Source organism: Saccopteryx leptura, chromosome 1, assembly GCF_036850995.1.
Source record: "Saccopteryx leptura isolate mSacLep1 chromosome 1, mSacLep1_pri_phased_curated, whole genome shotgun sequence".
Classification (NCBI taxonomy): Eukaryota; Metazoa; Chordata; class Mammalia; order Chiroptera; family Emballonuridae; genus Saccopteryx; species Saccopteryx leptura.
In genome coordinates this window covers 295,972,345-296,186,420 of record NC_089503.1, presented here as the reverse complement: position 1 = coordinate 296,186,420, position 214,076 = coordinate 295,972,345, and the positions used below count along the sequence as shown (strand labels likewise).

Here is a 214,076-nt window from a genome sequence, read left to right as displayed (position 1 = left end):
CACTTCATGCCTTTAAGGAATTTATAACGTATAAGACTAATATACAAAGGGAAAAACACAAGCAAAGCCACCTGCAGGTGTGAGAGAGCACTCTGCCTTCAGAAACTAAATAATGTGGTTTACATGTTGTTATCCATGTCTGTACCACACTAGAGCATAGTCTAAGACAGTGGTAGTCAACCTGGTCCCTACCGCCCACTAGTGGGTGTTCCAACTTTCATGGTGGGCAGTAGTGGAGCAACCAAAGTATAAATAAAAAGATAGATTGAACTATAATAAGTTGTTTTATAAAGATTTATTCTCAAACTTAGAGAAAATCCGACATAAATTACTTGGTAAGTAATTATTATTATATGCTTTAACTTGCTGTAACTTTGCTTTATAAATTTCATAAAGTTACTTCCCTACTTTATAAATCACCATTACTGTGGAACTGGTGGGCGGTTAGAAAATTTTACTACTAACAGAGATACAAAAGTGGGCAGTAGGTATAAAAAGGTTGACTACACTTGGTCTAAGACATGCCACAGGACTTTATTTTTGTAAATCATATTAAAGATGACCCTGAACTCCCCATTAGCTTAGGGGAATTGAGAAATTCTCTCTGTCCTGCTTGGAAGGTCTTATCTCAGGTCCTGGGCCAACTGGAATCTTTCCCGTGCCTAGAACACAGAGAGAAGAAAAGTCTCTGAATTTCAGTCTCCACTGGTGGCTGTAGAGACGCCTGTGATCCAACCCAGTGAGGTCCATTTCAACTTGCTAGACAGTGTGAGAACACTGGACAGTTTCACCTTGGTATGAGCCTTAGACCTGGGCAAGAGAGAGTTCTGAAATTTCAAGAGCCTTATTCTGGCCCTTCTTTAGCTGTATTTCTGTGCATGATGCAGGCAAGCCAGAGAACCAAAGAGATATGCCTGTCTGGACCCCTTACCACACCGCTCCTTCTTATAGATTGTACTCATGTTCACTGTTAGGGCTTTTGTGGGTCTTTTCCCTGGATTCAAACACCAACAAAGACCTATGTGGCCAGTATGTGTATCCTGAGGTCAAGGGGTGGTCTAGAGCAGTGGTTTTAACCTTCCTACACTTGGGGACTGGTGAAAATAGAATTATTTCAGGGACCACTGAGGTAGAAATCACCCTGATTATAAGTAAATCCGACTAAGATCATTGGGCCTATAATCTTCATACAACATCAGTGTGGTTAACTTGCGGATGGCAAGAAATTTCTGGTGGACAGGTACTGGTGGTTGAAAAATACTGGTCTATAGGTACCTGTTTGCCAGGAAGTTAGAGTGTGCAGATGTGACTACAGCTGTGCATAATGCTGGGATATCTTCATGTGTGCACCTGAGACCCCTCGTGGTGTGGTGGAGGCAGGAGCTGGGATACAAAGAACAGGGGGACTGGAGATGGGCAGGGGGCCACAATATTCTGGCAAGTATTTCTGAAGACTCTGATAATTCTACATTCTAACTAGGCCTTCCAGGTCATTATGAGGGTATCCTTGTGAAGACTGCAGGAGACAACTATTTTCTTAACCATCTGTTGGCTTGATTTATAACCTCTAAATATTTATGTACATGAGTCATAAAAGTTTGAGGTCAGGCAGCCCCCAACCATCTCTGTTTCCTTTCCTGATCCTTTCCTTCCCTCCCCCACCATCCAACATCATTGTCACCTCTCCACCACCCCCACTTCCTCCTCCCCACTCACCAAACTCAGATCTCACTTATCGCCTTCTTCACTTAAATTCCTATGAATAGAATTCTAGAAATGTAAGTTTGGTCTTTGGCACAGAATAAGGAATAATAATAACACCAGACAGCATTGCCAATTGTCCTTATAATATTCATTGATTCTAGTCTGACCAGGCGGTGGTGCAGTGGATAGAGCATCGAACTGAGACGCAGAGGACCTAGGTTCGAATCCCTGAGGTTGCCAGTTTGAGTACAGGGTCACGGCTTGAGTATAGGATCATAGACATAACCCTATGGTCGCTGACTTGAGCCCAAAGGTCACTGGCTTGAAGCCCAAGGTCGCTGGTTTGAGTAAAGGGGCACTGGCTCGGCTGTAGCCCCCCAGTCAAGGCACATATGAGAAAGCAATCAATGAACAACTAAGATGCTGCAATGAAGAATTGATGCTTCTCATCTCTCTCCCTTCCTGCTGTCTCTCTGTCTCTCTCTCTCTGCCCCTGTCTCTCTCACTAAAATATATATATATATATATATATATATATATATATATATATATATATATATATATATATATATTGATTCTAAATTGAATTCTATGTTTGTTTCAGTTTCTTATTTTAACCAGGCCACAATATTAACCTTGCACCAAAGAGTCAGGTGATCGCTACATATAGAGATTTATTAAATTCTTTGTGTAAATTTTGATAACTTAGAATTGACTAAAAAAACAAGCCCGTTCTGGAACGCCCGTTCTCCTAATTCTAAGGGCTATCATCACCCTGTCAGACACTTGATGAGCTCTCTCTGACCCCAAATGCACTGAACTGTGCAATCTCTGGCCTAGCTGAATATTTTTCTATCTGGAGTAGATTACTAGGAACAAAATACCAGGAAGGCAGCAAGTCAGTTAAACACTCCCAACGGGGTCACTCAGAGTGTGGTGGCTTGGGGCATTGGCTGACTCAAGTCACCAAAGAAAAAAAACCTTGCACTCTGGTGCATAATCAACCATAACTTCTTTTTCTCCCAAGCAATAGCTTTAGAAAAAGCTTTCTGTTCTTTGTGGATAAGTACTTACACAGCTATCTACAGCAAGAGTTTCCTCCATTTATTATTCTATGCTTACATTTATCCTAGTCTTAGAGCCCAAAACTTGGCTTGAAATTTTTTTTAAGTTAATGAAAAAAAGAAAAAATAACTAGGGATTACCAGCCACACCGTGGCAAGGAAAGGAACTGTTATTCAGATTTTGTAAAACATCCCTCCCAGATGATTGGGACAAAGGGTAACTGGAAAGGAGCCGTGTTGCAAAATAAATCAAAGCTGGTTTAAAGTCATATGGTCATCTGGAAAATTCCAGGCAATAGAGATCCAAATAATGCATCCTCTGCCATGTATGGGATAGAGTGCCATTGCACTGTTCATTCCAGGCCTCCTCCTGAGTGCCCATCAGAGGCTTATTGGAATTTCAGTTCCAATTCTGCACTGGAAGGTACCACTGAGTTGGAGGCAGGTTGGGTAATAGTGGAGGTTGCCAGGAAGAGGTTGCCTTTCTGCTCAGGGCTAAGTTCACGCTCTTCTTAACAGCTCATCATTAGGACTCGATAAGCATTAGCTAGCCCTAGAAGTAGGAGTTTGTTGGTGAGATAAGTTGGTCTCTGGGTCCTTCAATGATTCTCAAGTCCTCATAATGGCAAGCAGGGACTCTGACCCGAAGTTGGCCTTTAGTCACTCTACTCCCTAAAGAAGGTAACCAAGACTGATGGATAGGGCTCTGCAAAGGCCAAGGCCAAGCAGGAAGGAGAAAAGGAATAGGACTAACAAGATTATTTGTACAGAGGGAAGGAAAATCAAGAGCAGCAAGGCAGAAAGAAAGCCAAAAATAACCTCACCAGACAAGGAACTGAAGAAAACAGAGACAGCAATGAGGAAATCAGCAATGAAAAGAAAAGAGCACCTACTCACATGCTTTACAGGCACTGCTCAGTCACGGTTTCTTACCCCCAGTCATCACCCCGCATTCCTCCTTGCAGAAGAAAGGAAAACCTGGGACAGGTTGTGAGAGTGTAACCTGAAGCCATTAAAATTGATCCACATGATGTATTTTTCTCCATGGTATACAAGTTCACTTAAGAGAAAACAATTTTTTCTTTCCAGATTGTCAAATGGGTGTTTTTTCAAGCATATTGTCAGAGAGCCAAAAGAATCCTCCTCTTGAAAGCATAGCATCGTTCTAAAAAACTGCATCAACAACCAACACCTTCACCAAAGATCAGCAAGTAGATCTTAATTCCACTGGATTTATTATGCAATTGATTAAAATATATATAGACACACACACACACATACATATAAGATACAAAATAAATATATATTATAAAATAGAGTATAAAAATAAAATAGAAGGTCTTAAACATCTATCTAGCTATCTGGCTATCCTTCTTTGTCCTGGAAAGAACAGCCTGAAGCAGAAGGAGTCAAGCCTGTCTTTCTCATCCCTTAATTGCCCTAAGTTCTTTTTCTCTTCTTTTTGCCCCATCCTTTTCTACCTAGGACTCAAGAGGCTTGCTCAGAGTGGTACCTCCACCCAAGCCTTTTAAGACTGTATGTTTTGGTTTCTTGATACTAAAAAATGTAGTCTGACGACCAGCAGCATCACCTGGGAGCTTGTGAGGAATGAAAACTCTCAGCTCCACTCTCTCTTCAGATCCACGAACTCAGATCCTGCATTATAACAGGATCTCCAGGTAATTCATGTGTTCATTCATTCATGTTGGAGAGTTGCAGCTCTAGTCTTCTTTCTCTCTAGTTTCTGATAGATAAAACGTCTACTCAGCTGCCATCTCGAGAACATTGCAGGACTGGAAGAGGAAGAAGGACTGGCTTACTTAGTAAGCCAGCCCAAATCCCCACCCCCCTGCAGCCAGTTGAGTCAGGGTCCAAACAGATTTTGAGGAGCTGTGGCATCACTTCAATCCACAAACAGAGGACACTGTCTTTCACCAGCAGATAAAGCAGCATTAACTGCTTTTGTCCCAGGCCCTTTGATTATTCTTATAACCTCTGCCCTATCCCTCCCTCGGGGCTGACACCCTTTGTTGGTCTCAGCCCACTTGCAAGGAGGCGCTTTTAAAATAAATTTTCCTCTTTGAATACATTAGCCTCATGTTTTCAGGTCAGCCTGCGGTTTCTGACTTTCAGTTTCTTGTATGGATATTGATATGGAGCCATTCTCTCTCTGTTGTCCCAAAGGAAAGACGTGCTGATAAAAATATCCCTCTTACATTCTTGGCAACACTTATTATAGCTCATCTTTTTGGTGATGGCCATTCTAACAGGTGTGAGGTGATATCTCACTGTGGCTTGGATTTGCATTTCCCTAATAATTACTGATGTTGAAAATCTTTTCATGTGCCTGTTAGTTTTCTGTATGTGTTCCTTGGAAAAATGTCTATTCAGATCTTCTGCCCATTTATTTAATCAAGTTGTTTGTTGTTGTTGAATTGCATGAGCTCTTTATAAATTTTGGATATTAACCCCTTATCATATATATCATTTGCAAATGTCTTCTCTCTTTTGGTTGGTTGCCTTTATCTTTTGTTGATGGGTTTCCCTTGCTGTGCAGAAGCTTTTTAGTTTGATTTTTGGAGCGGATGTGAAGAAAAGGAAACCCCTGTATACTATTTGTGGGATTGTAAACTGGTGCAGCCACTATGGAAAACACTATGGAGGATCCTCAAAAAATTGAGAATTGATCCAGGAATTCCTTTTCTTGGTATTTATCCAAAGAATATAAAAACACTAATTCAAAAAGATATATGCACTCCCACACTCACTGGAGCATTATACGCAGTAGCCAAAATATAGAAACAACCTAAGGGTCCATCAACAGATAATGGAAGAAGATATGGGACACATGCACACACACACACACATACATAATGAAATAATATTCAGCCATTAAAAATTTTTATATTGCCATTTGCAACAACATGGATAGACTTTGAGGGTATTATGCTAAGTGAAATAAGTCAGACAGAAATGGACAAAAACCATATGCTTTCACTCATATGTGAACTATATAGCAAAAAAAAAAAAAAAAACCTGAAGAACAAAATAAAAGCTGTAATATAGTTATATTTATTAACCTAAAAAGTCTTTTTTCCTAAAAAGGATTTTTCCTTGGATTATTCATGGTACTGACAAATTAAAAAGCAGGTATCTCCAAGTTTACTGTCCATAAAACTAGTATAGTTAAAAGTGAGTGTAATGAGAAAGCAATCAATGAACAACTAAGGTTCCACAACAAAAAATTGATGCTTTTCACCTCTTTCCCTTCCTGTCTGTCCCTATCTGTCCCTTTTTCTGTCTTTCTCTGTCTCTACTAAAAAAAAACAAAAAACCAAACAAACAAAAAAATAAGTGGGTCTCTGTCATTGTGATTCCTTTCTTGCATTTTTCAGCATCATTTCTCATATTAAAGATTAGGAGATATAGACTGACCAGGCGGTGGCGCAGTGGATAGACCATCAGACTGGGATGCGGAGGACCCAGGTTCGAGACCCTGAGGTCCCCAGCTTGAGTGTGGACTCGTCTGGTTTGAGCAAAGCTCACCAGCTTGGACCCAAGGTCGCTGGCTCCAGCAAGGGGTTACTCAGTCTGCTGAAGGCCCGCGGTCAAGGCACATAAGAGAAAGCAATCAATGAACAACTAAGGTGTCACAACGAAAAACTAATGATTGATGCTTCTCATCTCTCTCCGTTCCTGTCTGTCTGTCCCTATCTATCCCTCTCTCTGACTCTGTAAAAAAATAAATAAACAAATTAGTAGATATAAGTTCAGTGAACAGTCTGGACTGTAGACACTCTCATCTGGCTCTAAAGTAGGAGTTGCCAAACTTTTTTCCATAAAGGACCAGACAATAGTCTAGGCTTTGCAGGCCATGTGTTCTCTGCTACCACCATTAAACTTTACCCTTAGAGCACAAAAGCGGTCATAAACAATATGCAAGGCATAATCATGGCTTTATTCCTGGCACTAAAATAAGAATTTCACATCACAAAAAATGTTTCTTTTGAGTTTTTTTTTAAATTATTTAAAAATGTAAAAACCAGGATGACAATCTAACCCAGTGGTTCTCACAGTGTGCACCAGGGCACAGTGGTGCGCCCTAGAAGATTTCCAGGTGAGCCCTGTGGTATTCCAGAGAAATATGTGCCTGTTGGGGACCAAAAACCCAATAGGATTTTTGGAGTTTAGATATTTGGGGGACAGAGGTGTGGGGAATTGGCTGGAAGCTGACAGTCTGCCCAACCCCCCACCTCACTTGCCTATTAAGTTGCAAATGGCTGTTAAGCTGTGGTGCTGGATTGTTTACACTACCCCCCATGTTCCCCAGAAAGACTGGAGGCAAGTTTCTTCTATCCTTTGTTTGGTGCCAAGTTAAGGAAATACCACTCTTTTTGTTAACACATCATTATTATATTTGTTATTAACACATTATTTTTAGATAAATACACCCAAATAAAATGGATAGATTTCTCAAAAAGAAGCATGATATTGAAGAATCTGATTCTGGAAGTGAGCAAAAGTTAAGTGTAAATAAAATAGGACTTAAAGACTGAAGGGCAGAATTTAATTTATAGCATTTTCCATCACTTAACACTGAACAGTACGATTGGATTAGAAACCCATTCATGGAAGCTTCAAGTAATTTTAGTTTAACATTAACAGAAGAAGAAGAACTGGCAGCTATATCCACTGATAGTGGATTGATGATTAAACATAAGGAATTGTCTCTTGAAGCCTTTGGATTTCTATAAAAGAGGAATATGTGGCAATATCTAAAAAAGCTTTGAACATTTTACTACAATTTTCTTTAATGTATTGATGAGGAAATGAGAGTTTGCCTTTCAAATATATGCCCAAACATTGAAGAAATTGCTAGGACACATCAGGCTCATGTTTCTTATAAACACAAGAATGAAAAATTTAACACATTTGTGCCGGGACCTGCCAAATTTACTAAATCTTACTAAGAATGTATCTATATATATAAAAAGATAACTTTTTATTTTTGATCCCTCTTTTTTTACGAATTCTAAAAAGCATAACTCAAAAAATATAACATAAAAATGTTTTTTAATGTCAGAATAAACTTAATCGTATTTATTTCATTTAATTATCATAAAAGCACGCTTGGACTTTATTTTTTTTCTTTAATATTTGACTTAATTATTATAACCTATTTCTCAGAAATTTGTATATAGTGCACCTACAATTATTTGTAGGATTTTAAATGCGTCCCGTCTTCAAAAAGTTTGAGAACCACTGCACTAACCAAATGGCCTACACAGCTCATTTGATTGAAGCAGGGCAGGTTCAATACCTGGTCAGAGCACATACAAGAATCAATCAATGAATGCAAAAATAAGTCACAAAACAAATCAATATTTCTCACTCTCCCCTCCTCTCTCTAAAATCAATCAATACATTTAAAAAAAAATGTAGAAACCAGACTTAGCTTGTGGGCTGTGTGAAAACAGTGCTGTGCTGACCCATCTCTGAGGTGCTGTGATGAATCCTATGGGACAAATTGTACCTGCTGATAGATGCTGCCCAACAAAACTGTCTTGACCTTGTTCTGTCTTAGAAAAGTGCACACAGATCCAAACCATGAAGTGAAACAAAAAAGTCAAGTGGCAGGCTTATGACAGGACGTCCCCTGTCTCACTAGGTGCATTGTAAAGTAAGGGCTGATTAACTATCACATGTGTGGGAAGTGTGACGCTCCCACTGTGCAGGGGAGGACACAGCCTGGCCTCTAGTTCCATGGAAGGGTGTGTGCAAAATATCCATTGTTATTGGTAATTGTTACAGTAATATAATGTTATAGTAATTAAATATATAGAAATATAGAAAAATATGGGAAACATATAAAAATAAATTAAGATATAATAGTAAAAGCAATTAAGGAAAGTGATTAAAGCTATGATGTCTGGACAGGAATTAATCTAGTGTGTACAGATACGATAGGCAGACTCTGCCTTTCACGCAGGGCCCAGTTAGTGTGTGTGTGAAGTTATATAGTGATAAAAAGTGGCTTAACAACATTTCGATAAATTAACATAAAAGGGGCTCCCTGCCAAAACTCCCAAAAAAGTGGTTTGATGTAATAATCCTATAGATTGACACCTGTTAGAAGGCGTAGGCCAAAAATATATATATATATACTAAAGCTAAGGGTCCCCCCCCTACTACAGTGGTCGCCCAGACTCCAACATTGAACTTAGACTGTCTCTATGTCATTCTGACCAAGGACAGCCAAGAGGAGCATGCCGACGGGGTCCCCTTAAGCTGTACCCAGGCATGCCAAAAAAATTTGTGAGTAATTAACTGCCTGTATAATTCTTGCAACTAACTTGTGTGTTGGTCGTGTCTTTCCTCTGGTGGCAGTTGGTCTTTGCACTGATAAGTAAAATCCTCATAGCCACCTCGAGAGTAGTCTCAAAGAGGCTGTCAACCCTGCTGTTAAGCAGGAATGTCCCACTGTGCAGGAAAGTCAAACTGGGGACGCCTAGTCGAGGTAGAGCTTGGGCTCTACCTGGCTACTGGGACAGTTATATGGTAGCCAGTCAGACAGGCATGAACAGAGCAGGACAATAAGCCAGGTATCAAATGTCACCAGGGCCGAAAGCCCCAGGTGCATAGTATTGTGCAAAACTGGGAAAACAAGGACCTCACCGCCAAGGTAATCTTTCTTCCCCTAGCATATTATAGCTGGTCATGGGGTTTGGACCACTTCACCTCCGCACCTTTCCTCCCCTGGTGTGCTGCTAGTCATGAGGGTTAGACACCCCCCTCTTAGAGGGAGAACAATCAAGGGGGAATGGAGAACAGCACCAAGCTCCCAGGACAATGAGGTTCTGACCCACATCATATACATCTAGGCTTCTGTTGTATTTCAGCTCCAGGCCCAGAAAAGCAGCAAAACCAAACAAGCCATGCCATGGCTAACATCAGGACCAGATGCATTGACTAATGTCCCTCTGCCCTGGCACTGACCAATCAGTGGAGATCATGAACCCTGAGAGGACACACCTGGAGAGCTGATGAGTGTTTTATTGAGATCCTCCCCTGGGACCCCCACCCCACTCCAAGCCCAAATCCCCACCCTTAAAAGCCCTTAGGATGGAGGACCCAGCTACTCTGCCTCTTAGGAGCATGCTGGCAGCTTTCCTGTCCCCTTTCTCTTCCCACTAGCTGAGTTATCTTTACCGTTCCCTCTCCTAAGCCCCAAGGGTTCTTTTGCCTTTGTAACTTGTTTCCTGAACCCATTTCTTCTACCTCTGTGACTTTCCAAATGAACTTTCTGTTCTATTCAGAGTCTAGGCTCTGAATTCTTTCTTAGCCAGAACTCAAGTACAGGTACTGTACTGAGGTAGTGACCAAAGTCTGGTCTGACCACGGGTCTAACACCTGGTGCCCTTTTTGCTACTGCCAACAGTATCCCGTGCTCTAAGAAACAGGCATTTGGGTTTCCAGCATTTATTCCTCTGTTAGACAGTGTTTCCAAGTCCTAATTTATAGTTTCCACATCTTGGTCTCTGAATGCGCCCTGAACTCCCAGGAAGGGGTCTCTAGAATGAATACATGGCAGGGGCCCCTGTCCTGGGAGTTGGAATGAAGACTTGTGCTTGTGTGTTTATAAAACAGGGCCGCTCTTCGGGTAGACAGATGAGGCCACCATACCGGAGACCCAAGACATGCAAAATCATGTTCTCCCCCCTCCCCCCCATGCCCCTTCCAGGCCCTGCAGGAAGCGTCGTCCTGCAGTGTGGCCAGAGCAAACGCACAGTGGGAGAACGGAGTCGTGCACAGACCACAAGTAAGGAACCAGCTTCCTAACTGTCCAGCCGGCACACTTTCTTCAGGGGAACGTTACCAGCCGTCCCAGAAGAACTGGACCTTAGAGACACGTGCATCAGGCCCTTGGGGAAGTCAGGACCCTTGGCGAGCCAATTATAAAAATGACTGTCGGCGGGGCCCTCATGGTGACCCGACTGCCTGTGGGAACCCATCCAACCTTCCCTGACACCTGGCGGGGCTCCCCCCACCCCTCGGTCGCGTCCCCGAGGCCCCGCCCCCAGCCTGCGGCCCGGCGGTAGGGGGCGACGGCCCCGGGGCCAGGGGCAGCCGGGCTTGACCTCGACCTCGGCGAAGCGGGTCCCACCCGGCGGCGCAGCCCGGGCCGCGAGCCCCTCCCTCCGCGTCTCCCCGCCCCGGCGGCGCCCCGCGCGGGCTGCGCTCGCTCGGAGCGGCGGGGCCGCAGGCGGCCATGGCGGCGGGCGCCGGGGCCAGGCCGGCGCCGCGCTGGCTGAGGGCGCTGGCGGAGCCGCTGAGCGCGGCGCAGCTGCGGCGGCTGGAGGAGCACCGCTACAGCGCCGCGGGCGTCTCGGTGCTCGAGCCGCCGCTGCAGCTCTACTGGACCTGGCTGCTCCAGTGGGTCCCGCTGTGGGTCGCCCCCAACTCCATCACCCTGCTGGGCCTCGCCATCAGCCTGCTCACCACGCTCGTGCTCATCTCCTACTGCCCCACCGCCACCGAGGAGGTAGGGCGCGACCCCCGCCCCCGCCAAGGCGGCGGGAGGACCCCCAACTGCTGTCCCCGGAAGCCCCGCGTCCCCCGCCCGGCACCGTCCGGGCGGCTGGAGGCACCGGAGGAGCGGAGAGACCCCCGCGTGGCTGAGCTTCTCGGGGCAGCGGAGGGGCGCCGCGTCGGTCCCGAGCCTCCCCCGGCCGCCTAGATGCTGTCACACCGCTACCCAGTCTGGTGTCAACCTTGAGCCTCCTCCTGGTGGAGGCGGTGGGGGGGGGGGGCGCTGTCAAGGTCACTACGAGCCGGGGGCCTGCTGCTTTCCTGCCACCCCATCCGACGCCGAGCTGTGGGATCGACGAGCAGTGGGTACACACATTGGGGACTCAACGGGTGGGTAACCTCATCTCCGTCCTGCCTGACACCAGGGCTTGTGGTCAGGTTGGACAAGCCCGAGATGTCCTTTGTAAACTTAGTCATCTGTTTCTCAAGGTTGTGGTAGCTGTCCTGAAATTACCAGGAGCATTGGTCAAAGAGGAGTTACTCTTTTAAGAGGTAACAACTTCCTCTTTGCTTCATTGACTTTTCATGAAACACAGACTAAAGTATTAGCACAGTGATAATCCTTCCTTACCATCGTGACCCAGGGATCATGAAAGCCGGCAGAGTTTGTTAGCAGTGAGTCTTTGACCTATGTCCCAAATAAGAGTAAATAATGTGGGCTTTAGACAACTCTTAATCAGAAAATCCCCTTGGGCTGAGTGTGGAGCGTTTGGGAGGCAGAGGGGGTCTCCTCTGTCTGTACCTTTTTAGAGCACGTGAATAAATGTTAAATCACACATTCTGTGACATTGCTTTATTGTCTTTGCTCTCCAAATTGCAAACTCAACTGTATAATCTATATGTGAGTATAGGTCCTGTGGGGAACTACTTGTGATCTGAGGTTGGATAACAAGAATACAGTGGAAATACCTCATGTCCTCCATGTATGCATCCATTTTTAAAAATAATTAATGGAGCCTACATTTTAAACAGATCTTGCCAATTGATGGTTATGTTTATTATATACTGCTCAGAAAAATTAGAGAATAGTTTATCGCTTCATGTTCATTTTGCAATATGCCCTAATTTTTGTGAGCAGTGCAGATGATTTCTTGGCAGACATTCCTATTGTTACTCATTTCTATACTGTTTGAACAAAGTAAGTTGGTCTAGTTTTTGGCTAGAATGAAAATTACTGGACTCGAAGAGGCATACTTGGGTTATAATGTGGCTGTGCCACACCCTGGTGAGAATGGCTGGTCTGTTTTCCCAGGTGTAAGATCAACAATCATACCTGGCAAGCCAATTTCACTAGGCTGCAGTGAAGACGAAATGCTAAAAGTTATAACTTGCTCAACAAATTAAAAATAGAACTGCTATTGAAAATGTCCTGAAAATATATAATAAAATTGAGTGTTTCTTGGGTCTAAATTTGGCTAACAGTAGTTGGGTATTTCTGATATTTGCCAGTTGAATTGTGATTTTTTCAATATTATTATTAATTTAAGAACCATTTGTTGAGCACTTACAAAGAGCAGGACGTACCGACAAGTGCAAGAGATTCTATTTAGGGATGTAAGGGCGGGGTGGTGGCGGTGAAGGAGGAGATCAGATTATGATTACTTAATTTTTAGCCTTAGCCTTATTTAAATGGAGGCAGCACTTAAAAAAAGTTAGAAAAATCAGAATGATCCAAAAAGGGAGAGGATGGTTAAAATAATAAGACACCGAGAAGAGTTTCTTAAATCCATGTCATTAGATCTTGCACATGCTTCTAAGTGGCTAACGCAGGAGAAACGTGGTTACAGGATTCACACTACCTGTTTGATAATTCCAGCAACAGCATGGAAGAAACATGCTATTTTGCTTTCAGGTCAAAGCTAGTAAATAACAGGACCAGGCAGGATTCAGAGCTAGATCAGTCTGACACCAAAGCCAGTATTTTTTTTTTTTTTTTTTTTTTTACATATATTACCTACCACCTTGTTGTCTGGGGTCCCTGCCTTTTTCTATGTGATATGTAGGAAAAATAGCTTGTACCTTATGCAATATTTATCAGGTATGTAAAGTGTTTTGACATTTGTTGTTGCATTTGTGTCTTATAGCAACCCAAGGAGGTCTGCAGGTTTTTTCCTTCCTAGAATAGCCTTTCTATCATTGTAGTATTTCTTCAATCTAGTCATCTTGAAGTAACAGTAGTACTATATATACTGCTCACAAAAATTAGGGGATACTTTATCGCTTCATATGATCAAAGAGGAGTTACGCTTCATATGAAGCAATAAAATATCCCCTAATTTTTGTAAGCAGTATATTTTTATTAAGAGGAAATTGAGACCCAGGGGGTTAAGTGACTTAAACTTGACTTGGAACTTGTTTTCTGGTTCTTAGACTTAAGATTTCTTCATGCTTTTTCATACTTGAAAGATTCCTTCCATAAAGAGTCAGGAAAAATACATAAGGTTTTTGGGTTTAGAGGTTTAGGCTTATCTACCCCTACAGGATATAGTCCTACCCACAGAGGATTACATATGTGGAGTGCAGACTACATATCTATTAATATGTTAATATTTGATGTAAGCTAGGAAGAAGCTAGGAAGGATCCTCCTTCAGAGAGGATGGGGACCTGCCAAACACCTTGATTTTGGATTTCCAGCCCCCCAAAACTGAGAGTATAAATTTCTGTTGCTTTTAACTATATACATATAATAATATTTAATCTGTTTTTTTAACTACTGTATTAATTTCTAGGACATGGCTGTGGATGCAGGGAAATTAATAGAAAAAAGTTAAATGATTTATATTAAGCTTCTACAGGGGTGCCCTGAATTGCGTTTTACAATGATTTCTGCTAAAGAACTTTCCACTCCAGCCAAATTGAACTGCTTACTTTTTTCCCCTTGTCCCTCTCTTTTTTCCTTCCTCTGTTTTTCTCCTGTCCCACTTTCATCTTTCAGTGCCCAGTTCTGACACTACCTCCTGATGAAATATTTCTTCCTTCTCCAGAGTCAAATTGACTACTTCATCCTCTACACTCCAATATAACAATAATCACTAATGTTTACCACTACCACGTATTGACTATGTATCTGGCATTATTTTAAGCTGCTTTTGTCTATTATCTCATTTAATCCTCTCAAGGGCATTACCATTTTATAGAGGAGGAAACTGAAGGGAAATTAACTTTTTCCAGGGTCTGTTGCTTTAAACAGAGACAAGAATTCCAAACCAGAAACCTGTGCTTCCACCACAGGACTTGGTAGTCCTCCTGTGGAGCTTCTCCATTTCGGTTAGTGTGTCTTTACCGAACAACCTGCCAGATTTTAAATTCAGACAGAAACTGCTCACTTGGCACATTCTCCACAGCACAGTGCCTTACGTTTAACAGAGGCTTAGTGAATATTTGCTGAGTTAGTGACTATGTGAATGCAATAACAAAACGCAATCGGGAGATCATGTTGTCCACCCTTATCCAGTGTTAGTGGGTCTTGGATTAAATACTTATCAGTTGTGTGGCCTGAGTAATTTTAACAAGAGTAAGCAAGAGCTGGGGTGGAGAGAGAAAACAAGAACTGAATTGCCTCCTTCTTACCTTGATGAAACACTTCTATCTGAACGAAGCTCTGTCCTTGGCCCCCATTCCTTGGGCCCTGGTCCTAAAGTACAATCACAGACTCCTCTGGTTGGAAGGACCTTAGGGGCTTATTTAATGTAATTTTTATATTTGTATATGAGAAAACTCAGTGATTTGAATCTAGAACCCAGTTCTTCGAGCTCCAGCCTAAGTAGTGTTTATCTACCAGAAAACTCTCATATACCAGTTTTTAACTGGAATAAACTGTGGCTCCATTTAAAAAAATTATTTGAGTAAATATTTTTGCTCTGTCTTTTTAGTCTGTGTTTATAAATCTATGTCATTTTCTCTGCTAAGAGTATGTTTATAGCAAACAGGTACCTAGCATAGAGCTAGGTCAAAGGGCATTGAATAATTTCTTTTGTTTATATGACCGAAAGTTGAACCAAAAAGCAAGTATGTCTGAGAAAGTCAGGAAGAGCTTAAGAAATGTTTTATTCCCTGTTTTAATAATTCAGATTATAGTTGCGTTTGCACTATAAAGAATTATTTGTTGGGGGAATAAAAAGAAAAGGCAATAATCTGTAGATTCCTTCTCATTTTTTAAATAGGAGGTTTGGCTGCTTTGAAATTTAGTATATTTTCTTTTTTATTTCCTACCTTTCTCTCTTTCTTTTAACCGACTCAGTAACTTATCATGGATCATATATTAAGGCAGGACTCTTGTAAAGGATTGGACTCTCCTTCTAAAACAAAACTTTCAGGAGGTGAAAGTTCTAGAAGCAGGCCAGGGACTTGGGTGAGGCAAGCAGGCAGTCAGATCTCAGCATTTAAGCAGCAGGGGCACCACCCTGAGAATCAGTGCCCTCTTAAATTCCGCATCCAAGGTGCTGCACCGTCGCCCCAGCCCTGTCTGGAAGGAGCCCCTGCAGGTGATGTGGAAGGAGCTTTACATGAGGTTTGCCCCTTTGATTCCTGTGGTTTCCCTATATTTGGTTCCCAAGGACTAAACTGTGTATCTTTTAGAATTCTGGTTAAGTGTGGCTAAAACATGGCATTGTAGGTACAGAAAGAGCTTTAAAAACCGAGTGGGGCTTGTGAAAGTAAAAAACAGAACAGATGTTAGAGCACCCAGCACTGACATTGATAATAAATTTGGGCCCAGGGGGTTCCCTTCATGCCCCTCTTCCTTCCTGCTCCTCTTAGCACATTGAGAGTCTGGCATTTTCAACAAGAACTCTAGTAAGTACTAGAGGAGGTGTATATGTATATATAAAAAGAACTATTCATACAAAATATAATAGAAAAAACCTACCTTTTAAAGTATAGATTTTTTTTTTTTTTTTTGTATTTTTCTGAAGCTGGAAACGGGGAGAGACAGACAGACTCCCGCATGCGCCCGACCGGGATCCACCCGGCACGCCCACCAGGGGGCGACGCTCTGCCCCTCTGGGGCGTGGCTCTGTTGCGACCAGAGCCACTCTAGCGCCTGGGGCAGAGGCCAAGGAGCCATCCCCAGTGCCTGGGCCATCTTTGCTCCAATGGAGCCTTGGCTGCGGGAGGGGAAGAGAGAGACAGAGAGGAGGGAGAGGGGGAGGGGTGGAGAGGCAGATGGGCGCTTCTCCTGTGTGCCCTGGCCGGGAATCGAACCCGGGACTTCTGCACGCCAGGCCGACGCTCTACCACTGAGCCAACCGGCCAGGGCCTTAAAGTATAGATTTTTAATGTCAAGAAAGCCCCTGGAACCCTGAAGTTCTGGTTAAACTGCCTCTGTAGGCTGCCTCCCCACCCCCCACCCCCCTTTGGCGGCCTGCCTCATTTCCTGAAAATGGGTGTGCTCTTCTCAAATGCTGGCCCCTAATGGAGCCAGAGCCAGGCCAGAAGTCCCTGTTGAAGCAGTTAGCGCCCCGGGGCCCTTCCTGAATTGCGTGAGAACAGTGTTATTCTTCCTGACACCCAAGGCCTCTGCAGCCTCCCAGACCTCACAGGGGAGCCTCCCTCTGTAAACAAGGAAGTACCCCATGCAGCACAGGTGAACTTCTTGACTGTGTGGACCTCAGGCACATAATATGGGTTAGACCAGTGTCAGATTAGCAAGTGTTAGAAACTATGAATTTTCTCTTAAAAGAATCACTAGAATCACTCCTTTTAATACCACACCAGCATCCCATTTTTTCATGTATGCAAGATCTGTCTTAACAGTTTTCTTTCTTGCTACCTGGTATAAGTGCAGCTTCTATTTTTATGGAGAGAGTAGTCAGTTGATGTTTGGATCACTGAAATGCCCGTGTTACCAGATGACCCAATAGGTACTGGTTATGTGATACCTTTTGCCTGTGTCAGCTCACATCCAAGGTTATTTAAAGCCAAGAGGCCTTTTTTCTAAGTATAAAAATTCATATAAATGGACATTGCAGAGTTCCAATATTTCCTAAATTTTAACTGGGGAAGATATTTTGCTTTTGTGTATTACCTATACTGTTTTTGATTTATTTTTTTTTTTCATCAACTTTAAACCTACTCTTTTTTTTAAGACGTAGACTCATTCTAAGCCTTTTAATAGCCATATTAAATTTTTCCAAAACACATTAAAATAAAGACATAAATTTTAAAATGAAGCACCTAAAATTATGTTAGTATCAGTAGGAACAGTTAAAATTTGCTGAGCTCCTTCCATATGCCAGGTACTTTTCTAAGGCCTTTACATATAATAATTTATATAGTCCTCATAATAAGCCAGGAATTGTGGTTATTCCTGTTTTTCATAAAGGAAAACTGAGGCACAGAGAAGTTAAGTAACTCAGTCAATTTACTCAGCTTGTAATGGCAAAGCAGGAATCTGGGTACAGGTAGAGCCCAGAGTCTACATTACTAACCACGCTTCAAAAAACCCATGTCATGTGTTCTTCCCTTTGGAAACCATTTTACCTGATAGGTTACCAGGTAAACTTTACCCAAGAGGAAATATTTACATCATCGGGTGATTTTTAATTATCTAGCTATTTAGCTCCTATGGTACGTACACTAGAGTTGAAAAACAGACAACATGCTTTATACCCTTAAAAGGATTATATTCTAATATGAATAGGGGCCATGGAGACTATCTAGTCTAGCATTTTTATTTATAGAAGACCTAAGAATGTTTTCCAGAAAATTCAGTATTGGGGGGGGGGGGCATGAAGGGTGAAAGATGAGAAGCCTCAACTCATAGTTGCATCACTTTAGTTATTCATTGATTGCTCTTCCTACGTGCCTTGACAGGAGAGGTGGGGGACAGGGCTCTAGCCGAGCCAGCGACCCTTTGCTCAAGCCAGCGACCTTGGGCTTTAAGCCAGAAACCTTTGGGTTCAAGCCCATGAACTTGGGATCATGTTGATGATCCCGCAACCCTGCACTCAAGCTGGTGAACCTGAGCCCGTGCTCAAGCCGGTGACCTTAGGGTTTTGAAGCTGGGTCCTCAGCATGAAATTTGTTCAGTGAGCTGAGATGTGCTCATTCATCACTTCCTAAGTCTTTTCTTCCTTTTCCTGACTCTTGCTCATTCAAACACATGTATGAAAAGAAGGATGATTCCTAGGGTGAATAATTTATGTATATGTGAGTGTTCTCTCTGATCCAGAGTTATTATTAACAAGAACAATTGCCATGTAGTCTCATCAGATCTCCGATTTCTCTAATTGTATAATGGATAATACTATCCTATAATTCAAGTAACTAGAAAAAAGTAAAAGTTGCCCAAATACTTAATTTTATACAGCTCTTTTTCAATGGTGTAACTGAAAAGTGATTTAAATAGTTTGTTTTTTTTTAATGACTAGGGGTTATGATTGATCTTGTTTTTTAGAGTAAACTTAATATTTCATGAAATCATGTAAGATTCATCGTTATTACTTAAATTGTGACATAGCCACATAATTAAATATCATGCGGTAATTTAAAAGAATTGTGTAGATCTATATGATTTGGAAAGATTTCTAATACAGTAGATACTGTGAAAATTGTTAGGAATCTAATATTACCTGAAGAAGTTTTACTTTTTGGAATATTTTCCTTCTGTGGAAGTACTCTGCCTAACCTGTGGTGGCGCAGTGGATAAAGCATTGATTTGGAACGCTGAGGTCACCAGTTTGAAGCCCTGGACTTGCTGATCAAGGCATATATGGGAGTTGATGGCTACTGCTCCTGCCCTCTTTCTCTCTCTCTCTCTCTCTCTCTCTCTCTCCCCTCTCCTCTCTCTAAAATAAATAAATAAAATCTTAAAAATTAAAAAAAAATACTCTGATATATTGCTCATGACTTTATAATTTATAATCCAAGCCCGATTTTTCCATACTTAACATCTGAAATTTCTGAAAGTCCACAGGAAAACTGGAATTGCATTGGGGTGGCTCTGTGACCATCCTACTGCCCCCTGGGGATCTCTTCTGTAATTACACCCTGTGAGGGAGACCCCTCAAGAGAGGGTCCTGCTAGCCTGGCCAAGTGCATCTCCAGCCTGAGGCCATTTTTACAGATAACAGGTTAGAAAAAAAGATGAAAATGTGCCAACTATTTAATAGCTTCCTGGTGAGAATGGAGGTGATGGTAACAGGGAAAAGAGAGATCATAGGTCAGGCTCCTGAGGTCTTGGTAAGACCAGAACAGGAGTGAACTCGGTACTGGGAAGGAGGAAATTACTGTTCCTTTCTGGGTAGTTTTTTGTTTGTTTGTTTTTAAACAACAGAAATTTATTGCCTCCCAGTTTTGGAGGCCAACTGTGCAAAATTAAGGTGTTGGCAAAGCTGCACTCCCTCTGGAGGCTCAAGAGAAGAATCCATTCCTTGTCTCTACTGCTGGTTTCTGGTGTTTCTTGGCCTTTCCGGATCTCAAAGAAAGGAAGCCTCACGTGGCTTGCAGCCATTTCCTATGGCTTACTGCACTTGAAATTGTCTTGTGTGAGCGGGAAAGTGCTTCTCAGCAGGTGTGAGAAAGAGGTAGTCAGTGGGGGAGCCAGTGGAGAAGATCTAGTCAGTGCAGCCTGCCTCACAGAGTAGGGTAGGTCAGAAGCCCTGGGTTGGGTTCCTGGACCCAGTCTAGCTGTTTGTTGTTTTTTTTGTTTGTTTTTTGTTTTTTTTAAATAAATTTTTATTAATGTTAATGGGATGACATTAATAATTCAGGGTACATATATTCAAAGAAAACATGTCTAGGTTATCTTGTCATTAAATTATGTTGCATACCCCTCGCCCAGAGTCAGATTGTCCTCCGTCACCCTCTGTCTAGTTTTCTCTGTGCCCCTCCCCATCCCCCTAACTCTCTCCCTCCCTCCCTCCTGTGTCCTCCCTCCCCCCACCCCTGGTAACCACCACTCTCTTGTCCATGTCTCTTAGTCTCGTTTTTATGTTCCACCAATGTATGGAATCATGTAGTTCTTGTTTTTTTCTGATTTACTTATTTCACTCCGTATAATGTTATCAAGATCCCACCATTTTGCTGTAAATGATCCGATGTCATCATTTCTTATGGCTGAGTAGTATTCCATAGTGTATATGTGCCACATCTTCTTTATCAAGTCTTCTATTGAAGGGCTTTTTGGTTGTTTCCATGTCTTGGCCACTGTGAACAGTGCTGCAATGAACATGGGGCTACATGTGTCTTTACATATCAATGATTCTGAGGTTTGGGGGTATATACCCAGTAGAGGGATTGCTGGGTCATAAGGTAGTTCTATTTGCAGTTTTTTGAGGAACCACCATACTTTCCTCCATAATGGTTGTACTACTTTACATTCCCACCAACAGTGTATGAGGGTTCCTTTTTCTCCACAGCCTCTCCAACATTTGCTATTACCCGTCTTGTTGATAATAGCTAATCTATAGCTGTTTGTTTTGGTGTGACTTTATTACCACTCCCTAAGTTTCACTTTTATCTTTAATAAAAAGGACAGGATAATAACTGCTCTGTCTATGTGGAATGCCTTGGTATTTTGTAAACACTTTTAAAAAATCCTTTGTTGTACTGTTTAAGAAATGTTATTACCATTCCAGTCTTAATCTCTTCTAATTACCCTATAGGTCTCTGTCCCTGAGTTGAGTAAGCCTTGTACTTTCAGGCCTCTACCTGGGTTTCTGTCTAGACCTCTTCTCCTCTCCCTGTTTAAATTACCCCTGTCTCTTTACCTATTGAAACTACATTTAATTGCTCTGCTAGCCTAGTGAAGTGGATTTGAACTAGTGAACCAGTCTTCATTTCCTTTTTCCAAATAAGGAGTAGAGTTCACCCCCAACTATACTGTCTAGAAGTCACCAAATTTATTTCAGTATGGATTTCCAGGAACTCCTTTAGACTTGTCTGCATCCAGTCTCCTAGATCAGAGGTCAGAATTAAGCTTCTAATCTGGGCCTTTGGGAGGGCTTCCCAAGAAGCCCCACATTTTCAATAAAAGAAGGTACAGTGCATACAAGGGATAAATGAGATAGCTTTCCCGTAGCTGATTTATTTACTGAAGTCTGTCATTTAGGAGGAAAGTATTTGATGGAAAAGAGACAAGAAAAATTACTTATGTCATTCCTGAAATTTTAGTAACTTCAGTTTCCAATGTATTCATATCTGAGATACAATTCTGCTCTCCTTTGGTTATCAAAATTAAAGCAATATAATTTTTCATGGAAAAATGAGTAAGCAGTAGCTGATTTGAAAGAGTTAACAGGTTTATTGAGATTCTTTTAAAAGATTCTTGGTGGTTTGGGGTATTTTTCATGTTTGTAATGTCACAGTTTCTCAATTCTTTTGGCCCTAATTTGTTTTATAATTTCTAAATGAATCTTTTAAAAACATGATAATCAGAATTGAATATGACATTTTAATGTTCATGTTTATACTTCAGGTTGCTTCTGTTCTTAAATTAGTTCTAGTTTATGCTGCTTTCCTTTTAAATAGAAGAGACTTAGTAAGTTCTTTAAAGCAATTCATAGAATAATCATTAGTGTTGGGCATCTAATATTAACCAGTAATGGAACTTTTTTTTGTTTGTTTGGTTGGTTTTTGTTCTTTTTTACAGAGACAGAGAGAGTCAGAGAGAGGGATAGACAGAGACAGTCAGACAGGAACAGAGAGATGAGAAGCATCAATCATTAGTTTTTCGTTGTGACATTTTAGTTGTTCATTGATTGCTTTCTCATATGTGCCTTGACCGTGGGGCTACAGCAACCAAGTAACCCCTTGCTTGAGCCAGCGACCTTGGGTCCAAGCTGGTGAGCTTTTTGCTCAAGCCAGATGAGCCCGCGCTCAAGCTGGTGACCTCAGGTTCTCGAACCTGGGTCCTCCACATCCCAGTCCGACGCTCTATCCACTGCACTACTGCCTGGTCAGGCTTGATTGGATATTTATAGAATTACTACATAAACCATACACAGGATGATATTTTCAAAATTACATTTGCCACTAAATATATGCAAAACATAATTTAATGTCAATAGCTAACCTTAGTGAGCACTTACTATGTGCCAGGTTCTTTATAAAGAGCTATCTAAAATTTTTTTCATCAGATACATCTATAATTATTATTCATATCTTACAGATGAGGTAACCACAGTTTAGGGAGTTTAAATAACTTGTGCAAGGTCATTCAGCTATTAAATAATAAAAACAAGGACCCAAACACAGATCTAAACTTTAAAACCCTAGTTCTTGACAATCTTGCTATATACTTCCTCTCTAAGACAGAATTCTGGGTTGATTATTGCTATCATCATACAGGTGAATACTACATTTATAAAGTACTAAAAGAAAAAAGTGATCATTTTTAAATTTTCTTTTCTCTCTCGTTCATATTGGATCCTTTCTATTGATCTGTCTGCAAGTTTACTGACTTGTTCCTCTGTCATTATTATTTGTGCTTCTATATGTAATTTTTTTCCCCTATGGCTTCTTTTATGATTTTTCTCTTTATGATTAGTTTATAATAATTTGTGATGTGCCTTGGTGGGGTTTCAACAACAAACCCCCTTCTGCTAGGGGGTTTGTTGAGCTTCTTGGATATGTGAGTTTATAGATTTCATCAAATTTTTCAGCCATTATTTCTTCTTATATTTTTCACATTCAACCCTCTCTCTGCTTGCCTTCCAAGACTGCAATTACATGTATGTTAGATTGTTGTCTCACGGGTTACAGATGCTCAATTCAGTTAGTCATAGTCTTTTTCTTTCTGTGTATCATTTCGGATAGTTTCCATCCAAATTCACCGATCTCTAAAATGCTGTTAATCTTGTCCAATTTATTTTACATTTCAAATATTGTATTTTTTATTTCTAAAAATTTCTCTTGAGTCTTTAGTGTTTTCTTCTACCTTCTTGAAAATATGAAGCATTTTTATAATAACTTTTAATGTCCTCATCTGCCAATTCCATTATCTGTCATTCCTGGGTCTGATTGTATTGATTGATGTTATTCCTAGTTGTACATCATATTCTCCTGCTTCTATAAATGACTAGTAATTTTTTATTGGATACCAAACATTGTGAATTTTACTTTTCTAAGTACTTTTTTTAGATTTTTTAATTATTATTTATTATTCCTTTAAGATGTTGTACTTTGTGTTGGCCACAGGTAACTTACTTGGAAGCAATCAGATCCCTTTGGGGGTGGATTTTAAGTTTGTTAGGACTATTCAGAGAAGCTTTTAGTCTAGTGCTAATTTATCCCCACTGCTAAGGCAATGCACTTCTGAGAATTCTACCCAGTGTCTAGGTGTCACGAGGTCTTTCTACTGTGGGATCATGAATGATTCCCAACTTTGTGTGGTCTTTAAGAATTGTGGCCATGTGTTTTCCATTGGTTCTCTACCTGGCCGTGGTTAGTAGTTTTGTCTCATTCAGACACAGGATAGTTTTCCGCCAAAGGTATAGATAGATCTTTACAACTGAGAACCCTGTTTCTGAGCACCTTCCTCTTCTCCCATGCTCCACTCCACAAATTCTAGCTGCCTTGTAGGTTCCCCATTACTGTATAAAGGCCTAGAAACTAACCAACGGCAATTAACAGGAGCAGTGGGAAGGCTCACCTTGTGTGTTTCCCTTATGTATGGATCACAGAACCTGTATTGCCTGCAATGTCTGCAAACTGTTGTTTCATTTATTTTATTGCTTTTCTAGTTTTATAAGGTGGGAGAGTAAATCCAGACCCCTGATACTCCATCGTGAATAGAAGCAGAAGTCTGTAATTTGTCTTTGTGTTTTAGAGCAAAGACTTACTGAATAATTTCAACTCTAGTGCCACATATGAATAGTTTTAAATTAAAAGACCTGTAAACTAAGAATCAAAATCAGGTCCTCATCCTTCCTCGGTCATTTAACTTTGTGCTTCTCACAAAATGGACTTTTGAGACCCTCTACCCAGCTGACTTAAAGCAATTCGTTTGATTTCACAGTTTAATTTTCATCTGCAGAAGAAATATTATGAATCCTCTTTATAATACACTGAAATGATATAAAGTGTGAACACAAGAAAATGTGTTAGTTGGCTTAGATTGAACTATTTTCAAACAGAAGTCTAGCTTATTGTCACTTCTTATTTATAATAATAATATTTTAATTATTTACATTTGTTTTAGGCACCATACTGGACATACCTATTATGTGCGCTTGGACTTTTTATCTACCAGTCACTGGATGCTATTGATGGGAAACAAGCCAGAAGAACAAATTCTTGTTCTCCTTTAGGAGAACTTTTTGACCATGGTTGTGACTCTCTTTCCACAGGTAGATTAACTATAGTTGTGTATTTTTTGTCTTTTAAGTAATGGCTTACACACTAAATGAACTGAGCTGTTTGAATAGCCAATTTTTTTTGGATGGGGGTACATAAGAGAGCAATTTACACAGTGTATTTTAAAGGTATCTTTGAGAATTTATTTTGTTTACCTTACTTTAATGCCAAGATGATGTACCTTAAAACTCTGTATTACTGAATAGTTCGTGGCAGTTTTTTTTTCATTAATTATTTCTAATTCTTAATGGTTCTTAAACCTTGTTTCTTTCAGTGTTTATGGCAGTTGGAGCTTCAATTGCTGTTCGCTTAGGAACGCATCCTGACTGCTTGTTTTTCTGCTCTTTTATTGGAATGTTCTTATTTTATTGTGCTCATTGGCAGACTTATGTTTCGGGTGTGTTGAGGTTTGGAAAGTAAGTATGTATTTCATGTACATTAAAAAGTATAATTGAATTTATTTTCACATTCTGTTGTAGTTCGTTAATTTATAGTGAGGGGAACAAAGCTTCAATCAGGAATTTAAATTATCTTTTAATTTATTGGAGTATCTATAAATATTTTGCCTTGAGTCTTTTAGGTGTTCTGCATGTTATAAATAGTTATTTAGGTGATAATAACTTTATTTTTTTCCCCCTTCTCCAACTTACTAGCCCAAACTTATATTAGAAGGGAGAAAGATAAAAGAAGGGACATGAATAATATAGAAAAAGGATATACAGTACTTAAGTAGACAGCATTTGACTTATATAATAAAATAATGAGATCTAGAATCTTAAGGTCCTTCTGATTGAACCTTCATGTGCCCTAAAAGGGGGACCCACTTACAACAGTCACCCGCAACAGATAATTGTGAGACTCTCAGCTGTGGTAGACGATTGGTGAGATAATGTAAAAGGATCTTGTAAATGATAGAGCTAAACCCTCAGTTGGAGATATGCCTCTGATGCCTTTTTTTTTTTTTTTTTACAGAGACAGAGAGAGAGAGTCAGAGAGAGGGCTAGATAGGGACAGACAGACAGGAATGGAGAGAGATGAGAAGCATCAATCATTAGTTTTTCGTTACAACACCTTAGTTGTTCATTGGTTGCTTTCTCATATATGCCTTGACCATCGTGCTACAGCAGAGCGAGTAACCCCTTGCTCAAGCCGGTGAGCTTTGCTCAAACCAGATGAGCCCGTGCTCAAGCTGGCAACCTCGGGGTCTCGAACCTGGGTCTCTTCCGCATCCCAATCTGATACTCTATCCACTGCGCCACCGTGTGGTCAGGCTCTGATGGCTCTTTCTGAGACACCAGGTCATAGTGCACAAAGTAGGAACTCTGTTCTCTATTCTTTTTCCTTTGGCCCTGTCTCTGCTGGATCCTTTAAAAACCATCTGCCACTGGCTCTTTCTCAGCTTTGGCTTCTCATGTGTAACAATTCTTTTTAGCCCCACTTTGTTGCTGCATAAGAGAAATAGTAACTCTGAAACAAAAATTCCTGATAATGATAAATGAAAGAAGCTCAAAACTATGGATCTTGGGGTGGTTATTCACATTGATTCTAAGTTATGGAATAATTGCAGCTACCACATATGAAGCCCTGGCATATTTCAGGCACTGTACTAAGCGCTTTATATGCAGCATCTCATGTATTCCTCACAGTAACCCTATAAGGGTTGCTGCACCACGGAGCAATGGCTCTGATGGTGGTAATTGCCCTTAGGTGGCTTGCCGGGTGGATCCCCATCTGGGCACATGTGGGAGTCTGTCTCTCTGCCTCCTCTCCTCTCAATAATTTAAAAACAAAACAAAAAAAGAATCTGTAGCTGTTTGTAGATTATGATATGCTAAAATAGGAAAGTAGGTGCAGTGTCTTATGCAGTTTAGTAATATGCTGAACTTGTTCTTGTAAACTAGCGTAATAATGCAATATTCTGGTTAATTATTATTGTTGTTGTTATTACTCAGTGACTAACAGTTTGACCTTTTTTGGCCTCTAAACTTCATTAAAAATCTTTCTGAAATGAATTAGTTCACATTCCTAGCCTAGGAATTTTACACTCATTTGCTATTGACTAGCTAATGTGTGCCAAGAACTGGAGATAATCTGAGTCACTTGTGAATGGCCTATATCAGCTGATTGGGAAAAAAGCGTTCTAGACAGCATGAAGAAAGAAAGTACTCAGAATATTAGGGAAATGGATGCTGTGGTTGAATACTAAGTATGTAGGGGAGTGGAGGGCTTCTGCAGTACTCCCAGGGGTCAGGCATTTAAAATACTAACTCTGTTTGGCAGAGATCCTAAGCAGTATATATTTTTTCAGTTTGCCAAAGTAAACCCTATCATGGAGCACTGAGTGTGGTAAATTGATGGTCCAGCTTAACACTCCAAGAAGAATCTCTATGTAGGACATCAACCAAGTCTCTCAAAATGCTTACAAACTAGGCCAGTATTAGTTGTTGACTGGGATGAATTTCCTGAAAATCAGTCAGTAAGGTTAGTGTTTATATTATTGGAGTAAAGATATATGAAACCAGGCGAAATCATCTCAAAATATATTGAGGAAATTTGTTTTATGGATATATTCTTGATATTAGCCTGTTTTATATAAAATTTCTTTCTTTCTGAAAAACTGAAGAAAAAGTATGCCAAGTAAGTTTGTTTACTGGAGCTAAAAAACAAAGTTTTACTAATATTATTACATTTTGCTATTTAATTTTTTCAAATTTTCAAAGCCCTTTAAATGATTTACTAGTTGGTACTGGTTCTGCTTTAGTATACTAATTTAAAAGAACAGGCTCTAGAATCAGATTGGGTAGAATCAAATTCTGGCTCCAAAATACCACTTGTTTGACTGGAAATGTTATTTAAACTTATTTTGTTCAGTTTCTTTATCTGTGAAATGGAAAGAACCATAGTTGTGTAAAAGAGTTATTATAAAGATTAAATAATGTGTATAAAGGACTTTGTGCAGAATCTGGAGGACAGAAGTACTTAGTATTAAACTTAGCATTATCATGCCATGCTCTTTTATTTTAAATCAATTTCTTTTATATGTTTACTTTTTTTATGAGTGACATTAAAGTAACTCTTACTAAAAGAAAGTCAGACATGTTATGTAATAATCAGTACATTCTTGATAAGGAATTGATTTCATAAGGAAATAAGCATACAGGAATTTAGTTAAATTTGAGAATGAAAGGTTAGCATAATTTATTGAGTGATTTTATTGAATACTAATATAATATTTATACAATGAATTTGAATAAATATTTTTGCAATATGTATACAAATATTTATTGAGCATCCAGTATATGCTGGACTCTGTTCTAGGTTCTAAGTTAATAAAGTAAATAAATAAATAAAACAGACAGACAAAAAAAATCCCTGGCCCTGCCCCTTGGAGTTTACATTCTCATATGAGAGACAGACAATAAAGCAAGCTAAACAAATGAACACTGCATGTAATACATTACATAGTGGTAAAGTGCTATGTGTCAAGAAGTGTAGAGCCTGGGATTTTACATTACTTAAGCTACCAAGCAAGCCTGTCAATGTTCGGGGATGCTAGCGGAAGACACAAAACTACTGGATTGGAAACAGAGGATCACTTTATTATTCAGGGCAAAAGCAGTAGCCAGAGGTCTGTGCTGGTGCTAGGTTCCCATGCTCCCAGCCCCGAGTCCCATGAGGGCCGTGCTGGTGGGACTAGATGAATGCCTGCACATGCAGTAGGTTGCATTATGGGAGAGGAACACAGGGGGATCTGTTTTATAGTAAGAGGAAGCAAGTTGCTCTTTGGGAGAGAAGTAACCTCAGCCTTCAAAGTTACTCACTGTATATAAACCCTGAGAATTGGCCAGGTAAGGAGTGCTTGAGGTATTATAGCAAGAACTTGCTGGCCTGACCTGTGGTGGTGCAGTGGATAAAGCGTCGACCTGGAAATGCTGAGGTCACCGGTTCGAAACCCTGGGCTTGCCTGGTCAAGGCACATATGGGAGTTGATGCTTCCTGCTCCTCCCCCCTTTTCTCTCTCTCTCCTTTCTAAAAATGAATAAAATAAAATAAAATAAATAAATAAAAAGAACTTGCAGGAATGTTCAGGGTCCATGACAAATTGCCTCTCTTAATTCTGTGTAGAAAAGTTAAGCGGGAAAGGAAGAGAGTAGCTATTTAAGTACTATTCTGTTTTCCTTATGCATATAAAAATACTATTCTATATAACAGAAACCATTGTTTTACTTGTGGATATTTTGTTATATGTTTTAAATACATAGATTTCAGTAAAAGTATGAATGTTACCTTGAATTAGATAATTTAAACTACAAAATATTATTATTATTATTATTATTATTATTATTATTTTGTGACAGAGACAGAGAGAGACAGAGAAAGGGACAGATAGAGACAGACAGACAGGAAGGGAGAGAAATGAGAAGCATCAATTCTTTGTTGCGGTTCCTTAGTTGTTCACTGATTGCTTTCTCATATGTGCCTTGACTGGGGGACTACAGCAGACCGAGTGACCCCTTGCTCAAGCCAGCGACCTTGGACTCAAGCTGGTGAGCCTTGCTCAAACCAGATGAGCCTGCTTTCAAGCCGGTGACCTTGGGGTTTCAAACCTGGGTCCTCCACATCCCAGTCTGATGCTCTATTCACTGCGCTACCACCTGGTCAGGCTAAACCACAAAATATTAATAACTATTTTTAACTATAATTTTCAACTGTTAAGGGTTTTATTTTAGTTCATTAGTGACACATTACATTTTCCTTAGCACATTTAGAATAATTTATAGAATTATAATTAAAATCTGTTTCTTTAATGCCTGCCATGTGAGATAAGGCATATCTTATTTATAGTTTGCTCTAGTATAGCAAGAATCTTCTGAAACTCAATATAGCAAACAATGCTTAAAGCTTAATTTTAAAAGCTAAATCAAATCCAGTCTTAACTTGTATTATATCATATTTTGTTACTTACATGTGGGTATTTAGATTTGTGTGTTAATTTTCTTTAAAAAGCATTAAAATTTCCATGTTAAGTCCATTTCTCAAAAAAACAAACAAACGTGGTAAATGAACAGTTTTTCCTCCCTGCTCCCCTCCCTCATTTATTATGGACTAAAAACATACTATTATAAAAATAAGAACCAAAAACTACAAAATACAGTCCCCAGTATTTAATTTGATTCTACAGTTACAAAATTCCTCTGTCAAATTAGCATAGAAGTTTCTAAATGCTTACTATCAATTTCTATACTTACTGCATTGCAGACTGGTAACAAATCCTAAACCACTATTTGAATAGTACTACTGTAGATTGTCCTCCATGGTAACAATTTTGGGGTTAAGGACATAGCTGCACCGTATCCTCAATGTCTATCTTTTTTGGATCCATTTTTAAAAATTTGGACCCATTAATGAGTTCTCTATGTTTGTCAGTTATTATACAGAATATTCTTTGTTTGTCTAATATACATTTCAAGCTTCAATTGTCTCTTCATAGTTCAAATATTTTAATTTTGGTGAGTGATTTTACCCTTTTTATCATATCCAAAGCTTTGAGTTTAATTTAAAATCTGTGGTATGAATGATGCAAATGTAAAACCTAGGGTTCTAGCTTAATCATCATATCTGTGTATCAGAGAGAGAAAGTTTGTTCTATAACCCCTTTTAGCTTTCCTAGTTGTTCTGGTCACTAGTCTTTACCATTGGAAAATTATGAAAAACTTAATGTAATCCTACCATTGTTACTAGAAAAACTGCAATAATCTGATAATATGTCATAAGTATAATAGGAAGAGTGTTGGTTCTGAATTCATTTTTCTATAGCAATATCAAGCTGTTTTAATACAGTCATGGAAAAATTATTTCAGTTTCCTTCTCTAAGAAACAGGAATACTTTACAGCTCATAAGACACATAATAGATGCTCAATAAATGTTAGTACCTTTCCCCATTTTTCTCTACAAAGTACCATACATTATATTATGTTTTTCTTTACCAACTAAATTAACTATTTCTCCATGCAGCTTGAAGGCCATTGATCTTACTAATACTGGATATCATTATTCATATTTTGCTTTTATTTGTGGGTTAATGTTCATTTCCTCTTTTGCTCCTAAATGTCCCCCAAAATCTCAGTTGCGAATGTTTTTTTCCATATCTGGTTTTATTTTATTTTATCATCTAATGCGTATATATATATTTTATATATATGTATATATAATTTTTTTTTTTAGAGAGACATACAGGAAGGGAGAGAGATGAGAAACATCAATTCTTTGTTGCGGCACCTTAGTTGTTCATTGATTGCTTTCTCATATGTGCCTTGACTGGGAGGTTCCAGCAGAGCAAATGACCCCTTGCTCAAGCCAGCAACCTTGGGCTTCAAGCCAGTGACCATGGGGTCAAGACTATGATCCTGTGCTCAAGCTGGAGACCCTGTGCTGAAGCCGGATGAGACTGCGCTCTATCCGGCAACCTTGGGGTTTTGATCCTGGGTCCTCAGCATCCCAGGCAAATGCTCTATTCACTGCACCACTGCCTGGTCAGGCATCCCTACATTTCTTATATTTGCAGAGCAATAAGTATTCCTCTAGCATCTAAAGACTCCAGGGCATCCAAGCAGTGATGTAAAGATATAAAAATCTGGAGCTGAAAAAGATATGGATTTAGAGGTCATTAGCATATAGATAGTAGTCTCAAATATAGATAGGATTGTTCAGAGACTCTAAGGAGAAAAGATGGAATTCTGGAAGTAGTAGCATTTAAGATGTGCAGGAAGAAGCAGTCTACGAAGGACCCTGAGAAGAGATTCCAGAAAGTTAGGAGAACCAGGAAAGAGAATGGAATAAATAAAACCGTAGCAAAGCATTTCAAAAAAGAAGGAGTGATCAGCATTTTAAATATTGTAAAGAAGTTGTGCAAGCCTGATCAGGCAGTGGTGCAGTGGATAGAGCGGGGGTTCCCAAACTTTTTACACAGGGGGCCAGTTCACTGTCCCTCAGACTGTTGGAGGGCCAGACTATAAAAAAAACTATGAACAAATCCCTATGCACATTGCACATATCTTATTTTAAAGCAAAAAAACAAAACGGGAACAGCCTGACCAGGCGGTGGCGCAGTGGATAGAGTGTCGGATTGGGATGCAGAGGACCCGGGTTCAAGACCCCGAGGTCGCCAGCTTGAGTGTGGGCTCATCTGGTTTGAGGAAAAGCCCACCAGCTTGGACCCAAGGTTGCTGGCTCCAGCAAGGGGTTACTCGGTCTGCTGAAGGCCCACAGTCAAGGCACATATGAGAAAGCAATCAATGAACAACTAAGGTGTTGCAATGCGCAATGAAAAACTAATGATTGATGCTTCTCATCTCTCTCCGTTCCTGTCTGTCTGTCCCTGTCTATCCCTCTCTCTGACTCACTCTCTGTCTCTGTAAAAAAAATAAAATAAATACATAAAAATTAAAAAAAAACCCACAAACCTTAAAAAAAAAAAGGGAACAAATACAATATTTAAAATAAAGAACAAGTAAATTTAAATCAACAAACTGACCAGTATTTCAGTGGGAACTATGCTCTTCTCACTGACCACCAGTGAAAGAGGTTCCCCTTCCAGAAGTGCAGCAGGGACCGGATAAATGGCCTCAGGGGGCCGCATGCGGCCTGCGGGCCGTAGTTTGGGGACCTCTGGGATAGAGCATTGGCCTAAGATGCAGAGGATCCAGGTTCGAAACCCTGAGGTCACCGGCTTGCCTGTGGGCTCACCCAGCTTGAGTGCAGGGTTGCTGGCTTGAGCATGGGATCATAGACGTGACCCCATGATTGCTGGCTTGAGCAAGGGATCACTGGCGTGTCTGGAGCCCCTGGTCAAGGCACATATGAGAAAGAAATCAGTGAACAACTAAGATGCCACAACAAAGAATTGATGCTTCTCATCTCTCTCCCTTCCTATCTGTCTGTCCCTATTGGTCCCTTTTTCTGTCTTGCTTAAAAAAAAAGAAGGCAAAGAAAAAGAACTTATGCAAGATAATAACTGGAATGTATTCCTTAGTTCTGACAAATTGAAAATCACTGTTTACTTTAAATAATTTTAGTAGAATAGGGCCAATAATCAGTCTATAGTGGATTAAGCAGCATATAAACAGAGGAATAAATTACAAATGTAGACTATTTTTTAGTTAGCATGTTTATGGAGCAAAAAACAGAGGTGTGATAGCTAATATTGGCTGTTTTAGTGTGGGTTTTTTTAAAAAGAAATTTAAGCATGATTATATATTAGGAGGAAAATAGCTGTGAAAAAAAAAAAAACTAGGCCCTGGCCGGTTGGCTCAGCGGTAGAGCGTCGGCCTGGCGTGCGGGGGACCCGGGTTCGATTCCCGGCCAGGGCACATAGGAGAAGCGCCCATTTGCTTCCACCACCCCCCTTCCTCTCTGTCTCTCTCTTCCCCTCCCGCAGCCAGGGCTCCATTGGAGCAAAGATGGCCCGGGCTCTGGGGATGGCACCTTGGCCTCTGCCCCAGGCACTAGAGTGGCTCTGGTCGCTGCGGAGCGACGCCCCGGTGGGGCAGAGCATCGCCCCCTGGTGGGCAGAGCGTGGCCCCTGGTGGGCGTGCCGGGTAGATCCCGGTCGGGCGCATGCGGGAGTCTGTCTGACTGTCTCTCCCTGTTTCCAGCTTCAGAAAAATACTAAAAATAAATAAATATATATATATATAATATATTTTATATATATATATATAAATATATATATATAAAAACTATAAGGGACTATTAGTAACTTAGTAAGCAAAAACTGTTGGAATTTTCCTTACTTAAGTTGATTCAACTTGAGAGTGTTTAAGAATTTAACTCTTAAATTATTTGGTTTTTATATTTTGTATGCGTAACACATGATTGTTATAAAAAAAAACTCCAACTTTACAGAAATACATAATAGAAAGTAAAAAGCCTTCTACCATTTCAGTGGTAACTGCTATCAGCAATTTTACATGTGCTATACAAATTTTTCCTCCTATGCATATACTAATGTTTACCTGCATGTGAGCACATGTTGTCCTAGATGTTTTTTTACTTAGTGTAGTCAGCTTATAATTCCGTGATGGAACTTAAGGTAAAAATAAACAAGCCGGCCTGACCTGTGGTGGCGCAGTGGATAAAGCGTCAACCTGGAAACGCTGAGGTTGCCGGTTCAAAACCCTGGGCTTGCCTGGTCAAGGCACATATGGGAGTTGATGCTTCCTGCTCCTCCCCCCTTCTATCTCTCTCTCTCCCCCCTCTCTATAATGAATAAATAAAATCTTTAAAAAAAAAATAAATAAACAAGCCGCCTGACCAGGCGGTGGCGCAATGGATAGAGTGTCGGACTGGGATGTGGAGGACCCAGGTTCAAGACCCCAAGGTCGCCAGCTTGGGTGTGGGCTCATCTGGTTTGAGCAAAGCTCACCATTTTGGACCCAAGGTTGCTGGCTCCAGCAAGGGGTTACTCGGTCTGCTGAAGGCCCACAGTCAAGGCACATATGAGAAAGCAATCAATGAACAACTAAGGTGTTGCAATGAAAAACTGAAAATTGATGCTTCTCATCTCTCTCCATTCCTGTCTATCTGTCCCTGTCTATCCCTCTCTCTGACTCTCTCAGTCTCTGTAAAAAAAACAAAACCAAAAAACAAACAAAAAAAGCCTACAGAGATTTTTACATTTTTGATATTTAATATATGGTTAACCTTCACATTCAGGAATTTTATTTACAAATATCTTTTCTACTCTTTGTCTTTCCTCTTTAGAGTGGATGTAACTGAAATTCAGGTAGCTTTAATGATCGTCTTTGTGTTGTCTACATTTGGAGGAGCAACAATGTGGGACTTGACGGTAAAACTGAATGTTTAAATTTATATTTAGGTATTTTTTAATTATTTAGGAAAAATATTACACTGTTTTCTTCAGAAATTCTTTACATTGTATTTACTATTCATTCCATTTCTTAACCTTTCCTCTTTGTTTTATAAGTTTATTATCCGATATACCTTATTATGGCATTTTCCCCTACGCATGAATATATTACCACATAGAAGAAAAACAATGCCATTTCCCTAATGCAAAATTAAAAACACTAGTTGAACTACTTTCTCTGGGCCATAATTTATCTCATAAACTAGATATTTAGAAAGTAAATTCAATAAAATTTTTTACATGTAAAATTTAGGAATATTAGGAAATACTGCTAATTTTCATTTTTATAACCTATTCTGAGGTGAAGTTTCCATATTAAGGAATGTTTTTATTTATTTTTTATAAATAAATTTTTATTTTAATAGGGTGACATCAATAAATCAGGGTACATATATTTAAAGAAAACATTTCCAGGTTATCTTGTCATTTAGTTCTGTTGCATACCCATCACCCAAAGAGAGATCATCCTCCGTCACCCTCTATCCAGTTTTCCCTGTACCCCTCCCCCTCCCCCTCCCCCTCTTCCTCCTTCCCTCCCCCCCCCCATAACCACCCCACTCCTGTCCATGTCTCTTAGTCTCACTTTTATGTCCCACCAATGTATGGAATCCTGCAGTTCTTGTTTTTTTCTGATTCACTTATTTCACTCCACATAATGTTATCAAGCTTCCACCATTCTGCTGTAAGTGATCCGATGTCATCATCTCTTCTAGCTGAATAATATACCATGGTGTATATGTGTCCCATCTTCTTTATCCAGTCTTCTATTTTTTTTATAGTGATTAAAAGCCTTTAAGCAAACTCTTGGCCAATACAGCAAGAAACCATAAAAGAGCAGTGTCCTTAACATGTTCATCAAGTCCAAGTTGGCCCCATCACCATGCCAAATCCCTGAAAAATGCAACCCAACCCCAGTTCAGTCTGTTAGGAGCTGTCACAGGGAGCAGGAGTCCAGGAAAAGTCCACATCCAGGAAAAGTCCGCATGGCACTGGAATTGTTGTCACCATTCAGGAATGTTTTTATTTTCTGCTTGGTTGGTAACTTCAGTACTTTGATAAAAGTTGACTCTCAGGAAGCCACTGTCATAAATTTATGCTTTACCTAGGAAGAAACTATAAAGAAACAAATGATTCTGTCTACAACCTAAATCTTCCACAGTGGCTGACTTACAACCTCATGCCCATAGAGTTAAGAATAAGAATAAGGATAATATCAATAGCCAACAACTAACAGTTATTCAATATTTACTATGTTCCTAAACATTTTATTATCATTGTTTCATCTGATGCTCAGAGAACAAACCTATAAAATAGATATTATTCTGTTTTATAAATAAGTTTTAGAATGATTAAGTAGGTGGTCCAAGAACATAGTGAGTAATGAGGCTTGGAATTAAGTAGACTGATTCCAGACTCTGTTTTTAATCACTAAGCTACATTATACCTCCAGTGAAAATAGTACAAGATATAAAATTAAACATACTCTTACCATAAGATCCCTTGATATTTATGTAAGTAAGTTGAAAACTTATATCCATACAAAAACCTGAACACAGATGTTTATAGCAGTTTTTTTCATGATTACCAATACTTGGAAGCGACAAAGATGTCCTTCAGTGGGTGAATGGATAAACTATGGTATATTCAGGCTATGGGATATTAGTGTTGAAAAGAAAGAGCTGTCAAGCTATGAAATGACACAGAGAAACCTTAAATGTATATTACTTAGTGGAAGAAACCAATCTGAAAAGGCTGTATATTGTATGATATTCCAACTATATGAAATTCAGGAAAAGGCAAAACAATGGAGATAGTGTAAAGGTTAGTGGTTGTCAGAGGTTGTGGGCAAGGAGGGATAGACAAAGCACAGAGCATTTTTAGGACAGTGAAACTATTCTGCATGATGTTGTAATGCAGGATACCTGTCCTTATGCATCTGTCCAAACCTATATGTACAACACCAAGAATGTGCCCTAATATAAACTCTGGGCTTAAGGTGATAATATGTCAATGTAGGTTCATGGATTGTAATAAATACTCCACTCTAGTGGGTGATGTTGACAGTGGGGGAGGTAGAAGGGGGTCAGTAGGATCTGTGGGGACTCTGTTTTCTGTACAATTTTTCTGTGAACCTATAATTGCTCTAAAAAGTAATTCCATTAAAAATAGTAATGGGGGATTTCTCTGTGGCATTTCACCTTGGAATTGCCAATTGCAGTTCATATCACTAGGTTCAGAAATAGACCTTGAGCATATTTTTAAGTAGTGGTATATTCCCTGAGACATTCATATTCCTTCTCATCATATAAGAATAAAAAATAGAATCAAGTATATGCAATTTTAGGCTTCTAGAATATACTATATGAATGTGATGTGTCTTATATAATAGCTGCTCTGCTAGTATCCATAAGAAGGTAAATGTGGACCTAGAAGCAGTTAGGCATCTCTGGTCATTAAATCAGATGTGGTTGTCTTAAATTTGGGATTCTGTTTTAATGGGGAAGAATTTAACTTCATCTTAAAATCATTTCATTCGATGGTTTGGTAATACTATAGGAAGAAAGCACATCTGCTTAAGTCTCACCAACAAGAATACTTATCATATTTTAGAGGTAGAATTTTTAAAATTTGTTAAATCTGTAGTTTCCACACATTTTGGTGCAATAAATCAAAGTCTATTTTCAAAACACAATAGCTTACAGCTTTTGGCAATTCATTGTTACTGTTTTTTAAATCCTTTGCTGCCTTTGGAAGTTTTCTTGAACAACAATTGACCAACAGGTAAATATACTGCTAGAATTTTATCCTGGATATTACCTACACAAAAATTTTTGCATGCACACACATCATGATTGTCACATTCATGATGCAGATAATTGTGTCTGACTTTCCTGTGATGCTGCCTTTTAGAAGTACTAAATCCAATGACTTTTTCATTCCTTTAAGTCAGATGAAGATTTGTGAGATTAAATGTCTCATCACAATTATGTAACTAGGCTTAGCTGAATTTGGTGGATTCATTTTTCACTTAATGAATAAAGCCATTTAAAGAAAAGTTACCACTTCCGGCTACATTCCAGAAGTTAAGGTTTGATTATAAGAAATGATAACTTATTGTACAGAGCTGTATCATAATATTTCTCTACTATTTAATAGGAAAAGAAATTGTTTTCTTAATGATTTGTTTCTTTCCTCTACCCTTAAAGATACCCATTCTAGAAATAAAATTGAAGATCTTTCCAGTTCTTGGAGTTGTAGGTGGAGCGATATTTTCCTGTTCAAATTATTTCCACGTTATCCTCCATGGTGGTGTTGGCAAGAATGGATCCACTGTAGCAGTAAGACATTAATTTCATGATCATTTAGTATTAATTTTGTTCAATTTACTTATACCAGCTACAGAGTTACTAAAAATATGCTGCAGTTAAAGAATGGGGAAGGGAACTAAGTATCTTTTTTTTTTTTTTTTTTTTTTAATTTCTTCTGAAGCTGGAAACGGGGAGAGACAGCCAGACAGACTCCCACATGCGCCCGACCGGGATCCACCCGGCACGCCCACCAGGGGCGACGCTCTGCCCACCAGGGGGCGATGCTCTGCCCCTCCGGGGTGTCGCTCTGCCGCGACCAGAGCCACTCTAGCGCCTGGGGCAGAGGCCAAGGAGCCATCCCCAGCGCCCGAGCCATCCCCAGTGCCCGGGCCATCTTTGCTCCAATGGAGCCTTGGCTGCGGGAGGGGAAGAGAGAGACAGAGAGGAAGGAGGGGGTGAGGGTGGAGAAGCAAATGGGCGCTTCTCCTACGTGCCCGGCCCGGAATCGAACCCGGGTCCCCCGCACGCCAGGCCGATGCTCTACCTCTGAGCCAACCGACCAGGGCCAGAACTAAGTATCTTAAAGGATTCTTTTTAGGCACATGATACAGAAGCATTTTTAAAACAGTTTAGGCTAATAATGAAGCATTTTTCCTCTTTCCACAGCCTTACCGAAGAGGCTTTTCTGGCATTTCGTTTTCTCATCCATTGTTTCATTACTGTACATAATTAAGTAATGTAATTAAGTAATGTAGTAAGTGTAATTTACTGTACGTAATTAAGAGTTGCCATTTATTTTCTTGCATTTTGTGCCTTACACTAATACTCAGAGTAGAAAAGGCAGAGAATGAGTTCCTAATTGAATGCAGGAAAGTTGCCAAGGGTCATGGTTTCACATATGGGGTATTACTAGTAAAGTAAATTTTATTGAAATATTTTTTTTAAAAAAAACTTTTATTTTAAAAGGTAAAAATTTTAAACCTTCATTCTTAAACTGACCAGACAAGATCGGGCGCATCCAGGGTGGTAAGGCCACAGACGCCTGCATTCTTAAATTGAAAGGATAGATGTTTTGCTTTGTATTCTTTACACTTTGTTCATTCTGTAATATTCCTGTATTGATTCATATTTGTTTTTTAAGTCTTCTTTAATACTTTACATAGGAGTCAGAATTCTTGCCAAATTTTAAACAAATATAATACAGTATCCATGCTTTTAAAAAACCAATTGTCATCTTCAAGGTAGTTGCACATAGAATATAAATACTGCCCTGGCCGGTTTGCTCAGTGGTAGAGCATTGGCCCAGTGTGTGGAAGTCTGGGGTTTGATTCCCAGCCAGGGCACACAGAAGAAGCACCCATCTGCTTCTCCACCAGTCCTCCTCTCCCTTCTTTCTGTCTTTCTCTTCCCCTCCCGCAGCCAAGACTCCACTGGAGCAAAGTTGCCCGGGCGCTGAGGATGGCTCCATGGCCTCCGCCTCAGGCTCTGGAGTGGCTCTGGTTGCAACGGAGCAGTGCCCCAGGTGGGCAGAGCATCGCCCCCTGATGGGCATGCCGGGTGTATCCTGGTAGGGTGCATGCGGGAGTCTGTCTCTCTGCTTCCCCACTTCTCACTTCAGAAAAATACAAAAATAAATTTTAAAAATAAATAAATAAAAAGAATATAAATACTTATTCCAGTGATGCCATCTTCTATTAAAACATTTTTGGAGTGTCTTTTTAGAATTGCTTTAAGCTGTAGATCATTCTCTTTCATTTCTTTGGTGTAATAGTTCAAATTTTTTGTCCTTCAAAGGTGGATTTGATTTTTAAAAAAGGTCAGGAATCTGGAGCTAGGTCTGATACATAATAGTAGTAATCAACATGGATTACAGCATTTTTACTTAAAGTCTCATCTTCTTAAATGACTTATAAATCAGCTTTCAAGAAAATTTCAAAGGAATCCACATAATTCATAAATTATCACTCTTTATGAGAATACATTATAATCATAATACAAAAGCAAAGTATGAAACTCATTTAATTACATAACTTCTGATATATTTGGAAAAATTGACTTGTTTTTTGAGATATTTTGTCTGTTGACTTCAGGACAGTACTGTGCACAAGGTGCTTAGGAATACTAGTTGTTTAACCACGGGTACTAAAACAGTAGCTGGAACACGAGTTTCACTAACAAAAATATGGTTTAGTAAGAATCAGTGTCCACTTTTGAAAATATTTTACTAAGAAATAACTTATAAACTGTTTGAAGGAAGACAAGAAATCAAATACTATGACTAAGAAATGGTTTATTTCAAACTCTTAAATGGGTGGTTTTCCAACTTTTTTAAGCAGATTTTTTTTTTAGGGGGAGAGAGAGGGACAGACAGGAAGGGAAAGAGATGAGAAGCCTCAACTCATAGTTGCAGCACATTAGTTGTTCATTGATTTCTTTTTCATATGTACCTTGACTGGGGGACTCGAGCTGAGCCAGTGACCCCTTGCTCAAGCCAGCAACCTTGGGCTTCAAGCCAGGGACCTTTGGACTCAAAACAGTGACCATGGGATCATGTCTACGATCCCACACTCAAGCTCACAACCTCGGGGTTTCGAACCTGGGTCCTTGGCCTTCCAGGTCAGCGCTCTATCCATGGTGCCACTACCTGGTCAGGTGTAGCAGATTTTCTTGAATTAAAATCTACAGAACCGTAATACAGATAAAAGCACTTTTAGTCTAAATGTTTGTTATTACTATATAGTGTAGTGTTTTATTATATGATTTTATAGTATTACTGTAATTTTATCATGTTATAATTTATAACTTAAACAAGAATAAGTCTTCTAATGGGCACATTTATAGTAGTGATTATATATTTAGTAAGTCTTAATACCAAATTTATTTCAGTATTTTGTTTAGGCTAGCAGTGCTGAGAGAATCCTAATTCACATAGATAAAAAATGTAATGAGTTGTAGACTGCATTTGCAGTCTAAATACAGAAAAAGGGCAATGGTGTTGGGATTGAGAGACCAAGTCAGACATATCTGGATAAAAATATGTTAATTTGGCAGTCCAAGTGTTGATGGCCTTTATCTTAGTAAAACTTAGTAAAAAAAAATATTTTTAGTGGTTATTAATTTAAAATGTGTATGCATATAAAATCAAACATCTATAGCACTGTATTATGTCTTTGTAACCCTAGAGTTCTGTGAAAGTTTGAAAAGCACTTCTAATGTCTGTATACTCCTTTCATACTGTTTTTTTAGGTCTCTGGTTCCTAAAATAGATGCTCAGAAAATGCATTGTAATAAATGCAATGTTAAAATGTGATGCTGATTTTCTGCTTTATCCTTTAGGGCACCAGTGTCTTGTCACCTGGACTTCACATAGGAATAATAATTATACTGGCAATAATGATCTATAAAAAGTCAGCAACTAATGTGTTTGAAAAGCATCCTTGCCTTTATACCCTAATGTTTGGATGTGTCTTTGCTAAAGTCTCACAAAAATTGGTGGTAAGAAATTATTTCATGATTCATACTTGGTCCTCAACCACAGAGCTGGAAACTATTTCATATAATGGGTAGGTTTTTTTGTGGTATTATCATCACAATAACACAAATAGTTACCTATTTGTCTTCCAAGTAAAGTTGTGAATGAGTTAATCTCATATTCAGGGTGACAGATTCTTTTAATTATTTATTAAGCTATCATTATCAATTATAACTTTCTGATAACAGGAAATTTAAGTATTTGAAAATTTAATAAGCTACTCAGTCATCAATCATGACTTTGAATTTTAGAGTATTTCTATATCAAATGTGAGATTAAGTGGTCTCTTTATTCTTAATAGTAAGTTAAAGTTATCAGTTCTAAAAGCTAAAATGTTTAAAATTTAACAATTATTTTATTTCTTTTATAGATAGCTCACATGACTAAAAGTGAACTTTATCTTCAAGACACTGTCTTTTTTGGCCCAGGTCTTTTATTTTTAGACCAGTACTTTAATAATTTTGTAAACGAATATGTCATTCTATGGATAGCAATGGTAAGTTCTTTTCTAAGATTTTATTTTAACAGATGTCAGATAACACTATGCTTGAGTCATTTCAGTGAAATATCAGGTATTACCACTAGTCTATACAGTAAATGTTTCTGTAAAATGACTTTTAAGCTGTGAATTGTTTTTTATTGAGTATAGAATGGCCCACATATCTGGAGATCTTACTTCCAACAACCTAAGTCCTTAAAAATACAACTGTATCTAAGAACAACTGTATTTTCCTCCTCCCCAAAAATACATAATACAAAGATGTCAAAAATTACTTTACTCTTCCAAAGGACTATAATACTTATTAGTATCTGATTTTTACTTAATCAAGCTTGTTAGAATTATTCTGAGTAGAGCCGGTAACAGGTAAATTAGATGGAGTTAGTGTTAGCTAAGGTGAGCACTTATTCCATCAATAACTGTCAGCTAATATTAAGGAAATGAAACAGAACAGTTTTACCAAGTACAGGACTCTGGGATCACTTTGTGGTAGAAGTAAACAACTATATATCTGTATATCCCTTGAGGATAGTGCATAATTTATGATGATGACTCTCATCAAGCAAAGGTTAAATTCTCATTGATCACATCCTGCTTAAGGAAGTGATATGGATAATACTTATGTTCAAAATATTCATTATTCAAAATGATTATATAGAATTCTGTTGCTTTAGCCATCAAAGGAAAGGAAAATCATTGCTGGTATACTTAATCACAAAAGTAGATAAAAGAAGTATTATACTTTCTATTTTATTGAGACATCATTATGGTTGATATTCAGTTACGGTGGTTTTGAACAATTCTGCTATATTTTTCCCTACTTTTGGCCCTCACTGGCCTTCAGCAAATATTTAGAGTAATATATAAACACATATTAAAAGTGTGCAGAGGCCCTGGCTGGTTGGCTCAGTGGTCAAGCATCGGTCCGGCGTGCAGAAGTCCCGGGTTCGATTCCCGGCCAGGGCACACAGGAGAAGCGCCCATCTGCTTCTCCACCCCTCCCCCTCTCCTTCCTCTCTGTCTCTCTCTTCCCCTCCCGCAGCCAAGGCTCCATTGGAGCAAAGATGGCCTGGGCGCTGGGGATGGCTCCTTGGCCTCTGCCCCAGGCGCTAAAGTGGCTCTGGTTGCAACAGAGCCACGCCCCGCAGGGGCAGAGCATCGCCCCCTGGTGGGCAGAGCTTCGCCCCCCGGTGGGCGTGCCGGGTGGATCCCGGTGGGGCGCATGCGGAAGTCTGAGTGTCTCTCCCCGTTTCTAGCTTCAGAAAAATACAAAAAAAAAAAAAAGAAAAAAAAAAAAAGTGTGCTGAAAGAAACCCTGTAGTGAATCTTTTGATAATTGAATAATCTCACCCTATTTGTTAGATTTAGGCACTAAAAAAACTCCATCTCTTCTGTGCAGGAATGACTGAGGTGCATCTGATAATTCTTTATACTGGGTTCTGGAGTAAATTTAATAATATCCATTCCTGGCCCATACAAATGTCTTCCATTCTTCAAATGGTGGTAGGATCCTTGAAAAATTTTTAGGCAATATTCTAAAAAATGTTTGCAGATCAGAATAATTTTAATTTTCTGTCCACTTTAAATAATTTTAGAACTCTATAAAACAGTCTAAATTTTAGAAATAGAGTTATTCAAAATATCTGAAAATTTAATGTAGGGTTTCTTTTAGTGAACTTAAATATTACCAGACAGAATTGTTAAACATAATGAAAATACCAGGTGTTATTTTCTTTTTTTTTTTTTTTGTATTTTTCCGAAGCCAGAAACAGGGAAGCAGTCAGACAGACTCCTGCGTGCGTCGGACCGGGATCCACCTGGCACACCCACCAGGGGGCAATGCTCTGCCCATCCTGGGCGTCGCTTTTTTGCGACCAGAGGGCGCGGTGCTCTGCCCATCTGGGGCGTTGCTCTGTTGCGACCAGAGCCACTCTAGCGCCTGAGGCAGAGGCCACAGAGCTATCCTCAGCTCCCGGGCCAACTTTGCTCCAATGGAGCCTTGGCTGCCGGAGGGGAAGAGAGAGACAGAGAGGAAGGAGAGGGGGAGGGGTGGAGAAGCAGATGGACGCTTCTCCTGTGTGCCCTGGGTGGGAATTGAACCCGGGACTCCTGCACGCCAGGCCGACGCTCTACCACTGAGCCAACTGGTCAGGGCCTAGGTGTTATTTTCTAATAAATGAGTTGACTTGGCTTACACTGGTGAGGAAATTCAATTTTCCTTTAAAACATGATGTGGACCTAACAAAAGACACGTGCCCTTTGGCATCCTTAGAAAAAAGGTTCGTGTTTCAGAAATAAAAGGGTCACATGAATTTTTCAAGTAAATGACAGGAAGTTTTTTCTCTCATAAGTGAGAATTCCCTCTCTACTAGCAGAGCTGTGTGGCTCCTTTTTCTGAAAGGAAGCATTTGCCCCTGGTCCTTAGGAAAATTTTTAGTGTGCTTTCCTCAGTTTTTTACACATCACAATTTTGTATATGCCTCCCCTCAACTATGATTTTTTTTATTTTTTTTTTGGTCTTGCAAAACTTTGAGGGAGCCTCGCAAGGGACACCCACCTTACTTCTATAGGCCTTTACTTTCTTGTAATTAAAAGGAGTAAGAAATGTGTATGACAGAACGATAGCTCCTTCTAGTAGAAATTTGTGGCTTTGTTGCAAAGTAGAAAATTGAAAGACTGTGGAGTCAAGACTCTCACTTCCAGCTTTTGTATTTTAATCTAGGCTTTTACAGCTGTGCCTCAGATTATAAATTGTGAAATACCCTACATGTTCCAGAGGACTATGAGGTCCAAATATGAAATATATAGAAGTACTCTAAAATGTAATACACTGCTCACAAAAATTCGGTTATTTTATCACTTCATATTCATTTTGAAATATCCCCTAATTTTTGGTATAGAAATTTCATTTAAGGTTTGAAACTGGGGGTGGGAAGGCAGAAAAATAGCTGTTGCTTCAGAAGAGACAGACCATAATCCGGTTTATATTTTCTTTCTTGCTTCTAAAGGTCATTTCTTCATTTGATATGATGATGTACTTTAGTGCTTTGTGCCTTCAAATTTCAAGATACCTTCATATAAATATCTTCAAGATTTCATGTCATCAAGCACCTGAACAGGTTTACAAGCATATTGACTAATAGCCCAAGGAAAAGAGGAGAAGCAGTTAGGGGAACCTAAAAGTGAAGGAAATCCCCTTTTGCAGGAGGCTAGTATACTATCAAATAAGGTTATGTTTGAATATAAAATATTAAGTCCTATAGATTCCATTGTCTGTTTCAGTTGTGAAGTTATTATTAATGTATCAACATTTTTTACCAGATATTCTCAGAGTTAATATAATCTATAAATTAGAAACAAAACATTTCAATTTTTTAAGGGTAAGAAAGGGAACCTCCATAGTTCTCAGTAGCAATGTCTTTATCTCAGAAATCCTTATAGACACTCAGGATTTTCATTGATTCATAACATTGTATAAATGCATGGATTATAATACTTTAGTGCCATGATGGCAAACCTTTTTATAAAAACCACCCACTTTTGCAGTGCTGGTCAACCTGGTCCCTCCCGCCCATTAGTGGGCATTCCAGCTTTCATGGTGGGCCAATCGTGGTGCTGTTTGGTTGCTCCACTACCGCCCACCATGAAAGCTGGAAGCCCACTAGTGGGCAGGAGGGACTAGGTTGACCAGCACTGCAAAAGTGGGCGGTTTTTATAAAAAGGTCGTCAGCACGGCTCTAGTGAGTCAAATGTTATTTTTCTATTAGCCATTTTCAAAAGAGGTATATTAATTATTATCATATAAAAGGAAATACTTGGTTTAGTACACCAACTATAAAAGGGCTACTGGAATTTTCCTTGATTTGTATTAAGTAAAAGCAATTTTGTCTTACTAGTTCAGAAAAACAAATGAATCTTTACAGTGAGAGTAACTTGTTTCCTGATATTGAGTTAAAATTTCATTGTCACAAAAAAGTGGACATTAAACATCCCTTTATGAAAAATAAGACTACTTAAAGGACAGTTGATATAAGAAAATAATTTATTAAAATAAGGCAAAAATATCTTCCCTTTAGAACATCAGCCAAAGTTGCTACAACTTATTTCATTTGAGGTAAAAAGGGGTAAGTATCAATTATTCAACCACTAAGTACATTATGTACTGATTATCTTTCTATTCTCACTTAAAAGTATTAATAGTGTTCACTGTAAATAACAGAACTACCACAAGGCTCTTTGGTGATCCAAATCCTCAGACTCGCTCTTACCCACAGTTCTATTGACCTGTGTTTTCAACTGTTGATCCATGGACGATCTGCCAGAAATTTCATGCCCGTCCATAAGAGTTAACCACCCTGATGTTGTATGAAGATTATAGACCCAGTGATCTTAAGTCAGACTCACTTATTCTGAGGATGATTTCTGCCTTAGCAGTCCCCAAAATAATTCTATTTTCACCAGTCCCCAAGTATAAAAATGTTGAAAACCACTCCTATAGACCATAAGCCATAGAATAAAATGATAAAAATAAGGGAGTAACAAAAATGTACTATATCTTAAGACAATGAAAAACGTTGATAGATATTCCTTAAAGGAAAAAATACATATTTATGTGAATTAAGCATACAGAAAAACTCTAGTGTACTTATTTTGCCTCCATAACAATTGGTAAACTCAAATAAGGACCTTCTTAGAAACTTTAGTACTTAAGATTTATATTCCAACATATACTTGGACTTAAAAGGAAATTGCTTTACAAAATACAGAAATTTAAGAAGTAAACTATCCCCCTAATATCAGGTTTGTGTTAATAGTAGAGAACTAATTTCTTCCTCTATAAGCTATCAGTTAGAAAAAGAGAATCAGTGTGGATTTGTTTTAAAATATTTTGAAAACCTTAAAACTAATATAAAGGTGGGTTATAGAGGCAAAAATTAGAATTTAAACCAAGGAAAAAACAGGAGAAAATCACTTCTCCCCTCCCAATGGGCATATTTGGGGGGGGGGGGGGAGGCATATTTTTGTCTTGAATGACTCAATGAAAGCAACTTGAGCAAGAAATAGTTAAGTTTAACTGACTTATTTAAAACAGATCCTGGTGGCCCTGGCCAGTTGGCTCAGTGGTAGAGCGTCGGCCTGGCGTGCAGGAGTCCCGGGTTCAATTCCCAGCCAGGGCACACAGGAGAAGTGCCCATCTGCTTCTCCACCCCTCCCCTTCTCCTTCCTCTCTCTCTTCCCCTCCCGCAGCCGAGGCTCCATTGGAGCAAAGTTGGCCCGGGAGCTGAGGATGGCTCTGTGGCCTCTGCCTCAGGTGTTAGAATGGCTCTGGTTGCAGCAGAGCATCGCCCCCTGGTGGGCATGCCGGGTGGATCCCGGTCGGGCGCATGCAGGAGTCTGCCTCCCTGTTTCCAACTTAAGAAAAATACAAAAAAATATATAAATAAATAAAAATAAAACAGATCCTGGTGCATGCAGGAGTCTGTCTGTCTCTCTCCTCCTGACTCCTCTCCTCCTGACTCCTGCATGCACCTGGATGGGGATCTACCTGGCAACCCCCAGTCTGGGGCCAGACTCACAACGTAGTTATTTTTACTGCCCGAGACAGAGGCTCCTGAGAGCCATCCTCAGCACCTGGAGCTATGTGTGAACCAGTAGAGTCATGGCTGCAGGAGGGGGAGAGGAAGAGCAGGAGAGAATGAGAGGGGGAGTGGTGGAGAAGCAGATGGTTGCTTCTCCTGTGTGCCCTGACTGGGAGTCGAACTGGAACATCCACACAACGGGCTGATGCTCTACCATTGAGCCAACCAGCCAGGGCCAGATGTGAAGTACTTAAACCACAAGTAATTAGGTATTTTAATGATATGCTTTTAATCATTACTACAAGCCCAATTAAATAGCATTTTGATGTCTTTGTGGAAATGATAGTCAAAAATCCATATTTTAAAATGTGTATTTATATATCTTACTCAGTTACTTAATGGTTGTTAGCAGTTTTATTCTAAAACACAAACTTAAGTTGCTTTTAATAAATTTCAGTGGACAGATTTCCTTTTGAAATCTTATCATTAGAATTGGTTGTGTAATTTAATATACAAAAGGATATACATATAAAAACATTTTATATTTTTTTCTTAAAGAACAATGTGACTTTATATTCCTGTGCTTTTTACCTTTGGGACTGATACAGATACACTGAATCCAAAACCTGAAAATAAGTCATCTTTGTTGCTAAATTAGACAAGTGTTAGAAGGAAAAATTCACTATTACTATTAAAAAGCAGAAAGCTTGGTATATACAAGTTAGAAATTGCTGCTACTCACATAACTGCTTAGATTTTATTGGGAGGTTAACAGAAAACACTTAAGTGAATGATTAACACAATGTAATATTTTAAACAAGAATTTTTAAACCACTTTAAAGATGTACATGCCTCTTAGCTAATGTTATAATTGTATTATATTACTTAGGTTCAAGTTCTTCCTTCAAAGAATCATCAGAATAACATGGATTGAAGAGACTTTCGAACATTTGCCATCTCCTGTTGCTGCTGTTCATGAAAGGAAATATTAAACATTTGTTTAATTTTTAGATAAGTGTTAAACATATTTCAACAAATAAAATATTTGAATGCTTACATTAATTCTTTTTCAGTTTTTAATATCACAACTTACAGTGTCCATCATAATTTGTTTTTGTAACATAGCCATTTCTTTTTTAAGTTCATTTTGTGCACCAGTAAGTAGAATATCATTATTCTTCTCCAAGTCCTGCATACTCTAAAACATAAAAGGCTAGTTCAGTTATAAACCATGACTTTTCATCTTAGGTTCTAAACTGATACAGTTAACTTTCAAAAGTTGGAATTAAAAAAAATTCAAATAGTGTACATTATTTATTCCAAATAAAAATAGTGTAAGTAATAGATCAAAATCAAAATACCCACTAAAGGATTAAAAAATGTCAAACATGAATCATATTATTAGAGGAGGTATAACAGGAGTGTACTTTGCTCAAAATGATGGGTTAATGAACTGTTAAGGTTTCAATACTGAACATACAGGAGTGAAAAAAGTAGGTTTACAGTTGTTCATATGGAAAATAATACAAGAATAAACTTTCCCATACTCACAACTGTAAATCTATTTTGCGTACTCGTGTAAAAGACTAGATGTCCCAAATAAATAAATACCATAATTATGAAAATTTCTAATAAGCTTTCTAAATAGCAGATTGTAATCTATTTATTATGACTAATAGTCAAGGTGATGAGAATTCATTAGCAGGAATAAAATGACTTGTAGTATACCTCTTCAATTTATGAAAAACAAATATAAATATTTACTATTCATCCAATAAATAATGATCCTAATGCCTACTATGTAAAAAAGTACTACTTTGAGTGCTATGGAGAAATTTAAAAATAAATGATCATTCCCTTATCCCAATGACAAGAAACAACAAAAATAACACAAAATTTTATAATAGGCATGAAAATAACTGCTGTGGCTATGTAGTAGAAAATGGGGATCAATTCCAAATTAGTTGGTAAAAGAATACTATCTCAATAGATAAACAAAAAGGAATTAAAAGTATACAGAAGTCAAATATAATACCCAAGTTCCTAAGTTACATTTAGTGAGAACATTTAGAAGAAATCTTTTGTAGTACTTTATCAAACTTTCCATCAATCAGCAAATGGTTTTTAGGGAGCATTCGAGCAACCTGATTGGAAATACTTTTAAAAATGACTGTGTTTGCCTGACCAGGCGGTGGCGCAGTGGATAGAGCATTGGACTGGGATGCAGAGGACCCAGGTTCGAGACCCCGAGGTCGCCAGCTTGAGTGCGGGCTCATCTGGTTTGAGGAAAAGCCCACCAGCTTGAACCCAAGGTCGCTGGCTCCAGCAAGGGTTTACTCGGTCTGCTGAAGGCCCACAGTCAAGGCACATATGAGAAAGCAATCAATGAACAACTAAGGTGTTGCAACGCACAATGAAAAACTAATGATTGATGCTTCTCCTATCTCTCCGTTCCTGTCTGTCCGTCCCTGTCTATCCCTCTCTCTGACTCACTCTGTCTCTGTAAAAAATAGTAAAAAAAAATGACTGTGTTCAAATATATTACAGTTTTTAAAAAATTTTTTTAAATTTTTTCTGAAGTGAGAAACGGGGAGGCAGAGACAGACTCTCGCATGCGCCTGACTGGGATCCACCTGGCATTCCCACCAGGGGAAATGTTCTACCCATCTGGGCCATTGCTCTGTTGCAACTGGAGCCATTCTAGCACCTGAGGCGGAGGCCATGGAGTCATCCTCAGTGTCCCGGGCCAACTTTGCTCTAATGGAGCCTTGGCTGCGGGAGGGGAAGAGAGAGAAAAAGAAAGGAGAGGGGGAGGGATGGAGAAGCAGATGGGCACTTCTGTGTGCCCTGGCTGGGAATTGAACCTGGGACTTCCACATGCTGGACCTACACTCTACTGCTGAGCCAACCAGCCAAGGCCAAAATATTTCTTAAAATTATTTTACTAGTTTACTCAAAATCCCCATTCTTTTAGAAGAGTGACACCACCCACCGAAAGTTTATTTAGGAGTCCAATGAACTCCTATGAAAAGTCACTAACATACACACGCACACGCACATAAACAAGAGGTCAATTGCACAGACCAAAATTTCTTAATTTGCGTATGTGTCAATAGATAATTCTCAAACCACAAAATTTTAATCCTCAACTGGCTTTTTCATTCTATTATATATGTCTGGGCCATCTCTTACAATTATAAGTTAGCATATAAAGCCACTGTTAGTCATTGTAATAATTCTAAAAGCAAATATGTCATAAAGCACATATATAACACATTTGAAAAAATGTTCAATTTCAATTGGTACTTTCTATTTAACAAACACTGGGGATACAAAGACAAGTAAAAGTCTACCTAGAAATGATTTATGAACTTTCTATTTTCAGTTTAACAGAAAACTATCACTAAGTGCTAATATTAAGTATGAATCTTATGTATAATATGTACATTTTCAGGTAAAATTTCCAATTTACCATTTCCTATTTTGAATAATTCCCACAAAAATATTAGAATCCTAAAGTGGAATACATTTAGTACTTAAAAACAATGAATTCAAAATGGAACATAGTTAATGGTATTTTAAATGCATAAGCAAATGTTTTTCCCTTAAGCTTAGAAAAAATTATCTTCTACCAACATGAACTGTTTTATAAGAATATGTTGTTACCAAGTAAAACAGACCTTTGTGAACTGCTCATGTAATTGTTTGATTGTTTTCAGTCTCTGGTTCTGAACAAGTCTAGATTGTTGAAAAACCTTTTGTTGCTGTTGAAACAAATTCTACAAATGTAAAAGAAAAAATGTGATAACAATTTGAGTCAAGTTTTAACAAAAAAAAGCTTCAATGGAATAGTTTTGATACCTTTAAATTTTTGTTTTAAGTACTATAACAAAATTTAGATATCCATGTTTACCACGAATATAGAGCAATATAATACTACTACCAGTCACCGACTAGGAAATCTTAATACTCAAAATGTGTTAATTCTTGGTGCTTTAAATATTAACACATATGATCCTTCAGATAATCTTGGTCTTTGAGTTCCTTGGCCTACTTTCCACCAATGATTTTTGTCCTCCACCCTACTTTAGCCATTCCCTTACATACTCATACTCTAAAATTTGTCATTACCAATAACTATAACCTCTATATAGTATGAATAATATAGCATGCTACTCTGAACTCTTTTAAATAAACATTAAATATGAACTCATTTAATCCTCCAAGCAACTCTATGAGATAGGTACTCTTATTATCCCCCTTTCAAAAGTGAGGAATCTGAAGCATAAAAAAAAAATTTTCCCAATTCAGATAAATTTGGTTAAACCAAAATGTCATTCCAAACTGTATTTTTCCAGAATACAGACTCTATCCATTACTCATACTGCTTCTCCATATATCCCACTATTCAACCACAACCACTTCATTACTATTCTCTTTAGTACCATAGTTCAATAATCTCTATCCATACCTAAAATCTATTCATCTTACTTTTCACTGTCCCCTATCCCTATTTCCATCTCCTCACATTCCTCTTTCCCAGTGTAAATTCTATAATCAATCATAATTACTCCTTTGCATATAAACCTTGCTCCCTTCTTACTCTGTCACACTTGTTTGGCTAAACCCCAACCCTGGAAACCACAACTCTAGCTACTCTGCCTACATTCTACAGATGATCATAATTGGAGAAAAACCGCACAACTATGGTAACAGGTCTGTTACTTTAAATTATGATCATTAGCCTAAATTGGACCCTTAATACTGCTTTGCAATTATATTTCCTAAGCTGGTCCACTCTCAGGAAAGTATTTTGTACCTTCTCATTTGACCTCAAAAGGCAACATATTTTCCACTCTCTGATGGCTTTTATTCTTTCAATAAAGAAATATAAGCAGTCCAAAGAGAACTTTCAGTATCCCAACACTGTATCTAACCACCCACCTAAATCTCTCTGTGGTCATATACTCTTTCTCTCGTTTTTAAGGATGAACTATCATTGGTTCCTGCTAAGGCCAACTTCTTCACATGCCCCATCCATCCTCAAGAATTCAACTGTCTCCCCTCTTTCTGTTATTTTTTATTTTTCCCTGAAGATTATTCCTATCAGTACATACACATGCCGTTCTCCATTCTTAAAAAAAAAACAACTTCCTTTTCTACTCAAGCTACCACCCAATTTCTTTCCCATTCTTATACTCATTTCAATTGGGTTTTTGCATTCACTAATCCACCAAAATCAGTCTATTCAAGACTGATCAACCCAATTTTTTAAAAATATTGATTTTAGAGAGAGGAGAAAGATGGAGGTGGAACGAGAAGTGTCAACTCATAATTGCTTCACTTTAGTTGTTCATTGCTTTTCATATATATTTGCAAGCCCAGGGTTTCGAACTAGCGACCTCAGCACTGAAGCTTTATCCATGGCACCACCACAGACCAGGCATTTCAGAACCATTCTGATCAACTCCAATGACCTTCACATTGCCAAATCTACATTATCTGGCCTTTAACCGGCATATGAAAAAGTTAATCCTCCTTAAAAGGCTTTCATCATTTTACTTAGAGTGGTTTTCTAATATTAAGCCACTCATACTGTTGTTTTTTTAAGTGAGAGGAGGGGTGATAGACTCCCACATGCACCCTGACTGGGATAGCAACCCCTATCGGGCTGACGCTAGGACCAACTGAGCTATCCTTAGCATCTGGGGCCAACGCTCAAACCAGTTGAGCCACTAGCTATGAGAGGGGAAGAGGGCGAGAAGGGGGAAGAGGGAAGGAAAGAAAAGTAGATGGTCGCTCCTCATGTGTGCCCTAACTGGGGATCAACCCAGGACATCTGCATGCCAGGCCAATGCTCTACCCACTAAGTCAACCAACTAGGGCCTCTCTCTGTCTCTTTTACTGGTTTTTCCTCATCTTCTTCAACTCTAAACATCGAAGTCTAAGGGCCCAGTTCTTAGACTTCTTACATTTACAATCACTCCCTTGGTGATATAATCCAACCTCATGGCTTTAACACTGGCCCTCTTTATGTTGAAAATTCCCAACTTTGTATATTCAACCTGTATATCTTTCCTGAACTTCAGGCACATACCAGGGGCTAACTCCCCCTTGGTATGTTTCATATGCACCTTTTTTTTTTTTTTGTGACAGAGATAGAGAGAGACATAGAGCAACAGGTAGGGACAGACAGGAAGGGAGAGAGAGATGAGAAGCATCAATCTTCGTTGCGGCACCTTAGTTGTTCATTGATTGCTTTCCCATATGTGCCTTGACCAGGGTGCTACAGCAGACCAAGTAACCCCTTGCTCAAGCCAACACCCTTGGGTTCAAGCTGGTGAGCCTTGCTCAAACCAGATGAGCCCGCACTCAAGCTGGCGACCTCCGAGCCTTGAACCTGAGTCCTCTGCTTCCCAGTCTGACCTCTATCCACTGCACCACCACCTGGTCAGGCTCATATGCATCTTTTTCATCTTTTTTTTTTTGCATTTTTCCAAAGCTAGAAACGGGGAGGCAGTCAAACAGACTCCCGCATGTGCCCGACCAGGATCCACCCGGCATGCCCACCAGGGGGCAATGCTCTGCCCCTCCGGGGCGTCGCTCTGTTGCAACCAGAGCCATTCTAGCACCTGAGGCAGAGGCCACAGAGCCATCCTCAGCGCCCGGGCCATCTTTGCTCCAATGGAGCCTTGGCTGCAGGAGGGGAAGAGAGAGACAGAGAGGAAGGAGAGGGGGAGGGGTGGAGAAGCAGATGGGCGCCTCTCCTGTGTGCCCTGGCCGGGAATTGAACCCAGGACTCCTGCACGCCAGGCCGACGCTCTACCACTGAGCCAATTGGCCAGGGTCTCATATGCATCTTAAACCTTACATTTCCTGAGCTGAGCTGATCGACCAATCCTTAGATTTAATATAAATAGCACCTTAGCTCTCATAAGAAATGTGTAATAATTTTATAAACAATGAAAGGATGAATAATGTAGTTATCTTATGTAGGTGGAAGTGACTTCCATCTCCCATAGAAATAGGTAACATAAGAGTAAAACATGTTTTGCTTGACCAGTGATGGCACAGTGGATACAATATTGACCTAGGACACTGAGGTCCCAGGTTTGAAACTACAAGGTCAATGGCTTGAGCACGGGCTCACCAGCTTAAGTGTGGGATCATAGACGTAATCTTATGGTTACTGGCTTGAAGCCCAAGGACATCAGATTGAGCAAGGGGTCACTGGCTCGGCTGGAGCCCCTGGGTCAAGGCACGTATAAGAAGTAATCAATGAACAACTAAAGTGCTGCAACTATGAGTTAATACTTCTCATCTGTCTCCCTTCCTATAGCTCTTTCTAAAAAAAATTTTAAAAAGAGTAAACCATGTTTTGACCATATTGACTTGTTCAATAATGGGCAAACAATTCAAATTGATTAATGGTATTCCTCCAGAGGACTTTTCTGCCAGAGTTACTGAGAAAGACTATCTTAGTTCATTGGGATTACTAAACTTGTAGTTGAGTCTGAGATTACAAGAAGCTATCATGCTTACCACACTGAAAGAGCCTACTAAGAACTGCAAACAGAGCCAAGAGGATTCTATATGAGCAATCCTTCCCCACCCCCATCCATCTATGCCTGAAGCTAAACCACCCCTGGATTTCTTTTATATCAGGGGTTGGAGACCTTTTTGGCTGAGAGAGCCATAAATGCCACATATTTTAAAATGTAATTCTGTGAGAGCCATACAACGACCCATGTATGTTACACATTATCCAATAAAAATTTGGTGTTGCCCTGGAGGACAGCTGTGATTGGCTCCAGCCACCCGCAACCATGAACATGAGCGGTAGGAAATGAATGGGTTGTAATACATAAGAATGTTTTATATTTTTAACATTATTTTTTTTATTAAAGATTTGTCGCCTGACCAGGTGGTGGCGCAGTGGATAGAGTGTCGGACTGGGATGCCTGGGATGCGGAAGGACCCAGGTTCGAGACCCCGAGGTCGCCAGCTTGAGCGCGGGCTCATCTGGCTTGAGCAAAGAGCTCACCAGCTTAAACCCAAGGTCGCTGGCTCCAGCAGGGGGTTACTCGGTCTGCTGAAGGCCCGCGGTCAAGGCACATGTGAGAAAGCAATCAATGAACAACTAAGAAGTCGCAATGCGCAACGAGAAACTGATGATTGATGCTTCTCATCTCTCTCGGTTCCTGTCTGTCTGTCCCTGTCTATCTCTGCCTCTGCAAAAAAAAACCAACAAAAAAACAAAAACAAAAAAAAAGATTTGTCTGCGAGCCAGATGCAACCATCAAAAGAGCCACATCTGGCTCGCGAGCCATAGGTTCCCGACCCGTTTTATATAAACCAATAATCCTTTTGTTGACAAATTTCTATCTCTTGGAACTGAAAGAATCCCAAACAATATAGGAAGCAAACACCATAAACTTTTTATGAGTATGGTATGTGCCTTTACTTGTCTATTTTACCATTAAGCAGAACCAAACATATAGCCAGTAATGAGTAATGGAACCTGGCTAAGTTCTATGGGTTTCCTACAAGGCCAGGCTCTCCATTCCTACTTGACACTTGGATAAATAGATTAATTAATTATAAAGCTAAACATGATACTAACAGCTAGTTTTTCTTCTCGTTCGTCAGCTTTCTGCACATCTATCTCCCATTGCTGAAACAAAGTCAGAAAGTGCTGAGAATATTCCTGATTAAGCTTCTGCCTGTAAAACATGACAACAAATACTGTCATACTTCATAACAGTATGAAAAAAATTCAAAACAAAATTGACTTTACATAATTTATACTATAAGTAAAAAAATAAAAGCACTTGAAAATTTCAGATACGAAACCAAGTAAAACTGATTCCCGAAGTATTTATTCTATCCAGCTAACAGAAAAGCCCTCTCGCATGAAAACTAAGAAAATTTTATTAACATAAAATTTCTAGAAACTGCATTTTACTGCTAAGCAGTTTATTTTTCATTTTCTCCTACTGAATATGGGTTCTGATATGTAGATTCAATGAAATTATTATATTTACCATGTAAGATTTCAAGTAGACATATTTCAATTAATTTTTTTCCCATTTTGGTATAATGATTTTATACAAAAGAATAGTTCCTTCAGCTTAAATACATATACAAATTATTTACAGTATAAGATTGCTCTTTTACACTGCTAAGCAGTTAGTTGACTATCACAAGTTTAATGGTTTTATGACATTTACTTTTTATTCAGCCAGTATATTTCTATAACAAATACAAATTACCTTTAGAACAAAAACCTCTCAATTTTTATTTAAAAGGGGGTAAAGGCCCTGGCCGGTTGGCTCAGCGGTAGAGCGTCGGCCTGACGTGTGGGGGACCCCGGTTTGATTCCTGGCCAGGGCACATAGGAGAGGCGCCCATTTGCTTCTCCACCCCCCCACCCCCCCCACCCCCCCACCCCCCGTCCCGTCCTTCCTCTCTGTCTCTCTCTTCCCCTCCCGCAGCCAAGGCTCCATTGGAGCAAAGATGGCCTGGGCGCTGGGGATGGCTCCTTGGCCTCTGCCCCAGGCACTAGAGTGGCTCTGGTCGCAGCAGAGCGACGCCCCAGAGGGGCAGAGCGTCGCCCCTGGTGGGTGTGCCGGGTGGATCCCCGCCGGGCGCATGCGGGAGTCTGTCTGACTGTCTCTCCCCGTTTCCAGCTTCAGAAAAATACAAAAAAAAAATAAAAAATAAAAAAAAAAATAAAAGGGGGTAAAGATCACTTTTATTTTCTTTCTAGGAAATATATTTCAACTCTGTACAGGAGTGAGATTAGAAAACAATTAAGCCAAATATATTTTTTACTGGAAACCCGAAACAAATATAATAGTATTTTTCATAACTTGCATTAATAAATACTATGAAATGATAAAAATGTTGTGGCTGTGAAAGAACCAACAACCATACCTTTGATCTTTTTGGGTTTTCCAAATATGTTCAATTTTCTCATTACTGGTTTTGAGAGAAGCCTTGGTATACATTGCTAGTCTCTTTTTCTTTGCAAGAATGGCACTGCTAATGCCAGCTATATTGAAAATAGATATTCATTGAAATGTAATATTGAAGAAAATTACATATTTTCCCACATATTGAAATAAATACAGGTAAAGTTGGTTCAACAATTTCAGGACATTTAAAGTTAAATTTTAAAACACGCATATCAAAAAGCAAGATTATCTGCTTTTTTCCTGAGAAAAAACTTTTAGTTACTAGTATCCTAATTCTAATTTTCCTAGCTAGAGATTGAAATTTATAGATGATTAAAAAGAATAAAAAGAAAAAAATGGTCTCAAGTACAGACTTTAATTTCCTCATGAGAAAACACAAAAGCTATAGCCAGACCAGGTAGTGCCACAGTGGATAGAGCGTGGGACTGAGATGCGGAAGACCCAGGTTCAAGACCCCAAGGTCGCCAGCTTGAGCGTAGGCTCATCTGGTTTGAGCAAAAGCTCACGAGCTTGGACCTAAGGTCGCTGGCTTGAGCAAGGGGTTACTCGGTCTGCTGAAGGCCCGCGGTCAAGGCACATATGAGAAAGCAATCAATGAACAACTAAGGTGTCTCAACGAAAAACTAATAATTGATGCTTCTCATCTCTCTCCATTTCTGTCTGTCCCTATCTGTCCCTCTCTCTGTCTCTGTAAAAAGGAAAAAAAAAAAAAAAGAAAACACAAAGGCTATAATTTCTAAATTCATAAATATTCTACAACTGAAGCAATACATTTAGATGAATTATTGTTAGAATTCATTATATGAAACATAGAAAACTATTTTTAAAACTCCAAAAATGATGAAAATAGTTTAATCAGAGAATAAGAAAATTATTTTTAAAAATGTGGTGCAGTGGATAGAGCATCAGACTGGGATGTAGAAGACCCAGGTTCGAGACCCTGACGTTGCCAGCTTGAGCTCGAGCTCATCTGGTTTGAGCAAGGCTCACCAGCTTGACCCCAAGGTCGATGGCTCCAGCAAGGGGTTACTCGGTCTGCTGAAGGCCCACGGTCAAGGCATATATGAGAAAGCAATCAATGAACAACTAAGCAGTTGCAACGCACAACAAAAAGCTAATGATTGATGCTTCTCATCTCTCCGTTCCTATCTGTCCCCGTCTATCCCTCTCTCTGACTCTCTCTCTCTGTCTCTATAAAAAGAAAAATAAAAAATAAATAAATAAAAAATAAAGGAACTACTCAAAAACGATTTAAAAAAAATGTAGTCAGTGATACTCTAAGCATATAATTTACTAAGTTAGACAAAGACCAAGCAATGAAAAATCATAATTTAAGTAAGTATCTACATAAATTCATTTAAGAACCCTTTGACTACTTCCATGGAGCTTTTTATAGCACATTTTAATCCAAAGTACTTAAAAATTTTAAATACTTAAATAATGCTTTGCTAAACATATTTATATGGATCCACTACCAATAGTTACTTTTTCAGTAACCAAGAAGCTAATTATATAAATATTCTGTATTTCCAATATCCATCAGTAACAATATATAAAATTGCAAAACAAGCATTTTGCCACCACAAAATAGAGCAAAACTTTCAAAAAAGACTTGATTGTATGAATAAGCAATATAGCAAAGCCAAATATTGATTCTTTTTTGAGTACTATATCCCCTAACATAGTTAATTGACATTTGACAAACCATTTAAAGTTTATGAACTTTTAAATATCTTACTAGCTAGCAAGGCTGTTTTTTAACTACATAGTTTTAAAATGTAAGAATAACAAAGAGTTATTTTAAAGGCTTCAATCTACATGGCCCCTGCTAAAGAACATTACAAAGGAATGTCATAGAAAATAACCAAACGAGAAAATGGAAAACTGACATACATATATACAGATGTGTATGTGTGTATCACTTAGCCTGTGGAAGAGTGTGCAGAAGTTCATTCAAAGAGAGGCAGAGAGTTTTCCCATCCAGTTTGTCTTGAAATTCCACAGTCCTTTAAATTCACACATGTGTAAAATAAAAACACTATTCTAGTACTCATCCTTGTTAGTACCATTTGCACTCTTTACATCAACAACTGGAAAAAGTTAAGGGAATCTATGAAGCTGAATCATGTAGTATACTTACGGAAAATCAAATCTATGAGATCAAGGCATTAAATGAGTCTTGAATATACTGATTATCATACAAGTTGTTTTCTTTAAATATAAGTACCTCTTAAAACTTACCTCCAAATTTTTCCAGCATATTCTGTACTTCATCCCTGTGAAATTACATTTTAAAACTTTTAATTAAGGATCCATAAAATACCATGTTTGTTTTAGAAGAAATATCATACACCTAGTATTTTACATATAAACTCATTGGACAATCAAAGTAGACTTTATTCTTAAAGTACTTTATCTAACAGGCAAAAATTATTTTGAACACATTACCCCATGTTTTCAACTATTTCTGCATAAGTCCTTTTTTTCCCAGGTTTATCCATTGCTGGAGTCTTCGCTGCATTGACAATAAAAAAAAATACAAACATTTTTGAAATAGAGTATCTGGTAGTTTTTAATGAAGTAATATCTTAATTTTGAGGTCTTTTAGGCTTTTTACCAACATAATTAAAGGACATACGAAAATGCAGTATGTCTCTGCAGGTCAGGGAGAATTAAGACAAGATCCGGGACCATTTTAAAGGAACAATTTTGCAAGTTTTCTTGTGTTAATGTCATAGTAAGCCAAGTACTATGCAAAGGCAAGAGATGTATATAAGTTACTCTAACTCCAAATGAGAAACATGAGGGGCATTAAAATGCCTGACAACATTTCACTACTGTTTAAAATGCAGTGAGTTCGACATGAATGAACCACAGGGCACGGTCACTGCACAGAGTCAGAAATACTGTACCGTCGGCGACATCCTCCTCCGAACCACTCAGACTCTTTCTATCTTCTTGATCAAAGTCAAGGGCTCTTACAACCTGCTTCTCCGCCGTCTTCCCCGACTTCCCGGGATGACTTCTTCGAGAGGGCATCCTGTTCAGGTGTTTTCTGACTTTTAACATACACATCTCTCAAACCAGTTCCTGCGTTTCCATCTCAACGTGAAGTCACGGCTGACAGGACCGGCCATGGGCATGCTGTCCGCCCCGCGCGGCCCGTCGCGCTCCGCCCGCCACTCTCCCCGCCCCGACGCCTCGCCCTCACCCCCTCGCCGGCCTCACCCCCTCGCCGGCCTCACCGCCTCGCCGCCCCGGGCCCTCGCCCTCACCCCCTCGCCAGCCTCACCCCCTCGCCCTCACCCCCTCGCCGCCCCGGGCCCTCGCCCTCACCCCCTCGCTGCCCTCACCCCCTCGCCGGCCTCACCCCCTCGCCGCCCAGGGGCCTCACCCTCACCCCCTCGCCGCCCCGGGGCCTCACCCTCACCCCCTCGCCAGCCTCACCCCCTCGCCCTCACCCCCTCGCCGCCCCGGGCCCTCGCCCTCACCCCCTCGCTGCCCTCACCCCCTCGCCGGCCTCACCCCCTCGCCGCCCAGGGGCCTCACCCTCACCCCCTCGCCGCCCCGGGGCCTCACCCTCACCCCCTCGCCAGCCTCACCCCCTCGCCCTCACCCCCTCGCCGCCCCGGGCCCTCGCCCTCACCCCCTCGCTGCCCTCACCCCCTCGCCGGCCTCACCCCCTCGCCGCCCCGGGGCCTCACCCTCACCCCCTCGCCAGCCTCACCCCCTCGCCCTCACCCCCTCGCCGCCCCGGGCCCTCGCCCTCACCCCCTCGCTGCCCTCACCCCCTCGCCGGCCTCACCCCCTCGCCGGCCTCACCCCCTCGCCGGCCGGGGGCCTCACCCTCACCCCCACCCCCTCGCCGCCCCGGGCCCTCACCGGCCTCACCCCCTTGCCGCCCCGGGCCCTCGCCCTCACCCCCTCGCTGCCCTCACCCCCTCGCCAGCCTCACCCCCTCGCCGGCCGGGGGCCTCACCCTCACCCCCACCCCCTCGCCGCCCCGGGCCCTCACCGGCCTCACCCCCTCGCCGCCCCGGGGCCTCACCCTCACCCCCACCCCCTCGCCGCCCCGGGCCCTCGCCGGCCTCACCCCCTCGCCGGCCTCACCCCCTCGCCGCCCCGGGCCCTCGCCGGCCTCACCCCCTCGCCGGCCTCACCCCCTCGCCGCCCTGGGCCCCCTCGCAAGTTCAAGGCCCTGACTTTATTTTCCTGTCACAAGCCTCAGATGGAACCAATGAGAAAGGTTTACCTTACAGACCAAAAGTAACCTCTGCCTCAGACTCTCGCCTTGGACAAACTTCTACCTTCCAAACACCTGAAAAAAATCCAGTGGCCGAGGACCACAATTACAGGTCTCCAATGGGTGTCCCCGGCACCTCGAGCCTCCCCAACCCTAGCTCCTCACGCGAGGTACCAGCTTCGCTACCGCGACGCTCCTCTGAGGTAACTCGGAATTCGAGCAGGAAAAAGCCAGCCTCGCCTCTCCCAGGAGTATTTCTGATTGGTCGCAGCGCGCATGCGTGCAGTGAACCGCGGGGCTCCGCCCCTACGTGTGACCTATGGCGAGACTGCCAATCCTGAACACCTTGCAGGGCCGCAACTTGTAGCTAATATGATTGAAGCCTGTTGCTTTCCAGTTCCTTTTTTAAAATTTGTTAAAATTTTGTAATATTTGGCCCTGGCCGGTTGGTTGGCTCAGCGGTAGAGCGTCGGCCTGGAGTGCCGGGGACCCGGGTTCGATTCCCGGCCAGGGCACATAGGAGAAGCGCCCATTTGCTTCTCCACCCCTCCCCCCTTCCTCTCTGTCTCTCTCTTCCCCTCCCGCAGCCAAGGCTCCATTGGAGCAAAGATGGCCCGGGTGCTGGGGATGGCTCCTTGGCCTCTGCCCCAGGCGCTAGAGTGGCTCTGGTCGGGGCAGAGCATCGCCCCCTGGTGGGCAGAGCGTCGCCCCTGGTGGGCGTGCCGGGTGGATCCCGGTCGGGCGCATGCAGGAGTCTGTCTGTCTCTCCCCGTTTCCAGCTTCAGAAATATACAAAAAAAAAAAAATTTTTTTTGTAATATTTGAAAGTTGCAAAAGCATATGTAAATAATGAAACATGATGAATACACTACCTAATTTGTGAAGTAAACTTTTACCAGAACGTGTTGAATCTCCTCAGGAAATCTTTTATCTCCCAGTCCCTCATTTTCCATTTAGTGATATTTTTAAAAATTATCCACGATTTTGTGTAAATATTTGCCCCCCTCTCATTTTCTAAGTCTTGTTAGCACATATATGTGTCCTTATACAACCCTGCTTAGTTTTGTTTGTTTGGGTGGTACAGAAGATTGTACCATATTCTATGTAGTATTCTGCCCTTCACTTTTTTCATAACATTGTTACTGAAAATCTGCATTACATGTAGCTACAGTTCTTCCATTTTCACTGCTGTATAATACTCCATTGTGACTCTATTCCAAAATTTACTCGTTGATTTTCTTGTCTGTGGACAGGTAGATTATTTTTAAATTGCAGCCTGTATAAACAATACTACTAGAAATGTTCTAATCTCATGCATATATGTTAAAGTTTTTTTTACAGAGTGTCTAGCTGTGAAGTTGCCAGGGCATAGGTTAGATAATATTCAGTAATGCCAAATTGGTTTCCAATTTATACTCCCACCAACATAGAGAATCCCTATTTATTGTTCAATACACTCATCATCACTTGGTATAATAAGATTTCTTAATTTTGCCATCTTAGTAGTTGTAAAAAAATCTTTGCCTGACCAGGCGGTGGTGCAGTGGATAGAGCGTCGGACTGGGATGTGGAAGGACAGAGGTTCAAGACTCCAGAGTTGCCAGCTTGAGCGCGGGCTCATCTGGCTTGAGCAAAAAGCTCACCAGCTTGGACCCAAGGTCACTGGCTCGAGCAAGGGGTTACTCAGTCTGCTGAAGGCCCGCGGTCATGGCACATATGAGAAAGCAATCAATGAACAACTAAGGTGTCGCAACGAAAAACTGATTGATGCTTCTCATCTCTCTCCATTCCTGTCTGTCCCTATCTATCCCTCTATCTGACTCTCTCTCTCTGTCCCTGTAAAAAATTAAAATTAAAAAAAAAATCTTTGATGTCTTCTTTTATATTTCTCTAATCACTCATACATTTAAGATCTTGTTATGCTTATTACTGTTGTGGACCGTAAATGGCAAAAAGTCATAGTAGATTCAAGGCTTAGCAAAAGGCTAAGTTCTCCCCCCACCAGCTCCGTATTGGCTATGATGCTGAGTATTTGCACCCACTTCACTTTTACATGCCCTTCCTCTTACTCTTTGTTCAGATGTTGGTTGATTTCACTTATGGTGGGGGGATTCCTGTTTATGCCTTGGGAGAGTTCCTGTTTTAGCCTTGGATGTGTAACTTTGTATCAAGGACTTCCTTGATTTGCATATGGCTATATAATAAAGCAAACTGGGGCAATGGGGCACTCAGATATTGCCATCAGCATTTGAAGAGTCCTCCCAGTCCCATTTTTTCTTAATAAGTATGTTTCCTTAATTCTGCACCGTTATTGCACTGGTCCACGGCATATTACCATTTGCATCTCCTTTTCACTAAAATATCTATTTTGGTATTTTGCTCATTTTTCAATTGGGTGTCCCTTATTGATTTGTAGATCTTTATACACACTGAATATTAACCTTTATGACTTCTGTATCTTTTCAAAGATACGTATCTTTACCCTAAAGTCGTAAAAATGTAAAGATTTAAGGTTTTATTTTTAAGTCGTTTATCTAGAATTGATTTTTGTGCATGGTGTGAGGAAGGATTTAATTATTTGTATTTTTCATGTGGAAACCAATTTATTGAAGAGTGCATGCTTTCCCTACAACATGTCATATGTCGTTTCTTTTTTTTTTAAGATTTTATTTATTCATTTTAGAGAGGGGCGAGAGAAAGGGAAAGAAAGAAAGAAGGGGGGGAAGAGCAGGAAGCATCAACTCCCATATGTGCCTTGACCAGGCAAGCCCAGGGTTTTGAACCAGCAACCTCACTGTTCCAATGTTGACGCTTTATCCACTGCAACACCACAGGTCAGGCCATGTTAAGCTTCTATATGTTTTAGAGTCTGCTTCTCTAACCTGTTCCACTCATCAGTTTGCCTATCCCTTTGCCAAACCCAGTTTCCATCATTCCAGCTTTATTAAAGCTTCGGTTACTAATAGGGATAGTTTCACATTTTATTTTTTTTACTCAGGAATATCCTGTATGTTCTTGAACTTTTGCTTTTCCAGTAAATTTTAGAATCAGTTTTCTAAGTTCTGCTGGATTTTGACTGGAATTTCCCTAAATCTATAAATCAAGTTGGAGAGAACTGAGGATTTCTATTCTTGAATGTATTATATTTTCCATTTATTTAAACTTCTTTAATATCATTCAATAAAGTTAAATTTTTTTCTCTATGGAGGGTTGCACTTTTATTAAATTTATTTATAAATAACATTCTATTGATATTTTGTTCTAATTGCTGCTGGTATATAAAATCCAATTGATTTCAAGTACTGACCTTGTTCTTATATCCAGCAACAAAATACTTCTATTACTTCTAATAATTTATCTGCTGAGTCACTGGCATACTGTTTTCTGAATATCAAACATGTGCATGCCTAATAGTGCCAGACACATTTAAAAACAAATAAAATTTTAATCATAGAAAATAGAATTAATGTTATTAATGATTGTGGATTTTTGAATGGAAAATATAACAGTTGCTTCATGTATAAGACTTGCTTAGAATATATAAAATGTCATAGGCATCCTGAGCCTTTAAGGAAGCATTTCTCTAAAAAGAAACCAACAGCTATGGAAAACTGCTTGCATAGACTGGTTTATGATGCTGTAGAAGACACCTCTGTCACAATTTTGAGGTCAATGTTTCACATGTTGTCCCATCTAATGTTGCCTGTAATTGGCATATGATATTGATTTTATTAAAAATCTAGTGAGAAAACACTTTGTACATCAAACTTTTGTTTGTTCTCAACTTTCAAGCATCCCCTTAACTAGGGGGCTTTTTTCCTCTGAGTCGCCATTAGAGTTTAATAGCAGTTGCCAGTGCTCTCATCCTCTCTCTTACTTGGTCCCCTCCCCACTACACTTCTTCTCTACTTCCTCCTTCTTACTGCCCCGAGCCTTCCCTTTTGGGTCACTCTATCACTTCCTTCTGAAAACAACATAACTTTCTCATACTTCTGTTGCATCCCTCCTACAATTCTACCCACCATAATATAGAAGGCTCCTTAGAAGGTTTGACAGGGACAAGATTATACATATCTAATTGATACTTTTGCAATCACAGTTAGAAAGAATAAAAGCATAATTTGGAAAGTTAATCTTCTAGGCAGATGTCTCAAGCAGTCTTGATAGCTACTTCTTGATCTTCCCTGTCCATTCACTGAACACTATGGCACCTGGCACAATCTTCTTACCCCAACTCCTGCCCTCAGTTCCTTAATGTCCTCATCTAAAATGGTCTGCTCCTGCATTCCACTCAAACTCCCCAACTTCTATCCCCACACCTGAAGTTGGTCCACTTTTAAAATTCCTTTTTTAGACATCCTATCCTCAAACCAGTACCTACCTTTTCAGCTCACTTAGCCTCATCTGTTCCCACTATAATCATTTGCCAGTCTCATCAAGACTTCCAATCCATTCTCTTTCTATGTGTTTCCTTTCTCCATGAGCCCCCAACCTTGTCTTAGATTCAAATTCCATCATTTCAGTCATTTTCTTGCAAACACCTGTGCTTTCACTGCATTTGGCAAAATGTTATTTCTGCAAATTTCCAATGATCTTTCTTTGTGTCTACCCCTGCTCTGCCGCCTCTAGACAAAATTACTCAAATGGAACAAATTTGTAGCACTTTAAATTTATGCATATCAGCTTTAATTGGACCTCCACATTGCCTCAGATTCTCCCATTTCCTTCTGGCCAACTCATTCTCTCCAGTTACCACTTTCAGCCTTTTTTACTCAAACTGTAACGCTGACACCTCCCTTCATGCTTAATATTTGACCCTCTTCCTTTTTTTTTTTTTTTGAGGAAGTAGTTCAGACTGAAACTGCCAAATCTTCTGCCACCAAACTACAGTCTACTCATCTGTGATCTGTGTCCATTCTTTCCTCCTCTTAGACTAGAAGAGAGGTCCCTCCTCCTTTGTTCAGAGTTCCATGGCTTCTTGTCTCCCAAGAATCTTACATTATCTACTATTTTTCTCTTTCCCTGCTGTCTCCCTCCCATTAACATTTAAAAATACTAAGATCAGCCTGACCGGGCGGTGGCGCAGTGGATAGAGCATCAGACTGGGATGCGGAAGACCCAGGTTCGAGACCACGAGGTTGCCAGCTTGAGTGAGGGCTCATCTGGTTTGAGCAAAAGCTCACCAGCTTGAGCCCAAGGTCGCTGGCTCGAGCAAGGGGTTACTCGGTCTGCAGAAGGCCCGCAGTCAAGGCACGTATGAGAAAGCAATCAATGAATAATTAAGGTGTTGCAATGTGCAACGAAAAATTAATGATTGATGCTTCTCATCTCTCTGTTCCTGTCTGTTCCTGTCTATCCCTCTCTCTGTAAAAAAATAATAATAATAAAATAAAAATACTAAGATCAAGCCCTGGCCAATTGGTTCAGTGGTAGAGCATCAGCCCAGCATCTGGAAGTCCTGGGTTCAATTCCTGGCCAGGGCATACAGGAGAAGCACCCATCTGCTTCTCCACCCCTCCCCCTCTCCTTCCTCTCTGTCTCTCTCTTCCCCTCCTGCAGCCAAGGCTCCACTGGAGCAAAGTTGGCCAGGGCGCTGAGGATGGCTCCATGGCCTCCGCCTCAGTTGCTAGAATGGTTCCAGTTGCAACAGAACAATGCCCCAGATGGGCAGAGCATCGCCCCCTAGTGAACATGCCGGGTGGATCCCAGTTGGGCGCATGCGGGAGTCTGTCTCTCTGCCTCCCAGTTTCTCGCTTCAGAAAAACAACAAACAAACAAACAAACAAACAAAACAACTAAGATTACCACTTAAAAAAGTCCTGAGTTTTATTTCCAAAATCTATTCTTCCTTATGTCTTCTCTTAGGAATCAAAGTTCTAGAAAGAATTTCTAAGCTTGTTGCCTCAATTTCCTTTTCTTCCATGTACTCTTTAAACCACCCTATGCCAACTTCAGCACTTCCCACTTCTTCAAAATGGTGCTCACTTTAAAGTGACTGGTGATCTCCATGTTGCTAAATCAAGTGGACATTCTCTAGTCCTCATCTCATTTGACTCTCAGCAACAGTGTAAATTGTTGACCACTCCGTTTTCCTTCCTCATTCTGGCTTCCTTTGACTTACATAGCTATACATTCTTATTATACTTATCATTCTGGCAATTTCTCAAAGTCTTTGCTAGCTCTTTCTCCATCACTGGACTCTTAGGTGTTAAGAGTTCCCCAGGACTTGGTTTTACTTTTTTTTCCTCTCAATTTGTACTCTTTCCTAAGTGTTTTCATATTAACACACAGCTTCAAATATCAATTTCTCAAAGTGGGGTTCATGGACCAGCTTGTATCAAGATCATTTGCAAAGGATAAAGTGAGAAAAAAAGTGGGTTTAAATGCAAATTCCAAGGTCCATTCAAGATTTACCAAATTAACTCTGTGAGGATTGGAACCTGCATTTAAATAAATTCTCCAGGTTATTCTCATACCCCTAAGGTTTGGAGCCACTAAATTGATGTGTCACATTAACAAGGACAGCTCAACATCTCCATCTGGTGACTTACTAACACCACTGCATTGTTTCATCAAATGTTAGAAACTTTAAAATGTGAATATCAGGCAGAAAATAAGGAACAACAACAACAACAAAAAACTAGCAAAAAAAAATAAAATAAAAAGAAAATAAGGAACAAAAGACATGAATGAATTATCTGTCCATGAATAATCAAGATTGGGTTATGTCGTCTTTTTGACTTTTCTAGTTCTAACCAATAACTCATTTAAGTTCGTTTCAAATTTTAATCCTCATCCAACCAAATAAAAACACAAGAATTAGAATGACTATCTCATCACACAAAGTCGCTTAAAATAGAACCAAAGTTTAGCTTTCCTGAGATTGGCTAATAAAATCATTCTACTTTCCACTAAAAATTTAATATGGGTCATTAAAATTTCACCTAGCATTTATTGTTAAATTGTTATTCTAGTTCTAAAAGTAATAAGTATTCATTGTAAATCAATTTCTTCATATTTTATGAAGAAAATGAAATTCACTATAATCTCATTACCAAGAGATAATGCATAACTTTAAACTTGCAGTATTACCTTTCATTCTTTTTTTCTGTGTACCTGCATTTTCCTCCGAATAATTTAAAATATATTGACTTTTGTTCCTGCCTTAGTTTGTTACCAGCTCTAAAAATTTTTTTTGGTTTTTAATTATATTTTTACCTCTTTTATGTAAGAGGTGGCAAACAAAGACTTCAGGGTTTTGTTGACTTTGATCACACTCTCAGACTGCCTAGTTCAAGCCTCAGTGCTAATTCATAGGAGACCACATTGTTAATAATCCTCCATATACATCATCACCCATTTATTCTAATTACCTGGATTCCTGACAAAATGTTTTCCCATTTTTTTTAGTCTCCCGTGGTGTAGAATCTTGTCAAAGTCATTTGAAAGTCTAAACATTGCATCCCTTATTTCCTTATTCATTGTCTCAAAGAACTCAAGGTGAGCCTGACCAGGCGGTGGCGCAGTGAATACAGCATCGGACTGGGATGTGAAAGGACCCAGGTTCAAGACCCCGAGGTCTCCAGCTTGAGCGCGAGTTCATCTGGCTTGAGCAAAAAAACTCACCAGCTTGGACCCAAGGTCGCTGGCTCGAGCAAGGGGTTACTCGGTCTGCTGTAGCCCCATGGTCAAGGCACATATGAGAAAGCAATCAATGAACTAAGGTGTCGCAATGAAAAACTGATGATTGATGCTTATCATCTCTCTCCATTCCTGTCTGTCTGTCCCTGTCTATCCCTCTTTCTGACTCTCTCTCTGTCCTGTAAAAATAAAAAAAATAAAGAACTCAAGGTGATACAGTCAGAGTCTTAGAAAACTTCTCAGTAGATTAACTATTGGTGATGGACATTGAGATATGAGGAGTTTAACAGATAGGAAGAAAAAGACAGAACAATAACAACAGCATCTGAAAGGATAGAGGCATAAAAGCACTCAGTGTGTTGGGAAAATGCAATGTGGCTGGCACAGTATGCAGCCATGGGAGAGACTGGCAGGGGAGGAAAAGCGGAAAGATCAGAAAGATAAAAGTGGGACCAATTGTGAACCATAATAATCACAACTGTGAACCATTTATATAGAGTATTTATCATGTGCCAGGTACTGTACCAATGCTCGAGAACACTTCTTTGAATCCTTTCAATAATGAAAAATGTATAAGGTTCACTATATTCTAATCACCAGAGCTGGCTTTTCCAATTGCTTTCAAGTATGGCAGACTACCTTCAAACCTGAGTAATTAATCCAGAAATTTGGTGTTCTGCACGCACCGTTTTTATTCTGTGAAGCTAGCGTTTTTGGTCAGCCCAGCACCCCTTCCCTGCTTGTTTTGGTAAAAAGTCTCCATCTGCCTGGCCACAGCACCCAGACTATGCAAATTACAGTAACTCATCTCCACCAGGGTTTTCTACATTGGAACCAGGAGGAAGCTTCCTGCGTCTTTGGGGAGATGAGCCGAGACCCCACTGTGGAGAGAAAAGCTCACACGCAGAGGCAGGGATAGACCGTATTGAGCAACAACAAGGTATCTGTCTCCTTCACTCATTTTTTTCCTTTAGGCAGACTGACTTAATTTGTCCCTTGCAAATCTACATGAATCTTAGTGGCTAAGACTGAATTCTGGAGTGAATTAGGTCAAAAGCTGGTACTGCCACTTTAATTATTAGACCTTGGGCAAGGCATTCTAACTAGTTAGGCCCGGGTGGTAAAATGAGGATGACATGAAATTGTGAACATAAAGCATTTAGCATATAGTGTGTGCTCTGTAAGATGTAGCTATTATTAGCTACAATGAGAAGGAGGAGAAATTACTCTGACAAGAAGCCCCTTCATTTCCCTGTACTCCTGTCTCCATGAAGTCTGGGATTCACTTTAAAATATACCAATAAATAAAAACAATAAAGCAAACTAAATATGGCAAAATCTTGATAACTGTTGAACAGATAAGAAATCATTCAATGTGCTGGACTAATTTTTAAAGTTTTATGACAATATTTTTTAAAGAAAGACCCATTGAGATTATCATGCAATGTCTCCTTTCAATCCTGGCCACGTGAATTTTAGACTTTCAAGTGTTGGGCCAGCTTTGATGTTCCTGGAGTGGCCTCACCTTGCTCCCCAAGAATTGCTACTAGAGAACAACTGGTTTTGGCTTGCTGGTGCTGCATTTGGGATTCATAAGGTAGATGGTCTGTGGTTTTCCTTTCTTGTGGTAACTGAGCCAGGTTTTGGTGGGATTGTATTGATCTCAAGGAATAAGTTGTTTTTTTCTTTTTCCTTTCTCTTTCTACACTCTGGAGGAATTTTTGTGGGGTTGGTGCTGTTTCTTTTAAATGTTTTGACCTGAATTGTGTTTATACTTTCTTTTTAGATCCTTGATATGTTAGTCAATATTTGTATGCTTTATAGTATGTGTAGAAATAATCTTTTTTTTTTTATTAAGTGAGAGCAGGGAGGCAGACAGACAGACTCCTGCATGTGCGCAACAGGGATCCACCTGACAAGCCCCCTACAGGGTGATGCTTTGCCCACCTGGGGCCACTGCTTAACTGCTCAGCAACTGAGCTATTTTAGCGCCTGAGGTGAAGCCATACAGCCATCCTCAATGCCCGGGGCCAACTCTTCCAGCCGTGGCTGTGGGAGAAGAAGAGGGAGAAAAAAAGAGAGAAGAGGGAGGGATGTAGAAGCAGATGGTTGCTTCTCTTGTGTGCCCTGACCAGGAATTGAATTTGGACATCCACACGCCAGGTTGATGCTCGACTGCTGAGTCAGCTGATCAGGGCAAAATAATCTTAAAAAAAAAAAAGCACACTTGAAAAATAGACCAAAAATTATTTTAATAAAAAAATGTGTCACATCTGACCTGTGGTGGCACAGTGGATAAAGCATCAAGTTGGAATACTGAGGTCACTAGTTCGAACACCCGGGCTTGCTGGTCAAGGCACATATAAGAAGCAACTATGAGTTGATGCTTCCTGCTCCTCCCCTGCTTTCTCTCTCTCCTCTCTCTAAAGTCAATAAATAAAAACTTTATTTTATTTATTTATAGTAAGAGAGACAGAGAGACGGACAGACAGGGACCGACAGAAAGGAAGGCAGAGAGATGAGAAGCATCACTTTTTTTCATTGTGGCACCTTAGTTGTTCACTGCTTTCTCATATGTGCCTTGACGGGGGGGAGGGGGACACTATAGCAGACTGAGTGACCCCTTGCTCGAGCCAGCGACCTTGGGCTCAAGCCAGTAACCTTTGGGCTCAAGTCTATGATCCCACATTCAAGTTAGCAACCCCATGCTCAAGGTGGTAAGCCCGCACTCAAGTCAGAGACTTCAAGGTTTCAATCCTGGGTCCGCTGCATCCTAGGCTGATGCTCTATCCACTACACCACTGCCTGGATAAAAATAATATAGTCAATAAATAAAATCTTTTAAAAATGTGTCACTTAGCTAACGGCAATATGATCATTTTGTAATGACTACACTAACAATCTTATCCTTGGCCTGGATAACGACCCTTTACACAAATTTTCGCCACTATCATCATCACTGATATTTACTAGGCACTGTGCTGGGTGCATTACATAGTGTGTCATTTCCTTTAGACACCAGTATTGCCTCCCACATTTTATAAGAGAAAACTGAATCATAGCAAACAATGCCCAGGATCCAGGTTTCAAACCCTAGGAAGCCTAACTGCAGAGTGGATGCTTCCCTGCTTGTGACATTATGTCATGGGGAGTCCACATGGCCTGGTGTGGATGGGAAAAAAGAGATAACCTGGACTCCAATCCACCTTTGCCTCTAACTGGCTGTCAGGCCCTAGATAAGTCATATAATCTTCTGACCCTGGTATCCTGATAATAAAATACAGGGCATGATTCAGGTAGTGTTGAAACTCTGCCTGGGAGGCCTGGGAGTTTGGAGGCACCATCTCGGGGTCAAGTAAGATGAGCAGCTTCACTTCCTCTGAATTATATACTGGCCTCTACAGAGTTTCATTTGAACCAAAATGATCGTTAGGCTTTAAAATTTTTTTAACCACGTGACTACTCATCAACCTCTGAGGTTCCTCTGTACTTAATGATTCTACAGAATCATTAGATTCCATGGAATCCATAGAACCATTAGATTCTATAGAACCATTAGATGCATGATTCTACAAAATCATTAGGTGAATGAGTCTATGAATATTCTAGGATTCTATAACCCATCGGATTATCTATTAAACTCCTAATTAGATGTGTATTCATCTAACCACAGAAATCTTCACCACACCCAAATGATCATTGCTCTACATTTCTGGAATCCTTCATTTTTAAAATAATTGTGATACCCCCTAAATTTTTACCATATGATAAATCCCAAGTAGAACTTACTTCCCCCCTACAAAATGATATCCTCTATTGTTATAATACTACCATGGCCTTACACTATTATCCATTTATTTTCAGTAGTGCTCCACACAGGCTGTGACACAATGTATAAGCATTTAAGTGACTAATAAATCTGGATAAAAATAAACTCATTCCTCAAAGATTTAAAAATCAAAGCTTCAGACAAAATTTAAGTTGTTGAGACTTCAGTTTTGTTTTTTTTAAGACTTCAGTTTTTGAAATACATAACAGCACAAACACAATATTTACATCACAAGTTCTTTTTATAAAACGTGTCAATTTAAAAGAATACTGTTGAGATCCTGATCTGAAATACCTGTGACAGTTCAAAGAGGACTCGTGGAATTTGGTCTCCAGAAATCCACTTCATAAAGATATAAATAAAATATGGCTGAATGTCAGGGCTTACCCATAAATAAAATACTAATTCTCTTTCCCAATGGTCAGCAAACACTAGCTTGTGGCCCAAATCCAGCTGGTGGCCTGTTTTTGTACAGCTATAAGCTAAACATGGTTTTGATACTTTTAAAGGTTAAAAAAAATGTTTTAAACTAACTAAACAACAAAGAAGAAAATGCAAAAGAGACAGATGTGGCCTGCAAATATTTACTAAAGTGGCTTTTCACAGAAATGCTGATCCCTGCATTATACGAAACCAATGGGAATATACTGATGGGTATAAAAAAGACAACACTGTACAGTGCCATTACCATCAGCAGAACTCATTTCTAAAGTGAGGCACTTCTGTTTCATAAGTACATTTCCAAAACATAATTACATCTGAAAAGTAGCTCTGCTACTTAACTCTAGCCCTCTTAATTAGGCCTCCAAATGAAATCACAGTTATTCTTAGGGGCTAAAGTAAACAAGGACAAAGTATTTCAGATGTCAGTCATTGAGCTTGTCAGTAGTTGTAAAGTCACTTAAGACGACTTAACAGTCTAAAATATGAATAAAATTCATAATTTAAGATATTGCCAATAGGAGATAATATCACTGAATTATTTAAATAACATCTATAAAAACATTTTTAGATATCCCAATTCATTATTTTCAGAAGCAATAATTAGTTAACTTAGTAGCTACTTATTTTTAAAATGAGAAATGGAAAAAAAAAACAGACCAAAAATGTAAAACCATAGCAAAAGGCTTTGGAATGCCAAAACCAGGGTCTCTGAGCAATCCCAAACTGGCCTAGGCTTTTCATGTTCAAGTTATTTCACCATGGTTGCTGTGGGAACTTCACAGCTGCCTCTTGTCAGCGAGCCTTTTCACTAAAAGAATGACAGGTGTCCATGAGCAAAAACCTTTACAAGTAAAACCAGTTCATAACTGCTCAGCATATAAGTTTTCAGTGTGTTGGTTAAACAATTCCTGGTCAGTAGGCTATATTCACATGATAAAACAAGTATTGTATTGGATGTTTTTTTCTTCTTCGGGCCAAGCTGGCTAAGCATCATCACATCATGAAGACATCTCTGTGATGTCAAGCTTTAAAATGCTCAGTGAATGCTGAGGTAGATGATTTTCAAATGAAGATCTTCTACACCCTGATTCGATCGGGACTTGCTTCCTTCTGTATTCTTCTTCTGGGAAATATCTTTCGCTTAAGTGCAATTAACTAAATGATGAGAGACAGGAAATAAATTTTAATTCCATATTAACAAACTTTAAACTTTCTGAGAGTCATCTGACTGTAACCATGTCCACAGTCTTAGACATTAAAAACAGACAGCAAACAAGTCCCTTCCGAAACAAAATCAACTATTTTTGTTTGACTTTGTAAGATTAATAATATACCTAGGTATGTGCCCACATGATATTTAAACCAACAAGGATTGAAATTATTTTGGCCCAATCTTCACTTTTTAAAGACCTATAGCTACAGATTTTTACACTGTGATCACTAAGCATATTTATTTTAAAGATGTCTGTCAAGTCTTTCTATTGAAGAAAACTGGCTCTGTTTAGCCATTAAAATACTGTCTCCAAGTTTTTTTGTTTTGTTTTGTTTTTTTAGCAAGAGAGAGGGGCCGGGGGGAGGGACAGAAAGACAGGAAGGGGAGAGAGATGAGAAACATCAATTCTTCATAGCAGTACCTTAGTTGTTCATTGATTGCTTTCTCATATGTGCCTGACCGGAAGGCTACAGCTTAGCCAGTGATCTCTTGCTCAACCCAGTGACCTTGGACTCAAGCCCGTGACCTTGGGCTTTAAGCCAGCGACCATAGGGTCATGTCTATGATACCATGCTCAAGTCAGCAACCCTGCGCTTAAGCTGGATGAGCCCGCACTCAAGCTGGTGACCTAGGGGTTTCAATCCTAGGTCCTCAGTGTCCCAGGCCAACACTCTACCCACTGTACCACCACCTGGTCAGTCTTCTCCAGGTTTGAAATGACTACATATGCAAGACAGAATTCTTTAAAAAAAAATTTTTAAGCCTGTATTAAAATCTTATCACCATTTTCCCCATACTTAAACATAGCAATAATCATTTGAAAACAGAGGTAATATCCAATTTATGAATTGGTTACAAGGCAAAAAGTTCTTATGTAATTTACTAGCTTGGAATTTGGATAAACATTTCTTTCCCATAGAAACATGATACACCTGAAACAGAAACTTGGCCATCATTAAAATAAAGTTTTGATGAGAAAAATAAATGTGTTTTTATGATTTCACTTCAGGATTCTTACTGTCTGCTCCTCCATCTCAACTGCCTCCTGTCCCCTCCACGGCCAACAGATGGTCGTCCCTCTGCTGCCTTAATGCTGGCCAGCATACAGCAGACTCATGGTTCCTCACTGGACTCCTGTTTTAAAAGCAGGTACCGTTGTCCTTTTAAGATTTTTTTTTTTTTTTAAGATTTTTAACTGCTGGGAATAATGGCAACAAGTATCAAGAATAAGACTTAGAGCCTGGTCTGTGGTGGCTCAGTGGACAGGGCATCAATCTGGGATGAAACCCTGGGCTTGTGGGCAATATGATTTTATAGATGTTATTTAAATAATTCAAGGCACATATGACAAGCAATCAATGAACAACTAAAGTGCCACAACTACAACTACGAGTTGATACTTCTCATCTCTCTCTCTTCCTGTCTGTGTCTCTCCCGCTTTAAAAAAAAAAAAAGAATACTGGTAGTGCATCTTAAAGATAAATGAATAAAAGGCTATTATGTTTGATTATTATGAAATATTGACATATAAGTTATAAACCGATAGAAATTCAAATTTTCTGGTGACTTTGTATCATTTAAAAAAAAACCAGATACTAATATACCAAAAAATACTGTTTGATCCCCATATAAAATATATAAAACTTACCTGTTCAGCAAAAAATGAGAATATAGTAAACATAATCAGTGTTGCTAATACACAATGAGTCCAAAACTTCAATTTGTCTCGATATGCTCTCCTGTCCAGGGAGAGAAGAAAGCAATTATGTAACTCTGTGCATGGTTTCACTATATTATGTAGAGTTATTTAAATACCAGTTTAGCAAAAACAACAACGTGAAACCAAAATAGTCTACAGGCAATTCTAAAATGTTAACACAATATATATCTAACATGAGTTCTGATTTTTCATTATATTTGAATTAGTAAAAGTTATTCAGGCAGAGAAGAAGACTTCTAAAGACAATTACTTCTAGCCCTGGCCGGATAGCTTGCTTGGTTAGAGCATCGTCCTGAAGCGCAGATGTTGCCAGTTCGATCCCTGGTCAGGGCACATACAGGAACAGATTGATGTTCCTGTCTCTCTCTCCCTTACTCTCTAGCTGAAATCAATAAATAAAAATTAAAAAAAAAAATTACTTCTAGCATTTAAACAAAAGCTCATTCATTTTTATTTATTCATTCATATTCATTTATTCACTCAGTTACTTAATAAATACTTCCTGTGGCTACAGAGATGAATTTCCTGCTCTCCAGTGTTTATAAGCCTGGGAAGTCACTGACATGCAGATAACTAGCCATCAAATGAGACGAACAGAAATATACATTATCAAAAGCAAAGTCTTGTGGAAAAACTTAGAGAAATGAGGAAAGAATCTCAGAGATGAGGACATTTCATTTCAGCCTTGAATGCAGGAAGGAAAGCTGAGTCCTACAGAACTGAATGAAGCCAGGCATGTTGGCGTCAGGGAGAGCTAAGCCAGGGGACAGCCTGTGGGCATGACCTTCACTTGTTCTGTAAAACCATGTAATGGGATTTGAAAATAATACTCCAGGGAAAAACAGATGAAATGGCAAGAGAAAGAGAGCGAGAGAGAGAGAGAGAGAGAGAGAGAGAGAGAGTGTGTGTGTGTGTGTGTGTCAGGGTGAAAAGAGTGACCATTTGAAGGATGATGTATGTCACAAGTCGATGACAAAGGCAGGCAGTTGCATTAGTCTAGGTGTGAGAAAAGAGTGAGGGGCACAAGCAACAGGAGAGAGATTCTGAGAGTACAATCAACTGAACTTGGAGAGAGGATACTGGGGACAAAGAGCAGTATAGCAGCACAGTTACCTCATCTGTAACTTAAAAATAAATGAGTAATTAATTATGAAGCTTAAATAAATGCTTAACATATGGCTTGGAAGATACACTAATAACTACCAAACTCAGGGCTTTGTGTTGAGTTCCAGATTCTCACGTACAACTGTTTGGTAGTAGATGACTCTTCCTCAAGTCACATATTCATAACGGCACTATCTCCCATACACTTTTTCCTATGTCTGTTATCACAAGCTCAGTTAGTTCTAGTATCTATAGTGTCATTCAGCAACAGTGTAGTTTAAAGAGCTAAGAAGCCATAGCTGAGGAGTTGCCCCGTAACCGGAGAACTCTATAATGGCTGGTGGTGAACCAAACTTCCCTCAGCCACCCATCCACTGAGTACCTACTATGTGCTAGGGAGGTATGGGGCACTCAGACACAGGTAAGACACCATCTCTGCCCCAGAAGAGGACTCACGGTCTACCAGCAGAGACGGGCACACCAGTCAGACTGCTGTACAATGCACAGAGTGCTATACCCAACAAGGACAAGAAGAAAGCCAGGCAAGAAACCAGGGAAAGGTGACAGGGAACTCAAGAGCACAGTGTCCTGAAAGGAAAGAGAGAAAGGAGTTTCTAGAAAGCAGGGTAGGCATGGTGGGTCTGCAGTGAAAGACCACGCAGAAGCAGGATGAGGAGAAAGCCCCAGATCAGAGAGCTGCAAAGAACACCCTACGCCTCACTTGTCTCGCTTGTACAACACAGACATCAAAGCTCTCTCAAGCTACTCTTAAGCCCACTTGTTTCTTATTCAAATTGAGCCCTTGAAGGTAAATGTAGGCACAAACTGGATTTGGGGAGGTAAGACTTGAACATCATCCAAAGTCTTTCTCCTTTGAGCTAAAGGAAAGGGAAAACGGTGAGAAGCCATTCCTGTCATTTCTGGAAGACAAGACCCATTACTTAGTAATGGCTTCTTCTTACCAGAATAAAAACATACAGATTTTAGCAATAAACACGCTAATTGTCTCACCCAACTACAAGACACCAAAGAGTTCTGCTCATTTCCTCTCTAAAATCTCTCCCAATTCCGTCTACCGCTTTCTCTTTATTCCCTGGGCTGTGTCCTTGGTTTCAGAAAAACTGAAATGCTTATTATTTGCTCCTTGCCTCCAGTTCCCAGACTAAACTACCTCACTCCAACAACTCCCTCAACAATCCAACCCCCACACTACCCGTTAGTTATCTTTTCAAATCAGAAAGTCTGATCAAGACAAACATCTAAGAAAATCATCTCTATTGGGGAGCCCCATTCTCTAAAGAAAAATGTCTAATTCAGATACACCCTTCCAAGCTCTCCTTTACGCTCCACAGCACCCCGACACCTCTGTGCCTTCGTATTCCTAGTGGCTGGCATGGGGGGTGGGGGACAGGTATAGGGCCCAAACTCTTCCTAAATGAAAAGACAAAATTATCTTTCAGTGTTGGAAATGGTTCTAAAATAAAGGATGAAAGGAACATTATAAAGCAGCTTTGACACAGAGTGGAATGTGAGGAATCAGGCTGGATTTGCCACTCATCAACCACTTCACCTGAGCAAATCAGCCCGCTCCTGTTACCTTGTCCTCACATGCGACATGGCAGTAATGATACCATTCATTGTAAAGAGCAGAGTAAACACATTGTCCAGCACAGTGTCTGCCATATAGCAGTACTCAAGAGACAAGGTAGCTACTCTGATGACAGTGATGACCATGAATAAAGCTTGGCAGATCTGCTCAGCCAGTGAACTCAATAACAAGTATATTTCAGTGATTAAGCTCAATAAAAACTGTAAGTGTACCTCACAAAGAAATTACAGAGCAAACAACACACTGAAGAAATCTCATCACTCTGAAACAAAAAAATACACATACGCATGAGCACTTACCATTCCTGCAGCTCATGCATGTGAAGGAAACGGTTTCGATACTCCCTTGGCAGCTCAAACTGGGATGGTACGGGGAACATGGACTCATAGAAGTCCCTGAGAACAGCTTTCACTGTCTGGGCATCTTTATGGTTATGATCAATGTTGTCATTCAGGCAAACAAACTTTCTGAAAATAACAGAGACCCAGGTTACTGGTTATCATAAAAAAGGATCCTGACCTCACAAAACAAGAAAATGAAAATTTCAGATATATTTTAAATGGATTTCTGTCCCAAGATGTTCCATTTACTGATATGATCCTCTAGGACAGTAATATTCTATAAATTTTTTCCTTGGATATTCCACACCTGTAAAACAGATCCTGGAAAGATAATCTTGAAAAGTGTCCGCTAGCTATAGAATAAATTAATGATTTCCTCTTAGCATGTCCCCAACTAAGAGTTCAGTAAATGTGGTTTATTGACTGGGTCATTTTATTAGCAGTCAAAAGAAAAAATAGTAGATATTTAAAACCAAGTTTTTGAACTTATAGTAATATTGCTAATAATCATGTAGATAATTCAGATAGCCTTATAGCTACAGATTCTATAAGTTTGATGATTTTTTAATATTTCTCCAACCAAGTTGTAAAATGCTGGAGTTCAGGAAAAATGCAAATTACAGTGGTACTTCCTGAACGTTTTGCCTTCAAGGCAAAAGTCACTAAACTGAGGGTCCATTAAAACAGTACTTAGGATAACCTTGCTTTTAGAGTACACTTGTTAAAAAACAAAAACCAAAAAACCAAACAAAAAAACCCCAACTAACCAAAAAAATCCCCAAACTTAAATCTAATAAAGACTTCAGATCCAACTGCCAATTTACAGGAAATACAGGGCATAGGCACATTTTAACTGAGATACAATCAGAGAAGTCCAAGGTGCAGAAATATATAGGCCTAATTATTTCAGCATATATCTTCTGAAACAAAATCAACCTCCTCTGTATAACAAGACCATTAACCCATATCTAAGAACCTTAACATTGACTAAACAATGCTACCTAATAGCTGGGTGAAATAGGTGAAGGGAATAAGAAAAAACAAAACAAACAAAAAAACCAGCTCAGATACAGACAACAGTATGGTGATTACCATGATTATCAGAGGCAAGGGGGCGGGGCAGGTAGAAGAGGGCAAGGGGATCAATGGTGACGAAGGAGACTAGACTCTGGGCGGTGAACACACAGTGCAACGCACAGATGATGGATTACAGAATTGTGCACTTGAAACCTATATAATTTTGTTAACCAATGTAACCCCAATAAATTCAATAAAATACATTAAAAAGTAAAAAAAACAAAAAAACTTTATTAATTAAAAAGAAAAGCAGTACCTGGGGTTTTTTCTTATATCATCCAATTGGCCAACCACATGAGAAACATTGGTACGAATCATTTTAAACGCAATTTCTTCTTCTCCCATGATTTCAAATCTAATTATCATATATAAAGAGTATAAACACTTATGTGGATACGACAGATTTTCAATAAGAAAAACATCTTATAAAACTGTAAGAGACTCATCATCCTCAAAATGAGTTAGTCTTTCAATCTTACTAAAGAAAACAATCTCACATAAATTTCAAAAGAATGATTAAACTGTTATAAAACTATGAAAACGCCAGACTCTTATAATAATTATTCTTAAACTAAACAAAGAGAAAATTGGATGTCTACTTACCGGTATTTGTTTTTGTCCTTGTATGCTTTGTGGATTTTGTCAGTCACCGGTTTACAGTTGGTTACCAGACTCTTAGTGACGGGTGGCTGTGAGAAGAGGCAGACATCACAGCGGGGCCAAGACCAGGATGAAGCAAGTGAAATACTCAGCTCAGGGGTAAAATTTAAGAGGGCACCAAAAGACTCAGTAATCAAGATGAGTATTCTTTTTTTTTTTTTTTTAATTTGAAATTTTAAGGTCAGTTTATTAAGTTCATGCAAGGCAAGATGAGTATTCTTAAAAATCAAATTGGCATACTATGGCCTGCAGGCGGATTGCCTGTTTTTGTAAATAAAATTTTAAGGGGCACATATCTGTTTACTAATCCATGTCATATGCTGAACTAACCAACACGTGATTGGGAATACCTATAGTTTGCCCGTGTATTTCCATCACTTTTGTGCTGAACTGGCTCACCAAAAGCCACTGCTCAACACACTGTGTCCCCTCATAAGCAAACCTTCACGGGGCTCTCTGAGGACAGCAGTGAGGAACCCCGTCCCTGGCCTGCACGATGACTGATAAATGGTTTCCTTCTTTCCAGAACCTGATTTTAACTGATTTCTTACTCTATATTCATTTAAAAATGTGTTATCAGAGGTTAAATATTATTTATATATGGCTTGAACACTTGCAACATGGTATAATTTTAAAATAACAGCTAATTCTGATTTTGAAACCGAAAACTATTCATTACAGAAAATATGGAAAATACCAGTATAAAAAAAGAAAACTCACCTATGATTTAATCTATTGTCATTTCCATTACTTTTTACAGTGGTATGTGTGCGTATGTGTGTGTGTGTGTAAACATTTAGGAGTTTTCCTTAGTTCTTACTGTGTATATGCGTCTACCTATTTCCCCCTCCTAATTTTATTTTGTAAACATTTTTCCATATAGCAGTAAATATTACTGTAAGTATCACATTAATGGCTATATTATCCCCCTGTTCCATCAATTCTAAAAGCACATTTCCCCCCCCACACACACTTCTCTGAAACTGAGATGCAGCTTAAAATCAACAGTCCTCCAATCAATTCAAATAAGTAGCGCTCCAGTATCATTGTGTGCGCCTAGCGGTAAGATCAAGAAAGTGCCAGCATCAGAGCAACTCAGCTTTGATGAAAGACGGTATTCTACTTGATGAATATTTCCTTTGTTACTGTTTAACCTTTAGACTGTTCTCCCAAGCCAATGAGAATACTTTGGGACTACCTTTGGCCATCTGTCATGAATAAGAGGAGTCTGCTTATAGAATATAAGCAACTAATGCAAATAATATTAGCTTAAAATCCATTAGGGAGGAGAAAGATATTCCAAAGCAAGATATAAAATATTCTGGATTATCTGTGCTAGTACTTTCCACCAAAGACATATACACGTAGAGCCCGCTTCTAGTTTCTGAAATGGCTTCTAGAAATGGTGTGTATAACACCCGATCAAGACACACTTTCTGTTTTATATTAAAGAAACCATGTCACTTACCAGATTGGGGTCATAGTATGCTTCCTGAGTTGGTGGAATGTTGCTCAGTTGAGTGATATTAGCAGGAAGCATTTTTGAGCAATTTATTAACATGTGTTCCAGACCTGTTAAATCCTAACAAAGTAAAATAAAAGGATAAGCCTTCTATGTGCATTACAAGTAATGATTATAGCTTTAAAAGTAAAAACTACATAAAAGTCTCTAAAATTCTTTGAAATGCTTTCTTCAAAGAGAGTTTGACTATATGATTCTTTAAGAGAACAGAATGAGACACTATGAATACAAATATTTCAATTTTGTTTCAAAGTAGAACATCCTGAACTGAGAGGCACCTTTCACACAAGAGAGTCCAGGGGATCACCAGACGAGATGCCCTGCAGTTAGTCAGATTCACCATGGCACTCTCCAGGGGAGGCTCCCACTCCTGGGACTAGAATAGGCCAAGAAGGGACTGGGCAGCACCCAGGGCCTGGCTGAGAGACCCCGTTGGCCACACCTGAGGCCCCTGAATGAACTTGTCACAAGAATCTTATATGCAGGTCTGGTCTAGCTCTTCTCCAGACAATACAATAGCAACCCCTACTGCTAGCCTAAAAAAGAGTAATCTCAGAAAATATGAACTTCAATTTGATTTTAATTCTGGCACTAAAAACAGGCTAATTGTGAACACTCTTATTAAGACTACTTTTATTACATTAAAAAATGTAGAGGCAAAACAGAGAAAATATCAAAATTTAAAATTCCATTTAAAAATGCTGTAAAGCTTAGGGGAAAAAAAATACAACACCTGCAAACTTAAAGGCAGGTCATGAATTCTGGTAGCCAGTGTTCGGATTTCTCTGTCAGATAAGACACCAGATTGGTCGGTATCGACTTCATCAAAAACTTGAGATATATTCAGTGGCTGAACTGCACTCATGAGATAATAAAAATAAGAAAACGCAAACTGCATATCCTCAGAGTGGCGCACTTTGTGAAATGATGTCTTGTCAAATTCTTCAGGGAACCTGTACAAATATAACATATAATGAGCTCGGGATATTTAAAATATCTACAGCACCTAATGTTTGTAGAGTTAGCATATTTTTCCTTCCCACTTAACTAGACAATACATTCAACATATTAATCATCAAATATTAGAGCCATGAATTGAGCACAGCAGAAGATATAAATTTCAAGCAGCTTGGCTCCAAGCACAGGCGAGTGACCCAAACACAAGCCAGACTTACATATCTTGCAATTCTTGCATAACGGTTCGGTCAATCATGTGAGGCATGTGTGCAGGGACTTTCCTAGATGTGAATCCAAACTTGCTGTTTAGAATTTTATTTACGTATCGAAGAGAGTCTGCAAACGTATCTTTTAGTTGCCTCCCAGTATGTTTGCTGTCAGTAAAGTAGGCCAATTGTGTCTTCAGTGACTCTTCTTCCTGAAAAGAGAATTCCACGTAACACAGCATTATGTTTCGTGCACAAACATACCTGGTTAACAAGAGATAAAGCTACCATTTTATATGTAATAACTAGTCATTAACCGTCCATGAGGGGCAAATGAAATGAGGACCCTAAGAGCAAGACTAGATTTCAGTGGAAGTATCACCAACATTGGCTTGAAAACAATGGTTGAATAGGGAAGGTCTATTTATAAGGTATTTTTCAAGGACTAGTTGAGCAGGAGATTTTGTAGCCAATTCAATGCAACTTTTAGAAAACTTATTTACAAATAAATTTGATAGTACTTTTGATATGGAGCTATTTCTACTGGTGATTTCAAAGCAGCAATTACTTGAGTTTTGAATACAAAGACAAGAATACAAAACTGGTTTCACCTTATAATTGTGTTAATACATATTATAAAAGGTAAGGGACACCACCTGACCCGGTGGTGGCGCAGCGGATAGAGCATCGGACTGGGATGCGGAAGACCCAGGTTCAAGACCCCGAGGTTGCCAGCTTGAGCACGGGCTCATCTGGTTTGAGCAAGGATCACCAGCTTGAGCCCAAGATTGCTGGCTCGAGCAAGGGGTCACTCAGTCTGATGTAGCCCCCGGCCAAGGCACATATGAGAAAGTAATCAATGAGCAACTAAGATGCCACAATGAGGAATTGATGCTTCTCATCTCTCTGCCTTCCTGCTGCCTATCTCTGTCCCTCTCTTTGACTCTCTCTGTCTCTGTCACACACACACAAAAAGGTAAGGGACACTATCAGAACCAATAAGAGGCAAAACTGAATGAACAGGCAAAGAATATGAATGTACTTCACAGAACATAAAATAATATGCTTCTCAAGCTGATAAAAATGTAGAGATTAATAATAACTGGTGTCGTTTAGCCTATGGAGAAACAAGCAGTCATACTGTGTGTGGAAGTAAGAAGTGGCCCAACATTTTAGAAGGAGATATTTAAATTTTTATGCACAGATCCTGTAAGTTAGCAATTCTACCTAGAGAAATAACTTCCTCAGGAGTAAGAAATGCTTACAAGAATATGTACTGCAGCATTATTTATACTTGCAAAACACTGGAAATAACTTGCAACTGTTAAAAAGGACAATGTCAGTGACATGGGCAGTTTGCCCGCACACCACGAAATCAAAAGGCAAATGAAGAGCAGTATAAGTACAGTGTAGTTCCACTGTTAGAAAACAAACAAGTATATAGTTTGTACGTTTGCATAACCTACAGAAAAATACTAGAAGGACACCCACCCAACTACAATAAATTTAGAAGGAAGGGAACTTTCCCTTTTTTACTGTATCATATTTTGCACTGCTTACAATTTTTATCACCAACCTTTTGTAACTGAAAAAGGAGGAGTGCAGTGAGAAAATAAATCTAGACAAGAACTTTGCAGCCCTTCACTCAACGATTAGTCAGTGCCTCCTGCACAGGTACAAACTACTTCCTGAAGACAATGAAAGGAGCAGGGCAGTCCCCCTCTTCATCCTCTCTTCTTCCACCGTGACATCCAATCATGGATGGCGCACATCTAATTATCCTGCGTTTCCCAGCAGTCTGGGGAGTGATGGCCTTGAGAGACATACAAATGCCACCCCAGCACCGTGAGGGCTGTGGTACGGGAGGGAGGGCACCCCAGCTTCGAGGCTCTGCTCATGCTGACCTGCTGCTGTCATGCTGGGGAAACCAGATAATCAACTTCTCTGCACCTCGGTTTTGTTCATCAGTAAAGCTGGGAAAATATCAGATCTGACTCGTACAATGTATACAAAAGCATTTCTTAACATCACAACATGGCAAATAAAGATTACGATACCATCGCTATTGTACTGCTTACTTGGTGGGTGCCCCTGGCTGAATACCTTGTTCATTCACAATGAGACTGTTCCCTGCACTGTAACATGGGGACAATGATAGTAGAAACTGTTATAAGCTCTTTTTATCGCTAAGGTCATTGAGATATTAAATGAAACTGCTTAAGAAAAGCTTTTACTTTAGTGACTGGTACAGAGGAATGCTGAATAAATGATAGCTATTATTTTGTATTATCATCACTTACAGAGTTATTCATTTTTCCTGAGCATGGGATGGGATATAGCTAGTGTAACTTACATCAAGAAGATCTTGGAAATACTTTTTTTTCTCCCATGGTAAAAAGCCCAGGTAACTGTCTGTGTAATGCTGCAGCTTTCTTCCCGGTAATACTTCGTTATCACCTATCTGATTTTTAGCACTGTCCTCCGTTCTGTTTTTCTCTTGTTCTTTCCCTGTGATTTTCCTTTCTCTTGGCACATGTTTTTCCAGTGGACCAATGAGAGATGACAGCTTTTCTTTTGACACACTTTTGCCTCCTAATTTTTGGGTCTGAGTTTCAGATCTAAAGTTTTCTGCAGTTGCCACGTCCGGGGGTAGAGTCTGACGTTGGTAGTGACCATTCACTTTCCTCGTCTCTGTTGGAAAAACTGACGTCCGTAGTCTTTCAGATGCCCCTAAGCTGCTTGGCAAGGTGCTTTGGTGAACCTGTTTTGCCAGTGGGGCCTCCAAACTCTCGTTCCTTTCATATGTTACGACAGTGGGGTTCATTTTTACTTCAGCGTCCTGTAAGGTCATCAAGAAGGATTTCAGCAAGGCTGACTTGGAGATGTTGTATCCTTTCACAGTGATATCTCCATGTTCTAGTTGCAAATCCAAGTTTTTGAGACGCAACTGGGTCTCTTTTGGAAGGAGTGAAACATTTACCAGGGGAATTTCCACCTCCTCTTGGGATCTCCCTGTGGTGTTAACATCATGTCGCTTGAACTTTGGGAAGCGTTTTTCTTCAGGAATATCCTCAAATGGAATTTCCACCTCTGGGAGAAGTGTTATGGGGCTAACCAAAGTCTGGTAAGACCTCTGGGTTGTAGAATTCAGTTTTGGTTCCTCTCTTGTGTCAACCTCGACTGTTATCTGGATTTTGAACTCTTCGTCATTTCTGTTCTGAAGTGTGAGATTAAAATGTATTGTAGTCGCATTCATGCCACTGTGCATTATGAGGTGGATGGTTTTCCACTTATTGGCTATAGAAGCGTGTCGAATTATTGGGTTGTCACTATAGGCGCCTTCAATTCCCCTTTTGGCTATTTCTGCAAAGCTGAAATAAGGTAGGCATTCACCTTTTGGAATAACATAGTGAGTCTGGTTTGGGAGGAGAGTTACTTTATACAATTCATGAAAATGATCTAGAGAAAAAAACACAAACAGGACTTTTAAAAAAACAGCAATTCCCCTCCCTCCCACTTCCTTTCATTCTTAGGGTTTGAGTTTTCACTTTCTGACAGTCACTTTACATGGACTTGAAAATAATCAGAAATCCTAACACGAGCCACCAGCATAGGGCTCAGTTCACTACGAGAAGCCATCACGATCATCAACATGGAATGCTTGCTGAGTCTGACTCACTACCAAGATATGGCAAATTCTCAAGCAAATTCTAATAATCGACTTCCATCTTTTTGTCCATTTTAAAAATACAACTTTCTGCAGAAACAACCTCTGTTAATAAGCTATCAACAAGATCCTGTATTCAAACTGTCCGTATTTTTATAAATTGGTCTTTTATTATTTCCAAATTAAGCCATCCCCATGTTTTCAACTAAAGTAAGTCAGCTTAGTAAAATAAATAAATAAAAAATAAAAATAAAAAACAGACTCAAGTAATAAAGGAAAAGATATAGCGTAAGTATTTACTATTTTCTAAAGAGTTGTGTCCTTCTCTTACTTTAAACTTACAACTAGTTTGGATGCAAGGCTGGGAAAAGGATACACAGAGAATAATTAATTTAACAACAAGGAGCCAAACCCTTTCTACTGGCCAAAGACTTTTATCCTCTTATTCTTAACATATTTTTATGACAATAAATATACCTTGCCCACAGTCGCCAGCATCAAAACCACAGGACAATACATTGCAGGCTTGGTCACAGAACTTATCAGCGAGCCAGGAGTTGGCGCATCCTTGATTACAGTACGAGACACTGTTTATTCCTCCTCCAAAGTGCCAGGGCTGCCCAGCTCCAATGTTCCCGGTCCCCCCGCCGACTGCACCATAGCGACTCCCTCCACTGTTCCCTGTAGAGGGAAGAGGAAAACAGAAGCTTGTTGTGCTTATTTATAATCTTGAAAAAGAGACACCTTATTTTTTCACAGTGTTTTCAAGATTGATGCATGAAGTCTCAGTCAGAAAGGGATCACCCTGTTCCTTAGCAGAAGAGTTCATGAAGCTTAAGAAGAAAATAAACTATGGCCTGGCCTGTGGTAACACAGTGGATAAAGTGTCAATCTGGAATGCTGAGGTCACTGGTTATAAACCCTGGGCTTGCCTGGTCAAGGCACATATGTGAAGCAATCAACGAGCAACTCAAGTGAAGCAACTCTGAGTTGATACTTCTCAAGGGAGGGAGGGAGGGAGGGAGGGAGGGAGGGAGGGAGGGAGGGGAGGGGAGGGGAGGGGAGGGAGGGGAGGGAGGGGAGGGAGGGAGGGAGGGAGGGAGGGAGGGAGGGAGGGAGGGAGGGAGGGAGGGAGGGAGGAAAATTGAGAAGGGGACATAACCGGACAGTAGGCTGGGTTCATACTAGCTATACAACCAAGAAATAAGGACCTCATATATTTAAATGCTTTATAAACTGAAACTACATTTTTATTTTATAAATAAAAAAAAAAACTTGTTATCAACAAGTCAAAATATAAGCATGTAGGAAAGGGAGGCAAGATGCTGAGGAGAAAAGACATTTATTTCTTTGGCATCTCTTTGTCACTCACTGACCTAGACATTTGCTGCTGGAGCCCACCAGCCATGAACCCCTATAAGAACCAGTTAGAGTTGTTCTTGCTCTTGAGCTTACATAATTAAGGGTATTCCCAATTTTCATATTTTCTATGAGAAAAAAGCATTTTCAAGTACAGGAACAATGTGGGAAAATGCTCTCAACCATGAATAATATGAATAAACCAGGTCACAGGAGGACACTAGTCATCACCTCAAGAGAGTCTACGGATTAATGATTATCTCAACACATGAAAATGTTTAATTCATTGTACATGTTCAATAATGACTAGGAATGAAAAACTTCCATAAACAGAAGCAAATTATACATGAACACATCCTCACCGGAGCAATCACCGCCGTCCCAGTCACAGGCTGAATTATTACAAGCCTTGTCACAATACCCATCTTTAATCCAGGAGCCCGGACAGCCCTCAGCACAGTTTGGCACTGGCCACGTCAAATAAACCTGGGAAAAAACAGAGACTATGAGGCGGTTTCTGACACTTTCCCTCTCAAATCAGAATTCCTTTAAAAAGAAATTGAGCCTCTAGAAAACGTTAATATTTTCCACGGGCTGGTGACTGTAACTCAAGTGGCATATTTTGCTTTAGGTTTGCCTGCACCTGTTGTCATTCCCCAAGTTCTGCCCTTCTGACGATTCTTACTGAGCACATTCGTTCTGTTCAAAGGAGCGCAGACAAGGACTCAGCTCATAGATTAGTTTCTCACAACATCGTCTTAAAATACAGAGCATGGCAAAAGTAGGTTTTCAGTTGTGAGCAGCATGTGAAACAGTTTATTCTTGTATTATTTACTTAACTGTTGCACTATTTTCCATATGAAATGTAAACCCACTTTTGCCCCACCTTGTATATTTTGAAATAAAATAGCAACATGTCAGACTTAAATGGGAGTACAAATGCACGCCAAAGTAGGTGGAATGTATACCACACAAGTCACTGCCTTGCTGTGACAATGGTCACTAACTCCTGACTGTATTAGTGCACAATCTTGCATCATGGCTGAGAAAACCAGCAGATGAACTCGAAACACCCTTCTCTGCAAGCATAGGGTTCTGTGACAAATTAACCAGCCAGCAATCTGAGTTGTGAGCCCACCACTTTCACAGTGAGTGATATGGCACATGGTGACTTTCTAAATTAAAATCATCAAAAAAAGATGCTTCCCTTTTAAAGTCTGCAGGCCTCTGCACAGTCTATCTATTTGGAATCTTAATTAATTAACTCCTTCAAAGTTCATCTCAATTCAGATGGGAATTCTTCCCTATTCCTGTCCAATTTCAATCTCTTGTGCTCCCACTGCCCGGCATGGAAATCACTGTCCAGTGTCACTGTCTTTGTGCCTCTGCTGTCGAGCCGCAGCTCAACTCTGCAGGTCCACAAGCTAACCAAGGGGAGGCCTGTGAACAGGGGCACAGGACAATGAGCACGCTGGAGTGGCTTAAACAGCAACAGAAAAAGTAGCTTTGTGCATTCAGCACTTATTGTTGCAGAGTTCTATCACAAGTTCATGGTGATAAGTCTCCAGCTTTGCAATAAATCCTTCTAACAATGCTACCGGAGTGTTCCTATTTTTCCCAGTAGGCAGACAGGGAACACAGAGGTCAGGTCATTGCCCAGGACCGTCCTAAAGAGTTGGCTCCCGGGTCTGTCCTCATAACCACTTCTCCGTCCTACCTCTTAAAGACAGAGTAAGACCAGCTTCTATAAAATATCATTCACATCTTTAAGCAGAAAAATATGAACTCTTTCTATATTGGTCACCTTGGTGACAACGTAACCATGATTCCATGTTTTATAGTTGATTCTGCTTTTTTCTGCTATTGTTGTAGTAGAAAATATAGACGGTCAGGGAAAAAGAACAGGTTCTAGGTGTCTGAGAATGTAGACAAGTGAAAAACGACTAGGAAGTAGTTTTCTTTCTCCTAAATTGTTAACTACCCTGAGCTTAGCACTCAAAATGCTTACTTGACCAAATCTGAATACAGAAGTATTGATATATCTACTGATTCCTGACTTCTGCTGATAACTTCAAAGTGTCTTCCAAGCTAGGCATCCCTTCTCTGGGGTACCCACCTTCTGACCTTTGGAGTGACTATAAAAATCATCTGGCCAGACATCCTTCCCAAACATGACGTCATCATTCAGGTAAATAAACTTCTGGGACAGCCCTTCGATGCGATGAATGTGACTTTCAATAGCTGGTGAACTAAAGGTAGGCAAGTGGCTCAAATTTCGAAAAACATCCTTTTAACAGAAAAAAAAAATAGAGAAAACGGGTGGATGAGAATTTTGTTTCATTTTGATTTTGGAAGCCAGGGAGGCAAATGGAAGTATTAAAGGAAAGTGGAAATGGAGGTGAGGAGGGTGAAGATAATGAAATTAGGGAAAAGTTTAAGAACAGAAAAGAAAACCACAGCCTTGTGATAGATGGCAAGTCACGTACCTGGTGTGTTACTATTGTCACTCGAGGATTATCAAGATTCAGCCAGGATGGAATCTGCCCATTGGTGACAATGAAAATATTCCGAACCCATGGCGCATGCCTCTCAATAGACCGCAGAGAGTATCTCAGTTCTTCATTATCTTCAAAGCGACTGGCAGAAACATCTTCATCCTGTTTAGACTGAGAAGAACATCTGGTGCATGAAGAGGTAAAATACCCGAGTCACACCTCCTCCTCCAGTCTCCCCTGCCCTCTCTGCGCTCAGGGAGCTCCGGCAGACTTTTAAAGACCCAGCCTTACTTTGAAGCATTACGAAAACTGCAAAAGACTCAGCATAGTTACAACAACAACACAAATACACAGCATTTCTTTAACACACTTTTTAGGAAAGGTTCTTGGATCTGATTCCAGGTCACTTAAGTTCATATTAACCATTGGCAGTGACTGAAAAATTAAAAGCATTTGCCTGACCAGGTGGTGGCACAGTGGATAAAGTGCTGGCCTGGGACACTGAGGACTCACGTTCAAGACACCAAGGTCGCTGACTTGATAGCAGGCTCATCTGGCTTGAGCACAGAGTCGCTAGCTTGTCTGGAGCCCCCCAGTCAAGGCACATATGAGAAAGCAATCAATGAACAACTAAGGTGCCACAACTATGAGTTGATGCTTCTCATCTCTCTCCCTTCCTGTCTCTCTTCCTCTCTGTCTCTCTCTCTCTGTCTCTCTCTCTCGCTAAAAATAAAAGTACTGCTTGACCAGGCGGTGGCGCAGTGGATAGAGCATCAGATTGGGATGCGGAAAGACCAAGGTTTGAGATCCCGAGGTTGCCAGCTTGAGCACGGGCTCATGTGGCTTGAGCAAAAAGCTCACCAGCTTGGACCCAAGACTGGCTCCAGCAAGGAATTACTCGGTCTGCTGAAGGCCCTGGTCAAGGCACATATGAAAAAGCAATCAATGAACAACTAAGGTGTCGCAACAAAAAACTGATGATTGATGCTTCTCATCTTTCTCCATTCCTGTCTGTCTGTCCCTACCTATCCCTCTCTCTGACTCTCTCTCTGTCCCTGTAAAATAAATAAATAAATAAATAAATAAATAAAAGTACTAATCAAGTCCCCTTCTTTCTCCTAATATAGTGACTTATAAATCTTAAACAACCCAAAGCAATTCAGGGTTTAAACACAACTCTGCACCCCTTACCTGGCTGATAGCACTCAGATCCCATAATAAATATGCAGGGCTTATGGTCAGTTCTTTCCCATCAATGGTCATGTTCTTCTTAGTCTGCTTGTTCAGTTCTTGGAAATCTTTGGGGTTGTTCAATTTCAGAAGTGCTACACTGGCCTCCGAGTACAGCTGCAACTATAAAATAACAGGTTACCAGTGAGAAACTGAGCCTTTAAAGAAGAGACACCTTGAAATTCCCAGTTTGCTCTTTAAACTTTAAGTAGGTACATAATATAGACTATATTTTATATACAGTATACATCTAAATAAGTATTATACATATGTAAAGATTAAAAGTGAAATAGCAAGTCATTATCACCCCCAAAAAAGAAAACCTAAACATGCCACTTATTCTAAATGAATAGAACAGACCAGAAATTACAAACAAGAGTGGCAGGGGCTACGGTGAGTGGAATACCTCAGGCCTCATCTGAAAGCTGCATCCGCTACTCAGTGCCAACCAGTATGCCAGAGCCCCTGAATGGCCAGAATCTCTAAGGATACAGGAAATCTCCCAATTTCCCTTTTTTAAATTAAAAAAATTTTAACCTGACAAGTGGTGGCCTAGTGGACAAAGTATTGTTCCAGAACACCGAGGTCAACAGTTCAAAGTCCCAAGGTCACTGGCTCTGAGCGTGGGGTCACTGGCATGAAAAGCCCAAGATCACCTGCTTGAGCAGGGGAACACTGGCTTGGCCCCAGTCAAGGTACATATGAGAAGCAATCAATGCACAATTAAAAGTGAAAGCAGCCTGACCAGGAAGTGGTACAGTAGATAGAGTGTCAGCCTGGGATGCAGTGGACCCAGGTTCGAAACCCCAAGGTTGCTGGCTTGATTGTGGGCTCACCAGCTTGAATGTGGGGTTGCCGGCTTGAGTGTGGGATCATAGATATGACACTATGGTCGCTGTCTTGAGCCCAAAAGTCACTGGCTTGAGTCCAAGGTCACTGGCTTGAGCAAGGGGTCACACACTCTGCTGTAGCCCCCGGGTCAAGGCACATATGAGAAAGTAATCAATGAACTAAGGTGCTGCAATGAAGAATCAATGGTTCTCATCTCTCCCCCTTCCTGTCTGTCTGTCCCTGTCCTCTCTGCCTCCTTCTCTCTCTCACTAAAAAATATAAAAAATAAAAAAACATAAAAAATGTGAAAGCATCCATGAGTTCATGCTTCTCACTCTCTCTCTTCTTTCCTGTTTCTCTCTCTCATAAAAAATATAAACAAAAACATTTCTTTAAAAATACTTCATTAAAAAATTTTTACACCTGACCAGGCAGTGGCGCAGTGGATAGAGCGTCGGACTAGGATGCCGAGGACCCAGGTTCGAGACCCCGAGGTCACAAGCTTGAGCACAGGCTCATCTGGTTTGAACAAAGCTCACCAGCTTGGACCCAAGGTCGCTGGCAAGCAAGGGGTTACTTGGTCTGCTGAAGGCCTGCGGTCAAGGCACATATGAAAAAGCAATCAATGAACAACTAAAGTATCACAATGCGCAATGAAAAACTAATGATTGATGCTTCTCATCTCTCCGTTCCTGTCTGTCTGTCCCTGTCTATCCCTCTCTCTCTCTCTCTCTCTGTCTCTGTAAAAAAGAAAAAAAAATTAAATTACAATTGACATTCAATGGAAATCTCCCAATTTTCAATGCTGGGTCAAATATTTTTGATTGTCATACATTCCAACAAAACACGTCTGCTCACTAGTTCTGGAATATTACTGATCTACAATGTAACCTCACTTGAATTGGTGGGGAGAACATTGCTAGCAGGGAAACCAAACAGCTTTTGTCCCCAACACCTAAGAGGAGTGTCTTTGGCAGAGCTGAATGATGAACTTCCAAAAGCACATTTGGGGTCAAAATGTTAGAAGTAATAGTAAATCTAAAAGGGAACATCATATCCATCAACATGTTAAATAAACAGGCTTTCCTCACCTCTATCCAAGTCTACACCACCCTTGATCTGTTTATCTTCTAACCCTATATTATACACTTTCCCATGAAAAAGGCCTTTCAGAACTTAAAAAGGCAGGGAGAGGATTGAAAACCACTAATCGAGGATAGGGAAATCCTTCCACTGAACTGGCTCTTCTAACAGAGCCCACGGCCTTTTTTTCTTTTCTTTTCTTTTTACTTTATTGGGAGTGGGGAGGAGAGATAAGAAGCATCAGCTTATAGTTGCAGCACTTTAGCTGTTCACTGATTGCTTCTGATACATGCCTTGACCAGGGGGCTCCAGCTGAGCCATGACCCCTTGCTCAAGCCAGAGACCTTGGCTCAAGCCAGCAGCCTTGGACTTCAAGCCAGTGGCCTTTGGGCTCAAGTCAGTGACCATGGGGTCATGTTGATAATCCCACACTCAAGCCAGTGACCCCACACTGAAGCTGGATGAGCCCGCACCCAAGCTGGTGACCTCAGGGTTTCGAACCTGGGACCTCAGCGTCCCAGGTTGATGTTATATCCACTGTACCACCACTGGTCAGACCCAGGGTCTTCTTTTTTAAATTTATAAACAGAAGCAAACATTATTATGGGCTCAGACTAAACTCTTGCATTTGTAACATACAGAAGCAAACATTATGGAATCAGACTAGGCTGTTGTATTTGTAACATAACTATACTTAGCTCATCTTTCAAAGGTTCCTGAGTTTATGTAGGCCCAAAATTACAAGTTAGAATTAGAATTTTTACTTATATCTTTCCCCCTTATTATGTAGGCCATTAACTCTTACCAGAAATTGTGTGTGTGTATGTGCTTGCATGTGTATTGTCTTCCTAACTAATTACCCTTTTTCCCTTTGTCAATGCATGGCATGGACAAGCACTCACTGAAGGTCAGCTCTCACCGCTGTCCCCATCCCACTTCAGTGCACGGGGCAGATGGGATCAGGCCACGCAGGGCGCAGTCTTCTATCGGGGTACCTACAGTCTCAGTCCCACTTGGGCCTCCCCGCTCCTTCTCTACCTCCCACTGTGGCTTCCATAGCACCTCTGAGGGCTCCCTAGAGTGTAAAAATCACCATTCTAGAATAAACAAATACACTACTTTCATATTCTAATTTAATTTAAAGTTTATTGGGAAAACAATTTTGAAATTACAGACATTTTCCTAAGATCACTATACAATAATTGGAAGAGAGATGAAAAGTAGAAAGCATAAGGGAATACTTATGCATGAAAAAGATTTTCTGCCACCTTAATCAACCAAGTTTTAAGTAGTATTGAAAAGAGTGGGAAGAAAGTACCCTGTGCTAGCCACTAGGTGGCTCCCTAATCCTGGCATCTTACTTTTCTGGAAAAGAGACAGAAGGTGGTAAGGAAATGTGGCTGTAATGATCGACAAAGGCTGGAGGTCTTACTTAGCTTGGGCAACTGTGGGCAACTGCGGGCAACTGCCTCCATACATAATTTCTTACTTGAAATTATAAGTGTATCTAAATTCTTTAAAGCATAAGTTTCTCAAAGAGAGAACAGCTAGACATCAACTTCCTGCAGACCTACAAGGAACATGTTAGCATGATTAAGAAATAAAGCTTTCCAGGCCCTGGTTGGTTGGCTCAGTGGTAGAGCGTCGGCCTGGCATGCAGGAGTCCCGGATTTGATTCCCGGCCAGGGCACACAGGAGAAGCGCCCATCTGCTTCTCCACCCCTCCCACTCTCCTTCCTCTCTGTCTCTCTCTTCCCCTCCCGCAGCCAAGGCTCCACTGGAGCAAAGTTGGCCTGGGCGCTGAGGATGGCTCTATGGCCTCTGCCTCAGGCGCTAGAATGGCCCTGGTTGCAACACAGCGACGCCCCAGATGGGCAGAGCATCGCCCCCTGGTGGGCATGCCGGGTGGATCCCAGTCGGGCGCATGCAAGAGTCTATCTGACTGCCTCCCCGTTTGCAACTTCAGAAAAAAAAAAAAAAAAAAGAAATAAAGCTTTGCTATTTTTAAGCCCCTGATACTTCAGGATGTTTCTTACTGTAGCATTATTGAGGATGATGTGATTGATAAATACCTATATATGGTGGTAGTACATGGTTAGGCAAAAACTATGCCAGCTGACACAGCTGGAAAGCAAATAGGTTTTTTCTAGTAATTCTATAACTCAAACCTACTAGATCTTAATATGTCCTTCTGGTTTTCTAAAGCTCAGTTCCAGAGTTTCTTGTTTAAGTAGTTAAGTATTTATTTTAGGAATAAAACCAAAAGAAAGGGCGCCATGTTTTAAGAAAGGTGCATAAGACAGGTTCACAGAAGTTACTAAAAGAAGGGGCACTGATATAGTATTACTACAACTTGTTACAACCTTGAACGTGCCCTGACCAGAGGTCTGAGGGGACAGAGTCCAGGCAGGACAACGTGTTGTTCCCACTCTGCTGCACTGTCCTTCCTGCTGAAACAACCAGTCTTCAACATCCCTATACCTAACCCTAACCTCTCTTGTTTTGCTACTTGAACATTTACTGTGCAAACATACTGCTCCCAAAAAGAGACAATATAGAGGACAAACCTATGTCCTCCAGCTCTTCTGCACACCCACTCAGCAACAACTATCATGGAATTAAACCAAACATGAGAATATACTTGAGAACTTTGGGAAGATTTTCCACCTTCTCTAACATAAATTAAAGAAATAAACAAAATAAAAAAATAAAAATAAAAAACACCATAAATGAAAATGTCTAGCCTGACTAGTCAGTGGCACAGTGGATAGACCACTGGCCTGGGATGCTGAGGACCCAGGTTCAAAACCCAAGGTCGTCGGCTTGGGCGTGGGATCATAGACATGACCCCACGGTCGCTGGCTTGAGCAAGGGGTCACTAGCTCAGCTGGAGGCCCCCCATCAAGGCACATATGAGAAATTAATCAATGAACAATGAAGGTGACACAACTATGAACTGATGCTTCTAATCTCTTTCCTTTCCTGTCTGTCCGTCTCTCTCTCTCTCTCTCTCTCTCTCTCTCTCTCACTTGCTAAAAAAAATAAAAGTCTAAAAACACAGAATGATTTAGAATGTGCTGAAAATTAAGACCAATGGACAATCTGATTTCTCAACAGATGAATTCTGTGTCCATCACATACAAAAATAATACAGATAAATTAGGGGTAATTAATCAGATCATAAAAGAACTGACCTCAAGGTACCTCAAACTAGAAAGCCTTTACCAGAAAAGATTGCTTGATTTATAACACTACAGTAAAGTTTTTATAAATTCAAATCTATTATCTTGCAAAAGAAATAATTTTCTTTAAGTCCTACCTCCCCTCCTGGGGACTGTGTATGTGTGGGATGAGGATTCTGGTTTAGCTCTAAGCAGACTAAAAGGCAAAGTAATGCTGTATAAATACAACCATTGTACCATAAAGCTCAAGTGACTCCTTGAGTCATCCCTCTAAGTGTCAGGCCCAAAACAATCACTACAGGTTTGAAGGTGAACAGGCAGTTCCTGTCCTGAGACGCTTGCGCCCAGGGAGGGGTCTCTGGGGGCAGAGCAGAGCTCTAGAAGGCAAAGGCCTCCTGGAGGAGCCTGGTTCAGCTGTTCAGGTCATGAAGTCTAATGCCTAACAGCTCTTTCCTCCCACGTGCCACAAAGCACCTCTAATTAGACACACCCTGAACTGAGGTCTGGGTTTCCTTCCTAAAACAGCTTCCTTTCCCCCCTGAAGCTCTGAGTGTGGTTAATGCCATCACTCCCAGCTTCTCTAGAAACATCCACTTCCTTTTTCATTTCTCCTTCCCACGCCCCCACCTATTCAGTCACCAGGTCATGTTGAAGGGACTCTGTCAGATGTTTCTGGAGCTACTCTCATCACTGTACCACTGACAAGGCACTTGCTGAACCCAAATGTCTTGCTGGGCTTGGGCAGCAGCGGTGGCTAAACTGGTTTTCCTGCCTCCAAACTCACCTTGTCTAATCCTTACCTGCCACACCTTCCCCTGCAGTTTCTTAGAGGGTCCCTCCCCCTCCTCCTAAAGCTGCTCCTGGAATCCAAAACAAAGGCCTGGCACCTCCCCAGGAGAGCTTTATTGCTCTGACCTTCGTCTATCTTCCCAATCAGAACACCAACAGACACCCTGCCTGGGCTCTGGCCTCCAGGAATAGTTTCCTGATTCTCTGCAAACACCATTGCTTTGCCTCTGCAAACACCATTGCTTTGCAAGCCTCCAGCCCTTTGCTCAGGCTGTTTTCTCTTCTTGGAGTGGTCTTCCCTACTCCCTTCTCTGCTGGGAAAAATCACTGCTATGCTCATGATCCAAGTTAAATGCTTCCTATTGCCCTGGCTAGTTAGCTCAGTCAGTAAGAGCGTCATCCTGAAACACCAAGGTCATAGGTTCGACCCCCAGTCAGGCACATACTTTGGAAGCAATCAACATATGCACAACTAAGTGGAATAACAAACAAATGCTTCTCTCTCTCTCTCTCTCTTTCTCTCTCTTCCATCCTGCCTCTTTAAAATCAATCAATAAAATAAAATACTTCCTATTCTGCAACACCTTCCTTACCCCCAGTACACCTAAAGCCTCGGTGCTCTCACAGCACTTCATCTATGTGACATTCAAATAAAAGTTATAAAATACATTAATAGGCTTTAGAAATAACTTCAAAGGAACTAGTCCAGTAAACAGATGAGCCCAGACTCCCAGGATGGCTAGGAGCTGAAGAGTCCTTGAGATAGAGAAGTCGTCAGACTCCCAGGATGGCTAGGAGCTGAGGAGTCCTTGAGATAAGGAAGTCACAAGAACTGCTAAGACAAAAAATGTAACCACATCCTAGGGGATAGATAGGGATATTTCCAGCTGGGGCTTTCAACTGTATGACTGGTTACTAAGGCACGTGACTAGAATTTAATTTGGGGGAGCCAATTGCTAAATGCCAAATTTGCTTCTGTATGAACTGCTTGCTTGCTATACTATAAAAACCCCTAGACTGTAGGCGCTCGGGGTGTGGCTCTTGTGACTATCACTTGAATTCACCCCTGCGCAGGTTTGTTTTGTTTTACTTTGTTTTCTTTTTCTCTTGGCCATAAAACTTTGTCTGAAACTCTCCAAACGTCTCCAGTGTTTGTTTTACCCGGCGAGTGCAACATTTTATGGGGGCTCGTCTGGGATTCCCATTACGGGAATTTTGGCTGGGGACAGGCGGAACAGCTCGAGCTGGTGAGTATTTTGTTGTGGAATTCCCTTGTTTCTGTAATCTGTCTGGCTCCGGAGCATTTGCAGTCTGTGGTGGCAGACAGGACGCTGTCAGAGACCCGCCCAGACACTCGGGCCAAAGGGCAGGACGCTGCCGGCCGAGGTTTCTGTTTCTGTCTGAAATCGATCGATCGTTTTGAAGTAGTGAGCTCACTCGCGCCACGCCGCGCTGCTGTCTGGTTGTTTGTTTAGCCTGAATGACTGTGTAGGAAATTTTGTGTATTGCCCTCCTGGGATTTGCTGCACTGTTGTGTTTGGTGTTAATTTGTTTGCCAGTACAGTGTGATCAACGCTCATCCATCTAGATCACCCTGCTTATAGGGTAGGGAATCCTGTGTGTTGTCTTTGTAGGACTAGAAGTATACCTGGCTGAGAAGAACAAGTACCGCGAGATGGGACAGCAAGAATCTACTCTTAAATCCCCTCTTGATTGCATTTTAAGTAACTTCTCTGATTTTCAGAAGAGAGCTCAGGGTTATGAGGGACCTCCACCCGATCGAGAAACTCTCCGGACCTTAAGCCAAGTGGAGTGGCCATCTCTTAAGGTTGGATGGCCATCTGAAGGAACCTTTGATCTGCCTATAGTTTTTGCAGTAAGAGCCATTATATATCAAGTGCCTCACCCAGACCAATATGTGTATATAGATGTTTGGATAGATATAGCTACAGACAAACCTGGGTACATTAAGAGGTGCATAAAAGCTAATCAAAAGGTTAAGAGAGCTATTTGTGTGAGCGCAGCGGACATTAAGCCTCGCCCTCCCTCCGCTCCACCTGCACCTAAAAGAGAGCCTCCCAAATCGTATCCAGTCCTTTCTGATATTACTGAGGATATAGTAGACCCTATAAATTATCCTCCTCTTCTTCAAAAGCCCAGGAAGCCAGATTCAACTGTGCCCAAGAATGTCCAGAGTCCTCCCCACACCCGGGGGGGACCCCTTATGCTCAACCTTCCTTTGATGGAGGTGCCCCAATGTTGCCTCTTAGGGAGGTGCTGCCCCCACTAGATGAAGGACCACATGCACCGTCCCGAATGATTTATATTCCTTTTTCTACTAGTGACCTTTATAATTGGAAACATCAGACCCCGTCGTTTTCAGAGAAACCTCAGGGGTTAATTTCTTTGCTTGAGACTGTTTTCAGGACCCATCAACCAACTTGGGATGATTGTCAGCAGCTTTTGCACACCCTGTTCACAACGGAAGAAAGAATCCGCATCAGCCAAGAAGCTGAAAAAGTATTTAGGGAAGAGGGGGGCACTGAAAGGGAACTAGAGAGGACGCTCCCCAGGAGCCCCCCCAGTTGGGATCCAAACAATGTCAGGGATAGGGAATCGCTTACCCAATATCGCCAGGCTCTATTAAGGGGAATAAGGGCAGCTGCTAAGAAACCAACCAACTTTAGTAAGGTAGGTGAGGTAACTCAGGGGAAGGATGAGTCCCCTGCTGCATATTTAGAGCGGCTAATGGAGGCCTACCGGGTTTATACCCCTATTGATCCTGAGGCAGAGGAAAATCGCAGGCTAGTAAACATAACCTTCGCCACTCAGGCAGCCCCAGACATTAGAAAGAAGCTCCAGAAAATAGAAGGATTTGAGGGAAAGAATAAGAGTGAATTATTAGAAATAGCACAGAAAGTCTATGTCAATCGTGATGACCCTGAGTTAGGGAGAGCAGCTGTAAAACTACTCTTGGCACAGCAATCAAAAGGACCAAAAGGGAAACAGCAGCCCTTTAAGGGAAAGAAGGGAACTTTCCCGCAGAAGCAACTAGATAAAGACCAGTGTGCTTATTGCAAAGAGAAAGGTCATTGGAAGAAGGATTGCCCTAAACTACAGGCCGTAAATCAGGAACAAAGCTCACAGGTTTTGCTCCAATTAGATTGACGGGGCCAAGGCTCCATTTCTGTTGGCCCCCAGGAGCCTATGGTCACACTGTCAATTGAGGGGAAACCACTACCTTCCTAGTTGACACGGGGGCCACTTATTCCGTCCTAAAGAGACCACTTGGGACATTACAAAAGGAATCCACAAAGGTAATAGGGGTCACTGGAAAAGCTGTCTCATATCCTCGAGCCACTGCTCGGATTACAGACCTGGCGCGAGGGACTATTACTCATTCATTCCTGATTATTCCAGACTGCCCTTACCCGCTGTTGGGACGAGATTTGTTGCAAAAATTTCAAGCAACAATAACCTTCAACCAGGAGAAGAATGCAGAAGGCAAGGTATTAGTGACTGTGCCAATATCAGAAGAATACCTAATTGCCTCCCTCCCGGAAGGTAAGAGCGGGTTTACGGGCATCCCCGAGGAAGTAAAGCAGCAGGTTCCTGGAGTTTGGGCAGAAAATAATCCTCCGGGATTGGCAGTACATCAGCCGCCTGTAGTAGTGCTGTTGCGGAGTGATGCCAGCCCAGTACGCATCAGACAGTATCCTGTACCTGCTCGGGCTAAACAGGGTATAGCACAGCACTTGAAGCGCTTATTAGAAGCCGGGATTCTCCGGGAATGCCAATCTGCCTGGAACACTCCTCTACTGCCAGTACAAAAACCTGGAACTCAGGACTATCGCCCAGTGCAGGACCTGCGTGAAGTGAATGCTCGGATAGAGACCATACATCCTACTGTGCCAAACCCCTATACCCTATTAAGTTCATTGCCACCAACGCATGTTTTCTATTCAGTATTAGATTTGAAAAATGCCTTCTTTTGCATTCCATTAGCAAAGCAAAGTCAGGAAATGTTTGCCTTTGAGTGGAATGATCCTGAGAATGGACTTTCAGGCCAATACACTTGGACCAGGCTCCCTCAGGGTTTTAAGAATTCACCAACCATATTTAATGAGGCTTTGTGCAAAGACTTACAGGAGTTTCGAGCCGGCCACTCTTCAATTGTGCTGCTGCAGTATGTGGACGATCTCCTTATCGCAGCCCCAAACCAGGAGAGTTGCCAAGAAGCTACATTGGAACTACTCCAAGAACTGCAACGAATGGGCTATCGAGTATCTGCTAAGAAGGCCCAAATTGTCACCCAAACCGTGAGTTACTTGGGGTATGACTTGAGGGGAGGACAACATAGTTTGTCTAGCCAAAGAATTCAGACTATATTACAGATTCCTGAGCCTGTAAGTAAGAGGCAAGTACGAGAATTTTTAGGTGCCGTGGGATATTGCAGACTTTGGATACTGGGATTTGCAAAGCTGGCCAAACCTTTGCATGAGTTAACACGGGGAAAAGAGGAACAATTTGTATGGACAGAGGAGGCACGAGAGTCTTTTCAAAAACTTAAGGAGGCCCTAGTTGCAGCCCCGGCATTAACCCTGCCAGACTTGTCTAAGTCTTTTCAACTATTTGTGACTGAGAAGAAGGGCATTGCTCTAGGGGTCCTCTGTCAAGAACTGGACCTTGGAAAAGACCAATAGCCTATCTGTCCAGAAGACTAGATCCTGTGTCATCAGGTTGGCCAAATTGTTTGAGAGCACTTGCTGCTACCTCCATCCTTGTTAAGGAGGCCAGTAAACTGACTCTGGGTCAAGACATTCAGGTCATTGGAGAGCACTATTTAGAACAAGTGCTGCGGGCTCCACCGGATAGGTGGATCTCGAATGCCCGACTAACACAGTATCAGGCACAGTTGCTGAACCCCCCCGCAATACAATTTTTGAAAACAACGGCCTTGAATCCTGCTACATTGCTCCCGTTGCCAGACCCATCGGTGATCCATGACTGTAGACAAATATTAGATACCATTACAGGAGCCAGACCAGATCTACGGGATCAGGCCTATGAGAAGGCAGATTTAACTCTGTTTACAGATGGAAGTAGCTATGTTCAGGATGGGCAAAGGTATGCTGGAACTGCGGTGACCACTCAAGATACTGTGTTATGGAAAAAGGCATTGCCTAAAGGCACATCTGCACAACGGGCTGAGCTTATCGGACTCACACAGGCCCTTAGAATTGCTGAAGGGAAAAGTGCCAACATCTATACAGACAGTAGATATGCCTTTGCCACGGCCCATGTACATGGCGCCATCTACCGGGAGCGTGGGTTATTGACTACTGCAGGAAAAGAAATTAAAAATAAAAATAAAATTTTAGCTCTATTAGAAGCCATTTGGTTGCCTAAAAAGGTGGCAATAATACATTGCAAAGGACATCAAAAGGGGGATTCCCCTATAGTAAAAGGAAACCACTTTGCTGATCAAGCGGCACGGAATGCAGCAGAAGAGGAGGAATACACTAACCAACTGCTACTCATCCCACCCCCTACTCTACAAATAGAACTGAGGTATGAGCCAAAAGAAGAAGAGAAAGGTAAGCAACTAGGGGGTAAGAAAAGTAAACAGGGATGGATAGAATTACCAGACAGCAGAATATACCTACCACAAGGAGTGTTAAGACAAATAATTCAAGAAATACATAGCAGCTCCCACTTAGGACAACAAAAACTAGAACATCTAGTAAGAAAATATTATAAGGAAGCGGAAATCAGAGATATCATACACTCTGTTGTGTCTAGGTGTCAGGCCTGCGCCAAAGTAAATGCTGTCAATAAGAAATTACCTCCTCTCATCAGGCACCGAGGAAAAGCTCCTGGAGAACTATGGAAAGTAGACTTTACCGAAATGACTCCAGGGAAATTAGGCTATAAATATTTGCTTGTTCTAATAGACACCTTTACTGGATGGACTGAGGCTTTTCCTACAAAAGGAGAAACTGCTTCAACAGTTTGTAAAATACTTTTAAGAGAAATCATTCCAAGATATAGCATTCCCATTGCTATAGGGTCAGATAATGGACCTGCTTTTGTGTCCAAGATATCACAGGAATTAGCAAAAAGATTAGAGATCAATTGGAAATTACATTGCATTTATCGGCCTCAAAGTTCAGGGCAAGTCGAGAGGATGAATAGGACCCTTAAAGAGACTATAATTAAGTTAAGAGAAAAGACTGGCGAAAATTGGGTAGAGCTACTCCCTTTTGCATTATATAGGGTTCGAAATACACCTTATACAGGAAAATGGACTCCTTATGAGTTAATATATGGGCAACCAACTCCTTTGGTTCCACAAATAACGAGGGAAGAAATTGAGGGTTCTAATCAAAGTTTTCTAAAGTCCTTACAGGCATTACAACTGATACGTGCAGAAGTACGGGCGCTTAGAGACCAGCAGAAGGACCAACTCAAAGGACTTCCACTGCCAACTCCACCGGAGCCAGGACAATGGGTATGGATTCTTAACCACCGTCGCGGGAACCTTGACGCTCGGTGGCAAGGACCGTTCCAGGTACTGTTCAGCACACCCACGGCTGTGAGAATAGCTGAAAAACCTTACTGGATTCATCTATCACATGTAAAATTAGCTCAAGAACCGGGCTTAAAGGAAGCCAAATGGAGAGTCAAAGCGGATCCCCACAATCCCTTAAAAGTGCGGTTCTTACCCGAATCGTAGCAATGGTTTTCTTTTATATGTTATCCAGTATTAAACCAGTACCTGCTTTCCAGGAAACCCTGAATCATCCAGAGAATTTATGGGTAGCTTTAGCACGCACCCTAAATGTCTCATCGTTTTGCCTTGAACAGGATAGTCATTCTCATTTCATGTTAGGAAAATGTCTACGCCCGGTATGTAAACCGGCAGCTGACATAAGGAATTTAACTTTCTTCTCCAGTATCCCTAATAAGACTGTAACTTATCTAGATTTAGCAAACTGGGGAAAAGTTTCTTATCAGTTGCCAAGCCATGCATTACAGATTCATACTCCCCATAGCATTATTGTACGCAATGATACTTGTGTTCTTTTTGTTAATTGTAGTAAAAATTGTAAGACAATCCCTGGTTTTTTACCCTGTAAGAATACTATCAGCCCTGGCCGGTTGGCTCAACGGTAGAGCGTCGGCCTAGCGTGCGGAGGACCCGGGTTCGATTCCCGGCCAGGGCACACAGGAGAAGCGCCCATTTGCTTCTCCACCCCTCCGCCGCGCTTTCCTCTCTGTCTCTCTCTTCCCCTCCCGCAGCCAAGGCTCCATTGGAGCAAAGATGGCCTGGGCGCTGGGCATGGCTCTGTGGCCTCTGCCTCAGGCGCTAGAGTGGCTCTGGTCGCAATATGGCGACGCCCCGGAGGGGCAGAGCATCGCCCCCTGGTGGGCAGAGCGTCGCCCCCTAGTGGGCGTGCCGGGTGGATCCCGGTCGGGCGCATGCGGGAGTCTGTCTGACTGTCTCTCCCTGTTTCCAGCTTCAGAAAAAAAAAAAAAAAAAAAAAAAAAATTAAAAAAAAAAAAAAAAAAAAAAGAATACTATCAAATACCCTTCCATTTATGGCTATGTTACCCTGCCTACTGGATGGTTCTTTACCTGTAACTCTATGACATATAATTATATTCCCCCTAATCTTACTGACACCACTTGTTGTTTATCTAGGATTGCTACTTTCTTACCTAACAAGAATGATTTGTTACTTCTTGAGCATAATACCACTCTTCGCAGCAGGCGTGCTGCCTCCATCCCTGTAGGACCTGAATGTCATGATGAAGTACGATTATTGTCAGAAGCTGAAGGATATGCCATAATTTTAAGTGTTGTAGGGAATCTAGTATGGGGTGCTTACAATCATAGACAAATCCAGCATTTAGCTTGTAACTTAGCTAAAAGCATCAACGAAACGTCTCAAGCATTGACTCTTTTAAATCATGAACAGCAGCAATTACGTCAAGCTATTTTAGATAATCGGGCGGCTATTGATTATCTATTATTATTTCACCACCAGGGTTGTGAAAAAATAAAAGGAATGTGTTGTTTTAATTTAACTGATAACAGCAATGAAATCCAGGATAAAATAGATAAAATAAAACAGTTAGCAGAGCATATTCAGCAAAATAACGACAATTTAGATTGGTTCACCTCTATATTCAAACTGTCACCTTGGCTAACTACATTGATAACTACACTAGCAGGACCATTGTTAGTATTGTTATTGGCCCTCACTATTGGACCCGTAATCCTTAACAAGTTATTTGCTTTTATTAAGGAAAGAATAGAAACAGTTAAAATAATGATTTTATCTCAGCCGTACCAACGCCTTAGTGCAGCCGAAGAATCTCCGTTATAGTTAAGGATTTAACTAGGACAAAGAAGAGGAGGAAATGTGACATTCGAATAAAAGTTATAAAATACATTAATAGGCTTTAGAAATAACTTCAAAGGAACTAGTCCAGTAAACAGATGAGCCCAGACTCCCAGGATGGCTAGGAGCTGAAGAGTCCTTGAGATAGAGAAGTCGTCAGACTCCCAGGATGGCTAGGAGCTGAGGAGTCCTTGAGATAAGGAAGTCACAAGAACTGCTAAGACAGAAAATGTAACCACATCCTAGGGGATAGATAGGGATATTTCCAGCTGGGGCTTTCAACTGTATGACTGGTTACTAAGGCACGTGACTAGAATTTAATTTGGGGGAGCCAATTGCTAAATGCCAAATTTGCTTCTGTATGAACTGCTTGCTTGCTATACTATAAAAACCCCTAGACTGTAGGCGCTCGGGGTGTGGCTCTTGTGACTATCACTTGAGTTCACCCCTGCGCAGGTTTGTTTTGTTTTACTTTGTTTTCTTTTTCTCTTGGCCATAAAACTTTGTCTGAAACTCTCCAAACGTCTCCAGTGTTTGTTTTACCCGGCAAGTGCAACATTTTATAAACACATTTGGAAGTGATCACACCCAAAAATTATTTAAATGTTTTTGTTTCCTCAGTTATGCTTAGCACAGTACCTGCACACAGCAGGCATTTAATAACACTCCTAAACAGAGTGGGAAACCAATGACAAAAAACTTCATTCTCAGGGTACTCATAATAAAACCAGGAAGTAGAACCTAAGGAAAAAGTCACTTGAAACATTAGGCTCCAATGCTGACACAGAACTTCTCTTCTTCCTCTTTCTCACTTTCTCTCTAGTCTCCCAAAAGTCCTAATCCCGGAAGCTGATTGCAGGTGTTGACATCATGAGCACAACCTGCAATGAACATTATGAATAGTTAACTTGACCCTCTGATGAGATGCTGGCCTCCACAAAGACATGTCTGGGAATCCCAATAAATCTCCACAAGGGTGAATGAACAGTGGAAGTGTTGTAAGGTACCAAAGGCTATAGAATTAATATTAATATTTTAGAAAGCTTAAAAAACATTTTGTTAATTTGGGCTAGGTATACAGAGAAATTTTGTAAATGATCTCTGTACTTGTGATTAGCATAAAACTAAGACAGCCAATGACACTGTATTGTAAATGCAGAAAGAGAAAGGAGACTTGGATTCTCTGACCTTCCTCCATACCTATGGGGAAATGGGTGAATAGCTAGCCAGGTGTAGGGAGAGAAAAAAAAATTGAATTAAACCTTTTCTTATACTATTGGACCATTTACAGGCATTTGTCCCCATGGAAACTACCTCTCCCCTCCTGAAAGCATGTAGTTAATGTGTGTATCTCTGGACAAAGGAATAGCAAATGAACACTAGAAATTATAGGAATGTCTTTTAGTATGTAAAGTGACATTTTTACCATTGTGTTACCTTGTAAGTTTTAATGTGTAGAAGCATCTTTTTATGAATCCTACAGACAGATGTTATAAACTTGCTAATGCATTGTGTCCCATCCCCCCTCCCTTCATCCTTTCCCCAAACCTGTATAGGAGAAAACAAAAGGTATAGGCTTACACCGCAATGTCAGGTTATTTCCCCGCCCATGTATAATTAATAGTATATAACCAACCCCTAGAATATTAGTAACACACAACTTGGGACTTTGGAACTGCCCCGTGTAAGATATGTGTGGCTGGCATATTTAATAAATTTCCTCCTTTAATAAAACTTTTCAAAAACTTATTTGGACTACGTGCCTCTAGGAAAACCCACGGAATTGTGGATTGAGTACTTTACAACAGCAGGCAGTACAATCATGCACGGAGCCTACTGGCACGCCTTGTCCAATTCAAATTACTTCCCCACCCTCCCTCTGCTCACATCAACCACTCCATCCCACCCAAAGCTAGTTTGCCAAAGGGCCCACCACTACTTGGATTGACATTCTTTGACTGCACAAACCCACCAGCACTCACTAGTGAGCTAGCAGGCAAAGACACATGGGTTTGTCAAACCTGACTGGAGAAGGGACAAGTTTCATAAAACTTCTTTTCCTTAAAAATGTATTATACTTGGAATTATGTAAGTAGAATCACCAATGTCATTCTTGCCCTGGCCGGTGGCACAGTGGATAAAGAGTCATCCTGGAGTGCCAAGGTCTGTGGTTTGATCCTGGCGTCACCAGCTCAAGCCTGAGGGTGTTAGCTCAACCTCCACGGTTACTGGTTGAAGCCCTGGTCAGAGCACACATGAGAAGCAATAAATGGCATAACTATGTGGAACAAGAAGGTGATGTTTCTCTCTCTCTCTCTCTCTCTCCCCCTCACTCCCTCCCTTCCCCTCTCAAAAAAGTGTCCTTCTTTCTGCATAAGAAATCTGAGTTGACAATCAAAAGTAAAGATGTATGTGTGTCTGTAATTCTAGAACCAACAGCTAAAATGCCAAGAAATCTGAAATCAATGTTAATTTATGACTTTATCTGCCTAAATCAGTACTAAACATAACTTGGGGAAGGAGGAATACAATATCTATTTAAAATAACTGCACATTAAGAAATAATTCAACACTAATCTAGCTGGACACTAGCATATTTCCAGGTACCACAAAAACATTATGGAGGCCCTGGCAAGGGAGCTCAGCTGGTTAAAGCTTCATCCCGATATGCCAAGGTTGCAGGTTCTACCCCCAATCCGGGCACATACAAGAATCAACCAATGCATGCATATATAAGTGGAACAACAAATCAATATTTCTCTCTCTCTCTCTAAAATCAATATAAAAATTCTTTTCACAGTTATGGAGGAAAATATAAAAAAAGAAAAAACATAAAATGTCATTCATATTATCATCATTTACAAAGATAATACAATGTATCTTAAAACAGTGAAATACATATGGGGAAAAAGAAACCAGTTGGGGGAAGAATATAAAAAACATAGTCAAGATGGGTACTACGTCAAAATGTCCCCCAGCCTGACCAGGCCGTGGCGCAGTGGATAGAGTGTTGGACTGGGATGTGGAAGGACCCAGGTTCAAGACCCTGAGGTTGCCAGCTTGAGCGCGGGCTCCTCTGGTTTGAGCAAAGCTCACCAGCTTGGACCCAAGGTCACTGGCTCGAGCAAGGCGTTACTTGGTCTGCTGTATCCCACGGTCAAGGCACATATGAGAAAGCAATCAATGAACAACTAAGGTGTTGTAACGAAAAACTGATGATTGATGCTTCTCATCTCTCCCCGTTCCTGTCTGTCTGTCCCTATCTGTCCCTCTCTCTGACTCTGTTTCTGTAAAAAAAAAAAAAAAATGCCCCCCAATCACAGCTCTCCTCCACCACAACCTCCAGCTCCATCCTTTACCTCCAAATTGTTCAATGACATCAACATCAACAGGAACAAGAATTAAGAATCAGTAGGCTAAAAAAAATAAATAATAAATAAATAATAATAAAAAAAAGAATCAGTAGGCTGCCTGACCAGGTGGTGGCGTAGTGGATAGAGCGTCGGACTGGGATGCGAAAGGACCCAGGTTTGAGACCCCGAGATCGCCAGCTTGAGCGCAGGCTCATCTGGTTTGAGCAAGGCTCACCAGCTTGAGCCCAAGGTCGCTGGCTCAAGCAAGGGGTTACTCGGTGTGCTGAAGGCCGCGGTCAAGGCACATGAGAAAGCAATCAATGAACAATTAAGGTGTCGCAGCGCGCAACGAAAAACTAATGATTGATGCTTCTCATCTCTCCATTCCTGTCTGTCTGTCCCTATCTATCTCTCTCTCTCTCTCTGTGTCTCTGTAAAAAAAAAAAAAAAAAAAAAAAAAAAAAAATCAGGAGGCTAAAAAGAGTGGAATTTAAGAATTTAAAGAACATTGCTTTATAATATCAAGAAAACCAGGGCCTAACAAATTCTCTAGCCAAGAACTTGATGCCCTCTCTCATAAGAGAAAAGACATCCACGTTTCACAACCTGGAACGCTGCCGACAGACAGCAGGCATCCTGACATAAGGTCAAATGGAAAGTACACCTAATGGACTGCGCCCTATGTCAACTAGCAAATGGCTCTGAAAATAAACGTTAAGGAAAAGGCATGTCACAGGGCAGCCTCCAAAGTTAACTCTAACACAAATGGCATCACTGGTCAAGCGTGAGGAGTTAATAAGTATAAAGCCTAAATACATTAATGGCTCAACTAGCTATTAATGAATGAAGGTTTCACATTATCCAATATTCCAAATATATGAAGCACACTTCCTTTGAGGGAAAGCTCTCAATAAATATGCAGGGTAGAGTCCGTGAATACTGACCACCTGTGTGATTTCTCCAGTCTCCTCCTGCCACGCTGCCATTTCCTTACACTGTAAACTCCATCCGGGCCTGTCTTTGTAGTTCACTGCTATATTCTCAGCAGGTATAACAGCACCTGACACTTAGCAGAAGCTCATTTCTTAAATAAATGGTCATGCCTCTAGCTAGGAAACCATAAACCAAATTACTCTTAGAAACAAAGGATCTCCTAAAAACAATGGGCCCTCTTCCTGTGGCAGAACAGAGAAAGAGTTATGCATTAAATGAGATGTTCTATACTGGTTGCTCTGTTTTCTAGGCTCTTACCAGTTTTATTTTAGAAGAAAGATTTTCTGGCAGTTTTGCTTTCAGTTGATTTGTTTCCTTAAATGTTGGTGGAAACCCACTCAGGAAAGCCAAATCTTGCATTAGCACTAGCCCAGGGACTTCTTTGTCTGTCGTCTAAAATAAGAGGGGGGAAAAACAGAACTCACTTTCCACGTCGTAAGGCTGGTGAAAACTTACAGCTGAGAAAACTAGCAAAGATCTACAGTATCAGACAAGCTTCAAAGTAAAAATTAAGATTACATAAATCAACATTCATTAACACTAGCAAGTTAGCCTTAGAGAAAAAGTAAACATTAAAAAGCCTCTTGAAGAAAAACAGCTTATTACTCATATTTGTATTCTAGTCTACTGTAAAAACAAAATTAATTTAAAATAACATACCAAATAGCCCCTCCAAACTGTCTGTTTGCTGTTTCCCTTAGACATTTCAGCGTGGGCATCTTCAACTACAATAAAAAATACAATAAAGAGACCTAATTTTTTTTTAATTTTTATTTATTTATTTATTTTTATTTATTCATTTTAGAGGAGACAGAGAAAGAGAGAAGGGAGGAGGAGCAGGAATCATCAACTCCCATATGTGCCTTGACTGGGTTAGCCCAGAGTTTTGAACCAGCGACCTTAGCATTCCAGGTCGACGCTTGATCCATTGCGCCACCACCGGTCAGGCCCAAACCTATTTTTAATGAACACTTAACTCTAATGTCTGGCAAGACACTCACTGTACAAAGCATTTTGAGAGCTGTTAAATCAGTATAATACATGGTCTCAAAGAAAGGTAGTTAGAGAAGACAAAACCCATCCAACAAAAGGAGAACAATATAATTAGGTGTATGATCAATGTTAAATTTTACAATACGGAAGCAGAGATTCATGTGGGCAGCAGAGATGTGGAAATGACAATCTGACAAATCACACCTGTAGGAGCAAACAGAAGGGGGTTCTTGAAAGTCAGGCCCGTGGTATTATATTAACAGTAAGGCCCTGGCTGGGCAGCTCAGTTGGTTAGAGCATCATCCCAATATGCCAAGGTTGAGAGTTCAATTCCCAGTCAGGGCACATACAAGAATCGACCAATGAATACATGAATGGGTGGAACAACAAATCAATGTCTATCGATGTCTCTCTTTCTCCCCCTTCCTCTCTCTCTCTCTAAAAAAAAAAAAAAAAAAATCAATCAATAAATAAAAATTTGAAAAATTATCTTAACAGTAGGAACACACTGTGGACCCTAGGGTTCTTTAAGAGTCATAAGGAATTCAGGTAATGCTGAATAGAGCAGACTAAGCTGGGGGGGGGGGGGGGGAGTGATAACACAGCCCAACTGGGAGAGAGTTCTACAGTGATGGGGATAAATGAGGTCAGCAAACTAGCTGCTGACATTCAGGGATCAGAGAAAACAGGACAGAGGTCAGAAAGGGTATGTTTCTAATATTCAAAATGGGCAGAGAAAGCCAGTTCTGCAAATGATAGCCTGGCGAGATGAACATCAATCCTGGCTAGTCTCAAATATACCATAAAAATACAGTTGGTGAGGACTGAAGAAAAGAAAGCGTCTGCCATACTCTGTTAATCTTTACAGGAAGCACTAGGGTTTGAGTTCATTATGAGTAAATTTATCAGCTGGCAAGACACTGTACAAAGAATCTGTCAGCACACTTATCTCTCACCATTGATATGGTGGGTTCTACACTGATAGATCAGAGGATACTAACAGATGCCACCTGTGTATTTGTACATAACCTCAGCAAGGTAGCTAGCAAATATCATGCCATCTTTATGGATGTAATGGAGCCATACAGGCTAGACCTCAAGTTGGGCAGGTTATAACCAATTCTGACTGGAGAGTATGGAATTATAAAGCTACAATCAACCTCGAGAGAGGTTTTAGGCGTCTGCCATAGGTTCTGTCTTGTTCAACAACCCATTAAGGTTTTGGAAGATACAGAAGGCATGCTTATGAAATGTGTGGATTTACATAAAACTGACAAAGGAGGTATTTTCTTGGATAACAGACTAAGGGCTGCCCTAGTTCTCACAATTTGGAAGAATGAGTCCAATCTAGCAAAACAGGAACACAGCCCTGGCCGGTTGGCTCCGCGGTAGAGCGTCGGCCTAGCGTGCGGAGGACCCGGGTTCGATTCCCGGCCAGGGCACACAGGAGAAGCGCCCATTTGTTTCTCCACCCCTCCGCCGCGCTTTCCTCTCTGTCTCTCTCTTCCCCTCCCGCAGCCAAGGCTCCATTGGAGCAAAGATGGCCCGGGCGCTGGGGATGGCTCTGTGGCCTCTGCCCCAGGCGCTAGAGTGGCTCTGGTCGCAATATGGCGACGCCCAGGATGGGCAGAGCATCGCCCCCTGGTGGGCAGAGTGTCGCCCCTGGTGGGCGTGCCGGGTGGATCCCGGTCGGGCGCATGCGGGAGTCTGTCTGACTGTCTCTCCCTGTTTCCAGCTTCAGAAAAATGAAAAAAAAAAAAAAAACAAAAAAAAAACCAGGAGCACAAACAAAGGTAAGATCTTTAACTTCCCACCAAAAACCATCCACATGAACATGAATTAAAAGAGGTATTTGAACATTAGCACATGCAAATTTTTTTCTTTAAAGATTTAGAAGTTTTAGTTGATAGTGATTTCAGTACGAGACACCAATGTGCTGTGGCCATACTGAATTTCCATAGCAATTTTGTACTGTTAAACAGAAGAATGCTTAGAATAAGAAAGGTAATGCTCCCCAACACTGACGACAGACCTATCAGGAAACCCTGTTGGGTTAACCTTCAGAATATCTAGACTCCAGCCTGACCAGGCAGTGGCGCAGTGGATAGAGTGTCGGTCCGGGATGCAGAGGACCCAGGTTCGAGACCCTGAGGTCACCAGCTTGAGCATGGGCTCATCTGGTTTGAGCAAAAGCTCACCACCTTGGACCCAACGTCACTGGCTCGAGCTAGGGGTTACTCAGTCTGCTGTAGCCCCACGGTCAAGGCACATATGAGAAAGCAATCAATGAACAACTAAGGTGTCGCAATGAGATGCTTCTCATCTCTCTCTGTTCCTATCTGTCCCTATCTATCCCTCTTTCTGACTCTCTGTCTCTGGAAAAAAAAAAAAAAAAAGAATATCTAGACTCCAACCACTTTGCAACACCATTTTGATCCATGCCGCCTTCTCTCCTGCCTAAATTATTACAAATTTGTCTTTCCTCAGTCTCTTCCCACCACAGCAGCCAGGCTGATCCTTCTGCAACATGAGTCAGATCCCATTACCCCTCTGCTCAAAACCCTCCAGTGATTCCTCATTGAACCTAGTTAAAGAAGAAGTCCTTCTCATGGCTACCAGGGCCCCCTGTTAATTCTCCAGACTCACTTCTTGTCCCCTTATCTCTTGTTCACTCTATTCCAGCTACTGTAGCCTCCCTGCTCTTCTTCAAACATGCCAGGCATCTCCTGCCTAAGAGCCTTCACACTGGCTATTCTACAGACCCAGGTCACTCCTTGCTCACCTTCTTCAAATTTCAACAGTCACCTTCTCGGCGAGTCTGCCCCAACCACCCAATTCCCCCTGCTCAGTCTTTCTCTCTAGTATTTATCCTCTACAAAGAATATAATTTACTCATATGTTGTATTTATAGTCTCTCTCTTTCTACCACAACACAGACTCGATGCGGGCAGAGATTTTTGTCCCCCTGCTCACTGTTACATCTTCAGCACTGAGAACAGTACCTGGTACTCAACAAATACTTGTTGAATGGCAAGTCAATGTGCAGATGGAACTACACTGAAATAGAATGTTCAATTCCAGTTGACATACTTCAAAAATAATAGAAACTAAAGCTCATTCTGAGAAGAGCAAACTAGGACAGAGCCAAGTCTTTTAAGACCCAGCTAAAGAAACAAGAATAAAAAGAAATGTCATGTGGGAAAGCGATTACAACATTAGGTCCGTAGGATCCTAAGGGGAACAAACTTAACCAGTGTGAGAAAGCTGTGAAGCAGCTCCGTGTAATTCCTTGTAAAAGTCAGTGAAAAGTCAATTACAAACCATTTTGTGATTCCTTGTAAAAGTCAACTTAACAAGTGTGATAAAGCTGGAAAGAAGCACTTTGTTATGCCTTGTAAAAGTCAATGTAGTCCAGACATAACACGAATTGCCACAAGAAAATTCACTTCCTATACATCAAAGAGGGATACACATGACCACTTTGCTGAGGAGACCAGGTCAAGGCCACCGGGCTGGACTGTGTGACTGTGGAACTATCTTCCGAAAGACAGGGTCTAGAACACAAGTGAGGGGGAACAGAAGTGACACTTGAGAAGGAAAAGAAAAAGACAACAGATCTCAGTGATTATCTAGAAAAAGGTTAAATGAGATAAATGAAGCATCAAGTAGGGCTACAAACTGTTTAATCTAAATCAGGGGTTGGCATTGGCAGTCCAAGGTGAAATTCTAGCCTCTGCCTGTGTTTATTTGACCCCAAGCTAAGAATAGTTTTTACATTTTAAAAAGGTTAAATGATAAATTCTTATATAAATACCTACATAGCATCTGTCAATTTGATTCTGGCTCATAAAACCTAAAATATCCTTTCTGGTACTCTAAGAAAGGATTTGGCAATCCCTGATCTAGGTAACCGAGAACAATAAGGAGTAAGATTGTGGCCCACTATAAATGTAACCTCTGTGAAGGCAGGAATGTTGTCTTTTTTGTTCTCTGCTGTTTCCCGGTTACCTAGAACAACAACCAACTCAGAGCAGTGGCTCAACAAACCTTTCCTGAATGAATGGATATAAGCAGAACAGTCAAATAGAAACCCAAGCAGGAATTCAAAACACAGCGTTTAGAGGTCTACAGTTTAATTCAGATTTTACTTATCAAAATTCACAACCTTTTAAGTCTTTGTGATATTATAAAATTAGAAGAAAATCCAAGATTCTCTCCATAGATGTTATAATTGAGTTATAATGGTTAACATATTGTCACTTATTTATTTATTTATTTATTTATTGTATTTTTCTGAAGTTGGAAACAGGGAGGCAGTCAGACTCCTGTATGCGCCTGACCGGGATCCATCCGGCATGCCCACCAGGGTGCGATGCTCTGCCCATCTGGGGCGTTGCTCTGTTGCAACCAGAGCCATTCCAGCGCCTGAGGCAGAGGCCATAGAGCCATCCTCAGCACCCGGGCCAACTTTGCTCCAATGGAGCCTTGGCTGTGGGAGGGGAAGAGAGAGACAGAGAGGAAGGAGGGGGGAGGGGGGAGAAGCAGATGGGCGCTTCTCCTGTGTTCCCTGGCTGGGAATCAAATCCGGGACTCCTGCTCACCAGGCCACCGCTCTACCACTGAGCCAACCGGCCAGGGCCTATTGTCACTTTTTTTATTTCAGATGAAATGTTATCAGAGTATCTTAATTTTTATTCAAATGAAATATTATCAAATTGCCTTAATTTAAGAAAACCTTAATTTAAAAAACAAATAAAACTAAATTTAGCCAAACAATAAATTAGATAACATTATAATTTATCAAAGATTATCTCTTTACTTTCCCTATATACTTAAATATAACTTAAATAGAAAAACATAAGTTATTTATATTAAGTAAGCCAGAAATAGATCTATGGTGAGAAGGGGTAGATATTTGTACTTGTAAAGGTTATAAATTTCTTTCAAATTATAGATAACTTAAGTATAGGAAGTGAGTACTACACTAGATCCGGTTCAGGATACAAACTGCTGAGGGCTGAGGTTTCTGCTCAATAAAGAAATGAGAAAAGAACACCACAGACTCCAGTGCAATCAAAAGCTAAGTTGTGAGCTGGTTTAGAAGCACTACAGGAATGTGGAAAAGTAAAAAGAAAATCACTAAATGTACTACTCCAGGACCTTCATGGAGGAGACAGAGCTTGAGGGTGGGGCTGGGAAGAACAGGGGCTGCTAGGCGCGGAAGCGGAACAGGAAGACAGTGCCACACACGGGAGAAGACAGAGCCACTCTGAGGAGATGCAAGGAGGACAGCGTGTGAGGGTCAATGGGCAAAACTGAAGCAAGTAAAGCTGAATGCTGAACACCAGGAAGAGGAGTGTGTACCTGTGAAAAACAAATACTATATGCCGCTCCACTATTCTCTTTAGAAAGGGAGTGAACTGAGAAAGCAGAGTGTCCATTAACTGTGTATGCAGTTGTGTGCTTGATGGATTAGAGAGGAACTTCACAGAGCAGTGAGGTGGCTCACACTGGCGTCTGTATAAAGGAAGTCAGTCTGGTGGACAGGAAACGGGTTAGAAATGTAAGACTCTAAAAATCACTTGCAAAGTACAAAATCAAATAATAGGATGAGATTAATGATTTGTTATGGAGGTAAAAAGTAAGAATAGTCAAAGATAGTTCCAAAGTTTTTGTTTGTTTGTTTGTTTTTTATTTTTTTGAGGTTAGAAGCTGGGAAGCAGTCAGACAGACTCTTGCACACGCCAGACCGGGATCTACCCGGAAAGCCCACTAGGGGGAGATGCTTTGCCCATCTGGGGCATTACTCCATTTCCGCTGGAGCCATTCTGAGGCAGAGGCCATGGAGCCGTCCTCAGCGCCCGGGCCAACTTTGCTCCAATGGAGCCTTGGCTGCGGGAGGGGGAGAGAGAGAGAGAGAGAGAGAGAGAGGAAGGAGAGGGGGAAGGGTGGAGAAGCAGATGGGCACCTCTCCTGTGTGCCCTGACCCGGAATCGAACCCAGGACTTCCACACGCCAGGCCAATGCTCTACCGCTGAGCCAACGGGCCAGGGCCTGATAGTTCCAAAGTTCTAAGCAGGAAGGTATGACGTTGAAAGAAAAGAACCTCGAGAATAAGACTCAGTGCTGAAAAGGGAACATCACAGTTTTCAGTTTAAGTGAAAACCACAGAACCTCCACATAGAATAGAGGTCTCCACATAGAGGTCCAGCGCTGAGGAGGAATGAGACAAGAAGCTCGAGAAAGAGATGTAGGCATGGGGCTCAGCAGCTCAGCGTCTACGTGGGAGGAGGGGATCTCTAAGGATGCGGTGCAGGTCTATGGAATTACAATTTAATTTTAATTCTATAATCTGGCCAAACCAACTGTATAACCAGATGTTTCAGACTGTACAGGATGAATGCTCTAGGTATGTTGTCCAAACTATAGAAAACAACCTTGCAGAGTAGTTATTTGGTTAAAAAAAAAAAGTCTCTAGAATAACAGAGAGCCAAGAAATAAGGCAAATGTGAGTTCCATGTTAAAAGTCCTGACCTTAAGACCTTAAGCACAGAAAGCATGTGTATCACCCAGAGCAAGACACATGCAATCGCAACTCCTCTCTGAGCTTAAGGCTGACATACCATGGCAGCTCTTTTGCCTCTCTTTGTATTTAGTTAAAATTGAATTTCAAAAAAAAATAAATTAAATAAAAGTGAATTCCTTTAAAACTGCATCACTTCTGTTCCATTCAGAAATTTTAAATTCAAACATCCAGAGATAATATGACTTTAAAACACTCACAAGAAGACCTTACCATTCTTAGCACTGTCGAAAACAACGACTGAAACATTCATCGAAGGGTTTTTTGGTTTTGCGACATTGACTAGGTCGCTGGCAGAACGAAAAGAAGGGCAGAGAGATGGCAGGTCCTTCAGGGTAATGCTGGCCGGCAGGGCTGGGTCCAGGACCAGCATCGGCACCTTGATGCAGTGGGTCAGCAGACACTCCAGCTGCTTCTCGCTGGAAAGAAACCCCAACATGCTCACAAGGACCTCCTTGAAAAACTAACCAACACTAAAGAGCTGTTGGTACTACTAAATTTTCCAGATAATTTCTCTACAGCCTATTAAAAAATCATACTTTAATAAACAAGGGATTTTATTTCAAGAATAAATAAGTAAGTTAGCAAGTATGATATAGAAAATCATTAAACAAGTGTAAATCTAGAGATTTCAAATTATTTTGATAAAAGATGCCACCAAAATTTACTAACTCATAGTGGCACAAAAATGAGCATTTCATTACAATATTTTAAAGATTATTCATAATCCTAGTGAAGCCCATTTATTAGGCTGATTAGCAAGTAGATGAATTCTGGTTGACAATTTACCAAGTCCATTAGAATACAATTAAATGCACTGGATCTGACAGGACAATAATGCAAACAAAAGCAACTAGGACAAGATTCTAAGAAGATTTTATGTAAAACATTTCTATCTAAACTTTAGTAAACTATAGTACGCTTACTTTATGGGATATTAAAAACTATTAAAAATGAAAAGTAAGAAGCATGAAGATCATTTTATTGACACAGAAAAATGTATTATGATATAAAAAAATTAAAATAGGGTAGGATACAAAATTGCATATAGATTATAAACTATAACTACAAAACATGAAAAGAGAATAATAAAACAATCATAGTTGTTGAATGAGGGCCACAGAATTTTCTGAGTTTGTTCTTTTCACTTTCCTCTCAATCTTTCTATAATGCTGCATCATTATATATTTTAAATAATTTAAAAGGCATTTAAATACTTTAAATAACTTAAAAGCCATTTAAAAATAACAGTATTAACAGTGGTATTTATAAATAAGTATACATAATTAACATAAACATGATTCAAAAGGTACTTCTGGATCTTAGAATTGCTCAGGATCATTTTTCCCATGAATATCTCTTTTAAGCCTAATGGGGAAATGGGGAAGTGGCCACGAGCAGAGATTTCCACTTCTCAGTGAGACAGTCTTATTTTAAGGTTCTAAGTCATATATGATTCAAATCAACATAGAGATATTGACTTTTGTCATTGAGCTAAATTCCCTTCCTAGTCCTCAAATATAAGTTGCATATTTTGATGGCATTTAAAGATAAGAGCCCTGGCCAGTGGCTCAGAGGATAGAGTATTGGCCCGGTGTATGAATGTCCAGAGTTCAACTCCCAGCCAGGGCACCCGGGAGAAGAGACCATCTGCTTCTCTCCCCCTCCCTCTCCTCCTTCTCTCCCACAGCCAGTGGTTTGATTGGTTCAAGTATGGCCCCAGATGCTGAGGATAGCTCCATTGGAGCGCATCAGCCTTAGGAGCTGAAAATAGCTCGGTGCTCAAACTTCAACCCCAGATGGGGTTGCCAGGTGGATCCTGGTAGGGTGCATGTGGGAGTCTACCTCACTATCTCTCCTCCTCTCCCCTAAAAAAAAAAGGTAAGAAAATATACATTAAACACATAATTAAATAATAGATATAAATAAAAACACTGGGTATAAATTGAAGTTTAAGCGGACTAAGAGAACCATACACCAAGACAGATTAATGGAAATGCTAAAGAAAAAAAAACGTTCTAACCCTTCCAAAAAATGATATCCTTTGGTTAGCGACAACCCAAATAACCAGAGTTCTCAGTCAAATTCGCCTTCAGCACTGCAAAATTTTCCATCTAATGGATGCGTGTAATTTGGTGGTCAAAAACTAGCCAAAGAGGGGTTGAACAGGAGCAAAAGAGTTAATACAAAATACCGTGTTTCCAACAGAAACAAGTGAGAAGCTAGCTGGGAGTTTCACTTCAGTCCTTCAATTTTTATTCCTGGGAGGAAAATCAAACTGCTTACCTCTTTTTGGTTGGTTCTGTTGTGTTCTTCCCAAGGATTTCTCTAATGAAAGCAAATACATTTCATTACATATGCATGGACACCGGCCCTAAACGTGAATAAGAGATGACTTACAACACTGGTTTTCTTGATCACACCACTGGAACTAACCAGTAGGTTAGGAGGTACTATGATGCTTATAATGTTATAAATTATAGGTTTCAATGAAAATGCGATCAACAAATATCATGCACCTTCCACAGTAACCATGACAGTTTACTTTAAATCTAAGCTTTCACATTTTACTAGTTAGACATGGTAGCAGGCTGTCAAAGTCGTTTTTGTGCACTAGGAAGGTCTTACGTTATTCTCTAATGCTGAGAGAGACTGTTTGTTGCAGCATAACCTGGCCAGTGACCTGCAACTGGGGTGCAGCCATAATATTCACAGAGAAGTGCACAGGGCTCTCAGCAAACACTGCAGAGGACGCAGAGGGGAAGTTACAGCAGCCAGGTCTCTAGCTCTCAGGTTCTCCAGAAGCCCACGTTGCCTTTCCCAGGTAAAGGACATAAAATAATCAAAATTTCACATTAAAAAAATTACCAAAGTTTCTAGTTCCACAGTGACCTGTAGTGGCACAATGGATTAAAACCTCATCCTGAAATGCTGAGGTCACCAGTTCAAAACCTCGGGCTTGCCCAGTCAAGGCACACATTAGAGAAGCAACTACTATGAGTTGATGCTTCCTCCCTCTCTTTCTCTCGCTCTCTCCTTCCTCTAAAATCAATAAATAAAATCTTTTTAAAAAGAGCCCTGGGCAGCTGGCTCAGCAGTAGAGTGCCAGCCCGGCATGTGAAAGTCCCGGGTTCAATTCCTGGCCAGGGCACACAGGAAAAACGCCCATCTGCTTCTCCACCCCTCCCCTCTCCTTCCTTTCTGTCTCTCTTCCCCTCCCGCAGCTGAGGCTCCATTGGAGCAAAATAGGCCCGGGCGCTGAGGATGGCTCCATGGCTTCTGCCTCAGGCGCTAGAATGGCTCCAGCCACATTGGAGCAACACCCCAGATGGGCAGAGCATCGCCCCCTGGTGGGCATGCTGGGTGGATCCCAGTTGGGCTCATGCAGGAGTCTGTCTGCCTCCCTGCTTCTAACTTCAGAAAAATACAAAAAAAAAATCTTATAGAAAAATACACTTTTAACTGTATCAATTGGAAAAAGATTTAAATCTGTAGGCCTATTTTGTTTCTTTTTTAGAGAGAGAGAGAGAGAGAGAGAGAGAGAGAAATAGACAAAGACAGACAGGAAGAGAGAGATAAGAAGCATCAACTCGTAGCTATAGCGCTTTAGTTATTCACTGATTGCTTCTCATATGTGCCTTGACTGGGTAGGAGGGTAGGTGAGGGGCCTCCAGCTGAGCCAATGACCTTAGGCTTCAAGCCAGGGACCTTGGGCTCAAGCCAGTGAGCCTGTGCTCAAGCCGCTGAGCCCGCACTCAAGCTGGACGAGCCCACGCTCAAGTCGGCAACCTCGGGGTTTCAAACCTTGGACCTCAGCGTCCAAGGCTGACGCTCTATCCACTACATTCCATCCACTGAGCCACCACTGGTCAGGGTAGGCCAGACATGGCCAAAATACGGCCAGTGTAATGAGTTTATATGGCCCGCGATTAAATTTTTAGTATTCTCCACACAACGCACTGTGGAAATAAAATCAGGGGTACTTTTAAATCGTTATACATAAACTACAATATCTTCAGTAATCTTCAGCTCAACTTGTATTTGTGAACAAACTTTTTCTTTAATGAATCTAAATAAAAGTACAAGATCAAGATTGAATGATTTACATTTGGAGGTTGGGTTAAAAATAGCTACTACAGGCCCTGGCCGGTTGGCTCAACGGTAGAGCGTCGGCCTGGCGTGCGGGAGTCCCGGGTTCGATTCACGGCCAGGGCACACAGGAGAAGCGCTCATCTGCTTCTCCACTCCTCCCCCTCTCCTTCCTCTCTGTCTCTCTCGTCCCCTCCTGCAGCCAAGGCTCCATTGGAGCAGCATTTGCCCGGGTGCTGAGGATGGCTCTGTGGCCTCTGCCTCAGGCACTAGAACAGCTCTGAGTGCGGCAGAGCGACGCCCCAAGATGGGCAGAGCATCGCACCCTGGTGGGCGAGCAGGGTGGATCCCGTCAGGCACATGCAGGAGTCTGTCTGACTGCCTCCCCGTTTCCAACTTCAGAGAAATACAAAAAAGGAAAAAAAAAAGAATAGCTACTACAAGTATAGAGCCAGATATTAAAAAAATAATAGGCGATGCAAAGCGCCTCAACATGTCACATTAGTTTTTTTGTTAATTTGTTGTACTAAATTACTTACATTTATTCATAAACAAATTACATAATAAAATTTTGTTTTCTTAAATGAATCATTTTTGTATTTAACATTTTTAAATTTTAATATTTCGTCCGGACTGTGAAAAATGTTTCTAATCTGGCCCGGGCACAAAAACTGTTGGACACGCCTAGGCTAGGCCTATCTTATTTTTTAAGAGAACAGTCCATCTTACTGTACAGCTATTTTACATAATAAAACCTTACTTCTTAATGATACCTGGGACTCAGACTGAGTGAACAGAAAGCCCAGAGCTCCCTTGGGAGGCTCCTCCACCTTTAGGCTCCTCAGAGACCAAGACCACCACTAGAGAACCACAGTCTAAAATGGCCACCTGACCAAATGAGGCCAGATCTCACCAAAGTGGCTGAAGCCTCATCAGGTACCAAAAAACAAGGGTCAGACATATAGCTGCTAAGAGCTTGCAATGGCATAAATTTGAGGTGCAAACTTTTGTTTGGATAGCATGGTAAATGTCACCTTTCTCTTCTGAGCTGTATTGTGACTCGTACTTACAGGACCTTTTGTGTTTTGTTTTTCAAATCTGTTTTACCTCATTGCTTTCTGCTCCTCTTCCATCTGTTGCCTGACTTGTTGTAGTTCCCTCAGTAGTTCAAGATCGGTGCCATTCACCCACGTGTACACCACATCAATCGGCATGGGCAGACAGAGCCTAGAGCAAACCCACAAGTCCTCCAGTTCATATGCATTTTCCAATACATTTGCGAATAAGAAAGAGTATAACAGGTTTAAACTTAGAGGTTATGAAAAAAAATCAGTGAGTAGGCAATTCTACCATGGCATTATGTCACATAATTGCATGTTTTCAAACTGGGGCTGAGGGACTAATATATGTTGAGAATATTCTTTATGCAGTTCATGTACTTTATGAAGTTTGCATGGTTTAATTCTCAAAACCACCTTGTAAAGAGGGTGCTATCACTCTACATTTGAGATTATGGGGAGGTCTCAGAAGCTCATATTAAACTGTTACATTCTTAGTTTAGCAAATTGGTATACAAATGCAGCCAAACATAAGGGAAAAAAAATAGAAGCTTAAAATGACCCAAAAAAGAGTCCTCAGGCAGTCCAGAATGAAGACTTAGCTTTATTTAATGTGGTAGCTTTCCTGTTCCTTGCTGCCCCAAGCCTAGAATGTCCCTCTCCTAGAATATAAGCTCCAAGAAGGCAGGAAACTTCCCTGTTTTGTTCCCTGAACAAGAGTGCCTAGCACACAGAAGCTCATTATTTGCTGAATGAGTCAATGGTTTCTACAAGACACTCGCACAGAAGAACTTCTCAAACCTGTGTGATTTTTTTCCTTATTATCTTATCCTCAAAATAAGGAGTCAGGCAGGTTTATAATTCTTGAGTATCCTGTGTTTCTGTTCAGGCTGTACCCCTGGCTGAAAGCCTTCTTCCCTGTCTTTCATCAACCTACCCATCTTTCAGGGTACGCTCTGAGCCTATGACACAGATGTTCATAGGGACACATGACACATACCTTCTAGTTTGGTCTTTTCCAAGTAATAGTATGGTACAGTTTTGGGGCTTTTGTTTTTATTTTGAAGGCCAAGGACCAAAGCTGACCCTCCTTTTGTCCTCCTCACAGGCCAGGCCTAGGTCAAGGCCCACAGCAGTATGAAGGGCACAGGAGCCTGACCAAAACATCACGCCTTTGCTTGTGGCTACAGTCACATCACTCAGCCAGGGTTAATTAGCTCATGGAAAAATAAATGTGCTTTGGTGGATAATTCTTTAATTTTATCAAAGGAAGAAATATCGACACAACAACCACTTTTCACTTAAAAGAAGCAGGTGAGATGAGAGGAAAGTAGTATCTACCCATTCACTGAGTAATTATTTATTGAGCACTTAGTATGTGCTAGGCACTGTTCTACATGCTGGGGAGTCAGTTTAAAAAAAAAAAGAATTACACATTCCAAGCTTTCCTGTAAAAGTAACTATCTGCTAGTGAAGATTTTTTAATAGAATCAAGAGCTATCCACACATGTTCACTGGAAGAAAACAAGGTAAGTATATATAATGCATGTATGTGCTGGTTCTTCAAATAAGGCTATATTATATGGTCAATTTAACTCTTTGGTGTTAAACTAACAAACCTAAGGAGATCGTGTGATCTGCTCCAGGTCAGTGAGTCAACTTGTTTTTCTAATAGACATGGTAACAGTGAGTGTGAGCCTTCAGTTCTAACCACAAGACCACTATCTTAGTTTCCAGAAGAGAAGGAAGTCTTTATCTTAGACTGAAGACTATATAAGTCACCTATGACTCAAAACCAAAGCTGTGGTGACAGTGACACAACTTTCATTTTAATGAACAAAAAGGCACTTAACTGTCTGTAGGTTCTATATTCCCTAAGTAGGAAAGAAAACTTAGAACTTAAATAGTATCTTAGAACCAAAGAGTTGGAAGAGGTATTATATTTAATCTATCACCTATGTTTTAGAGATGACAAAACTGAGCCCCAAACTGACTTAAGGCCTCATAATTAGTAGCAGTAAATAATTTATATATTCACTTGTTACTGACACATAGAACAATTATTTTTCATTCAGGGCAAACAATATTAAAAAGACAGAAAAACTAGTAAAACAATGAAATTTCCTATAAACATTACGCTATTCTAAAATATATTAGAACATGTGATATGTTATATATGATCCATTAGGCAATTTTAAAATATCCCTGCATAAAAATCAAACTATATTTTAATGCAATCGAAGACTAGATAAAGAAATATTTAACATACACACACACACATACAATTAATTCTTCAGAAAGAGAGCAAGAATGATGAAAACTGGTATCTTCAATATTTGGATTTTCTAAGCTAGTTTTCCTTCTGTTTTGAAACCCCCTCGGGTCAGGGATTTATATAACTGCGCCATCAGCGTCTAGCACAGCATAAGGCACAGTAGGTTGAAAAGGTACTCAATAAACGGTTGAGTGAAAAAAAGAAAGACAATCCATTTTGAGCTTTTCTTAGAAAAGTCAGTGCTATTAAAATGAAAACTGGAGAAGCCAGGAGATTATATTTCACTAAGGACTCATGCAATAGCTCTCAAAGTGTGGTCCTCAGGCCAGCAGCTTCAGTATCCTCAGAGAACATGTCAGAAATGCAAACCCCTGGGTCCTTCCGAGACCCACAGACTCAGACACTCTGGAGGTGGGGAGAAACTATGTTTTCCAAGCCTTCCATGGGATTATGATGCACACTAAAGTCTGAGAACTGCTACACTAAGAAGATGGTTCTCAAACTTTTTAGTCTCCTGACTCTTCACACTCTTAAAAATTACTGAGTCCCTGAAAAAGCTTTGGTTACAGGTTATAACCATGCATACCTGCCATATTTAAAGACAAGATATTTAAAAATATTTCTTAATTCATTTTAAAACAAAATAAAACTCTCACATGTAAACTGTTCATACAAATAAGGTTGTTGTTTTTTTAATAAAAATATTTCCCAAAATAAAAAAAACTTCAGTGAGAAGAGAGGCATCATTTTCCTTTCTGCAAATCTCTTTAGTGATTTAGCAGAAGAAAGCAAGCACCTCAAATCTCCTGTATTCAGGCTGTCCCCCTTATGCTGTTTTGGTTGAAGTATATGAAAATAATGCAGACTCACATAGATATGGGGTTCTCGGGTAACGACAGTTCCGTTCCTATGACAGTGACATAACCCAAATTTTGGTGTTAAGTCGAAACACACCCAACACAAATGGAACACTTGTACTTTTAACAGACCAAAATGACCTAGGTAAGTGTACTAGGGGACGCCAGCTCTCACTCATACGCTACATTACTGTGTATTCTTCTGCCACGCACAAATAAACTAGTTCACCCACGTAGTCTGTAAGTACAACGCTAACGGCATAAGCTAAAAACACTCACGTCTCAATTTTTTTAACTTTTTATGGGAGTGAGCATCATAAACTAGAAACGTTGTATGTCAGACTGTCATAACCCAAGGACCCTCTGTATAAAGTTGGAAAGAGGAGTATTTTAATTGCCCTTTCAGATAACAGTGGATATTCTTCTTTGCTGCTACACTAAAATAAGTGGTAGTATTTTTATATTTTATTTTACTTTTTATTTTATTTTATTATATTATTTTATTTTATTTTTTCAGTGAGAGGCAGGGAGGCAGAGATAGACACCTGTATGTGTCCTGACTGGGATCCACTCAGCAAGCCCCTTACCAGGTGATGCTCTGCCCATCTGGGCTGCTGCTCTGTTGCTCAGCAACCAAGCTATGTTAGTGCCTGAGGATGAGGCCATGTAGCCATCCTCAGCGGCCAGGGCAAACTTTGCTCAAACCATTTGAGCCAAGGCAGTGGGAGGGGAAGAGAAAGACAGAGGAGGGTGTAGAAATGGGAAAGAAGATGGTTGCTTCTCCTATGTGCCCTGACTGGAAATTGAACCCGGAACTTCCACATTCCAGTGGACGCTTTACCGCTGTAGCCAGGGCAGTAGTTTCCTAAAAATTAGTTACAGTGTGCCTGACCAGGCTGTGGTGCAGTGGATAGAACATCGGACTAGGACGTGGAGGACCCAGGTTCGAACCCCTAGGTTGCCAACTTGAGCCCAAAGTTGCTGGCTTGAGTGAGGGGTCACTTGCTCTGCTATAGCCCCCCGGTCAAGGCACATATGAGAAAGTAATCAATGACCAACTAAGGTCTCATCTCTCTCCCTTCCTGTCTGTCTGTCCCAATCTGTCCTTCTCTCTGTCACAGAAAACAAACAAAATGGTTACAGTGTGATTTCTGAAACCACATTAATAAACTTTCTGTGCTTTTGCATTAAAATCCATTGGCAGTGGCGCAGTGGATAGAGCGTCAGACTGGGATGTGGAGGACCCAGGTTCGAGACCCTGAGGTCTCCAGCTTGAGTGCGGGTTCATCTGGTTTGAGCAAGGCTCACCAGCTTGGACCCAAGGTTGCTGGTATGAGCAAGGGGTTACTCAGTCTGCTGAAGGCCTGCGGTCAAGGCACATATGAGAAAGCAATCAATGAACAACTAAGGTGTTGCAACGAAAAACTGATGATTGATGCTTCTCATCTCTTTCGGTTCCTGTCTGTCTGTCCCTATCTATCCCTCTCTCTGACTCTCTCTGTCTCTGGAAAAAAAAATTTTTCTAAAAAAAAAAATCCACTGGTCTTTCTTACATCTGAATGGCTCTTTCACCCATGCAATAGTCTCTAATGTCAATGTACTGGTTATCTGGAACAACATACTGAGCTATGCAGACCTGCCAAATGGTGACACGTTTCTTTAATTTACTTATACAATATTTACAAGTGTGATTTTTTGCATTATACCACAAATCTAAATCAGAAAAGTCTAGAATATTGCAAAGCTGGTAAGAAAACTTGGTGGAAACAAGTTTTCCAAACTTCAAATTTTCACTTTAAAGCTCAAGCTTTATCATTCACAGCAAATACTATTATAGTAACTTGCTTTCCTTTAAGAGATAGGATCGTTTTGTTCACCGTCTGGAAAATACCTGCCAATAACCAAGTCTGAGTAATCACACTTGAATTTGTCCTTTCGAGTTATAACAATGGTGTTCCAGGAAACAGAAGAGCTAGTCAGGCTGCAGCCCAACCAACCACTCCAGGGCTTTTCCTCAAGACGATCCCCACGCAGTCATGTGCTTTATGTCTGCTTCCAATTCCATCACATTGATAGTAAAGAAACATTTACTCAGAAGGAATATTATAATATACAGCTCACAAAAATGAGGGGATATTTCAAAATGAATATGAAGCTATAAAATATCCCCTCATTTTTGCGAGTGGTATATTTTACTGCTTCACCATGAACGCTTTTAAGTGAAACTAGCTTTTCCTCGCCCCTGCAAACATGTGGTGGTGAAGAACATGATGACTCACGCTAAGGTGTGGTAATTTTACTCACACCACTTTTGTATCTTCAGTGCTACTGTCAACACAATAAAAAGCAAGTAACACTGTAGTGTGGTTATAGAAATAGTTTTGATTCCACAGATCCCCAGAGACTATGAAATCTGATGTTTTAAGAAAACCTAAGGGAAAGATCTAGAGTTTTCGTACTTCTGTAGTTACTTGGCTTCAAGCTATTGCCCCTCCTAGGCTAGAAAATTCTTTACAGCAGATAGTCATATCTCAGAGTCTAAAACGGAGTAAGACTCAAAGATTCAATCTTCGTTGAAGGAGCAAATTCAGGGTACCATTTATTGGGTGTGTTAGGGATCAAAGCAAAGAGTAAAGCTCTTGGTCAACTCAAGAAATCACAGAAGCCCGCCTGACCAGGTGGTGGTACAGTGGATAGAAGATAGAACATTGGACTGGGATGCGGAGGACCCAGGTTCGAAACCCCGAAGTGGCCAGCTTGAGAGCGGGCTCATCTGGTTTGAGCAAAGCTCACCAGCTTGAACTCAAGGTTGCTGGCTTGAATGAGGGATTACTCCATCTGCTGTAGCCTCCGGGTCAAGGCACATATGAGAAAGCAATCAATAAACAACTAAGGCGCCGCAACGAGAAATTGATGCTTCTCATCTCTCTCCTTTCCTGTCTGTCTGTCCCTATCTGTCCCTCTCTCTCTGTCGCCGTCTCTGTCACATACACACACAAAAAAAATCACAGAAGCCCTCTTCAGTGAGATAGTGAAGACTACAGTAGTGCATACATCTAATTAGCACAGCTATTTTTAAAACAACCCACTTGATAGAAATCACTAAGTGCTCACAACAAGTGAACACAGGGACAAGGAATTATTTCTAAGCTGGGGACAAGGGCTCCAGAGGAATCAGTGATATAGTCTGGAGGTTCTCAGAAAACTGTCAAAGTGTGTCAGTTGACACCAATTATTACTTAGAGCCTCATTAGGTTTTCTGGTTTGGGGAGAGTAGAGGGAAGGAATTGTGGCATCTATCCTCAGGGGAAAGTGACAGTCAGGATCTCTCAGACAGCTTATGGCCTCTGACATTTAGAGCCAGGTCTTTTGTGAGGTTAAGGACACGACCTTGGCAGCTACCCCACAGTTGTTCTGGTCTCCTCTTGTTCCTTGTCCTGTAGTGACTTGTTGTGTGCCATTGTAATGGAAAGGAAAGTCAACAGATGCTGCATAAAAGTCAATAAACCAAAAAGGAGAGGACTCTGTTTATTTTTTTAAAGGTGAAATGACGATCATCAGAAAAATCCAAAACAAAAACTCACTAACAGTGGTTCCTCTGGGTGAGAGCACATACAGAATGGGAGAGAGGCTTTCCTTTTTCTGTCTCTGTATTGTTTAAACCGTTTTCACCATAGACATTTATTGATATAAAATAAGTAAGTTTTATAGACAAAAACCCAAAAGAGCCTGTGTGATTCATTTTAGCTGCAAGAAGGGAAGGGAGACACTGGAAAAGACTGGTTCCACCAGGTCTGTCCTGTAAGAGAGGAAAGCTCCCCAAGGGAAAAAAGTTGAAGGCAGCACTCAAGAATGGCTGCACCAAGAAGCTTGGCCTTAAGGAGCTAATGATCCCCAACACGTTGCTATTTGCTCCTTCCCACAGCCACAGCGAGGCCGCAAGGTGTGGTGACCACAGGGGCAGGTGAGGCTCCAGCCCCGGTTAACACAGTGACCAAAGAATACTGGGCAGAGGCCCTGGCCGGTTGGCTCAGTGGTGGAGTGTCGGCCTGGTGTGCAGGAGTCCCGGGTTCGATTCCCGGCCAGGGCACAGAGGAGAGGCGCCCATCTGCTTCTCCACCCCTCCCCCTCTCCTTCCTCTTTGTCTCTCTCTTCCCCTCCCGCAGCCGGGGCTCCATTGGAGCAAGAGATGGCCTGGCCGCTGGGGATGGCTTCGTGGCCTCTGCCCCAGGCGCTGGAGTGGCTCTGGTCGCAGCAGAGCGATGCCCCGCATGGGCGAAGCATTGCCCCTGGTGGGCGTGCCGGGTGGATGCCGGTCGGGCGCATGCGGGAGTCTGACTGTCTCTCCGTTTCCAGCTTCAGAAAAGTACAAAAAAAAAAAAAAAAAGAATACTGGGCAGAGCTTAGCACTGGCTATAGAGCAGCCACCCAGTTTCCTCATCCTTCTGGGGACAGCATTACCTTTACCTCCCAGAAATGGGGAAAGCTAAAATAAGACTGGGTAACAAAGTACTCAATAAACTGCAGGGGCCTGACCAGGCCGTGTCGCAGTGGATAGAGCATTGGACTGGGACGTGGAGGACCCAAGTTCAAGACTCTGAGGTCGCCAGCTTGAGCGTGGGCTTATCTGGTTTGAGCAAGGTTCACCAGCTTGAGCCCAAGGTAACTGGCTCGAGCAAGGGGTCACTCGGTCTGCTATAGCCTTCCAGTCAAGGCACGTATGAAAAAACAATCAATGAAACTAAGGTGCAACAACAAAAAATTGATGCTTCTCATCTCTCTCCCTTCCTGTCTGTCTGTCCCTATCTGTCCCTCTCTCTAACTCTGTCTCTGCCACAAAATAAATAAATAAATAAATAAATAAATAAATAAATAAATAAATAAAGTAGAATAAAATAAAATAAACTGCAGGGAAGGATTACTCTTTGGGAGTCAGATTTTCCATCTAAAAAATGTGAGGATGGCCTGACCAGGCGGTGGCACAGTGTATAGAGCATCGAACTGGGATGCAGAGGACCCGGGTTCGAGACCCCGTGGTCGCCAGCTTGAGCGTGGGCTCACTTGGTTTGAGCAAAAGCTCACCAGCTTGGACCCAAGGTCGCTGGCTCGAGCAAGGGGTTACTCAGTCTGCTGAAGGCCCGCGGTCAAGGCACATATGAGAAAGCAATCAATGAACAACTAAGGTGTTGCAATGGGCAACGAAAAACTAATGATTGATGCTTCTCATCTCTCCATTCCTGTCTGTCCCTGTCTATCCTTCTCTCTGACTCTCTCTCTGTCTCTGTAAAGAGAAAAAAAAATGTGAGGATGGACTACAAGGTTCCTTCAGAGGGGAGTTGTCTTGGATAAGTTAAACCATATCTACAACTTGGAAAGACCACATCAGCTGCTATATTTAAAGTATGAAACGCATGGGTGATTTCATGACTCATCATTTAAGTCAAAATAAACTACCATATTTCCCCATGTATAAGACACTTGCATGTATAAGATGCATCTTAGTTTGGGGGCCCAAAATTTGAAATATATATATATATATTAAATAAAGTTATTGAACTCAAATTTTATTCATCATAAAATTCATACAACTCCTCATCACTGTCAAAACTCCCATCCATTAGCTTGTCCTCATCTGTGTCTGATGACGAATCACTGTCTTCCACAATGAGCGCAAAAAAGCAGCACGAAAAAGCAGGAAATGCAAATAAAAAATCTACAACCACTGTATAAGATGCACCTAGTTTTTAGACCCCAAATTTTTCAGGAAAAGGTGCGTCTTATACATGGAGAAATACGGTACTTCCCAAAACTGATCTTTTCTCACCGATTCTGAAAGGACTTTCCAGCAATATTGTCTCTGTAGGAATCAAACAAAACATGGTACTGATCCCGGCTCCATTCCAGAACCACCTAGGTAAAAAAAACAAGAAGAGAAAAGAAAAAGAAACATTGTGTTACTTGCATCAAGTACTAAGAGTTTATAATGTTCATTTCATTAAGAATTGCTAAAGGAGCCTGACCAGGCGGTGGAGCAGTGGATAGAGCGTCAGACTGGGATGCTGAGGACACAGGTTCGAGAACCTGAGGTCGCCAGCTTGAGCGCGGGCTCATCTGGTTTGAGCAAAAGCTCACCAGCTTGAGCTCAAGGTCACTGGCTTAAGCAAGGGGTTACTCGGTCTGCTGAAGGCCCGTGGTCAAGGCACATGAGAAAGCAATCAATGAACAACTAAGGTGTCACTGCGAAAAACTAATGATTGATGCTTCTCATCTCTCCATCCCTGTCTATCCCTCTCTCTGACTCTCTCCCTGTCTCTGTAAAAAAAAAAAAAAAAAAAAAAAAAAAAAAAAAAAAATTGCTAAAGGAACAGGTAAAGCAATCAAAATCAATCCATTGCTCAGTGTCTGCTAAATACCAGACATTGTGCTCAATCTAGATGAATAAGCTACGATATGGGGACAGTTATATATATGAAAATCAAAGAGTTCAAACAGGATGTGATAGGAGACTAGGGTCTTGGAGGAGTTCACAGGTAGAGAGACAGAGACAGCCAGTGCCAGAGGAGTGTGCTCAAAGGTTGAAAGCAACAATGCAGCTGGCTTTGGCTGGAGCGCAGGTAGCAAACTGGAGAGAAAGGCGCCAGGAAGGGAAGCTGGGCCCTGACTGTGATGGGCCTTGAGTCTCATGGAAAGCAGGGGCACTGAGAGGGTTTAAGGCAGCTACACGATCCATCCAAAACTTGGGAAAGGCTCTTCTCACAGCACAGAACAACACAACAGACTGACAAGATATCGGGGGTGATGACCTTTCCACCTCTGAGTTTTCAGCTGATGACCTTGCTAAATATTTCAGAAGAAAACAAAAGTCTTTATGGCAGTGACAGAGAGAGTCAGAAAGAGGGACAGATAGGAACAGACAGACAGAAAGAGAGAGAGATGAGAAACATCAATTCTTCATTGCGGCTCCTTAGTTGTTCATTGATTGCTTTCTCATATGTGCCTTGACTGGGGGGCTACAGCAGACCGAGTGACACCTTGCTTGAGCCAGTGACCTTGGGCTCAAGCTGGTGAGCCTTGCTCAAACCAGATGAGCCCCCGCTCAAGCTGGCGACCTCGGGGTCTCGAACCTGGGTCCTCCACATTCCAGTCCAATGCTCTATCCACTGCGCCACTGCCTGGTCAGGCGAAAACAAAAGTCTTTAGATAGGAGCTGCCTCCTGTCTGCTTCCCAGATCTATAAACCTGCCCATCCATATGTCCCATCTTCTTCTCCACTCCCTTCACCACAGAGGAATGTACCTCCTCCTTGCAAATGTCCCATCTCTGCCTATTCGCTCTGGATCTCATCAACTCATCTAAGACTTTGCCTCCTTTCTCTTTTCCTCTCAATTGGGATTATCACCAGCAGCATATAAACACTTCCAGTATCTTGGAAGAAACTTGGAAGAAAGCTCCACACCCTACTTCAGCAACTCCTCGCTCTCTAAATTCTCTGTCTCTTTACCCTTCCTTTCAGAGTTGTCTCCCATAAATCTATCCCATCCACCCTACAGCCCACTCCACTTCAGTGGCCCTGCCAGACCTCCACCCTGTCAAGTCTATTTTTCCTGGTCTCTTACTCAACTGGTAGTGGCTGCCCAGCTCCTCTTTACTGAACCACTTTCTTGGTTTTCCTCCCATCACCATGCTGGCTCCTTTTCAGTCTTCTCTTCCAGTTCACCCTCTTTTCTCCGACCTTTAATGTGTCTTTTCATTCCCTTCCTCCCCCTGGAATGCCCTCCTTCCTGACAAGGCTTCTTCCCAGCTTCCTATCCCAACCCTAGGACATGGTCCTGCTACAATGGGATGGCTGTGGGAGTGTTCTGGTCATTTAGATTTCATTCCAGCCAGCAGAAAGGAGAGAAAGGGCAAGACATGCCCCCTCCCTTTTTTTTACAAGGACAGAGAGAGAGTCAGAGAGAGAGGGATAGATAGGGACAGACAGACAGGAACAGAGAGAGATGAGAAGCATCAATCATTAGTTTTTCGTTGTGACACCTTAGTTGTTCATTGATTGCTTTCTCATATGTGCCTTGACCGTGGGCCTTCAGCAGACCGAGTAACCCCTTGCTCAAGCCAGCGACCTTGGATCCAAACTGGTGAGCTTTTGCTCAAACCAGATGAGCCCACGCTCAAGCTGGAAACCTCAGGGTCTCAAACCTGGGTCCTTCCGCATCCCAATCCGACGCTCTATCCACTGTGCCACCGCCTGGTCAGGCATGACATGCCCCCTTTTAAAGGATACTTCTTGCAAATGGCACATCTGTTTGCACTGACCAGAACACAGTCACACGATAACATCTGGTGGAAAGGCAGGCCTTGTGGACTGTGTGCCCAGCTACAACTGCTCATTTCTGTTTGTGGCATTTGGGGTTTTCAAGATCTGGCCTCTATCTACCTTTACCACTTACCCTTACTTATTTTACTGGGATGCTTCATAAATACCACAAATTCAACTAATAATTCTCCTACTCAGTGTACTGACTTAGAAACAGATGGCTTCAAAATGTGAAGGTCTAATGTGCCTTTACTAGGTTCACAAAGAGATATAAGCAAAGTTCCCAACTTGAAGGAATGACAGATGATTTTAATAGCGGTTTATTGCTGGCTCTAGCTGCACTAAAGGAGCACCTAGGAGAACACTACAATGACATCCCTGAAGAAGTCATGTTAGCAGAGTCTTAAAGGATGAACAGGAGTCTGTTGCAGTTCAGCTAGAGAACAGGGCGTGTGTTAGAGGGTGTGCTGCCGGACTGGATAGAGGTGAGGCCAGGAAAAGAATCAAGCATAATTGCTAGGTTTTCAGTACAACTAGTACGACTGACTGAATAGACCATGGGACCACTTACTGACACAGGAAGAACAGGTGCAGTAAGAATGAAACCTGGTGGGATTCAGGGTCCCATTTTAGTCATGGGACTATCTGAGTTTATTACACAGGTACACAACTGGCATCTGACTGGACTGCAAATTCCTGGAGGAGAGGGGATGAGCTAACCTTTAGCACCAGCTATAGCACCAAACCCAATGGCAGGTACTAGAGAGTATGCTATCTATTTTCAATGTAATTATATCAACTTGTATCAACATACTGAGCTGGAACAGAAGTGATTCTCCATCAATGCCCCTGTACCCAGAAGGTAGGATGAGGCAAGGTATTCAGTCTCTATGGGCTGTTTATTCAGCTATTTAGTAAAGGGGGTCTGACCAAATTGTCTTTGAAATCCCTTCCAGTCCTAAAAGTACAGGGTCAACCAAAGTAGATTTACAGTTGTGAGTATGTAAAACAGAGTTTATGCTTGTACTATTATTTATCAATTTTTGTATTATTTTCCAAACAAAGAACTTAAACCTATTTTTGCCCCACCCTGTATTTGACTAAAGGCGGTGTAGAGCTGTGTGACTGACACTGTAAATGACAGTTTTGCTCTGCACCCACATGTTAATGCCATAGGACACCACATCCCTTCCTATATTCCACCTCCTGAGTCTCCTGTTCCTAGTTTTAATCCCATCGGCACGTAAACTTGGTCCTCTTCCGTCATAACCATTTCCCTTTTCTGCTTAGATCAGTTCTCAAACTAGACCCTACTATCAAAATCTTGCCAAACTCTTTTTTAACTGAATGAATGTGCCATATGAGAGATCAAAAAGGAGGCTTGTAACTCAAATAAAATTCATATAAGGTTCATATTTTCTTAATACTATCCAGGAGGGAAAAGAACAGAAATTTAAATGGGCAATTATACAATTATTTAGTCTGGTGTAAACCATAAAAATACAAATACCTTCCAAACAACAAAGAAACCAAAACAGACAAACCTGTAGTTATACCGATCTTGTTTTCAGTCATTATTAGCAATAAACAAAACACCAGAGGAGAGATTAGAGAAATACAAAATCAAGCCTCTTTTCCTCCACAAAACCTTTCCATGTCCTTCAGCCCAATCTGAATGCTTCATTCTCAGAACTCTGAGTAACGTTTATTTGTATCACTTACTTGGAAATCAGTTACTACCTTGTGTAACATTTCTTGCCTTGTATCACTTAGCTTTTCTTGTTATTTCACACTCCAGTTAGCACCTTTTCAGACCAATCAAGTTATAAACTACTTGAGTCTATTTATCATCAGCTCATACTGAGAACACATCACTGTACACTGTATTCTTCTCAATAAATGTCTGGTTACAACAGAAGTGATTTAAGAGATGATGGGACTGGGGAAGCTGGGACATCTTCTGGGAGAAACTCCCAGTTCTCCTATGAGTGGCTGTGTAACCTTGGGTAAATTACAAATGTTCAGGCTTCAATTTCCTCCACTAGGAACTTAAGTACAAAATCTATTTCATTAGTCTGTAGTGCTGCTGTAGAAGGACAGTGATTCTGAAGAAAAGTGGGCAATTAGAGCACCTGAAAAGAATGCTGGGCACAGAAGTCGTGATAAACAAAGCCTATCTTCCTGAACCGTCATTTTAATAATGGCAAGACATTTAAAACATTATATTGGTAGTAATTCAAATTTGTACGAAACAAAATGGGAAATAGATGCAATTTTTACAGATAAAATGTTGGCCTTCAAAAAATTCCTACTTGAACTTGACCAGGCGGTGGCGCAGTGGATAGAGCGTCGGACTGGGATGCGGAGGACCCAGGTTCAAGACCTTGAGGTCGCCAGCTTGGGTGAGGGCTCATCTGGCTTGAGCCAAAAAAAAAAAAAAAAAGAAAAGAAAAGAAAAGCTCACCAGCTTGGACCCAGGTCGCTGGCTCCAGCAAGGAGTTGCTCGGTCTGCTGAAGGCCACCGGTCAGGGCACATATGAGAGAGCAGTCGATGAACTAGGGTGTTGCAACGGAAAACTGATGATTGATGCTTCTCATCTCTCTCCATTCCTGTCTATCTGTCCCTATCTATCCCTCTCTCTGACTCTCTCTCTGTCCCTATTAAAAAAAAAAAAATTCCTACTTGCCATTTTGATATTCCACACCCCCCATGCACATAAGTACAGGTACACATGCACATGCCTCTCTACACTATTCTCCACAGAGTATTTACTTTTCTCTGCTATTAAGGGTAGTTTTTTGGCAAAATTTAAGACACAATGAACTAAAATGAAATATTTTTTTAAAAGATTTTATTTATTTATTTATTTAGAGACAGAGAGAGGGATAGATAAGGACAGACAGACAGGAATGCAGAGAGATGAGAAGCATCAATCATCAGTTTTTTGTTGTGACACCTTAGTGGTTCATTGATTGCTTTCTCATATGTGCCTTGACTGCAGGCCTTCAGCAGACCGAGTAACCCCTTGCTCGAGCCAGCGACCTTGGGCTCAAGCTGGTGAGCTTTTGCTCAAACCAGATGAACTGGGCTCAAGCTGGCGACCTCAGAGTCTCGAACCTGGGTCTTCCACATCCCAGTTTGACACTCTATCCACTGTGCCACCGCCTGGTCAGGCAAAATGAAATATTATTTATTAAATACTACATGAGCTCTGAAATACCTCAAAAACAATATTGTTTATAAAGAATTGTAAAAATCATCTGAAGGTCATTTACTACACTAGTAAAAATATTTATCACTTTTAAGACTCCATTTCAATAATCATGGCATTTGAGGTATTCAGGATCAGTTGTTCGCCCTGGCCCAATAGCTCAGTTGGTTAGAGCGTTGGCCCAAAGCACAGAGGTTGCTGGTTCGATCCCCATTCGGGCACACACAGGAATGGATCGATGTTCTTGTCTCTCTTTCTCTCTCTCTCTCTTCCTTTCTCTCCCTCTAAAAATCAATTAAATAAACATTAAAAAAAATAAAATAAAAGTCAGCTGTGCCTGACCAGGCCGGTGGCACAGTGGATAGAGCGTCGGACTGGGATGCCGAGGACCAAGGTTCGAGACCCCAAGGTCACCAGCTTGAGCGCGGCTCATCTGGTTTGAGCAAGGCTCACCAGCTTGGATCCAAGGTTGCTGGCTCGAGCAAGGGGTCACTCGGTCTGCTGTAGCCCCAGTCAAGGCACATATGAGAGCAATCAATGAACAACTAAAGAACCACAATGAAGAATTGATGTTTCTCATCTCTCTGCCTTCCTGTCTGTCTCTCTCTCTGACTCTCTCTGTCTCTGCCCAGAGACACAAAACAAACAAACAAACAAAGAATAAAAAAAGTCAGTTGTTCATCGGTTTTCATGAAATGGCAAGAAAATCAGTCTTAACATGTTGACGGAGAGGAGTGGGTACACACAGTCACCAAGCACCATCACACGCCAAGCTCTTCTCCCCATCGAACCCCTGTAACAAGGGGACAATTGTGAGGCAGGTGCTAGGATGGCTCATTTTCCGAAGAGCAGCTCCAGGCGCTCAGCAGTGTGTGGCAGGGCTGGGGTTGGAATCAACACCACTCCAGAGCCCCGCTCCCGCCAGGTTCGCCCAGGCCCTCTGCGCTTCCCCAGCCTGCCTCCTCGGCCTCCTTCACACGGAGCCAGCTTGTCAAATGCACATTTAGGAATGTGGTCATTCAGCCGGTTTTGAAACTGGTATGTTTATCATCCTTAACTCAATGACCCAGGACTATTTCATTAGCATGTTTATAAATGAACACAATCATATAATAAATTTGTGTTTTTACTCAATATTTTTACATCTTAATAGTCTTTCAACTGGTTTGCACACATATATATAAATACTAAATTTTTCAGATTGCAAACTTTTTAATATTATAAAAACCGTTACACACTTTTTTCCCCCGTTACATACTTTTACAGAAGGTTTTTATGATTCCAGGTAGGATCAAATACATGCCCATGGCAAAATATAATAATAGTGAATGAGATGCAAGCCCCATAATCCTTTGTATCAGAGGAATTCCCAGTGAAGGAAAGGGAGGTCACTACTGAGAACAGATATATCATGCAAAAACCATACGATTTACAATCAGAAAACATGAGTTTAAATCTGGCACTTATCAATAACAAAATCTAGGGCACTTCTCTATTGTCAATTTCTTCTTCTGTAGAATGAGGATATTAATGCCACAGTGTTATTTCACAAGACTGTTTAGACAAAGTAAATGCTTACGTGAAAACTGTTCACGTCTCTTAAAGACAGCATCTACAATGCTGTACTATAAGTTACCTGTTTAAACGTGTCTATAACTCTGTGAGCAACTTAAGGCCAGGAACTTGATTTCTTTTTATTTGTATTCCCAAATCCTTGCACAGTGCTTGGCACAGAATCAATAACATTCTAGAACAAATGACTATGGCTACTAGTTTTACAAGGCAAGCATCTAGGAACAGCTTACCACTCCATAGCTTCCCCCAGAACTTTCTGCTTTCAGATCCATTCCCAGATAATCAAGGTAAATCTAAAGGGCTAGCGTTATAAAGAGACAACAGCAGGCCCAGGCACACAAGAATATAAGTTTCTCTCTGGCCCTGGCCAGTTGTCTCAGTGGCAGAGCACAGGCCCAGCATGTGCATGTCCCGAGTTCAATTCCCAGTCAGGGCATATAGAAATGACCATCTGCTTCTCCACCCTTCCTCCTCCCCCTTCTCTCTCTTTCTCTCTCTTCCTCTCCCGGAGCCATGGCTCGCTTGATTCAAGTGCATTGGCCCTGGGCACTGAGGATTGCTCTGTGGAGCCTCCACCTCAGGTGCTAAAAATAGCTTGGTTGCAAGCATGGCCCCAGATGGGCAGAGCATCGGCCCCAGATTGGGGGCGGGGGGGGGGGGTTGCCGAGTAGATCCCAGCTGGGGCACATGCAGGAGTTTATCTCCCCTCCTCTCACTTGGAAAAAAATTAAAAAAAATAAAACTCTCTCTCTGAACAAGCACATGGCATTTTCTCAATTTTTCAGGTAAAGAAATGTCATGCTACCCTGCAGGACTTCAGATGTCCTCTAATCTCAAGGCTCTCTAATCTCAAGCAGTAAGAACTCTAAGCAACACTGACAGCTTTTCATATACTGATAATCATCAGAAGTTTCTGTTATCAGATGATAAAGGTTCTTCCTAGTTCCTGAAAACAAAATTTAGTTTTCACTAAGAGGTACTACTAGAGACCAAGATCCATATCTTAAAGATATCCTAAGCATTATCTTTTCTACTAACTCCGATCTTCCGCTGATACCAATCAGGAAGTCATATTGGCTCATCTCCAGAAGCATTTTCTCATCACATTTGATTAAGCACGCTCATTTTACTTTCCTGTTACCTTGTAGCTTACAAACAACAGAAATTGATCTCTAACAGTTTTGGAGGCTGGGAAGACTAAGATCAAGATGCCAGCAGACTTGAAGATCCAGCTTCCAGGTTCACGGCCATTTGGCTTCTCCCGTGTCACCTAACATGTGGAAGGGGCCCAGGAGCTCTCTGGAGTTTCTTTTATAAAAGCACTAATCTGCCTGACCAGGTGGTGGCGCAGTGGATAGAGCGTCGGACTGGGATTCCGAGGACCCAGGTTCGAGACCCCGAGGTCGCCAGCTTGAGCGCGGGCTCATCTGGTTTGAGCAAGAGCCCACGAGCTTCAACCCAAGGTCACTGGCTCCAGCAAGGGGTTGCTCGGTCTGCTGTAACCCCATGGTCAAGGCACATATGAGAAAGCAATCAATGAACAACTAAGGTGTTGTAACGCGCAATGAAAAACTAATGATTGATGCTTCTCATCTCTCTCTATTCCTGTCTGTCTGTCCCTATCTATCCCTCTCTCTGACTCTGTAAAAAAATAAATAAATAAAAATTTAAAAGTAAATAAATAAATAAAAGCACTAATCCCATTCATGACTTAATCACCTTCATAGGTCTCGCCCTCACCTCCTAAAAGTAAAAAGACTTGCCCAAAGTCAAGCAATACATCAGCAAGCAATAATGCCAGTTTCTAAAAGCAAATATACCTTTGTTTCAGGCCTTTGTACAACTGTAATAATCAATATCGAGAGCCTGCTGATTCTGAAGCACTGCACTCAAGGTGGTATTTTCACCCGGATTTCCACTACCCCTGACAGCCTGCGGCAACCCTTTTCTTCCACCTGTAGTTCATCTTCACATGCCCTCTGGAGCAGTCATTCTAATCAGAGCTGATTCTTCACTCTTGCTTAAAATTGTTTGAATGATCCCCATTTTCTTCAGGATGAATCAAAATTTCTTAGCCTCACTCAACAGGCAAGTCCCAGACTGGCCAATGCCTGCCTTTCTAGCTTTGACCCCGGGTGTGCTGCAGTCCTTCAGAACTACTTTTGTTCCTAGAAGGTGACAGTGCCTCCCACACCTGTCCCTTTACACCTATGGCATCCTTCACTTTAAAAGGGGGGGGGGGGGCTGCCCTTTCATCCCTTAGCCAGCTCCTTCAAGATCAAGCTCAGGTTTCACCCTGTCTGAGAAACTGCCTGACAACCACACCTAGGTCTTCAACTTAATTTATCACAGTGGTTTTTAAGTTGGTTTATCTGCTTGTCCATCCCCGTCTGGAGAGTGAATTCCCCAAGAGCAGAAAGAAATCAATCTTTGTGTCTCTGTAAGCAGTAAAGTAGCTGGCCTAGAGCAAATACTTCCATAAATCTCTACTGAACAGATACCTTCTGAGATTTTAGCAGAAAAGCTTTATCCAATTTGGAATTAATCAGAGACAGAAATGAAGTTAATGGAATGAGGTAATGAAGCGGGGCAAGGGGAGAAAGGTATACTGAGGGGGAAAGAAGATTAGAACCTAAAAGAAGAAAGAATTTTAGGATGCAATTTTCAAGTGAGCAAATGGTTATTTTATTTTTAGTTTTAGTTTTTGGATTTTTCCAAAGTTAGAAGCGGGGAGGCAGACAGACAGACTCCTGCCTGTGCCCAATCAGGATCCCCTTGGCATGCCCACCCGGGGACAATACTCTACCCATCTGGGGCATTACTCCATTGTGGTGGGAGCCATTCTAGTGCCTGAGGTGGAGGCCATGGATGGAGCCATCCTCAGTACCCGGGCCAACTTTGCTCCAGTGGAGCCTTGGCTGTGGAGGGGAAGAGAGAGATAAAGAGAAAGGAGAGGGGGAAGAGTGGAGAAGCAGATGGGCTCTTCTCCTGTGTGGCCTGGCCGGGAATCGAACCTGGGACTTCCACATACCGGGCCTACGCTTGGCTACCACTGAGCCAACCGGCCAGGGCCGAGCAAATGGTTTTTAGTCTGATTGTAGAACTCATTTGGCTCTCCCTACACAAATGTGATTTAATGTATAATATTTTGGAAAGATTACATTTTTCCTGCTTAACTCAGTGTACATATGAATCACATACAGGCTGACTAATCAACTGCTAAAGGGACTGCATGTGGATCATAAGATTGGAACAATCAATCTAAAAAGAACAGCAAGAGCTTCAAAAGATACATTGTGAATATGTAACCTCTTACAGCTACACTTGTTTGTTACATTTTAGACGGAACTAGAATAGCACATGGAATTATAAGGTGCCAGCGGTATTATATTAATGTACTAACTCCCCCTGCTTTCATATCAACCATAACAAAGCACAGTCAGGTAAAGAAATCATTGTGAACTTTTCCGCTCTGTCTCTAAGAAAAGATTAAACACTCTTCAGTGTGACATTGGCATCAGCGCAGAAGGAAGGTCTCCTGCTGCTGTCTTCATGAGCATAATAGCCAAGGGAAGAACCATTCTGGGACAGGGCACTTGGAATTTAATTAGCATTTATTAAACACCTTATACCAGGCAAGGTATCTCATATATGATACATTAGACATCTTATTTAAACCATCTTTCCTCACTAGACTCAATCACATTCAGTGAGCAAAAACAAATTTTTATAAGCCCTTATTAAAAATATATTCATTGAGAACCTATTGTTGTTAGGGTAGGGTGAGCAAATGAACTTGTTCATCTTGCTCATTTTTGTACCTCAAGAAGTCAGCATAGTGTTTGGCACATAATGGAACATAAAGGACAGATTACTTGGCCGCCTAAATCTCCAATCTGTCCACTTCTCTTACATGTCCTTCTATCAGTCCAGGCCAAGGCTCCTGACTAACTGCCCTGCGCATATTCTTGTGTCACTCTAATTCTGCAGACATTCTAATTCAGGGTCTCTGATAACTCTCTGTCATGGGAGGTGTCCTGTGCAACACAGGATGTTCAGTGGCATCCCTGGCCTCCACCCCCTCCCTAATGGTATCCCACTGTTCTCAGGACAAACACCCAAATCCTGAACACCTGTTCTACCAAGTGCTGGCAGCAGGGCACTGACTACACCAATCTCTCCTGTTCTCCACCCTCCAGGCACATGGACTCAAATGCACCTGACCTTCAAGATCTCCTCACAGTTTCCAGGGCCTGAGCACTACTAGCATCTGGGGCTGGATAACCTTCACGGTAAGGCTGTCCTGTGCACTGCAGAATGTTCAGTGGGATCTCTGGCCTCCACCCACTAATTGCCAGTAGCACCAATTCCACCCCACATCCCAGTCATGCCAACCCAAAATAATGTCTCCAAACATTGCCAAATGCCTCTGGGGGTCAAGACAGCTCTCAGCTGAGAACCTTCAGTAGACCTGCCCTCTTCTGTCCTTCACCTCAAATTCTGACCCTTCAAAGCTGAGCTCAAACTGCATCAAGAAGGCCTCCCCCTGCCTGACCAGGCAGTGGCTCAGAGGATAGAGTGTCGGACTGGGATGCTGAGGACCTAGGTTAGAGACCCTGAGGTCACCAGCTTGAGCGCAGGCTCATCTGGTTTGAGCAAAGCTCACCAGCTTAGACCCAAGGTCGCTGGCTTGAGCAAGGGGTTACTCGGTCTGCTGAAGGCCCACGGTCAGGGCATATATGAGAAAGCAATCAATGAACAATTAAGGTGTCACAGCAAAAAACTGATGATTGATGCTTCTCATCTCTCTCCGTCCCTGTCTGTCCCTATCTATCCCTCTCTCTGATTCTCTCTCTCTGTAAAAAAAATTTTTTTAATTAATTAATTAATACCACATACCACATTTCAAAAAGAAGTGTCAGATCAAGATGTAAAGTTTCCCGAGGAAGTGGTTGAAAACTCATCTTAATCACAAGTAGAAACGTGCAGAGGAGGGTTCTCGGAAGCTGCTACAGGCATTCTGTGAACTGTGCTCCACCTCATCTGATGGGGAGGGATGGAAATCTCTCTCCCATCAGCTCAAGCCCAGGAAAAGGACTCAGTGCTATGACCCAGCTACAGGTCTGTGCAGTTGGGTGGATGCCACAGCTGTCTCCCACCTGAAAAACAGAAAGGCCTGGCTGGCTACCTACTCTGAGGACAGGAGAGAGGTTGCTGCTATGCAGCATCTGCCCACACTTGCCCGCTCTGAGCTGATGAGAATCAGGGTACATGTCCCCAGAATACAACACCTTGACAGAATGAATATTTCAAGATAAAAAAATCTGAGAAACAGCAGGCACTGGCAGGATTTTCTGACCTCCCCCTGAAGCAGGTCATAAGACCTTCTGTGAGAGCTGCCCTCTCTATACCTGGAGGAAGGGAGCACCCTGTTCTCCTAAGAGGGAATTTTGCTGAAAAAGATTCTGAATGAGCAGGCCTGTGTTTCCCCAGTTTACTAAACTTAGCTCATCATACCCTTTCTGTCCTATCACAACTTTCCCTCCTCATAAAACTAGCATTAAAATACTCAGGTTTGACTGACCAGGCGGTGGCACAGTGGATAGAGCGTCAGACTAGGATGTGGAGGACACAGGTTCGAGACACCAAGGTCGCCAGCTTGAGCGCAGGCTCATCTGGTTTGAGCAGAGCTCACCAGCTTGGACCCAAGGTCGCTGGCTCAAGCAAGGGGTTACTCAGTTTGCTGAAGACCCGTGGTCAAGGCACATATGAGAAAGCAATCAATGAACAACTAAGGTGTCGCAACAAAAAACTGATGATTGGTGCTTCTCATCTCTCTCCATTCCTGTCTGTCTGTCCCTATCTATCCCTCTCTCTGACTTTCTCTCTGTCTCTGTAAAAAACAAACAAAATAAATAAATAAATAAATAAATAAACTCAGGTTTTCCCTAGCTGAATGGCTTGGTTGGTTAGAGCAATGTCCCACAGTGCAGAGGTTGCTGATTCAATACCCATTCGGGCACATAAAGGAACAGATCAATGATCCTGTTTCTCTCACTCTTTTCCCTGCCTCGCTCTAAAATCAATAAAATAAACATTTAAAACACTCAAGTAGGCCCTGGCTGGATGGCTCAGTGGTAGAGCGTCGGTATGGCGTGCAGGAGTCCTGGGTTCGATTCCCAGCCAGGGCACACAGGAGAGGTGTCTATCTGCTTCTCCACCCCTCCCCCTCTCCTTCCTCTCTGTCTCTCTCTTCCCCTCCCGCAGCCAAGGCTCCATTGGAGCAAAGTTGGCCCGGGAGCTGAGGATGGCTCTGCCTCAGGCACTAGAATGCATCTGGTTGCAACAGAGCAACGCCCCAGATGGGCAGAGCATCGCTCCCTGGTGGGCATGCCGGGTGGATCCCGGTCAGGCACATGCGGGAGTCTGTCTGACTGCCTCCCCGTTTCCAACTTCAGAAAAAAACAAAACAAAACACTCAGGTATAACCACTTCTTTGGGTTTTTATTTCCTTATGAAGGCTCCCATCACGTAAAAATTAAATTAAATAAATGTGTATGCTCTCCTTTTGTTAATCTGTGTTCTGCTACAGAGCCTTGTTGGTGAAACCACTGAAGGTCAGCGGACCACAGACATAGACAAGGGTATGAAACATGACACCCCCATGAGAAGAGATGCCGAGGTGCAAAGCCTGCAGAATCTCAGCATTTAAAACACAGGCACAGTGAGTGGGCAAGGGGAATAAGGACGGTCTTTGTGAAGAAAGAGGAACTGAGAATTTCCAAACTCATAAAGTACTAGGTGCTACAAAAAGGTCGGGTGACATTTCTTCTCTTACAACATGCTAAATTTCATTAACAAGCACAACAAATGAAGACCCTCAAGAGTAAGTCAAACCAAATTCAACAATCAAATTACCACATTAAAGATATACTGAATCATGACTGAAAGACTTCTTATGGGGGCACACTTGAGTAGTATTTAACAAAACTATATAATACAACCATCTAAGTAAGAATACAAGTGTCACAGATAAATTAACAGGATATTAAAAGTAGAAACAGCCCACTTTTACATCATAAGAGCTAAGAGCTACCCCAGTCACAATGCCAATGCCAATATTAAGGAACAGGAAAGGAAATGGGTTTGACTCAAGCCAGGGTCTAGGACATCTGTTGCTCTGGCCATTCCTGTGATAACAGCCTCGTGATTTCCCTCTGGGGAACCCCTCTCAGATCACATGGCTCACTCAGACTGAGAGCCCTGTTCACAGCCTCAGCTCTGGGGATGATTCATATGGTGAATGAGAGCACAACAAGGGCACCTGGGTAGGCAGGCCACGGGTCCAGCTGGCACTAGGAGGACAAGCAGCTCTCTTTCTACTGGGCTTACCAAAATGGTAGTTCAGAGGCTGGAGCTGCTAGCAGCAATCTTTGCTTCCATATGGTAAGAGCTTGCCTGAGACCTAACCAACAGAGGGGAAGAACGGGAACAAAAAGAGATTCCTGATGACATCATGTGGGCACCGTGATCCAACCCTGTCAAAGTTTCACCCTATCATTTTCAAACACACCAGTCAAAAACGTATACCTTTTCTTGTAAGCCACATCTGAGTTGGGATTCTGTCGCAACCAAGTGCTGGTGACTAATAGCAGCAAAATTTTATAGCACGAATAATTCAAGAAGAAAAAGCCCCTTGTAAAATTCTCAACTTCCTCTAGGATGTGTCAACCCATAATTTTCTTCCCTTCCTCTGATTTTCTAAGCAATTACTCAAGCATTACCTAACTCAAGCATTCAATTACCTACTTCTTTTATTATTACTCAGTACTCATGGTCTCTTCTCAACTATACAAAGATGGTCAAGGAGGAGCTAAAAATTCTTTGTATCTTTGACAGCAACTTCCACTCTACAAAGTACAATCAGACCATTCATGTAAGAGAAAGAGAAGGTGGCCCTGGCCGGTTGGCTCAGCGGTAGAGCGTCGGCCTGGCGTGCGGGGGACCCGGGTTTGATTCCTGGCCAGGGCACATAGGAGAAGCGCCCATTTGCTTCTCCACCCCCCACCCCCTCCTTCCTCTCTGTCTCTCTCTTCCCCTCCCGCAGCCAAGGCTCCATTGGAGCAAAGATGGCCTGGGCGCTGGGGATGGCTCCTTGGCCTCTGCCCCAGGCGCCAGAGTGGCTCTGGTTGCGGCAGAGCGACGCCCCAAAGGGGCAGAGCATCGCCCCCTGGTGGGCAGAGCGTCGCCCCTGGTGGGCGTGCCGGGTGGATCCTGGTCGGGCACATGCGGGAGTCTGTCTGGCTGTCTCTCCCCGTTTCCAGCTTCAGAAAATTACAAAAAAAAAAAAAGAGAAAGAGAAGGTAACTACAGATGGTCTACGTCAAAACTGAAAACATAATGGAAATGAGCCTGAAAGGATGCTGGTTAAGGTCATCTCTATTCATTCACTCATTTGGGTGCTAAGAATACAACAAGGAATCAGACAGGTCCCAGCTTTGACAGTTAGCTGCGCTGTGTATCTCTTCCAAACCCCTCCAAAGAGAGAGGCCATTTAATGGGACCTAACGACCACTGGATTTTCTCTGTAGCACAAAGGTCATTACATTATAGTTCTCATGTGAAGCACCCAATAAATCTACATTCACAGAACATTAACACTAAAAAGGGGTCTCAGAAATCTTGTCTAAAAGTTTTCAAACATTATTTGTAGCAATGAAAGCTTTCCCCACCTGCAAAAGAAGCCTATAGAAAACAGGTAAGCCTAGCTATCCCAACCCAGGAGGCAGCTGGAGCACCACAGATGGGGAACCACTAAGGATCACAGTTTATGGTGGGACCAGAACCAAGGCAGAGGCTGCCTCCCACCTCTCAGGCCAGGTCTCTTTTGACTTCACCTATTTGTTGCTTTTGGTAAAGAACACATGTAAAATATATCTGTTCAGTGAGTGACCTACTCAAATACAAACATGGTAACTAATTTCTTTCTTGAAACAGGGCCAGTATGAGAAACTGGTCACCACAGCTGAACATAACTTGAGCTGGACCCAGTTTTCAATCTCCTTTTTCACTGAACAATAATCTCACTGATCCAAAATAGTGGTAGAAGGCAGGTGAGCAAAAGGGACCGGGGAGGCCAGGGACAGTTACTATCCATTGTGGCAGATTCTATCTAAACTTATCTGACTTCCTCATGGAAGTTAAGTTTTGACTATGTGTTCCCATACTTAGTGCACAGAAGAAGGGGTAAGGGTAGAGAAGCAGATGGGCGCTTCTCCCATGTGCCCTGGCCGGGAATCAAACCAGGACTACTTCCACACAATGGGCCAACGCTCTACCACTGAGCCAACTAGCCAGGGCCAAAGTGATGTATTTTATACACACACACACACACACACACACACACACACACACACACACACACACACCAGGCACACAGACATATACACATATACACCCAGCAGAGATCTACAATCCTCTATTCACAATCCTGAAATCCAAAAAGCTCTCCATAGTGAAAATCTTCTTGTGTCTTATTTGGCAGCAAAACTTGACCTGACCTGAACTTATCTCGTGGCAAAACTTGGCCTAAACTGACTTGAAGTTATTTATAGTCTTTATTTTCCTCACTGAGCGTTAACAGTCAGATGTCCCACTGTAAGAGATATTAGTATTTAATCATAAGGTAATTCAGTAGTTCTAGAAGTTTCAGATAAGGGATTTGTGGATTTATATATAATATATATAAATAATTCAGCTAAGTAATGATGACCTTAAATAAATTTTTACTCCAAAATCATGTTTTAAACTCTAAACAATATCAACTAACAAAGGACAAATATTTAGTCAGGACTTTCTAGGGTAAAAAGAATCTTAAGAGCACAGTTAAGCAAGTGCCCTCATTTTAGATGAGGAAACTAGACTCCCCCAGGGCACACACCTGCCCAAGGCAACCAGTTTTACAACAAACAAGTTCCCACCTGCCGCTCTCACCTCAAGGCAATGAACTTCAGTGCCCGTTAGACCCCACCTGGACCATCCTCCTTGTACATCTGGATCCAGCTCTGCTTTTGCTTGATCAGAGTTCCCAAGGATTCTCCAGAAAATCCTTGGTTGAACTTCAGGGGAAAAACTTAAAAATATTTAAAAAAAAAATACTTCCCTACTTCAATTCCACTTTTCTGTCTCAAAATTTGGATGAGTGTACAAATGGCTTATCAAAAGGTAGCAGCCAATACCACTTATTCTGAGGGGGGGGGGAAGAAATATTATGAATTCACAATTAATAATGATAAATAAAAGGATGGTCCTTCTATCCATTACAATTAGTGGAGTTATTAACAAACCGGTAATATTAACTGTATAATGACAGTATTATATTTCAAGAGTTTATTTCAAAATAAGAATTAAAGACATAGCCTGACCAGGCGGTGGCGCAGTGAATAGAGCATCGGACTGGGATGCGAGGACCCAGGTTCGAGACCCTGAGCTCACCAGTTTGAGCGCGGGCTCATCTGGTTTGAGCAAAGCTCATCAGCTTGGACCCAAGGTCGCTGGCTCAAGCAAGGAGTTACTAGGTCTGCTGTAGCCCCACGGTCAAGGCACATATGAGAAAGCTATCAATGAACAACTAAGGTGTCGCAACAAAAAACTAATGATTGATGCTTCTCATCTCTCCCCGTTCCTGTCTGTCTGTCCCTATCTATCCCTCTCTCTGACTCTCTCTTTGTCTCTGTAAAAAAGAAAAAAAAAAAAAAAAAAAGGCACATATGGGAGTTGATGCTTCCTGCTCCTATGCCCTTCTTTCTCTCTTCCCCCTCTCTAAAATAAATAAATAAAATCTTTAAAAAAAAAAGAGAGAGAGGACCTGGATCCCAATAAGCCCTATGTATTAACTATTATCATGATTATGAATACTGGCACCAGCATTCAAACCAGATCTGTCTAATCTGGCAGTTCTTTTCCACTGGGCTGTAGAAATTAACTACAATATTAGCAGTATTGAGTCAGCTGTCTCCACCTCCAATGCCACCTTGCATTGATGTTCTTTGCCTCTCATTTCTTTTCTGTTCCAAACTTTAAGATCTGTGGTCACTTCAAGACTGACAAAAGTCTTCCTTTTGGTAAATATATAACCAGGCATTAAATAAATAAAATAAAAAATTCTAACAGCTGATGCCTTTAAGTCACCTGCATACTTAGGAGGTGTGAATAAATACCTAATTTAAATTACTAATAGCCAAAACAAATCTTATCAGCAGTAAGACACAACTATGCATAGATACAGTTACTATATTAAGTTGCAACACATGAAATAAAGATAGAACATCAGTGGTATATTAGTTACATATTCCACACTTAAAAATATGGGGCACTTTCTCACCCTTATAAAATTTATTTTCATTAGCCCCTGGATCAAGAACTACTAAAGTGTACACCTGGAAACAATGCCATATTATTCATTCATTCAACAAATATTTAGACGGCATACTCTGGCAGTACTTGGCACAGTGCTTGTGCCAGGGCTACAATGATTAAACAGACAACAGAAAGCACACTCTCTTATGGAGCTTACAATCCATTACGGGTACAGACTTCAAGCAAATGTATACTGTAGCATTTCTAAAAACCACTGTGGTAATTAAAACCCTTTGCAACCTCTTACGAAATACAGACATATGGGCAGATTTAGAGTAACTTTCCTACTAGTTGCTATAAACACATTTTTAAAAGTGATGTTTGCTAAAATCATATACAGGTACTCTTTCAGTTCTGACTACTCATGATTACTGTACACCTGTTTATGATAAAGAATATCGTATTAGATCATCGATAATGAAATTAACTATCCAACCTAAGCCAAAGGGTTGTTTCAGTCATGACAATATTTAGCGTGTAAAGTATATCCAGAAGGGCACAAAAATCTATTAAACCCGGTGTTTCCACCTCCCAAACCTGTTGCTTGGACCCTCTGAGGAATTTACATTCTGATCGGACTCCTTTATTGTATATTAACAAGAAAGGCCAGGCTTGAGTGACCTGGAGTCTAAATTATTACCTTATCCCATGGCCCAAAGGCTTGTGCTGGCTCCAAGAGAGGTGCTGGAGTCCAAGGTGTCCTGGTCACATGAAGGGGGCCTCACAGCAGGTGATCTCGGGACAGGGCAAAGAGTTTGGAGCTGCCAAGACATCTCTCAGAGCAGTGTGTGCACATCTGCCAGTAGGGCTAACGGATGAAGTATAGTCGTCCCAAATGACAGAGCAAAAATGCAAAAAAGTCCCCTTGCACTCCTAAGTCTTTTAAATTTGGGGCCAGTACACTCTCCCCATTTCAAATACACATGCAAATGACAGGGTATTGATACAGTATACAATCAATAAGACCTTCAGGAGAAAATCAATGACTTGGGGGGCTCTGAAGAATGCACCTGGTGGAAAAGGGAATCAGCGGAACGAGCGCCTATTCCCCCGAAACAGTTGGGAGAAAGAAATCTCGACCCCAGATGCCGAAATCCGATCTGAGCCCTCCGAGCCTCGGAGGAAAGGGCAGGCGCTGGGATTCGTCGCCGGGGCGGCAGAGAGGATGGGGAGGCAGGAGACAAGCGCGCCCCGGGGCTCGGCGAGGGCGGCAGGGGGTCGGGGGCCGCGGCGGCGCGCGGGTTCCGGGCGCCCTGGCCGGGGCTCCCGCGCCGCTACTCACCTCTCCAAACTGGAAGGCGGAGACGATGGTGACAACGACGCCCACGAAACAGACGTAGAGCCCATACCTGTGGGACAGGCAGGTATAGGTCTGTCTCTGCAGGAGCTTGAGCAGCATCACCCCGGCCGCCGCCACGCCACGCCACGCCCGGTGGAGCCAGAGCCACCGCCTCAACGAGCCGCCATTCAGCGGCCCCAACCTGGCCGCCCCGCGCAGGTCACAGCCTCCGGCCCCCGCGCATTGCCTCTCCGGCGACTGACGCCCGCTGGGCTCGCGCCGCGGCCACCGCTTCCGGGAGCCGGAGCCCACGCCCTCGGCGCGGCGGAGGCGGACCCGCAGCCCGCGAGGCGGCCGGCACCGCCCAGGTCTGGCCCGGAGACTAGCGGCGGGGGCGGTGGGGCCGTCAGCGCCACCTGGAGGACGGAGGGGTGGAAGGCTGAGGAGCGCCCTCCCGGTCTGCGCGTGCGCGGCGGTCCTCCTAGCTGGGCCCTGGACCCCGAAGCTGCGTTGGGCGGGCGACCAGAGACTGCCGGTACCTGAAATGACTGTGTGTGACAGGCGCGCTGTAATGTTACACATACTTTTGCGCGCACACCCCTTTCTTCATTTACAATAATTAGGAAATTATGGTTCACAGGGCTCCTTTCCCCTCTAGCTCTCAAACCATATTGCTTGAAAGAGGGAACTTTGGAGCTAAATGTGCCAAAACTAAAATTAATTTGTTAATTAACTACTATATGTATTTAGTGTCCCATGCCTAGCATAACACTTGTTGTCGCGTATTCGAAAATTAACTAGACTCGGCCACTGTTCCCAGAGAGTCTAGTTGGGGAGATAAACACATAAAACCACTAAGTATTTAAAAATCTTGATAGAAACGGGTGGTTAGGGCCTGGCCTGTGGTGGCGCAGTGGATAAAGCGTCGACCTGGAAATGCTGAGGTCGCTGGTTCGAAACCCTGGGCTTGCCTGGTCAAGGCACATATGGGAGTTGATGCTTCTGCTCCTCCCCACCTTCTCTCTCTGTCTCTCTCTCCTCTCTCTCTCCCTCTCCCTTTCTCTCTCCTCTCTAAAAAATGAATAAAAAAAAAAAAATTAAAAACAAACAAACAAACAAAAAAAAAACGGGTGGTTAGTTACTTCCACTTTGGTAAAGGTGATTTCTGGGAGGGTCTACCTTTGGCGCCACTTATTTGTGAGGGATTTTTTTCTTCCCTCTGAATATACCCTTGTTAATATGACTTTTGTCTTAAATCTAGCCATCTTGGGAAACAATACACTTATCCAGGGTTGCTGTCATTCACAGCATCTTTAGAATGTTCTTCAGAACCAGTTTCAGGATACACTCAAATGGATGGTCAAATGCAATGAGCAGACTTGCCAAAGGGATTATCCTTCTCCAACCAAAGGCAAGTATTTCCACCTTTCACTCAATTCTTTTAATCCTTCTTTAGGAGAAGCTGATACACGTTATACATACATGGCAAAAATCATAGCAGCTGTGCAAGACACTTAATAAAGTTCCAAGATCTTTCAAGCATGGTAATAGATATAAAACAGTCTGTCATTCAACAAGACTCTCTTGTTTGTTTCCACAATAATGATGGCCAACATTTACTAAGCATCTATTGCACCTGGGTTATCTAATCTTTCCAACAATTTCTCATGTAGGTAACATTATTATGGCCATTCTACAGATGAAGAAACTGAGGCCCTAAGGGGGAAATAACTGTCTAAAATTATACAGCTAGTAAATGACAAATTGAGACTCGAACCTGGCTGTGATTAGGGGGAGATGGGTCCTGCAAACGCAAGGTCAGATTCTGTCTTTGTTTAAAATCTGATGTTTTGGTGCTTGCTTTGGCAGCACATATACTAAAATTGGAATTGAAGTGTAGAAAAGAAAGGTTCTTAACATGAATAATTTTTGGCAAAACTTACTTTCTCTAAAACAAAGAGACTTTTAGCAGAACTTACTTTTTCTAAATAAACTCCCTATTTTTGGCCTTGAGGCTGGTTTCCCAGACTGTGACCTTGGGCTAGCTTTGCAAAGTTGTAGGTGCTCTCAGAATGTTTCTCCCTGAATTAATCTTATAGTTAATCATTGTAAGAAAGCTTGTTTCACTGCTTTGTTTTACTGTTATGCTTTCTCCCCTCATTCCTCAATGAGTATATAATTCCACCTATAAAACCTAACTCCAAAATGCAGTCAGGGGCCCTGGCCGGTTGGCTCAGCGGTAGAGCATCGGCCTAGCGTGCGGAGGACCCGGGTTCGATTCCCGGCCAGGGCACACAGGAGAAGCGCCCATTTGCTTCTCCACCCCTCCGCCGCGCTTTCCTCTCTGTCTCTCTCTTCCCCTCCTGCAGCCGAGGCTCCATTGGAGCAAAGATGGCCCGGGCGCTGGGGATGGCTCCTTGGCCACTGCCCCAGGTGCTAGAGTGGCTCTGGTCACAACATGGCGACGCCCAGGATGGGCAGAGCATCGCCCCCTGGTGGGCAGAGCATCGCCCCATGGTGGGCGTGCCGGGTGGATCCCGGTCGGGCGCATGCGGGAGTCTGTCTGACTGTCTCTCCCTGTTTCCAGCTTCAGAAAAATGAAAAAACCAAACAAACAAACAAAATGCAGTCAGGGCCGCATTGATTTGAAGGGCTTTGGCCTCCTTGAGGTCCGCATGCATAGCTAGTTAATAAAGACTCCTTAGTTACCTAATTTGGCTCCATGATTGTGTGGCAAGATGTCTGTTATCTCACTGTTCCATCATAACAGAATGATGCAGAGAAGATTAGCATAGCCCCTGAACAAGAGTGACACACAAATTCATGAAGCATTTCATATTTTTATTTTTTTTAATTTTTTTAAGGTTTTTTGTTTTGTTTTGTTTTATGGGATCTACAGAGAGAGAGAGAGTCAGAGAGAGGGACAGACAGACAGGAATGGAGAGAGATAAGAAGCATCAATCATTAGTTTTTCGTTGCAACACTTTAGTCGTTCATTGATTGCTTTCTCACATGTGCCTTGACCACGGGCCTTCAGCAGACCGAGTAAGCCCTTGCTCGAGCCAGCGATCTTGGGTCCAAGCTGGTGAGCTCTGCTCAAACCAGATGAGCCCGCGCTCAAGCTGGTGACCTCAGGGTCTCGAACCTGGATCTTCCGCATCCCAGTCAAATGCTCTATCCACTGCGCCACCGCCTGGTCAGGCTATTTTTATTTTTTTAATGTTTATTTTATTGATTTTAGACAGAGAAGAAGGGAAAGAGAGACAGAGACAGGAACATGGATCTGTTCCTCTATGTGTCTTGACTGGGGATCAAACTGGCAACCTCTGTGCTTCGGGAGGATGCTTTAGTCAACTGAGCTATCCAGCCAGGGTGTTTCATATTTTAAAATAAAATATTGAGGCCCTGGCCGGTTGGCTCAGCGGTAGAGCGTCGGCCTGGCGTGCGGGGGATCCGGGTTCGATTCCCAGCCAGGGCACATAGGAGAAGCGCCCATTTGCTTCTCCACCCCCCCCTTCCTCTCTGTCTCTCTCTTCCCCTCTTGCAGCCAAGGCTCCATTGGAGCAAAGATGGCCCGGGCGCTAGGGATGGCTCCTTGGCCTCTGCGCCAGGCGCTAGAGTGGCTCTGGTCATGGCAGAGCGACGCCCCAGAGGGGCAGAGCATCGCCCCCTGGTGGGCAGAGCGTCGCCCCTCGTGGGTGTGCCGGGTGGATCCCGGTCGGGCGCATGCGGGAGTCTGTCTGACTGTCTCTCCCTGTTTCCAGCTTCAGAAAATAAAATAAAAAAATAATAATAAAAAAAAAAAGAATTAAGAATGAAGAACTTAGCCCTGGCTGGATAGCTCAATTTGTTAGAAAGTCATCCTGATGTGCCAAAGTTGCTGGTTTGATCCCCGGTCAGGGCACATGTAAGAATCAACCAATGTCCTGTGGTTGCACAGTGGCTAGAGCATCAACCTGGAATGCTGATGTCGCCAGTTTTAAACCCTGGCCTTGCCCAGTCAAGGCACATACAACAAACAAGCAATGAACAACTGAAGTTAAGCAACTATGAGTTGATATTTTCGCTTCATACCCACCCTCCTCTCTCCGTAAAATCAATAAGTAAAATCTTAAAAAAAGAAAGAGACCTGCCTGGCCTGTGGTGGTGCAGTGGATAAGGCATTGATCTGGAATGCTGAGGTTGCTTGTTCGAAACCCTGGGCTTGCCTGGTCAAGGTACATATGAGAAGCAACTACAAGTTGATGCTTCCTGCTCGTACTCCCCACCTTTCTCTCTCTAAAATCAATAAATAGAATAAAATAAATAAATAGACCCAAGGAGTTGACGTTAGGTTGGTGGGAGTACAGTTGCCAGATAAAATTCAAAACACCCAGTTAAATTTGAATTTCAAATAATTTTTTTCAGTATAAGTATATTCCATTCAATATTTGGGGCTTACTTATATGAAAAAAATATTTGTATTTGTAAAGCCAGTAGCCACGGCCACCATCACAGCCACCTGGCCTGTGCAGGTTCGCATTAGATTCGAACAGATGGTAATGAAACAACAAAGCCAAGAACTGGTGGGCCATTAGCTTTAATCCTAGCTTGCACCTGGTGGGCAAGTAAAACACACACTGGGCTCCAAGACCCACTCATTCAGTGCTCACAAAGCTACTGACTTATCCGAGTTTCCTAGCATCAAAGTGTAAAGCCAGGAGCCACCACTGGGGCCATTCACATGTAGGTTCACATTGGATTCGGACAGATGGTAATGAAACAACAGAGCCACAAACTGGTGGGCCATTATCTTTAATCCTAGCTTGCATCCGGTGGGCAAGTAAAAACACACACTGGGCTCCAAAATCCACTCATTCAGCGCTCACAAAGCTACTGACTTATCTGAGTTTCCTAGAATCAAAGGTCTAGCTCACTAGCCTTATTCACCTCTGTTCCCCATCTCCTTCTCTCTACACAAACTCTGCACTAACTGGCTTCTCTCTCAGCACTCCACCATCTTGGCTGCTTCTCCTGGCCTCCTCCACATGGCCTTTTCTCTGCTCTCCTTTTCTGCTCTCTCCTCTAATGCTAATCTCAGGAGCTGAGAGAGCAAGCTCCTAGTCTGCCCCACTTTATAGTGTAGAAATCAAAACCTTTAATCCAATATACAAACAAGGAAGTCTCTGATACAAAGTCATTTATCTGAGGCATAATGGGATTCCTCATGAGAGTACACTACCCTACATCAAAAAGGGTGGGAAAGGCTTAGTCCTAAAACCAAGCCCCAGGCTACAAGGATCCTACCTGCCCACAGGCCACCCCCAACACACATTAATACAGGGGTCCCCAAACTACGGCCCCTTGAGGCCATTTATCCGGCCCCCACCGCACTTCCGGAAGGGGCATCTCTTTCATTGGTGGTCAGTGAGAGGAGCATAGTTCCCATTGAAATACTGGTCAGCTTGTTGATTTAAATTTACTTGTTTTTTATTTTAAATATTGTATTTGTTCCCATTTTGTTTTTTTTACTTTAAAATAAGATATGTACAGTGTGCATAGGGATTTGTTCATAGTTTTTTGTTTGTTTGTCTGTTCTTTGTATTTTTCTGAAGCTGAAAATGGGGAGGCAGTCAGACAGACTCCCGCATGCGCCCGACTGGGATCCACTCGGCACGCCTACCAGGGGCGATGCTCTGCCCCTGGGGGGCGTCGCTCTGCCGCGACCAGAGCCACTCTAGCACCTAGGGCAGAGGCCAAGGAGCCATCCCCAGTGCCCGGGCCATCTTTGCTCCAATGGAGCCTTGGCTGTGGGAGGGGAAGAGAGAGACAGAGAGGAAGGAGGGGGGGGGTGGAGAAGCAGATGGGCGCTTCTCCTATGTGCCCTGACCGGGAATCGAACCCGGGTCCCCTGCACGCCAGGCCGACGCTCTACCGCTGAGCCAACCGGCCAGGGCCCATAGTTTTTTTTTTATATTCTGGCCCTCCAATGATCTGAGGGACAGTGAACTGGCCCCCTGTGTAAAAAGTTTGGGGATCCCTGCATTAATATCACCTGGGCAATGAACTTCCATGTGGGCAGCGCCATCTTTAACAAAATGAGCATAATATATTTTATATGCCCAACACAAAGCTTTCTAGCTCACCAGACTTATTCAACTCTGTTCCCCATCTTCTTCTCTCTGCACAAACTCTGCACAAACTAGCTTCTCACTCAGCACTCCACCATCTTTTTTTTGTTGTTTTTTTTTGTTTTTTGTATTTTTCTGAAGCTGGAAACGGGGAGAGACAGTCAGACAGACTCCCGCATGCGCCCGACCGGGATCCACCGGCATGCTCACCAGGGGGCGATGCTCTGCCCCTCCGGGGCGTCGCTCTGCTGCGACCAGAGCCACTCTAGCACCTGGGGCAGAGGCCAAGGAGCCATCCCCAGCGCCCGGGCCATCTTTGCTCCAGTGGAGCCTTGGCTGCAGGAAGGGAAGAGAGAGACAGAGAGGAAGGAGGGGGAGGGGGTGGAGAAGCAAATGGGTGCTTCTCCTATGTGCCTAGCCGGGAATCAAACCTGGGTCCCCCGCACGCCAGGCCGACGCTCTACCGCTGAGCCAACCAGCCAGGGCCAGCACTCCACCATCTTGGCTGCTTCTCCGGACCTCCTCCATGTGGCCTTTCTCTGCTTTCCTCTCTAATGCTAATATCAGGAACCCATAGAGCACAAACTCCAGGTCTGCCCCACTTTATAGTGTAGAAATCAAAACCTTTAATCCAATATACAAACAAGGAAGTCTCTGATACAAAATCACTTATCTGAGGCATAATGAGATTCCTCATGAGAGTGTACCACCCTACATCAAAAAGGGTGGGAAAGGCTTAGTCTTAAAACTAAGCCGCAGGCTTACAAGGATCCTGCCTGCCCATAGCCTGCCCCCAACACACATTAATACAATCACGCCCATCCCAAGCAATCACCTGGGCAACGGGCTTCCACATGGGCAGCGCCATCTTTAACAAAGTGAGCATAATATATTTTATCTGCCCAACACCTTTCCCCTCAGGGCTCCCAAAGCTACTGACTCATCTGAGTTTCCTAGAATCAAAGGCTTCTACCTACCAGCCTTATTCATCTCTGTTCCCCATCTCCTTCTCTCTGCACAAACAAACTGGCCTCTCATTCAGCACTCCGTCATCTTGGCTACCTCTTCTTTCCAATGCTCATTTCAGGAACCAAGTGAGAGAGCTCCTGGTCTGCCCCATTTTACAGTGTAGAAATCAAAACCTGCCTGACCAGGCAGTGGCACAGTGGATAGAGTGTTGACCTGGGATGCAGAGGACCTGGTTCGAGACACTGAGGTCGCCAGCTTGAGTGTAGGCTTATCTGGTTTAAGCAAAGCTCACCAGCTTGGACCCAAGGTCACTGACTTGAGGAAGGGGTTACTCAGTCTGCTGAAGGCCCGTGGTCAAGGCACATATGAGAAAGCAATCAATGAACAACTAAGGTGTTGCAACGAAAAACTAATGATTGATGCTTCTCATCTCTCTCCATTCCTGTCTGTCTATCCCTATCTATCCCTCTCTCTGAGTCTCTCTGTCTCTGTAAAAAAAAAAAAAAAAAGAAAGAAATCAAAACCTTTAAATCAATATGTAAATAAGAAAGTCTTTGATACAAAGTCACTTATCTGAGACATAAATGGGATTCCTCATAAGAATGTACCACCCCACATCATGCAACAGTCAAGGGTGTGGGGGAAAGCTTAGTGTTGAGAAGATTTTAGGATTAAAAGGGTGGGAAAGGTTTAGTCTTAAAACTAAGCCTTAGGCTATAAAGACCCTGACTGCTTACAGCCTGTCTCCCATACCCCATGCAAACTAAAAGCGAGCAAACATATATATCATATTTGCAAGCTTATTTTTTTTTTGTTTTTGTTTGTTTGTTTTTGTGACAGAGACAGAAAGAGAGAGACAGATAGGAAGGGAGGAAGGGAGAGAGCTGAGAAGCATCAATCATTAGTTTTTTGTTGTGATACCTTAGTTGTTCACTGATTGCTTTCTCATATGTGCCTTGACCGGGGGGGGGGGGGGGGGGTGGCTACAGCAGAGCAAGTGACCCGTTGCTCAAGCTGGCGACCTTGGGCTCAAGCTGGTGAATCTTGCTCAAATCGGATGAGAACGCACTCAAGCTGGCGACCTCGAAGTTTCGAACCTGGGTCCTCCATGCCCCAGTCTGTCGCTCTGTCTTCTGCACCACTGCCTGGTCAGGCTTTGCCAGCTTATTTGACCCACATCATTTATCTGAAATTCAAATTTAACTGAGCATCCTGTATTGTTATTGGCTAAGTCTGGCGCCCCATGTAGGAAACTACTGGAGAGTCAAGGCAAGAGGTGACAGTGGCTTAGAGGAGGGTCAAGGGAAAGGCAGGCGTATTTAGTAAATTGAATGGTCAGAGCTTGTGATTGCTCAGACGCAGTAGGGAGAGGGTGTCTATTGTGACTAAATTTTGGCATGGACAGCTCAGTGGATGAAAGTACTGATTCTCTAGATGGGGGACACCGGAGGAGTATGCCTATACAACACATACTTTAGATACAATTTCAAAATGGAGTAATTTCTGATAATAGAAAAAATTTGATGTTTAGTGATAGATATATAAAATTCCAGCTGCCCTTTTGTTGTCCCACCTGGCTGCCTGATCTCACCCTTACTTACTGGAAAATTGCCCCTGAGGCAGAAGAGCTCCAGGAAACTGGTCAACCTGCCCCAAGAAGGAGCATTCCAGAAAGCTGAAATCCTAAAACCGTAAAAGGGAACTGTAAGGCCAGGAGCCGCCATCGTGGCCATTCACATGCAGGTTCCCATTGGATTCGGGCAGACGATAAAGAAATAGCGGAGTCAGAGGACGGGGGGCCATCCTATTTATTGGTGTCTCACCAAGACAGGCAAACCACAAAAGAAGACAAGGGAAAAGCAGAAAACCAGCTCTTCCCATGAAGGGCAAGGGATCAGGGAAGCCCCTGCAATTGTGATAGCAGGAACTGTGTGTCCAAGCTCCTGGTCTGTCCCACTTTATAGTGTAGAAAACCAAAATCCCTTAATCCAATATACAAACAGGGAAGTCTCCAATACAAAGTCACCCATCCAAGGCATAATTGGATTCCTCATGAGAGTGCACCACCCAGATAATACAATCATTCAAGGGTGTGGGGAAAAGCTTAGTCCCAAAACCAAACCCCAGGCTACAACGACCTGGCCTGCTTATAGCCTGTCCCCCACACCCAATATAAGTCACAAGCGAGCAAACATATATATCACATTTACAAACTTATTTGACCAACATTCCACCCCTTTTGCTCGCTTTACAATCTAAACCACAGGCATCTTCCATGATGGTCACTGTGCAAGGAGTAGGATACATTGCATAAACAGAAATAGTACCAACTACAGCAATAGGATTAACAGATCAAAAACTATGGGCGAAATGAGAGAGCTGTCAGTGGCACCGAGAGGCAAATCTTTTCCCTCTGGCAGAATACAGGCCAGAGTTTTGTCTGCAGACAGCACCGTAGCTGGCACCAGAGGCCGCCCTGAGCGGGCATACCAAACCTTATTGGCCAATACACCAGCATCTGCTGGTTCTATGTGTAGTAAAATAGGGGAACTCATTATTGGCCATAAAGAAATTACAAAGGTGCCCTTCAAAATGCTGTCCCCTTGAGCACTCAATGGATAATACACTTCTACCTTAGGTGGCCAGGTGCTGGTTGCCCAAGGAGTTAACTGGAGGTCCACCTCTAACCCCTTTCCCCATGGTGCCAACAAGGCCACCCATCTCAGATGGGGGGCCTGTACAGTCCAGGGCCAAGTCCATTGAAGCCGTTGTCCTTTAAGAAGGGCTGTTGGAGCAGGCAAGAGCACGTTGCCCTGCTGTCCGAAACCTGGCTTGAGTAAAATGTCCTTGGTGCGTATCTGCAACTGAATGGGGGCAGCTGTCCGATGCAGGAGGGCCTCTACTGGAGCTGGGCTTCCCCGTCGAGGTCGCTCATTCAAAATCCGAAGTACTGTCCATAAGCGGCGTGTCCATCCAGTAAGAGAGCCGGTGCCCCCCTCCTGTCGCAGTCCCTGCTTTAAGAGTCCATTATAACGCTCAATGATACCAGCAGCCTGGGGGTGGTAGGGAACATGGTACTTCCAGTCCACCCCCAGCTTTTGAGCCCATTGCCTTACCGTTGAACCAGTGAAGTGGGTACCATTGTCACTTTCAAGGACCAGCGGTCGCCTGTATGCAGCACTCAGGCAGTCCAGAGCCTGTATGACTGCCCTCTGGTCAGGGTTACGAGTGGGGTAAGCAGCAAGCAGCCCGGTGGCAGTATCTACACAAGTGACTGCATACTGGTACCCTTCTGACTTTGGTAAGGGTCCAATGATGTCTATCTGCCATCGTGTCAGTGGGACATGACCCCTCTGGATCTGTCCAGGTGACACCAGTGGTCTCCGAGGGTGTTCCTTGGAACATACTGCACATTGCTCACAGGCTGCAAGTACCTCTGCATAGGACACAGGCAAGTTCCAAGCCTTAACCGTAGCCCACATAGTTTTTTGTCCTGCATGGAGCAGGAGCCGGTGGAGCCACTGTGCCACATCACCTGCAGGTGCAGTCTCCAACCATCGCACCCTTGCCAACATATCTGCCTCATCATTCCCAGGATGGGCTAGAGGGGCATGCCCTGTGACATGATATACTGTCACCTGCTTCTGGTGTCCTATTTCCCATAAGTCCTGCCACATGGCCTGACCCCATAATGCACGGTGCATTACCATCCACTGGTTAATGTGCCAAGTAGCAATCCAAAGGGTCAGTCCACGATAGACAGCCCAACTGTCAGTACAGATCACCAGAGGTGAAGGTTCATTATGGGCAACTAGCCAAACAGCTCTTAATTCTGCCCATTGGCTGCTTTGGCCTGTACCCGTGTCCATCCAAATAGTCTCAGTGGCCGGATGGAAGGCGATAGCCGTCCATTTGGCAGGTTGGCCCCTGCTGGAACCATCAGTATACCAGGCATCTTCGGGGATGGGCACCCTCCCCTCCTGGTAGGGACTGACCTCAGGTTCTGCCTCCTGAGCCCCAGTTGCACCTGACTCTAAAGTCGCATAGGTGACTGGACCCAAGACTTCCTGCAGTTCTGCCCTCAATGGGCTGGTGCTAAGAGCACAGCGTTGTTGCAGATAGGCACCCCACTTGGCCAGGGTAGACATTTGGGCCATACCACTACGTGGTTTAGTTGCCCAATCTCTCACCCATCCAGCTATAGGGTATGTTGTTTTGACTGTAACTGGTGTTGTGGTTGTAATACTCTCAGTTGCCAGGAGGGCAGCATACACAGCTGCCAGCTGCTTCTCTACTAATGAGTAACGAACTTCAGCACCTTTCCACAATTGGGACCAAAATCCAATAGGTTGCCGTAGGCGCTCTGTCCGCTGCCACAAGCCCCATCCAAACCCCTCCGAGGTTACATGAACATCCAGCTCACAGGGCCTGGCAGGATCAAACACATTCAAGGCCTGTGCCACCTTGACAGCTCTCTTAGCAGCTGCAAATGAACCTTGCGCCTGCTCAGTCCAATCCCAGCGAACCCCCTTTCGAATAAGGTTGTACAAGGGGCGTAGTAACTGAGCCAAATGCGGTATAAATGCTTGCCAATACCCCAACAAACCTAAGAATTCCTGTAACTGTTTTACCGTAGTGGGCATGGGGTAGGCTTGAATCTTATCTATAACTGCGTCAGGGATAACTTTTGTCTTACCCGACCAGACAACTCCCAAGAATTTAACAGATAACCCAGGTCCTTGTAATTTGTTCTCGTTAACTGCCCAGCCACATGCTTTCAAATGGGATAGCAGGGTAGGGACTGCTTGCTCCAATTCTGAAAGAGAATCACTAGTTAGCATAATATCATCAATATAATGGTACATGCGGACTACCTCTGGCTGTTTCCATTTAGCCAGGTCAGCAGCCACCAGCCCATGGCACAAGGTGGGGCTATGCAAATAGCCCTGGGGTAACACTGTAAAGGTCCATTGTCTCCCTTCCCAACTGAAGGCAAATTGGTCTTGACTCTCTGCGGCTATATCAATAGAGAAAAAAGCATTGGCCAAGTCTGCCACAAAGTGGTATGTCCCCAACTCATGGCTTAGCCGATCCATCATGTTAGCTATCGAAGGAACAGCAGCGTGCAAAGGGGGAACAACTTTATTAAGTTCCCTGTAATCTACTGTCATTCTCCAGGTTCCATCTGCTTTGCGCACAGGCCATACTGGGGAGTTGTAAGGACTGTGTGCTGGCCGGATGATCCCCACCTTTTCTAGTTCAAGGATTGTCCCTGTGACTTCTTCATAACCACCTGGCAGGCGGTACTGCTTGGTGTTAGTCACACGCCGAGGGACGGGTAATTGCAAAGGGGAATGTGATGCATGTCCCCGCAATACTGCCTTCACAACCCTGATCCGCAGCCGGAACTCCCCAGCTGTAGTTTCCAACCATAGTCCTTGCAAGACATCTACCCCCAAAATATATTCAGGAATAGGAGATACATACACCTTATATGGCTTAGGAGGCAGTCTCCCTATCCCCAATGGAATAGTTATTGGCTTCACTTGAACAGTTTGGCCCCCATAACCGTCAATGGCCACTGGGGTCCCAGGAAACCGCTCTGGGTTTCCATAGAGAAGGGAACATTCTGCACCTGTATCCACCAAGGCCAACACCTGTTGTACATTGGAAGGGGACCAGTGGATAGCCAGTTCCACATGTGGCCTCCGGTCCCCGCCCATCCCCGTTAGACGGGTCCCTGGCCTTTTTCCTATTCAAACTGGTACAGTGGGTCTTGGGAGTTCCCCTCTCCCTCGGCCGTCTCTATCATATAATCTTGTAACCGAGCTGTGCGCGCACCAAACGTTTTATTGGTAGCTGCTGGGGCCTTTCGTCTCAGTGGCTGGAACTTCTGTTCTGGTTTAAGCTGCCGCCAAAGCTCCAAAAGAATTTTATCAGACTGGCCATCCAATTTTCCCTTATCTGCTCCAGCCGCAATCAAGTCTACCCACATCTGTGTTCGGGTAACCTTTACAGGCCCGTTTCCCTTGTTAGTTGGGGGGGAAACATAGGCAGCAGCCCTCACTGCTTTATGATCCCGAGCGGCCTCCAGCTCTCCCAAATCTGCTACCATCTGTGTAACTGCATTGATGGGCTGCCCCACATAGGGGCCCAAGATAGCCACAAGTGACCCAAAAAGGGCTGACGGGGCGCTAGCAAGGACAAATTCCCTCATTTTGGCCGTAAACACTTCCTCGTCTGGCCCACGAGACCCAGGGTTGAAAACAGCATTCTTCATACCTAGTTCTCGAAGGACCTTTACTAACTCACTGTAGCACTGCCACCGACTCATTGCCCCCGGCAGTTCTCCAGCATTCTGCCAGACCATACGAATGGCAGCCATCACCCATTCTAATAGGGTATGGTCTCCTGGGTTGCCATGGCAGTTCTGAAGACGCTGCCTCAAGGAAGAGTGTGTGGTAATGGCGGCCAATTTCTCCATCTCTGTTCCGGAGAGCATGATGCCATCCACCCCTATATCCCATAATCGTAGTAACCAGGCTACCAGGGATTCAGTAGGTTTCTGCCTAAATTGTGCCCCCAACTCCATCAGCTCTGCCTGGGTATAGGGCCGGACCACAGAGTCTTCCATTACCTGGGCTGGAGGCTGTGGCTGCCCCTGAGGGACTCTTTGTTGCTGGGTTTTTACCTTCTTGGCGACAACTGGTCGGGCTCTCAGTGTGCGTATGGCAGCTTCAGCCTGAGCCTTCTCATCCTCAGAAGAGGAGTCGCAAGCGCCTGCTCCCGCTGACTCAAAGCCAATCCACCGGCACGGATGCTGCTGCTCCTTTGGTGACCGTTTAGGCTCCTGTGGCTGCTGGCTTTTGGCCAGAAGCTGAGACTCGAGCTCTTGAATCTGCAGTTGTTTCTCCAACAACTGCCGGTGAACACGTTCAACTTCCAGGGTAAACTGCAACTCGCGAACCCGTAATTCCTTCTCCAGTGCTCGCTCCAATTCCAGCCTTTTCTGCCGTTCTATTTTCAATTCATACTGAAGCTTTTGACCTCGGGCAGTTTCCTCTTGAGTAAAAAACATGTAGCCCATGGCCCCTAAAAGGACAGCCATGGGGAGCCAGAGCAGCAACCAGTACTCTATCCCACCCATCAAGGGTGGTGGCTCCATACCAATCTCTGAATCCTGCTGGAAACTACGCCAGTTGTAAGGCCAGGAGCCGCCATCGTGGCCATTCACATGCAGGTTCCCATTGGATTCGGGCAGACGATAAAGAAATGGCGGAGTCAGAGGACGGGGGGCCATCCTATTTATTGGTGTCTCACCAAGACAGGCAAACCACAAAAGAAGACAAGGGAAAAGCAGAAAACCAGCTCTTCCCATGAAGGGCAAGGGATCAGGGAAGCCCCTGCAATTGTGATAGCAGGAACTGTGTGTCCAAGCTCCTGGTCTGTCCCACTTTATAGTGTAGAAAACCAAAATCCCTTAATCCAATATACAAACAGGGAAGTCTCCAATACAAAGTCACCCATCCAAGGCATAATTGGATTCCTCATGAGAGTGCACCACCCAGATAATACAATCATTCAAGGGTGTGGGGAAAAGCTTAGTCCCAAAACCAAACCCCAGGCTACAACGACCTGGCCTGCTTATAGCCTGTCCCCCACACCCAATATAAGTCACAAGCGAGCAAACATATATATCACATTTACAAACTTATTTGACCAACAGGAACATACCAGAACTTTTGACTCAGTATTTCCTCAGGCTCTCCAAAAGCTATAAAATTCACCTCATAGTCTGTAACCAGTGCTCTTCTCCCCCAAGAAATGCCCGGCAGGGTTCTTTTCTTCCTTTCAATAAAGCCTGTTACTCTGGTCTTTTCAGACTCCCATGGATTCCAACATTGAGTATCTTAGGTTCTGGTAAACTATGCAGTTTACAAAGGTAGATTATCTTATTCTCAAAATCCAGATAAAAAATCACTATATTCTTATGAACCTCTCCAATTTTCTAACTACAAGATCCGCAACAAAATAAAGTATTTTTTCTTTTCAGTATGTTCTGTTTTAATAGTTCTTTCTTACATTAGGATGAAAACTTCAAACATAATAAAAAGCCTCTCTGATTAAAAAGAAAAGTTAATCTTTTGGTAGGGCACAAAAAAGGAGCAATAAAACATAACTCACACATGATAAATTGTGGTCTAAGATAAGTTTTATTAAATGGCAAGTTGTTAAAAATACTTTTAAATTGTGAGATTTCACTGACAAATCCTAATCTTAACTTCCAGTTGTTAAATATAGTAAATGGAAACATCTCGCCATACCGGAGCCACACTTCCGCATGGCAACAGTCCACTGTGGCTAAGTAGGGATGCCTGCCCACTGCATAGGACACGTGATCACCACGATTCATTTCTCTGTTTCATCTCCCCATCCTTGAGGTTTAGGGTCAGCTGACATTTATCATGGTAGTACACTGTTACTTACTTTACAGATGGGAAATATTTCTTTTCACACACTTTATCAAAAGTGATAAATGGAAGGTGGAGAGAGCCACACAGTTCAAGTAAAAAGGGGAGGGAGTTTTGGGTGTGTGTAGAAATGAAGAGATTCTTAGGTGTGTTTGTGACACCCAGCCTGAGTCACCCAAGTTACATTACCTGCCTCAATGACATTATCCGCCTGGTACTTGAGTATATGATGCCCTAATTAAAGCAACAGTTAAGATTGTTGAGTGTTGCTTGACCTGTGGTGGCACAGTAGATAAAGGAATGACCTGGAATGTTGAGATTGCCGGTTCAAAACCCTGGGCTTGCCTGGTCAAGGCACGTTTGGGAGTTGATGCTTCCTGCTCCTCCTCCCTTCTCTCTCTCTCTCTTCTCTAAAATAAATAAATAAAATCTTAAAAAAAATACATTGTTGAGTGTTGGTCAAATAAGTTTGTAAATATGACATATATGTTTGCTCACTTATAGTTTGCATTGGGCGTGGGGGACAGGCTGTAAGCAGGCAGGGTCGTTATAGCCTAAGGCTTAGTTTTAAGACTAAGCTTTTCCCCACACCCTTGACTGATTGCATTATGTGGGGTGGCGCACTCTCATGAGGAATCCCATTATGTCTCAGATAAGTGCTTTGTATCAGAGACTTCCTTATTTGTATATTGAATTAAAGGTTTTGGTTTCTACACTGTAAAATGGGGGCAGACCGGGAGCTTGCTCTCTCTTGGTTCTTTTTTTTTTTTTTGCATTTTTCCGAGGCTGGAAATAGGGAGGCAGTCAGACAGACTCCCGCATGCGCCCGACTGGGATCCACCCGGCATGCCCACCAGGGGGCGATGCTCTGCCCATCTGGGGCGTCACTCTGTTGCATCCAGAGCCATCCTAGCGCCTAAGGCAGAGGCCACAGAGCCATCCTCAGCGCCTGGGCCATCTTTGCTCCAATGAAGCCTTGGCTGCAGGAGGGGAAGAGAGAGATAGAGAGGAAGGAGAGGGGGAGGAGTGGAGAAGCAGATGGGCGCTTCTCCTGTGTGCTCTGGCCGGGAATCGAACCTGGTACTCCTGCACGCCAGGCCGATGCTCTACCACTGAGCAAACCGGCCAGGGCTCTCTCTTGGTTCTTGAGATTAACATTAGAGCAGTGGTTCTCAACCTGTGGGTTGCGATCCCAGCGGGGTCGCCTAAAGCCATCGGAAAATACATAATGCATATCAGGTATTTACATTTTGAATCATAACTGTAGCAAAATTACAGTTATGAAGTAGCCACCAAAATTATTTTTTGGTTTGGGATCACCGCAACATGAGGAACTGTATATTGCAGGGTCACGGCATTAGAAAGGTTGAGAACCACTGCATTAGAGGAAAGAGCAGAGAAAGGCCACGTGGAGGAGAGGAGAAGCAGCCAAGATGGTGGAGTGCTGAAGGAGAAGCCAGTTAGTGCAGAGTTTGTGCAGAGAGAAGGAGATGGGGAACAGAGGTGAATAAGGCTGGTGAGGTAGAAACTTTGATTCTAGGAAACTAGGGTGAGTCAGTGGCTTTGGGAGCCCTGAATAGAAAGGGAAGTGTTTTCCCACTATGTGTATTTCTTTTTTTTTTTTTTTAAAGCCTTTATTTATTCAATTTTCAGAGAGGAGAGAGAGAAAGGGAGGGAGGGAGAGAGAAGGAGGAGGAGCAGGAAACATCAACTCCCATATATGCCTTGACCAGGCAAGCCCAGGGTTTCGAACCGGCGACCTCATTGTTCCAGATCGACGCTTTATCCACTGCGCCACCACAGGTCAGGCCTGTGTGTATTTCTTGCCCATTGAGTGCAAGCTAGAATAAAGATGATGGCACATCAGTTCTTGGCTCCATTGTTTCTTTACCGTCTGTCCAAATCAAATGCGAACCTGCATGGGCCAGGTGGCTGTGATGGTGGTCGTGGCTACTGGCTTTACATTAAGTAACAGAATTTTGTTGAGATTAAAACCAAAGCAAGTGCTCGCTTTGGCAGCTCATACACTAAAATTGAAACGATACAGAGATTACCATGGCCCCTGCACAAGGATGACGCGCAAATCTGTGAAGTGTTTCATATTATTTTTCTCATGTTTTAAAGATGCAATAAAAATGACTTGACACACACAAAAAACAAAACAAAACAAAAAAACCAAAGCAAGATTTATTCTTTCTTCCCCCATCCCTCTGCACTTCTGAGTTCCTTGCTCCCAAAGGATAAGTCCTGGGATAAGCAAAATCTTATCAAAATCAGTTAGAATGCTACAAGAGATTCTCAGAAATGTTAAGGGCAAAAGACGAAGAGATAAACTGTAGTGTACTATCAGGACCTTCAGGTCGAGGAAGGGATGTAGACAGGACCACTTCATGGAGTAAAACCAGAGGGCTTCCATCACAAGGGGTTTGCAATGACTATATTTTATTCCAGGACACACTTTTTTTTCCCCTTCCAATATTTTACTAATACTCTGATGTGTCTTGCTACCTCTCGCCCCAGAATATGAGGGGTGTACCTGCCTGGTGAGGCTGAAAGGAACTGAACCGGTCTGCCAGATATAGAAACTCTGATACTCCTATATCTGCCACGCATGGGAGAATCAGTGCCCTGGACCAAAACCAGGGCCAAGGCCCATGGGAAGTCTGTCTCACTCAGGGATGTATGATATGGGCTGCCCACTTGTTCCTAGAAGTAAAACGACATTCTCCATTTAACTTGATCAGTACAAAAGCTGACACTTCGATCTCCATCTGTCTGAACCTTGCACAGCTTTCTCAACTGCTGTAAGACTCAGAAGGTGAGGAGAATGCTTTTGTTGGGCCCTAAAACATCAACCATCTTAGGGTCTTCTTTTGCTCATTTTTCATCAAAACTGAGCAACCAAAGTAAACAATCCTGCATCAAAAGGAACCTCTGCCTGACCTGTGGTGGTGCAGTGGATAAAGCATTGCCCTGGAATGCTGAGGTTGCTGGTTCTAAACCCCAGGCTTGCCTGGTCAAGGCACATACAAGAAGCAACTACTGGCCTGACCTGTGGTGGCGCAGTGGATAAAGCCTCGACCTGGAATGCTGAGGTCGCCGGTTCGCAACCCTGGGCATGCCCAGTCAAGGCACATATGGGAGTTGATGCTTCCTGCTCCTCCCCCTTTCTCTTCCCCGTCTCTCTCTCTCTCTCTCTCTCTCTCTCTCTCTCTCTCTCTCTTTCTCCCCCCTTCTCTAAAATGAATAAATAAAATCTTTAAAAAAAAAAAAAAAAAAAGGAAAATAAAAAAAAAAAAAAAAGAAAGAAAAAGCCCTGGCCAGATAGCTCAGTTGGTTAGAGCATCGTCCCGAAGTGCGGAGGTTGCCGGTTCAATAACCAGTCAGGGCACATACAGGAGCAGATTAATGATGTTCTGTCTCTATCTCTCCCTCTCTCTCTAAAATCAATACACTAGGCCTGACCTGTGGTGGCGCAGTAGATAAAGCATCATCCTGGAATGATGAGTTCGCCAGTTCAAAACCCTGGGCTTGCCTGGTCAAGGCACATATGGGAGTTGATGCTTCCTGCTCCTCCCTTCTCTCTCTCTCTCTCTCTCTCTCTCTCTCTCATTCTCTCCTGTCTAAAATGAATAAATAAAGTCTTTAAAAAAAAACCAAAAAGGAACCTCTTGTCCCAGGCCTACAAAACATGCCTGTTGTATATACAGTGTGTCCGTAAAGTCATGGTGCACTTTTGACCGGTCACGGGAAAGCAACAAAAGACGACAGAAATGTGAAATCTGCACCAAATAAAAGGAAAACTCTACCAGTTTCATACCTATTCAGTGCAGTTCGATGTGGGCTCCATTTGTTGCCCTACACACATCCAAATGATAGTGAAGTTTTTGCCACACAAAGGTAAGGATGTCTGGTATAACAGAGTGAATAATGTCTGTGATTCTGTTTTAAGTTATTAATGTCATTGACACGTTCAATGTACACATGTTGCTTCACATAACCCCAAAAGTAAAAGTCTAAGTGCATCAGATCCGGGGATCGTGGTGGCCATGGCTTGACAGAACCCCTGCCTATCCACCGCCGGGGGAATATTTTATTCAGAAACTCATGAACAATGGTGTTGTAGTGTGGAGGAGCACCGTCCTGTTGAAAGATGACACCTTCTGGAAATTGTGGCACTGCATACAATTCCAACATGTCAAGATAGGACTTTGCCGTCACAGACTGCTCCGCGAAAAAAATTGGGCCTATCACCTTATCATGCATCAGGCCACACCATACATTCACTTTAGGGGTGTTTCGTTCGTACTCAACGTAGGCATGAGGATGTTCAGCAGCTCATATTTGGACGTTATGGAGATGAACATGTCCACAGATATGGAAGGTCGACTCATCACTAAACACAATCTTCTGCAAAAATCTTGCATTGTCGATCTCATGAAGCATGTCTGGAGCAAACATGCATCGTGTGGGTCTATCTGCCAGTTTGATAGCATGCAACAGCCGCAATTTGTACCCCGTAAAACAGAGACGTTTCTTTTCTTTCTTTCTTTCTTTCTTTTTTTTTTTTTTGTATTTTTCTGAAGCTGGAAACGGGGAGGCAGTCAGACAGACTCCCGCATGCGCCCAACCAGGATCCACCCGGCACGCCCACCAGGGGGTGATGCTCTGCCCATCTGAGGCTTCGCTATGTTGCGACTCTAGTGCTTGAGGCAGAGGCCATAGAGCCATCCTCAGCGCCCGGGCCATCTTTGCTCCAATGGAGCCTTGGCTGTGGGAGGGAAAGAGAGAGACAGAGAGGAAGGAGAGGGGGAGGGGTGGAGAAGCAGATGGGTGCTTCTCCTGTGTGCCCTGGCCGGGAATCGAACCCGGGACTTCCGCACACCAGGCCGACGCTCTACCACTGAGCCAACCGGCCAGGGCCCAGAGACGTTTCTTTAACACCTTATGAACTGTAGTCTTGCTTAGGCGTAATTGTCGAGCATAGGCACGCACAGATTTTTTAGGGCTCCTTAGGTAGCTGTCCCGTATAGCCTCTACAGACTCGTCACTGACTGATGGCCTACCAGAAGGGGTTTTCTCCACAAAACTGCTGGTTTTCTTCAACTGCTTATCCCACCGAGTAATGTTATTCCTATGTGGTGGCACTTCATTATAAACGCGCCGATATTCACGTTGCACTTTGGTCACGGATTCAAATTTAGCGAGCCACAGAACACACTGAACTTTCCTCTGTACCGTCCACATCTCGACTGGCATGGCCGTGGGCTGCTCCTCTGTGTACACGGTGTTACATCATCATCTGTGCATGCACACATGCTGCCAAATCATCCTACAGAAACTAGGAGGGTTTTCCTTTTATTTGGTGCAGATTTCACATTTCTTTTGTCTTTTGTTGCTTTCCTGTGACCGGTCAAAAGTGCACCATGACTTACGGACACACTGGAGAGATGGTGTACTTTACTTGGAAAGCCATACTGTGAGCTGATAAGAAAATTGAACTTAAACAAAAAGTTTTAACTAGCAGATTAAAAAGAGTTGACATAACACCTGATAAATCTATATTTAGCTGAGCTTTTGTATTATTCAAAGTAAAAAGAGAAAGTGTTCACATTGTGAAATACATTTGCTTTCAAAGCTTTAGGCTTGAAAAACTTGCTTGTTACCAAGAAACATATTTTGAGTCTGACCAGGCGGTGGCGCAGTGGATAGAGCGTCGGACTGGGATGCAGAGGACCCAGGTTCGAGACCCCGAGTTCGCCAGCTTGAGCGCGGGCTTATCTGGTTTGAGCAAAAAGCTCACCAGCTTGGACCCAAGGTCTTTGGCTCGAGCAAGGAGTTACTCAGTCTGCTGTAGCCCCACGGTCAAGGCACATGTGAGAAAGCAATCAATGAACAACTAAGGTGTCACAACGAAAAACTGATAATTGATGCTTCTCATCTCTCTCTGTTCCTATCTGGCTGTCCCTATCTATTTCTCTATCTGACTCTCTCTCGGTAAAAAAACAAAAACAACAACAAAAAAATAAATACAATTGTAAACTGTTTAAGTGAAGCCCGCTCAGGGACATTCAAATTTAAAAAAAATAATAATAAAATAAAAGAAAAAAGAAAATCTCTTACACTGATCAAAGCACTAAATATAATGTTGGCAGCTACTGAAGTTTTGGTGAATTTTTTTTTTTTTACAGGGACAGAGAGAGAGTCAGAGAGAGGGATAGATAGGGACAGACAGACAGGAATGAAGAGAGATGAGAAGCATCAATCATCAGTTTTTCGTTGCGACACCTTAGTTCATTGATTGCTTTCTCATATGTGCCTTGACCGCGGGCCTTCAGCAGTCCGAGTAACCCTCCGCTTGAGCCAGCGACCTTGGGTCCAAGCTGGTGAGCTTTGCTCAAGCCAGATGAGCCCGCGCTCAAGCTGGCGACCTCGGAGTCTCGAACCTGGGTCCTTCACATCCCAGTTCGACGCTCCTACTCACTGCACCACCGCCTGGTCAGGCCTGAAGTTTTGGTGAATTTAATTGCAATGTGTGGTTAGAGAAAATGATATGGAGAACAATTCTGAATTTTGAGGTATAACTCTGAACTGGGATCAAATATTTTGGTTTGGGGGATTTCCAGAAATGTACTCAAGTCATCCAGGTTTTATGGTGATTGTTATTTACTCTGTTTATTTGTTTCATTGTGTGTATTAATTTTTTGTATCTTCTCAATTTTTTCTAATTTTTTCTTTATACTTACTATTTATTCTATTTTTCTAGGGTTTCTTATTTCATTGATTTGTGCCTTTATCTTTGTAACTTTCTTTCCTCTTATTCTCTGAATTTGCTCTGTTTTTCTTGGACTTGTTTCTAAAATTTAACACTTATCTCAATTTGTTGCCTTTATTGCTTATAACAAATGTTTCAAAACTATAAACTTTCCTCGAAATGCTAATGTTATTGCGTCTCATAAATACTGGCATGGGATGCAGGTGCACACTGGGAGTTTGGGATCTGCTGGGATGCCTGGCCTGGGCACATGACGTCCACCTCAGGGGAACTATGGCAAAGTAGTTCCAAGCATAGGGCAGGGTGGTAGCTAGGCTCTCTGGGCGTGCATGGCTGGGGCAGAGCACCACTGATGTTCTCGCCTATGGGTGCACTAACCCACCACGCAGCAGGAGGAAGGAAAAACAAAACAACTGCATACTGGAATCAGGAGAGACTTTTTATTCTGTAATGTCCTTCTACCGCCCTCTACTGGCAAAGCCTAACATCGTACTTACTACAAAGAAGAAATGCTTGGAGTCCGGTCTGTTATCACAGAGCAGTTCTGAAAGGGTGAATTTAGAGCTAAGAGGCAACAATTGATAACTGACACATCCACGAACCTAGGGTACCCTCTAGAGAGGGATGATATTTAGATACTGCTAATCAGATAAATTTACAGGTTTAATCTGCAAGTGAGTGACATCGGGAGAGGAACATGGCAAAGGGCACCTATCTTGGCTAGTAAATCAGTGCAGATGTGGAGTGGTTCTGCAGACAATGGCAGAGTCAGCAGCTCCTTTGGCAGCTCAGATAAGCTGAGGTTTTTGAGAACCCTTCCTACAAATTCAACCTAAGAACTCTTGTGTCAGCCCTCCTCATGGTTTATGGGTGAACCAACTGAATCTCTTTCTGCTTTCTTTAATCTACACATAATTAATCTGACCAAAACATGGTAAGAGAACATAGTCTGTATGATATTGATATTTTATAATTCATTGAGGCTTCCTTTGTTGCCTAGCACATGGCCAATTTTTGTGAATGTTTCAGGTACTCTCAAAAATAACATATATTCTGCTTCACTAGGGCGTGGCGCAGTGGATAGAGCAGGGGTCCCCAAACTTTTTACACAGGGGCCAGTTCACTGTCCCTCAGACCGTTGGAGGGCCAGACTATAAAAAAAAACCTATGTAAAAATCCCTATGCACACTGTACATATCTTATTTTAAAGTAAAAAAACAAAACGGGAACAAATACAATATTTAAAATAAAGAACAAGTAGCCTGACCTGTGGTGGCGCAGTGGATAAAGCATCGACCTGGAAATGCTGAGGTCGCCGGTTTGAAACCCTGGGCTTGCCTGGTCAAGGCACATATGGGAGTTGATGCTTCCAGCTCCTCCCCACCTTCTCTCTCTGTCTCTCCTCTCTTTCTCTCTCTCTCTCTCTCTCTCTCTCTCTCTCTCTCTCCTCTCTAAAATTAAAACAAACAAACAAAACAAAACAAGTAAATTTAAATCAACAAACTGACCAGTATTTCAAGGGGAACTATGCTCCTCTCACTGACCACCAATGAAAGAGGTGCCCCCTCCGGAGTATGGCGGGGGCTGGATAAATAGCCTCGGGGGCTGCATGTGGCTCGCGGGCTGTAGTTTGGGGACCCCTAGGATAGAGCGTCGGACTGGGATGCAAAGTACCCAGGTTTGAAATCCCCAAGGTTGCAGGCTTGAGCGCAGCCTCATCCAGCTTGAGCAGGGACTCACCAGCGTGAGTGTGAGGTTGCTGGCTTGAATGTGGGATCATAGAAATGACCCTATCGTCGCTGGCTGGAGCCCAAAGATCACTGGCTTGAAGCCCATAGTCACTGGCTTGAACCCAAGGTCTCTGGCTTGAGCAAAGGGTCACTTGCTCTGCTGCAGGCCCTGGTCAAGGCAATCAATGAACAACTAAGGAGACTAAGGAGCCACAATGAAAAATTGATGCTTCTCATCTTTCTCCCTTCCTGTCTGTCCCTATCTCTGTCTCTGTCACACACACAAAAAGAATCTATATCTATTTGTAAAAGCTAACTTTTACCCTTATGTTTAAAGATTGGATCAATTTCTTGATATCCGCCTGACCAGGCAGTGGCGCAGTGGATAGAGCGTTGGACTGGGTTCGAGACCCCAAGGTTGCCAGCTTGAGCGCGGGCTCATCTGGCTTGAGCAAAAAGCTCACCAGCTAGGACCCAGGGTCGCTGGCTCCAGCAAGGGGTTACTCAGTCTGCTGAAGGCCCGCGGTCAAGGCACATATGAGAAAGCAATCAATGAACAACTAAGAAGTCGCAATGCTCAACGAAAAACTAATGATTGATGCTTCTCATCTGTCTCCATTTCTGTCTGTCTGTCCCTGTCTATCCCCCTGACTTTCTATCTGTCTCTGTAAAAAAAAAAAAAAAAAAAAAATTTCCTGATATCCAAGCCTTTGGAACTTAATGATCTCTGTGATTTCTTTTTTAATTCATTGATTTTTAGAGCAAGAGGAAAGGAGAGAGACAGGAGGAGGCAGGGGACATCAATTTTATTGTTCAGCTCATTCATGTCATCATTTGTTGATTCTTGCACGTGCCCTGACTGAGGCTTAAACCTGCATATTGAGATGATGCTCTGTCTAACCAATTAAATTCCCAACCAGGCCTTCATAATTTCTTTCTTTTTTTAAAAATTAATTAACTAATTAATTTTTTTTTTTTTTAGAGAGGAGGGGGGAGAGAGAGAGAAAGAGAGAGAGAGAGACGGGGGAGGAGCAGGAAGCATCAACTCCCATATGTGCCTTGACCAGGCAAGCCAGGGTTTTGAACCGGCAACCTCAGTGTTTCCAGGTTGATGCTTTATCCACTGCACCACCATAGGTCAGGCAACTAATTAATTTTTTACAGAGACAGAGAGAGAGTCAGAGAGAGGGATAGACAGGGACAGACATACAGGAACAGAGAGAGATGAGAAGCATCAATCATTAGCTTTTCATTGCGCATTGCAACACCTTAGTTGTTCATTGATTGCTTTCTCATATGTGCCTTGACCGTGGGCCTTCAGCAGACGGAGTAACCCCTTGCTGAAGCAGCGACCTTGGGTTCAAGCTGGTGGGCTTTTGCTCAAACCAGATGAGCCCGTGCTCAAGCTGGCGACCTTGGGGTCTCGAACTTGGGGCCTCTGTATCCCAGTCTGATGCTCTATCTACTGCACCACCGCCTGGTCAGGCCATAATTCCTTTTATGTTTTTTAGTTTTCTGCTCAGAGTCAAAGCAGTGAGCAATCGACATATATATTGATAATTCAACTGATTATCTAACTCATTGCAATGTTAAGTACATCATTAAATAGGAAGACTTGTGCATCTTGCATGGTGGGCCTTCTAAGCACTGTCAGAAGTAAGCTAATATTTTAATAGAATAATGTCTTGTTTTTTTTTGAGAGGAAAACGGGCACCTGTAGTCAAGATTGCCAGCAAACTAAGAAAACAGGGGGCATATCCTAGCCCAAAGCCTGACTTACAGTCTCGGTTGTGGAGGTTGAATTATATACTCTGTCAGGGGTTAGGGGTGTAGTACAATGGGCTGCATGCAGTTCATCCTGTAGGGGTCATAAAGCAGGACAGCTAGTTCCCAGAATTGTAGGAGTTACTACAACAATAAGTTACTACAACGATGCTTTGACAGTACTTTAAATTTATGATAGTAACTGTAACCAATCTTAAGGAAACAGTGTAAATCGATGTAAATCCAAGTGATGCCAACTAATCTAGTAAAGGCACCAAATTCCAGAATAAGTTTATCTAAAATACAAATGCTATTGTAAAAGACTAACATAAGTGGTGCCTCTGACTTTTCAGGCTAAAAGAGTGAGGAACTCACTATGGTAAGAATCCCTAGAGTACCCTGGCCGGTTGGCTCAGTGGTAGAGCGTTGGCCTGGCGTGCAGAGGTCCCGGGTTTGATTCCCGGCCAGGGCACACAGGAGAAGCATCCATCTGCTTCTCCACCCCTCCCCCTCTCCTTCCTCTCTGTCTCTCTCTTCCCCTCCCGCAGCCGAGGCTCCATTGCAGCAAAGATGGCCCTGGCGCTGGGGATGGCTCCTTGGCCTCTGCCCCAGGCGCTAGAGTGGCTCTGGTCGCGACAGAGCGGCGCCCGGGAGGAGCAGAGCATCGCCCCCTGGTGGGCAAGCGTCGCCCCCTGGTGGGAGTGCCGGGTGGATCCTGGTAGGGTGCATGCAGGAGTCTGACTGTCTCTCCCCGTTTCCAGCTTCAGAAAAATACAAAAAAAAAAAAAAAAAAAAAGAAGAATCCGTAGAGCAGGGGTCAGGAACCTATGGCTCACAAGCCAGATGTGGCTCTTTTGATGGCTGCATCTGGCTCACAGACAAATCTTTAATAAAAAATAATAACGTTAAAAATATAAAACATTCTCATGTATTACAATCCATTCATTTCCTACCACTCATGTTCATGGTTGTGGGTGGCTGGAGCCAATCACAGCTGTCTTCTGGGACAACACCAAATTTTTATTGGATAATGTGTAATGTACATGGGTCGTTGTATGGCTCTCATGAAATTACATTTTAAAATATGTGGCATTTATGGCTCTCTCAGCCAAAAAGGTTCCCGACCCCTTGGTACCCAGAGGGTACCAAGAAAAAAGGTTAGTGTGAAGAGAGGGAAACTCATGAAAAAGAAAACCAGATTTTCTTCTGTCATCAGGTACAAACTAACCACAGGGTTCTTTCAGTGGCTCCAGTGTGAGGAACATGTGAAACAAACCAATAAATCTAAAAGCTGCATTCTAAGTTCCCTTTCAATGTGGAGAGTTCTATTCCTGCTTAGGGCTGATCCGCCCTTTGAGTTCTTAACTTAAAGCAGTAGCGTTACATGCCTGACCAGGCGGTGGCGCAGTGGATAGAGCGTCGGACTGGAATGCAGAGGTCCCAGGTTTGAGACCCCGAGGTCGCCAGCTTGAGCGCGGGCTCATCTGGTTTAAGCAAAGCTCACCAGCTTGGACCCAAGGTTGCTGGCTCGAGCAAGGGGTTACTCAGTCTGCTGAAGGCCCACGGTCAAGGCACATATGAGAAAGCAATCAATGAACAACTAAAATGTTGCAACGAAAAACTGATGATTGATGCTTCTCATCTCTCTTCGTTCCTGACTGTCTGTCTCTATCTATCCCTCTCTCTCAGTCTCTCTCTCTGTCTCTGGAAAACAAAAAAAAGCAGCAGCGTTACAATTGCAATTGAGATGAGCTAGAACTAGTTTTACACATGCTTCCCATCTCACTTCACATTGATCTAGATTCAATAGATAAAGTCATTCTTTTTGGCTTTATTTTTACTTCACAATGTATAGATTCACTGCTAATTAATTTGGGGAATTTTTCTCTAGATAAGCTAGAGACAGGCTTTCATATTAAGACAAATTTCTCTCAAATATTAAATAAACAAAAAGTCATGGGTCAAAGCCTCAATGTCTGTTCAACAGTCATGGAATGTTTTTGTCTCTATTTCTATTCTTCATCCTAATTCTTTTTTCAATTTTGTTCAGTATTCTCTATTTCACATTTTAAAAACACCAACTTTATTGAAGTGTAATCTATGTACCATAAAATTGACGTATTTTAGGTCAATTATTTTAGTAAATGAATAGAGTTGTTCAACCATCAACATAATCTGGAATTAGAATTTAGAATATTTGCATTACTCTAAAAGTTCTTTTATGCCTGTTTTCAGTTAATTCCCATTCCCACCTCCAGTTCTAGGCAACCACTCATCTGTTTTCTGTCTCTCTAAGTTTGTCTTTTCTAGAAAATGGAACAGAATCATACAATCTCTAGGCTTCTACATGTTATAGTATGTATTATTAGTTCAATATTTTTCATTGCTGAATATTATCACATTGTATGCTTATCACATTTTGTTTATCCTTTCCCTGGTTGATAGACTTTTGAATTGTCTCCAGTTTGGGGTTGTCATGTATAATTCTGCTGGGAGAAATCATATACATATCTTTAGGTGGACGTATGTTTTTATTTCTCTTGGATAAATATGGAGAAATGGAATTCTTGGGGTGTAAGGTAAGTTTATGTTAACTTTTAAAAAAACTGTCAAACTATTTCCAAAGTGACTGTTCCATGTTACATTCCCACCAACAATACAGCAATGCAGGAGGGTCCAGTTTCATTTCATCCCCTCTAACACTTGACACTGTCTGTCATGTCAATCATAGTCATTCAGTATAGTTTCTTTTCTTTTTTCATTCAGTGTAGTTTAGATTTGTATTTCCTTCATTTCCATAATGACTAATAATGTTAGCATCTTTGCAGATTTTTATTAGCCACTTGCATATCATCTCTGCTGAAATATCTTTTCAAAGCCTTTGCCCATTTTTTAATTGGGTTTTTTCTTTAAGCTTTAGCAACCTGGTTTCTACCCTCACTCTGTTAAAACTGTTCTTTGAAATACTAAAATATCACTGAAATAGTGAATCCTAACAAATCCAATACTGTTTGGTTTTTTTTTCCAATACTGTTTTTAAAATTATTATTATTCACTTGCTTCTGACCCTTCTGTAGTATTTGATAGTGTCTTCAATAACCTCTTCTGTTAATGTTGTCTTACTTTGGTGTTTGGGACAGAATACAGTGTGTCCGTAAAGTCATGGTGCACTTTTGAACGGTCACAGGAAAGCACACAAAAGACGATAGAAATGTAAAATCTGCACCAAATAAAAGGAAAACCCTCCCAGTTTCTGTAGGATGATGTGGCAGCATGTGCTCATGCGCAGATGATGATGTAACACCGTGTATACAGAGGAGCAGCCCACAGCCATGCCAGTCGAGATGTGGACGGTATAGAGAAAAGTTCAGTGTGTTCTGTGGCTCGCTAAATTCGAATCTCTGACCAAAGTGCAACGTGAATATCGGCGCGTTTATAACGAAGCACCACCACATAGGAATAACATTACTCGGTGGGATAAGCAGTTGAAGGAAACCAGCAGTTTGGTGGAGAAACCCCGCTCTGGTAGGCCATCAGTCAGTGACGAGTCTGTAGAGGCTATACGGGATAGCTACCTAAGGAGCCCTAAAATATCTGTGCGTGAGCCCACATCAAACTGCACTGAATAGGTATGAAACTGGGAGAGTTTTCCTTTTATTTGGTGCAGATTTTACATTTCTATTGTCTTTTGTTGCTTTCCTGTGACCAGTCAATAGTGCACCATGACTTTACGGACACACTGTACATAGTTTCCTGATTTTTCTAGCAGATCTTTGATAACTCCCTTTTCAGGGTGATAGCCCTCCTGCTGGCCTCTTTAGAGGGTCCAATCCACATAGACTAGACCTATGCCCTCTGCTTTTCTAGTTCTTACTTGAATTCCACGGCAAAATATAGTATCTTTAAGGAAATGTCTAAAAGGAAATGAGATATTTAATAATGTCTTCAGGGAAACAGTAGTATCAGAACCTGGTGATGGCTGGAACTGTGGAAAGGGCTGCCCAATGGGAGTTGAAGTAGTGGGTTGGAAATGCAGCCACTGAGAGAAAGGAGGCAGCTAGACAGCAAGGTAGCAGGGGAAGACATAGACCAGACTTTATGTTTCCATCCCTTGATCTCCTACTGGTGCCTCCTGTTCGTTGAGACCTGAGGCTAAGAGAGGCTGGGTAAAGCCATCTATGGGGTCACCAAAGCAATAGGAATGAATCTAGGAGCAAATGAAGAACAACTAACACAATCGTCTATTGTTCTTTCCCATTTGGTGTCTAAAACAGGCCTCATCTTAGTGCCCAAGTCCTGTTTTAAATTCTGTGTCACTGTCAGTGTCATTACTCTTCTAGTCTCCCAGGTTGGAACATCAGAAAGTACTCCAACCCTCAGTCAGTGATCGGTTTTGCTAATTAATTCTCTATTCTGTATTTGAAATTAAACATATCATGAGGTTGAACTTGACGATTGTTAAGATCTTCTATCAATGTGAAATTCCATGGTTTTATGGTACTCAACATTGCATCATGATTTTATTGAAATTCTCAAGTGTGTACACGTCACTTGAACAAGACTGCAAGTATTTTTAGGGCTGGGTCAGTTCCTCTTACTTCTTCAAGTCCTCTTTGTGCCCATCAGTGTTTTCTTAAGTTAGGGCCTCAGCAAATGTTTATAAAAGGAATAAATGAATGATTCAGACATGGGCTTAATACTTGCCTAAGTCTTTTGTCCAAATGATAGATTTTGAGAGCAAATAATCAATACATTTTACCACTGAGGCTTCACTCATCACAGTAACAACAGTATGATAAGAACAGAACCTGTCAGTCAAATTATTCTCTTTCTGTGAAAGATACTTTCTCTGCAGATAATGTCTAATAAATATGGTTAAGAACCAAAAGGGTCTGTCTACTTAGCAAATATTTACTTTCACGTATTATTTCTATGAATATTAATACTCTTTTTGTTTTAAACTAAAGTATGAGTTTTCTTATGAAAGTGTTATATTCTTAGTATAAAATAAGCCAAAGAAAACAAAACCTTCTTGGGGTTTTTTCTCTGTAAATGTTTCTCCTTGCTTTTTTCTTTTTAAGATAACCTTTAAATTATATAGGTCCAGCCCTGGCCAGGTATCTCAGTTGGTTAGAGTGTTGTCCCGATATACCAATACTGCAGGGTTAATCCCTGGTCAGGGCACATACAAGAATCTACCACTGAATGCATAAATAAGTGGAACAACAAATCATTTTTTTGTGTGTGTATATGTGTGACAGAGACAGAGTCAGAGAGAGGAACAGATAGGAACAGACAGACAGGAAGGGAGAGAGATGAGAAACATCAATTCTTTGTTGCGGCTCCTTAGTTGTTCATTGATTGCTTTCTCATATGTGCCTTGACTGGGGGGCTACAGCAGACCAAGTGATCCCTTGCTCGAGCTAGCAACCTTGGGCTCAAGCTGGTGAGCCTTGCTCAAACCAGATGAGCCCGCGCTCAAGCTGGCGACCTTGGGGTCTCAAACCTGGGTCCTCCACATCCCAGTTATCTGATGCTCTATCCACTGAGCCACAGCCTGGTCAGGCCAAATCAATGTTTCTTTCTCTCTCTCTCTCAAATCAATAAATTTAAAGAAAATTCAAAGTAAGTTGCAGAAATCAGTACACATCATTCCTAAGCACTTCACCTTTTTAAAATACCTTTAAAACATCTTTATTTTTTTTTAATGTTTATTAATTTTTATTTTATTTTTTTACAGAGACAGAGAGAGGGATAGACAGGGACAGACAGACAGGAATGGAGAGATGAGAAGCGTCAATCACTAGTTTTTCGTTGCGCATTGACCTTGGGCCCAAGCTGATGAGCTTCTGCTCAAACAAGATGAACCCGCACTCAAGCTGGCGACCTCGGGGTCTCGAACCTGGGTCCTTGGCATCCCAGTCCGATGCTCTATCCACTGCGCCACTGCCTGGTCAGGCCCTTTAAAAGACCTTTAAAAATAATTTTATACAGCCTGACCTGTGGTGGCACTGTAGATAAAGCATTGACCTGGAACACTGAGGTCACCGGTTCAAAACCCCAGGTTTGCTCGGTCAAGGCACATCTGAGAAGCAATTACTACAAGTTGACACTTCCTGCTTCTCCCATCCTTTCTCTCTCTAAAATCAATAAATAAAATCTTTAAAAAATAATCATACATATTGCTTGACAACTTGCTTTATAAATGTATCACCATTCATTCAACAAGCTGGCATTTTTTTATTGAGGGTTTAACATGTGCAGGATAGTGTGCTAGGTTCTGGGATTATAATGATGAGCTAAGCAAACGCAATCCCTAAATCATGGACCTTGCTCTAATAGAGCTTTTGCAACTCTTTCTATAGCAGTAATAATAACAGTAATAATTGGTATTAGTATAACAATATTATAACAACAAAATAATTATTATTATAATAATATTACAACAAAGCCTAATATTTGCTGTATGTGTACTATATCCCTGACACTGTTCTAAGTACTTTTTAACATATTAACTAATTTAACCCTGTAAAAAAATAGTACTTTTCATTTTGCAGATGATAAGAAATAAAGAAATTAAGTAACTTGCCAAAGATCACAAAGCTAGTAAATGACAGAGCAGGAGAAACACCAGGTAGCCTAGCACCAGAGTCCACAGGTTGTACCATTATGCTACTGCATCTACTGTATGACCTCCATGTTCATGATCTACTCTATTCTTTTTTTTTTTTTTTTTTTTTTTTTTTAATTTTTCCGAAGCTAGAAACAGGGAGAGACAGTCAGACTCCCGCATGTGCCCGACCGGGATCCACCTGGCACTCCCACAAGGGGCGACGCTCTGCCCACCAGGGGGCGATGCTCTGCCCCTCCGGGGCATCGCTCTGCCGAGACCAGAGCCACTCCAGCGCCTGGGGCAGAGGCCAAGGGGCCATCCCCAGCGCCCGGGCCATCTTTGCTCCAATGGAGCCTTGGCTGCGGGAGGGGAAGAGAGAGACAGAGAGGAAAGAGAGGGGGCGGGTGGAGAAGCAGATGGACACCTCTCCTGTGTGCCCTGGCTGGGAATCGAACCTGGGACTCCTGCACGCCAAGCCGACGCTCTACCACTGAGCCAACCGGCCAGGGCTACTACTCTATTCTTTTTACAGGTGCATAATAGTCCACAGAACTATTTTGATGCAATATATTTAGGGATGCCCTCACTTTTTAAATATTTTTACTGTTATATTCAATGACACAGTGACTATCCTTATCCTTAAATTTTTGTGCATGTGTACAAATATTTCTGTCAAGTAGGTTTTGTTGAGTCAAAAGGTATGCATTTTTAAATTTGATCGATATTGGCTAACTGCCCTCCAAAAATGCTGTACCCATCAATATCCCTCCAACAGAATTGTCTATGGAATCAGTCAAGATTCGATGCCTGGTTCCCTCTTGATACTGGTTAAAATCTCAGTTTTCTCATCTGTCAAATGGGTATAATTTATAACCTATGTGTCTTTTAAGGTTGCTATAAAAGTTAAGTGAGATAATTCACAAAAATAGCAGAGCATTATTATAAGGTTAAAACTTTAAATATCACAACCCACAATTGTAGGTTCTTTGTGTTTACTTATTTATAATTGATTCAAACATTCTTACTAACCTCCACTCCACTTTGTTGGAGGGAGAAGGGGAGCAGCAAAGTGGGATTCCACAGAGTTAACCTTGTCAGGTAAAGTTATCTTAGCCTCTGCTGGTTAAAAATGTCTATTGTTGGGTAACTATTCAATAATCTCTAACTCCGCATCAAAGCCATTTCATCCTCCTTCACCCCTTACTTATGTTGGGAGAAAAAAACAATTTCTCCTCCTACCCTTTTAAGTTCTTCTGGTGGGACTAATATTCAAATTAACATGAGACTATTTAACAAGAGAAAATGACCAAATGTATTATGCATATACAAAAGAGGGTTTCATAAGAGTATGACAGCTTAGGACAGTTTAGGTAGCTAAAGCTTTTATGCCATTTTGAGCTAAGGAGAGGATGGGGTGTTGTGGTTTGGGACTTCAAAGGTCAAGAAAGCAATTCACATGTAGATGGACAAGCAAATATGTGGTTAAATAAATGTTTGTTGAACCATCTTTAACAATGGGACACATAGAGGACTTTGATCAAACAGGCCTTGCTAGGTTCCTCCCGGTTTATTGCACACTAGTACATAAACTACAGTTATTTTATGATAATAGTGCCCTTCCTGGAGTGGGTCTTCCAACTAAATTTTTTTAGGCAGGTAGGAGTGGGAACAGAAGCATCTAAAATGGAGTCACTAATGTCATGGGGCCTAAAATGGAGTTGAGAGGTCCTTAAGGAAGTCAAACTTACATATATATCCACACCTAGAAAACACCTGAACTTTTGAAATTTTTTGTGGTCTTGCTGCAAAGCCAAATCTGGATCTTTCTTCCCTTTTTTCATGCTAACACCTACCTATTGGTCAAATAAGTTTGTAAATATGATATACTAGAAAGCCCGGCAGTCATACGAAATAACCGCTGTTCTAGATATTATAAATTGTAATTAAAATGATTTGTGCAAAGGTGTCTGCTAATTCAAACTGAATTACCCAGGGCAGGCGGTGAGGACACCTCTTTGCTTAGTGCCCCATGGGGTTTCCCCCTTCTACTTGCTTAATTGCTTAAAGTAGAGTGCAATGAAGGAAACCACTGGCGGTACATTTCTTAAGAGCCACCGCTAGCTCAATAAATAAAGGTGATTTAAATAATAAAATGTTAATTCACATGTCAAAGATCTCTTTGTACACAACATTTCTTGTGTAGATCTTTCCATCATTTTTAAGCTCACCTTGCAGAGGACCATCAATTATTTTTAATTTTACGTCCGTTCTTTCACGAACTCTTGAACAGGCAACATAAAGTTGACCATGTCCAAATGCAGGCTCAGGTAAAAAAAATGCCAACACGCTTAAGCGTTTGGCCCTAAGACTTATTGATGGTCATAGCAAAGGCAAGTTTTACAGGAAATTGTCTACGTCTCAATTGAAACGGCAACCCTGTTTGAGATGGAGCCAAATCAATTCTTGGAATGACATGTATTTCACCTTTAGAGGAGCCAGTCAAAGACTTAGCTATTATGACATTATTTTTCAATTGGAGAACCTCTAGTCTTGTACCATTGCAAAGACCCCTTCTGGTGTTAAGATTTCTTAACAGCAAAATAATTGCTCCAATCTTTAACCTCAATTTGTGAGGTGGCATGTCAGAAGGCGGGACTATTTGAATGCCATGGCAACTTCACCCCATTGGCTAGTACAGTTACGCAAGCAACCAATAAGCTATCGGTGACAAACAGACACTTTAGCCACATATAATAAAGATATGTTTGCTTGCTTACAGTTTGCATTGGGTGTGGGAGACAGGCTGTAAGCAGATAGGGTCATTATAGCCTAAGGCTTAGTTTTAAGATGAAGCCTTTCCCATCCTTTTAATACTAAGATCTTTTTAAACCTAAGCTTTTCCCCACACCCTTGACTGTTGCATGATGTGGGGTAGTGCACTCTCATGAGAAATTCCATTATGCCTCAGATAAGTGACTTTGTATCAGAGACTTCCTTGTTTGTCTATTGGATTAAAGGTTTTGATTTCTATACTATAAAATGGGGCAGAGGAGCCCATGCTGGAGGAGAGCAGAGAAAGGCCATGTGGAAGAGAAGAGAAGCAGCCAAGATGGTGGAGTGCTGAAGGAGAAGCCAGTTTGTGCAGAGAAGGAGATGGGGAACAGATGTGAATAAGGCTGGTAAGGTAGAAACCTTTGATTCTAAAAATACTCGAATTAGTCAGTGGCTTTGGGAGCCCTGAATGGAAGGGGAAGTGTTTTCTCGCTGTGTGTATTTCTCGCCCACCGGGTGCAAGCTAGGATTAAAGCTAATGGCCCACCAGTTCTTGGCTCCGTTGTTTCATTACCGTCTGTCCGAATTTGCATGGGCCAGGTGGCTGTGGCTACTGGCTTTACACTGTCTAACATAGCATCCTGAATAGTCTGAAAGAGAATTGGTCAGGTTCAGGTGGCTGCCTTCAAGCCATCAAGAGAGGCTCACTCTGTCATTGACCTATGGGTGCGTCCCTGCGGCCACGCTGAGCAGGCCGAGGTACACTCTGCAGAATGGTGTTTTCTTTCTTTCAAAGGAAACAACCAGGCCAAAACCCCTTTTGTGTCTGGTTCGTCTCATGGCACCTTTAGTGTTCCCTGATTTTCTCTAATTGAGCCCTTAGATTTCAACAGGGAGCAGGGGCTGTGTGCAAAGCCAATGTCTCCATCTCTCATTCCTGTCCCCACACCTTCCACATCCTGTACCACCAGACCACAGGAAGGCATCCCAAAGGGTACAAAGATATGCTACTTCAAATTCTGCCTTTTGGGCATTTGGATTATTTTGAGCTAGAGGCCACTGAGAGCCAGCAGATGCAGTAAAGTCTTTAAAATAGGGCACAGCTTTCACTTTTGTAATGGAAAATTACATGCACAAAGGACTTTTCCATTGTGAAATGTGACTCCCTCTCCCTAGCAGGAAGAGGAGGCCTCTGAACCACTCTTATCAACAGGAAACCTTTCCCTTACATCTGCATTCCAGATCTTACTACACAACCTTCATTTACCGTATTTTCCTAGCTACTTTCCATAACTTACCTTCTTCCTGCCCTCCCATGACCCAGAAGGCCCAAACCCTGTTTTCTTTGTTTAGCCTAAGATGATGTATAAACCCATGTCCTAAGTACCACTTTGGGTTTCTCACCAGCAAGTGCTCCCATGTGACTGCATAAAGCACATGGACTTATTTGTTTTTCTCCTATTAATCTGTCTTTTGCAGTCTAATTTATAAGACCCTAGCCAGAGACCCTAAAATAGAGAAAAAGTTTTTTTTTCCTTCTGTTGGTCAAATAAGTGTAAATATGATGTATATGTTTGCTCGCTTAGAGTTTGCATTGGGTGTGGGAGACAGGCTGTAAACTGGCAAAGTCAATATAGCCTAAGGCTTAGTTTTAAGACTAAGGCTTTCCTGCCCTTTTAATACTAAAATCTTTTCAAAACTAATCTTTTCCCCACACCTTTGACTGCTGCATGCTGTGAGTGATGCACTCTAATGAGGAATCCCATTTATGCCTCAGATAAGTGACTTTGTATCAGAGACTTCCTTGTTTGTCTATTGGCTTAAAGGTTTTGATTTCTACACTGTAAAACAGGGGTTCCCAAACATTTTACACAGGGGCCAGTTGTTGGGCAGATAAAATGTATCATGCTCACTTTGTTAGAGAGGCCGTTGCCCAGGTGGTATTAATGTGTGTTGGGGTGGGCTAAAGGCAGGCAGAATCCTTGTAGCCTGAGGCTTGGTTTTGGGATTAAGCCTGTCCCACCCTTTTTGGTGTGAGGTGGTACAATCCTATCACGCCTCAGAGAAGTGACTTTGTATTAGAGACTTCCCTATTAGTATATTGGATTAAGGGTTTGGACTTCTACACTATAAAATGGAGGCAGAACGGGACTTGGCGCTTGGCTCCTGAGGTTAGCAAGAGAGAGCAGAGGAGAGCAGAGAAAGGCCACGTGGAGGAGGCCAGGAGAAGCAGCCAAGATGGTGGAGTGCTGAGTGAGATGCCAGTTTGTGTAGAGTTTGTGTTTGGGATAAGGAAGGAGATGGGGAACAGAGGTGAATAAGTCTGGTGAGCTAGAAACCTTTGATTCTAGGAAACTCGGATAAGTCAGTGGCTTTGTGAGCACTGAATGTGACTGGGTTTTGGAGCCCAGTGTATGTTTTTTACTTGCCCGCCAGGTGCAAGCTAGGATTAAAGACCATGGCCCATCAGTTTTTGGCTCCACTGTTTCTTTGCCGACTATCCGAATCCAATGCGAACCTGCATGGGCTGGGCTGCTCTGATGGTGGCTCTGGCCCTGACTGCTGGCTTTACACCAGTTCACTGTCCCTCAGACCGTTGGAGGGCCAGATTATAAAAAAACTATGAACAAATCCCTATGCACACTGCACATATCTTATTTTAAAGTAAAAAAACAAAACGGAAACAAATACGATAAAGAACAAGTAAATTAAAATCAACAAACTGACCAGTATTTCAATGGAAACTATGGGCCTGCTTTTGTTTATTTATTTATTTATTTTTTGTATTTTTCTGAAGTTGTAAACGGGGAGGCAGGCAGACAGACTCCTGCATGTGCCCAACTAGGATCCACCCGGCATGCCCACCAGGGGGTGATGCTCTGCCCATCCGGGGCGTAGCTCTGTTGCAACCAGAGCCATTCCAGCGCCTGAGTCAGAGGCCACAGAGCCATCCCCAGTGCCCGGGCCAACTTTGCTCCAATGGAGCCTTGGCTGTGGGAGGGGAAGAAAGAGACAGAGAGGAAGGAGAGGGGGAGGGGTGGAGAAGCAGATGGGCGCTTCTCCTGTGTGCCCTGGCCGGGAATTGAACCCGGGACTCCTGCACGCCAGGCCAACGCTCTACCACTGAGCCAACCAGCCAGGACCTATGGGCCTGCTTTTGGCTAATGAGATGGTCAATGTGCTCCTCTCACTGACCACCAATGAAAGAGGTGCCCTTTCTGGAAGTGTGGTGGGGGCCAGATAAATGGCCTCAGGGGGCCGCATGCTGCCTGCGGGCCGTAGTTTGGGGACCCCTGCTATAAAATGAGACAGACCAGGAGCTTTCTCTTTCTAGGTTCCTGAAATTAGCATTGCAGAGGAGAAGCAGCCAAGATGGCAGAGTGCTGAAGGAGAAGCCAGTTTGTGCAAAGTTTGTGCAGAGAGAAGGAGGCAGGGAACAGAGATGAATAAGGCTGGTGAGGTAGAAACCTTTGATTCTAGGAAACTCGGATAAGTCAGTGGCTTTGGGAGCCCTGAATGGAAAGGGAAGTGTTTTCCCACTGTGTGTATTTCTTGCCCGCCTGGTGCAAGCTAGGATTAAAGCTAATGGCCCACCAGTTCTTGGCTCCATTGTTTCATTACTGATTGTCCAAATCAAATGTGAACCTGCGTGGGCCAGGCGGCTGTTTTGGTAGCCGCAGCAGCTGGCTTTACACCTTCCTTACATTCCTTAGTCTAAAGATAGTTTTTTTCTTCTCTTTTTCTGAGGCAATAAACATCTCCCAGCCTTAAAGTCAAGACTATAAGAAAAGCAAACATTACAGATAAAAAACACTGTTTGGCCCTGGCCGGTTTGCTCAGTGGTAGAGCGTCGGCCTGGTGTGCAGGAGTCCCGGGTTTGATTCCCGGCCAGGGCACACAGGAGAAGTGTCCATCTGCTTCTCCACCCCCCCCTTCCTCTCTGTCTCTCTCTTCCCCTCCCGCAGCCAAGGCTCCATTGGAGCAAAGATGGCCCGGGCGCTGAGGATGGCTCTGTGGCCTCTGCCTCAGGTGCTAGAATGGCTCTGGTTGCAACAGAGCGATGCCCCAGATGGGCAGATCATCGCCCCCTGCTGGGCATGCCGGGTGGATCCCAGTCAGGCGCATACGGGAGTTGTCTGACTGCCTCCCCGCTTCCAACTTCAGAAAAATACAAAAAAAAAAAAAGAAAAAAAGGAAAAAAAACAACAACAAAAAAAGAAAAATACAAAAAAAAACAACAACAAAAAAACCACTGTTTGGGGGGAGTGTTTCTCTACAATATTGTGTTACATCATCCTTGAACTAGAAATTTTGAGTGTTTTCCCACCTCACCTTTTATAATTAAAATAAAAATCAATGCCCTGGCTAGGTAGCTCAGTTGGTAAGAACTTCATCCTGATGTTCCAAGGTTGTGGTTTTGTTAGGTTAGGTAGCTAGTTAGACATGAGCTGGGACAGGAAAAGGAGGGGGAGGGATGAATTGCCCCCATGCATTCTAGGTGTGCAGGATCTACCTCACCACACCCAGACTGATGGTCTCTAGTTCCCTGAGAGGGTGTCAGCCACACAGCACTACAATGAAGACAGATAAACATGAAGAAGAAGTTAAAAAGAAAAAAATATATATATAATGGGAAAGTCCAGAGAGTAAAGCCCATAAATACTTAAAGTAGGTAAAATCGGGGCACTCATTCTAGCAAGTGAGTTGCCCGCTCAGGCCTCCCTAAGTGCATTCCTGCACAGCTAATAAACCGTGCTTTGCTTGCTATACTTTGTCTCTTGATTAAATTCTTTCTCTCAAGCAAGACAAGAATCGAGGTTTGTTGTTTCACTGGTAACACCTTCTGATTCCTGGTCATGACACAAACAAGAATCAATTAATGAATACACAAGTAAGTGGAACAAAAAATTGTTTCTCTCTCTCTCTCCCCTTTTCCCTCTCTCTAAAATAAGTAAGTAAATAAGGCACATATAAGAAGCAACTACTATGAGTTGATGCTTCCCACTTCTCTCTCTCTCTCTTCTATCTAAAAAAACTTAAGGTAAGCATTGACACTTGTGAGAGAAAAACACCTCCCTAGTACATGACTACCTTCCATGAACGGCTTTTAGTTAGAAAGTTTTCATTTCAGACCATCCTGTGCAGTTACTTTAGGTCCCTGAGTCTGTAAGGCCACCATGCAGGCTTTCCCTGAGCTTGTCAGGGTCAGCATGTGGCCTGTTGTGTGTTTTTTTTTTAAGATTTTATTTATAGATTTTTAGAGAGAAGGGCGAGAGATAGGGAGAAAAAGGGGGTGGGGAGAAACAGGAAGCATCAACTCGTAGCACTGCTTCCCACATGTGCCTCAACCAGGCAAGCCCAGGGCCTCGAACCAGTGACCTCAGCATTCCAGGTTGAATACTTTACCCACTGTGCCACCACAGGTCAGGCTGTGGCCCATTTTTGTCCACAGGCCCATAGACACAGAGAACTGGCTGATGGTTGTGACAGAGGAGGAAATTTGGGAACTGGGTGAAAAAAATGAATGGTTTAAGAAGTACAGATTGGTAGTTACAAAATAGTCATGAGGATGTAAAATATACCCTAGAGAATATAATCAATAATAACTACATGTGGTGCCTGGTGGGTACTAGAGATATCAGAGGGAACACTTTGCAAAGTATATGATTGTCTAACCACTATGCTAAAAATACCTAAAATTAATATAAAATAATATTAAATCTAAACGTAATTAGAAAAATAAAATTAAAATAAGCCTGACCAGGCAGTGGCACAGTGGATGGAGCGTCGGACTGGGATGCGGAAGGACCCAGGTTCGAGACCTCAAGGTCGCCAGCTTGAGCACGGGCTCATCTGGCTTGAGCAAAAAGCTCGCCGGCTTGGACCCAAGGTCACTGGCTCCAGCAAGGAGTTACTCGGTCTGCTGAAGGCCCCCGGTCAAGGCACATATGAGAAAGCAATCAGTGAACAACTAAGGTGTCACAATGAAAGACTGATGATTGATGCTTCTCATCTCTCTCCGTTCTTGTCTGTCTGTCCCTAATTATCCCTCTCTCTGATTCTCTCTCTGTCCCTGAAAAAAAAAAAAAATTGCCTAAAAAATAAAAATAAGAGCCTGACCTGTGTGGTGCAGTGGATAGAGCCTTGACCTGGAACGCTGAAGTCACTGGTTTGAAACCTGGGACTTCCCAAGTCAAGGCACATATAAGAAGCAGTCAATGAACAACTCAAAGTAGAGCAGTTTTGATCTTGCTCCATCTCTCTCTCTTTCCCTCTCTAAAGTCAAGAAATAAAAAATTTTAAAGTAATAATAATATTATAAAAATCGTGACCATAAAATTTTAGAGCCTGGCCCTGGCCGGTTGGCTCAGTGGTAGAGCGTCGGCCTGGCGTGCGGAAGTCCTGGGTTCGATTCGGCCAGGGCACACAGGAGAGGCGCTCATCTGCTTCTCCACCCCTCCCCCTCTCCTTCCTCTCTGTCTCTCTCTTCCCCTCCTGCAGCCAAGGCTCCATTGGAGCAGCAATTGCCCAGGCACTGGGGATGGCTCCTTGGCCTCTGCCCCAGGCGCTAGAGTGGCTCTGGTTGCGACAGAGTGGCGCCCCAGAGGAGCAGAGCATCGCCTCCTGGTGGGCATGCCAGGTGGATCCCGGTTGGGCACATGCGGGAGTCTGTCTGACTGCCTCCCCGTTCCCAGCTTCAGAAAAATACAAAAATACAAAAAAATTTTAGAGCCCAATATTAGTGATGATAGTATTAATGACAGTAATGACAGAGTTGAGCAATAACACAGAAAACTGGACTATTTAAGAATCAGAATGCACAATGATAAAGTTGCAGGTGGGGGCCATGACCTTCTCCTCCCTTAAGTAGACAAGGAACATTAAAAAACTGGACATTCCAGATCACCTCCCTCCAGACATCCAGGTTGACTCACCTGGGTGTGGAAGGTCCCCTAGCTTACTTACGGTTAATCCTCCCCCCTCCAAACGACTACCAGCCCCCACCCTTGAATCCCCTATTTAACTATTTAACCCTACCTGTTAGAGAACCAGTTGCTGACCTCCGCCTTAGGAGTCAGCCCAGCAGATGACCCCCTAATAAACTTTTCTTGCCTGAACTTGGGTGTCCTCCTTCAGCCGACCTTACGCACATTACCTCAGATTTGTCTGCTACTGAGCCCCCTGAGCCAGGTTTCAAATTGCTTTTTTAATTTTTAATTTTATTTATTTATCTATTTTTTATAGAGACAGAGAGTGAGTCAGAGAGAGGGATAGACAGGGACAGAAAGACAGGAATGGAGAGAGATGAGAAGCATCAATCATCAGTTTTTCATTGCGCGTTGCAACACCTTAGTTGTTCATTGATTGCTTTCTCATATGTGCCTTGACCGCGGGCCTTCAGCAGACTGAGTAACCCCTTGCTGGAGCCAGCGACCTTGGGTTAAGCTGGGGGGCTTTTGCTAAAACCAAATGAGCCCGCGCTCAAGCTGGCGACCTCGGTGTCTTGAACCTGGGTCCTCTGCATCCCAGTCTGACGCTCTATCCACTGCGCCACCGCCTGGTCAGGCCAAATTGCTTTTTTTAAAATAATGTTTACTGGCCCTGGCTGGATAGCTCAGTTGGTTAGAGCATTGTCTGGAAGCAGAGAAATTGCCAGTTCAATCCTTGGTCAAGGCACATACAGGGACATATCTATGTTCTTCTCTCTCAGTCCCTCCCTTCCTCTCTCTCAAAAATCAATCAATAAAAATTAAAAAAAAAATTTAACCCAAATAATGTAAAAACAAATTTCCTGGATGAGATTGTGGGGGAGGGACAAGTTTTCCTTTACCTCCAAGTTTCTTCTGGCGAATAATAAAATAGACATGAGACAGATTAGCAAGAGAAAATAACAGGTTTAGAACATATATGTGTATAGGAACCTGTTGGGTAGGTAAAATATATTATGCTCACTTTGTTAAAGATGGCGCTGCCCACATAGAAGCTGGTCGCCCAGGTGATATTAATGGGTATTGGGTGTGGGCTGTGAGCAAGCAGGATCCTTGTAGCCTGGGGCTTGGTTTTAGGACTAAGCCTTTCCCACCCTTTTTGATGTGGGGTGGTGCTCTCTCATGAGGAATCCCATTATGCCTCAGATAAGTGACTTTGTATTAGAAACTTCCCTATTTTGTATATTGGATTAAAGGTTTTGAATCTACACTATAAAATGGAGGCAGACCGGGAGTTTGCTCTCTCGGTTCCTGAGATTAGCATTAGAAGACAGAGCAGAAAGGAGAGCAGAGAGAGGCCATGTGGAGGAGGCCAGGAGAGGAAGCCAAGATGGCGGAGTGCTGAAGGAGAAGCCAGTTAGTGCAGAGTTTATGCAGAAAGAAGGAGATGGGGAACAAAGGAGAATGAGGCTAAGGAGCTAGAAACCTTTTTCTTTTTTTCTGCTTTTTTTTTTTTTAATTTTTTTTTTTCTGAAGCTGGAAACGGGGAGAGACAGAAAGACTCCCGCATGCGCCCGACTGGGATCCACCCGGCACGCCCACCAGGGGGCGATGCTCTGCCCCTGCGGGGCGTCGCTCTGCTGCCACCAGAGCCACTCTAGCACCTGGGGCAGAGGCCAAGGAGCCATCCCCAGGGCCCGGGCCATCTTTGCTCCAATGGAGCCTCGCTGCGGGAGGGAAAGAGAGAGACAGAGAGGAAGGAGAGGGGGAGGGGTGGAGAAGCAGATGGGCGCTTCTCCTGTGTGCCCTGGCCGGGAATCAAACCCGGGACTTCTGCACGCCAGGCCAACGCTCTACCACTGAGCCAACAGGCCAGGGCCTGCTTTTGTTTTTTTAATAATTTTTTTATTTTATTTTATTTTTTATTTACTTTTTATTTATTTATTTACAGGGTGTAAAGCCAATATACAACGCCAGGGCCATTATCACAGCAGCCTGGCTCATGCAGGTTCGCACTGGATGCGGACAGTCGGCAAAGAAACAACAGAGCCAAAAACTGGTGGGTCATCTTCTTTAATCCTAGCTTGCACCCAGCGGGCAAATAAAAAACACATACTGGGCTCCAAAACCCACTCACATTCAGTGCTCACAAAGCTATTGACTTATCCGAGTTTCCTAGAATCAGAGGTTTCTAGCTCACCAAACTTATTCACCTCTGTTCCCCATCTCCTTCCTTCACTCTGCACAAACTCTGCACAAACTGGCTTCTCACTCAACACTCCGCCATCTTGGCTGCTTCTCCTGGCCTCCTCCACATGGCCTGTCTCCCCTCTCCTCTCTGCTCTCTCCTCTAATGATAATCTCAAGAACCAAGAGAGCAAGCTCCTGTTCTGCCCCCATTTTATAGTGTAGATTCATAACCTTTAATCCAATATACAAAATAGGGAAGTTTCGAATACAAAGTCACTTATCTGGGGCATGATGGGATTTTACCACCCCACATAAAAACGGGTGGGAAAGGCTTAATCCTAAAACCAAGCCCCAGGCTACAAGGATCCTGCCTGCCCACAGCCCACAGAGACACACATTAATATCACCTGGGCAACGGCCTCCACGTGGGCAGCATCATCTTTAACAAAGTGAGCATAATACATTTTATCTGCCCAACACAGACAGAGAGTCAGAGAGAGGGATAGACAGGGACAGACAGGCAGGAATGGAGAGAGATGAGAAACATCAATCATCAGTTTTTCGTTGCAACACTTTAGTTGTTCATTGATTGCTTTCTCACATGTGCCTTGACCGCAAGCCTTCAGCAGACCGAGTAACCCCTTGCTTGAGCCAGCAACCTTGGGTCCAAGATGGTGAGCTTTTTGCTCAAGCCAGATGAGCCTGCACTCAAGCTGGCAACCTTGGGGTCTCGAACCTGGGTCTTCCGCATCCCAGTCCGATGCTCTATCCACTGTGCCACCGCCCGGTCAGGCTAGAAACCTTTGATTTTAGGATACTTGGATAAGTCAGTAGCTTTGTGAGCGCTGAATGAGTGGGTTTTGGAGCCCAGTGTGTGTTTTTACTTGCCCGTGGGTGCAAGCTAGGATTAATGATGATGGCCCACTAGTTCTTGGCTCCATTGTTTCGTTACCGTCTGTCCAAATCCAATGCGAACCTGCATGGGCCAAGCGGCTGTGATAGTGGCCATGGATACTGGCTGGACAGCACCCAATATACATGAGACAGTCAGAGACCCCACATGTCATAGGGTTCAGAGACAGAAATGGGGATTGAGCATATGAGACATCCTGAGCTAGGAATGAGGTCATGAACCTTGGAGGCTTCAAAGTGTCATTGCCAGATGATAAGAACAGAACAGAAAATTAAAAAAAAAAAAGAGGTCCTGGTCAGTTGGCTCATTGGTAGAGTATCCGCCCAGCATGTGGAAATTCTAGGTTCAATTTCCAGCCAGGGCACACAAGAGAAGCACCCATCTGCTTCTCCACCCCTCCCCCTCTCCTGTCTCTCTATCTCTCTCTTCCCCTCTCTCAGCTAAGGCTCCACTGGAGCAAAGTTGGCCCGGGCCCTGAGGATGGCTCCATGGCCTCTGCCTCAGGCGCTAGAATGGCTCCGATTACAGTGGAGCAACGCCCCAGATGGGCCGATGTAAAGCCAGAAGCCATGGCCACTATCACAGCAGCCTCCTGGCCCATGCAGGTTTGCATTGGATTCGGACAGTCGGTAAAGAAACAACGGAGCCAAAAACTGATGGGCCATTATCTTTAATCCTAGTTTGCACCCGGCGGGCAAGTAAAAACACACACTGGGCTCCAAAACCCACTCACACTCAGTGCTCACAAGCTACTGACTTATCCGAGTTTCCTAGAATCAAAGGTCTCTACCTCACCAGCCTTATTCACTTCTGTTCCTCATCTCCTTCCTTCTCTGTTGGGCGGATAAAATGTATTATGCTCACTTTGTTAAAGATAACACGAGGAGGCAGTCGCCCAGGTGATATTAATGTGTGTTGGAGATCGTTGTAACCTGGGGCTTGGTTTTGGGATTAAGCCTTTCCCACCCTTTTTGCTGTAGGGCGGTACAATCCAATCATGCCTCAGAGAAGTGACTTTGTATTAGAGACTACCCTATTTTGTATATTGGATTAAAGGTTGTGAAGCTACACTATAAAATGGGGGCAGAACGGGACTTGGCTCTTGGTTCCTGAGATTTTCAGCAGAGGAGAGAGTAGAGCCAGCAGCGGGAGGAGGCCACGTGGAGGAGGCCACGTGGAGGAGGCCAGGAGAAGCAGCCAAGATGGCGGAGTGCTGAGTGAGATGCCAGTTTGTGTAGAGTTTGTATCTGGGATAAGGAAGGAGATGGGGAACTGAGGAGAAGAAGGCTGGTGAGCTAGAAACCTTTGATTCTAGGAAACTCGGATAAGTCAGTGGCTTTGTGAGCACTGAGTGTGACTGGGTTTTGGAGCCCAGAGTGTATTTTTACTTGCCCGCCGGGTGCAAGCTAGATTAAAGACTATGGCCCACCAGTTTTTGGCTCCATGGTTTCTTTACCGACTGTCCGAATCCAATGCGAACCTGCATGGCCTGGGTGGCTGTGATGGTGGCCCTGGCTGTGCCTACTGGCTTTACACTTCTCCCTGCACAAACTCTGCACAAACTGGCTTCTCACTCAACACTCCGCCATCTTGGCTGCTTCTCCTGGCCTCCTCCACGTGGCCTTTCTCTGCTCTCTGCTCTCTCCTCTCTGCTAATCTCAGGAACCAAGAGCGCAAGCTCCTGTTCTGTCCCCATTTTATAGTGCAGAAATCAAAACCTTTAATCCAATATACAAAATAGGGAAGTCTCTAATACAAAGTCACTTATCTGGGGCATGATGGGATTGTACCACCCCACATCAAAAACGGTGGGAAAGGCTTAATCCCCAAACCAAGCCCCAGGCTACAAGGATTCTGCCTGCCCACAGCCTGCCCCCAACACACATTAATATCACCTGGGCAACGACCTCCACGTGGGCAGTGCCATGTTTAACAAAGTAAGCATAATACATTTTATCTGCCCAACAGCCGAGCATCGCCTTCTGGTGGGCATGCCGGGTGGACCCCAGTAGGGCACATGCAGGAGTCTGTCTGTCTGTCTCCCCACTCTGCTTCTCACTTTGGAAAAATACAAAAAAACAAAAAAAATAAAGAAAGAAAAGAAAAAGAAAAACCAACAGCAGCAAAAAAAAAAAAAAAGAGAGAGAACAGGAAAAGTTCTTGTAAGTAGACTTTTGCCTTGCCCAACTGTAGGTCAGAAGAGGTTATCTCTGATTATCTCTTATTATGGGCAAGGCCCCTGAGGGAGGGGCAGAAGTTTCTCTGGAACCTGTGGCTAAACTTGCCTTTAGCTCAAAGTAATCTGCATACCACAGAAACACATCAGAGTTTGGCTAGTTCTGAGCCCCCACAAGACAATGAAACCTAGATTGTGGTCATTGTGAAGAAGACCCCATCCCTACAGAGCCATGTCAGTTTGGACATTACCTCTCTCATTTTAGTTTCTTTTTTCTACATCCAAAGGATAAAACCTGATGACCTCTAAGGAGCTTATCTACAAATCTACAATTTTTCCTGAAATACTCAGATGGTTTATTGTCTAAGAATGTGTCATTGAGCTGTTATTCATGGGTTAACTCCTTACTGAAAACAGCATACATCACTGCTGTTTTGCAACCCTCCTTTTCTTTAAGGGTTGAGTTATTAAAGTTAGCTGGACTGTTAGACCCAATTTAGGCGCAGGCATAGAAATCACATGACTGAGATTGGTAAACAAAAATTCCTGGAAAGAAAATACATTTTTGTTTCTATTTACCTCTTTCTCCTTTACCTCTTTGTCCATGACCTTATTTCACCACCTACTTCCTCAGATAGGATTCTGTCCTAACTCACAAATGTGACGTGATTGACTAATTGATTTTAGAAAGGAAAGGGGGTGTTAATTTGTTGTTGCATTTATTTATGCATTCATTTGTTGATTCTTGTATGTGCCCTGAACGGGGATTGAACCTGCAAACTTGGTGCATTAGGACAACACTCTAACCAACTAAGGCAGCTATCTGGCCAGGGCAAATGTGAGCATTTTTTTTAAAAATAGTTTTTATTTATTCATTTTAGAGAGGAGAGAGACAGACAGACAGACAGAAAGGAGGAGCAGGAAGCATCAACTCCCATATGTGCCTTGACCAGGCAAGCCCAGGGTTTTGAACTGGCGACCTCAGTGTTTCCAAGTCAACACTTTATCCCACTATGCCACCACAGGTCAGGTGAGCATTTTTTATTCATATAATACTTTTGCCTGCTGACCAGCAGTTTCTGTCATCATTCTAGCCATTTTCAAATCTTACCCAAATCATGTCAAAAGAAGACCAGCTGACAAAACCTTTCCCTCATGTCTGTAATATCTTCACTATGTAGAGAAATAAATTTATGAGATTACTGTAAACTTGAGCATCACAGTTCAGTTTTTCCATAGGTAATGGCCACTATAGCATGAGAAAACCCTCTGCAGAATGGTTGAAGTGTCTAGAGAATTAAGGTTAGCTAAACTGAGAAAGTCAGGTCATATGAGTTCCTATATTTGCAAATTAATTTAGAAACTACTCATAAGGGGAAGGGAGAAAAAAACTGACCTCTTAAAATTTACAAGAAATTGTCATAATGGAAATTCCCAAATTCCTCTCATGTGTTCTCTTATTCATCTCTGGTAGCATAAAACCATCTGCCCAAAACAAAACAAAACAAAACAAAAAAACCATCTGCTAAAACATAATATAAAAAAGTCATAATTGCCCAATTGACATAATTGGTATTATTGCCCAAACATATAATAACTTGTAGCAATCAGGGTAGCCTCATGAACAGGTATTACTCTCACTAAGGGCTCAGGTTTCTCTCCCTCTTAAAAAAAATTTTTTTTTTTAAATTTATTCACTTGAGAGAGAGAGAGAAAAGAACAGCCATTGACTGGCTGTTCCACTTATTTATTTATTTATTTATATTTATTTTTTTATTTTTCCTAAGTTGGAAACGGGGAGGCAGTCAGACAGACTCCCGCATGCGCCCGACCGGGATCCACCTGGCATGCCCACCAGGGGGCGATGCTCTGCCCATCTGGGGCATCGCTCTGCTGCAATCAGAGCCATTCTAGTGCCTGAGGCTGAGGCCCGGGAGCCATCCCCAGCGCCCGGGCCAACTTTGCTCCAATGGAGCCTTGGCTGCGGGAGGGGAAGAGAGAGACAGAGAGGAAGGAGAGGGGGAGGGGTGGAGAAGCAGATGGGCGCTTCTCCTGTGTGCCCTGGCCGGGAATCGAACCCGAGACTACCACACGCCAGGCCGATGCTCTACCACTGAGCCAACTGGCCAGGGCCTGTTCCACTTATTTATGAGTTCATTGGTTGATACTTGTATGTGCCTTCAGTGGGGATTGAACCCACAACCTTGGTTTATTGGGACGATGCTCTAACCAACTAAACCACTCAGCCAAGGCTGATTTCTTTTAAGTAACAGAAATTTCTAAACCTTTGTTGTGTTTTTCTGATTTCTGTACTCAGTGACAAGGATTAATAATGTCTCTTATGTGATGCTAATATGTTTATGGTATGTACAATTGTACAAAAACCAGAATATATAGGTAATGGCATCAAACTAGTATCAAGCATTCATCTGTACACATTTTTTCAAAAAATATTTATTAACCATTTATTTTGTGCTAGCGGTTGGCATTGTAGATACAAATATAGGAAATTCAATTTCACTCACAAAGAGTTTAGAGTCTAGTAGATAGGTTGACAAGTTAATATTGTAAAATATGTAACAGAAATATCCCAGAATGCTTTGGGATGGAGAGGAGTGAAGCAGAAGTCAGATCTTAGGAGTGTTAGGGAAGACTTCCTGAAAAAGTCCATTGCTGTGGTGAATCCATGCAGTACAGAGTTCCCAGCACCTATGTGAAGCCCTGCTCCCAGCCTGGCACTATAGCAGTGAATTAAGCAGAGAGTCCTGCCTGACCAGGCGGTGGCGCAGTGGATAGAGCATCAGACTGGGATGGGGAAGACCCAGGTTTGAGACTCCAAGGTCGCCAGCTTGAGCAAGGGCTCATCTGGGCTTGAGCAAAAAACTCACCAGCTTGGACCCAAGGTTGCTGGCTCCAGCAAGGGGTTACTCAGTCTGCTGAAGGCCTGCGGTCAAGGCACGTATGAGAAGGCAATCAATGAACAATTAAGGTGTTGCAATGCGCAACGAAAAACTAATGATTGATGCTTCTCATCTCTCCGTTCCTGTCTGTCTGTCCCTGTCTATCCCTCTCTCTGACTCTCTCCCTGTCTCTGTAAAAAAAAAAAAAAAAAAGCAAAAAAGCAGAGAGTCCTGCTCTTGTGGAGCTTAGAACACCCTGAAGAAAGTCTGACAGCTGAATATCTAAAATAAATAAACAAACAAATTAATAAATAAAATGGACAATTTATTTTTAGAAGTTAATCATGCACAAGTGAGTATAGCTTAGGCACTAGAAAAATCTGGCTCACTGTGTAATCTCAGTCCTATTCAAACATGTTGAGAGTATGTTGAAATTTCCTGGTTTTGTGAACAGAGGGGACTTCTCTCCATTCCTGGGAACAGGGCCCAGAATACAGTCACCGCTCAGGGGTCCCTGCCATAATAAACACACACACATGCATGGGAGGGGCCATTCACATGGTGACAGAAGACCCACATTATGACATCTGTATTCTGACAATTTCACTTGCCAGAAGCAGGAATATTCAAAGACAAAATTCTACCTAATTCTTACCCCCCAAGAGCATATTTTAATTTAATTTCTAATCATAAAAGGGAGAGTATAACTTAGACAAATTACATTTTATTTTATTTATTTATTTTGTTATTGGGTCTGTAGTTTATTGCAGGTAGGCTTAAGGGCACTAAGATTCAGAGAGGAGGGAGGCGGGCTGTGGGCTCTGTGCTCAGAATCCTACGGAAGGAGGGTCAGAAGAGAGGACTCAGGATGTGGTCTGCCAGATGTTGGAGGACCCCGCCCAACCACAGAGGAGCTGCAGTGAGGCCCTGACCCAGCACCTCTCAAACCCCATTCTTCAGGGTGACAGCTCCAGAGATACTAGGCTATTTCATGAAGATGGAGTTCTGGCCCAGCCAGGCACGGGCATCCATGGTGGTACACATTAGTATGTGTGCCTTTTTCTCAGAGCAATGCTTACACACACTAACTCAAATAAAGTCACTTGTTTCAACAAACTCTTATAATAGAAGGATGCTACCTGACCAGGCAGTGGCACAGTGGATAGAGCATCGGCCTGGGATGCAGAGGACCCAGGTTCGAGACCTTGAGGTCACCAGCTTGAGCGTGTGCTCATCTGGTTTGAGCAAAACTTCACAAGCTTGGACCCAAGGTCGCTGGCTCAAGCAAGGGGTTGCTTGGTCTGCTAAAGGTCCACGGTCAAGGCACATATGAGAAAGCAATCAATAAACAACTAAGGTGTCGCAATGCGCAACGAAAAACTAATGATTGATGCTTCTCATCTCTCCTTTCCTGTCTGTCTGTCCCTGTCTCTGACTCTCTCTGTTAAAAAAAACACACAACTATTTTGATTTACTTATATATGTATTGAATTGCAGTAATATTTCATTCACTTTAGTTCTTCTGTATTTGTTTGTTGTTTATAGCAGTGTTTGCTAACATGTGTCTGACCTTCTCTGTGAATCTAGAAATACTGCTTTAAGTGAGTTAGACAAGGTGGGAGAGTCAAGTTAAGTAGACTTAGGTTGACAGTCTCTATTCACTGTATGTGGCTTCACAGGTCATCGTGGGCAGTGGCATCCAGCCAGCTGATGGGGGAAGAGAGAAAGAGAAGGGATACCCACTTTTTCACCACCCATACTCACATCTACCCTTGGTAAGAACTAGTCCTCTAATCCCACCAGGAGGAAATTAAGTCCTTGTATGAGAAACCCCTTCCCAGCAAGAGCTACACAGATAAGCAGGAATCTTTCATTGTAGGTGAACATCGAATCATTTCTGTGACAACATGTTTTCTGTTTCTACCATATAATTTAGAAAAGTATGATAACTTAGCACAGTGATAGAAGATTACTAGATTTATTGTGGTGACCATATATAAAGGCATATAAATGTCAAATCACTATGGTGTACACCTGAAATTAATATAATATTATATACTAACTGTACTTTCTATTTTCTTTTATAATTCAGTGAGAGAAGGGGAGGCAGAGAGACAGACTCCCCATACTGGGATTTACCTGGCAAGCCCACTAAGAGGCAATGCTTTGCTCATCTAGGATGTTGCTCTGTTGCTCAGCAACTGAGCTTTTCTTAGTGCCTGAGGCAGAGGCCATGGAGCTATCCTCAGTGCCCAAGGCCAACTCACTCCAATTGAGCCATGGTTGCAGAAGGGGAAGGGAGAGAGAGAGAAGCAAGAAGGGGAGGGGTAGAGAAGCAGATAGGTGCTTCTTCTGTGTGCCCTGACTGGGAATTGAACTGGGGCCATCCACATGCTGGGCTGATGCTCTACCACTGGGCAAACTGGCCTGGGCTATGCCAACTATACTTTAACAAAATAAAATAAGATAGGAGCAAACTAAAAAAAAGTAACATGTCTGATCTGTGGTGGCACAGTGGATAAAGCATCGACCTGGAACACAGGTCAGTGGTTCGAAATCCTGGGCTTGCCGGATCAAGGAACATACAACAAGCAAGTAGGAGTTGATGCTTCCCTCTCATTCTCCCCCCTCTCTCTTTCCTCTCTCTAAATAAATAAATAAATAAATAAAAAGTAACATGGTTGTCATAGGTGACTAATGAAGTAAGATTAAATATAAAATCTAAATAAAACAAAAATAAATAAAGATCTTAGCATTGAGTTTGTGGTGAATAAATTGCTATAACTTTTATTTTCTTTTTTTTTTAGTTTTATTTTATTTATTTATTTTTTTGTATTTTTCTGAAGTTGGAAATGGGGAGGCAGTCAGACAGACTCCTGTATGCGCCTGACCGAGATCCACCCGGCATGCCCACCAGGGGACGATGCTCTGCCCATCTGGGGCATTGCTCTGTTGCAACCAGAGCCATTCTAGCACCTGAGGCAGAGGTCATAGAGCCACCCCCAGCGCCTGGGCCAACTTTGCTTCAATGGAACCTTGGCTGCGGGAGGGGAAGAGAAAGACAGAGAGGAAGGAGAGGGGGAGGAGTGGAGAAGCAGATGGGCACTTCTCCTGTGTGCCCTGGCCAGGAATCGAATCCAGGACTCCTGCATGCCAGGCCGATGCTCTACCACTGAGCCAACCAGCCAGGGCCCACTATAACTTTTAAAAGTAAACTTATTTTGCACTACCTGTGGTGGTGCAGTGGATAAAATGTCGACCTGGAATGCTGAGGTCGCTGGTTTCAAACCCTGGGCTTGCCTGGTCAAGGCACATATGGGAGTTGATGCTTCCTGCCCCCCCCCCCCATTCTCTCTAAAATGAATAAATAAAGTCTTGAAAAATTTTGAAATAAGTAAACTTATTTTGGAATTTTAGATTTATAAAAAAGTTGCAAAGATAGCATAGAAAAAATGGTAAAAATGGTAATATATGACCCACAGAATTGTAATCTTTTTTTTTATTATTTTTTATTTTTCTGAAGCTGGAAACGGGGAGAGACAGTCAGACAGACTCCCGCGTGCGCCCAACCGGGATCCACCCGGCACGCCCACCAGGGGCGAAGCTCTGCCCACCAGGGGGCGATGCTCTGCCCCTCTGGGGCGTCGCTCTGTTGCGACCAGAGCCACTCTAGCGCCTGGGGCAGAGGCCAAGGAGCCATCCCCAGTGCCCGGGCCATCTTTGCTCCAATGGAGCCTCCTCTGCGGAAGGGAAAGAGAGAGACAGAGAGGAAGGAGAGGAGGAGGGGTGGAGAAGCAGATGGGCGCTTCTCCTGTGTGCCCTGGCCAGGAATCGAACCCGGGACTTCTGCACGCCAGGCCGACGCTCTACCACTGAGCCAACCGGCCAGGGCCCAGAATTGTAATCTTAACATCTACAGAGCCACAGTATATTTGTCAAAAACTAAGAAATTAAAATTAACATATACTATGAACTAAACTTTATTCAAACTTCACTTGTTTTTCTACTAAGATTCTTTTTCTGTTCTGGAATCAAATCCAGCTACCATATTGAGTTTAGTCATCACGCCTTCTTTAACCCCTCTACTATGTGATGGTTTCTCAGGCTTTCTTTGTTTTTCATAACCTTGACACTTTTAAACGTACTAATCAAGTATTTTATAGAACGGCCCTCAATTGGCTTTTGTTTTATCTTATTTTATTTTATTTTTTGTTTAATTTTATTTTTTGTTAGAAGACTCAATATTGGTTTTGTTGTTGTGTTTTGTTTTTGTGTGTGTGTGTGTGTGTGTCAGAGACAGAGAGAGACAGAGAGAGGGACAGACGGGAAGGGAAAGAGATGAGAAGCATCAATTTTTTTTTTTTTGAGAAGCATCAATTCTTTGTTGTGGCACCTTAGTTGTTCATTGATTGCTTTCTCATATGTGCCTTGATGGTGGGGGGGACTACAGCAGAGCGAGTGACCTCTTGCTTAAGCCAGTAACTTTTGGGCTCAAGCCAGTGACCATGGAGTCATGTCTGTGATCTCACACTCAAGTCAGAGACCCTGTGCTCAAGCCGGCGAGTCCAGACTCAAATCGGTGAGCCTGTGCTCAAGCCAGAGACCTCGGATTTTGAACCTGGATCCTCTGTGTCCCAGTCTGACTCCCTATCCATTGCACTACTGCCTGGTCAGGCAACAATATTGTTCATTTTTCTTTTTCTTTTATTCCTTTTGTTGTATTTATTGGGGTGATATTGGTGAACAAGTTTACAAAGATTTCAGGTGCATAATTCTACACATCATCTGTACACCGTATCATCTGTATACATCATGTGTTCACCACCCCAAATTTGATCTCTGCTCATCACCAACTATTCCCCCAATACCCGCCTCCATATCCCTTCACACCCCCACCCCAGCACTCACCACCACTGTAATCTGTGTCCATGAGTTTTAATTTTTTTTTTCTTTTTTTTTTTTTTTTTGTAGCAGAGACAGAGAGAGGGACAGATAGGGACTAGGGACAGACAGGAAGGGAGAGATGAGAAACATCAGTTCTTTGTTGTGGTTCCTTAGTTGTCCACTGATTGATTTCTCATATGTGCCTTGACCAGGGGGCTACAGCAGACTGAGTGACCCCTTGCTCAAGCCAGCGACCTTGGGCTCAAGCTGGTAAGCCTTGCTCAAACCTGATGAGCCCGTCAAGCTGGCAACCTCGGGGTCTTGAACTCAGGTCCTCCGCATCCCAGTCCGACGCTCTATCCACTGCGCCACCGCCTGGTCAGGCTGTGTCCATGAGTTTTTTCCTCTTTTTTTTTCTTTTCGCTCAATCCCTCCACCACTCTCCCCCTACAACACTTTTCTTTTGATTAAACTGCAAGTACGGGTTTTTGAAAAAGTACCACAGAAGTGTAGTACCTTTTCATCACATCATGTTACGATATTATGCCAATGTCTAAACCTATACAGTAGAAAGATTTTATAAGAGTTTATTTGAGCCAAACTGAGGACATATGGTGAGGAGCAAGATCCTAAATGATCTGGAAAAAACAGTTTCCCAGCTTTTTTTATGCATTTGAAATCAGGGAGGGAACATAAAGAAGGTGGAGGTTGGAGAAAGAAAGGCAGGGACTGGATTACAGGACAGTTAACAAGATTATGTGCTTTCTTGAGGGTAGTTATAGCTTGTCAAACATATGGTAACCTAGATGGACAAGGCTTACTTAAGGCAAAGATAAAACTCCTACTAAAAAGTTATAGCTTCGGGCATGACTACCCACCAGCTTAGGAATTTATGATCAGATCACCATGTGAGGTCACTTTCCATAGAACCCCCTTTTCGTCCACATCAATATTAAAAATAAGAACTTGCCCTGCCCGGTTGGCTCAGCGGTAGAGCGTCGGCCTGGCGTGCGGGGGGACCCAGGTTCGATTCCCGGCCAGGGCACATAGGAGAAGCGCCCATTTGTTTCTCCACCCCCACCCCCTCTTTTCTCTCTGTCTCTCTCTTCCCCTCCCACAGCCAAGGCTCCATTGGAGCAAAGATGGCCCGGGCGCTGGGGATGGCTCCTTGACCTCTGCCCCAGGTGCTAGAGTGGTTCTGGTCACAGCAGAGCGACCCCCCGGAGGGGCAGAGCATCGCCCCCTGGTGGGCAGAGCGTCGCCCCTGGTGGGTGTGCCGGGTCGGGCGCATGCGGGAGTCTGTCTGACTGTCTCTCCCGGTTTCCAGCTTCAGAAAAATACAAAAAAAAAAAAAAAAAAAGAACTTACTGCTGATGATATTAATTGGTCATCTGGTTAAGGTGGTGTCTGCCAGATTTCTCCTCTGTAAAGATATTTCCCTTCCTATACTCTAGTCTTCAGAAGAAAGTCACTAAGTTCAGTCCACATTCAAGGACAGGGGCGGGTGGGGGGCTACTGCAACTTTTAGAATGACCAAATAATTGAGGTTTTTAGTGCCCGTGAATAAAAATATATAGAATAAGGAAATATGGTGAGGGAATGGAATTATCCATGCCAGTTTTTATACTCTTACCTGGTATTAAAGAGCTGAGTAATGACCAAAGACGAAGCTGCTGAACTGTGAATTTCAAAGAGTTGCTTTTGCAAGAAACACAACCATTTAAATAATGAAAGACCCATGGACCTAATGCAGTGCCCCACCTTTTGGTCCTAGTTATGTTGGACTAGAAAATTAATCAATTAAAAAATATGGGGAATACTTTAAAGCCAGTAGCCATGACCACCATCATAGCCACCTGGCCCATGCAGATTTCCATTTGATTCTGACAGACGGTAATGAAACAACAGAGCCAAGAACTGGTTGGCCATCATTTTTATCCTAGCTTGCACCCAGTGGACAAGAAATACACACAATGGGAAAACACTTCCCTTTCCATTTAGGGCTCCCAAAGCCACTGACTTATCCAAGTTTCCTAGAATCAAAGGTTTCTACCTCACCAGCCTATTCACCTCTGTTCCCCGTCTCCTTCTCTCTGCACAAACTGGCTTCTCCTTCAGCACTCCGCCATTTTGGCTGCTTCTCCTCTTCTCCATGTGGCCTTCCTCTGCTCTCCTTTCTCTGCTTTCTCCTCTAATGCTAATCTCAGGAACCGAGAGAGAGCAAACTCCCGGTCTGCCCCATTTTATAGTGTATAAATCAAAACCTTTAATCCAATATACAAACAAGGAAGTCTCTGATACAAAGTCACTTACGGTGGAAAAGGCTAAGTCTTAAAACTAAGCCTTAGGGCCGTGATGGCGAACCTTTTTATAAAAACCACCCATTATTACAGTGCTGGTCAACCTGGTCACTTCCGCCACCTAAGGCCATCATGGTCTTAGGGTATAACGACCCTGCCTGCTTACAGCCTGTCCCCACACCCAATGCTAACTGTGAGTGAGCAAACCTATATATCTATATTTACAAACTTATTTGACTACCAAATACCTTGTCAGTATTGCAGGTTCAGAGATTCCAGACCACTGCAACAAAGTGAATCTTGTGAAAAAACAAATCACATGAAATTTTTGGTTTTCCAGTACATATAAAAGCTATGCTTCCACTATATGTAGTCTATTAAGTATGCAAATAGTATTATATCTAAAACAATGTGCGCATCTTAATTAAAAACACCTTATTGTTGAAATACGCTATCTGAGCCTTCAGTAAGTAGCAGTCATTTTGCTGGTGGAGGTGGATCAGGGCAAAGTCGACTGAAAAGCTTCTGGAGAGCTTTCATCATTCTAGATGCCATTAAGAATATTTGTGACTTGTGGAAAGAAGTAAAAATATTGACATTAACAGGAATTTGAAAGAAGTTGATTCCAACCCTCAGGAATGACTTTTGAGGGGCTTCAAGACGTTAATGGAGGAAGTCACTGCAGATGTGGAAAGAGCGAGAGAACCAGATTTGGAAGTGGAGCCTGAAGATGGGACTGAATTGCTGCAATTCATGATGAAATTAATGAATAAGGAGTTATTCTTTTTCTTCTTTTTGTTGTTTTGAAAGTTTATTAAAGCTGGGAATAGTGAAACAAGGAAGGGCTTAGAGTAGAAGAAGTAACAGAAGAGAGCTTAGGTGGGGCTGCTTTGGTGTACTGAAAAGTGAGAGGAAAGGGACCTTGGGGACAGGTCAAGGGGTTAGCTTAGGACAGGCTGTCACTGCCATCGCTCTCCTAGCTGGGGACCCTTAGATTTTAGGAGATGCATCCCTGAGAGGGAAGAAAAGGATAGGCATGCTCCCGGGGCGGGGTGTGGGGGGGGAGGTAGCTGCTTCTTATGGATGAACAGAGAAAGTTTTGTTGAAAGTGGTGTCACTATAAGAAACATCCAAACCTGTAAGAGAATTTTTTTTTCTTATTTTTATTTTTTACAGAGACAGAGAGAGAATCAGAGAGAGAGGGATAGATAGGGACAGACAGACAGGAACGGAGAGAGATGAGAAGCATTAATTATCAGTTTTTATTGCAACACCTTAGTTGTTCATTGATTGCTTTCTCATATGTGCCTTGACCGTGGGGATACAGCAGACCGAGTAACCCCTTGCTCTAGCCAGAGACCTTGAGTCTAAGCTGGTGAGCTTTGCTTAAACCAGATGAGCCCGCGCTTCAAGCTGGCGACCTCAGGGTCTCGAACCTGGGTCCTCTGCATCCCAGTCCGACGCTCTATCCACTGCGCCACGGCCCTGTCAGGCTGTAAGAGAATTTTTATGAGTTTATTTGAGCAAACTGTTGACAATTGCCAGGAAGCAAAATCTCAATGTATTGAGAAAATGCTCTGAAAAACGCAGTTTCATCACTTTTTTTATACACCTGAATCAAAGGAGAAGACATAAGAGGGTTGCATGAAATCCATTGTCCAAGGGGAAATTAATGGAGTAAGGTTTGTTCCCGGATGCCTCGGGTGCCACCTCTGGGCTGAGGCTAGAGCAGTCTCCAGGAAAGGAAATACATACCCTGCCTTTAGACTAGGAGCAGTCAACCTTTTATTTATTTATTATTTATTTATTTATTTATTTATTTATTTATTTATTTTCAGGGACAGAGAGAGAGTCAGAGAGAGGGATAGACAGGGACAGACAGATAGGAATGGAGAGAGATGAGAAGCATCAATCATCAGTTTTTCATTGTGACACCTTAGTTGTTCATTGATTGCTTTCTTATATGTGCCTGGACCATGGGCCTGCAGCAGACAGAGTAACCCCTTGCTCGAGCCAGCGACCTTGGGTCCAAGCTGGTGAGCTTTTGCTCAAACCAGATGAGCCCATGCTCAAGCTGGCGACCTCAGGGTCTCGAACCTGTGTCCTCTGCATCCCAGTCCGATGCTCTATCCACTGCGCCACCGCCTGGTCAGGCTAGTCAACCTTTTTATACCTACCGCCCACTTTTGTATCTCTGTTAGTAGTAAAATTTTCTAACTGCCCACCGGTTCCACAGTAATGGTGATTTATAAAGTAGGGAAATAACTTGACTTTATAAAATTTATAAAGCAGAGTTACAGCAAGTTAAAGCATATAATAATAATTACTTACCAAGTACTTTATGTCGGGTTTTCGCTAAGTTTGGCAGAATAAATCTTTATAAAACAACTTACTATAGTTAAATCTATCTTTTTATTTATACTTTGTTGCTCCGCTACTGCCCACCATGAAAGCTGGAACGCCCACTAGTGGGCGGTAGGGACCAGGTTGATTACCACTGCTTTAGACAGAAAGGAGGGTAGAGAGAGCTCTACCTGCTTTTGCTGCATAATTGCCTTCAGCTCAAAATAGTTCTTACATCAAAGCGCCACAGTGTGAGGTGACATGGTGGTTTCCTTTCACTAGTGAAGTTGTCTTCTAAGCTCTACTATTCTGAGCAGAGGGTCTACGGTATGGAAAGTTTTTAGAGGAAGCATCACTGTGTCTCAGGGCTGCCTGATACCATATGTATGTATGTACAGTTATAAATATACACCAGTTTTTTAAAAATACTTTTTTATTTATTGATTTTTAGAGAGAAAAGAGTGAGAGAGAGAGAAGGGGGAGGAGCAGGAAGCATCAACTCCCATATGTGCCTTGACCAGGCAAGCCCAAGGTTTCGAACTGGTGACCTCAGTGTTCCAGGTCGACGTTTTATCCCACTGCACCACCACAGGTCAGACATATACATCAGGGTTTTGTTTTGTTTCATATACACCAGTTTTAAATATATACATGTATACATATTTTAAACGTCAAAATGCCTATTGCTGTTATAGTCAGATAATTCTTGTAATAGTGTGAAAAGTGATGAGCCAGTTGGATTCCTTATTATACAAGCAACAGGAAGATCAGTTGAATTCCATTTGATGTCATAATTCCTCTGCCTCAGGGAGGATTTTTAAAAGCAGATGCATCAGTAGTAGAGTAGGGAAGAAGAGCAAGGGGAAGGAAAAACCAGAAAAAAGTGATTTGCAGAACACAGAAACCTCGGTAGAGATGTACAATGCATCACTGTGGATGATAGTTTTTGTAATTTTTTTCATTAACAGTTGACATTCGATGTTATTTTATATTAGTTCCAGGTGTACAGAACAGTGCTTAGACATTTACTTTACAAAGTGACCCCCCCCACTATTATTCTAGTACCCACCTGGCACCATACATAGTTATTTGCTCTTGTGATTTTTAAAAAAGCCTTAGAGTTTTGCTTTATTCAGTATGGTGCTAATGT

General features: G+C 42.4%; 4 protein-coding genes and 4 non-coding genes across 21 annotated transcripts; 5 read left to right on the top strand and 3 right to left on the bottom strand.

The window, feature by feature from the left end:
- The first annotated feature begins 10,857 nt into the window (after positions 1 to 10,857).
- CHPT1 (choline phosphotransferase 1) lies at positions 10,858 to 48,563 on the top strand. Of its 6 annotated transcripts, XM_066356590.1 has the most exons (10): positions 10,861 to 11,310; positions 24,500 to 24,647; positions 24,929 to 25,070; positions 34,418 to 34,502; positions 37,790 to 37,921; positions 41,228 to 41,386; positions 41,794 to 41,919; positions 44,931 to 45,041; positions 45,999 to 46,046; positions 48,391 to 48,563. In XM_066356590.1, the coding sequence occupies exons 1-9, from the start codon at positions 11,038 to 11,040 to the stop codon at positions 46,038 to 46,040; spliced, it is 1,218 nt and encodes a 405-aa protein (XP_066212687.1). In that variant the 5' UTR covers positions 10,861 to 11,037; the 3' UTR covers positions 46,041 to 46,046; positions 48,391 to 48,563. The 6 variants fall into 6 exon arrangements, 4 of the variants coding, with proteins under 4 accessions (XP_066212718.1, XP_066212687.1, XP_066212707.1 ...); XR_010747843.1 differs by lacking the exon at positions 45,999 to 46,046 and having other exon boundaries at positions 10,862 to 11,310; positions 44,931 to 45,130; XR_010747844.1 differs by lacking the exon at positions 45,999 to 46,046 and having other exon boundaries at positions 10,862 to 11,310; positions 44,931 to 45,151.
- Positions 48,417 to 61,905, bottom strand: SYCP3 (synaptonemal complex protein 3). Of its 7 annotated transcripts, none has more exons than XM_066356680.1 (8): positions 60,391 to 60,647; positions 59,927 to 59,993; positions 59,720 to 59,754; positions 57,438 to 57,555; positions 56,125 to 56,224; positions 51,182 to 51,280; positions 48,595 to 48,699; positions 48,417 to 48,470 (listed from the first exon to the last, which is right to left on the bottom strand). In XM_066356680.1, exons 1-8 carry the CDS (start codon positions 60,551 to 60,553, stop codon positions 48,417 to 48,419), a joined length of 741 nt encoding a protein of 246 aa, XP_066212777.1. In that variant the 5' UTR covers positions 60,554 to 60,647. The 7 variants fall into 7 exon arrangements, with proteins under 7 accessions (XP_066212777.1, XP_066212755.1, XP_066212737.1 ...); XM_066356658.1 differs by lacking the exon at positions 48,417 to 48,470 and adding an exon at positions 61,682 to 61,905 and having other exon boundaries at positions 48,557 to 48,699; positions 60,391 to 60,518; XM_066356640.1 differs by lacking the exon at positions 48,417 to 48,470 and adding an exon at positions 61,731 to 61,905 and having other exon boundaries at positions 48,557 to 48,699; positions 60,391 to 60,537.
- On the top strand, positions 60,614 to 62,062 carry LOC136388380 (uncharacterized). The gene has a single exon (XM_066360266.1). It carries the CDS (start codon positions 60,614 to 60,616, stop codon positions 62,060 to 62,062), a length of 1,449 nt encoding a protein of 482 aa, XP_066216363.1.
- Positions 62,063 to 62,156: 94 nt separating this feature from the next.
- Positions 62,157 to 62,236, top strand: TRNAS-GGA (transfer RNA serine (anticodon GGA)). The gene has a single exon. It is a non-coding gene; the product is annotated as a tRNA-Ser (tRNA).
- Positions 62,237 to 72,182: 9,946 nt separating this feature from the next.
- On the bottom strand, positions 72,183 to 153,394 carry GNPTAB (N-acetylglucosamine-1-phosphate transferase subunits alpha and beta). Of its 3 annotated transcripts, XM_066356559.1 has the most exons (21): positions 153,091 to 153,393; positions 133,114 to 133,199; positions 124,207 to 124,326; positions 121,297 to 121,338; positions 119,224 to 119,429; positions 112,095 to 112,159; positions 111,693 to 111,827; positions 92,757 to 92,918; positions 91,557 to 91,736; positions 91,187 to 91,357; positions 89,433 to 89,556; positions 88,189 to 88,392; positions 86,398 to 87,503; positions 84,057 to 84,256; positions 83,615 to 83,834; positions 82,828 to 82,941; positions 81,303 to 81,388; positions 80,956 to 81,054; positions 79,581 to 79,748; positions 76,497 to 76,587; positions 72,185 to 74,790 (listed from the first exon to the last, which is right to left on the bottom strand). In XM_066356559.1, the coding sequence occupies exons 1-21, from the start codon at positions 153,205 to 153,207 to the stop codon at positions 74,713 to 74,715; spliced, it is 3,774 nt and encodes a 1,257-aa protein (XP_066212656.1). In that variant the 5' UTR covers positions 153,208 to 153,393; the 3' UTR covers positions 72,185 to 74,712. The 3 variants fall into 3 exon arrangements, with proteins under 3 accessions (XP_066212662.1, XP_066212656.1, XP_066212671.1); XM_066356565.1 differs by lacking the exon at positions 133,114 to 133,199 and having other exon boundaries at positions 72,183 to 74,790; positions 153,091 to 153,394; XM_066356574.1 differs by lacking the exons at positions 72,185 to 74,790; positions 76,497 to 76,587 and adding an exon at positions 76,834 to 76,950 and having other exon boundaries at positions 153,091 to 153,394.
- Positions 153,395 to 155,828: 2,434 nt separating this feature from the next.
- LOC136390301 (U6 spliceosomal RNA) lies at positions 155,829 to 155,930 on the top strand. The gene has a single exon (XR_010748717.1). It is a non-coding gene; the product is annotated as a U6 spliceosomal RNA (small nuclear RNA).
- Positions 155,931 to 170,640: 14,710 nt separating this feature from the next.
- LOC136390252 (U6 spliceosomal RNA) lies at positions 170,641 to 170,744 on the top strand. The gene has a single exon (XR_010748681.1). It is a non-coding gene; the product is annotated as a U6 spliceosomal RNA (small nuclear RNA).
- A 2,740-nt stretch (positions 170,745 to 173,484) lies between these two features.
- Positions 173,485 to 173,560, bottom strand: TRNAT-GGU (transfer RNA threonine (anticodon GGU)). The gene has a single exon. It is a non-coding gene; the product is annotated as a tRNA-Thr (tRNA).
- Positions 173,561 to 214,076: the final 40,516 nt, after the last annotated feature.

Excerpts from the sequence above, each read along its gene's own strand:
- CHPT1 (XM_066356583.1), top strand. The coding sequence starts at position 11,038 with ATGGCGGCGGGCGCCGGGGCCAGGCCGGCGCCGCGCTGGCTGAGGGCG. Across the intron at positions 25,071-34,417 it reads GGTGTGTTGAGGTTTGGAAA|AGTGGATGTAACTGAAATTC; the intron begins GTAAGTATGTAT and ends TTTCCTCTTTAG. Across the intron at positions 41,920-44,930 it reads TCATTCTATGGATAGCAATG|GTCATTTCTTCATTTGATAT; the intron begins GTAAGTTCTTTT and ends TTGCTTCTAAAG.
- GNPTAB (XM_066356559.1), bottom strand. The coding sequence starts at position 153,207 with ATGCTGCTCAAGCTCCTGCAGAGACAGACCTATACCTGCCTGTCCCAC. Across the intron at positions 121,339-124,206 it reads GAGGAGCAGAAAGCAATGAG|AGAAATCCTTGGGAAGAACA; the intron begins GTAAAACAGATT and ends TGCTTTCATTAG. Across the intron at positions 81,055-81,302 it reads AAGGACAAAAACAAATACCG|ATTTGAAATCATGGGAGAAG; the intron begins GTAAGTAGACAT and ends TATGATAATTAG.
- LOC136388380 (XM_066360266.1), top strand. The coding sequence starts at position 60,614 with ATGGGCATGCTGTCCGCCCCGCGCGGCCCGTCGCGCTCCGCCCGCCAC.
- SYCP3 (XM_066356680.1), bottom strand. The coding sequence starts at position 60,553 with ATGTGTATGTTAAAAGTCAGAAAACACCTGAACAGGATGCCCTCTCGA. Across the intron at positions 59,994-60,390 it reads GGAGGAGGATGTCGCCGACG|CGAAGACTCCAGCAATGGAT; the intron begins GTACAGTATTTC and ends TTGTCAATGCAG. Across the intron at positions 56,225-57,437 it reads AAAACCCAAAAAGATCAAAG|GCAGAAGCTTAATCAGGAAT; the intron begins GTATGGTTGTTG and ends CATGTTTTACAG.